This window comes from Ixodes scapularis, unplaced genomic scaffold (assembly GCF_016920785.2).
Source record: "Ixodes scapularis isolate PalLabHiFi unplaced genomic scaffold, ASM1692078v2 PGA_scaffold0__279_contigs__length_252992795, whole genome shotgun sequence".
Lineage (NCBI taxonomy): Eukaryota > Metazoa > Arthropoda > Arachnida > Ixodida > Ixodidae > Ixodes > Ixodes scapularis.
In genome coordinates, this window is record NW_024609835.1 from 217,211,574 (window position 1) to 217,499,931 (window position 288,358).

The window sequence follows — 288,358 nt, forward strand, 5'->3', positions numbered from 1 at the left end:
GAACCCTTCCCGGATTATACTTTGATCGCTGACCTCAATTTTGGATTAAGAGGTCAATTTCTTCCTCTTGTAATCTCCTTGCTTCCCGAGGCAATGGTGACTCTTGCCGGTGAAAAAGCGGTGAATCTCCGACAGATGCAGGAAAGGTAAAGCAGCCATCGCTTTGACTAGCAGACGTAAAGCAGACGACGTTAACTGCACCAACCCGCCGACGCCGTTAAAGAGTGAGGGGTCTCGCAGCACACGAATGGAGGGAAAAAGTATCGCGAATGCGGATAACCTAATAACCAAAGGAAATTTAATTTTGTCTAGATTTTTTTTGTGGTCGCGAATAAATGGCCTATATATTAATGATACAAAAACAAAGGCAATTTTATTTAAACCGTCCAATAAACAGGTAACTATAAATGAAACTCTCCATTTTCAATCCACGCCGATTGAATTAGTGAAAGAACATAAAACATTAGGTATTATATTTTCAGATAACTTACAGTGGGATAAACACATAAACCAGGTCGTCAGCAAATTATGCAAAATTGTAGGTGTGCTTGCACGTTGTCGAGCCATTCCCCCCGAAAAAATAAAACTACAAATATATCATGCATTATTTAAATCCCAAATATCCTATTGCCATCTCGTTTGGGGCACGACCACAAGGACAAATCTGAACAGAATATTATTACTACAAAAAAAAGTTTTGCGCTTTGTTGGAAACGTTCATTTCTTAGCCCACACAGAGGCTCTATTTTCACGATACAAAATTATAAATATACATCGTTTTTATGAGTACCTTTTGACTCGATCATTTCTTTTTTCTTCCCCTGAATCTATTAATTTTCTGAAACAGACATCGGGATTAATCAAAAACATACCCACCATCTGCACCCGCTACTCCGAGGAATGGAAAGTGTTTCCGTTTCGCACGAACTACAGTTACCAGTCTTTAAAACATAATCTACCCTCATTGCTAAACAAATATTGCGTAGATGACGTGGACATCTACAATATAAACCCTAAGTCATTGTACTTACTTTTTGTATAGAGCTGTTTTCGTTAACCTGTGAAACCTAGGTCTCTTGTATATATGTATTTTACGTATTGCTGTAATCTCTGCAGTTATTTTTGTATCGCCATAGCTGTCTGCCAAGTGCACGGGGCCCGGACCCCGTCAAGTCAACATTTGTTGACTTTTTGTCCGTGGCTCCGGCGTCTGTAACCCATACGGATGCAAAAATAAAAAAAAATTATTATCTGGGAGGGAACTTGCGGACACTAACACGCTCACTCTCGGTTCTAAGCAAACAAACCTCGGCGCCCCGGGACACCTCGCCGGTGATTCCTTTGACTTCCCTCCTTGATGCGCGTCTGCTAGTTGTTAGACAAAAACAGTGTACCGCTCGAGTTATCTCGTCTGCCCTCCCTGAAAGGCGCGTTCGGTCCGAAAGTCGCAGGAAAGGTAAGACAGACGCAGACGATGTTGCGAGCAGACGACGTTGCAAAGGAGCAGACGACGCTCAGATAGGGGGTCGCGATCAGCCAATCAGGGCTCGGCGTTCTGACGTCACCGCTACTTTTTTTCTCATGCGCAGAAGACGAAAATGAGCCCACTTGCGAGGCGTATACCTACTTTATACTCACGAAGCCTGGCAATTCGACGACGGAGCCATTGAGTGCCCGGTCGCAGATTTGGAGCACGAGGATCTGGTGGCACAGACCTTTAAAGAGCCATTTCTCGGGAAACGTTGACGTCAACGCACAGCTTCTGCAGTGGCGAGGACCCGAAACACATTTGTACGCTCGGGAGAAGTGTGTTTGTGTATCTCGCCGCAGCGTGGCGTCAGTCACGTGGCTCTCTTCACATCCGTTGTCTACCGTTCCACCTTTTCCATTTCGGCGGACGCTTCTCGTGGTGGTCTGCCAGGCATTTTCAATATATGGAAGGCTATGGTCTAGCATTAGGGATAAGAGTAAACAGCAGTCTTCTGGAAATATAAGCTTGCGTTCCTTCTCGGCAATAAAAGGGGCTATATTCTCTTATTACATCATTTTTTATTCTCAATCTATTAATCCGTGTTTATACAATTTTATTATTCAAACGGATCAATCTTTGGTGGGAATTTTCGCACCGGTCCACGAATTCGTAACAAAAAGGGTTTACCCAGCAGTCCTGTCGTCTAGCTAACTCCTTGCATCAGTTCACTGTATTGGAGGCTGAACACGTATTTGTTTTTGTACGACTAGGATTGAACACAAATATATCATCAGTTTTTTGTATGTTCGCGGTTAAGTATGCCTTGCCATTATCTCATTTCTTTGTGCTGCTTAGACTGTGCTATATAAAAGGACCTGAAAATTTTAAGCTCCAATCTCAACAGTGTTGTGCCTACCGGAAACGGAGATACGAGCAATGTTTTATATTCATGTTGGTACAAGTCGATGAATCGAAACGCATGGCTTTTTATAAAGGGGCGCCTTCTAAGCAATACGGCAGGAAAATGGGACATAAGCTCGGCAACTGTCAAAAGGAAAGCTAAATAATTTAAAGAATATCTTGCGAGGTCTTCCTGGTTGCCAATATAATTTCTGGCCATTATTCCAAATCTCGCATTCAAACAACCATTGGAAGAAAACGTCCGCGTTAAAGAAAATTTATTATACATAACACACAACCAATCAGAGAATGCGGAGTTACTTAAGAGTACAAAAAAAGTATACGCCTTACAAGTCAGATTGGCACTGGCTTAATTCGCAAATTGCGAAATGCAATATATATATATATATCAAACTATAAACTATCGTTTCATCTAGGAAACGCCACAACTCATCTACGTACCCCCCCCCCCCCCCTTTTTTTTTTTACCATGTTCACTTCTTTGTCCTCCAACTCTAATACCTTTCTCAAATTTCGTTGGGCTGCGGAGGCCTGAGGGGCCCGACACACAGTCGTCCCCTTCTACCTCCGCTCTTGCTTCCCTCCCTTCCTGTTTTCTTTGTCTTCCCTTGTTCCCCCTCTCCACATTGCTCGTAGGAGAGACGCACTCATCCGTTCTAAGTAAATTTTCTGCCGCCGAGCGAGTGCAAGAAGCGCATGCTTCTTTTTCACTCCAGCTCATCCCGAACCCCCACAATAAACGCACGCTCGCGTACGCGCTCGCGCACGCACACGCACGTTCCCGCACGCGGGCTCGGCGCGTGCTACCCGACTGACCCCACCACGCCTGGCACGGAACATTGAGCCGGAAAATTTTTCATTTCAAACTTGACTTTGGAAGAGGGCGAGCAACGTTTGCCTTCCGGCGGATGACGCCGAGAATCGAGGAGGGGCATCTGCTCCTCGGCTGTAATTAACTTGCTTCTTTATGTTTGTCGCCAGCCTTTGTACTTCGATAACACAAAGATGTCTGCCCGAGGTTACTCGTTTCCTCTGTTTACGGACACAGTCTTTTTTTTTTTTTTGCAGCGTCGAGTCTGGCTGGTTTTCTAGAACTGTACGGACACTGTTTTTTTTTTTTTTTTGCAGCGTCGAGGAATTTTGTAAAAACGAGGCCTTCTACGGCGCATTCATAGTGAATCTGACAATATATTGTGCCCCCTTTAATAATATATAAACAATTATCTTTTTTGTTTATTTAAATAGCGCCCGGATGACAAATATATTTATATTTTTTATGGCTGGAGAAACCTCCATGTATCGGAGAGCCGACAGTAAAAGGTAGACGAAATTAATCCCTGGAGAAGGGGAACAAGGGGGACAAAGGACAAACATAAATCTCCAAACAACAGCTAGGTGACTGGTGAGCGACCGAAAAAATCCGCCTGGTCCAGGTATCGAACCCGGGACCTCTCCATTACAAGTGGAGCGCTCTACCAACTGAGCTAACCAGGGGTTAGACGTCAGTAGAGCAAACGGGTTTTATCAGCTGCCACCAGCTGCCACCTTTGCATTTAATTGCATTATAGTAAAAGGTAGCAGTTACATATGATGATGTGTAGCATTGTCTTGAAATTGGCCAGACTGAAACACAATATTTGAACTTGTGTTAGAGCCTCGACATGGGAAACGGGGGAAGAGTGAAGGCTTAAAAGGAGCGTTTAATATACGTCCGGCGGGGACGCCTACCCAGCAAAAAGAACGGTGCGCCACGCGGGTGGTGGCGCGAGCTTGGAGTCAGTCGTCTTCTTTTGCGAGGGCGCTAACTCTCGGCCATCCTGAAATTCAAGTGTCCTCACTTGATCTGTTTTCAATGTCAACATCAAAGATGTTGACTCGTTTTAGCTTGTCGACGGGAGCTGTTGATGCGTAGAAACGTTGAGTCCGCTTGTGTACAGGTATATCTTCAACGCGGTAGGTGTCATGAGAGAGTCGCATCGATTTTCCGCTACAAGTGCCACTTTTGCTCTTTTTTTTTTTTCTTTCTCGAGCCTCCGCCGTTGCTCGCGGAAGGTTTGTCGTCGTAGCCGCCGTCGTTGTTTCGGTGCTGCTGATTCGTATTGCGGTGAGGTCATTTCCTTGGTTGTCTTCTTGCCGACGCGTTTTCGCTGTGTACCCGCTTGCGGCTGCCCTTGCCTTTTTTTTTCTTGTTCGGTGGTGTTTGCCAATTTCCTTCTGACTGTCTACTCTGATGTTAAGACTCATGAGGATCGTCGTAGGAAATGATGCAGGGCGTAACCCGATTACCCGTCTTCTTCATGTGGCATTGGTTACCGAATTGGCCTTGGCCTGCGCAGTTGTAGCAGTAGCATTCCTTAACTGGCCGCGTCTTGAAAGGCGCTCGCACGATAGGACCGTCCTCTGGTGTAAGGTGGTATCTCCTCCACAGATCAGCGCGAAACTGAGGCCCTGTACCTACATCTTTCGCTTTAATCAGTTCCAGGAGATCCGTCATCCTTCGCTTGAGGGCGGTTTCAGACGTTTATCAGCACCAGGAGCCTCCTGCCTGCTACATCGCCTTTCGAAATATTGACGTTGGAACTGGATATGTTCAAAATAGACAGAACCTTATCGCCATCTTCTGTGACGTTGATTACACAAGCAGGCAAACAGTCATCCTTGCCTTCTTGCATCCGCAACTGTGCGTCAACAAGGACGTGTCCTGCCGCAGACTCCTTGGTCGTCAGATGAACGAGACCCACGTAGTTCGGTGGAATCACAACAGACTCTTTGTCCCATAACACCAGGGAGCGTGGTGGAAGATCAGGGACCTGCATGTTTTGAAGCCGTTCATCTTTATCAGTAGAACTGCCTTGTTCCTGAGAAATCCGAAGCGTGTTCCTTCTTCGCGCGATGGTAACACGCGGTTTCACTGTAAACGGTTGTCCAACAAGAAGAGGAATCGCCTGCGCTTCACTGGAAACAACGTAGATTGGAACGCGGGCTTTCGCTTGGTCTACGGTGACATTTGCTACCGTTATTCCGCACGGTAGGACCTCACCAAACCGATAGCCTCCAATCTTACATCCTCTTTATGGCTTGTTATAGTTGATTCCCAAATCATCGGCATCCAACTTGTGCAGCGTAACGCATTGACCTCCAAGGTCAACATAAGCTCGGAAAGCTTCCCGTCTACGAGAGCGTCTTGAAAATACTTTTCGTTTTTGGGCATTCACTTGGTCTTTGTTTTCGACCTGGCGATTTTCTACGGACACATTTCCTCTGCTGCTTGATCTGCAGTCAGCTGTTTTATGTCCTGTTCGGTGACATTTGCTACAGTGTTCTCGCTTCTTTGGTTTACAGCAGTTTATAGACATATGCCCGTATTCGTCGCAGTTGAAACGTCACGGTTCACTATTAGAGTTGAATGGCAGTTTTCGTTTCGGGATTGTGTGGGCATTTCTGTCACTGGCTGAACTGTTCTTTCCTCCCCTTGAACCGGTTGCCGCGTCGGTTCGGTGGGACGCATCCCCGACGGCGGTGAGTCGGTCGTCCAAATGTTTGAGGCGCTCCAGTAGATCCTCTAGACTAGAAAACTTGACAACGCTCAGGCTCCGAACGAGCGCTTCGTCACTGATGCCTGTAATGATATAGTCCACAATCTGATCTTCCGGAAGTTGACAAAGACGCACCAGGCTGAGCTTCCCATGGAAATACTGTTCGACAGTTTCGTTCAGAAGTTTTCCCCTCGCTTCCATTTCCTGGTGTCGGCGCTGTAGGTTTACAATGGGTGGAAAAGCCTTTTTCAGCTCCAGCTTCCATTCAGGTCACGAACGCTGGACACTTACAAGGCCGTCGTACCACGTTTTGGCGATTCCTTCTAGCTTCGTTAGCGCAAAACACTCCGTCTGTATCTCAGTCCACGTGTATATCGCCGGTAGTTGGTCAACTTTCCGTATCCAATGTTCAACTGTCTGCACGGTATTATTGACGGGGTTGAACACTGGTACCAGCTTACCGGACTCTCCAGGTGGTCTTGGGTCGTGCATGTGTTGGGTTGCGGGACGAAGCAGGTCAGCCATGCCCGCAACCGCTCCTCGTACGGCGGTTTGTACAGCTTCTTGTACAATAGTGTGAAGCCCAGACAGATCACCTGTCGGTCGATACAACCCAGTCTGGATTGTTGGTGGAACCTTTGCTGGGCCTGCCAGCGGTATTCGTTGCCCCACGGTGTCGGTGTCGTAGCGTTCTGAATATTCACCTGCCACGAAATCTGGGCCCGTGGTTGCGTCGTCGCAACCGCCAAGCCTCGTGCTCCCTGTTCCAGTTGCAACGGTTGCTGGAAGTCGGGAAGGGCCTGCCGCCGCAGAGTGCCGTATTCGGTTCCGCTCGCTCCGCCACCGCCCTTCCTCGTCCATGTCGAGGTGCAGGTCGGTGCCGCTGCTGTGACGACTCGTGGCCACAGAAGTTGACTTGCGCTCAGTCGTGGCCGCTGGATCACGCGTGGTCCACCCCACTTCTGATATGTTAGAGCCTCGACATGGGAAACGGGGGACCGGTGAAAGCTGAAAAGGAGCGTTTAATATACGTCCAGCGGGTACGCCTGCCCAGCAAAAAGAATGGTGCGCCACGCGGTAGGTGGCGCGAGCTTGGGGTCAGTCATCTTCTTTTGCGAGGGCGCTAACACTTGTTTATATTTTATCGCGGGTGGTGCGACTATAGACCCTTTCCGGAATTCAGTGCCATCTGATGACTCAAATGGCAGTCTACCTTTTACTATACTGATGGCGGCAATGGACCTGCAATCGGCAGTATTTAATGGGGCACCGTAACTTAAAGATCAACGGTAAACGAGAATGTGCACTTCACTAAGATTATTTTTCAGTCACTTATAGTGTCGATGGCGAAACAAACGCAGCCAGTCGAAACGAAGCGCCAACCCACATAGGCGCCTTGATAGAGTCCTATACATCAAGGGGCTTTGAAGCCGAGTGACTGCTACTAACAGATTGACTGGGACTGAGCTAGAAATGAACGCTTAGGCAGCTCTTGCGTCCAATTCCTGCTTCACGTCGCGCTAAAATCTAGAATGAATAGGACCTCGAATTATCTGCTTAGGAGCATCTTCAACTTCTTCCTTCATCAGTAAACTGAAGGCCGCCATTAGTATAGCACATATGGCGTTTTCAGATAATGATGATAGTGAACAAAGTGGTCAGACTTAATTCCGGAAAGGGTCTATTGAGACGAGTAGAAGCAGTCAAGTTGTCAACTTCAACTTTTTCATGCTGCTTTTTGTGAGGTGTGTATACTTCCGTTAAAGAACAATGTGCGATGCAGCAACGCGCACATTTATGCTTAAGTTACAAAGAGTGTTATTATATTCGTTTTTCGGGCGTGCTATTGTACTTGTGTAAATTTTCAAGAAATCAAATTTTGCATTGATAAAACTCCTTCAAATTATTGTGCACTCCCAAACATTTTAGTGAAAAACTTGAGACTGAGGTAATGACAGACGACGAAAAGGAAGAAAAGGAAAACGTCTCAAACACAGCTAAACCCTTTTTGAGGAAAGAACGACAAGGACGACAGCGAAGAGAAGGAGAACGTCTCAAACACAGCTAAACCTTTATTGAGGAAAGAACCCTTCATATAGGGTTGACAAAAGAAGGAAGGGAAGGGAACCCTTCTTCACATCACCTCTCTTCACAAAAGACACGACACCACCTTTCTCCACCAAATACACGACACCGGACCTCTAACATTGGGATCAAACTAACAAAAGAACTGACAGCACCAAAGATGACACACCATTAAAAAAACACGATGGGAAAACTACAGACTGCACTAGTCCTCTCAGTCAGCTATAAGACTACACACACAAAAAAATAATAACGTTAACAATACCATTATAGATTTAGAAATCGCTTCCATACCGTATCTAAAGACAAAGAAGGCTTGTTCACTGTCTTTCCATTCTTCCTTATTCCGACTGACTCTTTCAGCAGGCGCTTGTGGTCGGTTTTTTCTCTTACAGTTGTGGTTGTCGAGTTTCATAAAGGCACACAATTCCTACGCTCCTGAATATGCTTGGATACCTCGGTATATGGATCCTTATTTTTGACACATCGTTTATGTTCGCCTAGTCTATCATTAAGACAACGCTTCGTCTAACGTATACAGCACAAACCACAATCAAAAGGGATCTTGTCGACTATATCTGAAATACGTGTAACACAGTTTTCCTTGTGTTTTTTTTTTTAAACAACCTTTTTAGGCGGAAGCGAACGGAGTTAACCATTTCAAACTGCTATCTATGCTAAACGCCGTGCGTAAACCGAACTTTTCACCGACTGATTTTAAATTGTGTGAAATCTTATGGAAAAACGGTACGACTACAAACTATTTCTGTTAGGGAATTTTCCTAATCTGTTTGAGTTTTGCAAAAGACAAACAAATTAGGAAAATGCCCGAGCATATTTGAAATCAGTCGGTGATAAGTTTGGTTTACGAATGTCCTTTAGCAAAGACATCAATTTGAAACGCTTAACCCCGTTCGCTTCCGCCCAGAAAGGTTGCTTAAAAAAACATAGGGAAAAGTGTGTTACACGTATTTCAGGTAGAGTCTACAAGATCCCTTTTGATAGTGGTTTGTGCTATATTGGTCAAACGAAGCGTTGCTTTAATTATACTAGGGGAACATAAAGAATATGTCAAAAACAAGGATCCATATTCCGAGGTATCGAAGCATATTTAGGAATGTATGAATTGCGTGCCTTTATAAAACTCGAAAACCACAATTGGAAAAAAAAAAAACAAAAAAAAAACCACCACAAGCGCCTGATGAAAGAGTCAATCGCAATAACGAAGCATGGGAATGCAGTGAACAAGCCTTGTTTGCCTTTAGATGCGGTATGGAAGCGATTTCTAAATCTCTTGCGGTAATCCTAACAATTTTTTTGTGTGTCGTCTCATAGCTGACTGAAAGGTCCAATGCAACCTGTAGTTTTCCCAGCGTGTTTCGTTTTTATGATGTGTCATTTTTGGTGCCGTCAGTTCTTTTGTTGGTTTTACCCTATTGTTAGAGTTCCGGTGTCGTGTTTCCTTTGTTATTTATTCAACCCTATATAGAGGGTCCTCAATAAAGCTTTAGCTGTGTTTGAGACGTTCTCCTTCTCTTCCTTGTCATCGTTAGGCAATACCTCATTCTCGGGTTCTTCACTAAAGTGTTTAATATACTCCAGCTCACTTGCGCCCTTCCGTTCTGCTCACTGTATTACCCAGTCAATGGTATGGATTATCGCTTGCTCGCTAGTGTCTGCCGTTCTACTGCAACATATGCTCACTATAGTATGTTGGCGATGCATGATATTTTGCATGCAACTCATTATGCTCAAACCTTTTTGTGCGTACATTAACTGTACTGATAAAATTAAACGTCATAGTATTCGGGTCTTGAATATCAACATAGTGAACGAAGTAAGGAAGCCAGCAAAGAGAGACATTATTCTTTTACGTGGAAAGAAATTCGTGCCATCGTAGGCTTGCTCCATCTCTTAGCGGGCTAGGGTAGCGCTGCAACAAAAGCCCACGTATTTAATATACAAATACAGCCATAAGATTTAAATGTTACGTTATTAACAATTTGTCATGCTACAACTCAATTCTATTATACGCCGCTATTCTTGTGCCAAAAGGTTAAGATGATGATTTGTAAACTGCAGGTTCCTCAGCCAAATAAATATTTTCATGTATTACCACTACGCATATTATCCAAGTTATTTGAAGTGTAAAGTTTTTTATTGGGTATAAAAAGTCAGTATAATTCTAGAAGTTTAACAGGTTTCCTCCCAAATATTATGGGGAATGCTGTTATTTTTAAGATGGGTATTATATGTGTAAAAAGATATCTTTCGGAAGCACCTCACGCAATGTTTTGAGACACAGCAAAGTTTAAACGAGCACAATTTAATATTCACACAAAATACCATATTTACCATACGAGTGCAGTCAACCAGAATAATCGATAATGAGCTGGATTTTTTGTGCTTTATTCAAATATATTTTCTTGAGTTCCTGTGACTAATTTGCCAAAAAGGCGGAGTCATTTCTGAATATTTCTACTATTTTTCTACTTTCATCATTATAATAGTAACCAAAAGGACCTGTTTTATAATAATAATATAAATATAAAATTAATTACATAAAATAAACAAAAGTTTAAAAAATAATTTTGCCAATCATTCATGCTATGTGGCATTAACAAAGTGAATTTTATTTAAGGATTAGGAGCACTGCGATGTATCAACGATTAAAGACGGGTGATTTTTTTTGTGTGAACTTAACATTAACATGCAAAAATTAATATTTAGACAGGCACTAAATGTTGACAAGAAATTTATTATATCAATCGCCGTGCACACATATAGCAAAACAAAATCGTTACGAGAACGCATTGAAATATTTGACGTGATAATGTCACGAATGACAATTGATGAGGCGATGATAACTAAAAAAACTAAACGTTTAATAGTGCGAACTTTCGCCAAAACAAAAAGGGAAAAGAAGGAAACAGCAGAGCGTCACGGGCTTTGAAGTCGGCCACACCGCAAGAGCGAGCGCTGGGGCGAGACTCACTCGGCTTGCCAGGCGGAGCCCCTTTTGTACAGGCATGTCATCTGTAACATTCGGCGTAGAAGGTTCGGTGCGTAGAACAGTCTAACCCAGAATTAGCCAAGACGGTTTGCGAATTTACCAGAACACCACATTAGAGAGTCATCAAAAATGTGTAGACGCGGCCAGGAATCGAACCCTGGCCTCCTGCGTGGCAGGCAAGCGCGATAACCACCAGGACGCGGGCGCGCTGTCTACTTGGTCAGCTGGGCTCGCGGCATTATTCCCCCCTTTAAAAAAATGCATCCTCCCGATGCAGAACAAAACAAAAAATCCGCAACAAAAGGACAGCAGTATTGCGAGCCACAGTTCACAGTTCACTCGTCGACGAGATTGCGAAGTTCTATCGTTCGTAATACGGCTTCAGCCGGACGACGTGCACCACCTCGGGTCGCGGCTGACGTCTTGTCCATGGCCGTATTTCGTCGGAAAGAACTTCGTAGTTCAGATCTCCGCGGCGTCGGATAATCTTGTAAGGTCTAAAAGAGCACTTGAGCAGGTTTTCGTTGAGGCCGCGGCGACGAATCGGCGTCCACACCCACACTCTGTCTCCGGTTTGAATGTGGACGGTGCGACGACGAAGATTGTACCGGCAAGCGTCGACACGCTGTTGATCGTGGATTCGAAGGCGGGCTAGCTGGCGTGCCTCTTCTGCTGCCTGACTGACCGCTTGGGCATCGTCGCATCCGTCATCCACTGGTTCATGAGGTAGCATCGCGTCCAGCATGGTGGTCACTTTTCTGCCATGCACCAGCTAGAACAGTGTAAACCCGGTTGTTTCTTGAGCTGCGGTGTTGTAGGTGACCTGACGTAAGGTAGTACCTCGTCCCACTTATTGTGCTTTACGTCAGCGTACATGGAGGTCATGCCGGCGACCGTCTTGTTGAGCCGCACCGTTAGGCCGTTGGTCTGCGGATGGTACGCGGTAATTTGACAATGGCTGGCTTGGCTGAGCCGAAGGATCTCTTGTGTAAGCTGAGCCAAGAATAATGACCCACGGTTGGTTATCAAGACTTCGGGGCGCCATGTCGAAGGAGAATATATTTGACAAAAAACTTGTCGATTTCCACCGTTGTTCCCGACGGAAGGGCTTTCGTCTCGGCGTATCGTCCAAGATAACCGGTCGCCACGATAATCCGACGGTTTCCTTCCGTCGATGTTGGGAACGGCCCTAGTAAATCCATTCCGACCTGCTGGAAGGGCGTCGTTGGGGCAGATATCGGCTGCAAGAGTCCTGCTGGCTGCGTCGGAGGCTTCTTACGTCGTTGGCACTCATTGCACGACCGTGTATACAAATGGACGGTTTTCAGGAGTCTCGGCCAATAGTACTTCTCACGAATCCGGGGGAGAGCCCTACTGTAGCCAAGGTGTCCAGCCTTCGGGTCGTCGTGGCATGCCTCAAAGATTTCTTCTCGCAGGCTAACAGGAACAACCAGCAGCCAGGCAGGGTTGCTGGTTCCGAACTTCTTGAATAGCACGCCTCGACGCAGAACGAAGCTTGACAAGTCTCGGGCCGAGAATCGCGGAACGGAACTTCCTTGACCTTCGAGGTGGTCGATCATGGCGCGAAGTTCGAGGTCCTCTCGTCGAAGTGCTCCCATGTCGGTATTTGCAATAGCTCCGAGAAAACGGGCGTCATCGTGTCGTCGGTGCTCTCCGGAGAAGATTCGACTGGGGCCATAGACAAACAATCGGCGTCATTATGTTTGTGGCCAAACTTGTGCACAATGGTCAAGTCGAATTCATGAAGTGGAAGGCTTCAGCGAGCGAGGCGTTCTGACGGGTCCTTGAGGTTGGTGAGCCAACAAAGAGCATGGTGGTCTGTGACAACGCGAAAGGGGATCCCGTACAGGTACGGGCGGAACTTGGTTAACGCCTAGATTACAGCGAGACATTCCTTGTAGGTTGTTCTTCAATTTGTTGAACGCTTGTTCTTGCTCCTCCCCCCCTGGATGTTCACGTCGTCCTTCGTCGGATGCGTGAGCGGTGCAGAAATCTTGGCAACATTGCAAATCAAACATTGTAGTAAGCACACAGCCCAAGAAATCTTTATACGGCTTTCTTGTTTGATGGCTTCGGAAATTCGGCGACACCGGATGTCTTTGCAGGGTAATGACTTACAACTTGAGCTCTCACGACATGGCCCAGGAGTTTGAGCTCGCCGTAAGCGAACCGACATTTTGACGGCTTCAGTGTGAGTCCGGCATTCTGGATAGCCTATAGCACGGCTCGCAAACGTCTCAGGTGCTCGTCCAAGTCGCTTGCGAGTACCACGACATCGTCGAGATTGATGAGACAACTTTGCCCTTTCAAGCCTGAAAAAACGGTGTCCATTACGCGCTGGAACGTCGCCGGTGCTGTGAACAGTCCGAACGGCATCACTTTTAATTCGTACAGCCCGTCCGGCGTGACGAAAAGGGTCTTTTCACGATCTCGTTCGTCGACCTCGATATGCCAGTACCCACTCTTAAGGTCCATCGACGAAAAGTATCGAGCGTGGCGCAGCCGGTACAGGGTGTCGTCGATGCGTGGCAGCGGGTAGACGTCCTTTTCGTTACGTCGTTCAGTCGGCGATAGTCCGCGCAGAACCGAAGAGTTCCGTCTTTCTTTTTTACCAGGGCTACCGGTGAAGCCCACAGCTTGCTTGAGGGCTGGACAATGTCGTCATGGAGCATTTCTTGGACCTGCTTCTGGAGGACTTTCCTCTCTTTCACAGGGATACGGTACGCCGATCAATGAACAGGAAGCGCGTTGTCTTCAGTGACAATTCGGTGTTTCGCAACGGTGGTTTGGCGCACCTTTGACGACGTGGAGAAGCACTCATTGAACTCGGCGAGAAGGTCACTGAGTTGTCGTCGTTGTGGAGTAGACCGGGTGGGGTCGATGTCAAAGTGCGAAGGCGCGTTGTGTTGTGTGGCCACGAAGAGAGGTCGTCTGATATTCCGGCGATTGCGGCTGAGTCCGGGAGTTCCTCGGCGTGACCCACGGCGGTGCCTTTCGTAAGCTGCTGAGCCTCCCGTTGGAAGTTCGTTACGAGTGCGACAGTGTGTCCGTCTTGGAGCTCCGCGACGACTCTTGCGATGCCGATCACTCTTACTAGAAGCAACTGGAGGCTTCCTTCGAGCAGAACGTCGCTGCAGAAAGTCTCATTATCCCCGACGGGTACGAAAACACTCGATCGCGGCTGTAAGTTCACGTGGTTTGCGAGGACTCGTACCGCTGATGACGTCGCTTTGGGTTCGTCCGGTGGTGGAGCAAGTTTCCGTAGCGTTCCGTGGTCTTGCAGAACGACGAACTTGACTGGGCACATCTTACCGTGAATTTCGACTCGAGCAGTGCAGTTGCCGACGGGCGTAAGGAGGTGAACTTTAGAAGTTTGTATCCGCGGCCCCTCCCACGGCGTCGTCATTTTGCGAAGGCGGCGAGAGAGCCTCCCATTCGAGACTGAGTTGTCTGCTTCGGTGTCCGCGAGTGTCGATGCGTCGTGGCCGTCGATAATAATGTTCACGTTGTTGGACACAGATGCAAGCACGTCGTTGTGATATGGAGCGTCGGGAGAGTGGGAGCGCTCCGTCGTTCTTGGAGGCTCTTTGCTTCGGTCATCTTCGACAACGCCACCTCCAGGCGTTGGCGCACTTAGTTTTCCTTACGATATAGGGCGACACTCTGCCCCGACGAGAGCGGCGGAAGGGCAAAATCGCACGTCGATCCGAAGGCGAACGGGAACCTCGGGGTTGAGTCGGCACCAGAGACAGGGGTCGTCGGGGGTACTCCTCGATGTCCCTTTGTCGGTCCCCAAGGCGGGGTCAGGGGTCGCTCGGCGCAAAGCCTCGCAAGCCCATTTGTCGGTACAGGCACCTCCGGTATACATGTTCGGCCTCGCCGCAGTGATATCACAGGGTTCGTCGATCGGCCGTGCGCCAAACATCGTGCGCCACACATTTGTGTTCTTTGGTGCCGGTTGTTCAGTGCGGACGAGCTGGGGTTGGCCTTCCCGACGTCGGCAAGTTTGTGGCTCTGCTAGGACACGTCGAGGTGGCGTCGAATACTGCTGGGCAGCTGGCGCTGGTGTCTGAGCTACCGCGGCGTAGGTCCAAGAGGGCTCTTCGTGTGCTGCTAGGCTGGCAGGAGCCTCGGGTTTGAATGCCCGCTATACCTCCTCGCGAACCAATTCGGCTATTGACACCTAATCAGGCTCGTGGGTAGCAGGCAGGAGCTTCTTTATTTCCCCCAGGACGACGTCCCGGATGATCTCGCGTACGTCCGGGGTGTTGCTGCTGTACGGCGAGAGGGTAGCGAAGCCAGGAAGTCTCTTATAGTGGGAGGCGCGTGCTTGAAGGGCACGTTCGATGTTTGTTGCCTCGGTGATGAAGTCTTGGACGGTGATAGGCGGGTTCCGCAAAATACCCCCGAAGATGGTTTCTTTCACTCCTCGCATCAGGAACTGCAGCTTCTTATTTTCAGGAGCGTTTGGGTCGGCGCGGTACATGAGATGGAGAACGTCCTCAACGAAACTCATGATGCTCTCATTCGGCCCTTGGCTTTTTGCTTGAAGAAGTTCTTCGGCCTGCTGACGTCGCTGCTGGCTTGGAAAAGTGCGTCAAACCTCCGCCTAAAAGTGTTGTCACGACGAAATCTACGCTTCGTGTTTCTCGAAACAGGTGCGTGCAGTGCCTTCCAGAGCGAAGCAGGCATTTCGCAGGCTCTGCTCAGGACCCCATGTGTTGAACCGTGCGACGCGTTCGTACTGGCCCAACCAGTCGTCCACGTCTTCATGAAGATTGCCACCGAAATTCGGTGGCGTCCTTGGTGGAGCCTACACGTAGACAATGGAGGTCGGTGATGCTCCGTCTTGCTGCGACGTGGTGTTCATCGTCGGCTTCGGTTGCTTCTTTGTCCTGTCCGGCAGTGGTCCAAGTTCCGGGGGTAGGCATAGGTTGCGGCGACTTGATCGGGTCTCGGTCCTCTCTTCATTGGGTCCTCAGGGGCTTGGGGTCGGACTTGCACTGCGGGCCCTCGTAGGGGTGCGCTGACCGGACATACGTACCCAGCACCCGCACCAAAATGTCACGAATGGCAGTGGATGAGGTGATGGTAACTGAAGAAACTAAACGCTTAATGGGGCGAACTTTGCATAAAAAAAAGGGAAGAGAAGAAAACACCAGAGCGCAGCGGGCGTCAATCTCGGCGAAATCGCCGGATCGAGCACTAGGGCGAAACTGACACGGCTTGCCAGGCGGAGCCCCTTTTGTACACGCGTGGGCTTCTGGAACATTCGGCGTAGAAGGTTCCGTGTGTAGAACATTCTAACCTCGAACTAGCCAAGACGGTTCTAGAATTTACCAGAACATCACATTAAATCGTCATCAAAAATCTGTAGACGCGGCCAGGAATCGAACCCTGGCCTCCTGAGTGGAAGTCAAGCGCAATAACGGTTAGGCCTCGGGCGCGCTGCCTGCTTGGTCGACTCCGCTCGCGGCAACATCACATTCCTCGAATAGGACAGAAGTCCAAGACCTTGCAATACCACTGACTTGCAGTCGGCGGCCCTGTTTTTTTTTTCGCCAGTTTGAAGTTGGTTGATCTTAAAGCGTCCCCGGACAAGGTCCGGGTGCCCAAATTCGAAATAACGAGCGAACGCAGGAAACAGTCGAATCATGTCCACTTCGAGACAAACTTTCTAAAAGTTCGCTCGAATTTAAATGGTTTGCCATAATAGCAGCATGTAGCCAAAAGCCATAAATTGTGTATTTCTTCACCAGTTAAGAACTCGACCTACCTTAAAAGGTTCCCGGATGATTCGCGGGTATCGAAATTTTGAAAGATGGGTCAATGCGTCAAAACGGCAAAGTAATCCCCAATTTCAGACCGTTTTTTTTTTTTTTTTTTTTTTTTAAATGGATTTTTTTAGTTGCTTCTCATATGGTGCTAGACCGAGCTCGATGACTGTACATTTTATATTCCATCTTTAATTGAAAACTGCCTTTCCCTCAAATGTTCACTGGCGAGACGCGGCACATAACATTTCAAAAGGTGAACGAATGCGTAAAAAACAGCCCAACCATCCAGACTTTCAGAATGTTTTTTTTTAAGGAATTATTTTTGAGTATTGGCCATAGTACAAGGATGGGATCGAAGCACTGCGCTTCATTCAGCCTTTAGTTGGGGACCGGGATGTTCAACAAATGTTCCTTGGAGAGGCGCAGCGTCCCAATTTTTAAACGATGAACTAATGCATAAACTTAGCCGATTCATGCCCACTTTGGGAAGATGGTACTCGGTATGCGTTGATTTATGATAATTCGCAACGATGAACGCGGATGATGAAATCATCATCCGCGTTTTCGCTCTACCAGTGGTAACTTTAGCGCACAGCTGCGTTACCCATGTGCAGCGACTCTTTCTAAAATTTACTGAGTTAATGGTTTCCGATGACGCTCAGCAACTTTCAAATTTGAACAATATGTGTATTTTCACTATTTAAAACTCTGCGACAAATTTTAGTTAACTATTCAAGTTATCAAAACGGTTCGCTCCCTTCATATTGTCCCCATAATTAAAATGATTTGTGGCCTTTGAAATTTTTTTTAAAGAAATGACGAGAAAAAAGCCGTTTACAACTCCCTGCAATACCGAATTAGAGCGCAGCTCTTGAGGAGGAGGAGGGAAGGGTACTGGAGGGGTGAAGTGACCTGGGGGGGTCACGTGACCTTGGGGGTCACGGACGATGCCGATGATGTCATCAGCGACGTCACTGATGATGTCATCAGTGACGATGATGATGAGGACTCCGATGACATCATCAGCGATGATGACGATGCGGATGTCGGTGAGGTCATCCGTGATGATGACGATGACGATGCGGATGCCGGTGACGTCATCAGTGACGATGACGACATCGGGGAGGTCACGTGACCTCGGCGGGGGGGGGGGGGGGTCACGTGACCCTGGGGGTCGTCACGTGACCTCGGGGGGGTGTCACGTGACTTCGGGGGGGGGGGTCACGTGACCTCGGGGGTCACGGGACTTCGGGTGTCACGTGACTTTGGGGTGACGCGACCCCGGGGGAGGGGTCACGTGACCTCTGGGGGTCACGTGACCTTGGAGTGACCTTGGGATGACCTTGGGGGCCGCGAAACCTTTGGGTGACCTTTGCTACGCCGACGCCGACGCCGACGCCGCTCAAGCCGGGAACGGGACCCTAAGAGCTGCGCTCTAAAACCTCAAATTAACGCCTTGTATACATAATAAAATATAATACATTTTATAATGCAGTGCATCCGAAAGTGGTATGAATGCCGTATAAACCAGAGTTTTCATATTTCGTTTCAGCTGAAGTCAAGACGCAACCGACGCTACGAGGTAACTGACCATTCAAGCAGTTCAACGTTATTAGATTAGCTCAGTTACGGAACTGCTCATAGACGCTGCATGCAGCCCCAACAGTACCCCCCTCGCCCACCACGACTCGCCCGGCGTCGCTCAACGCGCCGGCGGACGGTTGCTTTGGTAAGTGTGTATTCTATGCACTTCATTCTATGGGAATCATGATACGTACACATCGCGACACTGTTAGCGCGAACAGTCGACAGGCGTCAAATTCGTACCGGTGGCGCCACCTAGCGCCTTCTGAAATATCGTTGAAGTGCTCGTGAAGGCTAGCGGTCGTAGAGGACATTTTGTCGTCCGCTTCGGCGTTTTCGGGTTGTTGGCGCTTTTTCCTGACGTCGCGTTTCTCCGAAGGGAATGTCGTCGAAGGGCTCGCGTCGGCTAGCGGTTGTAGGGGACGTTTTGGCGTCACTCCGGCGTTTTCGGCTTGTCGGCGCAGTTTTTTTGGACGTCGCGTCTCTTCGAAAGCAATATCGTTGAAGTGCTCGCGTCGGCCAGCGGTCGTAGGGGACATTTTGGAGTCCGCTTATGCGTTTTCGGCTTGTCGGTGCTCTTTTTTGACGTCGCGTCTCTTCGAAGGGCATATCGCTGAATTGCTCGCGTCGGCTAGCGGTCGTAAGGGACTTTTTGGCTGAATTGCTCGCGTCGCAGTAGCAAAATATCTGGGAAGGAATAGATTTAGGCGTCCGAGCTGCCGCTCAAACGATCCCGGCTAGCCGGCAAGCCACCAAACGAGCGAAGATGGCGGCGGGACCAGCTGGGGTAATGGACAGATAGTAATGGGTGCACCCAGAGCCGTATATGTAGAGAGTTTGGTCAACGGGAGGCGCGGGCAGAGCCAGGGCGTGCAGCAGTCTCGGAAACAGGGCTTGGCATGCTCTCTTGACCAACCGGAAGTTGAAAAGAATCCCCTAGCGGTGGTATTGCGAAACAGCTCTGACCGAATGTCTATGTTCGTATATGGTTTTAATAAGTGCGTAAGAGTGAAGTGTAGTGACTCTTTGTGGTTGAAAATAGAGTGCACGTGTTTTTTTTATCATCACCATGCAGAAAGATGTAAGAAACGAATGCGCCGCTCAACAATGTTTTGCGCGGACAGAGTTTGACCGCTCGGACGGCCGATTCCCAGCCCTCGGCGTTTGGCGTGCGGATTATGTCGATCGTTCCGCTAGTCGCACTCTTTTTGATGAGCGTGATTGAAACATCACGTGGACCATATTTTCCGCCATCGAGAGTTACTCCAATGCATTTATCAGGTTTGCTTCTCGCGACCACCGCCAGGGTATTATTTCCGGCTTCTGGTTGGTCACAATCGAATTTCTGAAGGCGCCCTGGAACACGCCCAGCCCGCTTTCGGCCAATGGCGCCTCCTCATTTGTGTCCTATACTTCCCAACGAATGGCCAAACTCTCTACATATATGGCTCTGGGTGCACCCATCGTAGCGGGTGGTAGCTAGCCCCACCTAGCCTAAAATATGCGCAACTTAGCCCTGAGTCTCCTTTGGTACTGATGTAAACGCCGCTAAGAAGCAACAAGGTACTGAACATAATGTACGATATACTTATAGTAAATAAAATATGTTTCTCCGAGTAGATTACTTTAACAATTAGACTGATCACGAGGCACAATAACTAGTTTCGTTTTATGGTCAACTGGCTTCTAAAGAGCCGTGTAGCACCATCTCAGTTCAGTTCAGTTCAATCACAGTTGGGGCCGATAACTGTGATTAAACTCAACGACAGTTCAAAGCGCCCGTGTAACTAGGGTATAAGGCCCCCTAGCGCCGACAACCCGAAAACGCCAAAGCGGACGCCAAAATGTCCCCTACGACCGCTAGCCGACGCGGGCAGCTCGACGGAATTGACCTTGGAATAACGCGGCGGAACCCGAAGCAGACGTAGATAAGGACGCACTGAACGGAAACACTGATCACGCAGACGTAGTGGGCGCGCAGACGAAGAACGTCAAAGCAGACGAGAGAATGCACAATCGCGAAAAAATAAAACCCGAGCTTCTGAAATGAGACGGTCTGAACATTGTTTATGAGCATGTGGTTGTACTCTCGAACCCTATGACGTTTCCGCGCATGCGCGAGGTTCGCCATCAGAAGCCGCTTCAGCTCTGCTCTTTGGAACGTACAGTTATGAAGCGAAAATCTAGATGGCGCTTTGAACGACGGCAGGCTGATCGATGTGAGTGAGGGGGGTACGCCTTTCCGCGGGATTTTCACAACCGAGGTAATCTAGTAACGTTGGCAGAGTCAAAAGCGCAAGTCGCTAGGCCTTTTTTTGTTTATAATTGGTGCAGTGATAATTGAACACGTACATAAACGCGACGAACACCATGGTGGTGCGTTTTTGATGGTGTCTGATTGGTCGCATCCGCTGGTAGCGTCGGCTGTGTCTGGGCATAAAGGCGAAATGAAGTTTACTCAAAATTGCCGCTTGCGTGACGCAGTTGGTAATGCGTGCGGCGGTGGCACAGAGACGGGGGGTTTGAATCCCGCATGGTCCTGATACTTATTTTAATATTTCTGTAATTTTCCAGAAATTTCAGCTCATTCTTGACTGTCATCGAGTGTTCTTGTTCGGGACATTCCTGAATGTCCCCGTGCATGAAAGTAGCTATGATGCGCTGCTTCGAGTCAGTCACTCTTCCATCACCGACGGAAGATGCGTAGCACCGGTTTCTTTATGTTTGTATGGATATTTTTGCCTCATTAAAGGTTTATTTTTTGTTCTAAATACATGTGCTCTTTTTTATTGCTCACGACACTGCACCAGGCGGAAAGTGAACATAGATAAACGCGTTGAATATAATGTACCTCAAGTACATAAGTTCACAATCCATCCTTACATATGTACTGTACGGAATGAACCACTAATAAAAGCTTACGTGTTATGATATTGCCGCGCGCAGGGTCACGGACTTCTAGAACTTTCTCGTTAATTCTTGCTCCGGACATAACCTCTATCGTTTATCCCTGCTTATGTTGTTCTAGAAAGTGCGTGTTCATTCTCGCCCCGAGCGCGCTAAGCTCGAACCTTCTCCGCCGAATCTTCGAGATAGTGACTCACTCTAGATAAGACGCCGCTCGCGACCTTGTCGAGTCAGTTTTTCGCCCCAGCGCTCGACTCTGCAGTCTCGCCGCATTCGACGCTCGCGACGCTTTGTTATTATTTTCTATTCCATTTTGTTTTGGCACAAGTTCGCCACATTAAACGTTTATTTCTTCCTGTTTATTTATTGTTATTCTGGTCACCACCCGTGACATTCTGGTGGAGGTGCTGGGTAACCGCATGCCCGTGCAGCGCTCCCCTCCGAGTTCCCGCAGTGCAAGTCCGAACACAAGCCCCCAAGAACCCAACGAAGACCAGACCGAGATCCGATTAAGTCGCCGGAACCTTGGCCGAACCCCTGAATCAGGACCCTTGCCACCCAGGACCAGGCAAACCAGGAGGACGACGATGGCCAACCAGTCTGAGACCCCGGCCGCTCCAGCCGTCGTTTATCTGCCCGTCGCACCACGGACGGCTGCTCCATTCCACGGCGAGCAATACGAAGACGTCGAAGACTGAATTGACCAGTATGAACGCGTTGCCCGCCACAATTGCTGGACCGACGAGCAACGCCTGCACAACGTCTATTTTTCGCTTGAGGGTACCGCCAAGCACTGGTACGAGAATCATGAGTCCTCTTTGACGTCGTGGGATATTTTCAAGACCGATCTCAAGGCTACGTTCAGCAACAACCACCGCCTAGAGAGAGCCGAGGACCTACTACGAACCAGAACCCAGGGCCCCAACGAGAGCGTCACCGGCTTCGTACAGGACGTTCTGCGCCTGAGTGCCCGCGCCGACCCTCGGGCTATCGAAGAGAAAAAGTTACGAATTCTCATGCGCGGGGTGAGAGACGACATTTTCGGAGGCCTCGTCCGCAACCCGCCGGCAACCATCGACGCCTTCGTCACCGAGGCAACAAACATCGAGCGCGCCCTCCAAGCGCGCGCTTCCCACTACCACCGGCATTCAAGCGTCACTGCAACCGCTCTGCTTAGCGGCGAAAACGCTCCTAGTACGGACATCCGCGAAATCATCCGGGAGGTCGTCCGGGAGGAAATCCGCCGGTTGCTGCCAGCTGCAAACCGACCAGCGACGCTCTCCATCGCCGAGGTTGTGCGGGAAGAAGTTCAGAGAGCCATCCAACCAGAGGCTCCCGTCGCCGTGGCAGCCACCGAAGAGCCCACGCTGACTTACGCCGCAGTGGCCCGACGGCCACCGCCTCCTCCTCGAGCCTATGTTGCGCCGCCCCGACGTCACTCTCCTGCGCCACAGCACGACCGACGCCGCGACGACCAGCTCTAGTACGTCAGTCAGGAGCCCCGTGTACCCCGGAAGACCGATGTCTGGCGAACGCCCGACCGACGCCCTCTGTGCTTCCACTGCGGGGAAGCAGACCATACCTACCGCCGATGCCCATACCGTCAACTTGGGCTGCGCGGGTTCCACCCGAGCGACCCGCGACCCCGTTATGGTGAACGGCCACGGAAATCGACGAGTACCTGCGACGACCTCTGTCCCCCGAGCCTGCGTCCCGCCGAGAGTTCCGGTCGCCTTCGCCACGACGTCCAGCTTCGCCGATGCACCGACCCCGACGTGAAAGCCTATCGCCCCTCGCTCCACGCCGGGGAAACTAGGCGCGGCCACCCCTCGAGGTGGAGTTGCCGAAGACGACCGACGCCAGGATCCTCCACGAACGTCGGAGGGCCCCCACTCGAACGCTACCATAGACCGAAACGACGCCCCTGCAGCGGTGTCCAACAACCTAAACGTCGTCATTGACGGCCACGACGCATCAGCACTCGTGGACACCGGAGCTGACTACTCGGTCTTGAGTTGGAGACTCTCCTGCCGCCTTCGAAAAGTCACCACGCCGTGGGATGGACCACAAATACGAACCGCGGGAGGGCACCTCATCACACCAGTCGGGAGATGCACTGCTCGCGTCGAGATCCACGGTGAGACGTGCCCTGTGAGGTTCGTCGTTCTGCAAGACTGTTCGAGGGACGTTATCCTCGGAATGGACTTTCTCTGCGAGTATGGCGCCGTCATCGACCGCGCGGCAAACCAACTGACGCTGCGAAAGCCTGTTTTACCGCCGGTGGAGAAAAACACGACGTCAACCGCGATCCGAGTTATCGCCGACCATGTGAACTTACCGCCGCGGTCGAGTGTTTTCGTCACCGTCATAACCGACGCAGCCATGCACGGTGAAGCTCTTCTGGAAGGCAGCGTCCAACCACTCCTTGAGAAAGGAATTGGCGTCGCACGAGCGTAACGGATCTCCAAGAAGGACGTACAACTGTTCTTGTGACAAACTTCAGAGAGGAGCCGCAGCACCTCACGAAGGGTACCACTGTGGGCCAGATTGAGGAGTTTCAAGCGCCAGCCGTGGTCACCGCAGTCTCCGAAGAAACCTCGTCGTCACACCAGAACAGCACGCCGCCGCCGCCTATCGACATCAACCCCGAGCTCCCAGCTCCTAAGTGCCGGCAACTGGTTGATCTTCTCGCCGAATACAGTGACTGTTATGCCACGTCGTCGAAAGTTCGCCAAACACCAATGGCGAAACATCGCGTTATTACCAACGACGACGCGCTTCCTGTCCATCAGTCGCCGTATCGAGTCTCCTTAAAGGAAAGGAAGGTGATTCAGGATCAAGTCCAAGAAATGCTCGACGACGACATCATTCAACCCTCAAGAAGTCCATGGGCGTCCCCAGTCGTCCTTATAAAGAAGAAGGACGGAACCCTGCGGTTCTGCGTGGACTATCGTCGACTGAACGCTGTGACTAAGAAGGACGTCTATCCGCTCCCCCGCATCGACGATACGTTAGACCGACTGCGCCACTCCCGACATTTTTCGTCGATGGATCTGAAGAGTGGCTAGAGGCAGATTGAAGTCGACGAGCGCGACCGGGCGAAAACTGCCTTCGTCACTCCCGACGGACTGTACGAATTCAAGTGATGCCGTTCGGGCTTTGTACAGCGCCAGCCACCTTCCAGCGTGTCATGGACATCCTGCTGGCAGGTCTGAAATGGCAAAGCTGCCTCGTCTACCTCGACGACGTCGTGGTATTTTCACGAGATTTCGACGAGCACCTGAAACGACTTTGAGCCGTGCTTCAAGCCATCAAGACCGCCGACCTGTCACTCAAACCGACAAAGTGTCGATTCGCCTATGGTGAACTCAAGTTCCTTGGCCACGTCGTGAGCAACAAAGGTGTTCTCCCGGACCCCGAGAAGACCCGCGCCGTAGCTGCATTTACGCCGCCGTCTGACAAGAAGGCCGTGAGAAGATTCCTCGGTCTTTGTGCCTACTACAGACGATATGTTCGGGACTTCGCCAAGCTGTCCGCTCCGCTGACGCACCTCACGAAGGACGCCGAAAACTTCGAATGGACAGACGAACACCAGCGGTCATTCGATGAGCTGAAACGAAGACTCCAGACGCCCCCGATTCTTGGCCATTTCGACCACTTCGCTGATACAGAGATCCACACGGACGCCAGTAACACCGGACTTGGCGCGGTGCTAGTTCAAAGGCAGGACGGGGCAGAGCGAGTCATCGCATGCGCGAGTCGGATGCTGTCTAAGGCGGAGAGGAACTACTCTACAACTGAAAAGGATTGCCTTGCTGTCGTCTGGGCAATAAGAAAGTTTCGCCCATATCTGTATGGAAGTCCTTTTCGCGTGGTCCCGGACCACCACTCGCTCTGCTGGCTCGCGAATCTGAAAGACCGCTCCGGACGCCTCGCCCGGTGGAGCCTACGACTGCAGGAGTTCGACATGACCGTTGTGTACAAGTCCGGCCGGAAGCACAATGACGCCGACTGCCTGTCAAGAGCTCCTGTCGAGGCCGGACCCGCATGTATCGAAGACGACGACGATGAGTGTTTCCTCGGCTTTTTGGACGTCACCGACATGGTAGCACTCCAACGAGACGACCCTGAACTGCGAGCGCTCATTGAGCACTTAAAGGGACAAGCGAGTTCGGTTCCCTGTGCTTTCCTAAGAATCCTGCATACATTCTCCACGCGGCAAAGAGTGCTGTACAAGGAGAACTTCGTCAACAACAACACATCATGGTTGTTGGTTGTTCCTGCCAGCTTTCGAGATGAAATATTCCAAGGATGCCATGACGACCCAACGGCTAGACACCTTGGCTACAGCAGGACGCTCGCCAGGATTCGAGAAAAGTACTACTGGCCGAGGCTACCGAAGACCGTTCACCTATACATTCGATCATGCCATGAGTGTCAGCGACGCAAGAAACCGCCGACGAAGCCTTCAGGACTTCTGCACCCGATTTCTCCCCCGTCTATGCCGCTCCAGCAGATCGGAATGGATTTACTTGGCCCTTTCCCGCCGTCAACGTCGGGAAACCGCTGGATTATCGTCGCCACCGATTATCTCACACGGTACGCCGAGACGAAAGCCCTTCCAGCAGGCACGGCTGTTGAAGTCCCCAAGTTTTTCATCGAGTCCATTGTCCTCCGGCACGGCGCTCCAGAAGTTTTGATTACAGACCGCGGATCATCGTTCATGGCGCAGCTGACCCAAGAAATCATCCGACTCAGTCACACCAGCCACCGTCGTACAACTGCGTACCACCCGCAGACCAACGGGCTGACGGAAAGACTGAACAAGACAATCGCCGACATGATCTCTATGTACGTCGACGTTGAGCAGTAGACGTGGGACGAGGTGCTGCCCTACGTCACGTTCGCCTGCAATACGGCGGTTCAGGAGACCACTGGATTCACCCCTTTCCAGCTGGTACATGGTCGGAAGGTGACGACCATGCTGGACGCAATGCTGCCCCATGAGCCATCTGACAATCAGAGCGACGACGCCCAGGTGGTTGCTCAACGCGCCGGAGAAGTCCGCCAGCTCGCCCGACTCATGATTCAAGACCAGCAACGCGTCGACGCGGGCCGCTACAACCTTCGTCGCAGCGACGTTCACTTCCAGCCCGGAGACAGGGTGTGGGTGTAGACGCCCATCCGTCGCCGCGGTCTCAGCGAGAAGCTTCTGAAACGCTATTTCGGACCCTACAAGATCATCCGACGGCTCGGCGATCTGAACTACGAAGTCCTTCCCGACGGAACGCGCCCATCCGCAAGACGTCAGCCGCGACCCGAGGTGGTGCACGTCGTCCGGCTGAAGCCGTATTACGAACGATAGAACTTTCTACTCTTGTCGACGAGTGAACAGTGAACTCTGAACTGTGAACTATGGCTCACGATTCTGCTGTCGTTTTGTTTTGAATTTGTTTTTTTTTTTTGTTTTTTTTTTTTTTTTTTCGTTTTCTGTTGCATCGGTACGATGGGCTTTTAAAGGGGGCATAATGCCGCGCGCAGGGTCACGGACTTCTAGAACTTTCTCGTTGATTCTTGCTCCCGACGTAACTTCTATCGTTTATCCCCGCTTATGTTGTTCTAGAAAGTGCGTGTTCATTCTCGCCGCGAGCGCGCTACGCTCGAACCTTCTCCGCCGAATCTTCGAGATAGTGACTCACTCTAGATAAGACGCCGCTCGCGACCTTGTCGAGTCAGTTTTTCGCCGCAGCGCTGGACTCTGCTGTCTTGCCGCATTCGACGCTCGCGACGCTTTGTTAATATTTTCTATTCCATTTTGTTTTGGCACAAGTTCGCCACATTAAAAGTTTATTTCTTCCTGTTTATTTATTGTTATTCTGGTCAACACCCGTGACAATATATACGCACTAACGGCACAGTTATCTCTTAAGATAACAAACCATATCGCAGTCCCAGTCAACTTTAAAAATATGGAAATGCTTGCGATGGGACTTCTGGGAAATCGTTTAGCACTTTCGTTATTCTTCTTTAGATCGCAGCATCGCCACAAAATGGCATCGAAGAATGATAAAGTTATCTATAGGTTGCAACCGCAAGACACTTCAACTCATCCCTTTTTATGTTTCAAGTTACTTCTTTTTTATTTTTCTTCTTTCGAAACATACTACGCTTTGGCGGGTATTTGCACACGGCGTGAAAGCTAAAGGGGAATACGCCACGTGTCGACATATGAGTGAACTAGAGACTCCCGTCGACACTTTCTGGCCATGATAAGCAATCCAGGATAAAAGAGACCAGTAATCTATAGTGTTTCGGTGGCAAGTGAAAACATACCGTCCTATTATCAAGCGATTAATATAATAATAATGTTTATTTTTCCGTCAAAACACAAATGACGGAGGGAGACCGAGGAAAAAAGCTGCATCATGCAGCTTGACGGGCCCTCGGCCCCCCCTCCTTACACATGGCAGCAGTGGCACAAGTAATCCAAAAAGAAAACCAAGAGAAAAGATAACAATTTCAGAGATAAGAACAGGAAAATATTACAAAAAAGGTGCGACTATATATAAAAGGCAAACAAAATCAAAGCACATGCAAGCAAAGCATTATACAATTCAGCAAAAATTTAGTTTATGAAACATGACAACTAAGCAATCACATTTGGAAAAGAAAAAAATGCTCGGAGATTTTTTACAGATGTTGTCGGAAGGTCAATGTTGTGAGTAACAAGAAAATTAAGCAGTCGAGGAAGTGCATACTTTAACATTTGTTCACCGTAGTTAGTTTTGCAAATAGGGAGCGTCCAAATTTCCGTGTTTCGAGTAGGATATGTTGCTACTCTTAGCGAGAGAGACGCCAATTCACTAAGGGCATGAAGATTTGTTTGTACTTCGGATTTATAGGTCATGCATAAACGATATTTATATAATCTATTTACAGGCATCAAATTTAAACGTTTAAAGAGAGGTTCGCTAGGGTGATCGTATGACACGTTACAAATACTTCGCAATATTTTCTTTTGTATCACAAGTATTTTGTTTAAATTTGTATTTGTAGTAGTACCCCAGACTAAGAAGGAATAATGAATGTGGGAGAGAAACAATGCATTATAAATAATTAATTTTACATTTGTGGGCAGAATATGGCGATGACGATACATTAAGCCTGCGACTCGTGACAATTTTACCGAAATATAATTTACGTGTTCATCCCAACTCATTCGATCCGTGAATATAACGCCAAGTGTCTTAAAACTAGATACAATCTCTATTTTGGTTCCATTTAAAACAATATCAGTAGTTATATAATCATTCTTACTTTTTGGGCGAAATAAAATTGCTTTTGTTTTGTTATCATTTATTTTTAAAGCATTACATTGACTCCAAGTAGCGAGGTCTTTCAACGTTTGATTTGCCTTTATTGCTAGTTCCTGACAGCAGTTACCGGTAAAAAATAAACTTGTATCATCAGCGTAAATTACGTATTTAACACTTTTATTAATATTGACAATATCGTTAACATATAAATTAAAAAGGAAGGGACCTAATATGCTTCCTTGTGGAACGCCAGATAGAATGGGTTTAATGTCAGATGAATAACCATTTATATGAACGTACTGTTTACGATGTGCAAGATAAGATGTTATGAGAGTTGATGCATGTCCACGAAATCCATACATTTGTAATTTTTTTAGTAGCAGACTGTGATTTAAGTGATCGAATGCTTTGCTGAAATCAATAAAAATACCAAGAGTCATTTTTTTTTCTTCAAAGCTTTTCAAGATGTATTCTTTTTGCTCCAGGAGTGCCAATTCTGTGGAACGGTGTTTGCGAAACCCAAACTGTGATGGAGAGATTAAACCGTGTTTATCTGCGAAATGTACCATACGCGAAAGTAGAATTTTTTCGAGGCCTTTTGAAAACACTGGTAAAATTGAGATTGGCCTATAGTTACCTATATCATTCTTGTCACCTTTTTTATAGAGAACGCTAACTTTCGCAATCTGCATTTTTTGGGGAAATACCCCATTGTACAAGCACAAATTAAAGATATACGTCAAACAGGGCGATATGAGATCTAAAACGTATTTTATCGGACCTATTTGTAACTCGTCAGCGTCGCAGCTGCTACTATTCTTTAGTGATAAAAATGTTTGTGTCACCTCATTATCAGTTACTGGCTGAAGAAAGATAGAGCTACTACTTCTGTGTTCGATATACGCGCAAGCATTTGTATCGGGATCATCTCTTGATAGGTTTACAAAATAATCATTGAAAGCGTCTGCTAGTGCTTGATCCGTTAGGTCCCTATCATTCAGGCGTATTTTTTGGATATGTTTTATGTTATGTGAACGATTTAGAACATTGGTAAGCTTTTTCCATGTGACGTCTGTCCTCATTGATGATGATATAAAGTAGTTACTAAAGTACCTTGCTCTAGCTGTTTTTAGTTCCTTTGTAAGTCTATTTCGATATGATTTGAAAACTTTAAGGTGTTCAGGCTCCCTTGTTTCCACAAACTTTTTATACAAAACATTTTTTCTATTAATTTTAATAAGAAGCTCTGGTGTTACCCATGGTTTACGATTTCTTTTGGTCAATCTAACAGATTTGTAAGGAAAGCACACTTTATATAGTTGCTGAAATTTGTTTAAGAACAAATTATATGCTTCGTCAGCGTTCATTTCATTAAAGACTTCGTTCCAGTCTAGTTCCGAAATTTTAGTCCTAAATTCACGAAGGTTATACTCAGTAATATTCTGAAAGGATCCTCGAAATCTGCTCCTTGTAGTTTTAGATATTTCTTTTTTGACACACAAAAATATACCTAGATGATCACTTATATCTGTACTAATTATCCCCGATTTTACGCAGGGTAATTCAAAACTTGTTATAAACAAATCGAGCAAAGTTGATGATTCTGCTGTAATTCTGGTAGGTGAGGTAATGACATTCGTACAACAACTACTGTTAATCAGTACTTCTAATTGTCTTTTATTTGGGGTGTCTTGAAGCATATTTAGATTAAAATCACCCCCCAGAATAATATTATATCTGTTTTCTGTTGCGAACCTAAAATATGTTTCTAGAAAAGCAAAAAAAGACGTCAAACTCCCGTCCGGTGGCCTATAAACCACAGAGATAAGATTTTTGTTCACAAGCAGGGATAGCACTTCATAGTCTTTATTAATGATCGAGTATTCTTCTAAAACCTCACCACACATATTATCTCTAAGCATTAACGACACGCCTCCTCCGCGCCCAGTTGTTCTATTCAGGAAGTATCCATTATACATTGGCAGTTCAAAAACATCACTGTCGTCTGAATACCATGTTTCTGAAAACATAATAACATCGAACAAAAAACAAAATTCATTAAAAAATAAAGCAAGCTCTTCAGTTTTGTTCCGAGCTGAACGAGTGTTTAAATGGACACATTTGAATGACTTACTATACTCATTCCCGAGATAGGATTTTAATTCAGAGGCCAAAAAATAATTCGGCTCTGGCATAATTTTTATGGAAGTAGTCATGAAAAAAAACAAAAAAAAAAAACAGTAACATTATTCAGTTCAAATGCTGCAAGTTCATCTCGCTCTTGATAAGAATGGCCTTATCACCGTCGGTTCGTCTCACGAAAATTTTACCGTTTCGGTGCCACGTGTAGCGGTAATCATTTTGCTTTGCCCATTCTCTTGTTTTCCAGAACAGAGCACGGTTTTGGGTAGTCATGTTCTCAAGAATGTATGCGTCTTCTCCTGTGCGATTTAGTTTCTTCCGTTGATTGAACCACTGTTCACGGGTGTCCTGTCTTGCAAAGCGAACGATAATTCCGGGCACTTTGTCTTGTCGCGCCGGTAGCCTGTGCAAGGCAACAACCTCAATCTCGGAAAGTACCGGCACGTCCAGTTTTACAGCGACCTGGTTTAACTTTTCGAGAAGGTTCTCGTGCTCAGACACTGGAATTCCGTGTATCTCAAGGTTCATTTTCCTACTTTGCCATTCGAGTGCGTTCAAGTCCTGGGCAATATGTTGAACGTTTATTTCTCTGTCACGGTTTTCTATGTTTGTCACCCTTTTTTTTAGATCTTTTATGTCGGTGTCATGTTGACGCATATGTTGAAGTACCTCGTCATATTTCGCCGACATCATGCTCACAGACAGTTCGATGGCAGAAACAGTTGCCTTTAGTGACATGAGCGACTCCAGTTTTTCATGAATTCCAGCGAGTATAGCGGTCGCATCGCTGTCATCTGATTTCTGCTTCCCACTCTGACTGCCCCTTGACTTAGCTGTTCTGCATGTCGGGCAGCGCCATGCATTTCGCCATGTTTCACCTTTCGATTTGTAAGTTGATTCAGAGACACCTGAACAAGCTCCCAAATGGTATAAATAATTACATTCCACACATGTCACTGAATTTTTCCTTTCATCAATTGGTTCGTCACAACCGATGCAAGACGCCATTACAAAATAATTCTAGAGTTCCCCGGAAGAAATTCAATATTCCAGATAATGACAAAAAAAAAGTAAGTAAACAATACAGTTGGAAGCAAGCAAGGCAGCAGCAGCAGCAGCAACAACAGTAAGTACAAATCAAAAGCAGAAGTTCAATTACTAACCTGCAGAAAATGTACAAGCTGTTTAGCTGCTGACCGTATGCCACCGCCGCTGCTGCCAAGTGAAGTGGCCGAAGAAGAGATGCCGTCCTTTTGTGGGCTTTCGCTGGTGGTAACGATGCTGGCGGACCAATCAGCTGGGCTGTCCTTGTCTGCAGTGGCGCCGCGGATGACAGCGCTGCGCGTGCTGGCTTGAAAACGTGACGGTGCGATGAAAAGTGCTCCCGCACAGGTGATGCTCACTTGATCTTGCTGACGGGCCAGCCAACGTTCTGCAGAAAATGTACAAGCTGTTTAGCTGCTGACCGTATGCCACCGCCGCTGCTGCCAAGTGAAGGCGGTGTGAATATCACTCACATACAGTTTTTATTCTTTTTTTGGATTCTGGTGCACCATCTTCTGCAGTTCTCTATTTTTAACATTTTAAATAATTGTTTTTATTGTTCTTATATGTTTTTATGCATATCCTCAATTTCGTATTAAGAACAGAAATTAAACCTTAGGTTTTGTCAAAAGAATGTCTTACAGATAGAACTTTTTCATTAGGTGAGCCTCATTCGACAATGATAATGCAATCGTAATTTAAAGTAAGCAATGCATTTAATTCATTCAGATCAATCCCAGCATCACTAGGAAAGTTTATTGTTCGAAATATTTTTCCACTTAGAATGATTCCTTCCTATGCACGCAGAATTTAATCAAGGATTTTCCCTGAAACCTAAAACGCCAACATAGAGAATGTGAACATACAATACCTCGCTTTGAGGGGTGGAATGTCGTCTGACGTACTAAACGGTGCTCAAATTACTCAACGACTGTCAGACCCGAGCCCAGTTGTAGCTATGTCGCAATCACATCTATCAACCTACTAGCATGGCTCACATGTTGCACCACTCCGCCGCCGACTGTGTCAGTTACCTTGCCACACATTCGTTCCCAGTTCCCCAAAATGCGTGGGAAACGCTGCGGAGTGCGATCCGAATGGAAGGCATTGTACCAACCGCGCCGATAAAGCCCGAGTTTCCCCACAACCCTGTCGCTCATTCTCCTCCCCATCACCTTTCCTCCAAAGGCGAGCATCCGAGTGCAAGCTGCGATCCCGCAGAGCAGCTATTTGTACCCCGTTTCAACTTACCATCGACCGCAGAGGGTTGTGGGAGACACCATTGCGAATCCAATAGCGCGTGAGTGCCTCGTGACCTTCTGAAGCAGGCGACAAAACCCGCGGGGCGCGCAGCCACGTGTTAGCTTCACAGTGTTGGATTAGTTATCACGGCTCATAATATACGCTCTGGTTCATCGTTGAATTGAAAGGAATATAGGGGAGCCCAATTTCGCCGGAGGCCCTCCCCCTCCCATGTGACGATGGCGTGATGAACTGCGCGAGATACGTCAGATCCAGAGACGGGCCCCTTTCTCGCGAGAGGTGACACATGGGGGAGGGAGATGACACCATGAATCAGAGAACAAGTGGCGTAAAGAAAGCTCGGCCGGCCCGGTTATGCACTGCGCTCAGATATCGGCGGCGTTTATCTTGGTCCCGCGTTGGCGCCCAACGTGGGGCGGCTCCCCCAAAGGTCCCTGCCAGAATCTTTCACGCCTGGTGTCTCTCCCCCGATCTTCCCGCCAGTTAGACGCCCAGAGCCATCACTCTCGTGTCGTCGGCCTTTGAGTCTCGCTCGTCTAGGTCGAGACCCCTCTTTCGCCGGTCCAGGGTTCTGCTGAAAGGAAGCCCCCTTCATTGTTCGGCTACCCAACATCTATGCCTCCTCCGATTTTTTTTTCTCAGGATCTAGAATCTGTTTGAGGGGCTCTCGGTGCTCTCCCTTCGGTGGAGGTTTATTACTCTGCGGCGAGGTTCTCTTACGCCGACGTGCGTACGAAATGTGTGTGTATAAGTGTAAGAGCTGTCCCTACGGCTGAAAAATGCTCGACTTTCAATATTTTACCAACGAAGTAGCTTTGTTCTGGGGGGGGGGGGGGGGGGCGGGGGTTCTATTTTGAATGATACTTGTCGAAATTCTGGTGAGATTAAAATAAAAGAATTGACCCGATAATATTCTTTAGACGAGTGCCGACTCTGCTCTTAACTTGGGATCATATGCACGTCATAAGCCGCGTTTACATAAATGCTACTTCAGTGCGTCGACTCCAATCGTCCTTCGAATGAAGCCGACGCGACAACGTTTAGATAAATTCACACCAAGCTCTGAGTGAAGGTTGCGCCACGCCGTGTCAAAGCTCCGAGTTCAAACTGCGCTTCGGGCGCCATCCGCCCCACGTGACCACGTCCTCCGGAGCATCGCACGTGAAGGGCTCTCGTTGCTATTGACGAGCGTAAGAGTGCGCCCGGTGCCTTCGGTGCTGTACAAGAAGTCACGAGACGGAAGGAACATAAAAACTTAAGCATTCTGGTCTCCAGACCGGGCCGCAGGGCCACTTTGGAGCAGAAGCGACGCGTGTGCGCACGCTCTAGCGAGCGTGATCTTTTCTAAACACTCTGAGAACGCCACTGCGCTTCGCCCCACCAAACCTCGCCGACCGCGACCGGACTAACCAGACCCCGTGGGCGAAAGGCTCCGGCGCAGCCAGGAACGGCACTGAGGTAGCAGTTGATCGTTCTGCGCTCCCATGCAGTGCTCAGAGCTCTCGGCGTCGTTCGTGTTTGCGCCGAATCTTTTAGGAACTTTCTCGGACCCGCAAATCGTACTTCGCAAGGCTTGGACGGGGGTCGCCCTCACCGAGCAGCTCAGTTATATTCCCTTCACTTATGATGGCAATAGAAGCTCGCTTTTCTTCTCGGGAGAAAACAGTTGGCGACCAGACGGGACCGCTCTTCGCGCCGCCATGTTATCAGCTCTTCACTCGTTCTCGCAGAGAGCGTACTTCGATAGTCCTCCCCGTTCCAAAATGCGATGCGACCTCCGTTTACATGGGCTGAATGGATTGCTTCTCTCCGTCTCCATCCACCTCTGTCTAGCGACTTATATGTGATGCGCTTCCTTAGCGCAATATGCCGTTTACATGACCGCGTTAAATGCGACAACTGGATTCGATGCGACTAGCTCGCATTCAAGTGAACGCGGCTGCAGTGTAATGGAATTTCAGTGTCATAGGTGTAGCAGTTTCCAGAACTGCGGGCGGACGACTTGTGTTCTAGAACATGTATTACTTTTTTGTAATTGATGAAAACCATTGGCGTGTGTGTATCTCTGCAGCTACGTTGGGGAAAGGGGGATATTTTACGTATGTGGTACTCAATGACCCTCATCTGTATGATTAAACTGCCGAAGCAGCCAATCCAGAAATTTTAGGTCATCTTGGTGCAACAGCTTATTCGAAACAAATTTACTCTTTAGATTCGCATCTACTTTAATATATGCCCAATATGAATTTCGTATTAACAGCAAAGTGATAAAACAAGTTGCTATTATCACGAAGTCAAGCCGTAAATTAATCTCACGTTTCATGCTAATTTTTGGAAAAAAATATGAATTAAAGTACAATTGTCGCTCAAACACTATTGCTTTACGACTCATCACATGTATTATTTCAGCAGTATGAGAATGCTCTAAGGTAACGCTAACTTTAATAAGGTCGACGTAATGAATAATAATGTCTTTTTTTAACATTATTATGATAAAAAAACTGATAGGAAAAAAAGAAATTCTAAGCCGAGTAGCAGTAACAAACAAATCGTGCCGCTCATTTTGCTTGTCCCGGACGACAGTGTTTAACTCAGGACATCTTTGAAGGACTTAGGGCACGTTACAAAAAATAAAAGAAATTGGCAATAGATTCTCTACCAATCGAAATTCAAAAACCAATTCACTATAATGTGGCATTTTGTGTTGTATTTTTATTAACGTTCAACTTTTCTTATTAAATGAGGCGACATATATCTAACGTCATTCACATTGAAGAATAAAGTGGCGAGAAGAAGAGAGTATTGTAAAAGGAAAAATGTGATTTTCGTTATTTTCGTTATTTTTTTAACGACATTGGTAGGAATGCCCTTGACCCGCTCACAGTTTCACGTCGAAAACAGCTTCATCCTTTGATATCAACTCTGCTCGAAATTGATTAAAAACGAACATTTTACTATTGACACAGACCATCCCGGTTCATAATGACAAAGAAGAGAAATTAAATAACTTTCATAAACGAAGGGCTTCGAGCAATAATCACTGTACTCCAAGTTAAAACACTGTACTCAAAAATTAAAAATTTACAAGACAGTAAAAAAAAAAAGAATGCACAAGACAAACGTTTAATTATTGAGAACTCCACCTGAAAAGAAAAACAAAAAAAGTAATTTGGAAAAAGACCATAAAAATATATAAAGAGTAAAAAAAGGAAAACATACTTTTACTAATTCTGATGTTTTAGATCAGTGGTCACAAACTCATTTAAGTTTGGGGGCCATATAGTCCACACCGGAATGGTGGAGGGCCAACGTAAATTAAGGAGGAAGGGAGGCAGGGGACTTCAGGAGATTTAAAAAAGAACAGTCACTGGGCTCCCTAGGCTTTTTTGTAAACACGCAGTTTAGCTAATGATATCTTTATATTTTGTTCGTATATATGACTACTTTTGGGCCCAGACCTGATGTGATAACAAAAATTAAACAGACACCGCCCCGCCAACGGGCTGGTATTTTTAATAGAACAAGAGCTCAAGTATAAACTGTAGTTCCGGTTGCTCAATTCACTCAAGAGTTAATCAAGCTCAACGTGTTCATAAAAGTTTAGTTAATTTGGTAGTTCTTGCTGTCTTGACAAAATTTAATTAGAACACTGTTTATCAATACTTATCTTTTAAAAATTATATATATATATATTTGTTTTATGAGAGAATTCCGAGCTCGTAGGCTTTATTTTTGGCAGTTTCTCCCGCTGATCGAGGGTTCGCGCAGCCGAGATGCATCCTGCAACGAAAAGCTTGCGCTTACGGCCTAGTAGCGGAATTGTTGTACATTACGAAAAGCTGGGAAGCAAAAAAAAAAAGAAGACAAACTGCAAATGACCGTAGATTTGCAGATAAGCATAAACTATGGGAATACGTTAAAAGAGCAGAGCTACTTTTCGAGCGAAAATGATTCGACGAGTTGAGATAACCATGACGCATGCCATTTCCAGCGCTCGAGATCTGGGAACCGTAACTCGTACCCGGTCGCCTGCGGGCCTCGTCCCAGCGAGTTAGCGAGTCGCATGCGAACCGAGGGCCGCGTGATTGAGACTCCTGTATTAGATGGTGCTTGTTCATTGGCATTATGGAAGACCAAAAACTTAAAAGCGTCGCTTTGTATTTTCAGTACGTGTTCATGTAGTCGATCAGTCCTCCTGGCTGATTACAAAATTAAAGTGGGTTTACTCAAATAACCAACAAAGATATTTCAGGGGACCGAGTCACGTTGCTATCACAGAAAGTTTTATCAAATATATCCCCAGCCCAGAAAGTACCCCCAAATACTTCAGAAAAACAGCGCAGCTCTTGAATCCTTTTACTAAGTCACCTTGTTTAAAAAAAAAAGAAACCTTTGATGAAAATAAATCACCGGTTCGTTGAAAAGACACAAAAAAATCGGCTCCTAATAAATAAGCACGAAAACAAACCAAAGCATGTAAATGTATGTTTATTTACTTAACGCGTGATTAATAAAAAACACTAGCGCACGCTATTCATACTAAATATGCAAGTCATTTACAAAGTCAACATTTTTTTACCCAATGCAACATGGCTTAGAGCGGTATATTCACGTGATACACAATTAATAAAGTTCACTCGTGAAATTTCTGTTTTTATAAACTGCATGTATCATATGTATTGCATTTTTTGCACCTTTCAACTACACTTGATTCGGTATCGTGCACTCTGTGTTGAAAAAGCTGTCAATGGTTAACATGTTCGATGCGCTGATGGAATGGCTTAAGCTTGTCTTTTTAAAAGAAAATAATGTTTTGTGGCTGATAGCGTGACTTGGTCAATTGTCGCGATAATGGATGCACCGCAGGGATCTAAATTATCTACATCATATTGCTTCAGATTGTGTTAGATTCGATATAAATGACTTGTATCTATTTCATAATTTTGTGTAGCGGATTATGAACATTTGCGAAATGACCTTCCCTTATTTTCGGGCGAGGTAAGGAAATAAACGTTTTTTTTTTATATTATTTAATATAATCCTGTCAGGTTTCTTAACAAAAGACAACCTCTCGCCTCGAAGAACCTTCCGGGTATGCAAGCTTGTTTTTTTTTGTTTTTTTTTTTTTCATATAATAGAACTGTTTAGGTGCACCCCATACTCCTCACAGCGTAACTTGAAATCTGAAATTATTTTTTAACATTCCTTAACGTTGATCTCGCTCTGTGTGCACTGTCAGATGCAATACAACCCACCACTCAAAATGGTACCTGTCTCGATTTAGTCTTAGAAAAGTGCAGTGACTCCTTTACGCAGTGTGTTATCTTCCCGACAAACTTCAGTTACCAAATGGTGTGCTGTTTTGGATAATGTACATTAAGCATGGATATGCTAAAAAGCATGTGCTACTACCCGCAATAAGAACTATACCGGTTTGTTTTGAAAACGCTGGAACAAAATCTCCGGATTGTTTTAAATATATGTTTAGTTGAGGTAAGTTTTCTAAAAATAATAGTTACTGGAAAATAGGAGACATACGTTGCAAGAAATTTTTAAATATGAAATGCGTGCCTTATCTCTTTCGTTGCAGGATGTTTTACAATATTACGTTCAAAAGAAAAACAACAAATGTAGTTTGCGTGACAGATAGCTAACTTCAATTAAAATCGGCCACACTCAGACATATTTGATCGGAATTAAATCATTAGAACGGTTTGATTGGAGAAACCTATTTTCTGCACTCCAAGGTTTGCGCCAGTTGTCGAAACAAATATTTGAGTGGGTATGCGCGTTAAATACAGAAACCAGCGAAGATTATTAATCCTAAAATTGGCATCTTAATAAAACATTCTCGACATTAAATATAGTCTACGCTACACAATCTACAGTTTAGAATGCCTAAAACCCAGTTGGATCGAAATTTTATAAATATTCCTAGAGGCTGCACTCGTCATTACTCACGTAAATTATTGCAGATCCATCTTTTGTTAGCATTATCTTGTGGAAGCCCCGAAAGCTCGCATAACTTTACAAACATGCGATAACCCTTTGTTCTATTGGTGGCACCAGCGAAACACGCATTCCTCCAACTCGGGACCAAGACAGAGACCGTTACCCGGGCCACGGAGAGAGATAGAGAGATAGAAATACAGGGAGGGGGGCACCATTCTCCCCTGTCGCTCATCTCGGAACGCAACCTCCAAAGAGAACGACAAAAGCCACCCTTCTCGCAGAGCGCGGAATCAAATTACACCGACACGTAAAGTAAGGACCCTAAATTACATTAATTGCTCTCCGTTCGGACGAAGCGATTCTTCTCCGCTCCCATTTGACCATCCCGGCTCACAAAACTGCAGAGGGGCCCCCGACCCCAGACTTAATTCTGAGCCCGGTCCCGAGCCCGCGGCCTGTTCGCCGAAGCGTCTCGGGAGGAAACCCCCTGGAACGGACCTCAACTGGAATGAATGCTAATGGCGCTTGGTAATCCGGAGCCCGGCGCGTGGGTGCATCTTCTCCATAATTAGAAGCGCCTTATCTTTGCTGACCCCAGACGGCGGACCGGGCTTCACATTAATAACGCCCGCTCTGCGCTTGTTTCCTACCGTCAGATTACTAATGACAATCTCAAGACGTGTCCCTTCTTCTCTTCTCGAAGAATGCGGGCGGCCAGGCGGTCCTGGAGTGGGGCTCTTCAGTGACGCCGACTCGGCAAGCCATGTTCTCTTTCTCGGGGGTTAATCTCCGAGGAGGCACCAATTAAAGCGTTCTAAGTGGCGCGAAACGTAGGGAGTGCGCTCTTCAGCTTCCCGAAGTCGGTTTCGTGGGAATGCTTCGAACTCGTGTTTATACACAAGCGTTGTCGTGCTCGAGGAGGAACACTACCATTCATCACTCACTGCCCTACTTCAGAAGATCTATTTAACAAGGGTGGAAAGGGGATGGATGGAGGAAGAAGGGGGGGGGGGGGGGGCGGGGAAAGCTTCATAATTTAATTATTATTCGCTGAATGCCGTGACAATCTCTCTTGTATGGTTTTGTAAAGAGTTAGTAGCCATCTGTAAGGAAAGCGAGATATTAATGGACTAATTAAATATCAGAATTTGATTAAAGAAACATACAGAACTTATGATCAGCGTAAACAGTATTGATACGTGTTTCACGGAGCGGTATTGCGACCTTACAGGCAAAGTAACTGAGCTCGTCGCAGCATGCCAAAATGTCCCGAAAGGAAGATTAGTCAAATCTGAGTATGGTTGTCACGTGTTCAGATCAAGAGTTTCATAAGAGACCAAAACTTAATCTAGAAAAAAAATTCTGCGTTCTCGGACAAAAAAGGTGACGTTGCCGGCCAGTGAGAGCCGGAGGTACGCGTTGTGCCGCATTAGCTAACATAAAATGGCAGTCAACGAGCGAGCGCGAGCCGCGAAGAAAAGTAGAAATCTTCCACCTTATCTACCGTCTAGCTCAACTCATGTCGGGCACACTACCTTTTCCGTTGATAGCCACATAGACATCGCGCGACAAATAAGGTTCTGTGGTGCTGCGTCTTCAGCGTCCAACCTAGTCTATGCAGAGCGGAAGTTCTCCATCTTGGAAGGGGGTTGCAATCATGCAAGACCACCGAGCTCTTATTGGCTGATTAAAAACAAAATAGTGGGAGGACCCCACGGAATCTAACATTGAGATCTACCCACTATCTTACAATCAAAGCCAATCGGAGCTCAGCGTCATTCTGACGTCACCGATACTCCTGGGCCAGAAGCAGACGACTTTTTCTCCGCATTGCTGGCAGCCTTTCTGTACGGAGTACAAGATGAACTGACACCGAAAAAGAAGTTTGTCAATAAAGATGTAGATAAGAACGCTAATGCTTTCTGATATTATTGTCTTTTTAGTACACCAATCTAGGTAACATTTTCCACTGTGTAGTTTTGATGCCGTTTCCCCTATATAAGCCGAATGATCATGCCTTGTAATAGAAGCGCCTACGTTCGCCAAATCAAGGTGCTAATATTATTTTGGTTAATTTTAAAACGCTATTTTCAACTAGTTCACTTGCCACGCGGGATATAACTACAAGTAACAGTAAGCTAAACAATATTAAGCCAGTCACTTCCCCTTCTTATTTCTTTTCAATATAGGTGCACATTTGAAAAAAAAAAAAAAGATAGCCGTACTTTTTTTTTTTTTTTTTATCGCATAGTGAGGTTACGGAGCAGAGGATAGCTTAAGCTAAGCTCTCCTCAAATGTAGAGCTGGCATGTAGAGCAAATGCCAGGTTAAAAAATAAAAGTTTATCATCCGATTCAAATGTGATATGCAAATCCGTTCTCGATAGCAAACGCCATTATTGTAAATCTATTCGGGGGGGGGGGGGGGGGGGGGAGAGAGGTCATGGGCCGCAATGTTCTAAACGAAAATAAAAACAAGAACATTTGCCCGTTACTTTTGAAATATATGACGGAAAGTTCTGAGACTGATCGTCAGGTTGTGTTCTTTCAATTTCGCCGCTCATTCTAGCGAACGAATTGACATCGCGTGATATCAGAAGACATTATTGTGGAACTGCATGGTGTCAAGTCATGAAATAACTGAGACTATGACGTCACATTTGCCTCTAGATTTAGTGGGTAAATTAATAAATGATAACAGCCTCACTCCTAAAAAAATCCGAATGTTAATTAAAAGCTAAACATATATATGGCCCTTTCTTTTGTATTCTATTTAATGCGTCAAAGACCTCTGGAGGGTCCAAATTTTCTAACAAAGGGCAGCATTTTGCAAAGGTCATATACTGTAGGAATAAATGTCACCAATAATTCATTTCATGCAACAGACATCGCTAAAACACCTCGAAAACTGGAAACAATTTCGTCGTGTCGATCCACTTGACTTATTATAATCAGAGTTTGTTTTATATACCTGAAATAAAATTCTACTGAAAAATGGTGCTTGCTACGTATTGGAATTTTCTTCTTTAAAAATTAATGTGTCACAGAAGAAAAATAAATATTTTATAGAAACAATCAATTAAGAAAGCTACGTTTGCATCACCCACACAAATTCTAATAAATACAAAGCAACCGGATCGAAGAGACGATTCGCCAGGTAGCATATTTGAGTAAAACAAAAAGGTAATAAAACAGGACGCGAAAGATTGTCTGGTATGTCGTCTCGTCCGTGTTGTCAGTTTTATATTTTAAATTTGTATGAATGCGTTGAACTTCAGGCAGATGATCTTCTACCTAAGTGAGAATTATAATTAAAAAAATGTTTCGAGAGCCTGACATAAATTTAGAGCGATATACACAAAGCAGTTCCACAAAATAAAAACTAACACGTCAAAGGTTGATTGCGAAACCCGGTGACGAACGACTTCTTGATTACGGGTCAAGGTTGCGACATTCCTAAAATTTTCGAAGCAGGGATGGCACACTTCTAAATTTCGCAACGCACTTTGAAACTGACGTTCCAGACGTCCCATATTGATTGATCGATTTCCTATCTCTGGCGTTATGTAAAATCCTCAAGTATGTCGCAAGAATATAAGGAGAAAAAAGTAAAAAAAAAAGAACCTGATGATCTTTCTTTTTTTTTTAGTTTCTGTTTGAAAGTTATCTGTTAAAGTGAAAATTTTCAAGCCAAAGATAAAACTCATTTAGTTTTTTTATAGATACCTATGTTTGTTTGTGCTTTTTAATTGCGAAAAACACACATGTACATAAAGTACGCAAAGTAAATGCCTCAAAAAGACAAATAATTTGCTGTACAAATACGTTCCTAATAAGAAGGATTTTTTAAGTGCTATTTATGCGTGAAGGAGCAGGAGAAACATACCTGTGGGAAGGTCATTAGCAGTATATTTATATGTAATATTACATGCATCAGTACACGGAGTTTATCAGCCTAAATGGAACTCATTAGTCTTAGAATGCTTGTCTATCTGCATTTTCTAGCTTTTTCCATGCGAGGGGTCTTTGTACATTCAACCAAAATATCAGATCGTTCTAATCGTTCTAATATTATTTTTGTCTGATAGTCTGGTCAAAAATGTAATGTGTCCTTCAAAAAAAAAGTCGTGCATCGTGTGTTCTCAAGCAATAAAATTTGACTATCCGGTCCTATATCTAAATACCTTTTTTTTAAACTCAAATGTACTACTGTAAGGGTGTATTCTTATGGAGTACCCAATCTTAGGAAAATGTATCCCATGCCATTGACGTCAAAGCGCTGAAGTCCGGACGTCCGCAGTAAGTCTGACGACCTGGAGCTAAATCTTATGGATGCCAGTGACCGAAGTGACGACTGCGAGTTCAAGCTCGTAGCTTTGATTGTTGCTTTCACCGCACTTGTCACCAAAGAAGATGAGCACCCTACAAGTTTGTCACATTGAGCCTGTAGATTTACTGCAGTTTATGCTAAGCAAGAGCCATCACCCAGCGCACTTGGCACTCGATTCGCATTCAGTCAGTGGCTGGCCAGTCTGCCCCTGAAGGAGACAGAGAAGAAGGGCGACTAAGGGCCAATCTTTCGAATTATGCGTGTGAAAGAATGGCTACAAGTGCAGTGCCTGTAATACGATCAGTTAGTAACAAAACGACGTAAAATGCCAATTCTGGCGTCAGCGAAATAAATGCAGTGATGCTTCCTCCCGGGTGGTGCACGATAGAACCCAATCTCAAAAGCCCAGCGTCAAATGCCCCCGCCATAAGCCCCGTTTCTTTTTCCGCAGTTTCGAAATCCCCATCCTCAAAAGACCGTAACACGAAAGCCACCAATCTAAAAGGCCCCGCGTCAAATGCCCCAATGTCAGGAGCCCATTTCTTCTATGCGTCAACGCACACTGGGCAAAGGACAGCGGCTCGTTCGTCGAACAAGTAGGCTTCGCTAGTTCTTTTTTTTTTTCTTTGCTCGTTATGTGAACGAAAACTATGCTAGGGGCAGCGGTTCGCTGGTAGAAACGCTACACGTACCGTTACAATTCGCCGCTAGGGCAACCTATTGTTTACAAAATCTGCTTACACCACGTGTAGGTTACAAGGACTCCTAGATTCCACAAAAACGTTGAATCTTCTGAAGAAAGCCATCCAGGTTGAGGGCACAGTCCCGCAGTCGTTCCTCCAAGTCTTTGATGCTCTCGTCCTTGTCGTTCCACCTCTTGAGTCGTTTCCTCGCCTGGCCACCGTTCGACAGCTGGAGCAGGGACACCTGACTGGTTAAAAGCTTAGAAATTCCAGATATGATCGCGCACGTCCACATTTAGGTGAACTAAAACATACATGTAATCTGATGAACACGTTCTCCCTCTGTCAGGACTGTTACGCAGCAATTGATGGCACAATATTTTTGACAGTGCCAAACGGTGGTTCTGTCCTTTTTATGACGGCGTAAAACATACTTGTATCCGTCTAGCTAAAGCGCATCTTTACCCTTCTGCGTCCGATGTACCTCCATGGTAGCCGACGGTCTGAGACATTTGCTAACGAAACGTGCCCTTAAATAGGCAATCGGAAATAAGCAGCGCACAAAAATACGGACAATGACAAAGGGACGATGCTAACGACGAAAGCACTGGGCTCAGTACTAAACATTTATTCAGAAAACACCAACGAAATAAACCGCACTATCACTTCAGCACTTGCCAAGATGAGCAATTACTTTTTTGCCCAGATAAAAAGATGTTTGGCTGACACACCACCTTGCTCCTTTTTTTATTATTGCTTACGTTTCCAATAATTCCCTGGTTGTTTTCTCTGCGCCCCTCCCAATGAGGGTGATTTTCTTGAATTCGGGCTGACATTTACAAGCAGCACAACGAAGAGGCAAGCGACTTCAGCAGTCGACAGGAGTGACCAATCATACTCACGGGATCGGACATTAATACATAGGCCAGTTTGGCAATGTACACTCTTCCGCCACTTGCCTCCTGTGTGCGGGATCTCGTATACCACACGAACCACACAATGTGAACGTCAAACCGTCATCATGGGGGTGGGGGGCGGGGGGGGGGGGGTTGCACAGATAAAACCATCAGAGAATTATGGGAAGCGTACGCAATAACCACTACCACGGGGCTAAATATAACGGGGTCATCGAATGCGGGGATTTTGGCAGGGGGGCAAATCAATATGGGGATGTTACATGTGGGGAAAATAGAGCGGGGTCATTGAGGGCGGGGCTCTTGAAAAGCGGGGCAGGTGACACGGGGCTTTTGTGACGGGCATTCTGAACCTGGGGCAATCGTGCTACAGCCTTCCACCCGTCTGGGCTTTACATGGCGAGTGAGTGCATTGAGCACTGACTGATTCACACGAAGGACACAGTCTTATATGCCGCTTATATTTGTCAAATATTTGTTTTTAAAAAAGTAAGACGCTGTTTGAAAAAAAAAAGACGCATATTTTGGGTAAGAGAAGAAAACGGCCAAAATAAATCTCCAAGTTGTAAGTACGATATGCGGAGCTTCTGCCGCAGCCTCCACTTCGTAGAGGGAAACAAGCCAGTGCCTCCCGGGGGCATGGAGAGAAAGGTAATGAGTGTATAGGATCCCTACGCCCTGAGTTACCTAAATTCAATTCTCCGGCTACTTGTCTTACGTTCAAGAGCGTTCGCGCTCTCGTTTAATTGATAAAACCAATTGACTAGCATAGTCGTAGCGTTGCACGGCACCGGTGGCGTTGAACCTGGCCATGAGGACGCTCTGCATATTTCAAGATTTTGTTCGCCCAAGTACGTCATGGTTTGATGAATGCGTAGACGCCGAGTGAAGCTGCTAACACTAGTGAATGCCAGCCACGTTTCGCACCGTAGTCACACTCCATCAATTTGACAGAGTCAGTAACATCATGTTCGCTCATAAAACTGACCTAGGTGAATAATAGCCAGCATTAAAGACGAACAGATAACGTATTGAGGAGCTGGTTTGGTAGAATAGCTAACGGGAAGGGGCTCATGATAGGTAACAAACAGGGTATTAACTTATAAATTAGTTGCACTTTACAGCTCGACAGCAAAAACAGAGTTGGAATTTATTGTGCTGACACGACAACATTCTATATTGGCACGCCTTCAGCAAGCACATCGTGCACAGCAAAATGATTACAGTGGGGAGCCACCAGGCTCGCCTGGGAGTTTCTCAAAACGCAAAATTAAAGAGAAAAAATGAAAAATGTATCCAAAAATTTTCCCCTAAATTTAGCAGAAAAATTTCACCGCTAACTTAAGCGGGAAAAATTCCCGCTAAATGTAGCGTAAACATGCCCCGCTAAAATTAGCGGAAAATGTTTCCCGCCAACTTTAGCCAGGAAACGTCCCATAGCGCAATGCACGCAGTTACGCCGATGCCGACGCCGACGGCGACGCCGCTCAGCCCAGAAACGCGCGCCTAAAGCCGGAGACACATGCGCGTAGAATCCATCCGATCCGACGTCCGATCCGGCAGTACAACTGCCTGATCCGAAATATTTGGTCGCTTCAGAGGTCAGATCGGCGATCCGACATGCGTCTAACGCGCCTGATAGTTTCGCACGGCGGACGGATTGTCGGATGCGTCCAGCCAATTACAACACAGCTAGCGCGAACGTCATGATAGCGTACTGGGTCTGTCGGGACGAATCAGAAAACGGGACGGGCGACGCGAAGCCGGACTCGTGGATCCCGCTGACCCATTCCAGAAAGATGGCCACGGCAACGAATGCACGCGCTAACGAAAACGAGCTCCTAACATCGCTCGTGCGAGCTAAACCGTCAAACTGAGACCTGAGATTTATTAACGCGGACCTCCTCTGGAGTGCTTGGATCTCCTGGACGGAGCCAAAAGGGTCGTCGTGTCGCATGCAAGGTCGGAAACGTGTGTCTCAAACTGTCCCGTACGGCACTTCCGAGCGGCCTTCGGACTGTCGGATCGGACGTCGGATTGAACGATTTTGCCGTCCATGTGTCTCGCGCTTAAGAGCTGCGCTCTTAAAGTGACACGAACAGTCAGCCTCCGAAAGGAAATTGCGCACAGATGCGTTTCATAGAATCCGAAAGCTTCAAGGCAAACATTTGTGACAATTTGATTTGTAATTTTAGAAGAATAGTGACGCATCAGATCAAAAAATTAAACGAGCTCTAACGTTTCATTTGATGTCACATAGGTGGAACTAATTAAGCGTCACCTAGACAGTCCGAAAATAAATAGCCACCTGTCACATTCCGCCTACATTCTAATGCTGCGTACGTGATAAATATGTTTAGGAAAACAGAAATCATCGATCTAGAAAGTCCATCTGTTGTCACTTCATTTTATTCTTGCACCCATTGAACATGTTCTCCAGTTAACACTTGCACGCTTAAAGGGGCCCTCCGGAGCGTTCTGGGATGGTCTGTTTTTGGCGGTAACTCAATCTACTGGCCCTAAGGAACCTAAAAATCATACAATTACGGTCATGCGCGGCTGATTTCCCTATTAAATTTGCTATCAAAGTCCCCGGCACGCCCCCTTTTCTGAGATGACCCCGGAAAACGGGAGGGCATCTCTTTACGCGTCAGCCAATAGCAAGCGAAGGATTCCGGCGTCGCTTCACGTCACCAACGCGGGCGACCGCCGACCCGCGGAGGAATCTCTCGAACACGCGGGGACCGTCGTCAAGGAGCCCGGACTTTGTGCTCGGCAGTCGTCGTTCGTCGCACCGCACCGTCGCGGTGCTACTGCAATACGCAGTCGCATTCCACAGATAAAGAGGAAAAGTTTGACTGGCTGATGTGGAAGGATTGCAAAGGTGGCTTCAGAGTCGGGATCCACGGGAAGAAGGAACACGTGTCCCGCAAACGCACGCCTGCACACGCCCCGGGAAGCAGACGAGCCGACGCGCCGACGCATTGCCCCCTAGCAACAAGCTTGCGGGGAGAAAACATAGTTCGCTGGTTTTGAAACGGTAATTGCGGACTATGTTTCCCGCGCCACAATCAGTTTACGTTTTTTCTCAAACTCTACTTTGCAACAAGCTTAAAAAGTGTTGCAATAATAAGGTTCGCATTCCCCGGGAGATGCAGCATTTCCATTGGTCAAGTTTTAGCGATGGGCAGGGAAAGGGGGATTGTCTTCCAAGAGAAAATAGTCCCTATATATTTCTATTTCCATCTGCGTAATAAACGGTTTTGTAATCTAAAACTTTGTATACATACTAACTTTGTGAGAATCGGCCCCGCCATCACCGTGGGTGGACGCGGGAACAGGACCGAGCTTCATTTTCTTTCCATTGCGTGTTGGCGTTTGCACGTGCGCCCCTGTGTGTGGGTGAACTGGCGACGCTCGTGCGAGCTGGGGCAGGGGAGGCTTTGAGAAGAGAAGAAGACAAGGACTGCACGGGCGGTAACCTTCTGCAGCGACATTCGAAAATGAGCTTCGCTTGTAAATAGACGTGTTCTTTTTTTTTTCTATCCGCGGAGTCCTTCCTGTCTGGTTTACTATTCCGTCAGCGACCATCAGCTGCCTCCGTCGTCGGATCCCGGCGCAATCTCCAAGAAAGAACATCTTCACTGGCGCAGTCGACAGGATTGCGTCAGCGGACCCCGGCGGCGTGATATTCACAACGGAATCGGCGGACAGCGACTTGACGCGGCACTGGTGGAGCCTTCTACAGAGAAGACTGGACCACCGAGCTCCTTGAAGATTGGACCACCGAGCTACTTCGTGGTGGCAGAGCTACATCGGACCAGATGCCGTCCCACTCCAGCGAGGAACGCCTGAGTCTACAGCTCGGACATCATTTTCGTGCCTGACTATTCTGAGCAGCGGGCTGCGTCTGTGATCCAGCGGCAGTCGTTGACCTTACGGTAAGGTGATTCTTTGACGTGTGCCCGCCATGGATACAGACAGCGCAGAGCGGCGGATGCCGGTTCTAACGCCAGAGCAGAATAGGGGTCGGAATAGGGATGTTGACGGGCCAGGTGAATCGTCACCTTTGAGTGGATTAGTGGCAAACTCGCAGACCCAAGGGGATGGGAACGGGGGAGTCCGATCATACAGCTCAATCGAAAAGGAGATTGAACTGGTAAGGGAGAAAGAACGGCTGTTACGTTTCGAGCTAGAACTAGAACATCTACGCTCAGAAAACCGAAGGCGAGCCAGTGGGGGCGGCATGGAGTTCAACCTCCAAGATGAAGTTTTTCGCTTTTCGAGATTGATGAAGGGAGTGCTGACTCCCATGCCGTCGTCCGACATATTAGTGCCGAGATGGTTTGATGGCGTAGAAAACGTCTTCGAGACATATGAAGTCCCTGAGCGGCTCAGAGGATATCTTGTGCGACCTTATTTTACGGAGAGCATGCGTGCACTAAAAAATAGGGTGAACACGGGTGAGAGAAGTGGGTATGGTGCGGTCAAAGAACGGGTCTTGTTAGAGCTCGGACTGTCGCGAGCTAAGGTCTGGAGGCCCTTTATTGAAACCACCACTTCTCTCAAGGAAAAACGCGAGAGTCCAAGGCATGGCATCGTACCTGAAAATTATCGGGTGAAGTGTTTTAAATGCAAGGAATTGGGGCACTATTCCCGCGAATGTCCCCGGACGAAGACACCAGAAGAACTTCTGTTTCACAAGAAAAGAGTAGACGCCAAGAATGTCACCGTGGAGGAAGATCCCAGTCGTGAGCCCGACAAGGTGACGACCGAGGTGGGCAAGGCCGACGGTACCAACTTGGACAACCAAGATCAGAAGAGGTGGGACCCATCGGTCCGCGAGGTGCCTCAGATTCTGTTACAAGCCGACGACACAAAGCAATCGTCGAAGAACAATCGCTGCTGCGTGTCTGAGCAGGCGGACGTTGACGACAGAAATGAGCTGAACGTCTCGCGTGCCTGAGGGACGTCCCAGCGAGCCGAAGATGACCACGACGAGCAGGTGAACGTCGACGACGAAAGGCCGTGCACTTGGCCTGGGCGGCAGGCGTCCCGGCGATCTGAGGACGACCCATGTGTGAACTTCGACAACGTCTTGGCCGGTCCCGACGTCTTACCTGGTTTGCAGAAGTTCCTACAAGCCAATAACGACGACGTTGAGAACGTGGGCGCCGGTTACAAAGAAGAACCGAGGGTATCTTCTGGGAGGCGGAAATGCCGGCAAGTCGAAGATGACGAAGGCGAAAACGTGGACGACGACGAAGGACCGAACTTATCGTCTGGGCGGCAGGCGTTCCGGCAAGCCGAGGACGACGACGGCGAGAACGTGGACGACGAAGGACCGAACTTATCGCCTGGGCGGCAGGATGACCATGACGAGAACGTGAACGTCGACGACAAACAAGAACCGGGTATTTTGCTTTGGTGGCACACGTTCTGGCAAGCTGATGACGACCGCGGCAATGACGTGGGTGTTGACAAGAAGTCGGACAACTTGTTAGAGCGGCTGACGTCACAGCGGGCCGGTGGAGATGTCAGGGAAAGCGGGGACAGCGACGAGGAAGCGATCTTCGAGATGAAGTCGTCCCAGAATATAACTAAGGACGCCGATGAAAACTCGACCAACTACCAGCCGGTCACGTGTGAGAGAGCTGAGATTGCAAAAGACATCGACAACGACGACCGCCTGCGAGGCCCATTCCCGATTCGTAAGTCAGGACAGAGCATAAACTGTCGTTGCTCTTGCGCGGGGATGTTCCAGAACCGGCTGTGCACCATCCGATTCAAGACCCGTCGAAATCTGGATGGCTTGGATAACTTGTCAGCAAAGAGACCGAGGCTAGGAGGCTAGATGGAACGCGAGTTTTAGCACGACATTTGTCACTGCTTTGGAGCCTTGGCGGGCACAGTAAGAATCACTTTACTGGCGTGTGATTTGCATTTTGGTGTAAATTTCTTTGATAGTTTGGATTCTGACGGGTTGAGTCACAAACTCTGTGTAAGATGTGTCTGATATGCGTATGCGTTTGAGTTTAGTTGTTATATATTATTTTTGACGTTTTGGGTCTAAAAAATATACTTAGTCGGGAGGTGTGAGAATCGGCCCCGCCATCACCGTGGGTGGACGCGGGAACAGGACCGAGCTTCATTTTCTTTCCATTGCGTGTTGGCGTTTGCACGTGCGCCCCTGTGTGTGGGTGAACTGGCGACGCTCGTGCGAGCTGGGGCAGGGGAGGCTTTGAGAAGAGAAGAAGACAAGGACTGCACGGGCGGTAACCTTCTGCAGCGACATTCGAAAATGAGCTTCGCTTGTAAATAGACGTGTTCTTTTTTTTTTCTATCCGCGGAGTCCTTCCTGTCTGGTTTACTATTCCGTCAGCGACCATCAGCTGCCTCCGTCGTCGGATCCCGGCGCAATCTCCAAGAAAGAACATCTTCACTAACTTGCACCTAGTACGCATTATAACAGCATAAACATACGATCTCAGAAAGCTTTGGAGGGCCCCTTTAATGTATAATGGAGTAAAAAAAACATGTTTTATGAACACGAGATAAATAATCTACTGACAAATCAATATATAAAGAGATGTCTAAGCACATTAACTTTTTCCCTAAATAGAAAGTATGTTACATATTTCACTACTTTTGATAGCCAAGAATGACCCCATGATTCTGCGTTCTGGCATTTGAGCCAATTGCTACTTCTGACTATTGGCTATAGACATGGGTTAGGATATCGCTTGAAGATATTAGAGGACTAGATTTGCCTTCGGTATTAAAAATATTTTATATGCGTTTGACTTCGGTGAGTGGGTTCCTGTTCTGAATTGTGAAGGCCTATCGCTGCATGCTGCAATGAAAAAACCCCCAAAAAATCAGTTTTTATTAGGTTTCCTTCTATGCCGTAGGTACGTAGACAGTAATTATATAAAAAAAAAGATTTTAAAACACATTCCGTTCAATGTGGTGTGTCAACTAATGTAAACCGCTACATAAAATAGAGGCAGGCGAAAACAATGTGAACAATCGTTAAATGTGGTCCGTAGAAAAAAAAAAAAGACTGATCTAGAGGCCAGGTGTTGCGCGAGCAGTTTCGCGCAATTACTTCCTTTCCAGTTGGTCGAATTGGCGAACATGGCACAGGCCTCGCCAGGCCTAGGGAAAAGGGTAAATTGACCTATTTCATGGTGTTTGCCCACGGGATGCACAATAATCCACAGGTCTGCGGAATTGTCCCGGGATATGTTCCTGTGGCACGCAGAACAGCTCTTAAATTTTGGCTGTTTTTTTATTATTTTATTTGAAGCTTGGCTAATATCAAGCAGCAGAAAATGTGACGTTACCGATTTCGTTGCAACTTGTTTCTAGGACAAGTACACCGTCTGAATGCACCTTAACCGAGTGAAGCTATTATCCTTCAAGACAGGTCCTGCACATCATTTCCAATGAAATCCTAACGCGTCTCATGCAGAAAAAATGTCAGTGCATGAATGTTTGGGAGCTCGGGGGCAGAAAACAAAATAAATAACTAAGGAGCAGGAGTGTATGAATATCAGGGTTTCAATTTCGAGTAAAAAAGTGAATGTCCGAAAAATCCGATTTCATTTTCAGATATTTAGTATTTGAGTTTTGGAATAGCGTTTCACACAAATTTATCTTGGAAAAAAAGCAAAACAAAACAGGGTGTTTTCGAGAACGCTTTGGATATGATGACATAGTACTCGCAGGGCTCTACTGAAAAGTAATCAGGCGTACATTCAAAAGTCTTCGCTGACTGACCACTCTAATAAAATGTGGCTTGTTTCTTGCGAATCTCAAACTATGCGGTCGCACTTGAGCTTGTCTGAGGCGTTCGACAAAAGGGCCGAAATTTTCGCTTTCTCGTCATTATGAACTTAAGTAACTTGCGCCACTTACCGCCAGCTCTTTGTGCTAAAAGCAAGTAGCTACAATTGCGTGCTTTGTTTGTTTAGACGGCAGTAAGTTAATCAGCCCCACCGAGCATTCTAAAGTCTCCCCTGTAGATAAGAAATTTACTTATGGCAGTGTCACTGCTAGACGGGGGTCATTCATAGGAGAGCATTGTCATTTCTGCAATACGACAATTAAATTCCAAAGCATACGTAAACGAAAAACAGAAAGAAAAAACGTAGTGTCGCGCCGTTGAGCTGCGTAACCATGCCAACAATTGCAGCCGCTGTGACTTGGGAGCGCGACATTTGACCACGTTATAGCATCTAGGGCAGTTGCTGTGCTTAAGCCATTCGGCGACGCGACCTGAGGCGATTTTGGCTCACGTGTGTCCCAGGCTCTAATAATTATAATGAACCTCAGCAATACCATAACCCGTTCCATCCGCTAATGCGACGGTATCTGTGGTGTCGAGCGAGGTGCCGAGCTTACGTGAAAAGGGACGTCGCTGTGATTCAATTCGTTGAGCCATATCTGTCCATCGCAAGCTGCCGACACAGTGTACGCACACGTGGATGGGCGGACACACTCTTCATCTGTTTTTTTAAGTTTTTCCTTGCCACGTGACCGTTAAATATGTTGAGAATATTCATACCGGCTAGGCGGAGAGCAAGTCAGAGCAGAGAGGAGAAAAACAGCGGTTATGGCGCATTCATACTGGAAGCGGATCAGCGTTCGCGAAGCAGTTACGGATGTGGTTCGCGAGCGACCCCGTTCAGACAAACCCAGAGGCGGTTGGCGGTTGGCGAGAGGCAGCTGGTGGTTTCTCGGCAATCATGCATGATCTTTTGAGACTTGCGTTGAGCAACCCTGTTTTACCATCGGCAATTCACTTTAATCCAGGATTTAAAGCCACAATTTTGCTATTTTGGCCCTCTGAAGATATTTCTTCGTGATGTTCGCACGGATCATGAGTTCAGGCAGCGAAAAAAGAGACATGGACCCGCGAAACGTGCCTGCGATTCCCTCGACTTCGCCTACAAGCAAAGCCCAGCTAGGCGCGCCTTGCTGACTCAGAAGAGGATGTCTCCGAACTTTCCTTCGAAGTGGACCCTCCCGCATAAATAGGCTCACCTTGTTTTCGGGATAGAGGGAAAGCTTTCCCCCCTCGTTGATAGCTCTGATCATTCTCGAAGATAAGACTGGTGGCGTGGACCGTGGCGTGGGGGAATGTGTTCGGTGCTAGCCGGTTGTTGCGTCGTTGGTGCCGGATTTCTCTCGTCACTCGCACGTCAATCGAGTCTACTGTTTGCTTCTTATTAATCTCAAATTAACGCCGTATGCATTACCTCTGCATCGTCTGGTATGTACACTTTATTGCTCGATTATGTTCCTTAGTTTATTTTGTTAGTAGAAAACGTTACAGGTCGATCTAGTTTAGGTACCTTGCCGGCTCCGCGGTAGTGCGTTGGCTACGGAATTACGATCACGATGTCTCTATCGGCCTTCCTGGTGGTCATGCACGGTGTAGAAAGCTTTCAATAGTTCACGGGACTAACAAAAGGTGACATTTCAGTCGATCAGGGGCGGGTTCTGACGTTCTACGGGCAGAGACTAATAAGGCAGCGAACTTCGAGCTGTGCTACCCAGAATAATAAACAAACTCTTACCCGATCGAAATCACCGGTGCGGAGCCCGTAAAGATTACGAGTAATTCATTTCGCGGCGGATTCAAGTGACGGACGTGAACATCCCGTTTTTCTGTTGATTTGTCAGCTGTAACGCTAGGACTACAGCGCCTTTGACGCTTCACCAGCGGCAGGTGCCATCTTGTTTCGAAAGTCAGTAACGTCACGTCAGCGTCGTGTTGCGATTGGTTGCCGTTTGGCGGTTCGTGAAAGCGTTTGGGAGAAATCGGTCCCGAAGCGGTTGACAAAAACGCGCTCCAACCGCTCGATCCTGGCCGCATTGCGGTTGAGAACGCGGGGGTCCGCTCCGCGTTGGCGGATCCGCTTGCAGTGTGAACGCGCCATTAGAAGGAGTGATTGGGTGTGCGACGAAACTTCACCCTCGCAGCTGCTCCTTGGTCCTGAGCAGTCAACGTGTCGGACGTGATATCCTTGTCCATCTAAATACGTCTGGCAGATGCTAACAAAAAAAAAAAAAAAAATCCGTCAAGAAAAAAACAAGAAAAAAATACAAGAAACAAAGCAGTCAATTTGAGGAAGAAAGCAGTAGAAAAGTTAGAACAGCCACTCTCACAAAAGCAGCAAAGGACGATTGCTTTCTGCGTCCGAAAGAGAGGCGCTGACCCCGCTGCTTCCTCCTCACGAGGAGCAGACGACGGCCTTGCTCCTTTGTTATGAAGGTGGCTGTGAGCAAAGACCGAGCCAGCTCGCCTTGGGGTCTACTCCCTATCATTCTAATCAGTGGTCGGCTATGTGATGTCACCACACCCTCCCGAGAAGCGTCGAGCTCTCATTCGCGCCCTCCTGGCCGCTCGGACTTGGTGTGACCTAGTGGTCTATGGAAACAGAAGTATCCGCTTCCATAGGTCCCGCCTCAGATTTTTCCAGAGTTTCCAGACTGATATTGGATCAATGTTACTTAGGTGCCAACAAAGGTTTCAGGTGCTCAAGGTGGTGATAGGACAGAATATGTGAGAGGGGAATCGGCAGAAGCACTTCTCCAGGCAAAATGCACTTGAAAAAAACCCTAGGAGAAGAGTGCTAGTGGAGTCGTCGAGACCAACGGGAAAGACGGAGTGTCTTTTGATTCGAAGACTACAATTCGACACAAGATGAGTTGTCAGCTTACCATAGGGTATACCATCGACAACAGCGGTCGAAGCCTGATGCTGCTCAGGCACCGAACTGCGCCCTGGCTCACAATATTCCTCCGTCCGGTTTCTTATCCAGTCGAGCCCATCCACCCGAAACGCCCTTTGTTGGCAACTGTACGCAATAGCTAATTTCACCTTCTAACTGATTAGAAACTTTATACATGGCAAATGTAAAGATGCTTAGCTTTTAAGAAATACTCATGCGAATGTCGTTGTGGAACCATCTACGCTCACAGTTTAAGTAACGCTTCTCTTCTTGTTGAGCTTAAAAAAAAAAAGAAAACGAGAACACTTTCTGTTTTGGTATTTCCTCTTGCAAAGGTGTATCGGCTGATTCAGCTCTCTCATTGACTGCGTTTCTTATTTAACCGCCATTGACCTTGACGTTGCACAGACATCCTGCCGTAATATGACCGCCTTGCTCATATTAACGTGCTTACTTTCGTCTTTTGGGAGGCATTGCTCGAGAGTTTGTTGCTACACCCGCAGTCCTGTAATCTTTTTACGCCCGGGACACGCTTTCATCGCGCTATGAAAGAAATATCTCAAGGGCCCCACATAGCTATAAAGAAGGAACTCTCCTCATTCTGGAAAAAACTAAGAGATGTGGACCTCGTATAAGAAGGATAGATACACCTACGGCTTTCGTACACTTTGCATTACACTTTTCTAAGAGTGTTTAAAAAGAACCACACTTATTTCTAGGAAAAGAGAATTCGGAGCTTTTGCTCTTTAAATTAACCACGTGCGTCAGGGGCAACACAAACGAAGAAAAAAGGCACAGAGCTGATATTTTGTGACATTTATAGTTTAATCTAAAATAAAGATTATAAGACGTCGCCACCGCTAAAAACCTTTTTCAGTGCCTGGTTAGTTCACCCGAAACGAAAAGGAGCCGTCGAGGCGTGCCTCTTGAAAGGTTTCTGAGAGCGCGTTGATGTTCAATACATCAAGCGATACCGCTCGCTATATGGAGACATGGGAGCCCTGCCGAAAGTTGCTGTCGGGGACGAGATCTTCATAAATTGTACATTAAAACGTTTGCGGCTTAAAACTAAAATAAAACAAAAATGCTTTAAGGGAATTGATGAAATGAGAAAGCGCGGGAACGCCGGAGAGCCGAGCTCTGACTGAAATGATTAGAGGGTAGACATAAATCTAGCTGACATTGTCTATACTAACCGTTTGAACAACGCCAAAAGTGCACGCCGGCGTTCGGCGTTCGAACGCGTTCAAAAGGAAAGTAGAAACAAAGACAACAAGCTTTGCACTTACCCACTACTTATTCCAGTTAGAGCTGGGCTCCCTGGTGTCCCCACGTACTCCCGTGACCTCTTTTTTCTCAGTTCCTACGCATATATTATGCCGTTGAACCTCAAGAAGTTGTCCAACGTTTTTCAAGTTTCTCGACTTCCTTTTGCAAGTTACTTCATGTGTAATTAAACCTTTCGGCACTCACAGACACGAGAGGAGAAAGAGGACACACAATATTTCTCTCCTGTCTTTGTACGCTGTACGTTTTAATCATCATGCTGTACGAACACGCCCAAGTTTTTTCATTGTCAAGATTTTTTTTGCGGTCCCTAAAAAGAACTTGTGATATCCTAGATCACCTTTTGAGTGGACCCGTATTTCCGTCCCGCCGGAAATGCTTTGAGTTTCACCGAAAGTTGGAAGTCCGAGGAAGATATATGAAGCGAAGACGGTGGGCGCGCCAGGATTTTGTTATATTTGTCAGTATTGGCCTATCCGAAATATGTGCTCAACAATTTCTCCAGATCAAGCAAATCTGGCACCAACGTTCAGCAAGTTTTATTAAACAAAAATACTTATGTAAGCTATAAACTACTCTCATGGCGGTCAATTTCTAATTACTCACGCTCGACCACGCGAGTAGAGTAGCCAAATATCGGAGTCTGAAAAACAGTACCTAAAGGCCAGGGCCAGTTATTAATGCCGTCATTGTTGGGGAATCCAAGACCCACCCTGTTCATCAAACACGTCGAAGATGCGCGAAACTATAACGCAAAGTGGCAGGCGCGTCCGTTAAGTAACGCTGCTTCGGCAAGCGCCCTGCTCTTTGTGAGATGCTGCACGATGGGATGGCCGCGATGCTGGTGCCATCTAGGAGGCGCTTTGTGGATCCACTAGTGATGACGTTTGGGTGAGAAAGACGCAGGCCTTTCCCTCTAGGCTGTATACACTTCATTCGTTGCTCAGGAGGCACCGAGAAAAGGTTTTTTGCTTCGAGGGAAGGGGTAGTATAAAATTGTCTTTCTCAAGTTGTCAGACTTGTACAAGTAATGCCGGCTGTGGTGCAGAACACGATCACGGCGAAAGTACACAGAAACCGTAAGAATCTGAGCACCTAAGTATACAGGTCAAAGCTAAGACACTTAAGAAAGTGAGCCAATAAACACTGTTTCACACGTTTCATAGAAAAAAAAAAAGAAACATCAATAATTTTTTAACGATTTATGGGCAATTTGCCAAATAGCAGCGCCCTGAGCGGTTCAGATGCACTGTGAGAGCAGAAGACTGTCAACGGAAAGTTTCGGATACGGTTTGCCGGGTTCTGCATCGGTCGTCTGCCATCCTCTACGCACCGCCGCTGCTCACGTCTTCGTCGATTGCTCCACACTTACGCGCGATGCAGTAAGTACCATTTTACTCTCGTCGCTCACTATCAGACACAGCTAATAACAAAAAAAAATTATGATTTTTCGAGAACGGGGAGCGAGCGAAAACACCGCAACGGCGAAGTTAAGCGAACGCAGTTTGAGTTGCGCAAACGCCGTGCGAGCTCCCTGGGTGCATTTGTTTGCAACCTCGAGAACAGTCACAGAGACAAGTACTCCAGCTTTATAACACCCTTGCTTTGCCGATCGCTATTTTCAAACAAGTTAAAGCGGTAAATGACGAACCTCAATGTACGAGAATGCGTTCAAGCGCAAAAATGCACCTCCTGCTGCGTCGTTGCGAGGAAATGGAGATATGCGAAATGCGCTGCGCCATCTACTAGGCGCAATGAGACGTAAATCCATCTTTAGGTCGAGAAAAGCAGCCAAACGGGTTGGTGGTTTTTTTGTTTTTTTTTTACTGGCTAAATGCCCTAAATTGTTTGGTACCTCCCTGCTAGCAATGTAACGTCCCCGACAGCGATAGAAACAATGTATGTGTCAGAAAGGTATCATTTATAAATACTAATTGAGTGATAAGGACAAGATTAAGCGGCCCTTAAGCACTTAGCACGAGGACACCTTCGTCAATTTTCATTCTTTTATTTTGACCCATGATATCGTATCGCTAAAACTACGCATGTTTTGAGAACGAATTTTCGGGGAAACCAAAGTAAGCGGTGAAACGTTGTGATCGTCGATTTCCGGTACCACGATAATGAAAAAAAGCGTCGATATCATGTTCGCACAAACAGACTCGCGATGTGTAAACTTAGCAGTGTGATCTAAGCTATGCAGTCTATCGCCAACGTATTGCACTGCAGGAAAGATTACAGCTGCTTTCAACGTATACGGAAGTTATGCACCTAGGAGACTCCAGTCTTGTAGGATGTAACTGTGATTGCGCCAATTTGTTGACTTTTTTCTATACTGCAACGCATCCGCTTTGGTCCTTAAATCGCGGCAATGTTCGTATTGTGAAGTACTGCAGTGCTTGCAAGGTTTTTGTTACCCTTCGGTGGCTATAAATGTTGGTAACCTGCGAAGGTACTGCTACAACCTACAGCATTCCTCCCTCACAGCAGGGTGGAAGACCGTTGGGAGCATGAGCTTCCTAATGATGTTACCGTTTCGCGTCTCTACAGCTTCTCAGAAAACTGAAACGCAACCATGACGACCTAAGTGTAAACAAACTTTCAAAGGCGTCTTCAGTGCTGGCGCAGCTGCGATCGCGATGTTTTTGAAAGCGTCCTCTCAGCGCGAGTTCTCATGCAAATAACGAATTCTGCGAAGCCACGCTTTCAAACTCGTGCCTTCGCGTTCAATAAGCACAATCTGTGACATGGGATATGCGTTAAAAAGATAGTGGTGTGCCTGCGAAGTAGATGTGGCGACTCAATCTTAAGTAAGGTGATCCCGATTTGGAATGAGCCTGCATACAAGTGATCTGTTTCTAGATCATGCGTTGTGTTTAAAGTACACTTTTTCAAAAAGCAGAACCTCTTTGGTCCATCTTCAGTAATTACCTTGTGTCGCGGACATTTGTCGAAACCGATGAGTGCAGCGTGCACGCTTCGACGCGAACACGTACGACTATCTCTGCTGGCGGGTCGACTTGGCTGTCAAAGCGCACAAGTTTGCTAACTGTCATCAAAAATGACAGGTAAAGCTTCTAGATTGCTACGCCACATGCTGTGGTCCAACGTGGGAAAATGCCACCGTTGAGTCATTCCTCCGGCGTGCTACACGGTTGATCAACGCGTGGGGCGGCTCTCCGAGTTCGACTTAACAAAGATGGCCGACCCGATGTACGCGCTTAGAGGTGCCATACGTCCGAGCAATTTGGCCTATCTCGTATTAGCCACCAGAATGCTCAAAACAAAGTCGCGGTGCTGGTGTGCCCATAAAGTCCTTAGGCAAACACCCTTTAGCCGTAACTCTTCGTGTTTCATGAAGTTAGCGATTATCGGATAGTTTATCGGTAGCTGTTTCCCGTCCTGCGACGTCATACTGGTTAGGGTACTTTTGCCGAGCTGTCAGTAAATAGAGAATAAAACAATGTTTAACACAGCTTAACCTGGTGTTCATACTATTTGAATAATATATTTTTCAGGTGAAATATCTTCAGTGCCTATAATGTACGCAAAACTACAATTTTCCAGAAATACTCGCTTGCAACATAACGCAACAAATGAAGTCAAAGCGTAAAGCTCTGGAGGACAATGCGTTTCGTTAGTGACACTTAGAAACAAGTACGAGTGCGACCCTAACGAGTGTGAGGTCACAGGACGGAAAATAGATGCCTATATGTATTCCGATAATCGCAAAGTCTATGAAACACGGATTGATAGGGCTAAAAGACGTACACAAAAGGAACCTGCGCATTCAACTACATGGGCGCACCAATACCGCGACTGTAGTTTGATCATAACCATGGTCTTCTCACAGCGCCGTACCAAGAAGTGCATGCTTTTAGCGCTTCAACGCATTCTCGTACAGGGAGGTTCGTCATGTACCGCGTTAGCCTGATTGAAAAAAAAAGGATCAGCGAAGCAAAGGTGTTATAAAACTGGAGTACTAGTCGCATTGACTGTTCTCGAGGTTGCAAACAGTAACACACAGTGAACTGAACAGATGTTTTGCGTACGTCGATCTGCGTACACTATGTCGCTGCGGTGTTGTCGCTCGCTCCACGTGCCTGCAAAAATGTAATGTAGTTTCGTTATTTGCCAGGTCTGATATGAAGCGACAAGAAAAAATGGGTACTTGATGCATCATGAGTAAGTGTGAAGCAATCCACGACAACGTCAGCAATGGCGGTGCGGATAAGATAGCAAACGTCAAATGCACAACCCAGCGAAACCAAAACCGAAACTACCCATTGACAGTCTCCCGCTGCCTTCGTGCACAAAAACCGCTAGGAGCGCTGCTATTTTTGTATTGCCCATTGTCCGACGCCACCACCCAGAGAAACGAGACCTGTACCCCTAGCGATGGTGCTTGAATTCCACAGTGTTTATTGTTTTGCGGCCTAGATTCTGGAGAATCTTGGACTTCGAAAGGTGCGTTTTGGTTCTTCAACACTATTTATTTATTGTACATAACCTCAAGCGCCGAAGCATTGTATACTTCGTCTCACCCTACAATGGACTAAAGGCAGAAGCTACGAACCGCCAGATCCAATCACGACCCACTTAGACATTGTGTGGTATTTTGCTTCGAAGCACGTATCGGTGCCCGCGCCTCGGATCACCGATGGGAATGGGCCGACAGTGGTTCGGATCGAGCAATGAGTGACTCAGCAATTTTAGACTGCAAAGAAAGCCACGGCTTAATGGTTCTTTGCAGTGTCGATGCTATAAAAATGACGCAGCGTTTTTGGATTGGGAGCATCATTCGTCCAAACCTAACCAACGCTAAGCGTGTCATAGTTTAGCGCAGAACGTGATTGGACCTGGCGGCCTGTGGCTTTGGCCTTTAGTCCATCGTAGAATGAGACGAACTATAGAGGGGAGGGGTAAAGCAAACAAAAATAAAACAAAATGACAAAACAAAAAAGAGGCGGCCATAGATTCAAATATTAAATGTGCACTCCGATTGGCAAAAGCTATAAGCAATATCTGTTACAAAGAAAATAGACGAAATGAAATGACTCATTTCGGCTAATCAAACAGAGATGTAAACAAAGATTGGCGAAACGAAAATAAAGGAAAAAAGAGTATAAAAAAGCAAAAAAGATCAGCGATGTCCCCATAAGTACTGCCAGGCCCAATCAGGTGAGCTTGTGCTGCCCAAAGAGAGGGCGCAACAGTTCGGTGACCACTTCAGTGCAGGTTTCTATTGGCCACTAGAGTATCAAATTTAAGTTCCTTTCGATGAAAAATCCTCCCTGGTGAGGAAGAGGTAACAAGCTAAGAGACGCATTGAAGTGCTTTGGTGGAGAAGCCTTACAGACCAAAGCTTTGTGAGGTATTCATGTGTTTCACTTTACGTTCGAGAAATGCAGATCTTACATGACAGCCATAAAAGCAGGAAGCATCTTGGAGCTATGAACGATATAAGGTCTGTAGCACTCCTGTCTAGAGCAACGTTCCTGGAGGAGAATTCTAGTATTTTAGGTCGCGTTAAATCTTCTGAAATGCTGGTGTAGCGTGCGAAGAGAGAGCGCGCGAGGAAACACCCTGACAGGCGCTTGTACACGCCACAGTCACTGTACGTTGCCATGGTATCGCATTCGATAGCGTCCGCTATGACTCTTCAATTTTAGGTTTCATCGGTAATTTTTTCGCTCAAACAGATACAGTGGGAGTGGTTTCACGGCTACCAACCCGCGTCCCGCAAGCGGACGAGCCGCCGCGAATTACCACCGAAGCTAGGACGTGCCCAGGTCTGGGATGCGCTACCTGATATCGCCGGTCAGAGATGGTTGTATAAAACAATACTAATTTTTCCACAAAAAGCATATTCTACAATACCATGTTATAAAAACCTCACGGGGCTGTCATTTCGTACTAATCTTCAACAACAGTAAAAAAAAAAAAATTAGCTTTTTTTTTCAGCTTTATTTGCAAATACACGATTTTTGATGCTCATGCTGAAAACTGTAAAAAAATAATAAGACTGAGCTTGGCACTTTGAGCTTATGAGTTCCAGTCCTATGGGAACATTCAGCGATTTTAGATCGTGAACGAGGAGGCTCTAGAACGCTGAGTCACGTCAGCAGTTAATGGTTACTTCTCGCGTACGCTAGCGGAATTGCCTCTTTTGTGTTCGCGTTTTATGGACTCTACAGCGCTCCCTAACCTAGAGACACAGCCACTTCTGTGGCAGTTAAATATTGTATAATTACTGTCTTTCAATAACGCGAGAACCTTGTTAAAGCGGACAACGAGAGTCCTACAACGATCGTACGCAGCGCACGCAAGCATGCTTCGGGTTTAGAGCGCCACATCACCGTGCGCGTTGATGCGGTGCTGTACCCTGCTTTGGGTAAAGTTGACATACCAACGTTACCCAAAGTCGTACACCACAACCGCTGCGTCTTCTGGCAAACGAATTTCGGTTTTCGCAGTAACCTTATCAAAAGGGAAAACCACTTCATCACACGGCTACCACGCCGCAAACTCAGCGTATTCGCGACTGCAAACAAACAAACAACTGCACCATAACGTAAAAGCACTTCTGTGATTACATGTTGCAGTAGTGTAAGCTTGTTCTCAGGTTTCTCTGCACCCAATCTATGCGACAGCATCAACCAGACATTCCCCGTTTATCAACGTTCATCAGCATCGTGGTGGGAGAGTAGGCAGTCCACTCATTGCTTCCTCAAAAAACGTTAAGACCCTGGAAGTTCGCTTACGTCAACACATCGCCGCAGGCTCTAAACGTGGAGACTAAAAGGCGGTGCGGACGATAGGCGTAGACTAGGGGGGGGGGGGGGGGGGGGGGGGAAACGGAGCTAATGCCCGCCATGGTAAAATCCGGGGGGGGGGGGGGGGCAGAGTCCCCCCTCCCGCGGCCCCGGGCTATGATCCTTACCGAGACGCTGTTTACGTGCCATGTAACGAGCTTCTAGTAGGGGCATGTAAAGAAAATAACGCGCACATTGCCTTTATTGACAAAACACATGAAAAATGTAATCCGGCGTGTTTTCGTTAGCTTCAATCTTCAGTTCTGGCGAAAAAATAACGCGCAGCACCGCCCCCCCCCCCCTCCCCCCCCCCCCCCGAAAATGGAAAGTCTACGCCGCTGGGGCGGGCTATTGTGAGACCAATGCTTGCTTGCTGATGCCCCAGCATTGTGCGTTCAGCTGGTACATGGCACGTCACGACCTCTAGTCGACTGCCATATTTGCCGAGTAGTGGCGTCCACTCCAGGTCGTTGGAGTCACGAGGTAAGTTACGCTAGATGGGAGATCTGTGGGGCGCCATCTTGAGGTTTCACATCTAACGCAAGGAAAAAACATCAATCTTCACCTAACTCCATCGGACGTCCCGAAGAAGCATCGCCATAAATGTTCGATGATGTTGAAGGCTACATTAAATATCCGGACTCATTGTTGGGTTTCATCGAATTCAAGGTCATAGCATCGATGGCGCCTCGCCTTTCACTTCTTTCCGTAAATGGCATTGAGCGCCTTCCCAGGGTTCTGGAAATAAACTTGGTCGGTTGACTTTTTCATAAGAAATATTTCAACATGCGCGAGCTAGATCCCGCCATAGGAACGGCTGGTTGTGTAACCCATACATATTACGGTCTGCTTGCGTCGCGGTTGATTGTCCGCAGAGTAGGACGACGCGTGCGCCAATCTTTTCACGTTAATATTGCGAAAATTCTTTCGATAATATCCGTCTCCCTGCAACACTCTCTAGAAACTTCTGCGGGTCCTGAACTTTGCAAACAATGCAAGCTAGTAGCACTCATGAGCAGCAGCAGCGTCCTCAATGCGGTGGACGCAGTGGAGGTAAAAAAAAAATGTCTAAAAAGACTTCCTACTGTTTTGGGCCGCTCTAAACCCCCAGAGGGAACGCTCAGTGCCGAACAGCTACTGACGCAGTTGCGCCACTGGATAAATAGAGACCTCTTTCACCTTCATACGTCGTCGCTCGCTTGAAAACCACTTCCTTGAACCTTCGCAAATTGCCACTTCCGTGTTGAAAAACATCCTATTCACCAAAGCCGTGAGCGCGTGGAGAAAATTCCCCCTTGTTTTTTTAGAAAAACGAAACTGAAGATAAATTGAACCTTCAAGAATACCAAGTCCTAATCGCGTGCCCACGCGTTGCGCCACAACAAGCCAGCTTGGAGCATTCCACCTAGGGTTGTTGTCCCAGCCATTGCGTTTTGTCAGGCATTCCTATCAGATTGTGTTTTTGCAGCGCTTCTTCGTGGTACTCTTGTGCGCCGAGAAACCCAAGTGTCGTCTCTCGCGGCGAAAATTCCTCTGGTAGAATTCCTTTTTTCTGCTAGTGCTCCCTGGGAACCGTAAACAATTGCAACTCCCTGGCTCAATATACCTAGTGTTTTTTTTTGTGATATTTTTTTGGATGTGGAGTGGGGAATTTCGGTTCCCGTGCTCACCTTCAAAGAACTTATTTTTCTTCAATTCTGTCGCTTCTAGATTAAGCTGAACGAAAGTAAAGACCTATTTTGAAATCTTACAGTTTCCTAATATGTACGGTAAGTGCGGTCTTGCTTTTGTTCGCCCTGAATCAGGCAGGAAACCGTAGGGGGAGAAAGCAGACGACAAAAAGCGAAATTGTCAGCAAAAGAAATAATTATCATGTTAATTGGCCATGCGACACCATCATACCATAACGTTCCTAACTAGTCGATTGGATATTGGCTGATTGTTTCTATTTAGTTTAAAGGAACGTTTACCTACTACTCAGTCTTTTATTTATTCTAAGGATTGGTATTCAAGGACATTTCACAGAAATGATACTGAATTGAAATATTTTATGAATGATTAAGCTCGAAGAAATAATCTAATGGGCATCAAATAGAAACCTGGTAGGACAACAGTAAAATGTGATTGAACCAAAAGGTAATCAAGATAAAATATTATCATTAATGCAGTCTTTACGCAAGAGATAAATTGCAGAAATTCGGGACATCTTTATCAGTGTAATTATAAGCCCTAAAAAATTGCGGGAAACGGCAACAGAAATCTCACCTAGGTCACGGGGAATTCCTGCACTATGTTACCTTTTAAATCGGTAAGACAACTGGGCAGACTTGACGCGAATTTAACATTTCGTTTGCCACCGTAGTAGAGTGTCCAATATTAAACCCAATTTTTTTTAGAATTATCAGTGTAAGGTTGAATTAGTTTTCTTCGAGCAGGCTTGGCATGTAGACCATGAAGGCCGAATCTAATAATAGATACGCAAAATATTCGCCTGATTTGTTCACAGGATAACCTAATATTTTATATGAAAAAATAGAAGTAACATTTTTGTTCAGTTTTATGCTTTACACCACTTTCCATCAAAACAATCTCCCAGCTCCGCTAAGTAAAGAAAAAAACTTAACAGAAAAAGATCTAGGAGATACACGTTCGAAATCAACGAATAACATATATCAGTCATCGCAGATGATCGAGAAAAAAAAAAAACATATTATGCAGACTTTTTATTTTGATACCTGTTAAGTATGTGACGGCAAAAATGCCCAGATCTAATTGTTATGACTTATGCTGTTTGGAGAAAATTTCAGATTTATCAAAACTATAAAATGCGTTATCAACAAGAGAAACTCATTGTACAACTACTGTTTTCAATTTGCATACTATTTTTTTGGCGAATACGAGGATGTGTCATGCTGAATTCCTAAAAAAAAAAAATTTGTTTTTATAATTTGATAGCTTGCATGGAAATGTGCGATGCATTTATAAGAAAAATTTCTGCGAATAATGTAGTATAAAAGTGACTGGATAGTAGGTTACTGGAAAAAAGCGAGCTTGATGAAAGAAATTGAACACCAGCCATATTGAAACTGCGTGTAATTATGAATCTGAATTCGTCCACAAAGTGATTTGCACGCTTTGTTTTGTGTACCTTTTTAATTTTGTGTTGGCCCTTCTAACTATTTATGTAGTGCAGTGCATTATAAATGGCACACCTAATATGCCTGTCTTCTACGGATCTGAAAATAACAGAGAACATGCAGAAGAGCTGGTGAACCTTCAACATCTTGGACACCCGAGATTTAGGGACAAATGCGTGGATTACACTCACACAAGTGCTAGCGAGCGTAAAAAATATCCGTCTTTTTATCCCGACAAAGATATTTTTTAAACATTTGGAACAGACCCCTCTGGTCGCCACACATAAGTTCAAATATTTGACGTTATATTTTTTACGTATTTTAATGCCAAATGTATGTAAATGCTTTAAGGACTAATGTTTACGTCCTGCTAGACAAAAACATATTCCATTATATACACAGAAAGAGGTCATTTTATGTTCGTGTGGCACCTACAATTGCATTATACATATCGCAATAAATGAATGATGACGGCACTGTAAGATGAAAATATGTATGCATTACACGACCAGTCCACACGCGGCCGTGCTGCTGTACGAAGCCATCGCGCATTACTTCATTTTTCTGTATCACACATTCAGGAAATTCAGGACATCCAGAGAACAACAGGCTGAAGTTCAGTGTGTATGTCTGTGTTTCTGTTTCTCTCTGTCTGTGTTTTGTCCCTATCGTCTAGCTGACCGTTTACTTTTGAATTCAGGGAACACCTAAACATTTAACAGGTTTAGGTGCTCTCTGACTCAATGCCTAGTTTGTTCGCGGATGACTGCGTTATTTATCATAAGATTACTAATTATTCTGACTCTCTCCTTCTTCAAAACAACTTAAATGCCGTTCTTGATTGGTGCAAGCTGTGGTCCATGACACCTAACACTAAAAATGGAAAACAATGAAAGTATGAAAGTGTCTCGCCGTAACACTTCGCCTTTTATTTATCATCTTAATAACGTTCCTTTAGAATTTGTGACTTCATATAAATACCTTTGTGTGCATATTACTCCTAACCTCTCCTGGTATATTCATATCAACCATATCATTGCTAATCCCAATTCTATGTTAGGCTACCTAAAACGTAACTTTTCTCTGGCGCCAGTTTCTCTCAAACTAATATTATTAAATCTTTGGTTCGCTCACAATTAGAGTATGCAGCTTCAACCTGGGATCCTGGTCAGACGACGCTCACTTCTTATATCGAGTCAGTTCAGAACCGCGGCGCTCGTTTGATACTTAATAATTAGCACCGTGAGCAAGTGTATCATCCACGAAATCTCTTCTCTCCTTGACACTGCTTTCTTTGCGCCGTAAGTGTTCTCGTCTATGTCTCTTCTATAAAACGTACCATTCTAACCCCATTCTTAAAGAGAAGCTCTTCCTCGACCCACCGTACGTTTCTCCACGCATTGATCATCAGTACAAAGTCGGTGTTCCTCATTCTCGAACCTCAGCCTATCACGATTCTTTCATTCCTAGGACGACATCAGAGTAGAACCACCTTCCGGCGTTATTAATATTATTACTCTCGTTAGATGTGTTTAAAAGTGATGTTACTAATTATTTTTGCGAAAGTGACCCGTGACCTATCATGTCTTCTATTACTACTTGTTTTTTGTTTTTTTTCACTAACTCCCCTTTGTAACGCCCCCAGGGCCTTGAGCGTATGTAAATAAATAAATGAATAAATAAATAGATAAATAACTAATTATTGTGTGTCCTAAACAGACATCTGCTAAATCGTCCTTGGTATTGTTTCATATTCCTTGATATATTTAAAGCGTTTGACAAAGTTCCTCACGCCCGTCTCCATAAACTTAGTAGTCTTAAAGGGTAACTGCAAAGAAAAAATAGTTTTTTTTTGTTTTTAAAGCTTAATTGGGACAAGCATGTCAAAAAACATTTTTTTCCGGGAGAAAAAGCATCTTTTATATCAATATTTATTACGTGAGACTGATTTTAGTATGCGGCTATTTCGCCCGTTTTAAATCGCGCGCCACGAAGTTGGGATTCCGTGACATTGAATCCCAATCGGCAGCTATACTTCTCATTAGCTAAAAGTTTGATTGACAGCTTAGATCTCGGTTGTTAAACCCTTGTTATATGGTGCAATTTCCTTTTGAGTGGCATATTTTTACGTTTAAAGAGTAACCCATGTGATGAGAGTTCTTATTCTTTATAAAAAGGTTTACAAGACGGGCACTTCCGTTTGGATTCATACCAACGAGGTAGAGGGGCTTTGAGTGATAAACCGGAAGTTCGGAAGTGGCACCCCCACGGTTGCCGCCATGTTTTACGCAAATGTGACCACTCGTCACGTGATCTCCCAAAAGCCGTGACGTCACAGGTAAGATGGCAGCGCCCAGAGCTGGCGGATGCGAGTTTGTTCGGTGCGCGGTAGCCGTGATGTGCAGCTGCTTTCCCACTACTTTGGGCTTCTTCGCGCTCGCTGACGCAAGTATAATGTGAAAATATGGAAGAATGAGACTTTATACCGTTTTTGCGCAAGATCGCTCTGGATCATCTGGATATTAACGCCTGTGAGACAGCATCAGCTCTGCATCGCCGCACCGGTGCTCGGATTCCGGGATGAGCTCGAGGATACGCAGAAATTTGAGTGCTTTTAACATTAAATTTTCGCATTCCCTTAGCTTTGTTTGAGCGTTGAAATATCTGAGAATCGACGGGAATGTATGCGTCGGATCTAGGGCCTAGGGGAATTCGTCTCAGCCCTGGGTAACTGCATTATCACAGCAACGTTTAGCGAGGAAGGTCCTCCGATCTTTACGCTTTGCACTTATCAAAAATTTTACAATATAACTTCAGGCATAAAATATTCGCTTTTTTCTAGCTTCGTTTGAACGTTTGAATGTATGAGAATCAAAGCGAAAGGTATACTCGCGTTAGGGCCTAGGGGAAGTCGTTTCAGCCCTGCGTCATCGAAAAACCATAGCAACTTTTAGCGAGGAAGCTCCTGCGATTTTAACCTTTTGTGCTAATCGACGATTCTACATTCGATCGCTTTTCTTCCTTTTTTTTTGTGAGTGCGGAGTGCACACTTATTTTCAGCTACAAGGATGACGTTTTATTGAGTGTGGGGAATAATAAATTGTTGCAGGCACCTGCTTCAAAGCTATTCTGCTTGCTATAGAAACAACTGTTTTCGCGCATGCATAGATTAACTGCACATTTTTATCCTTCGTAGGATTTATTGCAGCAATGCTCTTTTCCATCAGGAGTGCATTGCATGAGTCAATCAATTATTTAACTGTTCTAATTACCTGGATAAGATGATTCATATTTGTGTTCATCCCTTGCCTGGAGAGCAGTCTTGTTGAAAAATGTTGAATACCATTCTGCTTGGTCTCTTCAATAGACGCTTTTCAAAAGTGTGGGCTGCCCGTAACTTGGAAAACGTCAACCGCCACAGCCCCCTCGAGCCTATAAGAGAGACGGAGCGAAGGTGTGTGACAAATCTGTGCAGACGAGCACTCTGATTATATGTTGTCATGTGCCTCTCCAATCTGTATATTGTCACGAATTAAGGCGACGAGAAGACGAAGAGTGAACTGAAAGATAAAGGTTTAATTGGCGAACTTGGGCCAAACAAAAATAAGTAACGGAAGAGCGTCGAGGCAGCAGAAAAGCGGGCGGCGATTCGGCGGCACTACAGAGCGATATCGAGACTGAGACTGACTCGACGAGGTCGCGGGTAGCTGCTTATCTACCGTGCGTTACTATCTCGAAAGTTCGGCAAAGAAGGATCGAGCGTCGCGCGCTCGTGGCGAGGGTGAACTGGCAGTTTCGAGAATAACAAAGCAAAAGGAAAGCTACGTCTGGTGCGAGAATGAACAGGAATCTTCTAGAAAACTGTAACCAAGCGTTGCTTTCTCGGCTCTGCGGGCGGCAATATTGACTCACCGAGACTGTGTAGCCTTTGCCGTCTGCCAAATTCTGATGAAACAAATTACAGTAGCTACTACTCTAATTACCCCTGGCTTTCATACCTTGAACATTTGTTCAACAAGATTGTTATGTTTGCCATCCCTGTGAATTCGGCTCAGCGCTAATTGGACTCGAATGCCCCATTAGCGTTCGACGTGAACAGGGGCCTATTCTTGTGCTTTACGCCGAAAAAATTTGTGACAGTTGTGTTGCTTCATGGGGTCCTGCGAAGGGTATATTGTGCCATACGTATAGGAAGTGTCCTGCTATATAACAATGCATCAACACATACTATTTAACTATATGCCCAGAGGTGTGCTTGTTTTTGCAATTAACAAGTTACAGCAGTGTGCTTTAATGTTATTATCATGTGTGTAGTTCTAAGCATCCTCTCTGCAATGCCTACGAAGGCCCCTGGAGGGAATAAATTAATAAATTACATTTTCACGTTACTGGTGTTGGTTTTCGGATGCAATACATGTTCAGAAAAGGTTGAAAGAGTGCAGCCCCACGCAACAAGTCTGCCAGTCTGGTGGGTCCCATCAACTAATATTGAAGGCTCAGAGATGCGCGTGTCCTCGTAAGGTCCAGAGCGTGCAGTGAACAGAATTCTCGGTGCATAGACTTTCAAGGCGTGAAGGCAAGCGGAAATATGTTTATCTGGTTAGTGTATGAAATATGTTTACTTCCACTTGATTACATAATTACTGATTCTTGGTAAATGCTTCCATAACGAGTTTTTTCTGCGACAGTCTCGTGTCAGGCGTTCAGTCGTAGTACCTGCGGACCTGGTTGTCGGATGACGCTCCTGGCACGTCGGTGTTCAGTTTGGTCCAGTGGCAACTTTGACCGACTGATGCTGTCTTGTAAACATACGTCATGTGCGGCCACTGACATCTGATGCACTGAAGCTGCACGGCTGGCTTCTAATCCGAAAATTTTCCTGGTAGTTTCCAGCATCAATGCAACAAACTCGGGCATGTATTGCGTACGTGGCTGTGCCTTTTGCTGTACCGCTGACTTGATAGCTGGCAACAATGTTTGTTTGCTATCCAAGTCTGGTTATGCTTGCAGTCCACTTTTGAGAGTAACCAACCATTCTATTCCTTCAAGTCACTCAGCGGCATTCTCCCTGAAATTAGGAAATTGTGTGCTTCGTGGAGTGGACACAGATAGTTGGTGTCAGAAATTTTTAGGTATTGTCCTTGGACGACAACCGACACCAAATCCACTGTCACTGCGTTGCCGCTCACCTGTTTTGTCGTGCTTACCTCTCGTTGCGGTGATGGACATCAGGAGCTTCGGGGTAATGTCGGCATCAGGGACAAAGGTCGCCGAAGGTACTCGATAATCTCGCGTAATCGCCCCTCGAGGCGTGATCGAGAGTCGTTCGGCACGAACCCTTGCAGGCCAATTCTTTAGTACTAGCAGCTCTGGTAGGCATGGTCGGCCTCATGCAGTGGTAGCAAAGTGGTGATGCATTCGTAGGTGATGAATTCGAATCACCTAAGTTTTCCTCGCTGTACTTTGTTCAGCACAGGCCTACACACGATGTCGGGAATGCTTCGGCGATGGGGTGTCTCATTGAATTGGCATTGAATACTAAGGGGCAGCCGGTAGCGGCCGTCATGTCATTGCGGCGTCAGCTGCCTTTGGTTTGTCAGATGCCGCTTCGCTCGCAGACGTCTCGGTTGAAATACATGTCAAACTTGTTCCGAAACAATCTTGACAATCAAAATAAAAGCCGGGCAACTGATGGCAGGAAGTAGCTTCCTGATCTCCACCCAGACAACGCCGTGGATGATGTCGTGGATGCCTGGGAGGCTGGCGTCGAAGTAGCAGCTGGACAACTCGAGTGTCGAGATGCCGGGAAATTGTTCATAGTGACAGGCTCGGGCATGCAGTGCACATTCAATGTTGGATGCCTCGGTGATATGAACTCTTCGACTGTTGTTGGGGGGTTGGGGACAACGCTGTGGAAGGTGTTGTCCCCCATATGAGGGACATGGGATTTTTAGGTTCTTGTCTTCTGCAGCATCAACGTCGGCGTGGGCGTGGACGCTCGATCAAGCACAAAACATCCTCCACGAGTGCGGTGACGCTCTCGTTGGGGCAGTGTCCTGGACAGAATCAAGAATCCGGCTCTCTCTCTCGTTGATGTTGGCTGACGAATGCGCGCTTCAGCTCGATCTTGCAAACTTCCCATGGCGTTAAGGAGGATCCATGGTTCTCAGACAACCGCCTGGAAGGTTCTTCCACGAGAAGTATACGTTGTGCAGGAGCTGGTTGTCTGTCCACCCAATGTGGCGGGCGACATTGTCATATTGTTCAATCCAGTCCTCGATGTCTTCATACACCCTGCGTGAAAAAGCGTCGGATTGTGACGTGCGACGGGCATGCAAACAATGGCGGGAGGGGACGCGGTTTGCTGCTACAGGTTTGTCATTGTTGGCTTAGTCAGCTTCACGTTTTCTGGCAGGAGACCGCATTCCGGTGGTTTTTCTTGGTAGCAGCAACTGGCTCGGGTTTCAAGTTTTTCGTGGTATATTTGAAGTTTCGTTCTTGTGGTACTCGCTCGTCTAGCGGTCTTCCTGCCGGGCTCGGGATACGATTTGGTTCACGGCTCACTGGGAATTTAAGACGCGGGATAGTGCACCACCAGTGTACGTTATCGGGCAACTCAGCTGAGGAGCCGCCAGGGTGCATGCAGAGTGAAGACTATGGGTAAAGCTCCCAGCACCTCCACCAGAACATACGATGACAGCCGAGCATGACCTGCAGTGTTCCAGAATAGTTAATATTGACGGAAGATAGGACTGGAACAAGGAGCCGTGACGATATAACAAAACTCACAAAAGAGAGTCTATCCTGACCACTGAAGAAGCTGCATTGCTTTAGTGGCATTCCGTCCGAATAAAATCTCTCCTTCGGGGTTTGGCGACTGCCGTGGACGAACTAAACTGAAATGGATGTGGGACCACTTTTCTGGTAATGAGTCACTGCAGACTGTTGGCGCAAAGCGGCGTGAGCTCGGTAGGTAACACGCTCGATGAAATGTCCGGACGGCTTGCAATTCCCGTAACGAGTGTGGATGAAACGTTTGTGTTGACGAGACGTGCGACAGACCAGCGGAATCAATACGAACTGCAACACCTGTGCTCCGTGAAAGTGCACGCCTCCGCGGGAACAATTTAGGAGGGAGCAGAGCATCATTTCGCACGGTGCGGGAACTACCAGTTTCAAGGCAGCCCTCCGGTGCGCCGCACAACCAAGGTGAGCCTTCGGTTATTTGAACGAAGTGGCACCACGATTGCACACTGCCAAGCACGACTCACGCAATTTCCGTAACTCAACTGTGTATCCAAATACATTGCACACGCTTCACTGCAGACCTCGAAGATTCCGATGGTCAACGAGAGAACAGAAACGTTGACCTAGCGGTATCCGAATCAATCTGAGGTCCGAGCAAGGTAGGTCAGATTGTCTCTTCCGTGGCAATATCCCCGTCGGTCACCAGGGAAATGCACACCGATCCTCCGTATTTTCACGTTATACCTACGTCAGACACCACGCTGAACTTTGAAGTCGCTTTCGATCGGCCTCATATGACGGCTTCCGAGCTGAAATCAGCTCGCCGACACGAACGACAACGAACAAAGCATCCGACAAGCTCCAGCCAATGCTCCGACCCAGCTGGGGCCAGCCGCTGCCTGGGCGCTGCCATCTTTCCTGTGACGTCACGTATTTGGTTTGGTCATGTGACGAGTGGTCACATTTGCGTACAATGGCAGCCGCCTTATGGGGGTCACTTTTGAGTACAGACCGAAACCCCGGTTTATCGCTCTAAGCCCCTCTACCTCGTTGATTCATACCATAACAAACAAAAGCTTCGCCATTCTTTCATGGCCGCTGAAGTCTCCGCTATCGCCTGTCTCGCCCACCTCTACTCATATTTTCGCCGAAGTGATCAGTGTTTCCTGCTTATCCAGATTACACCCAGGTGCTTGATTGAGACTTCTTGAAGTAAAGTAGTGTGTGTTTAGCACCTGTCGCAGGTGTTAGTGATAGGAAGCGATGCGGGCTCTTGGCTTTCATAGCACGGTTCTTTGCTTGCTTCGCGTGTTTTTTTTTTTGTTTTTTTTTTTTGCGCTTGCGCTTGCAAGCGTTGACTTTTCAGAGATGTCAGATCAGTGATCCCGACAGCGAGCCTTCCAGCACCCATGTCGCCCCGAAAGGAATGCTACTTGGCTCGAGGCAATCGAGCGTTCGCGTAGCGAGAAACGTGTCCAGTTAAGTTCTTGTCATATCGCTCCAGAGGCCATCGAAATTCGCACCGGGTGCCCCGTCCGCGACCAGATACAGCTGTTAAGTAAAAAACCTGGCACAGCCAGGTGATTACGTAATAGCTGCCCGCAGAAGCCCTCGGACGTTCGAATTCTGCATTAGCCGACAGAATTTTTTTCTCGGCTTTCAAACCATCTTAAGTAAATTGTTTGAATGAATATCTACTGCTATCGTAAATCTTGGCTTCTGATCGTGGTTTTGTAGATTATCGGATTCGTTTTGCTGGAGAGACGCAAACGACGGGCATAACAAAATCGTTTGCATATTCCGCGTACCTTGCAAAGGCACTTCCCCAGTCACCTTGCGAAAAGCGCGAAACACGGAGTCCGCACCGTCCCGCCTTCCCAGTCTTTTACCTGCTTTAGAGCAGTTTGTACCCGCTAGTAGGTATGTCTACTGAAACTTGAAACTAGGGGCAGTTCCAGTGAGCAAAGAGACAAAATTCGGAAAGCTTGCTCGCCCTCCCCGATTTCTCAACTTTCAAGTGATTGTACCGTAATAAATGCACAACGCCTCTTCCCAAAATAAAAAAAAGTACTATGTTCACTACGTAATAAATGGTCTCAGTTCATGCATCTTGGGTAGGTAGGAAATTTTTCCCAAATTATTCACACCGCAAGATGAGCGCAACACGTCGCTGTGCAAACGCAGTCCGACACGAAGCATAAAAACTGCAGATTTAGGACAACAATCGGGAGTTCATTGTTCAATTGAAACGCCGTAATTTGTTAAAAACGCCTGCAGCTTTTTACTCACGGTAGGTGTCGGAAATTTTCCACAGTTTGAAACAGAACGAAGGAAGTTTTACTTTTAAAAACGCTCGCTGCGTCCTCCCGGACCAGTTTGACTGGATCAGCTGACGACGACGGGACTGAACCCGTTTAACCTCAACCCCACAACAGCCAATTTGCGCTCCGTGCTGGGTGTCTACTTCCAAGTACTTCACCATACACACCACGAACGTTTCAGTCCTTTGTCGCATCGCAGTGTTGCACCAAACAGAACGAGATCACCGAAGTCATCGCAGCGCTGTCGTGAACGTTGGCTTGTAGTTGGACACTCGTGGAACCTGTGATTCCCTTGGCTTTCAAAGCACGCACGACGATTACGAATGATACTTTCCGTCTTCCGGAAACATCACAGAAGCACTTCTCCGGTCATGTCTTCACTATGTGCTCGCAAACCCCGCAGATTTTCGTGTACCGTCAAACCAAAAAAATACCGGCGCCATGTTTAGCGTGCGTTGTTGCGAGATCCTAACGGAAGTCGATACGCTGATTCGTTCAACTCACCAGCCAAGTCAACAAAAAAGAGCAAATCCAAGAGTGAGGGGCGGGGCGTAGTTCTCCTCCGCGGGGGTCGAAGGAGCGGGAGTTTCAAATGTGGAGATGTTATGGCTCCCTAAATTACGTTTTGTACCGTAAATATTGCTAACAAAATTTTTTTTTCGCGTAACTTTTGTTTTGTGACATGCTTGCCCCAATTAGGCTGTTAAAAAAAAAAAAAAACTTTTTTCTTTGCAGTTACCCTTCAACATATATCCATACGTGCTTGCCTCGATAGAAACCATTCTGACTAATCATCTACAATACGTCCACGCCAACGGAACTAATTCTTTATACTCGCCTGTCCATTCCGGTGTCCAGCAAGGTTCAGTGACCGGTCCCCTACAAATTTCTTTTTTTATATAAATGATCTCCTTACCTGTGTCTCCTCTTGTATTACTCATTTTGCGGACGGCGGTTTTATAATGATATTATTAACGCTTCTGACATCTCTGCTCCTCAGATCGATATAAACAACGCTACCTAACGGTGCAACGATTGGCCTATGAAACCTTCTCTCTCTAAATGTAAACACATGAGCGCCTGTCATGGAGTTTACATTTGCCCTTCCTGATGTGTCAATGATTGTACACACCTTCCTGTGTCCTTTTATAAGTACCTGGGTTTTCATATTTTAAATCATCTGTCCTGGAATATTCATGTTGACTATGTCACGAAAAACGCTAATTAATAGTTGGGTTATATGAAAAGAATTTTTTTCTTGCATGCACTTCAATACAACTTTTTATTTATAAAATCTTAATCCGTCCTAAACTTGACTATGCTGTCTTAATTTGGAATCTTGGTATCACCCTTAAATATGCCGTAAAATTCATCCAAAATCGCTCCACGCGTTTTATAACTCCTAACTATCAACGCACAGCTAGCTACTTAAGAGAAAATATGTCGATCCTTGCCTTTTTTTCTCTCTTTATGGAAATACACCAATGCTATGTTTGTTTCATAGGATTTATCACTCTAACACTTTTCTCCGCCACGCGCTGTTTTTTTGTTGTTTTTTTTCTTTCCAGTTACACAATATAGCGCACCCATAACAAATTAAAGGCTGGAATTATCTATTGCAACACATTAACCATAAAGGCCTCTTTCTCGCGTCAAACCTCGACAGACTGAAACTGACTTCCCGCAGCTATGTCACAGTCCCGGCTTCGGAATTTTTTTTTTAATTACCGTCACTAACACGTTAAATACTCTTTTGTAATAATGTTTTTTTAATGTTTGGCTGTTATTTGATTTTCCTTGTTTTCTTATTTACTTTTATACACTGGTGCCCCACTCCTCTTTGAAGTGCTCTCGGGCCATCAGTGTTATGATAAAGAAAATGAAACGTTTCATGCGTGTAAAGTGTAATTTTCACTATTTGTTGTTGAGTTTTATTGCTACTACGTTTGATAAGTACACCACCTCAGCTAGTTTCAAAACCCACATATAATGTTGTATAATGATATCACTGGGTATGCATGTACATCTAAAAAATGTGTTATATTTTTAATGTGCATTACAATCAAGGCGCGTTTGCTTTTCATGAGCACACATAATGAAAAATTCATGATAATGATGATGATCTTCCCGAAATATCAATTTTGTTAATTTTGTTTTCTCTTCCTGCACCACGTCATATCAAGCAAGACACTATCCTGATATTCTAAGCGGTGTAGCACTCCCCTGGAAATATATTTTTCACTGTATCCGATGTCGTATGCCACTCTTTGTATTTTCAGTTTTACTGGCGAATATTGAATATTTATTTATTTATTTATTTAATCCTCATGGCACACGGCATTACGGAGGGAAATGGGAACAATAGTAAACATAATAAACTATTGGAACAAAATATACAATACTTAAAGAACAGGGAACACGAAATTGGCAATAGATGTACAAAAAAGTGCGTGGTCATTAATTGATATGAGCGATGCAGGTAAGCGATTCCAGTCTTTGGAAGTCCTGGGAATAAAAGAGTCATAATAAACGTTAAAGTGTCAAAATGGGATACCAACTTCGTGACGATAATCAAGGGCTATTGTTTTTTTGTTTTTCTTTTTTTGAGCTCCCGTTTTCTTGAGGGAGTAATCAGTTAGAAGGGCACACGATTTGAAGGCCGTTCTCTAAATATATTCGGTTTTCATAAGAGCGATTATGTGGTTTTTGTTGAAATTATACTATTTTAGATGGTGGTTATTCACAAATTTGTTTTGCTTTTTTAATAGAGAACTGAACTCTTTATTGGTGTATTTTTACTGTTATATTACGAGACGTGGGTCAGAGCGAAGAGAGGCTGGAACATGCCCGTGCTCGGATCTGGGCAGCATAAAAAACAGGGGGGATAACTATGACGAATATGGCCTGACTGTCCTTCGATTTGTGCAAACTGAGTGACAAATAACAAAACTAATTAACGTGAGTCACACTTTCCACTGTTGCGGCCAAATTACATTTCCTAGTTTAGCGTGCGTATTCCGTACGGACAAACTTACTACTTTTCCGTAATGCACATCCGTTGCTAATTGCGACGTACTATCAATACCTTAACAAAAAGTGAATCATAAGCCGGCGTATCTGTCGCTCCGGATATAAAAAAAGCACCAATCGTACAAACTACATAAAAGACACTGTATCTACACAGCGTTATTATTGTTTTTTCACCGTCGACAAGGTAACGACCCTAGAGTGGAGGAACTATAGCGTTTAATTTCCCAAAGCTCCCATTGATCAAGCAGTTAACTCTTCGACTTTTAGACGGGGAAAGGAAGGAAGGAAAGGAAAGGGGGGGGGGGGGAGAGAGCAGCCTCTTGTTTTTCTTTCCTAAGGCGTTCACGTCACTGTTTTTAAAGACTAAGTGCGACATGGCCGTTAATTCTTCTTTCTTCCGTGGCGCATGAAGGAGTTGATAGCGAGGCGTCTTCCTAACAACTTGTATATTTTATCCTCTTAACTGCTTTTTACCCGCTTCGTGGGGCGTCAGAGGATCGCAAAATATGCACATAAAAAAAACATTCGGCTTTATATTTTTCAACTCCCAACGTCCCCGAGACGATAAATGAGTCAAACTTCATCTCGGATGCTAATGTCAAGCTAGCGAGCTCGTAACAAATCATCTCTGTTCCTCCTTGCTAACTTTTTTTAAGAATAAATGATATGAATTATCAATACCACTAAATAACAAAGGTCATAGACAAACGTCCAATTGAAATTGTTTCTTTAGTGTCTCCCCTTGCTGCACATTAAGGTCTAACGCTCAGTATAAAAAAAAAGTCCTCCAGGCGATGTTTGCTTCATTCCATCTCCCAATTAATTCCTATCTAATTCTTTGTATAACTGCACATGGGGCATGTAACTCTGTCCATGATATATTGCTGATTCACTGAAAAATGGGCAAATGTCATTGTTCCTTTAATTAAATTGATCACTTGGAAAACGATCGAAGAATGTTTCACTCAATGTGCTCAACTTTTTTTTTCTTTTACTAAACTCGAAAAATCAACATTATAGTATTTTATGGTTCATAAGACGTACTTCACTTCAGAGCGTCATTTAAGCATACCGCAAAAACAACGATAATTGTTCTCTTTCACAGTTAAACATTTCAAGTAAACAATTCAAATCAGTGTCGGCTGAATGCAAACTCATATTTTATGCGTCTTTAAATGATAAACTGAAAAGTAACCCAAAGGAGTTTTGGAAATATGTGAAGTCAAAAAACAAAGTAGCACTCGGAATTCCCCCGATTAGTGACAGTGGTCAAGATGTTACAGAAGAAGAAGAGAAAGCGACACTCTTTAATAATTACTTTCAATCAGTATTTTTGCCCGCAGTTTCTAATCAGTATCCGCTCTCTTATGATATCTCCCTAAACAGAATGGATGAAATTGAAATTTCTTACACCGGTATCTTAAAAATGGTAAATGGACTAAAAACAGACAAAGCAGGTGGTCCGGATGGTATACCCAATCGTGTTCTAACTGAATGTTCCGGCATCAATTCATCATATTTAGAAAGTCTTTTCAAAAAGTCGCTTTCCAGTGGAAAACTCCCGAGCGAGCGGAAAACGGCAAACGTTATTCCGATCCATAAGGATGGACCAAAAAATGTTGTTCAAAATTACAGACCCATTTCTCTTCTGTGCACCTTTTCTAAACTAATGGAACATATAATCTACAGCAATGTTTACAGTCATCTACGTAAAAATAGCTATCTCACTACCTCGCAACACGGCTTTAGAAAGGGATTTTCTTGTGAAACGCAGCTGCTGATTGAATTTTATCACGATCTTGCATATTCATTTGACAACAAACTTCAAGTAGATTGCATATTTCTTGATTTTCAGAAAGCGTTTGATACAGTGCCCCATGCCCTTATCATCCATAAACTTTTAACATTAAACTTACCGACTAACATTATCACATGGCTGAGCGACTATCTACACCAGAGAAAACAAACAGTTTTAATCAAAGGCAAGCACTCAGCCCAGGTACCAGTCACATCCGGAGTCCCACAAGGGTCGGTATTGGGGCCGCTTTTATTTTTTATTTTTATCAATGATATTACCCAGTCACTGAAATCAAAGATAAGGCTCTATGCGGATGACTGTGTAGTCTATTCTGAAGTTCGGGAAATTGCCGACTGTTGGGCACTACAAGACGATATCCGCCGTATCTCAGCCTGGTGCGACACATGGGGCATGATGTTAAACATAAATAAATGTAATCACGTACGTTTTACGCGCAAGCGCAAGCCTATCTTATTTACATATGACACAGCGGAAACTCTTTGGCGACAGTATCAGATGTAAAATACCTTGGTGTATATTTTTCAGCAAACCTTACCTGGATAAAACACGTGGGCTACATAACCGCGAAAGCAACTCGGATGCTTAACTTTATTAAAAGAAACTTCAGAGACTGCCCTATGAACATTAAAAGCACATTATATCTTACATATATCAGACCTATCTTAGAATACTCAAGTGTTTCTTGGGACCCCAGCCAGGCATACCTTGTGAACCAACTGGAGAAAGTACAAAACAGAGCAGCGAGGTTTATAGCAAGTAATTACAATTTTAGATCGAGTATTAGTCAGCTAAAAAGAGAACTGCATTTAGTCTCGTTGGCCCACAGAAGGAAGTGTCTGCGCTTAAAGTTGTATCATAGCATCTCGGCATAAATAAAGCTAACTGCATGCTGCCTCCCCACTTCACATCAGGTAGAAGAGATCACTCAAAAAAAGTGAGGGAGTACCACTGTAGGACGGATGTATTTAAAACTTTCTTTTATCCCTCTACAACAACCGACTGGAACTCTCTACCGGAAGATACAATCAACATCACATCTACAGCTTTGTTCTTCGATAATATTGTAAATGCTGACTTCCTCAACTGATTTGTGCGTGCTCATGCCCATGCCACTGTTCAACTGAGTATACCATGTAAATACTACAAATCTGTTTTGCGTGCTCAAGTTATCGTGCCCTGTGAGTTTGTACATTTGCTCATGTATGTGCATCCCTCCCTCGCAATAATGCCTTAGTTTGGCGCTGCGAGGTAACCTGAATAAAAATAAATAAATTACATATTTTAGGCTGTCTAGAAAATGCAGTACGTTTGAGCCTCCTAGGGTAAGTACATGAGGGCACGCAGATAATTGTTCGGACTTGAAATTCTAATTTTGTTTCAAATCATTTTTTTTTTACCCAGCTTAGGCTCTGCGTGCGTACCGTACTTCTCAAGACCGGAGAGCGAAATGTGCGTCTAAAACTTTTGGTTCAAACCAAAAGCTCTCTTGGTATCTAGTCTAAATAAGATGATTATGAACTCCCGACTACTTTAGGTTACAAAACGCTTTAGGCAGAGCCACGTTTCTGTAGTCGTCGCAGAAAAAAGGCTGGTATATGTATATACCGGGGGGTTTCAACGAAGATAATTAAAAAAAAAACTTTCTAAAAATATTGTGGTTAAAATAAATAAGAAAATATTGCGTGTAAATATCTCTCAACCACGACAGACGTCGGGGATTGAAAAAAATATATTTGAATACTTGACGAAATATTACCAATTTACTCTGTAATTCGTAAAAATAAACGATCGGTTTCGGAGACGCACTTGCTGAGCATAATCGAAAACTACACAATCAACTCATTTTATAAATATTTAATACCCTCGTTACACTAGCGCTCTTACCTGTCATTGAAGGGATAGTGTACGTAAATTTGAATTTCGCAAAATAAGGCCGCAGAAGCGTTGAACGGGACGCTACGCACTCCAAAACATCACTCAAACATCAATTTCTCAAACGGATGGCCGTACTTTTGGAAAAGAAGGTTGCGATCAAGCGAGGTCTTTGACGTAATTGTCCTCCGGGAGAATTTGAGAATGAGGAGAAGCGGCATCGCTTCTCTCCTCCTCGCTTCGGTTCACCAGCTTGACGGGACGTAGCGAGGAGGAAAGGGAATTGGAACCGTGACGTGACTTGTCTCGTCGGCCGTGTTCGATCGGGCACTTCTTATCCAAAAATACGCCGATCCGTTGGAAATATTGTCACGAATGACTAATGATGAGGGGGTGAATAACGGAAGAGACTAAACGTTTAATGGGGCGAACTTGTGCCCAAAACAAAATAGAGAAAGCCCACGTCCCGGGCGTCGATGTCGGCGAAACAGCAAGATCGAGCGATAGGCGAGACTTATTCCGCTCGCCATGCCGAGTCCCTTATGACGCGGGTGGCTTTCTGGAACATTCGGGTTAGAACTTTCGGCGTGTAGAGCATTCGTAACTGGACCAGACGAGAATGTTCCCGAAATTACGAAAATGCCAAGTTAAAATAATAAATAAAAAAATATTCCACTGACTGGGGTCGGACTTAGAGTTTCCGCATGACAGTCAAGCGCTGTAACGATTCGGCCACGCACGCGCTCTCTCGGCGCCGCGCGTGGTAATATCGCTGTGTAAGTGATGTTTTTTGGGGTTTTGCAGCGTCCCGCCTATCCGTCTAGCCTTGTTTTGTGAGCTCTAAATTTTGGTTCACTATTTACATCTCCCAACTGTCATTGAGCTACACTAAGTTGTCCGGTGATTAGGCCTAACAAGTACAGTTGAGATGCGCGTCAAGTGACACCTTTGAAACCAAAAAGAAGCCAAAGCATATGTCAGATTATATTTTTTTTAATAGCCATTCAAATGAATATATGCGCATTTTTTATTCATTTTGAACGCTTTAAACAAATAAAATAAACTTCTTTTTTTCGTTTTTAGAGTAAAAAAATGACAATCAGTGTGTTTCGCTTGAATTCAAACAAAGAAGAGGCAACGAAAGCCTTATCGCCAGCGACATTTTAATGGCCACTCTCGTCAAACTGTGTCTACTTCTGCTTTAGAGACTTGCCGTGATCGTCCTAACGGCGGCTTTGGCCCCGAATTGTACCTTTTCCACCAATATTGGCTGCTCCAACATACATTCTAGATACCTCCCCTAATCTTCCCTAACAGGAGGCGCTTCGGTGGCGCTGGCCATGGGCGGCGATGCGGCGGACGCCGCTGTGTTTAGCTCTATTTCGACGAACCCACATCACTTATCCTGCGTTTCATATTACGTGAAATGGAGTATAGACTCTTTGCAGCAGCTGTGCATGCGCGCCGCCGTAACTGACCTTCAGTTTTTGTTTCCTCTTATTTTGTTTATTTCACTTCATCATTACCGTGGCAGGCCAGGTTATTGCCATATTAGATTCAACTGTGTGCTTTTCTAAAAGCATCGGCCTTTGTAGAGGATCGTCAACTACCGTTTCAGTTGCTAGGCATCTCGGTAAGACAAGAGAAGTTCGGCAATGGCGGCTGTAATTTGGCGCGTGTGTAAAGCGTCTATATCTGATGGCCTAGGATAGAACCGCGCGCTCATAACGTTGGCAGCCGTCTTTAATGTACGAAAGCTTGTGCCACCGAGGTTCTGCGCATAGCGGGTGCACGCGCAGAGTTGTGTATTAAATACGCGGTTTGGTCAAGGTCTCAAGTCATTTTCCTTAAATCTCATTTAACGTGCCTGTCTGACAGGGATATAACTGAGGTAGGCGAGCTGACTTGAACTCAACGATCGTTAGCAGCTCAATGGCAATCGGCGCCGGCTTGTAACTCCGGCCCATAGCGATTAAGTGGACTGTCATTGGTAATAATACATATTTGTCTTCTCTCATATTACAGATTAAAAAAAAATGCAAGCAAAAGAGATTAGTTAAGAAACCTGGTCGTAGTATCAACCAAAAAACAATATCAAGAGGCACAATTCTAAATGGACAATATTTTAAACGGCGACATTATTCCCCCGAATATATAATCGATTAAAGCCCGCCAAAAAAACACAAGCCCGTACCCGATTGACTGGTTTCGCTGTCTCCCTGTTTTTCTTTGTTGAGCGGCTGTTGAACTAAGATTTACTTTTTGGTCTTATTTATTTTTAGTTGGTGTAAACCTGTTATACCGTTTGGCGGGGCAGGCAGAGAGACACATTTCATTTTTATTTATTTTAGCTGTCACTTAGAAAATGTAAAATGTAAAATGTCGTTGACATAATGGCAGTTGCGAGCGCTACTATAACTAAAGTATGAGGCAGCTAAAGCCATGAACGGGTTTTTGGGTCGGGCATGCTGACGGAGGAAAGGGAAGGGGGGGGGGGGGGGGGGTCTTGAAGGAGATGCGACGCCTCGGGCAAATGTGGAGTCACGGTCGATGCCGAGGTCGCATCCAGATTTTTCACCCAATATTCATTTGTTCCCCAAAATTTGTAACAATTACAAAATGAAAAAAAGGTGTATGTCGTTTTTCCAGGAAACAAGGAATGTTGCCCATGGGTGCCTTAGAAAGGTTAAGCCGGTGATGGGAAACTGAAAAAAAAAAACAAAAAAAAACAACGAGCACCTTTATGACGCAGTTTTAAGCTCCTGCTTGATTGGCTCCGAGCAATGGTAGCGTAGGCAATGGTGGAACTTTGAGAGAACCGTTTTCGCACATTCGAAACGGTACGATGGGCCCTTCCGCTACAAACTGCGCATGCATCAGTCTTTTGCAGTAGAACAAGCTCAGTTCGTGCAAAAGGGCTTACTGTCCCTATCGGACGCTGAAAAACGGTTTCCTAAAACTCCCTATGGATGAACGGAAGGCACCACAAAGGCAGCTAAAGCAACCTTAAGTTTTCTTTCAGCTAAGTCCGCCCGAAGCCGACGCTGCGAGCTGACAAAGCCGATCAGAAGCGTCTAAAGCGCACCGTCACGGTGTTCGTCAGGCTTATGCACGCGTTCTATCATCGCTAAACCGATTGTAAACAGAAAAAAAAGCCTATTGACTTCTGCTTTTGACGCAGCTTGATTAGTACCATTGGCGCGTAGCGTCGGCTGCGCCTAGGCGAAACCTGATATAAACTTTATAACAACTATCGTTCTAAAAAAAAACAAAAAAACAAAAAACAGAAGGGATTGATACTTTTCCCGCAAAAATGGGAAGCCTAGACGCTTTTTCTTCCCCGTCGTGTCCTCGACAACAAACACCCGATCTTCTTTCCGGATTAATCTAAAGCTATCGGCTCCAGAGTCCCGCGCGTTTTCCCAGAGGTGAGAGTATACGGGGAGGGGGCGGGGGTTGGGAGTTGGATCCTGTCACGTGACTGCCCCAAGTAGCGATCGAGCGACGCAACGCGAGTTGTCCATGGGCTCGTGAACTCCGGGGCCAGGGATGCGAAGCCGCAAGCGGTGCTGCCTGTTTGCTCAGCTAATGCGGCGAAGGCCCGCCGGCTTCCAGGGGCCGGTGGAACCGTTTCCTCGTGTCTCTTTCGAGCCCAGTTGTACTCTTCTTCGCGTCCCCGCCATTTTCGGTGTGGAAAACCCACGGATTTCCACGAACGGTTTTGGGGAAGGGGGGACAGCGCGAATGGCGTTGAGGTCGATAATCCACGCCGGTTGCAAAGTAAACCGTACGGCAATCCTTTGAGTGCCGCACTTGGCGAATCAATAGCGGCCGAACGCGGTGGAGGCTGATTCGGCTGTGCAATCAGCGCGGTCGCCTTGCTGAATGTTTAACGCTCCCGAAAAGCATGCGTTTACTCTGCCATTCCAAACTCATCGTTTCTCCGCTTTTCACTCGCTTCTCCTTTCTGCGCTCGTGTTTATTTTATTGCGGCTCGAGCGAGCATTGATTTGGAGTGTCATTCAGCTGCACGCGAGGGCGCGCTCATTTCTGTCCGATCAAGGAGGTACTGCATCGGTCAGGAGAAGCCACTTGAGTAAATGCTGAGTGCTCCCGACTCTCTCGATGAGCCTGGCAATTGCGAAGTGCTGACCGTGAATGGGCTCGATTTGTTCGGTACATGGTTAGTATATCGTCGCGAAAGCGACCACTCGAACGGTGTACACGCGCGTTACAGGCTCCGCGAATGGCGGTAAATACTAACCTAAGTTAAGGCCGAATTAATCGATTCGAGATATATTATATTTTAATTAGATGATGTCATAAAGATCAACTCGACCTCCACTAACTTAGCTTGCGTCTTATTATAGTCCCTTCATAAAGACTTGACCGAGTATTTCCTTCGGTCTTCTAAGTTCGAAAAAAAAATATTGTGGGACGTCATTGAAGCTCATGATGGTAGGGGACTGGTTGTGTATTATCACGCGACCTCTAGAGTGTATAGCTTCTATGAAAGTTTGTGTGCTCCTCTTTCATCACCAAGCTTACAGTTCGAATGAGTTTCTAGTACAGAAAGAGGTTGTTCATTCTAATTGTTTCTTAAGAAAAAACACCATAAAAACGAAAGCTGATTTTTTTTTTTTAAGAAGGAAAATTACATTCTTGTAGATATTTTTACGTTGCTGTGAATGCTGTGACAGTCATGAATATGGGAAGCATCAGATTGTGCTTGGTTCACATAGATCCTGATAATAAAACCAGATATAAGCACGCTTACAGCATCGTACTTAAAGTATGAGTACCATTTGTCTTCGAAAAGGGCACTAAAGAAGGTATATAGAAGCTCACACATTAAATTTCACGCTATCTTTCAAACTTTCAAGAACCGGTGGTGATTCCTTATTGATGACGTTTATTAAAGTAGTAGTTCGGTGACCTACACTGAAAAGTCGCTTTTTAGTTCTTTCAATTCATCGCAAATTAATTATATATTCCGCGTATAATAACACTATCAACGTTGTTTTATCAGCGGTAAACTGGCTCAATTATCGGTATTGAGTTAAAATACGCGGCATCCCTCAAACAATCCGTGTTGATTTCCTCTAGTGTTGTAGTAAAAAAAATATTTGAAAAGAAGAGTTGGGGAGGGCGAATGTTGCTTTGAATAAAATAGCGCAGCTTCATTCCCAGCTTTCACACTGCAAATAGGGGCAATATGCTTTGAGTCTCCTTTCTTCGCACAGCGAATGCTATGAATGGTGCAGTCCTACTCAATTCATACCACTGTTCGCACACCCCTTACAAACATATATTACACATTCAGACAAAAATTATTCCGAATGACTCGAGCTGAAGACTACACCCCTTCATAAATGTTTGAGGGAGCACCAGACTCTTTCGAATCCTTCGGCAATGTTCGCAAGAGAACGTTCTTGGATATAGTCATCCCTAAACACTATCCGAATAGAACCAGGCGCATCGATGCACCCTAACTAAAACTTTGATGGGCGTCCAAGCCGCGCACCAGGGACAAGGCCCCCCCGTAAGCGACGACGGAAGCCGGGCATCCAGAGGTCCCACAAATTATTACGCATTGAAACGTCGTGCCTACGCGCCCGGGGGCACAGGCAGACGCTGCTCGGGCACCGGAGCGGAAATCGGAAGGATCGAGCGCGCCTCCGGGTGGACAACAGGGGAGGCTTCGTCGGCATCAGTCAGGCCGAACAAAGCCCGAGGAGCAGGGAGGGTCCTCGATCCCCGTTCGTTAGGGCCCAGTGGCCACCGTTAACAGGCCAGTGATTTCAGTGTGGTCAGACGGACCTACCCGATCCTCGGGGAAATCGGACGGCCGGCTGCGGACCCCCTGCCGCCGACGCGTTTTCCGCACACGAGCTCTGGGCTCAGCCGACCGGTAGTGGCCGGGATCAAATGGATTGCTCTCAATTACAACTCGGCGCTGGGGAAAAGAAGCATCGGGGTGGCTGCGGGACGGCTGTCTCTTCACTGTTCGATGCTGAAATGCGCTGGGTCTCTAGCGTTTTCTCTAATATAAATTGGTTTTCCCTTTGATATGTCGCGAAAGCGATTTTTCTTTCCTGGTGGAAATGGAAGGCCTACAATTCAGGAGCATTTGGTGTCCTTAGAGCACCCCCGGTGAAATTAGGTACACAGTGCCACACTGTTATTACAAACAAGGGTTCGACCTTTTTACTACATTTATCGTAAAAATAAAAGGTCGCCATAAAGATTACTTGTTTGGCTGAAAGTCCTCATTCAGAGGAGTAATCTAAGCGCTAAACATTGGTGCTTACCAATGATATAGCTGAGAATATCGCGGAAAAACGCTAATGTGATCGCGCGAATGGTGCCGAGTGGCGTGTAGGCAATTGTAAGCGTGGAGACACGTCTGTTGCCCCATGCGTGCAAGCACGTGCAGCGTGAGCGTGAAGGTAGCTTTCGCAAGCTTGAAATTGCCCAAAAGTGTCCCCACAAGTGCAGAAACGTGGCGTCCAGCTTGGAATCGTCTATAAACGATTGCAAGCAGGCCATACGGTAGCCGCCATATCTCTGCATGCCCGTGCAAGTGCGTCCGGTACATGTTCGCTTGCATGGGACACCAGTGCTGAGCGCGTGCTAACGGCGAGCTTGCACAGATCTTCTGCAACGCGCATTCCGCAACATAAATATTACCGGACTTAGTGGCCTAGTAATGCAAGCTTGTTCTGAGCATGCGCTTTAAATAGCGCCCTCAGATATGGCATTCGTATACAGTGGCAACAACCCAAGAGCTGCAGATGAAAGAAGCTGATCATGGGCGTTCCAAATTGGTGCCCAAGATTATGCCCGCTGTTCCAGGCAAGGCTTGTCCTTTATACTTGAGACCAATCTACTGTATGTTGGAATACCTGAGTTGCATAACAATTTTCCGCGTCAACCATGTCATCCGTGAAACAATCTTATAATAGTTTTTTTCCCAGTACACTTTGCAAAGTTCTACTATTACATCACGACCCCTTGATAAAAGTCAATGTCCACATCTAATGTAACACATATTTACCACCTTCCATCACTCCAACAATACATTGTACTTGTTTCTGACAGTCATCTGACAGTCAACCGTACAAACATCTTTCTTTTTTTTGTTGCTCTCCCCTTAAAAAAGCCACACTTTTTTAATATTATTATGAGAGCATTAATAAATTAACGTCTTTAGAGAGCCTGTGAAATTAGCCTTATTAAATAATCAGGGATTCCGGCGATAAGAAGCCACCTCACAAAAATAAAAATAAGCTCCAATATCTAATAGTGTTTTACTTTGGAGAGGCTATTGTTTTCATTCAACGTCTCATTGTATGAACTGACAGCGAGAACAAATTACGCAAAGGTTAATATTGAACAACATTTTGTTTTTCTAAGCAAATTAGCCGCGTCAAGTTACTCACTCAAGCTTAACTCAGTGTGAGTCACCATGGCTAATGGTTTCGGGGCACGCATAGCATTGGCGCATTGCTGTAGACGTTTTTTTTTATGCACTCCTGAAGAGGTACGTTGCATACTTAAACGTGTTGTGGTAATTAATAATTTTCCAGGTTACCATATTTAGCACAACCTTTGTTGTTAACAGGCTCATGATCGAGTTAAAGATGCTTGACTAAGGAATTCGTTCTACTTCGCCAGCCAATCGCTCCCCCTCATTTTTTTGACACCGCCAACGTCACGGTTTGAACCGTTTTTTTTTTAAAGATGACACCGAGCACGGTTGGTGACGCGAATCCCAAGACGTCGGATCTTCGGAATGACTTTTCAGCCGTTCACCAACACGGGCTTACGTCGGAAAGTCGGGCTGCTATCCGATTTTTTACTAATGTAGTTTCTGTTGGTGTCTAACGATCGCGTCGTCTGCGAAGTGTTATGTACAGAGTGCTCACTTCATTGAACCGTTAGGCCTAGCATCCGCGGTCGCCATGCCTCGTCAGCGAAGGTGATTTCTCTTCGTGCCTCATCTGCTCGTGTCTGACCCACATGATGTCGCCAAATTGCAGCGGTAAGAGCATTTCTTTGCGGTGTTTTATAGAAGAACGTGAAAAAGCTTTTGTCGCTGCGGTAGTATGCGGGAGATGCTCGAGTGATACCACCACCTTGCTGACTCAAAATTTTGCATGTTTTTTGATGGCTAAATACATAAACAATGCACTACAATGGTGCCTTCAAAAGAGTGTTTATCCATATGTTAAACATGGCGCCGTAATACACTATTGTCATTGGGAATCGGTTGCACGCTACTTTCCGTAAGCAATTACTGTATTGTTTTACCACTGTCGTACATGATGACGACACCTGTCGAAATTACCGTCGTGCACCGCCCGTAACCTCAACAACAAAAAATATAAATTATTTCTTTCTCCTTCTCGATAGCCGTGCACTGTCCAGCTCAATCAGTAGCGAGCATCGTCCTTGCGCTCGCGTCTGAAATCATCGTTGGCAATGTCACGATGCCACACAGAGACAATGCACAATTATTCCGAAATTGAAGCGCACGTCATACGCCCGAAGAGCAAAGCGCGCCCTTAATTCTTAACTGGTTCCTGACCAGTTAAGCCTTTGCTTTGTGAAAGATTTCAACATAGTTGTGATAACTTGGACGGCTACTAGAAACTCGGGAAACATTTGGAGGGTTATATGTACGATACTACTAAAAAGAAGATGTATAACATTTGCAGTTATTTAATGGATGAAGTTAAGTTTCTTCAAACAATTAGGGTTACAGAATACTGTTTTTGTTTTCTTTTACCGGCATTCTTGCTGAAACAAATGAAAAGACGCTTTCATTACTTAACTGGATAATTGCAAGTATACACAGTTTTCATTATTTCCGAACGAATAATTTTGTAATGTTTGTTTATGCATGCAAGTGCATGTATAAGATTTTTTATATTTCCAGCAGAAATGAACTCCTTGTGGCCGAACCAAAATACCGTTTTCCGTGTGCAGGAGAACAGGGCGCTATGGATCCATTGACGGATTGTATGTATGAAAGTACAAAAAAAAAAACAGTTATACATTGCCTATACCTCCATTGCCGAGGCTGCCTTTAATTTGGTGATAGCGTATGGTAGACTTTCGCCTGTCGCCTGCAATGTTAATTTGTCTAATGGATGAGCGAAATTCTTGCGTCAGTACAGGCTCCAGCAGTATGGCCGAGCGTTTGCCAACATTGCCTCGATGGCTAAGCAGAAGCGGGGCGTGTCTCCTGCTCGGATGTGGAAATAAAAAAAAATAAAAAAACATAAATTAAGCGGAACGGGCTTGCGAGTATTGCAGTGTGCAGACTAGCTTAGGTAAGTTATGGCTCTGATAACCAAAACTTTGCAAAACATTTTTTAGAGCATTAAAGGATCTTAATTCTACCCCACAATCCCAATATGTTGCCCGTCCGTCACCTTCGGTCATCCATTTGTGACTTTTCCGCAAAATGTTACTCGAAAGTGGCTTCACATGACGTAATGTGACGTCACGGGACATATACACTTTCGGAAAAGTGACGACACGTAGCCTATCCGTTAACTCAATTTACCAGGTAAATTTAGCGAAAAAATTAATGTTTTGTAGCCAGAACATCAATTCAGTTTCCCCGCTAAATTTAGCAGAAACTTGACGTTAGATGACCCTGCGCCACAAACATTACCCGTTAAGGTTAGCGGGAAAGTTTATATATTGTGACCTAGACACTAAATCAGTTTCCTCGCTATATTTAGCGGGGAAATCCCCACCACGGAACCTGACGTTTTGTGACCTATGCAACCCTTCAGCTTTCCCGCTAAATTTAGCGTGAATATATATGTCGCGTGTCACGCCATTTTTCTCACCAATTCCCTGTAACGCATTTCATCCAATGCAGGCCTTTAATGCAAAGATCACTGATAATTAGAGTATTTTCCTTGCTCGTTCTATAGTTTCTGTCAATTGACCGGGTGTGTGTCGCAACTGTTGGGTTTGGTTGAATGTTCCATTTGGTGTGAGCTACTAGGATACTAAACTTTAAACAAAAAAAAGTTTAGGTAATTATTTCTTAGCCTCAAAAAGTATCACTATGAGACAGGGAAGATAAAACAACAGAAGCTAGTTAGCTTCTCGCTGTAAGTTTGCAATTTTATTTTCTTAACGTGCGAAACTTCCACAAAATCCGTGCTATACTTGAAGACATCGCAATGAAAAGAGGCAGTCATAAACAATTAGTGTAGTCATCAAACTACTGTCGGTAATATGTCAAGAACTGTGCAGAAGCTCCGCCCATAGGGGTATTCTGCCCGTTCGAAGTGCCTTTGGTGTAGAAAATATAGTTTCCTGGAAATGCAGCTTTTGTCTCTCCTAAAAAGCATATCTTACGCTAATACATTATTCAATTACGACATTAAAAATAGTTAGAACATTTATTTTTCAAACAAGAAGTGTTCATTATTAAAGGAAAGAAGTATAGTTTAATGACCTGTTTTGCTCCGGACGACCTGTCGAAATGATTCTCTTCAAGGTGAGTTAGAATAACGTAGAAACCGTCATTTTTTTCTAAAAACAACGACAAAAATATTTTAATCTTTTTTTTTTTTTGTAATATTAAACATTTTGGGTTTCGTACGTTAATTGTTTGTCTTTTTTTTTCTTTTTAAGGGAACACCTTCACCTTTTCGGTCTCTTACGAATCAACAACTTCATCTTCCGTTATGGATATGAACTGGTTGATTAGCGGAATGAGTTTATGCGGATTCATACTTGTCAAGAAAGCCTATTCAGCCTCACTGCCTACAGCAAGGTAACTCTACAAAAAACATAGCTGCGGCCGCATCCTCGGCAACGGCGAATGGCAGCTGGTTGGGAACGCTTACGTTGAGTTAAGGTTCACGAAGCCAGGCTTTACTGTAAGTAAGTTCTACATGGCTGTCGGCAAAACTTCTTAGTGTCAGTGTAAAGACCATCCACGGAATCAGGAAAGAGGAGGAGTCAGTAGATTCAGCGTATGAGCCACTTGCGACACCGTCTTGGTAGCGGGCAGCAAGTGTAGGTAAAAGGCGGCAGGACGTCAAGCCCTGCGCTAAGGTCATACGTGCGTGCCATTTTTCGTCGGAAAGAGATCCTCACTGTCCAACAAACAATGGTCTAGTCCGCGAAAGCCCTGAACTGCCTTCGTTGCAGATGTTGCCTGTGCGACGACTGCTTCGCTACATTGGGTTCAAGACAGAGCGTAGATGGCAAAACTCCATGAAGATACACTGACCCGACATCGACGCGTGGCAGCAGGGGTAAGTGCGCGACACTGCAGGTCACAGGCAAATTGGTCGGCAAATTTTCTACCTAGACTAGACATGGGTAGTGGCAGGGCACACTTTATCGATGGTTTGGGTTGACACGACCATGACCTCATCCCCCCAAGCCTTCATGCGTGGTATCACGGCAGGAGTCAAGCAGCCGTCGGGAAAAGGCCAACGCCTGATCGTTACCCGCATCGGCAGCGAGGACGACGTCGTCGGAGGCTGCCTGGACGTTGTTTTTTCTTTTTATGTGCCAAGAAGAGTGGCGATTACCAAGATGATATTGACTGCAGCCGGTTATAGGAATGGTTCCATCAAGTTGTGAGTAAACCACCAACGAAGGGTGCTGTTGTCATGGTAATGCTCTTTACTATTCTCTGTAGCACAATCTGTGTCGACGACGGGCTTTAGCAAGGAAGCCATCCAGCAGTGGCTGATGACCACTGCTGGGTGGGTTAAACGAATGGGACACCTAGATGACCATGAACCAGCTCCTCGACATTGTGACGCCAATCAAGCCACAGTGCAGCCGCCGAGGACGCTAGCTTTACTGGGGTTCGACCTCCACCCTACCACGTCAAGTAACGCAGTAGCTACCAAATTCTGGTGCTTGGCGGTTGATGACGACAGCTTTGGACTTGCTGTTTTCTCCGTTCATTTTGTAGTCTTTTGATCGTAGATGTTATGTGGTGTCTCTCTTGACCTTCTAACCCGCGCTCCGCTTTGTACCATCAACAGGAATTATATAGGGATTAGCACGACTGAGGGACACTTTAGGAACACTCATGATCTGTCGTAAAATTGAAGAGATCCTTGTCTCACACCCCGAAATTCTCAAAATCTGATTTTGAGATGTGTCACTTTTTTCTGTGTACCTCGTTTTACTTTCCTCTCATTTATTTGCAACCGTTTTTATTTGACAACTTGCTTAAAAGTAAGCTCCCTAATGTTTGCAGCGACGTCAAAGTGAGGCTTGTGCTGTACATACCGGCAAAGGCAATCATCACTTAACATGCAACTGATCGCAACGAAGTGACTTGAAAAGAATGCCGTACTTTAAGGTGAATAAATACTGCTGTCTAGTTGTCACTTCAGTAGGCAGACTTCAGTTTTTAACACAGACTCAGCAGAAAGGCGGACGAAGTCTGGTGAAGGAGCTCATTGCTGGCGGCTGTGGCAGGTCACGCAGGCTCATCCAGCGCAGACCGCAGAATTTTCTTCTTAGCCCACGGAAACCACCGCAAAAAAACCGATACCGTCACAATGTTGTGACGAAATTTAAATCAGGGGCTAGAGAAATCCAGGGAATATAAAAAAAAACAGCCTACGAGTGGCGTAGTGCCTCAGGGGTGCTAAGCCTTGTTTCCACATCGGACTTTTTGGGTGGCGATACCATCGCATTATTTTCATGTAATCACATAGAGCCGAGCGCGAATGGAGGCAAGTGCTATTAGGACCTTGCGACGGAAATTTCTTTGGTAAAATACTGTGGCAAAGAGGATTATAATCACTGCGAAAACTTGGCACCTCCGACGGCCACCATGTAGGTAAAAATACGCGGTCGGAAAAAGGCGATTGGTTCAAGAAACCATTTTGTCACGGAAACGCTTGGACGTAATTTGCTTCGCTTTGTTCGCGGAAGGTTACCGATCCCTTTGAGGGGAATTTGCCGCTCCATTCTGGATTTGCCACCGATTATCAGTAGGATTATAATGCAGTTAATAATGCAAAGCTTCAAGCAAGCTGGACAAGAATGACAATCATAATCCCCGAAGAAGGGGGAAAGGAAAAAATACGAAGATCCAAACACACGGGCACCAGTCACGTAGCTTTGCTTCGAGATTTGTATTTTGTCCTTTGTGCCCCTTCTCCGGGAAATATGATTGTCATATCAGTAAGAATTTGTAAGCTGAATAAATAATAAGAACGTAAAAAGAGACTAAAGGCGAAATTAATGAAAATTTGCAAAGAAAACAGTTTTTGCGTCTCCCAGCCTGATTTAAAATTATCTAAAACATCCAAAAATATCCTTCGTGAAATTATATACGTTAAATAACGCAGACAGGTATACGTTTTATTGCAGCATCGAAACACACACATAAGTCTATTTTGGCAATGCATTTTTATAACATTTCAAAAGAGAGTTTCACTGAGCACGGCTTGACGCCAAAGAAATGGAACGCAAGCATTTTTTCCACATCAATCTGGACGCGGCACCGAGAGCGATTGAGTGTTGTGGGTTTCCCCTTTTAAGGGTACCACTTAGAAACACAGAAGGCTCCTTGCGTCCGGAAAAAGACGTGATTATTTGACTTAGATGGCACACGCTTGCCCGAAGGCAAACAATATTGGAGATGAAGGCGCTGTCTCTTTTGACAGGATCGCCAGTCGGAGTCCGCGCTACCGCTATTGACAGTATCACGGAGGGGGAGGATCAGATTAGGATATGAAGGCTCCGTCGAGCAGAGCCTGCCCCAGCGAGAGTCCCGCCCGTTGGATTAGGGCCGTCTTATATAGCCTGCGGGAATGGACGCGCCCGGGGTGGGTCGGATGTAGGTGGGCTCCCCGGAGGGGCGGACGCGTCCAAGTCATGATCCTGAGGGGTGTGCCTTAAGCAAATCACCCGAGAAGGGCGAGGGAAAGCCGTCCACCAGGGAAAACGGCTTCGCCCTCGCATCCGGGACGCGCCCCCACGTGGCGACGCCCCATGGCCTGCCTGAGCTAGGCTTAGATAGGGATGCGGAGAACACGTGGTTCTCACACTCCCCCCTCCTTAAGGCTGAGGTGGGTTTAAGAAAGATAAAAAAATTAACCTACCGACTATTGAAGAAAAAATAAGAACGCGGCGGTGCCGGCTCCCGCATGCATGGGGTAACAAATAACTTGACGTCTTCGGCGATGTTCCCGACGTTGCCGTAGCTCGCTAACCATGGCGTAGGGTCTTTGGTGGACAGGGATCGCGGGGCCCTTGGGACTTGCCGCGCGACGAACGGGAAGAGCTGGTCCCTGGTCGGTTAGCTGGCCAACCCCCGCGCGGGTGCCGTCGATGAAGAACGGGCAGTCCCTGGACGGATCTCGATCCCGACGTACACGACGACGGCAGGTCGCTGGTTCGGCCCATGGCCGGCTGGGGTAGCGGGGCTGCCGCGCGGCCGTGGTCCATGAACGCCACTGAACCACCGTAGCGCCAGGAGACAGCAGCCCCCGAACGGGGCGAAGCCCTGTGCTGGCTGGGGATCGTTTTCGTGGATGCGGGGACGTACTGCGGCCGAATGACCACTTGGTTTCCGACCGCTTGTGACGACGCTCGCACCGCGCTTTTGCGGTGACGTGTGGACACGTGATCGTAGGTGGCAATAACTAACCAATGGCCGTTATGCCTACCCTTTCATTCGGATGCCGTAGTTCGGGGGAATTCCCTACGGGTTGATCCGGGAACGAACGCTGAGGTGACCTTTTATCTAGGTCACTGTTTGTCAGTAAAACAATGGTGTCTGGCGCGTTCGCGAAGGCAGCATGTGCATTGTACTTGGCACTTCCTTTAATGAGACATTTCGCCACTCACTGGGGCTGCTTCTATGAAAACTTCGGATATTAGTTTTTCCGAGTTCGCAGATTGTAGCGAGACGCCTGTTGTCCATCGTCGGCGTTGGCCGCGTTTTGCGTGCGTATTGCAGCGGGGGCTGCGCTTGTTCGTCCCCTTCTTCTTGCCTTTCATTGTAGGGTTTCAGATCGCAGACATGCACAGGCCCGCTGACTTTTCTCGAGTCCTTCTCAGTGAGCTTGTACACGAGCGGTGAAAATACTTCGTGCACTCGGTACCGGCCCAACCACTTTTGTGCTAGTGAAGCAGAAATACTTTGCTGGCATCGCTCAGAACATGATTTCGTCCGAGCACGAGATCGCCTACTTTATAGCGGAGATCCCGGCGAGAGCTGTCGTACTGAGCTTTTTGTTTAGCTCGCGCTACCCTGAGATTGCGACGGGCCTCCAAGAAAACGTTCGTCATCCGGGTTTGTAGCGTGCACGCATGTTCAGTCTGTTTCGACTGTGCGTCGCTCACCCCAGCGTTTGCCCCCAGGACGCGGTCCATTGGATTCGGCAGTTGTCTCCCAAATGTGAGGAAGGCGGGGGTGAAGCTGTCGAACGATTGACAGTGGAACGGAGAGCGAACCCAATCTCGGGAATGTATGCGTCCCAGTCACGGTGCTTTTCGGCAAATGCTGCCAGCATGGGTTTGATGTTTCTGTTACATCGCTCCGTGATGTTCGCCTGTGGGTGGTAGGGTGTGGTTGTTCTGTGGTGATGCTCAACGCCTTGCAAGCGTCCACAAATACCTTCCCGACGAAGTAGCTTGCTCTATCTGTTATAAGAGCTTCAGCGAAACCGATTCAGCTGAACACCTCCATGAGCTTTTCAGTGATTGCTCGGGCCGTCAGCTTTCGTAGTGGGAAAAGTTCTACCCATTTGCTGAAGTGGTCAGTGACAACCAATAGATACTGGTGTCCTTTGTGGCTCCTTGGTAAAGGCCCGACCACGTCGCAAGCCGCCAAAGACCATGGTTCTTGGCTGTGGATCGGCTGCATTAGGCCCGGAGGTTTGAAGCTTTGGAAATTGTGGCACATGCGGGCGTAGCGGAATACGTCCCTTTTCATGCCCGGCCAGGTTGCGATGTGGCACAACTTTGTGTAAGTCTTGGAGCCGCTCGCATGTCCGGCCAAGTGCGAGTCGTGCTTGTAACGCATTACTGCGCACTTCAGACGTTTTCGCACTACCACCTTGAACACATTATCTGTGTCCTTCTCAGATGGGATGTACTTCAGCAGGAGCCCGTCGGCGTTCAGCAGAAAATGATCCAACGTGTCAGTACCAATACCTGATACATCCCGACACTCGGCGTTTACTGCAATACCAGCAGTCGTACGCCCGGCGGACGCGCCGCCCGACTCCACAGAGACCGACTCACTCGAGAGTTCTTCGATCACCTTTCGACAAAACGGATCATTCTGCTGAGCTTTCAGTAGCGCTTGTTTGCTGAACACGATCCCCACTGCGCTCACTGCGTCTATGTGGTTCACGTTTTCGCCCGAGGAGGTCAGTGGTGTTGCCTCCATTTTGGACTGATTTTCGGCTTCGCGTGGCTTGGAGTTTGCCATTGGCTCGGCCTGGGTCCTAGCGGAAAGATTTGCGCAGTCTACAGGGGCTCGCGACAGTGCGTCGGCCACCACGTTTGTGCTGCCTTTCTTGTACCGCACGACATAGTCGTATTTCTGCAGTAGCAAGGCCCATCTTGCTAACCGTCCTGCGGGTTCGCGAAGTTTGGATAGCCATATTAGGCTCTGGTGATCTATTTCGATCGTGAACGTGGTCCCGTCGACGTAAATGTCGAAGCGCTTTAGGGCAAATGCAATAGCCAAGCACTCTGGTTCACATGTGGTGTAGTTCGCCTCAGCGGGTGTCAGCGAGCGGCTAGCAAAAGCTACCGGACCAAGCACTCCCTCGTGCTCTTGGAGCAGGACCGCTCCCAAGCCCAGTTTTCTCGCGTCCGTTTGGATCACGATAGGCTTGTTCAAGTCGGGCAGCTTTAGTTCAGCTGTGTCCGCGAGCGCTTTAGAGGTGCAGCGGAATGCCGCCTCCTGCTTGGGACCCCAACTCCATCTCACGTTCTTTCTCAGTAGCCGCGTCAGTGGCGCTTGGAGTGATGCGCAGTTTGGGATGAATTGGCGGTAAAAATTTACCATTCCGAGATAGCGACGGAGCGAGTTTACGTCCCTGGGCGCCGGAAACTCCCGGATAGCCTTTAGATTCTCGGGGCTTGGAGTGATGCGCCCGCAATCGAGCGTGAACCCAAGCAAGTTGATTCGGGTTTGGCTATTTGGGCCTTTTCTTGGGTTTAAAATGATACCCGCAGCCTTTAGCCTGTCGAACACATCCTTCAGATCTTGTAGATGATCTTCGAAGGTGTTGGAGTACACGACGATGTCGTCGAGATAGGCCATTACATGTTTCCACTTGGCTTCTCCCAGTACTCGGTCAATCAAGCGTTGGAACGTCATTGGCGCTCCGCACAGAGCGAAGGGCATTCTTGTGAATTCGAAAAGCCCGCGTTGACACACAAAGGCTGTTTTTGCCTCGTCACCTGCCTCCATTTGAACTTGAAGGTAGCCTCGGCTAGCGTCCAGGGTTGTGAAATACCGTGCGCTACCGAGGTTGGAAAGGATCGAGTCAATGCTCGGTAGCGGATATGCGTCTTTCCGCGTTACGTCATTTAGACGGCGGTAGTCTACGCAGAGCCGTGAGCTGCCGTCCTTTTTTGGGAAGAGCACCGAGGGAAATCCCCAGGGACTGTTTGACCGCCGGACAACTCCGGTGTCGATCATTTCGTCCAATTTCGTTTTGCCTCCGAGGAAGCGCATCGCCCGTGTCGATGCGGTGTCGCACTTCGTTTGTGCACCCGGGACGCTCTGTGAGCATGGCGTCACAGCGTCGGAATAACGTCTACAAACGGGCTTTTTCTTGCCCTAACTCGCAGCATGACTCAGTCAGCAGGGGGTGGGTGACCTCCGACGTTACAGGGCTTGTTTGCAACCGCGTCAGGGTACCTGTTTAGGGGTTGACACCCCGTTTTTGTGATTCTCTTGCCTTGTTTTGGCAGCTGCTGTCTGCCCCATTAACCAGTGAACCCAATCTCGGGCACTTTTTTTCTGGCGTTGGGGCTTCGCAGGAAGGTTTCAGAGGTGCGAATGTACCCTCTCGGTAGCCACCGCTACGCACGTCGATCACGATCCCTGTTTTGGCGAGAAAATCTCTGCCCAGGATGATCGGAACGAAACGACTGGGGAGATGAACGAAGCGTTGCCGTCTTACTCGATTCTCCCATCTCGCAACCAACCTCACAGTACCGCTTGAATGGAAGGTACCGCACGCGAGTCGAAAAGGCCGTGTTGCCCTCCCTCATATGCACTGAGTTTTGCTGGAGGTGGGTCAACACTTCGCCGCCGAAAAGCGAGGCGCGTCCTCCTGTGTCCAGCAGTACCTTGAACGTCCGACCGACAATCGTCAGGGCTATGAACGGCGCTAGCGTGCCGGTCGGAAAGCCTATTCTGTAGGCTGTAGGCAAAAGAGTCTCTTGCTCCATGCCGTTTTGAGCCGCCGGGTTGGTTATTGGCGGCTTTGCTCGTTTCCCGACTGTTGGGGACCGGGGTTCCGCCGTTCTGGGCATTGCCGAACCAGGTGGTTGGCGCTATTACAGCGAAAGCAACGTTGTTGCGGGATTTTTTTTTTTGAGTCCTGTCGTGCGCTTTGATGCGCGCCGCGCCTTTCGTCCTGTGTGTTTGGGTGCTTCGGCCACGTTTCCTCTCGTGGCGTCGGTAACTCTGTGGTCCGATCTCACCTGTTGAACTGTGGCGCAGTCTCTGCTGCCCGCCGTTCATTGGAGTACGGGTCGAGCGCACGATCTGACATGTCGTACGTGTTTCGACTTCGCTCGTCTGCGTAGTGGGCGGCTTCGTGTCTCCTGTTTCGGGACGCCGCGTCCCCGTTCCACGCGCAGCGCGGCTCGAGTGCCGCAGATGCTGGGGGTGGGGGACGATACGCTCGTGTGGCAAGAAAGTCTCCTTGAGTCCGCCGAGCCTCCGAGGACAGTTCGTTCAAGTCGCGAAAGCGACTGCCTCGGAGATACGCCGCAAATGTAGGGTGGAAGAAAAAAAAAATAATAACTTGCTCTACCCGCTCTCCACTGGGCGCTGAAGGTTCTGCTAGCTCAAAGAGCTCGTGCATCGCCCTAACGAACTCCAACAGTGGCTCGTCTGGGTGTTGGGTCCGTTGTTCGAGCTCTCGCCTCATCCTACGTTCGTTAGTCTGCAGAGAGGAATTCGTGGCGAAATGCCTTGCGGAACTGCTCGATCGACGACAGCTGGCTTCCGGTTAGATGGAGCCACCGCGCCGCTTGGTTCACCAACGAGATTGTCAAGATGCGTTCAAGTATCTCCTGGTCCGACATTCCCATGGCCTGTTGGTACTTTTTCAGGTTTTCAAGGAAGCCTGTCGCACTCACTAGGTCTCCGTACCCTCTGTATGTCGGGATAGGGATTCTGACCGGCGGCTGTGTCGGCGGCGGGTGCCTAACAGCTGTTTGCAGTGCGCCCATCAGGCTTTCGATCACCCGAGCTGCGTTTTCTAGCAAGGGGTGATATCCGCCTAGCGTGTTTTCTCTGTAGTTAGAATCGCTCTCCGCATGTGCGGCTGGCGGGTTGTTCCCTCTGTATGGGTCCGCCAAGTGGTTTGTTGCGCCTGTAGCAGCTGTGCTGTGCTGCGGTTCGTAGACGGCTTCAGTGTTATCTCCGTGCGGAGAACTGACGGCCAGTTTGAGGTTAAGAGGTCGAAGCTGTAACAGGCTGCATTTGCCTGCTGTTGCGTCATTGTCTCTTGTCTCGTCGGACCCGTGTTGACTTCGAAAGTCGCGGGTGGGCTTGGCTTAGCGATGAAGGCTGGCGCGCTCCGATAAGGAGTGCCACGGTTGCATTCCGGGCATTGTGAGTCATACCCATTAGGGAAGCTCGGCTGAAAGGACACTTGGCCATTGTGTCCGCGAGTGGCTGGCGTGGCCACAAAGCCGTTGAGTGGCATCGGGTTTTGGGCATTCGCCTCTCCCTCTGTCCACGAAGTTCTTGGCCGGAAATTGGCCTGGTTCGCTGTCATTGCGAGAGTGTTGCTTTGTTTGCAGTCGCCGGACAGGCCCCATGTTGGATGCCAGATGTGGGTTTCCCCTTTTAGGGGTACCACTTAGAAACACAGAAGGTTCCTTGGGTCCGGAAAACGACGTGTTTATTTGACTTAGATGCCACACGCTTGCCCGAAGGCCAACAATGTTGGAGATGACGGCGCTGTCTCTTTTGACAGGATCGCCAGTCTGAGTCCGCGCTGCCGCTATTCACAGTATCACGGAGGGGAGGATCAGATAAGGATATGAAGGCTCCGTCGAGCAGAGCCTCCCCCAGCGAGAGTCCCGCCCGTTGGATTAGGGCCGTCTTATATAGCCTGCGGGAATGGACGCGCCCGGGGTGGGTCGGATGTAGGTGGGCTCCCCGGAGGGGCGGACGCGTCCAAGTCACGATCCCGAGGGGTGTGCCTTAGGCAAATCACCCGAGAAGGGCGACGGAAAGCCGTCCACCAGGAAATACGGCTTCGCCCTCGCATCCGGGACGCGCCCCCACGTGGCGAAGCCCCACGGCCTGCCTGAGCTAGGTCTAGATAGGGATGCGGGGAACACGTCGTTCCCACAGTGTTTCTCTCACATATATGCTGCAATCCTTAAAATATTATATTGGCACAGATATTTGTTGCTAAGCGTGCAGCTACTATATTTCGTTTTTACCAGCTATCCGGATTAATGGGTTGAGTCCAAGTGTTACCTAGTCATTTTGTATGTATGTGTTGAGAACCGGAAGATGGTCATTAATGCGCTTTAGATGTATCAGCTGTAAATTAGAACTTGTGTCAGTGAAGTAGGACCGCTAGCCTGGGGTATTTAACCTGCACCACGCAGTACAGTGAAACACGAACGTACGCCGGTACGATAACCATCGAGATTAAAAACTGCAAGGATTGAGCTAAGTGTCCTGGGGTTCTGCACCGAGAGCTTTCGCTCCATGCACTCCGAGCTGCCGTGCGTGAACGCACTCAACTACCGATTTCCCCCATAGGTAACATGGCGATTACCAAGCAACGAGGTTTCAATTACTCGTTTTAATTACAGTTGATGTCCAAGACATGCTGCCGAACGGCAGTACTCTGCGTTCAAATTGTGTGTATTTTTAAGTGAAAATGGGTTTTAGTACGAGGTGACTCTATTAGACGTTGGTTTCAAAGTAACAATAAGAGCCACTGCTGATGTGTTTACATCATAAAAATGTAATTAACACATCAAACCATCAACCGTAACAAATAGTTTCATATTGACCGTCTGTGTGTCCACTTTAGCCAAAGCCAGATCAGGCCCAGCCTCCTTCGTCCGAAAGGTGATCTCACAACTAAAGGTACGAGCGACTTTACTCTCTCGCAGTTTGACGATCTAGAGACAGTGCCTCCTTTTCTTCCGACTGGACGATCTGGAGGTTGGTTTTTCGGTAAGGCTATGTGCGGCAGTGCGATATGGTATTTAAGAGAACCACCTTCCACTTGTAGGGACTTATAATCGGCTGCATTAAATTCTGATGCTTCCGGCCTCTCGGCTTTGATTTCTTTCAAGTGGGACATCTACCAGTGTACCGAACGCCGTCCCGACTAAATAACGGCCAGGTCACCGCGCGAAATGTCTTATAAAAAGACTTCCTGTCACTGCTATGACCAGGGAGAGCGGAGTCGTATGAATACCCAATGAACCTCTTCCGTAGCGAATAAGTACACCGAAGGAAGACTATTTCACTCTTTTTTTATAGATTGTTAAGCTATTGCAAAGGAACAAGTTGCCTTCTCCCAGCAGATATAAATCCAAGTTCTCGTTAAATTGTCCGCTATCGTTCCCGGAGCAAGCAACAATTTTCGCAGGTTTTCTCAAGACCCGGTGACAAAACCCACCTGCTTTCTGGGCCTCAAGAAGATTTTCCGCACTTACCACTTCACCTCAGCTGACAATATCTGCTTTCTCGTGTGGTACCCTAAAACTTCTTCGATTGCCGATCTGGGAGCCCACGGACATTCCTGTTCACGCGCGGCGGGATTCCAAGGTTTTCTTGCCAGGCGGATGCTGGCTATGTACACACCCAGGTGATCTACGGAATCGTACGCCGATTTTTCATCGGAGTATTGCGGATATATCGACAGCGGGATGTTCAACCGTGGTCGGGGCACAGACGTAGGCCCGTCATTCACAACACCCGAGAGAACGGCTCGAGCATAGCCGTCACAGAGCGCATGAGCTGACCAACGTTTCCAATACTGGAGCTGGAGTCACCGGCTCTATCAGCGTTCGGGAGCCCATGGCCCCGCTCACCGGAATACGTCTGGTGGCGTCAGACACTCGCTGAGCCTCGCTCTTGGACGAAGAGTCTATATTTCTGACCACTTTAGACCTCGTATCGACAGTCAACGTTTTATCGCACGATAACGAGCGTTCACCAAGTTCGGCGCTCTGTTCCACCAAGATAGTAAAAAAACATGTCGAGTGTGACCCCCAATAAACAACCAAAAGTGAAGGCCAGCTAATCCAGCCCCACGTTCGAGTGGCAGATGGTGTGGGTGTGCAATTCAGTCAACGCCCGATGAAGCTCCGCCTCTTACTTCCCGCGGGAGACCACACTAAGCAATATACGAAGGGCTTTACTGTCTCACGGTTCCACGAGCTGGAGGTAGCGCCTTGTCCTTTCAACGCTCCGCTGCCTAACATTCCCGAGATCACTGCTCGAGCTCCGCCCCGCGTCATCCTCGTCTTCTCCTCAATTGGTCTCCGCGGGCCAATGAAGGCCCCCTCAAAACTGCCATCCCACAACCTAAAATAAAAGGACTGCGATATTTTGTATATTTATTTATTTAACATGTTTCAACGCGTTATCATCTTCTGAACTATCTGCAAGTCTAGCTCGTCACTCGCTGCCTTAAGGATGAACGGAGCACCAGAGGAGCGCAGACGGAGTCGGGGGCTTTCCAGCGTGATGCCGCCAGTTCCACTGTAACGACATGGTACATGTCGGTGTGCTTCTTCGAAGAGTTTTAACGAAAAAAAAAAACGGGTGCGTTAAAAAACAAATTTCAGTCGTAATTAGCAACAGCGCTGTATGAAGATACCGGGAGACATCGTCACTAACTTTTTGTAGACGGCACACAGCGGATTGCAGGCCCTGCGTGCAGTAGCACAAATTCGTGCTAATTTTGATGGCATGAGCCATCAAATGCGGTAGAAATTTTTTGCGTACGTTCTACAAAAAGTTCTTATTATTTGTTTAAAAACAAGAGTAAATGTCTTAGGCAAAAATGTGTCGAGCAAACGACATCGAAATATGGGATCTGGCTGTACGCCTTTGAAAGTACATGCCAAAAAACATGAACTTTTAGGAAATATACTTGCAGAATACATACTACATAATTTCACGTAAGCCCAAGTGCAGAAAAAAAATGCTCATGGCACTTTGAAGCGTGTCTGTTTTAGCAAGCCGTTCTTCGCGATTTCTAACGTCGGGCACTTTTTGCGAGCTGTGTCGCGACGCTGCGAATAACATACTACATCGAATTATTTCAATTATTTATATCCGATAAAGCAAAAAAACCAAACATCCAGACATTCCGATGGCGTTGCTAGTAACTATAAAGCAGATTTTTCTCCTAGTGCAATGCACGAGAACTGCGATTGATGTGCGGTGAGCCGTGAGCCGCTAAAACAAAGACATCGAAACTGTGGACGCTACTCTTACGGATAGTGTCAATCTCCCTTCGTTAAGTTTTTAAGAGCACAGGTGGGTAGTCACAGCGAAAACACCGCAATGCTTTCATCTCCTTCGAAGACCTGTCTACACAAAATGACGAGACAGGGGTCCAAAACGCGCTTCCTGTCTGAAGACCTTCGCAAGCTCGGTGAGGTCTTAATAAAAAAATGAATATGCTAGCCACGTTAATAAACATGAACGTATCTGTCGTCTGACGCCCTGTGCTTGCACTGGAGGCTTCAAATCTGGGGTCAAATGAAATAATTTAAGCTCACTGACCAACGTCAGCGAACGAGAGCACTTAATATTCATCCCGATTTTCCACCATCTTGGAACTACCACCCCGCCGTCTACATGGCATTGGAGTTCCAAATACGCGCGGCATATCCCGGAGAATACCACGCGTCAAACGCTTTAGTGAATGACCATGCTAACATATAACTACTGCACAAAACTTCATACGAAGGAGCAGATGCTTGAGTCAAGCATACGCCGGCCAGCGGTGTTTCTATATGGTCAATGTCTTCCATTTATTCCTTTAACTTTAGTGAGCTACGTATAGCATTTTTTTTTTGGAATACAGGTGGCGCTGTGAATTTAGAAAATGCTGTGGCTGCAATCGTAAAAGTTTGTTTGTTTGAAATTCGCCAGTGTTACTCCAGAACATCTAAAAGGAGTTAGAGTGGTTAGTCTGCTTTTAATCACGATAACATTCAAAGCAGCGGCTATTGGGGGCAGCGATTTTGCAATAAAATTTATAGACCCTCTGTCCACGTTTTTCCGCAAGCCGCAGGAAGAAAATGTTTGATCTTTTCTACAATTAGGATTCCCGTGTATTTTTTTTTTCAAAAAGAAGGAATTGTTTTTCTGCAGGGGCCCACGTTTTGAAAACAAGCGTCTCAAAAAAACACATAAAGTGCTTCTTTTTTTTTTCTTTCTGAACGCTCCCTTTACAATGAAATGCTGAACTAGTGTTTCGGGTTAGGTGCCAAATTTTTTTGAAGTAACCGTTGTATTTTTTTTAATTGTATATGTGATTTTCTAAACCTTTATTTGGGATAGTGGGCCTGTAGCTGACGCCATTAATCTTTATAGGTTTGGGAGTCAGACTGGCCGTCGTGTTTCAAATGAAAATTTTTGAAAATCGCTTCAGTCTTAAGAATCAAACGTGCATAACCTCAGATACTTTGGCGCCTGATCCAGATCGCTAGCGCTATATTTGGTTGAAAACTGAGCCCTCGACAACGCGAGGTTTCTCTTTTTATCGAAAACAAATACACATCTTACCTTGTTCATCCTGGACACTTTTTACTTTCCTCTTCAAATTCCTGTCAGCTGATATAGATAATCTTTTGAGAAGTTAAAAAAAGTACTACTTATATAAAAAGACGTCACTCATCTTGCATTCGAGCAGCAGCCACTCACCATTCTTGTTACCAATATCCAGTGCAGGTAGATTTTGACAGGATTCAGGCACTTCTAAATCGGTTGACCTACTTACATTTGTTCAACTGTATTCATATATATCAGCGATTGCTCCACCCCATGCACCGCCGTGCAATAAGCAAGCGTGGAATTAAAAAGCCTATAAATGGGTCAACGGCGCGTAAATCTTTCGTACAAATTGCGAAAAGAACCCAGAGACAAATCATCAAAAATTTGAAGGACAGGATATTACGCAGCCCTACGTTATCGAGCTCGTCGCCGACACCGGCACTTGTCCCCACGCTCCAAAAGTGACGTAATTTAAACTACCAAAATTATTTCCCACAGAATTTCGCCACTCACACTCGATGATCGCTCGGTCATTGAAGGAGAGTCCGCAGCAGCGTGGCTCTCGAATCCAACCGAGCTCCGGCGACCGTACACCGACCTCCCACTAATTCGGATTAGCGGTAACTACCGACAACGACGGCCCGATCTCCCTTTTGGCCACGGCGAGCAGCCGAGTCAACAAGCTCGTGTGCATAATTAAATTTCGGAGATGGCTAACTACGGACTGTTAGAGTGAGAACGCGACCACTCACGCTTGGGTGCTTCGAGGCGAACTTTTGATACGGTTAGGTACATTGGTAATTGCAGCCAGCCGACTGCGGAGCCGCGTTTCTGCCCAGCCGCTCCCGGCCGCCGAAAGCGACGTGGGGCTGCTCCGGCCCTAGGCAACGTGCTCCGTTGAGCGTATTCCATGATTCTCCCTCTGGCACGAAGCGCGTTCCAGCGAACGTGGCGTCGGCCGCGTTCTGCTGGCGAACCGGGGAATCAACGCGGCGCAGTTGACGACCACGCTCCGGGCGACGCAGAAGCTAACTCTTGGTGTTGCTGGGGCGTCGAAGTTGCGGTGCTTTTGGCTTGTGTTTTGTTTTGTTGTTGTTTTTTTGAGACTCGCGAGGCAATGCACTTGGTGCCGCTTCAAGAGCGGTTGGGGTGTTCGACAGCCTGGAACGGAATTCGCCTGGATAGGCTTCGTGGTTCTGTTCGCCGTTAACCTTTTGGTGTTTTTTCTTTTTTGTGGGATTTGATTATCCTGCGGGGTAGGTCATTTCACAAAATGTCTGGTGGATTGAAGTTTAGGATGTTCAATAGGGAATCAGCGCAATCACGGGGTCCTTGAACGAGCGGTGCTTAAATTCCGTTCTGTGAGAAAGAAAACCCTATCCGCGAACAAAGAAAAATTTGCGATGTAAAACAACATATAGGAAACGTTAACAGCGTTTGGTAGTAAAAGACTAATATAAGAAAATACGTGGTTATAGTGGTGTAAATTGTTCACAGCTTATTTTCACATGGAGCTGGACGCTAAACTCTAGGACGGAGCAAATCGCTGCCATATTATTGTTTGACCCCGCTCTCTCATGCCAAGTATGCGAAGAGATTTATGAAATAACGCAAGATTGAAGGTTAAGTAGCCCAACAAGCACATATCTTTCATTTTTATTTCAGCTCGACCTAGAAGAAAATAGTAATAAAGCTATCCAGGAGTTTCCTCCTCCACCACTGCACTTTCAGTGCTTGCACCACTGAAAGTCCAGGGCGATGAGCTGGTAAAGTAGTGAACGAGACGTCGATGAACACAAACACCAGTTCAAGACATGCCTGACCAATACGAAGAAGTACTGAAACAATGAAAGAACAAAACAAAAAGATCAAATTCCTAAATAATAAGTTTATTAAATTAAAGTATGAGCGAAAAATGAAGAAACTGCCAAACTAAAACACTATACTTAAAATTAAACGGAGAAATGTTGATGGATCCTTGTGGAATGCGTAGCATAACCCCTGGAAAGCGCCTCGCACGTCTCCCTTTTGAAAACGCTAGCGATGAAAACTTCTTTTTTTTCTCTTCAGGCTTTCTCTTTTGGCCTCCTCTTTTGCGTCTTCTATTTATTGTTGTCTCTTTTTGGCTTCGTTACGATGTCACTGATAGGTCTTCCCAAAGGGGGTCGTGGGTGCTTTTGTTCATGGGTCATGCTAACGCATTCATGCAAACAGCGCCTCCCTTTTTGGCAGGCGCTGTTTTTTTTTCTGTCTCGTTCGCCAAGCCTTGCACGGGTAGTCCGCTGCCTGATGGTGCTTTGGGCGTTCACCGATTTTATAGGTTAGTATCACGCCGAGATATTTCGACAAATCTATAAGCTCTAATGACGTGGTATTAAACTAATAGCAGTAGTAAAGGCAGGTTTGTGATTCACACGCGTTAATGTACGGTTCTCGATAGTAAGGTCCATTGACCACCGTTCACATCATTTAGTTGAAGAATGAAGATCATGCTGTAATTGTTTTGAATCAAAATCTTTAATATTTCTGTCAATAGCAAAGTAAACAACAAATATATTTATTCAGAAGGAACAACTGCCTGGCAAGTCGTTTATGCAACTTAGAAAAGATAATTGGACTTAAGAAAGACCCCTGAGGCACCTTAGAAGAAAGTATGGCCAAAGAAGGATTTAATACTATGGCAGGTTAGAACCTAAGATCGTTGTGTTAAAAATGCTGCTAGCCAGTCAGTCACGTTAAGATCAATATCAAATGCTTGTAAAATGCTTTTGAAAGATTAAGGATTATGATCTCCAACTTAAATTGCTACTCGTAAGTAGTTTGAAAATCGTTAGTATTATTAACGAAATGTGTTTTACAAGAGACATTATTTTTGAAACCATGTTGAACTGCGGAAAAAAAATAGTTCGATTGAAGAATGTTCACAAGTCGCAAGAAAGATGTTGCGTTCAAAAAGCTTACAAGTAATGCTAATTACTGAGAATGGCCTGCAATTTGTATGGGAGTGCATACACCATCTTCAAGCGATAGTATCTTCTTTCCTATTTTCAGTCATAAGGTAGAACTGCAGAGTCGAGTTATTACTGAAATATACATGCAAATATTAGGAAAGTGCACTAGCTTCTTGCTTTGAAATATTTGTAACTTTATTTTATTTATTTGTAACAGGGGATGATGGCAACTTAAGGCCGTGTGTAATTTTTGAAGCACCATTATGGTTGACAACACATTGATCCTTTACTCGAAAAGCGTGGGTATGATAAGGATGGTTGAGCTGTTTATCGATTAAGCTACCGAATAATCAAATTATAGTTTAATCTTGATCATTTTCTTCACCTGTAATAACTAAATCTTCGACGAACCGAAAGCGGGTAAAAAATTAAACGCTTTCACCAGGCAGATGTGAAAGGTACACCTGTATGAAGGGAAAGCTATTGGTGAAATCATTCCATAAAGTAAATTGTAGGGAAGAGATTTGTAACTCCCGACAAACAGCAGTAGGTATACGTGTCCCGTCCACTTCAAACCGTTCGAGCGTCCGTTTAGCGCGAGAACAATCAAGGGAGGTCGCTTTTGACAGAGTGTATCAAAGAACCTCTTCGGCTCGTGCAGCTAAAATAATTGTATGCCAGTGTGAGTGTCTTTGAACTGTTCTCAAATATGTATAGAGTTTTTTTGTTTTTTTTTCAAAATTAAAATTTAGTATTGAGCCGTTTATTACATTTGAAACAAACGTAGACACAACACATATCTATATATATATATGAAGAGAGAGAGGAAGCATAGCGCAGGATGCCGAAAAGAATATACTGCAAAAAAACAACGTGCATCAGACGGCTGTTTGGATTTTTTTTTTTTACCAAAGCCGAAAATTCGACGAACTTTGCGAATAGTATGTTATAAACCTCAAAACAACCGTGGGGTAGCAAGTACGTTTTTCTGTTGTATATATACCCGATTTTTGTTTTGTTTTTATTCTTACAGATTTATTTTTTAAAAACCGTGAAAGCTGCACTTATGCGGTTTGTGCGAGTGAGTTATACGCCCAGAAGGACATTATGTGTGTGCCTAATCTTTGCAATAAGTCGGCTAAATATTTAAAATTTACTGATTAACTTTCTTAATTAGTGAAAAGAGACATAAGGCTCCAATTGGTAACTTGCTGAGCGTCGTTCAAAACCCCTTAATTAGTAATTTTTAGAAGGACTTTGAGCGCGTGAGGAGCGCAGTACTGCGCCGAAGTTACCACTCGTGGAGCAGGTGCAATGCTGGCGCTCGATAAAACACGGAAAAATTGCGCGGGCATCTTACCGAAATTGCTAGCCTTGTACCTGCTCTACGAGCGGTAAATTTAGTGCACTACTATGCTCCTCACGCACTGAAAGTCTGTCTGAAAATGACTGATTTAGGGGTTTCGGACGACGCTCAGCAAGTTTTTAGTTGGAACTTTATGTCTATTTTCACGAATTAAAAGTTAATTAATGAACTCTAATTAATTAGTTCACTTGTTGCAAAGATTAGACACCCGCATAAAGTCCCCCTGGCCGTATAATTCTCTCACACAAAGCGCATATGTTTGAAGGTGAACATTTGAGAGAAGTCTCTGGTTGGGGAGCAACAATAATATTAAATAAAATATACACCAACCAAATCCTCGTATAAAGGCAAAACCCTACGTTTCAAGACCAGCTCGGTCTCTTCTTCAGGGGTTGACTGCGGCTATGGCCGTTGAGGAGCAGTAATCTGTTTTCTCCGTCTTCTACACTCTAAGAAAAAGGAGAGCGCGACTTAGTCCCCGAAGGGAGCAAGTGCGTTGCCACAACCATTAGTCCCCTCGAGGGCTAACGGGAAGGGGAGTAACAGATGCGCCCCTCCATTAGTCTCTCGCACTAGCACCGCTGCGACTAACTGTTACACCGTTTCAAACGCACCTCGAGGACCAACTCTTAGGCCCTTGCACTTGGTCCCCTGGGACCAACTGTTACACCGTTTCAATTGAACCCCGAGGATGAACTGTTAGGCCCTTACACTTGGACCCCTGGGTCCAAACGTTGTGCCCTTGGATTTAGACCTCTGAGACTAAAGCTTTATCCTTTACTTTTGGTCCCGAGCCACAAATCTCCAAAACGAAATTGTGCAGTTCAGGTTAAACATATCTTTATTGCCTCGTAGACACACATCCCATTCATGGATGACTGAAGTCGAAGTTGCTGAGCGGTAGACTTCACGATAAAACCAAATTCCGAAGAGTGCACTTGCGTCGACGATGGCTTGAACACTGGGACGTCTGTCCAAACCAGTCGTGGTCCAAGCACCGTTTATTGGAGCACCGGCAGCTTCTTGCCTGTTTGCGAGGAATTTGGATTATTAGCAACAGGGGCAGCGTGAAATACCCGATCGCTAAACAAAATTATGAGATATAACACACACATATAAAAATAACAAATAGGCTACAAAAGTGCTACAATGGTTCACATCTAACGTGCGATCTGTTGAAAACTGACCACCGCAATATTATATTTTTAGTAGGCCGTTCGCTGTGAATTACAGACCCATCATGTGCGCGCTTAAACTATGCTTCAAAGTGACCGAACGAGCTCCCGCCATCAAAGCGAAAGTCTGTACAATCGAATCTCACACGTAGCGAAGCGCTGAAGTAGCGCTGCTCACGTGTCGTGAGCTGCTTTTCGTCTGCCATGAGCAACAGTTTTGACGGTGCGATACAAAACTGGTGAAAGCTCCCGTCAGCAGGCGGTTAGCGCTAGGTCAGCGCTATCCTGCCAGGGTCTGCAAAACACAAAAAATATCATCGGTAGAACTGGCGTTTTGCTCGATACGATTGCATATCAGGTCTCTATGCTGCGTAACAAAATAAGCAACCATGGTGTCAAAAAGAATAGAGCATGGCGCACGCTTTGGAAGCCAGAGAAAGCGTTCAAAATAAAACACTTTCTGAAGCCGCAGTTAATGAATATACCATAAACAGAAGTACTTTGACATACCTTAATCGAGTTCCCTTGTTTGTGACTTCAGAACAGATCAAGTGCAGTGTTGCAGCACCGCGAATCCAAACCGGATCCCGCAATGATCGGAGACGACCAGCTTCTTAGTCCTGACGAAGGCTCTACTAAAAACAGGTTCTTTTCAAACAAAGACCCCTTCTCATTTTTCCGACGGACCCTCTCTGCCCCATCTGGCCTACCCCCCGCGTGAGCGAGGAATGCGGGGTAGGGGGTTGGTGGGAGGGGAAAGGAAAACATCATTTCCCCGAAAATCTCGTTTCCCCTTTCACTACACACGACGTAGGGACACACCAATGCCCGAAGGACTGGAGAAGATCGAAGGTCGCCATTTTCAACACGCCGGTCAAGTGACGTACAAGCAAGCACGTTTTTTTTTTTTTATTTTTCCTTTCTTTTTCTTTTTCTTTCTTTTCAGTTTTCTCGGGCACCTTTTTTTTTTTTTTAATTCGCATTTGTTTTGTATTAACAGGGTGTTGCCATGAATGACGTCCGGGCGCGGTTCGTTCTTCGTTGTGCATCTGGAATGTTATCTGAAACATCAACGACGATGGCATGAAAGCGTCTGGATACTGCCCCTGAATGTGCTTTTTGAGTGGAACGTGCCGTGCATCAAGTGTGTCATTGCGGATTTTGAGTTCGACATTGGACTACCAAGAAAGGTTGGTTACAGGGAGACGCCGAGACGAGGCTCGACCTGTTCTCAGTGACTCAGTTTTAGCGATTGAAGTGACCATTTATCAGGGAGTTTTCGTAGATCGTTTTCGCCGTCCCGCAAGGCCCTCCGCAACCCGCTACGATAGCGGGAACTCCGCAGACAAGGCTATCTGCGCGCATGCACAGTAGCAACTTCGTTGCGGAACGTTTAGCGGAGGGGCAGCGCGGTCTACGAAAACTCCCTATTCTGACTGCGAGACTCCGGTGTTGAAAGCGCGTCTTCTACAAGCTCTTAAGTTTCATTTAAGGAACAAAAAGTGTTAGTATTTGGAGGTGTTGCGTTTGGATAAATGCTAATTTTTTGCGCAAAGGCGAATTACGTGAATGGGACTTGTGAAATGTCAACAGATCGTTTTTGACGAGATAGTTGGGTGAAGTAGAGTCAACACATTCGTTAACTCGCATTCGCACAATGCGCGAAGCTCTACAATGTAATGTCTGAACGTTCGTGGCACATTAAACAAATTCGCCAGTTTCGTCCGAGTTTTGTCAACACTTTGAGCCGTGCTGGGCAGTCTCGCCGATCCCCAAGACAAGCGAAATATCGTCCGTCCTCCTGGCGAACATTCCGTTTGCCTTCGGGGAATAAATCCTACAGATGCACCCTGTCTGAGGAGGACTAATGGCTGCTTTTGCTCGAGCACGCCGATCGATTAGTCCCAGTCGAGCGCAGTTAGTCCCCAGCTTTTGCGCACGGTACCTAGCTTGAACCAGATGGCCCTTACGGGGAGCAACTGGAAGTTCAGATGACCAAATGCTGCCGTTAGTCCCTTGAGGCCAACGTTTTCTTAGAGTGTACGGCAGTGTCTATCGTTTGGCATCGGTGAGGTGGCGAAGTCCTTTCACATAGCCGGTTGGCAGAGTGCCGTGGGATTTATTTGTTTTCTGGCGTTGTTTGTATGTGCCAAGGTTCAATAAAAAGTCTATGTCTGAGATTAGTCTCAACAGCCAGGATGCTGGTGTTGGCAAAGTCAATTTCGTGGTCCTTGACGTGGCAGTGCTCGGCTACGGTGCTTCGTTCATGGTCGAACTTTCGAACATCGTTCATATGCTGGCTGATTCTCTCCCGAAAGTTCTTCGTTTCCCCAATGTATGTGATCGGGCAGTCCGCGCATGGAATTTTATAAACGACGCCTTGTGCTTTTTCCTTAGGCGAGCGATCCTTTGGACGGGGCATGAGTCTTCCAAGCGTAGACATCGACTTGTGGGCCACCTGGATCCCCCCTTTGGCCAGTACACGTGCCAGCGCCTCGCTTGCACCTGTTATGTAACGAACGCTGATGCGTGAGGTACGACGGTTTTGTGTATTTGCTGGGAGTTGCAGGTGTCGGCGATCTCGAGATGATCACGCGCAATGTGGCGGATGAAGCTGCTTGTATAAGAGGAACACACCATCTTCGCCGACCCACAACATAACAGTTATACAAGCAGCTTCGTCCGCCGCATTGCGCGTGATCATTCCGAAATCGCCGACACCTGCAACTCCCAGCAAATACACAAAACCGTCGTACTTCACGCATCAGCGTTCGTTACATAACAGGTGCAAGCGAGGCGCTGGCACGTGTACTGGCCAAAGGGGGGATCCATGTGGCCCACAAGTCGATGTCTACGCTTGGAAGACTCATGCCCCGTCCAAAGGATCGCCCGCCTAAGGAAAAAGCACAAGGCGTCGTTTATAAAATTCCATTCGCGGACTGCCCGATCACATACATTGGGGAAACGAAGAACTTTCGGGAGAGAATCAGCCAGCATATGAACGATGTTCGAAAGTTCAACCATGAACGAAGCGCCGTAGCCGAGCAATGCGGCGTGAAGGACCACAAAATTGACTTTGCCAACACCAGCATCCTGGCTGTTGAGACCAATCTCAGACATAGTCTTTTTATTTAATCTTGGCACATACAAACTACGCCAGAAAACATAAATAGTTCCCTCGGCACTTTGCCGACCGGCTACGTGAACGGACTTCGCCACCTCACCGATGCAAAACGATAGACACTGCCGTAGAAGAAGAAGAAAACAGATTACTGCTCCTCAACGGCCATAGCCGCAGTCAACCCCTGAAGAAGAAACGGAGCTGGTCTCGAAACGTAGGGTTTTGCCTTTGTACGAGGATTTGGTGTATATTTTATTTACTATAAAGGCCCGTTCACACTCTTGCGACCTCTTAAACCTGGGTTCCTTAAAACTTCTTAAACCAGAGAACACACTGGCGCCATCTATTGGGAAGCAGTGTAACCTCGGCGGTCCGGCATATTTTAGTTTTATTTCTCGCGCATTATCCTTTCTTTCTTGGCTCAAAAAACCTTTGTCATTGTTATAAACGAGCCTTTCTATGGGTATTACACACATTTGACCTCGGAAATCCCGCAAAACCTTCGCTCTTGTGAAATGCAGTTCCAGGGTCACCTCATAGATGGCGCCACAATGCCAGTGTGTTCCCCGATTTTAAAAACATTTAAGAAGTTTTAAACAATCTCGTCCCTCTCAGTCGTACTCGGTCGCAAGAGTGTGAACGGGCCTTTAAAGCGCAGATGTGTGCAGCTTTCATGACTTTTTTTTTAAAACAAATCTGCAAGAATAAAAACAAACACCCTGTACATAAATATATATATATATATATATATATATATATATATATATATATATATATATATATATATATATATATATATATATATATATATATATATATATATATATATATATATATATATTATCTTTCTTTCTCTATATATATAGAGAGAGAGAGGCAGAGAGGTTGAATAGACCTAAACCACACTGATTGATTATTTAATTAGTTAAATAAACGATGCAGAATAATCGGTATAAAAGATTTATTCGATGCCCAGAACTAAAATACATTTTCTCCATTACTGTAGAGATGAAAGCTTTATTCAAAATTCAAGCGCACAAAGATTCTTAAATGTGAAATACATAAATATTTTTCTTTAAATGAGAGAGGAGTTATGGTGGCCAGACACAACAATGAAAAACAATCGAAGATTATTTGGCACGTTGATGGCAAGGGCTCGTTCTAGAAATTAAGATTAGCGTTTATAGCAGCATTTTTGTTAGCCACAGCAGCGTCGGCGTATTTCTGCCAGCGGAATGAACAGTGTAGCTTTAGCGCGTTTAAATAAGTGTTTCTTTTTGTTATAAAGTATTAGGAGTACCCTGATAAACCATTGGCAACAGTAATTAACATTTACTGTTTTAAAATGAATAAAACTTAAAAAAGACAGTGCGTAGTTTATTTTAACAGTTCAAATTTGCTCCAACAGAGCGATCAAAATGTCTTCAAATTAATAATGCGGGGAACGAGATATTTCAGCAGTTCTGTTATAATAACGAATAACTTTTTTTTAATGCTAGTGCTACTGAAAGATTAAGATAAAAAACAATATAGCAACGAAGGATGACTCTGACCTCAAAGATAGGTTATTTGGCCTACATTGTTAGGAACAATAGTCAGAGCGACGTCCAAAATATTCGATGTAGTGGTACTCGCGTTAACAAATCGCGGAATCTGCTCAAAATAACTTAGTATAAGGACTACGCGAGCTCCAAGCAAGGTTACGGAAGTAAAAGTCACCAATTAACTACAGTTTTACTTAGAAATTCTGTTACAATACATCATCTAGTATATTAAAACAGTGAACTGAACACGAAGGCGGACGATAACAACATCCTAGATGAGTCTTTCATGTTAAATATTGGTATATCCACAAATTATTTAATGGGGTGGTTCTCATTTGAACCCGTTCGCATTTCTAACTTCTCGTTTTTATCTTCTCATTTCAACCCAGCGCAAAACAACTTTGGGGTTTCTCCCTTTCGCATTTAAACCGTTCTCAAAACAAACTTTCTGTTTTTGACCCTTCTCAAAACGACTTTTCTCATTTTAACCTTTCTCATTTTAAATTTTCTCAAAACGTACTTTCTGGTTTTGACCATTGTCAGAAAGACTTTTCTCATTTTAACCTCTCTCATTTCGAACCCAAATTAATCCAACATCATGATCTCGCAATCTTTCTGCGGTATTTATGGCGAATTCGGGTAATAAATTGCCTTCGAGCCCTTGCCTGTGGCACCGGCGACCGAAACACGCCAGCGGCGCATCACGTGACTCTCTCCACCTGAATGCAAAGCACAATGAACTGGCGTTTTTATTTGACTAGGTCGCGAGTGAGCTCTGTTAACTTCTTCTTCGATCATTCTATGGTACCATGAGCACGCTGCATACGCCAAGATAAATTAGGACTCTTTGAGATGTGTGTAAACAGAAGCGGCTTCACAAAACTTTTCAAAATATTGGCAATACCACAGTCCGTACAGCTGACAGAATATTAAAATATAACATCAATAAAAGGGCAGATGTATAAATCAGTGTGGTGCTGCCCGCACGCGCGTCAAATTTCAATAAACTTCGTTTGGATTTTCGATTAACTGTTGCCATGGAGGCTGGCCAGCGTCCCTTTCCATATTCTGTTTACTGTTAGTAGAGAGTTTTAGTAGATCATTCCCATGATTCCGATAACGACACCCGATACTCCGCCACCGCCTCCCTTGCGCATGCATAGTATCGTTATCGGGGCTATCGGAGGTATTGGAAGGTGATTCCACGTCAGTTCATGCAACGATTGTCCGGGTCATAATTTAGATATTTTTGTTAAAAATATATATGAAAGCCATGTTCTAGGGAGGAACATTGAGCTAGATATGAACGCCGTAACAATTTTTTTCGCTGAGATATAAAATACAGAAGCTTGAGGCGTGGAAATTGAGAAGATTTCACAATGCTACTTTGCACAGTCGTCATTTCCTTATCGAACCTTTCACGGCACCATAACTTTTTAGAGCGCAGCTCTTAGGGGCCCGTTCCCGGCTTGAGGGGCGTCGGCGTTGGCGTCGGCGTCGGCGTAACCAAGGTCATCCCAAGGTCACGTGACCTCCTGAAGGTCACGTGACCCCAATGTCACGCGACCTTGGGGGTCACGTGGGGTCATCTTGGGATCACGTGACCCCCAAGGTCACGTGACCCCTCGAGGTCACGTGACCCCTCCCAAGGTCATTCAAGGTCAAGTGACCCCAAGATGACCCCACGTGACCATTTGAAGGTCACGTGACCCCCAAGGTCACGTGACCCCAAGTCACGTGACCCCCGAGGTCACGTGGTCTCCTCCCCAAGGTCACGTGACCTCCAAGGTCACGTGACCCCTCCCAAGGTCATCTCAAGGTCACCTTGGGGGTCACGTGACCTTGAGGCGACCCCCATGTGACACCCAAGGTCACGTGACCCCCAGGTCACGCCTCCCCGACCCGAGGTCACGTGACCCCCCTCCCCGAAGTCACGTGACACCCCCCCCCCCGAGGTCACGTGACCCCCCCCCGGAGCATATTAAAGAATGAGGGGAGGAGGAGGAGGAGGAGGGGTCTACCCACCCCTCAGTACCCTTCACTCCTCCTCCTCAAGAGCTGCGCTCCAATTCGGCGTTACAGGGATTTGTAAACGGCTTTCACTTTTAGAGCGCAGCTCTTAGGGGCCCGTTTCCGGCTTGAGCGGCGTCGCCGTCGGCGTCGGCGTCGCCGTCGGCGTCGCCGTCGCCGTCGGCGTCGGCGTCGGCGTCGGCGTAACCGCGCGGTGCATCATGGGAAATATCCCATAATGCACCGCGCGAGCCCCCCACCAAGGTCACGTGACCTCGTGGGGGGTCACGTGACCCCCGAAGTCACGTGACTCCCCTGAGGTCACGTGGCCCCCTCCTCGAGGTCACGTGACCCCCGCCGATGTCGCGTGACCCCCCGATGACGTCATCGTCACTGATGACGTCACCGGCATCCACATCGTCATCGTCATCATCACTGATGACGTCACCGGCATCCACATCGTCATCGTCATCATCACTGATGACGTCACCGGCATCCACATCGTCATCGTCATCACTGATGACGTCACCGGCATCCGCATCGTCATCGTCATCATCACTGATGACGTCACCGGCATCCACATCGTCATCGTCATCATCACTGATGACGTCACCGGCATCCACATCGTCATCGTCATCATCACTGATGACGTCACCGGCATCCGCATCGTCATCGTCATCATCACTGATGACGTCACCGGCATCCACATCGTCATCGTCATCATCACTGATGACGTCACCGGCATCCACATCGTCATCGTCATCATCACTGATGACGTCACCGGCATCCACATCGTCATCGTCATCATCACTGATGACGTCACCGACATCCGCATTGTCATCGTCATCATCACTGATGACGTCATCAGTGACGTCACTGATGTCGTCACCGGCATCCGCATCGTCATCGTCATCATCACTGATGACGTCATCAGCGACGTCACTGATGACGTCACCGACATTCGCATCGTCATCGTCATCATCACTGGTGAAGTCATCAGTGACGTCACTAATGACGTCATCGGTACCCGCATCGTCATCGTCACTGATGACGTCATCAGTGACGTCAGTGATGACATCATCGGCATTGGGGGTCACGTGACCCCCAAGGTAACGTCACCCCCCCCCTGGTTAGTTTAACCCCCCCCCCCCAGTGCCCTTCCCTCCTCCTCCTCAAGAGCTGCGCTCTAATTCGGCGTTACAGGGAGTTGTAAGCGGCTTTCATTTTTTTTTAATAGGTTTTGCAAAAGTGATACAACACATACACAAACAATTAAAAATATCCATAAAATATTTCTATGCAAACAAAAATATCAAACATGGCACGAAAACGCGTTTTAGAGACATATTCACAATTTTTTTGCAAATAAACCATCTTTCATAATACTTCACAAAACATATCAAACTGCGCGTATTTAAATATTCTTTACGAATATATAAAGATAATATGCCCACCCTTAAATATATTTTTGTTATCCACGCGGAAATGCGGCTGATTTCTCAAAATGTGGCAAGATTTCTTTCAACTCCCCTTGGCACTTTGCAGTGACTTGAACTAACCTGTGATGGCAAAAGATTGAGTAACATATGATCTCCAAGCGGGAAAAGCTACGACAAACCTTCACTCGGAACGAGCCGACGTCTTCGTCATAGCGGCTTTGCCGTACAGCACCAAACGTTTTGAGCGTTAGTTATGGCATGTATTTTATATTATTAAATTTTTTTTTTTATAAGCGGTGAGTATTAGTGACGTGAAAAGGAACTTTGAGCTGGAATACCATTAATTAGCTTACAATTCACAGGAATAAAACGGCCCCACTCTGCAAATTCGCTACCTATGCATCATACATAAGCTTAAAACTCTCAGTTGCGCGAATGGCCATGTATACATCTGGCCTCTCGGCATATGATGACTTTCACAGATGAGTTGCCTGAATTCCTTTGACAGGTTTTACGGTGGTCCACTTTGCTTGCTTCACCGCACGAAACTCTCGAACTCGAAGACAGTTGTGAGCACTGCACAGAGTGGTTTGACGCGTTTTGCGAAGTGCTGAAGGCATGTAGTTCCCACCAAGAACGCAAGCGATTGTACGTGCTTCCGCCACCAATCATTCTGAAGAAAAAAATATTGCGTCTGGTGTCGGAAGCGACTGCCTACATGATTGATCAAACATGAAAACTGAAGCGCAAAGGTGGTGTTTGGGCAACCCCTGATCCCTACATGGGGAAAAAGGCGAATGCCGAAGACGTGAGGGTTGCAATTGAGTACTACACACGCGACGACCTCGCATGCTCTGTTCAAAGCCCCAACAAAAAGGACGTCGTCAAAGCCATGATCAACGGCATGTTCAAAGTCGTAAAAAGGTTTATGACCCGCTCTATTAAGGAAGCTTACCAGCTGTTTAGGAAGGACCATCCCCATCCCGAACTAGGCATCTCCATATTTTATTCCCTACGACCAAAATGGGTAAAAAAAAAAAGTCCCGAGCACGAGGTGTGCGCATGCATATATTGCGTCAATTTTCAGTTGCTTTTAACGGCAATAACAAATGCGCCAAAGAAGACATTTACTGAAGACGACCTCAAGCTTATCTACCTCTGCTGTGCTCCACAGAACGATTGCTTTCTGCGCCGTTGCGAAAAGTGCCCCAAAACGCAGAGCATCTCGCTGCAGTCGCTTTATCTCGACGAAGACGAAGAGATCTGTTTCGCGTTATGGGACGCTGGCGAACTCGTCAAAAAGGTTATGGACACTTCTGCCTTCCTGCGGCAATAGGAGAGCGAAAAGTATATGAGGCATTCTTACACCCTTGACCTTGAACGAAGCCTGATACATGACACAAGAACCGCCTTACCACCCAAGGCAGTGATGTTCCACTTCGATTTTGCGGAAAAATGGACAGTACTCTTTCCAACCGAAGTGCAGAGTTTTCATTGAAAAAAAACTCAAGTGTCTCTCTCCACAAGTGTGGTTACGTCCACGCAAGGCACGCAAAGCTTTGCCGTTGTCACCGATGGTACACGACACATGACACAGCTCACGCTCTTCTAGCCACATAGGCCATAAATGAGTATGTTAATGTTCATTTCCCAGTCTTTTTTAAAATAATTTTTGTATCAGAAGGAGCGGCGGCGCATTTCAAGAATCGCTTCCAATTCCACGAATTGTCTCGGAAGCCGCACTCTTCGCAAGATGGATCTTTTCAGCCACTGGACACGGAGAAAGCGCTTGTGATGAAGTAGGTGGAAGAACCAACGCTCACCAAGTTGAGATCTTCGTTCGCCTCAACGATTGCCACCGCTAAAGACTTTGTGGAAGTGCTACGGAAAAAGGTAACAAATGTCTGCATGTTCCACCTGTCTGTGGAACGGGTTCGAGAGTTTCGTGCGGTAAAGCAAGCAGAGTGGACCACCATAAAACCTGTGAGAGGAATCCAGGCTTCTCATCTGTGGAAGTCATCATATGCCGAGAGGCCGGATGTATACATGGCCACTCGCATAACTGAGAGTTTTAAGCTTCTCTATGCATAGTTAGCGAATTCGCACAGTGGGGCCGTTTTGTTCCTGTGAATTGTAAGCTAATTAATGGTATTCCAGCTCAAAGTCCATTTTCGCATCACTAATACTTAGCCCCTATGAAAAAAAGAATTTTAATAATATAAAATACATGCCATAACTAACGCTCAAAACGTTTGGTGCTGTGCGGCAAAGCCGCCTTGACGAAGACGTCGGCTCGCTCCGAGTGAAGGTTTGTCGTAGCTTTTCCCGCTTGGAGGTCATATGTTACTCAATCTTTTGCCATCACAGGTTAGTTCAAGTCACTGTAAAGTGCCACGGGGAGTTTAAAGAAAATAAAAGATGGAGTTTTTTGAATATCGACGCCCAATCTTGCCACATTTTGAGAAATCAGCCGCATTTCCGCGTTGATAACAAAAATATATTTAAGGGTGGGCATATTATCTTTATATATTCATAAAGAATATTTAAGTACGCGCATTTTGATATGTTTTGTGAAGTATTATGAAAGATAGTTTATTTGCAAAAAAATTGTGAATATGTCTCTAAAACGCGTTTTTGTGCCATGTTTGATATTTTTGTTTGCATAGAAATATTTTATGGATATTTTTAATTGTTTGTGTATGTGTTTTATCACTTTCGTAAAACCTATTAAAAAGTTATGGTGCTGTGAAAGGTTCGATAAGGAAAGGACGACTGTGCAAAGTAGCATTGTGAAATCTTCTCGATTTCCATGCCTCAAGCTTCTCTATTTTATATCTCAGCGAAAAAAATTGTTACGGCGTTCATATCTAGCTGAATGTTCCTCCAAAAAACATGGCTTTCATATATTTTTAACAAAAATATCTAAATTATGACCCGGACCATCATTGCATGAATTGACGTGGAATCACCCCGGAACGATCTACTAAAACTCTCTAGTGAATCCTCAGTCTTCTCACTGCACTCACCCTCCTTGAAATTGTAATGCGTGTTCAAGTTTCAAACTGCATCACCTCGCAAACTTTTTTTCAGCGGTGTAGTAACTTGTTATAACAAAGCTGTAAAATAAAGTGATGTATGATGCAGCCCGTGTCTCAGAGCAAACATACCTTGCTCAGGCTGGATAAATTCTTTCAAAAATGTTGACTTTCTTTGAAACATAAATTATCTTTCTCTTCGTTGTTTTTGCTATCTTGTCTCAGAGCACAAAATGGTGCCTGTCTCGATGGCTTCGCTTGCCACTCGAACCCGCTATTTGCCGCCTCAGCGAGCATTGTTTCGTTTGGTTCCCTATCCCGATTCGGATGTGACGATACCGGATAAAGTCTGGCAGACAAGCTGCCCGGCCTCTTGGAGCTCGGGAAAACTTCTGCTGGTAAATTGCCGGTACACGCCTGAGAAGCGCAACCCGAATAGCTTGCACCCGCCAGCCTTTGACCACGCGAACGCCCTTGCCGAAGATATGGGAAAACTTTTTTTCAGGGAAAATGACCACCCGAATCGGCCATTACAAGCAATAACAAACAATTAGCACAATGATCTATCCGCTCCACACGACGACATCTTAACGGCATACAGCGACAGAAGAAAAATGAAGTACCGAATCTGCGCTAGCACCTTTGAAACCACGTCACCATGTGACCACGTAGCTACGTCAACAGACTGGGGGTGGCACGGAGGCATAAGGTAAATTGTTTCATCTGCTATGCAAGAGATGGTGCCGCTTCGCTTCTACTTCAGCCTTCATCCTCAACTATTTTTTCTTCTTTCTATACCTCACTACGGTATTCAAATGACAACGGGTTGAAACGAGAAAGGGTCGGAACGCGAAAGGTTAAAACGCGAAGGGCGGTTTGCGAATTATATCAGAAGGGTTCTATTGAAAATGGGTTCAAATGAGGCGGGTATAAATAAGAAAGGGTCGAAACGCGAAAGGTTAAAACGAGAACGGCATTTTGCGAACGGGTTCAAACAAAAAGGGTTCAGATAAGAATGGGTTGTTTCGAGATACACCCATTTAATGAGGACTATCACTACTTACAATAAAAGATAGAATACAACTATTAAAACACCGTCGTTATGTTTTTCCCGATCATTCTAAGATTTAGTAAAGCGTTTTTCGCCAAGAAGTAACCCTACATTTTTGTTCACTTACGGTTTTTATTAAAGCCAGTTCCTTTCAACAGTGAGTTTCGCAAAGTCAGTGAGAAACCTGCTGCAGAAAGCGTCTAATTCCTCGTTCATGCTTCTGTAGTCACCTTTATCATAGAATGTTTAAGTTCTCCTCACTTTTTTGGGTTATGGAAGTTGACACTAAAATGTGGCATATATTGTTACGTGATCACTGAAACCGGGTAAATATGTAATGGACGAAATGTTTTCAGGATATTAAGCAAGTACGTCAACGATTTTAGAAGAATGATCAGTCGGGGCCAGACTCATGTTCCGATAAACCAAATGCGATAACGTGTTAAAGAAGTCGCTTTCTCCGTTGTGTAAGGATTTAGTAAGTGCCAGGTCGGGCCAGGTTATTGTAGGAAAGTTAAATACACCGAGCAGTAGAATCGGAGCGTGCTGATAAGATGTAGTTATTCATATTAGGGCTTCACAAAATTCAGCAAGAAAAAATGAATCCGCACCTGGTGGGCGGTAGCAAGCGCCAAAAGTAATGGGATGGGGAGGGAGAGTAGAAAGCATTACGGGATATAAGCAAGATTTTTTTAAAGGGAGGGAATGCTAATGGCAACGCATTGCAAGTTGCGATGATCAGACGACAAAACGCCTCCGACGCGTTTGTTCGCGGCACCGCGCCGAAAGATATGAAAGTTAGAAAAAGCAGATAACATTTCTTTATCAGAAATAGATGAATTTTACCACGTTTCGGTGAGAACGACAAGATTGCATTCAGTGATATCAATGAGACGGTGAAGTAATTCTCGTTTGGGCAAAATACTTCCGATGTTCGCATAAAGGAGAGATAAACAGCTGTTGTTTGAACTTGCAGAGAAGTTTGTTGATAGCTACGAGGGACGTGGAATGACCTTTCGTGTAGTGTGATCGAATACACAAGTCGTGTTGTTAATTATGAGTTTAACATGACGCAGCCTGAAGAGACTGAGTTGGTTTTTACCAAATTAATTCAAATGTTATAGAGCAGTCCGTGTGTTTGGTGAGTAGTCTTCGGCAATACTGTAGCAGGTACCCTCAAGCTTTTTAGCAAATGAAAGAACTTGCTGTCTCATTTCTAAATCTGCAAACATTATAATAATACGTTTATTTTTGTTAAGCTTGAAGTTTCCAATCATGTGGGCTCCCTCGATGTCTGTTGGTTGGATGGGTACGTTGAGCTCCGCGCGGCAATGCTTTCTGGCTGGGGCTCACGTTTCGCGTTGAACATCTCTGTGTCCGAAAGAAATAAGACTTGTTCGGCGAACCCGGTTTTCAAAGTCGTTGAATCTGGATGTCAAGCGAGCGAGTTGCGTAGCGCTGTCCTTAGCTGGAGCCTGAACACTTGAGACCTGTGACTTGACTGTAACTATAGACAGGCAGTCGTCTTCTATATTCATAAGCCTTTTTATCGTTGAACATTCCATCATGTTATGATAGTTGTCAACGGATCGATTTATTTTTTCTCTAAGAGCGATGTTTGACCAGACCTGATTTAATTTAGGGTTGACAGTATGTAACTGCTGTTTTCAGTGATATTCATATCTGTAGAGCGAGTGTTTCGACCAGGGTTCATTTCAAGAACCCCAGATAAAAGCAGTAGTTTCACTATTACGGATGCACAGTCATGAACAATAGCAACACAATAGCCGGGGCTCGGCAGCACTAGCAACGCGGCGTAACTAGTACGCGATGTATGCATTGAATAGCAAGCGATTACCTGTACAAAAAACATGCAACGCTGGTGGGCGAACCCCACTGCTGGGGCAGCCTTTTATCGCGGAGACAGCGCTCGAGTGATGACGAAGTCGATGCTGTGGCACCTTGCGACGGGGGCAGCGATACGAGCGATGACAGGCGGGGCGGCACCACGTTCAGAGGCCTTGTAGAAGGGTCATACGTGAACAAGTCTTCCGTAGTAGACAACAGGCTCCACATGAGCACTGGAGCGCCAGGTTGATACCGAGTCAGCGAGAGCAGACTTACACCGGGGCGTACGTGGACCCGTAAAACGTTGACCAAAGGCAAACCAGGGTGACGGTCTGCACAAAAAAAAAAAAAAAAAAAAAAAACATGCAGCGCTGGTGAGCGCAGTGATTTCGCTACACACCCCTGGGGGGTGTACATCCCTCTTGTTTCTCTGAAGGCACCCCCTTAATTTGCAACAGCTCTTCTATTCTAATGCACCCCTCCAATTACTCCCCCCAAATATTAACACCCCCACCCCCTCCTAATCCCCTCCTCTAAATATTTAGACACCCTCCCCCCCCCCTCCTAATTTCAATTCCTGAGGAAACCCCTGGGTGAGCGAAACCCAGTAAACGTGTGCCGCCAAGCCCTGTCGGCGTTCGGCGCTCCAGTTCTCGCTGGACTAGAGGCTGGTACCCGGGTAGAAGAAATTCATCTTGAAACTTCCGCCGGAAGTTTTCCCAGTTGAGGAACGGGGCCACGATGCGACACCAGCACGTGGCGCTCGCCTGGAACGTAACAGTCAATGTAAGCTAGGCCGTATTCGTCTGTGGCTCCCGGTGCGAGCTTATAGGCCGCCAGCTTGGCCAGAGAATCGGCCACGGCCTTGCGGTCGTCGTAGCCTCTGTACGACGGGAGGTCTGTTGTCAGAGAGGACCAGGGGTTGCGCGACCGTGTCGCAAAGGTTGGACGTCCAAGCCATCAGGACCATGGCAGCCGGGTAGGTCCCTCTCTGGTCTCGTCTTCTTCTGTGGCGGGACTTTGGCGGGTCTGCGTCGAAGAAGCAACCGCAGAAGAAAGACAAACACAAAAAAGAAGAAACACAACACAAAGGAACCGACAAAGAACACAAGACAAATATACAGAAGAGCAATGTACACGACTGCCGAGCTGCAATGGCAAACATGGCGTCGGGTGGCCGAAGCCTATTCGAACAACCACCTAGGCTTTTCGTGTATGGAAAAACAGAAATAACTGGATAAAACGCCTAAAACGGGCTAAGAGCCAGTGGTCAAACCCACGGGAGAGTAGTAGACCTCGCGTGCAGCGCCAAATACAGGAAAGGTTTGGTGAGTACCCTCACCCGCAACAAAAACCAACAACCCAAAACAGCCTTTTATTGTTTCACTATCGGCCAACGACCGTCGGCCGAACGAGCCCGAGCGCGGCTCGCACGCACGTTGTGCGCTGGACGCCCGGTGCGAGTTCTTTCCCGCAGTGACTGGCCGCAAAGCTCAAAGGCCTTACCAGCTGATTGAAGCAAAATAAAAGACGGATTGATTGATAGATTATTTATTGACTTCGAATGCCTCGTGCACTTGTATACCATTCTTAATGTTCTCGAATGCAAATGACTTTCAATATTATTTTATATTATTATTATTATTGTTATTCGGCAGTCGACGGCCCGTCTTCCACAGACGAATAACTTTGCCGTTTTCGGCATGGATGGAAGTTTCTCGGTTCCGGCCCTTCTGGTGCCGGGCACGCCGCCACCGCTGCTGGCCGCCGACAAAAGATGAGCAAATAACGCAGCGCTTTTTGACCGTCGCAAGGGCCACGTAGTTGATCGCCATCTCGTCATCCAGGCAACCGGACTTCACCATATAACAACGGACCCCACGGCACTGGTCGGCGCAGTCGACGGCCCGTCTTCCAGAGACGACTAACTTCGCCGTTTTCGGAAGTTGAGTCTCGTTCTTTATTATGTTTTGCTAGCTTTTCTTTGTAGATTTTGCCGTCGACTGCAACACGCATATTTGCTGTGTTGATATGAAGACCCAGGAACAGCGGCAGCTTCACAAAACTGAAGAGCTTTAATTCCCGACGTTGCGTTCGATGCGATAAAAAAAATGGTATTGCTAAAAAAGGGAAACGAGGTCCACGCTCGCCGTCCACGAGCGCAGGCCACGATTTCGTTTGCAGACTTCACATTCTGCTGATCACCTCTACTTTGCTGGTGCTCGACCAGTTCGATCTATTTTCAACAACTCAATTTTTTTTTTTGCTTTTGTAAGTGTGCGCAAATTCTGAAAACATTTTTAATTGTGGCTCAAGGAAACGATCTGGAGTGTATTATGTGTTTTAAGCCTATGCCGAGTGACGGAATCTATATGAAATGCTCTTCCTATAATCATGCGTATCATCTTGATGCCTGCTCAGGCATATCGGAAAGAACTTTTAAATCAATGGGGAACGCTAAACGTGAAAATTGGAATTGCCGCACGTCCACGAGTCTAGATGGCAGGTTAAGCGTCAGCGCTCCCGATGAGTCTATGACACGAGGGGACGAGGGCATTGTGTGAGCACCACTTGTTGATGTACACAAAACCTGGAGCTGCTTCACTTGTTGAAGGTAAATGTTTATCGCCTTTGCGACCTTCCTGCAAAAGTAGACGATCTCTTATCTTTGAAGCCATCCGTAGATGCTATGAAACAGGCTATTGGGGAGCTTCAAGAGTCTGTAAAAAAGTGCGAATCCGTCATGCAGCTAGTCGCAGCCAATGAAAGAGATATTCAACTACTCCGATCTGAAGTTGGAGTGGTTTAAGCTACTGTGTCTGAACAAACCCCAGTGATTGAATACCTGAAAAACAACGTAAATTCGACCGAACAGTTTGGCAGGAGGTGCACCATAGAACACGGTGTTCTTTGTGTGAGTGATGAATACCTGAAAGCCACATTAGATGACCTTGCTACAAAACTGAGCATCGAGCGCTTTAACCCTGCCAAAGTGGTGGCTTGCAATCGCCTGTGCTCCAGGCGTGAAGTGGCACCTCCCATTTTAATTCAGTTCTCATCTGTATCCGGGAAAGAACAATGGATGAGTGCTCGAAAGAAGTTGGCCACGCTTCCTCGGACAGGAAAACAAGAAAGAATATACTTTAATGACAACTTAACACGAACCAATAAGGACATCTTCTGGCGAGCCAGAACAAACGGCAGATACAAATCGTGCAAGTTCGTATGGGTAAAGAACGGCACCATCTTTGCCAAAAACGATGAGACCTTAACGGCGGTAGGCATCGCTAGGACGAGGGACATCGAAAAAGTAACGTAGCAGTGGGAAAACACTCATGTACTTTCTGACCTGCCTTTCCTTCATTACACTTTTTCGCCTAGTGCTAGTGCGATTACGGTACTACATGTAAACATAAGAAGTATAAGAAAATATTGGAACGAGTTTCAAAGTATTGTTCGAGCAGTTTAGTACGATTTCGAGGTATTCGTCTTAACAGAAATAAATGTTTAAGGAGTGAGAGTTTCACGAGGTCACTTTTCTTCATCAGGTTTTGAAACTTTCTTTCTGACTCGCAACTCGGCAAGAGGAGGAGGCATAGCTGTATATGTAAAAAATGGTTGGTCAACCGTTGATTTAAAGATCTTGTTCAAATCTGCAGAGTGTCTTTCGTTCAAACTCAGTAAATCTAAATTTATAATATCCCTCTTGGAGTTTTATAGACCACCCTCGGAACGTGTATTCACGTTTATAAATTAGCTAAACACGAGTTCAGGAAATTTCTTGTCCACTGATAAGCTTCGCCTTCTGGGTGACCTAAACATTGACCTTCTAAAGCCTTCTAAATCTATTGTGTGTGATTATTGAAGTATTCAAGCGGACCACGGTATTGAAAGTGTTAATCACGCTCCCAATAGAGTAGACTACTTATCTGTCAACCTTGTTATATCTTGCATTGATCATATAAACATTAGATATTCGGGGGTTCCAATAATATCGGCGGTGATTGCGCAAATGTTGGCGGACCACTATATTGTGGGTTGTCGAATTAATTTCCATGTCAGTTCCGATGGACCTGAACATCAAAGTCATGCAACAGTAATCAATTCGATTCGACTTGATAAATTGATTTCCAACTATGACTGGAATGGGCTTATCGAAACATCCGACTGTTATGAGGCCTATACCAAGTTAGTTGGTCTAATTGAAAATTTTAAAATTTTAATGCAATTAGCGCGAAAACCATTAGGATCAAAAGACGCAAACAAACTCAACCTTGGTTAACTGCTGACGTCCTTTCAGTGATCAAAGAAAAGGACGTTTTGTGGGTGAGATGTCGTCATTTTCTCAACAACAGAGTTAAAATTACAATTTCAGAATCATAAAAATCGCGCGAATACATTAGTACGTTCAAAAAAACGCCAACATTTCCAACAAAAATATTGCCGATCTCGTCATGACGTTTTAAAAACCTGGGCCATTGTAAATGAAGTGAAAGGATGTTAAAACAGTTACCTATATATAATTCAATTGCAAAATATTTTGGCTCCGATACGTCGCAAATCGCTAACAGTTTTAATCGTTCCTTTTTTTCCTACTGTTCGGGTGCGTCACGCGGCGATCTTATTACCCCCAGTAATTTGCAATATTCGAGTTTGTCATCCGCCTTTTGAAGAACATGACTATGAAAGATTTGCGTATATTTTTATTTAGCATCAAGTCCAACAAGGCGCCTGGAGGGGAAAATATTCGTCCTTGCGACTTACGGCGCAAATTTGATGTTATAAGTAATATTTTATTGTACATATTAAATGGTATTATGAATTCAGGGATCATTCCTATTCGCCTTAAAAGTGCGATCGTGAGATCACTTTACAAAGGGGGTACGAGAAAGAACGTAGGAAGCTAGAAGCCGATCTCTATTCTTCCGTGCTTAGCGCTACTACTTTAAAAACACATTTTGAAAACTATGGCAATGTTTCTTGATAAATCTAATTCATTAGCTCTGTCGTAGTACAATTTTATTGCGGGACGTGCACTGAATTTCTACTGGAAGACTTCGTAAATACTTTACAGAGCTCGTTTGAAAAAAAAAATGCTTGCGTTTTGTATTTAGACGTTGCTGGGCGTTTGACACCATCAATCATAAAATGCTTCTGGAAGAACTTTTTAACTACGGTTTCAGAGGGCCTTTTTTCAACTTCAAGATTTTTAGCAAACCGGACGCAGCACGTTTTAGTTTGAAGTACCAGTAGCGCCAAAGTGTCCTTGAAAGCGGGATTACCTCAAGTTTCAATTTTACCGCCACTTTTGTTTAATTTGTGCGTAAACGACCTCTCAAAATCTACCTCAGGACGTCAAATATTTCAATATGCAGATGATGCGCTGCTAGTGTCAATGCATGTAAATTGTAAAAGTGCGATTAACCTATTGCAAGCGAATACTACTCAAGTGATGAACTGGTTTGACGCCAATCTTATTAAAATGAACGTTCATAAAACTAGACTGATGTGTTTCAATAGTTCTTTAAAACGTGTGAGTTCACATCTTCTTTTTGTGCTACATTCGTCAAACTGTACGAGCTGCAGATGTAATCCTCTCGAATATGTGCATACAAATAAGTATTTGCGTGATTTTAGAAACGATCGACCAAAGGGTGGCTGGTTGACATTTTTAAATCAACTGATGTTTTAATATGTCACTGTCTAGTGTCTGGTATAAACAAATCCGCACTTAGTGTCGGGTAGAAAAAAAAATGGGGACGGAAAAATCGTAATGCATGGAGAGGTGGACAGATGCATTAACGCGCACTGGTGGAGGGGGCACGTTTCAAAGTGAATAACTCAAAGGATAATATTAGAATAAATGTAATATTTTTCACAAAACAAACTATGGGTACAACTTGCTAGTAATATAAGGTAATATTTTAATTTAAATTTGATTTATATTTCTAAAAATTTCCAAACCTGCCTGCTCGAACGAGGAGTTGCAATATTTGGAGGCCTGCATCTCATAAAATAATTTAATCATTACCATGTATTTTGCAGGTGGTATTCTAATTATAGATCGCTATTATTTAAAAATAAATAAGGTATCTGAGTGATACGATCGTCGGAATATATTTAGGCAAACATGGGAAAAAATTAAAAAAAAATTCAGATGCAAAAAAAAAAGAACACCACCTTCGATTTTTTTTAATATTTGGGTACCCTGTCAAACTCTATTTCGGCATTCATTTCTTTTAAAAACATGTTGCATTATTTTATTTGAGAATGAAGACACAACTCCCCAAAGAAAGGTCCTTTTTCAAAGCCTACACTTAGCAGTGCCCTATACCTGAAGTGACTCTGAGTTCCAGTTTCAAGAAACTTACACAAATATTTTATATATTTTTATTCAGATGAGATCGTTGATAACTACATAAATCGTTAAAACGCTAAAAGTGAGGAAAAACTATACATAGCATTTTACATACAGCGTACAAAGAGGTATCATATTAGAGACTTGTGATTCGAGAAAATATGGTGCAGTGTGAAGTTTTACTTTCCGGTATAGTTTATATTTAAACTAAAAAAAACAACTTTACTTCCATAGACAAAAATAAAGATAGAATACTAAAATTGTTTAGGTTATGTATTTTTGGGGACAATTCCTTTTAGGTGAGCGGTGCCACCGTGCCGGCCTTTTAGAGCTTCGATACTCTCGGTGTAGGAATGGATCGTGGCAAGCCAAGGTATTTTTACCCTGCGCGAGGATAACGTTTTGGGATTGTGATATGGTGATCAGATAAAGATGATAAGCTATCACTAAGTAAAATAGTAGGTTTAATACACCGCGAACAAAACTGTGATAAATAAGATAGCCCCGCGTTCAAAATGAGCCGTCCTTGGGGCATCAAATTCGGCACTTTACACTAAGCCTTTCCTCGATGTACCCACTATATCAAGTTTCTTCTAACCAGATCCGACTGTCCGCGCTACATATATGTCCCATGTTCCTTCTGTTGATTACTTGCACAGTCGCCACGCGTGCCAAGACTGAATACCAGGAAAGGCACGCACCGTCAGCCACCCTTTTTTTTTTTTGACGATATTGAACAAGCTCATTTTCGTCTAGATACGCATGATGCACCCAGTTTCTCAAATGGAACGCTCACCATTGTCCTGGCCGTCTGATTGCGTTTATTGAACGTTCTCTCCGGTTGTTCAGCGTGGTCTGGTGCTTCACGAGTCCCCCAACTCCGTCGCATCCATTTTCTCATGTTCAGATCTAGACAATAATTACTGGGCATGTGGGAAATCATTCTGTGCAAACTGGTGAAGCTGGAGGCGATTCTTGAAATGACTGGCGGCCCCGTCACTTACGTTCGTCACGTGCGAGTATACCGCAACGTTGTCTTCAACCCACTCTTTAAGCTTTTTAGACCCAAGCACATAAAAGCGACGTCGTAACACAGGTCTTGACTGATTAGAGCAACGCTGTTTGTAGATTTTCTTGTAGTCACTACATATGTAAATATCGTAACTTTTTTTTTTCATAGGCATAGTTTAACTTTGTCAGGAAGCACGATGGTCCAGTTTTCAGCAAAATCAAAATGAAAGACAATGCTCCCGCGTTGCATGCATCTGCGTTTCCTCGTAGATCGCTTTATTTTGCGTTTGTGGGATATGGTTGTGAAATATCCAACTTTCAACCGTTACTTGAACGACTTTCAAGAAATCTCAAAATCTAATGTTTTTTTTTTGTTTTTCTTCCACAATGCCGCCGGATTTTTATGTTGTAAGCACAATTTTCAACATCCTCTGGGATATGAAGTTCCTCGAGTGTAAGAGACTGGCCTTTTGGGCAGTGATCACAGTCTCCTTAAGGACACAGACTTGTTAGTGGGTTGCACAGAAATGCAGAGTCCATTTCACCAGCGTTTAATGTTGAGCCTATAACGTTCTACAAGTTTTACTTGAGCTAGTTGGTACATACTTGAATATGGTCAGCTGAACAATTTCAAATTAGAAAAACCGTGAGACGAAAGACATACACACCGCTGACTATCAACTTGCTGCCTTTAATACTTTGTCTTCCTTTTTTTCTTTACTACAGCTAGTGATGACAGCCATCCGGCATGTCCGCGCGATGCCCCCATTAGGGTGTTATGCGGCTCGTGCCACGTCCCAAGTATTGTTTTTCTTTCGGGTGGATTGTGATAGACGGGGTGCTCACGCACAGTTAACCACTGTCTTCGATGGCCAGAGCTTCAATTACTTCACGTGCATATGCGTTCCTGTGCCGCCCTATAATGGTGATGTTGTTAAAATCAGGAGTGCACTTGCAGGACCGGCAATGTGCAGAAAGATGTCCTGCCGATGTTCCTTTAACACAAGCCGCGTGCTCCCTAGCTCGATCGTTCAAACACCGCCCTGTAACCTTCTCTGCAGTGGCAACACAAAGGTAATAATTGGCGCAGAGCACGGAAACGCACACTTCCTGGTGTGGAATACATTTAACCCACCTAGGCGCAAGGAATAAAATTTCGCTAGCCCAACGCCAGAATCAGGATGCTTGACTTTGTATACACGAAAGGCTTCTTGGATTCAGCGTGTCAGGAAGTGCTTTCACAGGTACGTTTTCTCCCCGTCGAGCATCACAGAAATCACGTCCTTCTGGTTGGGACCTTGGCGCGAACATTGCAGCTCGTCTTTCATGAAGTGTTCTAGGCCGGCAGACAGGTTTTCAGGGCTCACTTTGCACCTCATGTTAGGATGCGGCTGTGCTTTTCCTTACCTAAAACGTAAACACTGCCGCCATGTTAACCTTTCCTACCTTAACATGGCGGCAGTTTTTACGCTCTTTTGTATTTAGGCAGGGCTCGAGTATTTGGAGGTTCTTCTCTCTGCAGGTGTGCCTCTTCGTGGCTGATATTGTCGCCCGCGAAGCCAGCGAGTGGGATGGCGACAGGCACGACTGCTCAGTAAACAGCATCGGCGGCCATATTTTGCTGGTTGAAGTGAACCCCCTTTTCCTTGACAGCGAGCGGGGAAATGCGAAAAAAAGATTGTATCGGACGTCTTGCCAGAACTAGTGACGTGTGTCGCCTGCCCTTCGCAAGGAAATGAGTGTTGCTAGTCACAGAACACTATCACGCAGAAAAGGAATGCTTGAATATGTTTTATTTTAGATATAATTCAGAAATATATATGAGAGAGAGAGATGGAGATAGAGGGTAAGAGAAATGAGCATATAGTGCCGTAGGAAAATAATGTAAACAAAGTTCCTAGTGGCCGAAGGCTGCAGGATCTTTTCACGGATCACTAGTTCATAATGTAAGAGCTGTTTGTACACAGTAGTATCTCCTCAATTTTAGTGTTTTAACGATTTATATAGTTATCAATGGCCTCACGTGAATAAAGATATATAAAAGATGTGTGTTAGTTCCATGAAAGTGGAGCTTTGTCACTTAATTCTTCTATAGGGCACTGCTCAGTATAGGGTTTGAAAAAGGACCCTACCTTGGGGAGTTGTTTCTTCTTTCTAAATAAAGTAATGCAACATGTTTTTAATAGAAATGAATGCCGAAACAGAGTATAACAAGGTACCCAAATGAAAAAAAAATCGAAGGTGGTGTTTTTTTTTCGCATCGGAAGTTTTTGTTTTTTGATTTTTTTTTTCATGTTTGCCAAAATATATCCTGTCTATCGTATCACTCAGATACCTTATTTGTTTCGTAAACGATAGCCATATATAAGTAGAATATTCTCTGTAAATATATAATAATTATTAGAATTTTTCATACGATAGAGGCCCCCAAATTCGCCATTTGTCGTTCGAGCAGGCATGTTTGGCAATTCGTAGAAAAACAAAAAAACTTAAATAGATATGATTGTCTTATATTACAAACGAGCTGTACCCACAGTTACCGTCTAAAACTGTTAGAATTCTCCTGATGTTATCGTTTTAGTTATTCACTCTCAAATGTGTCCCCTCCATCAGTACGCGTTAATACAACTGTCCACCTCTTCATGCCTTCCGATTTTTCCTGTCCCCAAATATTTTTCTGGTCAAAACTAAGTGTGGATTCGGTTATACCAGACACTAGGCAATAGCATATAAAAAGATCAGTCGATTTAAAAACGTCGACCAGCCACCCTTTGGTCGATCTTTTATGAAATCACCCACTTGAGAATTCAACTTGACAGCGATTTCTTCTAGAACTTTCATCTTAGTTACGTTGCTAAAAAGATACGTAGTGTATCATGTATGTTATACTATACCAAAATCTTTCTCGCTCTTTCTCTCAGAAAAATGATCGCGAATGCTTTAGGGTATGGTGTGTTGAGATATGATATTACTGTCTATGCAAAATGTTCTATGCTTTGGCAAGATAAAATTGATATCGTCTTAAAAAGCATTTTAAAAGGGGTAGCGTACACATCTCTGAACATCCCAAGTGAGGAGTTTTTTGAATATTTACGTGTTCCGTGTTTTTCGGCTCCTTTCCAAAGATCTGTTATTAGCAAACATATTTGGTCAAGCCCTTTTAATATTCCTAGAGTTGTACATCGCTCTTCAAGAGATGGTGAACGTTTCATTATCTTACGTGTTTATATGAATTATGGAGAGAGACGGCCCTCGTTTCACCTCCCTAAACATGTCCCTGTTTGTAAGAAATATTTACATGTTCATGTCCCTATTGAAAGAAATATTTCGGATGGTTTAAATATGATTGTGTTCCCTGTACATTCAAGGGCACCGGACCCAGTCAAGCTAGCTTCTGTTAGCTTTTTGTCCAGTGTCCTCGGCATAATGTTGCTGAAATAAAGTTCAAAGTTCAAAGTAAACTTTCTAATGGCATCTACAATACTTTTTTTTTTAATTTGATTCAAAACGTAAACTTAACAAACGACCAAGAAAGATCTGCTAAGGCCTGGAAAACTCAGGCTTTAATATTTCAATTCGCTGCTTTTTCCAGATATGTAAGTACATATATGGTGCGTGTTTTTTTTTTTTTTCTTTCCCCTATGTTTTTTAGTTGACTTATTGCGCGTAAATATGAATGAGTAATATAATATATTTTTCTGGTTCGTGTCTCTGTGGCGTGTTAGTAGTATTTTTTTTTCATGCGGTGTTTCTCATTATGTTTTCTGCCTGTTTTGTTTGTTGATTTTCCAGAAGCATTCTGCTTGGTTGTATATGCTATTTTTGCGGGTTTTTTTCTTGCAGGATTTTCTGCACTTTTTGTAGTTTGTGTTTACTTTCGTCTTATGCTATGTTTATATATAACTGCTTTTCCTCTACGTCTATGCCGAGTCTACTCCTACAAGCCACTTTTTGCTTTTGACAGAATAGCTTTCTTTTTATTGATGTTTTATGTTTAAAATAAAATTACTATTATTACTATTATATTATTATTATTATTAGAAGTTGTCGTAGTAGTAGTATTGTACTAGTAGGACAACATAGTTATATAGTTCAAGTCAAGGCTAAATTATTATTGTACAGCTCCCTATTTTAGCCACATCTAAGTTACTGCCATCTGGTCTGTGGCACAACAACGGCTACAAATTTAAAAAAAAACATTGTATATGCTTATAAAAAGTTGCACGCTGCATGTGTAGTGATCCTCATGATCACCACACTTTTCCCTAATTTTGAACGACTTGCTACAATCAAAAGTATTTTTATTTATACTTTTAGGCTAAGCCGCAACTTTTTTTTTTTCAGAATCTAGAGGAAACATTTGAATTTAATATCTCTGTCTTCATTAACTAGAAATTATAATTCTTACACAACCCATCACACTGAATACTGGCAGGTGAACACATGCAGAACAAATTATAAATTCCAAATGCTCAAATATACACAGAAAACGATATGAATGTTCATATAGTGGACGAGAGTAATTTATTTCACACTACTTTTTGAAACTTAAGGTCTTTTTACGTATAAATTCTTCTGCCCTGTACTGTTTTATGTTTTTTGTGATTTTTATACTTGATTGCTGCTTATATAGATATATGGTTTGCTTACATACGATGTTTTCCAGTATATTTGAAATATATAAAAGGTGCTGTGAATTGCATAAGTTTAACACTTATATACGTATAAAGCAGATCAGTTTATTTATTTAATTTTTGCCCCTAAACTTTATTAAAGGTATTTACTAACAATTTTAGTGCGCTATTAGCTTAGGCTTGTATCCATTTCTTAGATAAGCCATTTGATGGATGTCCATGTATTCTGCTTTCTGATCGCCACTGTCTAACACAGTAAGGAAGCCAAGGGCTCGACAAGCGCAGCTTTATTCTTCGTTGCGATTTTGTAGACACATTGTTTTACTCGTGACACTCATGTTGCCGACATTTTACTGTCGCTTTTAAGCTGCCCGACAATGGCTACAAATGGCAAGAGGGACACAGATGACCACTAACTAATATTTGCAGAAAATGAAATTGTTAATTTACCCTTTTTTTTTTCAAGCAATGACTTAATGCTATCGCTTGTCGCCGCGTGCGCTAAACATGGAGAAACCTTTTTTTCCCTCTCCTTTTCCTGCAAGGAGAGGGAAGTCGGGACTCCACCTCGGCTGTCCGTGGCACGCGAAGCGAGCGAAGAAACGCGAGAAGGGGAGACTTTGCGTCAAGCCAAGAATGGCACAATGAAGGGCGAATTATTGCGTCGTCTGCTTAAAAGGCTTGTTTTAAAACATTACACGATTTCCGCGAAGTCCCACTTTGGCAGTATCCAGTTGGTGCGCGTGATGTTTCATGGCTTTAAAAACTTCCAACGTGCTTACCCACTTACTTCAGAGGGCAGTGGTGGCAATCGTCAGTGGCGTCCGCGACGCCAACCACGACGACTCTTAGAATTAACCATACCGCCCCTTCGCCCTCAAGTACCTGACGGCAGCATTCGAGCCGCATTGCGCGACCGTGCTGCAGCTCTCACTTTCGTTTCTTCGTGCTTTTTCGGCGAAGAATATTTTTCCTCTCTGTGCGGTGACGTACTCCCCAGACTATATACATACATCCAACATAAATATTTACCTTCCAATTTTGTGTCGGTGATTCTTATTATTGTGTCTCTGTCAAGTTAAAATTTCTATGCTTCGTCGTGTAATTTGAGTGTGATCCTTGTTTTTAAGACTGAATGTCCGGTGTGCCAGCACCAAGCCCGAATGTGTATTTCTGAACATCTAATAATATTGATTTATTATTATTATTATTATTGTATGTTTGACTAGGTACGCTAGGAGGTCACGAGCTTACTATGTGCCAGATGTTTTCAATTGTCTTCCTCACTTAGTTTTTTCGCGTCAGTCCAAGACAAAAATTTAAAAAATGGCTCCTTTCAGTTATGTCCGACGCAGCGTAGTTTTTTCTTGCGTTCAAGTGTGTTCTACCTATATTTATAATATATATGTATAAATATTTTCTAATTTGTAGTTTCGAATTTGTGTGTGCTTGTGTGTGTTTGTGTGCGTGCGCGCGCGGGCGCCTGTGTGTCTGTATGTCCGTGTGTGTGTGTGCGTGTGTGTGCTTGTTTGTGTGTGTGCGCGTGCGTGTGTGTGGGAATGTAAGCCTCTTCTCTGAAGCTTCTAGGTTGTTACTCCGTTCGACTATTTCCCAGGTCCCCGTTCCACAAGCCATTGTAGGCTTTGACGGACCGGGTAAAGCCTGTGTTTTGAGTGGTCAATAAAATAGTCGTATCGTTATTATTATTATTACTATCGTAATATCCCGAGATAGCCCGCCTAAAATTGAAAGCGAATCCAAGAAAACTGGGAGAGGGCCCCTTTAATTGAGTAATGAAGGAGTTGAAAAAAAATTTTAGTTTTAGATTTTGTGATTTACGAAACTTGTGATCGCAGGGGAGGCGATAAACCAGTATGCAACATTGCATACTGGAATTCTTGCCAGTATGCAATGTTGGCTTATATCCCGCCGTGGCAAATTCACACCATTTCTGCCGAGGTCACCATTGGCCAGGGCCCTGCAATTACTGCAAGTGGTCCATCCTTCGGTGCTTTTGAAAAAAACAAGGCAAATCAGGTAAAAATAGGGGTGGGTTACTCTTTCGCGGATCACTCAGGATAATAGGGTATTAATATTAATAGCTATAAGAGATATATTAAACGAACGAACACTGGCTTATTATCTTCTGATTATCTAACTACAGGTAAAAGTGAAGTGAGACACTAAAAGGTCAGAACATGACAGGAAGTTATTACATGATATAGTGAGTTTACTGACGCGCCTCTTTCACTAAAAAGTAAATAAAAATAGTTTAATCAGTGTAATAATGCATTTGTTTCTTCTTATCAAAAGTGTCGGCATGATTCGGCGTCGGTGTAAACAAAATAGTAAATCCGGGCTTTGCGGTTAAAATATATTTTCGGAAGTGATGAGCGGAATAGGTAATTGAATCCAAACAACACAACCTAGCACCGCGTTTTGATAAATTGGTACCTCTCATTTTCGTTTTTCTTTTAAGTTCTCGCCTTTACGCCACAGCGCATAATTAATTTATTGCGTAGTATACTAAACTATTATAATATTATTATATTCTACTTTCTCCCTCACGGCGGTTTGAATTTGCACGTTGCGTCAAATATTCAAACAAACTAAACATATCTCTCGCTCAACTGGGTGGTCAGCGTTAATCGCAAAGGTTCTCATATAATATTGTAAACTTTTGTTGTTTATGAATACAAAGCAATTCCTTGATATTTCTCAATATCAAATCTTCCAATAAATCCACATCTCATAGATGACGTAACTCGTTTTTTTAGGAAACATTAATAGTTTCGACTCAGCTTACACCAAGACATCGTGATAAATATCCCCCTGTAGAATAAAACAGTGCGAACACGAGAGAAATACGACAAAGAAGGCGCCGATGTAGCACCAGCTAGAATTATCAAAGTCAGTGAACAGCCCGCTCTTTGTCCACGCAACATCATAACACCCATGGCTCTCAACTCGTCAAGCACAAAGTTGGGGCCGAAGTTCACGGAGCGCACCGATTGGACAATCACGACTATGACTTTGCATTTTTGGCGCCGACGTCCAATCGGCGGGCTCCGCAAACTTTTGGCTCCATCTTTGTGCTTGACGAGTTTAGGCCTCTATTGATTGTTCAAACTCAGCAATTAGGCTCGGGCGCGAACGACACTGCGCGTCCTGCGATGCAGTCATTGAACACAGGGCCCAGCCCAACGCTCACAGAGTGCTCGCATCCAAGCTGTTTCTAGACTATATCTCACTGTGAAAAATCGAAATGCTAGACTTCGTTTTACCTTAAGTGTAGAGGCAACCGAAGTTACTATAGCTAATGGGGCCAAACACACAGCGTTCAAATTGCACCATCATGGATGGTGTTCGTCATGATTCTGTGCGTGTTCCATCATCGCTGAAACTACCATAAAAAAAAGGCCTAGCGACTTGCGCTTTTTGCACTGCTTCATTGGTTCAATTAGCTCGTAGCCTCGGCTGCGTCTAGACGATGGCCGAAACGAAGTACAGTGCAGCCTTTAATAATTTGAGGTGGCGTGTGCATAAAATCGGTGACATAATCGCGATTACCCTGTCAACCATTAGGATGACGACGAAAGACAAGCGAGGACAGGGCGTGAAGAAGTATTGTTGACAATCTGACCCGTGGAAGGCGCAAAGTAAGCGACGAGACAATGACTCGCTACAATTTACCTAAAAAAAAGCTGGAGATTTTTTTTTTTTTGCGACTGATAAAACAAGAAAAAGAATGATGTCAAGCAATAAACCAGTGCGGCAAGCAGGACGTGTCTGAGTCCACGATAATTTAAATGCCGGCAGGAACAAAAAAAGAAAAAAGTGCGGGCTTGGTTTTTGGTTATAGCGTCATAAAATTCTTATATATATTTTTAACTTTACACCTGTCTATGGATTCACAGTGCATCCACTGAGTCTCTCTGGAGGTGTTGTCCCATTAGAAACTCGGTGCATGAGCAGTTTCCTTTGCACGCATCAGGACAGGAGGGTTTGGTCTGGTTCGAACAATGAATGACGGCAGTGATGATAATATCTACACTCTAAAAAAAAGGGTGTCGTCTTGCACAACATTGTCCCATACAATTCACCCCAAAGCTTTAGTTCAATGTTCAGCGCACTGACGTTAATCAGACGGCCCCACCTTTTGCGAGGAGCTTGATAATGGTGACCTATACCTCCTTAAATAGCTTAAGCACGTATCAAGGTCTACACACACAAAAAAAAATATATATATAAAACACTGAATGTTTTGCAGTAAGGCCAAAAAAAAAACGCTTGCTTTTTTTTAAGTCAGTAAGAGGTAGATTGGTAATTTAAAAAGTTGTACCCCTCGACCATAGAGCCGCTCATTGAAGTTTTTATCGTCGGTTCAGCGTCAGCGTGCTGTACGTCGAGCTGAAGTTCTCGGGTGTGTTATATGGGACAAGGGGTGTAATAACATATCTTATTTTTCTGAGCGTGTACATGACACCTCGGCGTCATCAATAAAACGTGTTGGCAAGTTTCAGAAAGTATACGCGACTCGTATTGTCGTTAACAACCTAAGAAACCGATAATGTGGCTTTTAATGTTCACGGGTCGGGCTTTATTCCTACCGTCCAACTCCGCGATCACATTGAGAGCGGAGAGATGAAACTACGTTTTCAGAAAGTCTGAGCGCTGCCCATTTTGTTCATGTTCCTTGCCTCGCGAAATGTTCTTCGCCGTTCTTATCAGCTGATCGCACACTTTCGTTGGCTATGATGCGTAGCACAATGTTCGGGAATCGCCACACCCGGCTTTTATTAAGATGTCAGACAATGACGTTATAGTGTAAAGGCGTTTCACGGCTCTCATTACATATAAAAGAGGAGGCCGTGAAAGCAAAGTGGGACTCTCTTCTCACTGGGGCCACCACGAAACATTTTCGCACTCCCCCCATCTCCCGTTTGTAGAAGACTCGCCTCGATCCAAGTTCGGTGTCATGTTTGCAATTGTTGCCTATGCCTTGCCCACGACAACATGGCAAAACGAGCGCGCAGCTTTCCACCGGCAGGCCGTGTGGCCTGCACTTCAGGCCACTTTGCTCGAGCGCACCTTATTGTGTCCGTGAATGACTAACCGCCATGAATGATTTCCCATCTACGACGACGCTACGCCGGGCGTCCATCCAGAGCGACAGGTTTCCGCGGTGCTCGGGCGCACAAAGCAGAGGGTGCCATCTCCCTCGCCGTCTCGTCCGGGCGTGGATCCATTATTCTCTAAGGGCCTGGCACCTACTCAGGAAAAGCCCCGTCGACACTTCAGTGCCTACTGTGCTCGAGGTGGGAACGTCGCACAGCTGACGGTTGATTGCTGCAGGCCTCTTATCCATTTGGCAAATAAGCTCGCCGTATAGGCGAAAAAAAAACTCTCTTTCGTGGCAGCCGTTGAATTTTTTTCGATTTGTAGGTCGACACCGAGGATGAAATGACTACTCCTGGTGAAAATTCCCACGCTAGTAAATAGGGGCCCTGAGTTAGAATGCGTTGTGTACACGGTATCAAGCCGTGTAGTAAATCGGATAGTGCGACAGAGGCAGAGATTCCATTTCTGGTATTTATTTTGTTTAAGGGCTTCCATTGCGTGTTAGTCGTATCGAAAATAAGCTCCAGTGAGTACCCATAGTTTCAGTTTGAACATATATAAGAATAACGCCCAAGTAAAATATTAGTAATCATGCGCTTATGATAGATTAGAACAATTGCATATATACACGGTGTGTCGCTAAACATCAGCCAAATTTCCATGTAAACACTATGCCTTAGAGAAAACTAAACGTCGTATATTTTTTTTGTAATTATAACGCAATTAAATGCAAAGGTGCAAGCGAGCTGGACAAGAATAACGAAAGTAATCCCTGGAGAAGGGGAACAAGAGGGACAAAGGACAAACATAAATCTCCGAACACAGCTAGGTGACTGGTGAGCCACCGAAAAAATCCGCCTGGTCCGGGTATCGAACCCGGGACCTCTCCATTACAAGTGGAGCGCTCTACCAACTGAGCTAACCAGGGGTTAGACGTCAGTATAGCAAACGGGTTTTATCAGCTGCCACCAGTCGAACACCAACAAGGGTGAAGCTTGCAATTTAAGGTTATAATTATACTGCAATTAAATGCATTAAAATGCAAAAGAGGGACGAAGGAGAAACATAAATCTCCAAACACAGCTAACTGACTGGTGAGCGACCGAAATATGTTTGTCCTTTGTCCCTCTTGTTCCACTTCTCCAGGGATTACTTTCGTCATACTTGTCCAGCTCGCTTGCACCTTTGCATTTAATTGCATTATAATTATAACCTTAAATTGCAAGCTTCACCCTTGTTGGTGTTTGACTGGTGGCAGCTGATAAAACGCGTTTGCTCTGCTGACGTCTAACCCCTGGTTAGCTCAGTTGGTAGAGCGCTCCACTTGTAATGGAGAGGTCCCGGGCTCGATACCCGGACCAGGCGGATTTTTTCGGTCGCTCACCAGTCACCTAGCTGTGTTTGGAGATTTATGTTTGGCCTTTGTCCCTCTTGTTCCCCTTCTCCAGGGATCACTTTCATCACTAAACGTCGTACCGTGTTACTTGCTATAGACAGGCCTAGTTATTGGGCCACATAGAATAAAAGATAATTCAACCTCTAGTAAGTTTGCAAAAATATGAATTTACAGGTAGCAAGATAAACAGATTAATCGAACTACACGAGGGCTGCAAAACTCGACCATGGAGCGGGTAATATCAAATTCTCACTGGAACCATCGCACGCCGCAGCCTAATTAAAAACGTGTTAGCTTCTTGTCCTCGAAATTCATACAATACTAATACCGCCCGGGCTTAATTTTGTTAATTTATCGCACTGATGAAAATCATATTTACGGAAGAATACTATAAAATGATTATGTATTTTTAAATAATTGAAGAAAACTCACATAAACTTTGGAGAGCGAAATGTATTATGATCTTAATTTATTCTTTACGATTTGCATTTCAGAGATAACTAATCGCAAGGACTCTGACATGTCATATGTTCTTCTTTTACAATGAGAGTCAACAGTCTTTTCCAAAACTTTAACCTTCTATTTGCTGTATAAGTAGAAGAGGAGGTATATTATTGCCAACCATACCTAAATTCGTTCACATTTTGAGGGGCATAGCAAGTAGCGTTCCCCACCTCTATGATGATTTATGTGTAGTTATGTTCGGAACAGGAACGTGGTACAAAACCAGACAAATACAAAAATCATGTCAATAAAAAAAAAAGGTTTACTAGGCGAGTTTTCGTTGCTTCGATAAGCTCAAGCGAAATCTTCCCCTGCTCCATTTGACAAAACGAAACCATATTTCGAGCATGTTGACGTGCCTGATCGACTTAAACCCACTAAAGCTACATTTTTGCGAAGAAGACATGTTCCTAAACGTTTTATCGTCTGCAATAAAATTAAAATAAGTTACTGAATGCATTATATCTTTTGAACACTACTAGATTCCACGGATTCGGGGTACTGATCTAAAGTTTGAGTCACACTGCAGTCCGAAAAAAAAAAAAGCAAAAAAGAACTGATTGTGTGTAACATGCGACTCGCGGGCCTCAACTAGCGACTTAATTCAAATCACACGAAAACTTGCGCAGTTCATTAATCTTCAAATGATCACGAGCGCGCGCTTCGTTTTTCTGGGTCCCCAAAATGCGTACAATTTCGAAGTGGCCGCGGTTTATTTCTTTCGTTGATTCGCATTTTTGTTTTGTCAGCCTGTACATTAACACACACGACCCCCTTATGGACACTCCAGAGTGTTTTTTTTATTTTTTTATTTTACAGATTTAGAGTTGTTTAGTGCCACTCAGCAGGTTTGTAATTGAGACCCTCTCTTTACTTTCACTGATCAAACTGCCAATTGTACAAAACTAATTAAGGATATAATTAACGCAAGCGCTAACTGGTATCCCGAAATGTGCAACTTGAAAGTGACTTATACTCCATTGATGTGTTTTTGTCGAAGCCCTGCTTTCGCAAGAGTATTTTCGTTGATACTCTATGGAACGTCCTGTATTCGCTGTGTGACCGTGATTCTTGTTTATGTGCTCGATGGTAAGCTTGCAAATAATATTTTTTTTCAGACACTTTCATTTACAAGCAGTGTAATCTCTGATTTGCGACCGAGGCCTATTGTTGCTTCTTCTTATACTATCTGTTACTCCTGCCATGAACCTGCTCTACATTCGTGGTATTAGAGGCCTTCAAGAAATAGGTCCTCAGCCAGGTCAGACAATTATAAAAAATAGAAGTATGCCATTTTTAGAGAGTAATGGTGGAAGAGACAATAAATTATATTGAAGATAAAACTAGAAGAGTCTGATACCTTCAAAAAATATACGCCAGAACTTAAGTCGTACTGCTGAAGAAAACAACCTCTAATGTAACGTATTCATAGGTTGTTTCGCCAAAGGCTTTGAATATGTTTTACAGGCAGTGGAGATAAATAATTAAATAATTCATGATATCGTTATTGGGCGCGGTGGGATTCAGGAAATCTGTTTAAAGCGATAATTAGTAAATTATTACCTGACATCGACGAATTAACTTTTCGGAAATTCACCTTATCTCGCACGTTCGTATATCAGAACCCTCCGTCAAAATATGTACAAGCTGTTAGACTTTTGACTGCTAATCTCTGCTTTGCGCGATCACGTGAAAAAGATAAGCGCGAGGAGACAAAATATGGCAACTCGAATTTGCACGATGACGCAACTCGGTGTAAACTAAACGGTGGCACTCCTAACCGGAAGCGGCGTCAGCAAGCCAAACAAAGACCAACATTTTTTTTGGTTTGGAATGTGCCGGCTAACGCAAATATTTCAAATGTTTTTTTTTTGTTTTTTTTTTAATTTTATATTTATTGTTTTATTGTTGTAATTACCATTTTACAATCTCTTTCTGACATCTGCGACGATCAATACCGCTGTCCTGCAGAAATCATTCTATATTACGGTGTTTTTAGACGTATTTTGAATCGCTCGTAAAATATTCTTAGGTTATTATACTGGGCGGTCTCAACAAGCTATGCTGCGTTAAAATTCCACTGCTGTGAACACGTCTTGTTATAATATCCTTCATTTGTTTTTTTATGACCCCGTTTTTTTTAGGTAAATACGTTTTCCTGTCGTAATCTTTAATGTCCTAATCTATCACTTCTAAAAATAATGTCTTTTTGGAGCTTCCAAAATCCAGTTTTCGAAACCGAACACGCACGATGTGATTCTGACATAACAATGCCTCTCCGTAATGCGTCCAAACATTCACCACGGCCTCGATAACTTTACTTCCTGGTACTCCTCTTCCCCTTCAGCCTTCCCTTTGGAGGTTGCTGCATCTGGTTCTCGGTGAGGAACAATAGCCTCAAGGCAAGAAAGCAAAAGGGGAACTCGGTGATCACGTGATATTTAATTTAATTTATTCGTTTATTTTCCTTTGTTGGTACCCTCAGGTCCCGCAGGTATTCCAGAGAGTGTGGGACGACAATGTACAAGTTAATAGAAAACTCAAATCAAGAATCAAGTTCTAGTAGTACGGATACTAATTTTTTAATATCAGCAGACATCAATTTTGGCGATGGATCTGGAAAGGTAACAGAACCCCCAATACCAAAAGTTTCTCCGTACGTCCCTCAGGCCATGAATTTTCCGCTAATTTAAGAGGAGAAACTGATGTACCTAACGTCACGAAACCTATACAGTTCACGTGAAGTTTGCGTTGATTCAGTTTCCCCTGCAAATTTAGCGGTAAACATCGCCCGTTGTGTTTTAAACACCAATTCAGTTTCGCCTCTAAACTTGGAGGAAGAATTGATGTCACGTGACCTAGCATCACTTCAGTTGCCACGCTACATTTAGCGGAAACTATTACCTCACGTGACGTACGCGCTAATTTAGTTTCCCCAATAAATTAAAAAAAATATGCTCCAAGTGACGTGCCAATTTTTCCCCCATCCCGCTTCTCTATTCCCTCCATTCTAGCTCCTCATTCCTCTCCCTCCTCCTAGGGTGTCCCCCCCACCTCTATTACCCTCGCTACCCTTCCTCTATCTCCCTCCCCTTCCTCCCCAATTACCTTTACCTCCTGCCCCATATTCCTCTCTCGCTCTCCCTATCTCTCTCACCATCCCATACGCTGCCTTCCCTCCTCCCTCCCCCTTTCTTTCTTTCCATCCCTTTGTCATTTGACACAGCAATTCTGTTCGTTCCTTGTCTCTCCTATTACCTAACTTCGCTCTTAGTGCCTTACCTCGCCGTCCTGGAGTGGCATTCCCCCTACCATCCTCCCTGGCCACGTGACACACCAATTCAGTTTCTCCAAAGTTTCTGAAAATATAGGTTTTTCACTCCCGTAACAACTGTTGTGTAATCCAAACCATTGAAACAGTCGCTCCTCAATACTATACTTTTTGCAATATGGAGCTTTAAAAGAAAATGTCGCCTGCATTTTGTTTAGTGGCTCTGTGTATTGCTGTGTATACTAGAGCCCTCTTGTACGCCGTGCATAGACCATTCCATTTAGCGCCCTCGAGAAGGTGCCATTTCGCTCGACCACAGTGCCCTTTCCACGCATCCGGAAAGTTCAGAATCTTCGGCGGGGTAAAACGAGAAAGAGGGCACGCGCCCGATTCCGCTAGCAGACGACAAACCGGAAGGTTGCCGTTCTCCACTTTCGGGATGTACCGGCCGGCTGTACCGAAATCGCTAACTCTCGCTCGCGGCAGTCGTTGTGAAGTGGATCGCGTCCTAAGAATATTTATGGCGACTGCTATATCAACCTATAGTGCTCTGTTGCTTTATATCACTACATGTTCAACTATCGTAGATTTGTTCTGTTACTTCAATGCAAGAGGAGTCAGCCGGAAGTACTACCCTCAACCCCTGCGTCTGTTGCGTCAGTAAAGCACGTCTTTATATATTATTCCAGACTTCCACTCGTTGTCGCTAAAAGCCTACACCAGAACGAACTTCTTATAGTAAAAAAGCTAGAGCAACCAACCGGATTTTCGTTTCACCGGAGAAACAGGCCGCTCTGACAAAGTTTCGTCATTTCTTTGTTTTTTTGCAAGCAGGTAACAGTGCAATTGGACCCGGTTAGTCTTTTTTATCCAGCATACCTTTACGTGGTAACTTGCATATCAAAATCTGCGCATATACGATTGAAATTTTCAAGATGACGCGACTTCAAACAGTTTGAACGTAAACCGGATGTTAAGTAAAGCCCACATGGCGGAGCAGACGACGTTGGTGAAAGGCGGAGTCATGCGGTTTAGAGAAGCTCGTTTTAGCGAAAGCCGTCTACCGACCCCAGTTTATCGAATTCCTTTATAGAGAAACCCAGTTTAGAGAAAATGGCGATGAGCCTCCTTTTAGCGAATTCGGCCGCCGCGAAGCGGCGTGTGCGGATAAGTCAGATGGGTTAATATTTTTGTAATGAGCCGCCGCAGACTGCCGCCGCCAAGTGGCGGGAGCGCAGCGGGGGGCTTGGGTTAACACGCGCACCAGTGATACACGCGCGAAGTAGAAAACCTTTTTTTAAATAGAGTCCCTTTTTCGATAAACGGAAATTCTCTAAACTGAGGCTCTCCTTTCTCTAAACTGTGCTTCGATAAAACGTGCCCATTCTCTAAAACGTGCTTCGACGAAATGGCATTCTATCAACCGTAATACACCCGGTGAAAGGTAGTGGGCATTCTTTCTAACTCCCACTCTTCCTAACGAAACGGTCTACAAATTGAACTAGATTGTGGAATTTAAACGGTAGATGTGTCGAATATACAAAAAAATATGCATATTGACCTCTCGAGAAAGTGATCCATTGCCTGAAACCATTTTGCGACTCTCGCAATCCCTATCAGCCCGAAATATCTGGCACCCTCCTGGACTGTGAAAACCCGGTCAGTGCGACTCTCTACTTGCATTGTACATTGAGAGTTCGTACTCTTTTCTTCAAAGTTTAACCGTATTTGCATATTCAGGACGCTTACATTTTGTGTTTTGTATTATCTTCCACTGCGAGAACAGCACTCTAAGAATTACGTGCGCGCCTACTTACCCGGAAAACAATGAAAGAGCAAATCTCTGCGATCTCCGATACCAGCTCAGCGAATGATGAAGCGGAACATCTGTTTAGACCTCAACATTAATGTAGCATTATGCAATCCGAGCTTGACGCTTTGCATTAAGTAATGCCTCAGCGCAGATTTCATTTCTAGATCTAAACGGATGTTGCGCCTTGTCCTTCGCTGAGCTGCTTTGTAGATCGAAGAGATTGGCTCTTCAAGTGTTTTGCGGGTAAGCAGACGCGCAGGCATGTCTTCGAGTGCGGGGAATGCCAAGGCTCGTCCTGCTCGGCCTTCGTGGAACACGAACGAGGAGGTTAAAAGTCGAACGGCCAGCGACGTGGGCCGTCCGACATTATTCATGGATTATCTCCGCTGGGATAATCTGTGAAATGCCTTCGCTGATTTCGCGAAGAATAGCTGATTTAGTACGGAGAGGGGTACAGCTCAGGACGCGTCCGTTCATTTGTTTCTATGCTGCGCAAACAAAACAAACACTCTTCTAAAACGCGCCCTAAATTTGTACGAATTCCATCCCATCGTCGGGAAGTGAGTGTCGTGGAAACTGTAATTGAATATGCTTTGTTATTTTAGATATCCTTAAGTAAACCTTGTTCAGATAACGCGGTATCGTGGTGTTTATTAAAACGTGTTGGGCTTGATGATGCATGGTACCGAGTAACATTTTATAATTATCTGGGTTGATACAAAGATAATAAGGGCGCCTAGTATTTATGCTTGCATTGTATGTTCGTGTCTTTCTTTCCTTTGTAGCCTGCTCGCCATAACTGAGCCGTTCGCGGTCGGTTAGCTGCGAATAAAACTAGCCGAAAGTAGACAGGAGAAAACGTGCATAGGCGAGCTGGATAGGAGATGGCATACGCTTTTTCTCTGTGTCTCAGGGTTTATATTAGTATAGTTGAGAGTTGCGCTCGTCCTAGTCTAATCCTTCTTGTTGGTTCTCTGCGTTGGTGCATACAATATTATACAGAACTTGCAATGCGTTGCTTGATTAACGGGACTTGTAGAATTTCATGTTGTGAGAGGCGAACACCCATTCCTTCCGACAATCTTGTGTGATCGAATATTTTCGACAGTGAAGGCTTTTGGCTGCATGAGAAATCAGCGTAAGTGAAACAAATATTCCAGTTGTCTTTAGTCTTTCGTGCACGGATTCACTAAAAAGAGCTTTTATTTGTTCGTATTTATTATTAAAGATGGTAAAATGCTATCTCGCACTTTGCAATAAATTTTGTTTGCCATAAAAAGCAAAATAAAGATAATAAAGCGCTGAAGCTTAGACGCAAATAGTGTCAGAAATGGCGCCTACGTTGGCCGCCACAGCCCACTGACGAGAAAACCCAAAGACCAACGCAGTGGCGCACCAGTTATGTGCACTTCCAAAACCAGGAATGCGCTTTAAAATTCTCTGAGTCAAGACTGCCTATGGAATGGTATATAATCAAATTTACTAGACGCCAGTAAGTTGAAGAACGTTTCCTCCCATTCATAATTTTAAAAAGAAACACGAATGTTTTGCGCATATTTTAAGGTTACTACATACTAAACGATATACTAGGCATAATCTTAAGCGGTAGGTGCAAAACATGTAAGACGTTAACAATTCTCTGTAATGTCGAATTAGAGCGCAGCTCTGGAGCAGGAGGGCAAAAGTTCACGGAGGGGAGGGTATGCCCCCACTTCCTCCGTACCCTCCCATGCCTCCTCTTCTGCACCCCTCGCATTTGGCACGAGCGTTCGCTAAATTTCCCGCTACATTTAGTGGGGAAACTGCATTGATGCTGAGGTCACGTGACGCCAATTTCCTCGCTAAAGTTAACGAGGAATTTTTCCGCAAAACTTACTCGGTAAGTTTTTCCCTTAAGTTTCACATGACGTCACATTCATTCACGTGACGTCACGAGGGCAAAAAGTTTCCCTTTAAATTCGGCGGGCAATTTTTCTGGTAAATTTACCAGGAAATATTCCCGCTAAATTTAGTCAAACAGTATCGTCGCTAAATTTAGCAAACAAATTTCCCTCCAAACTTAGCGGAAAAATTTTACACTCGTGACGTCACACGTGTCATTACGGGTGACTTCATTATGGGGAACCTCCTATAGTGCAACGCGCGGTTATGCCGACAGCAACGGCCACGGCGACGCCGCTGAACCAGGAAACGGGCGCCTAAGAGCTGCGTTCTAAAAAGTAGAAGTATCAACCATGGAATAAATTGTCACTGCGGCATCTAAAGTTTCCTCCAAAAGTTCTTTTTTTTTTGTTATCCTCCACATTCTCATAGCAGTTACAGAGTACTGCTGTAGTAGACCTCTTGATAAATTACCCAGCCATCAAGGAGAGCGCTGTTGATCTATGTATACGCATCGCCTGCGCTCGCCTTCCTCGTTTAAAAGATTCGAAGCAACTAAACAAAATAAGGCGCTGACGCAGGTACGTTAAAGATGCCATTTGTTCTATAAAGCTTTTTTTTTTATTAAAACAATTACTGGTGTACGCGCCAGCACGTTCACCGCGCAGACCTACGTTCTTAGCATTCTCCTTGATTCCAGTGTAATTTAGCAATAGGTCTGGTCTATTGACTCTCCCGTGCTCCGGTACGGGATGGCCTGCAAGGATTTTGTGGAGAGTTAACAGGTGTACAACACCAAACGATATCACTTCCATATTATAAGAAAGCACGGGAGTTTACTTTCACACAAAGCCGTTAGGAGATTCGCTGCAATCTGCGGAAGATGTTGGGCAAGTAACGAGGGTGAAACTATGTTTAGAGCTAAAAAAGGAGAAGCATGTAATATCACACTGAGCAGGTTGCTCAGGGTCACAGTGCAGGCTCTTTTCAGGTTCATACATATCACCAACCGCGTATTTCGGCGAGTGTCCTTCACATGCCGCAGAGACTGGCTCACCCAAATAAAGAGCCTCCCCCCCCCCCCCCTCTTCCCCTTAACAAAATAGAGGTATTTTTGTTTCGCACAAGTAGTCTACGCATTGCCAAACGGTCAATTTTCGCAAAAATATAGCGCTAGAGGTTTGATCCAGATATCAAAGATTCAGCACTTACCGCTATTTTATTTAAAGTAATATATGTTTTTTTTTTTTTTTTTTGAGGGGAATATGGTGGGCTGACCGAACTCCCGAATGCATGGAGCTCTATGGCACCAGGTACCGAAAACGGACAAATGTTGGCCCTATTGTCCCAGTGAATATTCAAGAAAATCACGTACAACTTTTAAATAAGAACACGGTTACTGCTGAAAAGTTGGCACCTAGTTCGGACCTTTAGCACTACATTTCGGCGAAAAATGGGCGTCCTACGGTGCATAGTAAACCTAAATGTTCTTTGGGACACGCTGCTCTTTACCGAAATTCAGACGCAACGGATTTCTTAACATGGAGTCATATCACGAAGAGTGGGCAGTGCATCACCATTTATTATAAGTGAGTTAAATTTTTTTATAAAAAAGGAGGGGATGAAAGCACAATTCTAACTCCGCCCTTAGCACCTGATACTAAATATACCGCTGTAACCAGTTATCCTCGACACGGAACTAATTTTCAGACTAAAATTGAAAAGTCACAAGAACTTTTTGTTAAAGCATTCACCCGGTGTGTACATATATCATTTATCAAGGCAGAAAATAAACCCTCTAAAATTCTTGAGAGAGCTTGTCTTCTAGGTTGCAATAGATGATTACCTGTGTGCATTGAGGTGCAACGTGCAAATACAACGGCATCATAAAAAAAGAAAAAGGCAGGTAGCATTAGTTTTTGAGGCAAATAAGTTTGGGGCCTTTTACGATCACAACGCCGAATAGCAGATCGTGAAGCTAGAATCGTTCGCATATAAATCCAAGCTCTGTGTGTTTGTGGATGTGGGTGATTATCTTAAAAAAATACAAAAACGTATTTTCCACCCATATTGTGCGGAGAAAAGAAAGTTATAGCTGTAGCACGGTCCACCACTGAGGGTGGAATGGCGCCGTAGCGTACTTAAGGAATGAGGTGTGATATGTTTAGCTCTCATAGCCGTCGTGATTTGCATCGCGGATGCCACTGACGACCGCCACAAGTGCTCGGTCGTCCGTTTGTAAGTTTCTAAAGCCATTGAATGGCACGCCTTGGAAGTGAACACTGGCAAAGTGGGATATCGTGTAACTCGAGAAATGTTTGAAAACAAGTGTTTGAAGCAGAAAAACTATATACCTCGGTCTGTCTAAGACAACAAACTTATGACCATTAAATTGTAGTCCTTAGCTAGGACTCACTACGCTTGTGTTTATCTCTATATCTTCCAAAGTTTTTTTTTCTTTCCTACATTTTTACTCACTAACCAAAAAAAATTATAGACCCTTAACCTTAGATGCCTGAAACTTTAATTGAAATACCGCAGACCTAGAAATCATGACGTGGCTCTACAGCGCTCAGAATAAACGGAATCTGGTCCTTGAAAAAAAAAAAAAAAACCTTTCTTCGTAATTATATTTTTGAAATGTTGATTCTGAGCAACATTGGGCATCTGCAACATTATTTTACGGGCAATGACCGAAAGTAGTTGAGACCTAAGCAAAGGCATAGGTGCACTTCGCATTTGGTAGAGTAGAAACACTTGTAACTAGACTTGCAATATTTGCGTCTGTTTTTCTTCTAGAAGTTTCCAGGTGAGTGGTGTACGCCATCATATCTCACATCCACTGTCGGCTCTGGTCTTAAAAGACAGTGATATCTTTTAAAGATGCGATACAATTCTGCACCACCAAGTGCAGGTATCCTCACCCTTACAATAGGGGGCGCAAACTTTACTGAGGGACACATGTCAAGGGAGGAATTAAAAAATTCTTGAGTTGCGGCTCGTGAGCAATACTGGACATAAAAGAGTTAAAATATTTACCGATGTGTCCCAGGCAAGCTATAGATTCAGTGTTCTTTAGTTCAAGAAAGTTATTGGTACTTGATATTCGATTGAACACGTTTTTAAATAATTTTGATATATATTCCAAACGCCACGCAACAACAGAAACACGACTGCCTTGTTACAGCGATAGCTGTTGTGCGGAGCGCAATTTTGTCTGCTTCTTTAGCACTGGTTGTGGCGACGTCAGAACGCTTCGATATGATTGGCTCTGATTGAAAGATAGGCATTGGAGCTCAAAGGAGCTGCCCTTAATGTCTACCCACAATCCTTCATTTAGAACCAATCAGAGGTTGGCGTTCTGACGTCACCACGACCCCGGCAAAAGAAGCAGACGAATTTTAGCTCCGCCCAGCCTCTACACACCACTGGAAATGACGCCCGTTCTTGATGCTGCAGTCACAGTTGCAGTTATAGCAGTTCTGCTTGTTGTCGTTGTAGACGGCGTAGGCTGGCGTCCGTCGTCGAGTTTGTGCAATCCTTCAAAAACATTGACCATTGCCTGCGGGAATCGGACCTGGGTCTGCTGCCTGCGAACTTCAAATCGAACGCGTTACCACTGAGCTGCCCCTCAGCGTTAACAGCCCTCTCTATATTATTCGTGTTGTAGTACCTAACGCCCACTTTACGCGCTGTCTAAATAAAAATGAAAGGATATAGGCGATAACAAAATGCCGTTGTAACAATTTCAAATGTCGAGAGCTCGTGCCGGGTGACTCGCTTTAACGCGCTGCGTAACAAAAAAGGAACAAATATGTTCCGAACAACGTGTCTAGATGCTAAACGACTTTGCTTCGACGTGAGTTGTTGCAGCTGACCATGTGAATGTACAGTAAAATAAGAGAGGACTACTGAATTTTTTTGTCAAAAGGGTGCGTGTACTGCCTTTAAACTAGACATACTTCTAAAAGGAACAATAACTATAATTTTTCAATATCGCTTTGGAAAATTTTTATTTATTTATTTATTAATACTGTTCACCCATTTTTCAGGGCGGTTACAGGAGTGGAAAAAAATGACATATCAATACATTTCACAATGTATAAGAAAGTATACAGTACAACCACGCGGATACAAGCACACAAGTTTTGACACACTTTCTGAAAATGTTTGAAATATAACTAAAAGACACAATCAGAGCACCAAAAAGCTTCGCTTCTCCAGCGTTTCCTCAAAGGCAACAATACTTTCTGTATTCACAGTATCTTCTGGTAGATCGTTCCATTGTTTAACAGTTCTAACAAAAAACGAATGCTTAAAAATGTCATTGTTTACCCGTTGTATTTCAAAGGCCTTGTTATGCACACCCCGCAATGGCCGAGTCGAGCGTGGTAGCGGGAGATGTCGATGTTCAGCTCGTTTCGAGAGAGCTTAAAAAGAAGTTTAAGTCTGGCGATTTGTCTGCGACTTGACAATAAAGGGAGGCTTAGTTCTTTGAGCATTGAAGTCACCGAGTCAGTTCGACCATACCTCGAACAGATAAAGCGGGCTGCCAATCTTTGTATTTTTTCTAACTTATCAATTTGGTTCTTCCTATACGGATTCCACACAGCACAGGCGTATTCCAGGGTTGGTCTTACCAGGGTTGTGTATGCGGATAATTTTACATTAAACGGAGCATGCCTTAGATTGCGCTTCAAGAACCACAACTTTTTAATGGCCTTACGATACAAACTATCTACGTGCAGTTTCCATCTTAAATCTGAGGCTATCGTTACCTCTAAGTACTTTAAATGATCAGCTACTGTTAAAGACACATCTCCTATTTTATAATTGTTACTAAGAATGTTTTTTTGTGCTTGTTATTCTGAGAAATACAGTCTTTTCCGGGTTCAGCTTCATTCCCCATTTTTGACACCAATTATCTACTGAGGCGAGCGACAAGTTCAAGTTTCTTTGGTCTACAGGGCTACGAACTTTAGTGTAGAGCAGGCAGTCGTCTGCGAATAACCTAAGTGTAATATTGGAGCTTACTGTTTCCGCCAAATCGTTGACGTAGCATAAAAATAACACTGGTCCCAGAACTGACCCTTGGGGGACTCCCGACGGCACCCTACAGACAGATGACGCAACACCATCAATAACTACGAACTGCCTCCTATTTCTAAGGTAAGCGCTAATCCACTGAGTGACGTGATCATTAACTTTGTAACTAGTTAGTTTTCTTATAAGTCCTTCATGAGATACCCGATCGAATGCTTTTGATAGGTCTAGACAAATCGCGTCTATTTGCCCTCTTTCGTTTGACGAGCACGAAAAATCATTAAACGTCTCAAGCAACTGCGTTACTGTGGACAACCCTCGTCGAAATCCATGTTGGTTTTTATAAAAAAACTTTTGAACTTTCAAAATAGTCGTAAAGACTTCTGGAAATTATGTGCTCAAAAAGCTTACAGGAAGTGCATGTTAATGAAATAGGTCTGTAGTTTGTTACATTATGCTTATCTCCCGATTTGTGAACTGGAACAGCCCTGGCACACAACCAATCCCTGGGCACGCTATGCTGTTCTAAAGAGACCCGAAAAATAATTGTCAAGTATTTAGAAATCCACTCTGCATATCGTTTTAAAAATTCATTAGGGATATTGTCTGGTCCAGGTGACTTTTTGGAATCAATATTTAGTAATAGTGAAAATACTCCTTGTTCGGTGATAGTGATGTCCGGCATAGATCGAAGGGAGTCGGTACCTCCAGTGCTCAAATCCGCGGTGATATTCGATTCAACAAATACAGAGCCAAAATATTCGTTGAACCGTCTGGCTATAGTGTTCGGGTCTAAAACGTTTTTACCATTTTCCGTAATATACTCTATTTTCCCCTTTGAAGGTGCAAGGTATCGCCAGAATTTCTGTGGTGCCGTCCTCAGAAACTGCGGTAAAACGGAAGTAAAATAATGCTTTATAGACTGATTCAAATCATCTGAAAGACGGGAAGCGTCACCTTGGTTTGTACATTTTTGCTGTCGCTTTTGTTTTATTCTACGCTGTAATTGAATAATGTCCCTTGCAATCTACGGACGTTGCCTATAAATACGTTTTTCCCTTTTAGGAACAAATCGTTCTAAGCAGTGGTTGATAATGTCTTTAAAACGGCACCACAGGTCATCGACGTCCTTCGCGTCATCGAATCTAGATAACGATGATTCTAGATAATCCAAGATATCGACGTCGTCGGCGTTGTTGAAGTCATGCACATAAACTACCGGACGCTTCGAGGCCGCCATTGATGATACAACATTGCAAGTCATCAGGACTAATTTATGGCCTGAAATACCCTCGTACAAAGACACAACACTGTCACTCAAATGTGTACCGACAAATATTAAATCCAGTACGGAGCTTGCAGTTTTTTCCGCTCGGGTAGCCTCATTTACGACTTGCGTTAGGTTCAGGTTAAACATCATACCAAGAAGTAATTCAGATGATTTGACGTCTACGTCGCCTACCTCAAGGTTGTTCCAATCGAGTTTGGGCAGATTGAAATCACCCGCAAGAATAAAGTTATCTTCGTTAATGAAGTTAGCAATTGTGAAATCGTAAATTATTTCCATCGTGGACAGTGGGGAATCAGGAGGTCTGTAAACCGCTCCTATTACATACTTTTTGTCACAGAAAGTAATTTTGCACCATACACTTTTGGTATCTGGAAGATCATCCATCACTAGGCACACGATTGATTTTTTAATAATTACAGCAACACCGCCCCCACGCGTTGGGCGGTCTTTTCGCACCATCTTGTAAGCAGGTGGTAGTATTTCCTCGTCTTTTATGTTTGCGTTGAGCCACGTTTCTGTGACAACGACAATATGCGGATTATATAGCATTAGTATATGTTCTAACTCGCTAACTTTATTGACGAGACTTCTAGCGTTCATATTGATAAGTCTGAGCGGTTTTGTTTTTGTCTCCCGCGATTGTCATTGATTCGGACTTTGTACCTTATCTCTCAGCTTTGTTCGGCTGGCGGTGTTGTCATCCCATACGAAAAAGTCGTTATCGATTTGAATTTTGTCGTCGACAAGTTTAACTCGGGAACCGTTGTTTCGTTCTGTGCTCGTGCTTTCCCAAAGCATTTTACGTCTACTTAACGTCGCCTGCGAGTAATCGTTTTGAACAGATATTTTGGTACCTTTTAATTTGTTGGAGTTCTGAAATACCCGTATTTTTTCGTTGTAGTCCCGAAAGTTCAATATTATAGGTCGGTTGTGTTTTTCACGTTTTTTCCCTAGCCTATGAATTCGTTCTACTCTCTCTATTTTTAAACCGAGGCGGGCATGAAAAAGGTCTTCAAGCACCGCGGATCGAACGTCGTCGCTGGTTTCGCTTTCTGGCTCAGGAATCCCAAACACAATCAAGTTATTTTTCCTAGACCTAACCTCCATATTCACCAGTGCTTTTTGCTGAACTTTCACAGTTTCTTGTAGTTGCTTTACCGTAGTAACCGAGTTCCCAATGTTTTCTTCGTCTTTTTGTACCTTACCCAATTTGGTTTCTATATCATCGATTCTTTTGTTCATCCCATCAAAACTTGCCTGGAGTTTTGTTGGGTTAGCCTAAATGCCTTTCACGTCATCGCTCATTTGCTTTTGACTTTCAAGTAGTTCTTTCATAATTTTTTCGAGATCGGGGCCGGGGTTCGTCTCCACATCCCCAGAAAGTATTAGCAACAACAATTTTTGAAAATAGTACACGAGAGAGCAACCCACTTTGGGGCACAGCAGCAAGAATAGAAACCTGTTGTCGCTTCTATAGCAGCTACCATATTCTCGACTACTAACCTGCTCGATGAAAAACAAGAGCGGCATTTCAGTCGGCTTGCTCCCAGCGTGGCTGCTGTGCCCACTGAAGGACGGCCTTGCTGGATCCAGGTTTATGCCGCGGCTGGGAAATCCCATGGTTCCAAGCTCCTGATCTTTCCATTGGTTACGTTCGACGGCAGGCCATGACGGGAATCCTTGCCCGCCGTGGCTCGTGACGAAGATTGTTGAAGTCCCGGTGTTTGCTTGGCCGGAGATTGCTGACGAGCTCAAGCCAAATGCGTGCGTCAGCAATACCTGCTCGATGAAAAACAAGAGCGGCATTTCAGTCGACTTGCTCCCAGCGTGGCTGCTGTGCCCACTGAAGGACGGCCTTGCTGGATCCAGGTTTATGCCGCGGCTGGGAAATCCCATAATTCCAAGCTCGCGATCTTTCCATTGGTTACGTTCGACGGCAGGCCATGACGGGAATCCTTGCCCGCCGTGGCTCGTGACGAAGATTGTTGAAGTTCCGGTGTTTGCTTGGCCGGAGATTGCTGACGAGCTCAAGCCAAATGCGTGCGTCAGCAATACCTGCTCGATGAAAAAAAAGAGCGGCATTTCAGTCGACTTCCTTCCTTTGAGTGGAAATTATCAAAACAAACGTAGGGACATTGAAGCTAATGACCAATTTAACTTTGACGCTTGAGTTTGATACTTTAATAATAATATTATATAATATAATAATGTCTTTATTTAGCTCTGGAGAGTCTCAGCACCACGGAAAAGCAACAGCCCGCACCATGGAGGTCCGAGGTGCCGCGTCTAATGAACATGATAATGCGTTGAGTATATATATGCGCGATAAATGACGGCGAGATGGATTGCTGTTATTGCGGAGGAAGGCAGTCCGATAAAAGGCCTTTTACGAAAATACTACATTTTCCAGATCATAACATATGTACTTTCTTCCGAACAATCGATGTCAAGCGACCGTATAGAGCAGACGCGCATTGAGCAGACCTAAATCTTTGTAAGCAAGCCATCTCCACGGAACCCGACGCTCCGGCCGCGGCGTGGGCATACCGGTCAATTCGCCGGAAACCAATTAGCACACGTGCCGTGGCCGGACTAAGCCACCGAGAGACGGACGGGGAGCTGCATCCCATCAAAGCTTTGGTCACCGCAAGCTCCCCGACACCGCTGAGTCAGCCGCAATTGGTTTTGGATTTCGCAGGTTTGGTTGCAGTCTCCAGTTTTTATCTCCGGGCTCACGTTCACAGCTCTTTTGATTATATTGATCTGATAAACGCTAATGCAGAAAGCAAGACTACGTCCGAGAACCGTGTATGCATAATTAGTGCATGCCTGCTAAAAGAACAATGTACAATTTCTTTTTATGTGTACCATGAGGCGGATCATTTATTTCTGATGGGCGACTCAGTGGTAAAATGTCACTAAAGGTTTGCCTAAGTTTACTTAATTTGCTATTGAATGTTAGTATATATATAAATGTTTTTAAAGAAAGTGTTGTGTGGGCACCGCTGTGGGGTCTTCGTAATACTAGAGGACTCAAATAGGTCCAATGTCTTTCTTTGCGGTGAAGTGCTGACTTAGATTGAAATATTGAACTGACTTCCAAGAGACGAGCGGAACGTTACAAAACAGATTCGTAAGAAAAAAAAATCTCGAAATACGTTTTACAACCTGTGTTCTTAACCACATCATTAAGATAGATATTTATGTTTGTTTAAAATCTTGAAAACAATATATACTCTTATCCATGATGTTTATTTATGTAACGAAAGGTACGAGTTCACTTTCCTGTAGACCACGCACACATCGGATCACGACGAGAAATAAAATGATTCAAGCCAACTAAAAAGCTAATATGACCCTTGCATTTGATAAATGCGATCTACGGAAGAACAGTGAGCCATGACGTTTCACTTGTTCTATGGATCGCCGTGATTTTCTCTATCCGTGTTCTCAGGAACGTGAACTCACACATTCTTTTAAAACGTAGACCTACTGATGCGCACCTTAAATTCCGAAGTCAAGATGTGAACTGCAAAAGTACTCGTTGTTGGGCTAGTTGTTGATGACTCTTTTGATCCAGGATTAAAAGCGTTAGAACAACGAGCACAAGAGAAAATAAAAAAACAAGGGTCCCGTTCTTATCTTCTCACTTTTGTTCGTTTTTTAGCGCTTTGAATCATGGTTCAAAACCACCAAGATGTGACCGCTCGGTTTACTTAGCAGCAAATACAGCCTTCCAGCGTTTTTCGTGCTCGTGAGAAATGTTGTCACCGAGCTCTAGACGGACGGGCAGCTTCTAATACTCTTCAGAAAACAGTTATTGTCGCGCATTCTCAGAACGGGTTTCAAGGCTCAATATCTAAAGGTTGCGGCACGGTCAGGGCGATTGCAGCAGCGGTCTGCGGAACACTTCTAAAGTGTAATGTACAAAGTCAAAGAAGTCGATAAATTTGGTAATTCGATTAACGCGGTAAAATTGAGCACACTCTCTGCTGCACGTAGAACGTTATGCGAGCGAGACAGAGAAACATGATATTTTATTTTCTATTTGCATCGTGTTAAGGAATACGTGCCTGCGCTGTGCTTTATCTACAGGTCGGTATAATTATTTGTTTCGAAAGAGCTACAGTTAATTTGATAGCATGATCTCTTGCTCAAGTAATATATTCCCTTAGCTAAGAGTCTATTTTAATGAACATTTGAGAACATAAAAAGTATATCGGGATTGTGTAACGGCTGCGCAATTATTTTAAGTTCTTGAAAAACGAAACACACGACACTTCGGAGTAAGAATTAATATTTTGTTGCGCGCATAAACTACGGGTCGTTGGACCTTTTACTACTCCCTTAAGTTGAGAAAAAACGAAGCCTATTAAAACAAAGGGCGAAGTGGGTAGTTGGGGCATATAAAAATGATCCGGCTTGCAGTTTAATCTTTAAAGCAAATGACATAACATTTTTTGAGACCCTAGAGCAGTCATCACATTTGCATATAAATTATGCTTATTAAACAGCGCATATGTTACATCAAAGGTGGCCACTATGTGCTGAACGCTGTAACGACAATACCTCTAAGTTCCTCCAATCCTAGGGGCGCCGTCTTCCTTACCTATACTAATTTAATTGTTCGCAGTATTAGATAGTTGCATCATTTAAAAAAATATTTGCTCGTTATGCCAGTCCCATCAACGACATAGGCATACGTGCACCTGGATTATGTGTTCAATTAGAGGTGCAATATCAAATTTAATGACCTCTCCTACTTAACAGTTTGTAAGAGAAAGCCGTAAAGAATCGGTAGCTAAAGCAGACTGAGGACTCAGTAAAGTTATTTTACATGAAACATAAATAATCATGAAGTAACTACGGCATGCGACTGTTGGTTTTATTATAACACATCTCCGTTAATTAACTGCTTAAAGTTAGTAGACTTCTAAAAGAGAGGTATTTTATTACTTTTTTATGCTCAACCTGTTCCTACTTTGATCTGTGCTATGTACTGTATTTTTTTAATATTATTGCGCAGTTTTACAACAAAGATGCAGACGAAGGCAGAAGGTATGTATGCAACTTATATAGATCAAAAGTTGCCTTGCGATGTAGTGAGACTTCTCAATGTAAGCATTTTTAGGAAGCTTTGAAAGTACAGTTAGTAATGTACTTGTAACTTTTCATTTTGAACATACGGAGGTTTCAAAGGCGCCCCCTTTTACTGGTCAAAACGTTTATTTTTGATGTTCGCAGCCTTGGGCATCAACAAAATACGTTAGCGCTGGTTGTTATGGGAGGCAGTGACAGCACAGCAGGTTCATTAAACGCATCCACGACTACGCAAACGATTTTGCCGGCATTGGTAAATGGCAAGTTGTGTTCATCTTTGTAATTCCCCTACCAAACAGGGGAAACATTTCGAATGTCATTGCTCTCGCCTTAGTATTGTACTGTCCAAACAGCGCTCCTGTTCTAATTCATTTAGATTTGTTACCGGCCGTTATTAATTGAATAATTGTCCACTGCTCAAGTGGGAGACACTGCAACCTTCGGTTTATATCACGGGCATTTGTTTATTTCGCATTAGGGCGCTATATTCGGGGGCACGTTTTTGTGGCAAAGCAGTCAATAGTACGGTCACGCGTGCCCTTTCCCCAACTGAGGGCCGATTCAAGCTTTTCAAGCGCTCTCCCTTGTCTCCTGAGACACGCACGGGACTACACTCGCGTGCACGTCGCGTTTCGTAATTTAAAAAGAACGGTGATCGTAAGGGATGACTTATATTTCTAAACCCTGCTGTGGCATAGCGTATTGGCTTTATCGTTTGATAATTTTTTTAGGTGATTACACGGCGTGCATCGTGTGCCATGCATCGAATACCTCATTTCAACAAAGGTGAGCGAGTTTCTCCGTGTCTATCATGGAAACCTGCTTCGCCATATACTGTTTAATATATATATATATATATATATCTTATTATGTTGGAGTCCAGGTTCTTGTACATCAGAAGCTGAACTTTAAAGAAACTCAAGGGGGAACCCCGTCCCCGGAGGGAAAGGCCAAATAAGAGACCGCTCGTAATGCCGTATCTCCATAAAATTTCACACAAGTTGAAAAAAGTTGTTTTGAGGTACGATGTGCCATTGGTGTTTTCCGCTCCGTGTAAGCTGGCGCAACTATGTGCGAGAGTTGGCGATAAGAAGGACGAAGTCCCCGCTTGCTCGGTGAAGCCCATGAGAATTATTATATTATTTGCAAGCTGGGAGTTGTGTACACGATTCGACTAACGCGTGGAAAAGCCTACGTCGGTCAGAAGGGCAGATGTGTTAATCACAGACTGTGGGAGCATGACTTGTCGTCGCGATCAGTCGTGGGAGCTGTAGGGGGGCATCGGCTGTGCATTGTCATGGATACGGATGCAAACCTATCTTCAGTAAGGCTGGTATCATTGGCAATGGAAGGGACAGAGTGAATAGAGAAAATTTAGAGGCGCGTGCAATTATAAAAGCAGGCGCGAACCTTGTAAGCCAAACGTCACTGGCTTGAGTAGTAAAGAGATTGTTTTGTTTTTTTTTGTTTTTTTTAGACACGTGGTGAATGTCTCATGTGACGTGGGCGGGGTTCCTGTTTTCTTTTTTGTTTGTTTTTATGTGATTCAATTTCAGTTGACAGTCAGCGCTTGCCCTGTTTGCACTCCCTTTAGTTCCCGTTTAGTTTGCGCTGGTTGCCTTTTCGTCACTTGAAAAACATCGGACAACCTTAAAAGAATAGCGTAGCTTCTCCTTTAAGACTTTGATGCACTAAATAACTTTGGAAATTTTGATTTTTTTTTAAACTTCACGTTTAGTTCGGAAAATATGTTGCTTGAATTTTGAAACATTGAGCAATATCTAGTGGACCTTTATTCGCAATTGAAGGTATATTTAGGATCAAAGTGTATAACTTAGAATTACCTTTTATTCTTGAGATATTTGCGCATCCTTAATTAAGCAAAAAGTATGCACCCATACCTCTTTTATCCCATAATACCACACGAAATGCCAATAGGAACTAAAATTGCAAATGAAGTAGTTTTATCAGCGGTCTTCACAATTTTAAGTGTCCCAGCAGAATCTTCCGTGCTCAAGACACGTATTGTGCATACGAATAAAACACACGATATCACCACTGTTGTGCGCTACATTTATTTAATTAAATTATCCCTAATTACGCCATAAGCAGAGACATGGGAAAGAAAACAGTGCCACTTATGCACCATCTACCACTGAAAATAGGCTAAAGAATTATAGCTAAATAAAGGCTTAAAAATGTCTTAAATGTGTATATGCCATAACGGAATATCGGTCGTATGGGTGCTATTGATTTTATTTATTAGTAAGTCATGTTTAATTGTTCAGATTTTTTAATACGGTTATCCATCGCAAGAATATTTTCTTCTACGCTCCATTAGGATTAATAGACTCAGGCGTTCACCTTATAATCCATATTTTACTTCATGTAAATCTCGATCCCTATCAAAATATGTAGATCTTACCTTTAGATAATTACTCGCGATGAATTTCAAATTAATTGAGTGTAGATTTCTAGGCTACCTAGAAATCCCTGCTTCAATAATTATAATAGTTTTGACCCAAGAAGAATTCTCTAGGGGATAAATAAGATTAATCAATTTATGATAATTAATAATTATGGTTATTCAATGGTAATAGTTTCGCGAATCCGTATTTTTCTCAAACTCGAACAGAAGTGCTTGAAGGTTGTATTGAGCATTTATATCATGACTTCTTCTTTACTACCAAAAATAAGCCCTATGAACCTCTCTTAGGACACCTATCTCCAACAACTCCAGTCAGCCTCAGGCTACATTTCACAAAAAAACTATAATATTTAAAAACTTTTTTTTTGTGTTGAAAGAGTTTGCTTTCTACGAGCTTCGATTAGCAGCTGAATAAAAAATCGAGAAAACAAACCCTTGGAGCAATCTTGGTACGTTCGCGTTCATTCTCGTTCTTCAATTCAAGTTGTAATTTTTACCACTTTGGGGTTTGTTAGTTTGTTTTCACTATTTTTTATTCGGTTCGTTCTTCTACGAATGAAATACAATGCGCCACGGGCATTCTTCCGAAAATTAAGCCCGGTGAAAGATCGTCCCAAATTGAAGAAGGAAAAAAAAAAAAAACGATCCTCGCTACAGAGAACGAAACCACCTAATCACAATTTCGACCTTTCTTCCTCTCGAACCCGCGGAAATTTTCTTCAATTTTCCTAACCTTGCATTCGCTCGCACCTATTCTCAACGATAACTGCTTCAAGAGGGTAATTTCCTTCGCCAGCAAAGAATATTCCTGTTTTTTTTTCTTACAACCGTCACATGTGCCAGAAAGGGAATAAAGTAACGCGTTGAAGGCTCGAGAGCTTCTTTAATGCAGGGTCCAAGACGAACACTCCATACATTTGATAAAAAAATAAATAAAACAAATTACTAATTTAAAAAAAAAATTTTGGCGCCAATCTTGCTCGTTGTAATTTTAGAAGCAACTACAGCATTAAATGTTTGAGACGCATATTTCTTGAGCCCAAGAGGTCAGCATAGGCCTGGATGTGAGCTTCAGGGTTTCCAAATTTCGCTGAACGATAAAAACTATACTGATTGTTAATGATGAGGTAAGAAGAAAAAAATCATTAATCAACCGCCATCTTCGTCATTATTTTGCCCACGGCTCCTAAAAAGAAGTATATCTAATTCAGCAATATGGATTCAAGCAACCGGGGTACGGCTTGCACTGCTGCATCAGCGATCTTCGTATCTGTATTTTTAGGTGGTCTCCTCGAGTGTAGGTTTATTTATGTTTGGTTTCTTTATAGCTGTGTGACAATTTGGAATTGCAACCTGATTACAAAATCAATATCCACGTAATTTTCGCGGCGCAAGATGGTTGTCCACGGAAGTGGCGGCACATCTAGGCACAAAGGCCGAGCCGTGTTCGGGGTTCCCTTTCCAACAGATGTCTATATACATTTATATATGTTTCGATTTTGTCATAGAAGCTTGGGAGTTAGCGCTCGCGGTTCTATGCGCGCGTACGTGTGTCTGTGCATGCGTGCGTGCGTACATGTCTGCCTAGCGTTGCTTCAGTAATAACGAACGACAAAAATTTACGCTGATTATTTTCTTCTTACTTTTTTAGCGATATGGTTCTAGAGATTTGGTGACGCTTATCTCTTAAGGATGAGCAGAGTTATCATGTCATTCCTCCGTTATATAGAAGTACATGTTTTGCATCTTTTTTATTCGTTTTTTTTAATTTCAGGTTTGTTTTAACAGAGAATGGTTCATTTGCACCATATCGACGTAAAGCTAATTACGACTAATTTGCGAACGACTTCCAAGTTTGGCAGCTGATTTTTCCCACCTCCCGACACGCACACATTAGAGTGCTAGACATAAAACTTAGATTTAATACTAAGATAGGTGACCTAAACATTCTTTTTTTTTAATTTTTATCGATTATAGGTTAGGAAGCCCCAAAAAGCTACAGTTTTATGGAGGCTTGAGTAAGAAAAAAACCTATTTTGAAAGGGTCATAAAATAAAACTCTGGCATCGAAGAGTAAGGCATAAAATATGAACAGGATTTAAGAGTCAAAATTAAAACTACACTCGGTGAAGAGAGTGATCATTTCTAAAAACTTAAAAACCTAGCGGTGCGGTATGTGTGACTCAAATCAAACCAGTGACCGAATGATTAAAGGCAGATGTTTTTGTAGGGCTGCGATATGTAATCATGACGTCCACAGTTACACGTGCTACATTTCAGAGGCACTGATTCTATCTCAGTGCATTTTTTTGTACTGAACGAGATGTGAATACGCCAAGTGTGCGTAGAAAAAAGTATTGTTTTTAATGGTAGGATCTTTCTCACTCATTACTAAAATTCTTTGATGGCGTAAGTTTTTTTGTCATTTTCTAAACACCATTCAATTTGGCATTTTGTCTTTTAAGTACTACATTTCAGAGATGATCGATTTTTTAAACCAGACTTCTCAAATTTACCAGAGGTGCTAGAGGGAATGGGAGACTAAATATAATTGTTTTCTTTTATTTCTACATCATTGTAAATATGTGTTTATATATATTTATAAATGTATTTATGCAGCTGATAGGTGGTCAGACAGAAGTTCTTTGTACTCGCTCACTTTCAAAGCTATTTTTTTCTGTGAAGCATACGACACTTCTAATTGAAACGAGCTTTATTAAGAAAAAAGTTCTATCGCAATAGAAAATGCTCTCGATAAAAAAAAAAAAGCAATTACCGCTGCCCGCAACTTTTCAAGAAAAACACTTATCTTTTTGGCATATTTTTTTTTAGCCTTTAGAGTGTCGTTTCTGTTAACAATTTCAATTCCCTTGTGCTAAAGTGGAGATCTGATTAACCAGAAATAAATAAATAGTTTTTGAATAACCAGAACTGGATCCTGTGAAGGTAAATTAAATGTTCCTAATTTAAGATTATATAAAGATATCCTATACAGATAGTTGGGAAGCTTCTTGGCTATGACAAGACGCCATGAGTAGCCAGAAGTGTTGAGCGACACGCCCCAATGTCCTTGCCCACTTCTGGCTTCACCTATGGTGGCGTCATGTCTCCTCCAGAAGCTTCCTACCTACATAATTCGAGGTACTTGTTTGGCGATTCACGCCCAAACTTTCCAGACGTTAACCAAACTAGAGACAGTAAAGCCAAACTTTAGCTTTTGTTAGGCGAATTCGATTCAAGGTATAGCCAGACCCTTGCCAAAGATGGTCAAGTTTGGCTTTACTTTGTCTTTTTATTTTATTTCAGGGCTCTAATATCCAAGAGATGAAATCAATTTTGGTCCAAAGAACTGTGCTCTTGAGGACGCCGTACTAGAGCATCTAAAGGGCGTACGTTACTACAAATAAAACTAAATGCGGAATACCTCTAGCAACTAGAAATATTAGTATTATGTAGGATGTTTAATTATAAGTCGAACAGGTTTCCTAGAAGAAGGGGCGAATTTTAGATCAGTGCCGTCTTCGCCATGCATCTGCCTAGCTGGACGAATATGATTTGAGGACATACTCGATATAGCAGTTGGATTAATAATTAATTTTGTTAATTAATTATTTACTAAGCTTGAGTGGTACTGGTGCAATTGCAGTACTGGTGAACTACTGAGTGCGTAGGATAATTAAAAAGCAATAATGATAATGTAATTATTTCTTGCATGTTATTTGATGATAGCCAAGCTTCTTAGCCAAATTTAAAATTGCGCGCAAAAGATAGTCATAAACCCTGCCCACAATGACGCTTGGGTTATTTCATACCAAACATCTGACACATTGACACCGACTATCACCGATTAATTCGGAAAAATATCGTGGCTTTTTGCGAAATGTAGGTGCACTTTAGCCAATACAGTTTACAAGTAAAAAAGTGTTCATCAGGTGAGCGCTCTATGAAATGTATTATGTAGATTATAAAGATTATATTATGTAACTGTTTTTTGTGTTGTTTTTATTTATAAACAATCACAAAATGAGATATGTTATGCATTCAAAACTAAAACATAAGCAACATTGAAGATGTTTGAAAACGCTATCTTGGGTAGGTTGTTTTTTATATTCTACACTTAAAATTATTTTAGTACAATGAAGTAACATGCTTCCGCAAAATAAACCTCAAAGTTATGCAAAATTCACTTAAGCTGAAGGTTGAGACACAAATGAATAATCAAGGCGCTCTTAATAGAATATGTGGACAGTTCATTAGGCACACCTGCTTGTTTGTTAGTACCTAAACATATAATTCAAAAGTTTGTCTCGCTTAAAACTTAACTTTATGCGAAAAAATATGCCTAAACACAAGGTAAGAAGATGATGTACCTAATTAGTCATCCCGCACTTTTTATGCTTAGTTCTGGCCTGACGCTTCAGCAAAAGTCAGTTTTGGGAAAATTCGATTTTTATTTTTGGGAAGCCTAATTGCGTATCGTTTTGAAGTAGTTTAAGAATTTAATGATTGCAACAGCCCATCCCTAATAAATTATTAAAATATATTCACTGTCATGACTGCACTCTAATAGAAATGCAGATCATGTGTTGTTCTTGTTTGCTCCAGAATAACACTCACAAAAACTGATACATAATGTGAACTCTGCCATCGCACATGAGCACAATCCGAGCACAGTATTTAAAAGTAATTGAGCTGTGACAGTGTGTTTACCAAGATTGTTCAGAGCTTCTTAACGTAGCTTTTGTTCGACTTCATGACAGAAAGGTTAGAAAGCGGTCACGTGATCAAATATATATTTTTAGAAATATATTTTGGCAAATGTCCATTTGAAACAAAGAAAACAGCCGCAATTTGTGTTTAAAAAAATTGCAATGGCTTGTATAACCGTATGGGACGTTTAGCACGGAACGACTCACTTAGAAGGGTGACGCGGTCGCTTCAGTCATGTCGTCACGTGTGCCGTCCGCGCTCCCACTGAGTTTCAGGCTGGCGAGATAGTGACGACAAAATTATTGCGGCTACGCCACTCTTCAACGCATCATTGTGGTCAGAGTTTTCAGCACTCTTTTGAGAGGAATTTTTAAATCAAAATAATAGAGCAAATATTTACCAAATAAGATCTTAATATGTATTGCATTTTCATCTGTTCTATTGGTTTTGCCTCTAGTAGCAATTGCCGTCAATACTCCAATTTTCACATGACCCCTAAAACCAACAATAAAGCTAAGTAACGAATTCATGATAATTGAACATTTTTAGATGACGATTATCCTCCCGTCCGCCAAACCATTTAAACTGGCCCCATGTTTTTTTTTTTTTTGTAAGTTTATGGGATGAAGATAAATCTGTTTGTATATTGTCGCAAATAAAGGCGACGAGAGAATGTACAGTGAACTGAAAATAAAGATTTCTTATTCGTACTTGAGCCAAAAAAAAAGAGCGTCGAGACAGCACAGAAGCGGGCGGCGATTTGGTGGCGTAAGAGCAAGCGAGAGCGAGACTTACTCGACAGGGTCCCGCGCAGCTCCTTATCTAGTGTGCGTCACTATCTCAGAAAATTCGGCAAGGAAGGTTCAACCATCGCAAGATCGGGGCGAGAACGAAGAGATACTTTTGAGGAAAAAAGCAGATCAAAATGATAAAAGTTACGGCCCGAGTAAGAATACACGCGAATCTTCTCGTATATCGTGATCGGCCGCTTCTAGCTCGGCCGTGCGCGGGGCAATATAAAAAAATGTTTTTATTATCTGAATAATATAGCCCGATAAGCCTACTCGCTGTGTCGCGTGGATGTAGCAGCGTATATAGGAAACAACAGAATATTGTAAAGCCTCCCAATTCACGTGGTGATAGAGGACCAGCGAAGCTGTTATATTTATGACGTCTAGGAATACCTCGAGGCCGACTTCTAGGACGACCTCCAGGCGGACGTCCAGAACGACCTCAAGGACAACTTCTAGGACGACCTCGTGGACGATGCCTAGAGGATGACGCTTAGGACGACCCCTCGGGCGACCTCATAGAAGACTTCTAGGATGACCTTGAGGACGATGCCTCGAGTTGATAACAAGAAATCAGGACTTCACCGTCCAATGATACCAAGGAAGGGCTGACCAGCGCTAAGTGCCCCCTCTTTTTATTTTTATTTATTCATACTTGCCACGACCAGTGGGAAGTTTTCTCTAAACATCCGCGGACGCATTTCTTGGAAGATCCTAGCGCATAAGAGCTTCGCTGTTAAAATATGCGTCAGTGGGTTGGGGACCGATTATTTGAAATGAAGCAAAGACATCGTGGCCCAGCGTACACAAGATTTCTTTATAGGGCGCCTTCTATAAATTATATAATCTTCATTCTTTTAAAGAGAGACAACCGCAAAACACTGAATTATTGTTTTCGCAAAGTTGCTTTATGGCGGAAAAGTTTCCCGCCACGTGTGTATTTCAGCAAAGCACTTAGACAGCAGCTCTGCGATACACTTATTAATATTGCTCCCACGCAAGCGAGCGCAAGTGCAGAAGGAGTTGCTGCTCAAAGGGCAGCGTTGATGGATGGAGGCCATATTTGGGAGGGAGCATTGAGCCCCGGGCATTCGGCAGGGAAGACGAATAGCTGGAGACTGCTCGCTCGAGAGCAGTCCTGGATTGATCACCAAATCAATATGCAGCCCCAGAACCCCGCTCCTTTTTCTTCGTTTCCGGCGGGCGCCTAGTTTTCGCGGTAAAAATAAAATCAGTTCCCAAAGGATGAGAGCACGCCTTGGCCAACGCTGTTCGTGGACTCCAGGACATGGCGGCGTGTATTAAATCTAATGTCAGATTGTAGGTGCTATCGCTGCCTTCGCTGCATGCTATAGACTTGCCGTTGAGTTGCACCCAAGTCGAAAAGAACGAAGCGCTACTGGAACGGGGGATAATGTGTGGATTGGGTTAGGGGCTCATTCATCATCGATGGATACAATAGAAAGATTACTTGATTTGACATCCACTGAATGTGACGGACTTGGCTTAGTGATTGAGGTCTAATTGATCAATCCCAGGGATCTGTTTCTACGTAATCATTTTTACAGTCTTTAGATTCTACATTTTAAGCTAAGTGCTAATGGGTCGTTAAACGAAACAATCGCGAAGCCTTTTTTTTCTGAATTTATGAATAATTAAATAAGCGAAAGACATAAAACCATGTTTGATCTTGGGTCACCGTAATAGTTGACAAAATATGACAAATGAGTTTATATATATACCGGTAACGTAATTCAGTGACTGTCATTTTTTTAGCATATAGAACTTTATTTATACTTTTTAATAAAAGAACAAGGTGTTCGTTAAGTATTCTTTTTGTTTATTAGGTATTTGTGCTAAATCTTTACATGTAGTCAACGTACTGTTTGCTGATGCGCTGACCTCGTCACATTTAAGCCTCCATAGAAATATTTTGAGTATTGCTTAGATCACCAAGTGGCCGGGCGAGGATGTGACAGAGTAGTTTTAAAATCTAGGTCTTTACAACTCACACGACTTTAAATGGGAACACCGAACCGGGACTGTAGAAAAGTTGAGCCTCTGCGACCCACTCTTATCATGCAGTCTCTTATTCATGGCGTAGTCCCAACAGATCAGGTGGTTGGGAAGGTGGTTTTTTTACGCACATCTGGCAAAAAAACAGAGCCCATTGAATTACCGACCAAGTTATTTAACAAGTGCGTAATGTGAAATATTGGAAGACGTCATTTATTCGCAGTTCGCAAATTATCTTGTAACTAATTACTTCTTCACAATTTCAAAACATGGCCTTAGAATTCTTTCTTTCATGAGACGCAGCAACCTTTTTAACGCGAGATCTCTAAAACCTATTGCTAAATAACCCAAGCATCAAGGAGAATTCTGGGATTGGTGTTCCACGTGCCACACGCGCTGTTCTCAGCAGTAGTAACTTTTCTAAATCAAACGCCCAAAACAAATTGCATCTTGCACGCGGGTTAATCAACGCTTTATTTTGGTTATTTACTTCGAATCTTTTATACCGAGAAGGCATGCGCGTGTGGGACGTAAAAATCCAATCTCTGCATTATCCTTGATACTTGGGTAATTTAGAAATAAGTCTATTATTTTCTCGATAATCATTACAAAACTAATTGTGTATTTTTTGATTTGTCAAATGCTTTTGACAATGTTAACTACAAACTAATTCTTCATAAACTGCAATCACTTAAAATTCACTCCTCTATACTAAATTGTATTCATGCCTTTCTAACTAACCACCTGCAATTTGTTACTCCTTATAATGCGAATTCGAGTAGTCTTGCAGTCACCTCGGGCGCCCCACTTGGCTCACGGCTTGGGCCGACACTATTTCTTATTTAAGTTAACGACTTCGTACACAACTTTATTTTAGAGGCGAACTTCCTTGGGGTCTAGCCTTGTCCATATGTCCGGCGTCCGTAATCACATCGATTGCACTGCCACCTAAATCGGCCCACTTAAAAAAAAAAAAAAAAAAAAAAAAAAAAAAAAGGTGCGCTTGCACGTGGGTTTGAACTCAGGACCAGTTGCTTATGAGGCAGACGTCTTAACCACTGCGCCCCACTCCAACGTTGTATGTAGCCGCTCAACGACTATAAAGAAGAGGGCGCTGCGGTCAAATGCGTATATAATCGCGTTAAACTTTGCATGCATTGCCTCAACGTTTATAGAGGAGAGGGCGCTGCGGTCAAATAGTCAACTGCATATATAACCACGATCCATACCACACAATCTCTTTCTGACTTGGGCCGTTTACTTAAGCGGTGGAGATGCGTCCCCAGGGCTTCTAGCGGATCCAAGCTGATCCGCTAGAAGAACCACTGGCTCTGCATTTCTATGACCATAAAGCAGTAATAATTAAGTCGCAAAGCCCCCGGAACACAGCACTACCTACGAACAATAAAAAAAATCAGCTCCATCAGCACTACTTATGACCAATAAAATCAGTATTATCAGCACCACCAGAGCTTCGCCCCAATCAACATCATTTTCACCACGTGGAGATGCGGCCTCTTTTTTTCTATTCTCATTTCTGCTGATGAATGCGTAATATATCGAAAAATAACCGACATATCTGACACCATGTTGCTGTAATTTGACCGTAAGCGTATATCACTGTGGTGTAACCAGTGGCTAATGTAACTAAACACCGACAAATGTAAATCGATGAGAGTGTCAGGCGCTCAATCTGTGCCATACGTATCATATCGACACCAATTCCCTTCCAAATAATTTGGTGTTCGTTTACAAATATTTTGGTGCCTATATAACGCCTAAAAGTTCTTGGAAGATTCACATTGAATACGTAATTAACAGTGCTAACCGAATGTAAGGTTACTTAAAAAGAAATTTCTTTGTTGCTCCGTCATCATTCGCTAAACATGTACAAAACTCGAATCCCTCCAAAATAAAAATACGCTGCGTCTTTGTGGAATCCCGATCACTCATCGCAATTTGCTCGTATTGAATTCATTACTAGATGAATCAGCTCTTTTCATATTGATAAAATACATCTCTGTCAGCGTTATGAAAAACGCTCTAGGTCTGCCGTTGCTAATTCATGGCCTAAAAATATTTCGTTTTGTGTTTTTTATAAAATATTTCACCAAAATGTTATCTTTCGTCATGAGCTAATTGCTCAACCTTACTACATCTCTGTTTTAATTAATCATAGTCATAAGGTTGGTATTGGAAATTTTAAAACCTCGTTATTTCAATATTCTTTTATGCCTCAAACATCGGTAGACTGGAAACACCTTCCGGCTTCGATTGCTAACGTCGCTGGTATAGTTTTGACGTGATATTACTATTATGTGCACTTTGTGTTTAATATTATATAGTTCTTTCAAACTCATCAATGTACTTACTTTCAGAGTATTTGAAATCAATTGAAATATATAAATACCTCTTTATTAAGTACTCTGCTTGAATTCGTTAAACTCAATTGGGCTTCCGATTGTAATTCTGTTTCTTTGGTGTCGGCTGTGATATGCTTGTCTGGAAAATATAGTTTCCTATTGAAAACATGACGTAGTTCATTAAAAAAAAGCTGAAACAGTTTTTGGAAAAAAAATAGGGGTAAATTCTGGCGTGTTTTTACCCCGTAAATTTGAATATCCCTTTCGTTTTCCCCGAATATATAACTAAATGCGAGAAAACGTGAAAAAGCTACCACGAGACGTTACATCATACTAGGACCTTTGACTCGCCAAGCGCTTGTCGCACGTGGGAGGAGCAGGACTTGCGATTGCAAGCTTGCCAGGTATATGGCGCGTGCATAGCTTTCGCAGGCGCTGAAGATGCGCGAGACAGAGATTCCAAAAGCTCTAGCCTGACGCCAGGCCCCGCGAAGGAGGGGCTTCGGCGGTACGTTCAAAATTAATTTCGGCAACCTCCGTGCACCCAATATATATATAAAAAAATAATCTCGATTTTTTTTAATCTTGGTGTGCAAATGAAGTACAGTCCATTGAATTGATTTTTTTCTCAAATACACAACTACTTCTCTTTCGCTTGAAATCTATTTACCGTAGACGCATTAACTAGTTTAGATCGTAAGAACAACAGTGTAAATAGTTTAGAGCACACTTTTACACGTTAGTAAAAAAGTAGAGAATTACAATTATAATTACGAAAAGGCTAAATTGTAACTAAGTACAGTTAAAATTACCCTTCGATAAATGTAAGTGACAGTTACCACACAAAGTAATCGGTTACTTTTGCAGCTTTACTTTCTACATTACTGCCCTAAGATACGACACGAACACAAGAGCGTTGTTGAAGCGTTTATGGTTGGCACAAATCACAGTTTTTTCACATCGAACTTCGTTGCCGAACCCGGAGTTTGGCGCCGTTACAATTGCAAAGCTATAATCCTGTAATACAGATCAATAAACCTCGAATACACTAAATGTATGAGAATATATTATATAAACATATTTTAGTTGGCAAATGTCGCCAAACGGTGGTATGGGCAAATAGCAAGACAGGGTAATTATACATATCAATTGAATTATTCATTATGACACTTTATCAATCTTCCATTAGATCTGAAGGCATGTCATGCCTTGGTCGAGACGTCGGTGAATGAGAGGATGAAATCTTTTGGTTGGTAAGAAATTTGAGATTTTTGAGGATACCCCAGAAAACAAAAACATGATATTGATTAAGACGGAAAAGTTGAGGCACGCATGCCGTGCCTACCCTTTTCTTAACATCGTCCAGAACGCATGTAGCACGTAGAATGTTGCACGCATGTAGATTAAGTGAAAATTAGCACAAAATGAATAAAAAGCTTTTCGTTTCGTCGAAATATGATAAGTGTTTTAATATATTTTCAGCGGCATGTCAGTGAATGACATATCCTTCTCAGTCGCTTTCTGTGTTGCACTTCATTCAGCGAAAAATGGAGCGTTTCGCCTGTTGTGACATTCCGCAAACTGTGGTAGTCACAATAACCGAGGTGGGCGTTGTTAATGGTCTGGAGGTTTTGGAAGGCGTACAGTTGACGATCGTTTTGTGTCCTCTCCACGTCTTCAAATGCAATGAGGGACTGAAGGAAATAAAAGAAAAGACTCTCACAGATCTGCTACACCAGCTCGAGCGCACTTTGACATCTTTTTTTTTTGGATAACAGTTTTACTTTAGGAATCTGCCTAATATTGTTTACGCTGAGAGTCCGGTTCTTTGTATCACTCTGCTTGTGCCTTCGCCATGGACGAGCAAGCTGACGAATTACGCTTCGAAAAACAACCAAACCACACACAAAAGTTATATCAAATCGAGGATTTATGTGATATTGTCACGGGTAGTGACCAAAAATAACAAATAAACAGGAAGAAATAAACGTTTAATGTGGCGAACTTGTGCCAAAAATAAAAGAGTACAAAAGATAATAATAGAGCGTCGCGGGCGTCGAAGTCGGCGAGGCAGCAGAGTCGAACGCTGGGGCTAGACTGACTCGACAAGGTCGCGGGAGGCCTCTTATCTAGAGTGCGCAGCTATCTCAAAGATTCGGCGAAAGCGGTTCGAGCGTCGCGTGATCGGGGCGAGAATGAACACGCACTTTCTAGAAAACAAAAGCAGGGATAAATGATAGAAGTTACGTGCGGTACATGAATAAACGGGAATTTTCTGGAGGACCGTGACCGAGCGTTGCTTTCTCAGCCTTGCGCGCGGCATTACTCCCCCCTTTAAAAGTGCATCGCCCCGATGCAGTGTAAAACAAATCAAAATAAAAAAGAACGATAAACTAAAGAGTCTTTTGGAGCACAAAAGGTCCACAGTCCTATCGAGCGTAGTACGGCTTCAGGCGCACGACGTGGACGACCTCAGGTCGTGGTGGGCGGCGTGACGATGTTCGTGTTCCGTCGGGCATCACCTCGTAGTTCAGCTCGCCGAGGCGACGAAGTACCTTGTATGGTCCAAAGTACCGTTTCAGCAGTTTCTCACTGAGGCCGCGGCGACGGATGGGCGTCCATACCCACACCCTATCTCCGGGCTGGAAGTGGACGTCCCTGCGACGAAGGTTTTTGCGGCCGGCGTCGACGCGTTGCTGGTCTTGAATCAGGAGTCGGGCGAGCTGGCCAACTTCTTCGGCGCGTTGAGTAACCGCCTGGACGTCGTCGCTCTTGTTGTCAGATGGCTCATGGGGCAGCATGGCGTCCAGCATGGTCGTTACCTTCCGACCATGTACCAGCTGGAAAGGAGTGAATCCAGTGGTCTCTTGAACCGCCGTATTGTAGGCGAACGTGACGTAGGGCAGCACCTCGTCCCACGTCTTGTGCTCTACGTCGACGTACATAGAGATCATATCGGCGATTGTCTTGTTGAGTCGCTCCGTCAGCCCGTTGGTCTGCGGGTGGTACGCAGTTGTACGACGATGGCTGGTGTGACTGAGTCGGAAGATTTCTTGGGTCAGTTGTGCCATGAACGATGATCCGCGATCTGTAATCAGAACTTCTGGAGCGCCGTGCCGGAGGACGATGGACTCAATGAAATACTTGGCAACTTCCACAGCAGTCCCCGAAGGAAGAGCTTTCGTTTCGGCGTACCGGGTGAGATAATCTGTGGCGACGATGATCCAGCGATTCCCCGACGTCGAAGGCGGAAAAGGACCAAGTAGATCCATTCCGATCTGCTGGAAGGGTGCAGTTGGAGGAGAAATAGGCTGCAGGAGTCCGGCCGGCCTCGTCGGAGGTTTCTTGCGTCGCTGCCACTCGTGGCATGATCGCGTGTACAGGTGGACGCTCTTGGGGAGCTTGGGCCAGTAATACTTTTCACGAATACGGGCCAGTGTCCGCCTGTATTTAAGGTGTCCGGACGTCGGGTCGTCGTGACATGCTTGAAAGATCTCCTCTCGAAGGTCGGTCGCGATTACCAGCAGCCACGGCGAGTTGTTGTTCCCGAAGTTCTCTTTGTAGAGTACACCTTGTCGAATGGTGAAGGTCGGCATGGCTCGTGAGAAAACACGGGGTACGGTACCGCCGCGCCCTTCCAGGTGCTCGATTAAGGCTCGCAGCTCCGGATCGTCTCGTTGACGTCGTGCAATGTCATCGGTGTTCACTGCCCCTAGAAAGCACTCGTCATCATCGTCGTCGCTGCTGCCGGAAGGTGTTTCGACAGGGGCCCTGGATAGGCAGTCAGCGTCGCTGTGCTTGTGTCCTGACTTGTAAACCACAGTCATGTTGAACTCTTGTAGCCGGAGGCTCCACCGAGCGAGGCGTCCTGACGGGTCCTTGAGGTTTGCAAGCCAGCAGAGCGAGTGGTGGTCCGTGACTACGCGGAACGGGCTTCCATACAAGTACGGACGAAACTTCGTGATTGCCCAGACGACCGCAAGGCATTCTTTCTCAGTCGTGGAGTAATTTATTTCTGCCTTGGACAGTGTACGACTTGCGTAGGCGATGACTCAATCGGTGCCTTCTTGTACTTGAACTAGTACCGCGCCAGGTCCTGCGTTACTTGCGTCAGTGTGAATCTCGGTGTCCGCATCCTGATCGAAATGTCCAAGAACCGGAGGCGTCTGGAGTCGTCGCTTCAGCTCGTCGAATGCCCGCTGTTGTTTCTCGGCCCATTCGAACCTCTCGGCGTCCTTCGTGAGGTTTGTGAGTGGTGCGGAAACCCGTGCGAAATCCCGAACGAAGCGACGATAGTAGGCGCAAAATCCAAGGAATCTTCGCGCGGCCTTTTTGTCTGTCGGCACTGGAAATGACGCGACGGCGCGAGTCTTCTCGGGGTCTGGGCGTACGCCTTCGTTGCTAACCACGTGACCTAGAAACTTCAGTTCGTCATAGGCGAACCGACACTTTGACGGCTTGAGGGTGAGTCCAGCGGTCCGTATGGCTTGAAGAACAGCTCGGAGTCGTCGCAAGTGCTCGTCGAAGTCGCTGGAAAACACCGCGACGTCATCGAGGTAGACCAGAGAGCTCTGTCACTTCAGTCCTGCCAGTACGGTGTCCATAACACGCTGGAAAGTTGCTGGCGCCGTACATAGTCCGAAGGGCATTACCTTGAACTCGTACAGCCCATCCGGCGTGACGAAAGCTGTCTTCTCTCGGTCCCGTTCGTCGACTTCGATCTGCCAGTAGCCGCTCTTCAGGTCCATCGATGAGAAGTATCGATCCGTCGCCGCGGCCTCAGTGAGAAACTGCTGAAACGGTACTTTGGACCATACAAGGTACTTCGTCGCCTCGGCGAGCTGAACTACGAGGTGATGCCCGACGGAACACGAACATCGTCACGGTATGGACGCCCATCCGTCGCCGCGGCCTCAGTGAGAAACTGCTGAAACGGTACTTTGGACCATACAAGGTACTTCGTCGCCTCGGCGAGCTGAACTACGAGGTGATGCCCGACGGAACACGAACATCGTCACGCCGCCCACCACGACCTGAGGTCGTCCACGTCGTGCGCCTGAAGCCGTACTACGCTCGATAGGACTGTGGACCTTTTGTGCTCCGAAAGACTCTTTAGTTTATCGTTCTTTTTTGTTTTGATTTTTTTTACACTGCATCGGGGCGATGCACTTTTAAAGGGGGGAGTAATGCCGCGCGCAAGGCTGAGGAAGCAACGCTCGGTCACGGTCCTCCAGAAAATTCCCGTTTATTCTTGTACCGCACGTAACTTCTATCATTTATCCCTGCTTTTGTTTTCTAGAAAGTGCGTGTTCATTTTCGCCCCGATCACGCGACGCTAGAACCGCTTTCGCCGAATCTTCGAGATAGCGGCGCACTCTAGATAAGAGGCCTCCCGCGACCTTGTCGAGTCAGTCTCGCCCCAGCGTTCGACTCTGCTGCCACGCCGACTTCGACGCCCGCGACGCTCTATTATTATCTTTTGTACTCTTTTATTTTTGGCACAAGTTCGCCACATTAAACGTTTATTTCTTCCTGTTTATTTGTTATTTTTAGTCACTACCCGTGACATTTTGGTGGAGGTGCGGGGTACCTCATACCCGTGCAGCGTTCCCCTCCGAGTTCCCGCAGTACAAGTCCGAATCCAATCTCCCGAGGACCCAACGAAGTCCAGATCGAGACTCGATCAAGTCGCCGCACCCAAGGGCCAAACCCGGAATAGGGACTTCTACTACCCAGCACCTCCACCAAAATGTCACGGGTAGTGACCAAAAATAACAAATAAACAGGAAGAAATAAACGTTTAATGTGGCGAACTTGTGCCAAAAATAAAAGAGTACAAAAGATAATAATAGAGCGTCGCGGGCGTCGAGGTAGGCGTGGCAGCATAGTCGAACGCTGGGGCGAGACTGACTCGACAAGGTCGCGGGAGGCCTCTTATCTAGAGTGCGCTGCTATCTCGAAGATTCGGCGAAAGCGGTTCGAGCGTCGCGTGATCGGGGCGAGAATGAACACGCACTTTCTAGAAAACAAAAGCAGGGATAAATGATAGAAGTTACGTGCGGTACATGAATAAACGGGAATTTTCTGGAGGACCGTGACCGAGCGTTGCTTTCTCAGCCTTGCGCGCGGCAATATTAGGTGACATGAAGAATGGTTTTCAACATCTGAAGAACGCCTGTCCCTGCGTTTTGTATGTGCCGGTGACAGTGTAATACCGGTAAAGCTTACTCTTTGAAAAAACCAACAACATTTAACGACTTTTTTTTTTGTTGCTATATTCCCGCTTTTGTTCACGTGAATGAAAACTAATTTAACGGATTACACACAATCACTCAACCAAACACGTCAGAAAATTACTTTACAATTACTTTGTCAAATAAGGAATTCGTTCCTTACAATATTACTCATAAATTTATGGGATCCTATGTAACTTCGTTACTTGTAACATATCACGAAGAAGTATGTTATGGAGTGTATATCATTAGAAATAACGAGGTGACTGGCACAATATGACGCAAGACTCTTATCTAGAATGCGGTTACCTTGTTTTTTTTTCTACTGAATTCTTGGGGTTAATAACGCCTTTCTGAAGCGCCTTTCTGAAGCGTTATATGGACATGATTTCGCAGTATTTGTATGTTTTGTTCAATGCATCCTTGGATCAGGGATGCCTGCCTCCTGATTGGCTGTGTGGGATGGTTGTGCCGGTGCACAAGGACGGGAGCAAACTGCTGGCTGCGAACTACAGGCCGATATCATTAATCAGCAGTTGCTGCAAACTGCTCGAACACATAATTTCAAGCCACATAACTTCGTTTTTAGAATCCAATAACATATTAGCCAGCTTTCAGCATAGGTTCAGAAAAAAGCTATCAACCACGACTCAACTCGTATCAGTTGTACATGACTTCGCCAATGCTATCAACAAAAGGAAACAAATTGATGCGATATTTTTGGATCTGTCAAAAGCTTTTGATAGGGTACCGCACTATTTACTACTAAAAAAACTGCAGCGTGTAGGAATTTCTCCCCACCTTGTGAACTGGATTTCTGGGTATCTGACGAACAGAACGCAGTTTGTAGAAATTAACGGTTGTCAATCGCAAAATCTTGATGTCTTGTCAGGTGTTCCCCAAGGGTCTGTCTTGGGACCCCTTTTGTTCTTGATATATGTCAATGACATAGCTGACGACCTTGACTCGGATGTGACTGTGAAAATGTTTGCAGACGACTGTGTGATTTATACTACTGTCATTAACACCTCGACCAATTATTGCTTAACGAAAACTTGTGTAAAATTGCTGACTGGTGTGAGAGGTGGCAGATGGTTATAAACTACTTGAAAACATACGCTGTTACAATAACACACAAGAAATCTCCTCTCGAATATACGTATAATGTCCGCGATAAACTCATTGAATCAGTGAATGACGTAAAATACTTAGGTCTAACTATTAACACGAAACTTAGCTGGGACACCCACATAGACAATACTTGCGCCAAGGCCTACAAAAAACTGTGTTTTTTAAGAAGGAAATTGGAAGCGTGCAATTGGACTGTAAAACTTTCAGCCTATAAAGCCCTAGTTCACCCAGTTATAGAATATGCGTCAATCGTGTGGGACCCATATTTAAAGAAAGATATAGAAAAAGTGGAGAAGATTCAGCGACTAAGTGCACGATTTATTTTTTCTGATTTTAGGCGCCTACCCTCGGTTTCTGAAATGTTGAATAGATGTGGGCTAGAATCTCTCGAAGCCAGGCGGAAATTTGCAAGATTAAGTTTTTTTTATAAAATTTATCATAACGAAACTGGCTTAAGTAAAGACTTGTATATTCAGCCACCTCCTCAGTGCTCAGCAAGGCTAAACCACTCAAAAAATGTTAGACAATATGCTCCTAGAAATAATCTATTTAAGTACTCATTTTTTGTACGAACCATTGAAGAGTGGAACTCACTGCCGCCAGACTGCGTGAACGCTTCAACATCCAATAGTTTTGATTCCTTTCTTATAAACATGTTGTAACCCTCTCCTGCTAGGATGGTGGAAAACCATCCGCAGTATTTCCTAAATAAAAAAAATACCCTCCAGTTACTGTACGCACTAGTCTTTACGTTGACGTGCTATCGTCGCTGACAAGGTGACAACGGTTTGGGGCAGCTTGAGTTGTCCCACCTCTAGCGCGAGCTTCCCACTTTCGACAACGATTTGGCGTCGCGTGAACCCTAATTCATACCTTCGACAACGCTTTCGCTTCGAGTGCACCCCAAGCACGCCCACGGCCAAAGCAGGGAGGAAGGCACAGCGCGCGTGCCGGGGGTAGGGCGTTAGAAAGACACGCCTTGCCGCTCTCACTCGGTCACGGACCATAGCTTCCGCTTAACAAATGACAGATTATCAAAATATGTTAACGCCCAATACGTGTGCCAGGAAAAAGCGGTTTCGTTTTCAGTGATTGATATCCGCGAATTTCCTTACAACCAAACACCTCGGTTAGAACGCTTCCTGTGTACCATGCGTTGTTAGGATATTGGCATTTTTTTGTCGCCCGAATGATTAGCCAGATGTCAAAACCCAATATGCGTCGGCGCACCGATTGTATGTGCGACCAGAGTCTGATGTGCGAGGCATCGCTCGATAGCTTTTTTTTTCAATTTATTATGCAACTTTTAGTTTACTGGTCTTTAATGTCAAACTCAGAACCCGCAAACAAGGCGGAGACAGCCCAAACCTCCATGTGCGCTGGATTCCTTAAGACTTTTCAGTTCAGTCGTGACGATTATGTCTGCAGTCTCACAAAAATAATAAAACGCAAAATTTATATTTATTGTTGACATTGAACGGCCGAAATCAGGAAGTCTGTGTCATCACCATTATGTGGTAGTCGTTAGGTCAATCGCATTGCCTTTATCTGTAATCAACCAGCCAACAAGGTCATGTTTTATTTTCTTTTTTCTGTATTAACGGGTCCTAATAACAATTGGGTATGCGACGTTCACACATAAACTATTATAAAACAACTATGTTATAACAATTTATTTTTGTAAGAAGTATATGCGATAACCTTAGATACATCGGAGGGGATGACTAAATGAAGAGATTATTGCAGATAGGCATCACCAAAATTATAAACATTTGTTATATTTTATCTTATAGGCGAGCAATATAATAACGTATAACACAGGACTGCTTCAATCCATTCGCCGGTCCATAGCAGTGCAAGAGATTTACATCATAGTAATTAAGCGACTGTAATTGTTTTATTAGTGAATTACATTCTCTGATTTGGACGGTGTTTCTTTGCAGCCCGCGAACGCTATAAACACTCGTTCAACTTGATTACGACTTTTTATGCGTCCGTACTAAGTACTGAAGTATAGTGAGCGCATCGCATGCAAGTGGCAGACGCTCCCAATAAAAATAAAACGGCAATTGAGCCTGTCAGGGCGGTAATAAAACGAACGTTCCCTTTGCTACAAGAGCTGTAAAACTAGGCTGTTGCATGCTAGATCATCAATAAAACGCGTCTAGCGCAACTGCGAAAGGCGTTTATATCATTGCGGAGAACAACATAGGCATTATCCACTCTAAACTGTGAGAGGAGTGGCCGTGTTCCTTAGCACTCCGAAGCTTACCGGCACGTAGCGCGAAAAGCTCTCGTTGCGCAAACAACGCAAACATATATTTTTATACTAATGGTGTCATTCCGACCTTCTACTGTTGATTCACTCTTGTCTGGCGCACTATTTGAATCTATCTTTAAGAGCCTAAATTTGCTCTTGTACTGAGGTAATTAATTAACTCGAGGCCTAAAGATAATTTGGACCAGCGGAGAAATAAAATACTTACCACCTCTAGTCTTGTATCATTGCGGGACTACCACAAAGCTTTTGTCAACGAACACATCTCTCGTGCACCGTGAGAAAATTATAATTAGGCGCAACTTAAAAAAGAAATCTCAGGGCAGTTCGAGCCTCGCATCAACGCTCTGAACCGAATAAGAAATCGGCGTGAGCCGATAAGATTCATGACGCATGGGGCACTAAGAAAGAGCGGTGCAGATATTAAGCACCGTTCTGCGTTTCCTAAGAGAACAATGACAATAATATATATTTTATTTATGCTTCAAACATTTATATATATCTATATCACTTTCTCAGTATTCGATTGATGTTCTAATGATATTTGAAAAGGAGAAATAATCATAAGTAATTAATATATATTGAAATATCACGCGAAAGAGCAGTTACAAATGAGCGCTTTTTTTGTACTCAGAATAATAATCCACATTGTACACGTCCGATGTAAAGTATTGTTTAGGGCACTTCGACTTTTAGTGGCGGTTGTAGTCTTGTAAGTGACTAATTGATACTGGACAACTTGATGGTCTAGTCTAATAAATCATTTTTATTTATATTCAATGATGGGGAAGACCGAGGCACAAAGCTACCCACAGGCACCTTGACGAGCCGTCGGCCCGCGAAGGCTCGTCTCAGAGAAATCATGTTACAAAATAAAAGATCGAGAGATTTCTAAAACATTAACTTAGTTCCTTTACGTCGTAAACAAACATTATCTGAAACAGAACGAAAACACTCTAAAGACAGCTTTGTCAATGAATATAAGTATCTATTAAGAGTTTCTATAAAAACGTATCATAGTGCAATCTCGACCGCAAACATGCTGCATCAAGCACCAAAAAAAAGCAAGCAAACAAAGCAAAAACCATCCATCTCGTCGAGTTCACGATTTGCAATGTTCGAGCGCTTATCACCCCCACAAGAAATGCCGAGTAACTAAGATATGGGCGCATGCCTGGCTTTTAATGTTCTGTGGAAGAGAGGACATGTTGCCCTTAAAATACACAAAGCTCATGCATAGAATTATTGCGAATTTCTTTGAACATTTCTTTGTATTTGCCCCATCGAAGCCGTCCAGCTGTTAGACACGCTATGGGCATATTTCATGGCATCCTGACCATCATTAACGTCCCGGGTGAGGCCGCTTGTCTTTATGAAATAATTTGCCTGCGCAAGTGTTTTCTTCCAAACAAGTAGTTGACAAAGCTACACTAACACTCATGTACGTATGATATTTCTAAAGTCAAGCTTTGTTATACGATATCAACTAGACTTTTATTTCAAAACCATACTAGTGAACAAACTTTTCCCGTCGGTACAAAAAACTTTTAACTGAAAATACGTACACTACGTCCAGCCACCCATCCACCCTACCTCGGGGCATACAGACTTCCTGCAATAATTTCCCACCCGTTTTATTTGCTAATACTGTATGAAAATAAATGTTTTAAAGCAAGTTGAGAATATATATATTAGCTTTAAAAGATGGCAAACCAGGTATGTTTGTGTAAATGTATTTAAAATAACTTTATTTGATTGCGTATTTGCGTAACTTTGTGTGACCGTAACGCTCAGCAAATATTTTACGAATGGCAGCTTATTATTTCGTTAAACATTGTGATTTAGTGATCACTATTAAGTTGAAACGATTGGTACCTTCTACACGTCATTCACAATTATCACATTTTATTATTGATGAGGATTTAAGGTTGCCAAAGCTCACAACTGAGAATAATTTATATTTTATTAGGCGTAATATCCAACTAACGGAGGCACGGCTGAACGTTGAATATCTAGTATCAACATTTGGTGGACAATTTGGACTGTCAAGCTATTCTTGGCGCATTTCGAGTTAGCGGTGAAAGATTGCCAAGTTAAAACGAATCGTAAAAATGTTTGGGAATTTTGTATTGAAGAGCTGCGCAAAGAACTACAGACGTACCGCATTTACTCGAGTAATAGCTGCACTGCTTGTAAAGAAAACGTGAGGGTTCAATCTTGTGCGGAGTCCGTTTTTCGCCAATCACCGCGATTGACAGCATGATTCCAGCTGTTTACAGGACATAGATAACGTCGTCGTGCGATGATACAATCTGTGAAGATTGCATTTACGTGCAACGCACTGATTGACTGTATATGTGTTCTGTGGGAAAGTAGACGCAAGGGCTTTGTTCATCACTAGTGCGGCTATTACTCGAGTAAAACGGTATACAGCCCGTTTGCAACTAAGCGAAGGAGCTGTGATCTACAGACATGATCTTGCCTGTGCCACCCCACCCCCCGCCCCCCCCGCCCCCCCCCCCCAAAAAAAAAAAAAAAAGAAAAGAAAAAAAAGAGGAGCTTCTGAAAAAGAATTCGATAGTTGTATGAAACTATGCAAATCATTATTGTGGAAGTACCTACTTCCACAATTGTTTCTTCTGTCGATCGGTGTCTCTGCGATCGTCTGTCAGTGCATACCCCATGACCAAACCTGTCAGCGCAACCGTCACATTACCTGACGTAACGTGACGTCATGGCGTCCGCCTGTTTTGTCACGTGACGTTAGTGGCACAAGGCCGCGTGGTGCCATGGGACGTCACATCACAAGGCAAGCGTGACGTCTTTTGTTAAAAAAGACGTCACGCTAAGTGGTACGCAACATGACGTCACGTGACAACAGTGCCACAGTTTAAAGTGACACTGCGTTTCGTGACGTGATATTGCTTGACGTCATTGTATCACATGAAACCGCCACCTGACACCGTGATGTAAATTAATGAGCAATGTACGCTTCTTCATTTCCCGATAGAGCTGTTTAACGCCTTTTAATCAAAGGCAAACGATCTAGCATTAAATACTTCACCCCTCGTCTTATCGACCAACAGGCTGCATGTATACAAGCACGCATTTGCCCACATTGGGTCTGAGCATTGCTTGTGCGCAGAAACCATACTCGCCGGAGGCGAAGCATCTACGCATGCGCAGTGTCGACAGCAGCGCCACCGCAGTAGAGTGACGTCTGCGAGTTGAGGTTGCCTGTAGGACTTTGGAGATAAACGTCGTTGGTAATATTTGAACCCTGTTCAAGCTGGGTACTAGGCAGTAAGTTGAAAAGAGCCAGTACAATAGTTAGAAGGTGTCAAGGAATTGATTTTTTTTTGTCCAAACAATGTTCACTCGATGTTTTTTCTTTGTTCGTACTGTTTCACATGCACATGCTTCGCACCAGCCCATGACAAGTATCTTAGCTGTTTCATCAAAGTCGTAAGTGGTTTATCACGCGGCGGCAGTCCATAAGGCACGACCTTCCTGTACACGCCTAGAACTGCGGCGGGGAAATCGACCGGTCCGGTATAGCGGTGAGCGGAGGTACACAGGCGTGCTATAAGGAAGGAAATAAATTGCAATCTGGGGAGCAATCAGAGAAATCACCAGTCGAAATCAGCCCCAACCACGAAAGACCCGGGGCAGAACCTGCATCGGCACTTTTGGCCTAAGCCTCTTTGGTGTTGGTCAATCAACGGTCACCTTCCCTCTCCTCTTCCGCCATTCTGACTCGCCGTGACCTACACTTCGTCTTGTTCATTCCGGGAAAGCGAGCAAGCAGGGGCGATTCGATTGACCGAAGCACTCCGCGCCTGTAATTAGGCTGTTTACGTTTGGGGATCGATACAGTTATAGTGGAGATTTAGTTATCTCGTGTTCTCGGCCTTATGTTTTGCAATAGGATTGTTTTTGCATCTCCTCTGCTTTGGCAAGTTTTGATATTGTGTTCAGATATTCTTCTTTAGCGTATATTAAAGATGAGCCTGTCTGCTCCTCATCTTCAGAGCAACTGTGATTTACAAGACATCGTCAGTTTGATAGAACGCGGCCGAAAGAAAAAAGACGGACATTGAAAGAACATAGGGAAAAAAAATTAAAACGAATTGAAAAGTCTTTTTTTTTGTTGATGGTATGTTAGGGAACTAACCACTTCTGAAAGAGCCATTCTGGCATACGGACAATTTTGTGTTTTTCTTAAACATCCTGGATCCAGTTTTTACACATGTTTTCCCCAACTCCCTTTATACATTTTTAAAAAGAAATGTTTTGAAATAAAGCAAATGGTGACCACGTTTTTCTCTGGTTCGCTTCGTAAATCAAAATATTGTAAGGGTGATCCTATTCTATATGCTCCTCTCGCTAAATACGCTGGCAAAAAAAAAGATAGCTTAATTATTGTATCAGACTTTAGTAAATCGCTTACGTAAATGACGAAACGAGTTACGGCATCACTCAGTAATTGTTTTGCAGAATAGGTTGACGATAAAGAATTTAAGCGTGTAAAATGATAGCTAATAAATGTGATTCACAAAAACCGGGCCGTGCAAATGAACGGACAAGGATTATGATTGGACAGAGTAATTGCATCTTTTACGAATTCAATCCACGGCAACGTGCTATCAAAAAATTAAAATAAAATTGTTTTACGCAGTAGTCATATTAGAGCCTATCTGTGATTTGCTCCCCATATTCCACATACTCAATTCAAACCAATATGTCTTCAGTACATCACAGCTATATTGTAACACCCAGGTCATAGTGGGAGAGCAGCTTTCCAAGCCGTGTTCATAAAATAAAGTCATTATAGTCCAGAAAGTACTGCTAGTTAGCAGGGACTTTCAAAGGAAAGTATGCTGAAATTTTAGTTGATAAAATTTGATTTCAATTAAGATGTGGCTGGTGTGTAAACAACGCACTCTCGTTTTAATTTCTTCGTATGCTAGTCTTACCAGGAGTTCTGATAATCATCCTGTTTCAAAGTATATTTTTGGATTCCTTCGTTTAAACGCTGAGCGTTGATATTTATTAATAAAAACAACCATTCGACTGCACATTCCCGACCCAAGAAAGAGTATGGGGGATGTCCCACCCATATGATGATAACCCATTAAACTTATACGAGGTTCCTTACCGCCGCTCATATCAATGCTCACTGTGGCTTTTTATTTATTTTATGCTCTTATTGGTATGTAAGGAGCGTCTATGGGCGTTGCATGTCAAGGAATTTCGAATGATAAAAAAAAGGCCTGACAGGCAAATTTGTTGCAATTGAAGCTACACAAACGTTTTCCCGTGCCGATGTATATTGTTTCAATGGTTTCAGTCAAGTCTAGTTTTAAAAGTCGGGAAAAAAGTCTTCATGTTTGAGAAACTTGAGCAATAAAAAAAGACAGTAAAGCTCACGGATCACTTAAATATCTTCTAACAAAACTCTGGACTTTTACATTTGAAATTAAGATATCTGAAAGGTAGCAACCTAAATATTATTTAAGTTTTCTTCAGGTAAAAAACGGCTGGTTGTAATTAAACTCGAACCTTTAACAAAAACGCAGGCGATTCCCGCCAGTAACCAAAAGCGACATATCCGAAGATATCTAAAGGCCTTACAAAATAGTAAAATATCTTTGGTATTATCCAAAGGCGTTTTTACCAGGGGAGAATTTAAGCCAGTCTTAAAATCTTACACCTTTGTACTAGACGACATAATGTACTGGTGGAATCCTGCCACGAAACATATTGTTACACTCTAAAAAAGTGAGTGCCCTGACAACTTTTTCAATTTCGAGTTTTTCTATTGTAAAATCTTTACAAACCAAGTCGGCCACATTCAGCAACTGACCCGGATGACTATGTCGCACGCGTGAGAATGCACTGAGTCAAGGTTAGATGGTTCATACTTGACGGCGAATTACCTTACTGTTTCCAACGCTACGAGATAGACCTATCTTTCCGTGTTGGCAGTGTTTTTGCTAGGTGATAGGAATTTTTATTTGGCGGAAATTTCGGTAAACGTTCTCAGAAATGCCTAAACTGTTTTTTCATATAAGTCTGACCAACGGGAAACTTTTAGCGATTGAGGTTTTCAATCTACCTTCAAGTGAAATGCCTTGTGCAATTAAACATTTCTTCAATACAGTTAAAAAAATGCATCCCCTCACATCATCAACGGTGACGAATGTTTCAGTGGTAAGAAGAAAGAGCTGTTTAAACAATTTCCGCCTTTTTTATATAAAAAAATCGTGTTCACAACATGTAGAAGCTGCGAAATAGAACGGACGATAAATTACGGCCAGTCGGAAGATAATGGGCGTGTTTAAATCCTCTATAGTCATCTTTATCGAATACTTGCTCGAAGGCTCCGGTATAAAATGCAAGTTTACAAAATCACATTAGGTGGATTTGTATCGCGATCAAGGTGCCCGAAATACGACAGGGGACTATAGAAGAAAGGCGACAGTTACTAAAATTTAGGCTGCGCGCCGAAAAAGCTTTCACGTGATCAAAATCGGTCCTCACTTCTCTGTTAGTGCTTGCCAGATCCTCTTCCTTGGTTTGGAACAAAAACCCTCAAAACCAGGTAGCTTCCGTTTTCATACCATGAGCAGTGTATAGCCAGCTTTCTACTGTGAATAGCAGAATGCAGATTTTTGTGCTGGCTTGCAGACCGGCCTTTCTAAGTTTATACACCGAAACTTAAATCGATTGCTTGGGGCCGCCACGACGTACTCAAAAAAAGCTGCCACGTTACGGCATACAATACAAGTTTGGGGGTTTGTGGTGCTCTTTGAACATTCAGTTGGTCTACACTTGCAGTGAAATGTCTACAATAAAACTTTTGATGGGGCTCCTTGGTACATAACGATTGCTCCTTGGTACATAACGCTCCTTGGTACATAACTGAAACAGGACAAAAAACACACATACACACACGTACGACACGGAAAAGCGCCAGCTTTTAACTGATTTAATGTAACCCCAAACATCGTCAAACTGTCGATCCTCATGACTCATACACACGCCCAGACAACAACATAAAGGTTCAGGTCACTCATCACACGCAGCCATCAAGAAACATTACTCCTTCGTTCACCATATAAAGGGATGGCATGCTTACGCATTTGTCAGCCGCGTTATGTATATAACAATTAGGGTGGGCATCTTGCGGAGCACTGCAAAAATGTGGGTTCGAAGCAATGTTAGAGCACACAAGGTTTCTTAACAGAAATAATGAGAAGATGGAAAGGAAAATAATCGAAGATTTTTTGTATAGAAAAAGCGGCTGACAAATGCATAAACATGAAATCCCTTTATCTGCTGACAAAAGAAGTATTTGTTGACGGGTGCGTGTAATGAGTGATATGAACCGTTATTTGGTTGCTTGCGGGTGTGCATGGGTGATGAGGATCGACAGTTGAACGACGTTTGGTATTACACTAAATCAGTTGGTTTTGGCGTTTATCCGAATTGTACATGCGTCTTTTTTAGTCCTGCTTCACTTGGAGCATTTTAACCTTTGAATCGTTAGTCCCGTGCTACATTATCAAGGTTAGAGCAGTTTCTATTATTTGGCCTTCGCGCTGCTCCAAAGCACTTGACTCATTGGCCTTGCATCTCATTTGCGAGCGCATTGCGCGAAGAAGACTTCGAACAAAAAGTTTCTTGTGCGACTTCGATCGTAAAAGAAACTTTGACAGCTTTGGTTCAACCCGGACGCTTAGCGGTAAGAGAAAGATTGCACGGTTGCAGCTTTTTATCTGATTTTTCATAGCCAAGTAAATATCAACCGCGATATTTATTTTAGGAACATTACCAACAGAGCAGCTAGACTAAATCATTCTAAATTATTGGAGTTGTATATTGCCCAAATCATTGTCTTGCAATATTTTTTTCGTTTTTTTTTTTGGAAATACGATTAAAGATTGGAATACGCTTTTCGGGCATATTGTAAATGACAACAATATTACAATGTTTGGGGATGCTGTTAATATTTTTACTCTGCTTAAAACGTAAGTATATCCCCTCGGTGTCATTTTCCCACGTTTCCCTTTTTAAGTTAAATATGCACGAATCGCATGATACATTGAATGATGTATTTTTTTGTCTTTATACATCGTCTTTTTTGTTATCAAGTTGAATGTACACCGCACGTTCCTTCGATTAATGTCGATAATTGTTGTCAGTATATTGTTATTGTCAAATGAACTATCACGATCAATGTGCATTTAGTCTTCTTTTCTTTTTCATTGGCGCTTGGGGCGCGCCTTGCATTCAATTTCCTAAATACGGTATTGCTCGAAGTTTTCATAGAAAGTATGAAAACCGCGCGAAAGTACAACAACAGCGCGACAGCATTCCCCAGCTCCAGATAGACCCCACCCCTATCCATCGCCAACCTCATTTTCGAATACTCCGATACCTCTTCCAAGAAGATGGAAAGGCTCAGATTCATCACATGCTATGCAGAATAACGCGCATACAGCGAGGACTAAAGGAACATGAGCCCCGCGGGATGGTTGAGGCCCTTGTCTACTTCTGTGAACCAGCTTTTGTATCAATCTTTCACCAAAACCGAAATTTTGCGTCAGAAACAGCGCTCCGTAAATACACCAGACTAGCCCCAGGAGTACCGCGATTTGCTGCAAACGACCAAGTAGCCTAAACCGACCTTCTTAACACACATGAAAAACGAATCACTATTCTCAGGCAAGCACAAATCGTCACAGTTCATATACCTATTATATGAATAATAGATATATGGGGGGTTCGGTGGCTGAGTGGGCTAACGAGCACACCAGCTTGACGCGCGTCGAGCGAAAGCTCGCACTGCAGATCCGAAGGATGCTGGGTTAAAGCCCCACCCCTGCCTATTTCGATTTCGATGAGCATCGTACCGGCGTCCGGACCTGTATAACTAAAGCTTGAGTTTGTTAAAGACCCCAGGTTAGCAGTCATACAGCTCTGGCCAAATTGTTCATCCAAAATATAAACCAGTGTCGCCCCATCCTGGCAGACCGGCCTTATGCTGTATAAACACTAAACGTCCGGTTTGACTTTTTTGATATATCTACACAATGACAGAAGCTTCTAGAGCAACAAAACCACAACAGAAAAAAACAGTACCCCTTTTTCCTCGTCCCCCACCCATACCTTGAGACTCGGTTCCTAGAATCACGGTCACGCCCATACTTCAACATATGCACCGGGACAAAAAGGCTGCTCGCCGCACACAACTAATCAATGAATAAACCATGAGACACCCAAGCTGGATACCACCTTCTACTACACAAATGCCAGTCATGGTCATAGTAGAAGCCTAATGGGCGTAGTATGACCTTACATGAGCCTACCAATACACACACACCGAAGTCCTCACCTCCCCGATGCCGAGACGCCAGCAATCCTTGAAGCCATCACTGGACCTCCTATACTACTAAGAACTAGGGGTGTGCGAATACTGCATAGTAGTTTTCGAATAGAATACCGAATCGAATCAAGAAAAAAATGTCGAATATCTAATTGAATATTGAATAGTGATTTTTTAGTGGGAATTTTTTAAAGTGTGCTCCGAATGAGATTATTATATGTGCAGAATATGCGCCTGGTGCAGAATATGCATCTTGTACGGAACAAAAGCTAAAATGTAAAAAAGTTATGATGGAATAAAAGCAGTTGCTGTTGAACTTTGGGAACTAAAGCTCCCATTTTATGGTGCCAACATAATCTATCTACTCTAAACGTAACAAAAAAACCAAAGTTACAACCCTGCGTGTTTTTTTTTTGTTAAAACACAATCTAACATCGCAACCTTTTTAAAAATATTTGTATATCTAAAAAAGGGGCATTTTGCGAAAGTTCGTCTACATTTAAAGGAGGAAAAAGGACACCAAGGATTTTATTTCCCACAAATAAACAAACAAGCGTTAAATATGAGTAAACAGGCTTAAACAATTTAATCTGAAGGAAGAAAAAAAAATGTGGTTAGGTGGCGCAGGTCACTGTCCACTGCCGCTTTGCGTCCGTTTTCCGTCTATCTATCCTGTTTTAGAGAGCCTTGCTTTAAGAGAAGGAGCAAGCGAAACTGAAACCATGTGGACGGCTCCAGCGCAGATTGGTCGTAAGTGCGTATGTGTTGTGTTGTCACGTGAAAAAAGGCGAGCTAACAGAAGAACGACGACGCCTGACCTGCCTGACCGATCCCGATCGACGCTTTCGTCTTTTCGTCACCTTCTCGCACTTCGTAATTCAAACGCTGCTATCGAACGGTAGGAAACCGTCGCAAATCTAGGCACACTATTTTTCCGTTCCGTTTCGTTCCGAATCCGAATTTGCGGCTTGCGGTTCCAAAAGAACGACGACGAACGACGACAACTCGGCTGGTTTTATCGGCGTGGTTAACGTGGTTTTCTTTGTGTGATCGTGCAGTCGCCGACTTCTGTGAGTGCGGCCAAGTGTGTTTTACATAAACGCTTCAATTTGAAACCAGGGGTTTTACTCGTGAAAAGAATTAGACGTGGCGCGGCGGCGCAAAAGGAATGTTTCGGTTGTGATTCAAGGGTAGATAGTGTCACGATCATGAGTAAATCTGCGTGCTATAAAGTTCGTGGCGTTCGTTGCTTTTCTTTTTTTTTTTTCTAACCTGTACGTTACATTTTTGGTGGAATGGTAGGACCAAGAGGGGCTTCTCGCATAGTCTGTCTAATATCACGGCGCTTACGTGGGAAGAAAAAAACGTTTTCTTGTCAGCTCCGCGCCGACCGCGCGTCTTTCGCCGACTGTATAGAATATTCGAGTGACCGAATACTAGGAATTCGATTCGCGAATCAAATTATTCGGGAACTTTCTATTCCATTCGAATTCATATATTTGCACACCCCTACTAAAAATGTCCTTATCAGTAAAGATAGTCAGAAAATATGCCGCATGTTTTTCGACAATACCCTACCGTGCCAAATTCACAGCGTATTGCAAAACCGCCTTGGTAACCATCACTGTCTCCCCGTCAGCGTGCAATGCATTCCCGGATATCACGCATTGAAGGAGCCTAACCCAGCTCATGAGCTGACCCGCGTGAATTATTTTCTGGGTCCTCCTTGCCTATGGCCTTTTGCATATAATCACATGAAGCAGAAAATAGCTTAACCAGGGAACGTACCCCTGCAACAGAAAAGTTCAGCACAAGTCACCGATGACCGAAGCGGCGAAATCGCGACACGCGGCGCTATCGCTCCCGAACGCGCTCATAGCGAGAGTACCAGGCATGCTTCATGTTGCAAAGCGTGGGTGGCCCGCAAAAAGCAGCCCATCCTAAAGTCCACATTTCGAAAGCTATCTTATACCTTGCGTGCGTAAAGACCAAAGGGTTTACGCACGTAGGTCCGTTAATTTCTTTTCATTTTTGCGCCGCCGTGTGTGCGTCGCCACTTCCTCTGTCGCTGTTTTCCCCTAAACCGACAATAGACCCCTTTCGAATAACTTTTCACTGTTGGCAGCTGTGGCATCCTTACACAATATACTGACTAAAACTGCAATTCCACGGAACACTTTATACGTTTGGTTCAATTAAAAGGCAAAAGCACATCCGCATAAACTTGTGATGAGCTCAATGATGTTGCACTTTCGTCGCCGTTTCATTTGCTGGTCGTCAGCAGCTTAACAAGGTGCGCGCAAAAAAAAAAGGGCTCACGTGCGCAAAACATACATATCTCTCACTCTCGATTCGCCAACTTGCTGTTTGCTTATCGTTCGGCCGAAAAGTGAGGGATAGGATAGCTTTTGAAATGCAGGTTTAGGATAGGCTGCTTTCTGCAATCCACCACCGCTTTGAAACATGGAACGTGCGTGGCCATCTAGCTATCTGCATGCTTAAGAAAAATAGCTCCGCGTGTCCTGATTTTGCCGCTCCGGTCCTCGGTCTTTTGTGCTAACTCTTTCCGTCGTAGCTGTACATCCCTCCTAAATGAACTCCGTAACAACACAACCACTCTTACCACTCCCCTTCTGCCTTCTCGCGGTAGGATGGCGCCATTGACCACAGACGAATTAGGTAATAACCCCACTCCCTTGCTGCTACATACAGGGCCTTCCCGGACACAACAAATGTCCTCACTGTAAAGCAAGCACGTAGCCAGGGGGGGGGGGGGGGGGGTGGGCATGGGGCCCGGGCCCTCCCCCCCCCCCCCCGCCCCCTTCCCGAAATCGTTCAATCTGCTGGGACCTCCTCCCCTTCATACAGCATTTTGTCATCGGCGAGCCCCCCCCCCCCGAAACAAAATCCTTGCTACGTGCCTGCTGCAAAAAATACCCTTCTCTAGACCACTGCCTCTGGCACTGCTCCCACGTTTAACCCTCCCTCCGATCAAACCTTTCCTTGTTACCCCCTGACATTGAACCCCACTCATGGACGGACTGGCTCGCCCCACCAGGGGATGTGATCCATATTCTCCTACCGGCCCTCATTAGGCATGTGAAGAACGTGTTGGGTGAGGACTGGAATGCGGTTAACCTCTACTGAGCGCCGCACCCTCGTTTATAAATACCAATGCATCTCTCGTTTTCTTTCGCATAGTTTGAACAAATTATCGTCATAAATTCCTTATGTCTGTTTTGAGGGCTATAATTGCGGCCTCTGAATTCTTACCGTGTGGCGGAGGTGATATGACGTATTATGCGTAATATAGATCAATGCACGAATGAAACAAGATTTGCGATTTTCCGATGTTACCATAGAACTTTCGATCAAGCTTTTGATCGAAGTACCTGCAGGGCGTTATGTAACTGGGAAATAAACACAGTGTTCTGTCTTCTGACTTCAGCCTCCAGCGTTAATATATTCCTTTTCCCGGATCCGTAAAATAGGAGATAGTATATATGAATAGAACGCTGCATGCCAAAAGATAGAACCATAATTACCTGATATTTAATCTCAGCGATACATCGTGTACTAAATTTAGAAGCAAATCACAGGTAACAATTCAGAAAAATACCTAATGTAACCGAAGTTTGGCCTTAACAGGCGGCTAACGTGGGATAAAAAGGGTTTGGCTTCAACACATTAGTTAATGAAAACGTAATTTTCGTTTGCTTTTCTATTGCTTTTCTGCGGTTTGCCTCATAATTGTCAAAGTGACTGATTTAAGTCAGAGGTACCCCGTATCAACTGCACAACCCGCAGAGAAGCCTTATACTGGCAATTTTTTGGTAATTTTGGCCCAAAGTTGCCACATGAAAAGCAAATAAACCGAAGTAAAACTTAACTCCGGCCTTTGTTTCACATGTTATTTGAAATGATGCCCCACGACAGTCATCGCGAAGACAGGGAAGCCGCATTTTGGCACCTCCTTGACGATTTAGTGACAAGGTACCCAGACTCTGGCAAAAATAATGTCAAGTTTGCCTCTGCCTTGGCTACTTCAGGCGTTGCGAGCCAAGGTCAGTTTCGCCTCAACGTTCGATCCTGCTGCTACGCCGCCTTCGACGCCCGCGGCACTCTGTTGTTTTGTTATCTTTCTTTTTCCTTTTATGGTTGGGCAGAAGTTCGCCCCATTAAACATTTAGTTTACTCAGACATTCGCCGCCTCATCACTTGTCATTCGTGACACTTTGGTAGAGGTGCGGAGTACCGCATGTCCGTGCTGCGGAGCCGTCCGAGTTCCCGCAGTACAAGTAAGAACACAAGCTGCCGAGGACCCAAAGAAGACCAGATCGAGACTCGATAAAGTCGCCGCACCCAAGGTCTACACCCAGAATACTGACTTCTGCCACCCAGCACCAGGCAGTCAACGAGGCCGACGATGGCCAACCAATCGCAGATGCAGGCCGCTTCTGCTGTCATCTACCTGCCCGTCACACCACGGACGGCAGCTCCGTTCCACGGCGCCGTTGCGCCGTCTAACTGCGACGTCGGCTCCAGTATCCCAGACATTCGCGAGGTAATTCGAGACGTCGTCCGGGAAGAGCTCAGGAAGCTGCTGCCCGCTGCCAACCAGCCGGCTTCGCTGTCGATAGCCGAAGAGATACGCGAAGAAGTTCAGCGGGCCATTCAACCGGAGGCTCCTACCTGCGTAGCAGCACCTGAGGAGCCCTCACTGACCTACGCGGCAGTAGCTCGGAGACCGTAGCAGCTGCGCGGCAGTATTGCACGCCGCCGCGACGTGAGTCAGAGCCGCAGATCTTCCGACGTCGGGAAGGGCAGCGCCAGCACGTCCGTACTGAACAACCGGTGCCTAAGAAGACGGATGTGTGACGCACGGCTGATCGCCGCCCGCTGCGCTACCGCTGCGGTGAAGCGGACCATATCTACAGTCGATATCCCTACCGCCAGCTGGGCCTACGAGGGTTTCCGCCCCACGACCCTCGACCACGTCTTGGAGAGCGACCTCGGGACATCGAGGACTACCTCCACCGCTCGTCATCTCCTAAGTCGTCTCCCCGCCGAGGATTCCGTTCACCGTCTCCGCGCCGTCCGCCATCGCCCTTCCGCCTGTCTCGTTGAGACAGCTTGTCACCCATCACTTCCCGTCGGAAAAACTAGGCGCGGAAAGGCCGGGAGGTGGTGTTGCCGAAGACGAACGATGCCAAGATTTTCCAAGATCGTCGTAGCTCTCCCACGCTAACGCCGCAACGCCCCGACCACGACGCGACGGCACTCGTCGACACCGGAGCAGACTACACCGTTTTGAGTGGGAGACTCTCTCGTCGTCTTCGGAAAGCTATGACGCCGTGGGACGGACCGCAGATACGAACCGCCGGCGGACACCTCATCACACCAGTCGGAATCTGCACTGCTCGCGTCGAGATCCACGGTGAGACGTGCTCTGTTAATTTCGTCGCTCTGCACGACTGTACGAGGGACGTTATCCTCGGAATTGACTTTCTCTGCGAGTATGGCGCCGTCATCGACCCCGGAGAAAACCGGCTGGCGCTACGAGAACCTGCTCCATTACCGGAGGAGCCCAAAGCGACGTCATCCGCGGTACGAGTCCTCGCAAACCACGTGAACTCACCGCCGCGATGAAGTGTTTTCGTACCCCTCGGGATCGATGAGGCTTTCTGCGGCGACGTTCGGCTAGAGGGAAGCCTCGAGTATCTTCTAGGAAGAGGAATCGGCGCCATAAGGGGCACCGCGGAGCTACAAGACGGACACACTGTAGCACTCGTAACAAACTCTTCCGACAAGAGGCTCAGAACCTTACGAAAGGCACCCCTTGGGTCACGCCGAAGAACTCCCGGGCTCAGCCGGTATCGCCGGAATATTAGAAGACCTCTCTTCGTTGCCACCCAAGACAACGCCGCCTACGCAGTTCGACATCGAACCAACCCTGCCTACCCGACAACGACGACAACTCAGTGACCTTCTAGCCGAGTTCAATGAGTGCATCTCCACGTCGTCAAAGGGGCGCCAAACCACCGTTGCAAAACACCGAATTGTTACTGAAGACGACTCGCTTCCTGTTTATCGGTCGTCGTATCGTGTATCTGTGAAAGAGAGAGAAGTCATCCAGAAGTAGGTCCAAGAAATGCTCGACGACGACATCGTCCAGCCCTCGAAGATTCCGTGGGTTTTACCGGTAGTCCCGGTGAAAAAGAAAGACGGAACTCCGCTTCTGCGTGGACTATCGTCGAGTAAACGCAGTAACAAAAAAGGACGTCTACCCGCTGCCACGCATCAACGACACTCTGGACCGGCTGCGCCATGACTGGTACTTTTCGTCGATGGACCTGAAGAGTGGGTACTGGCAGATCGAGGTCGACTAACGGGATCGTGAGAAGACTGCCTTCGTCACGCCGGAAGGACTGTATGAAATTAAAGTGATGCCATTCGAACTGTGCACACCACCGGCGACTTTCCAGTGCGTAGTGGACACCGTTCTTTCCGGCTTGAAATGGCAAAGCTGCCCCGTCTATTTGGACGACGTCGTAGTATTCGTAAGTGACTTCGACGAGCACCTGAGACGTTTGCGAGCCGTGCAACAGGCTATCCAGAACGCTGGACTGAAACTAAAGCCGCCAAAATGCCGGTTCGCTTACGGCGAGCTCAAATTCTTGGGCCATGTCGTGAGCGCTAAGGACGTAAACCCTGATCCTGCAAAAACATCCGCGGTTGGCGAATTTCCCAAGCCATCAGACTAGAAAGCCGTAAGAAGATTTCTTGGACTGTGCGGTTACTGCCGACATTTCGGTCGCGATTTCGCCAAGATTTCTGCACCTTTCACGCACCTGACGAAGGATGGCGCGAACTCCCAGTGGGGGGGAGGAGCAAGAACAAGCGTTCAACGAACTGAAGGAAAGACTCAAGTCGCCCGCTATTCTCGGACACTTCGATCCATCAGCAGAAAAGGAAGCTCACACGGATGCCGACAACGACGGATTCGGCGCGGTACTCGTTCAAAGACATGACGGAGCAGGGAGGGTAATCGCTTACGCAAGCCGGGCACTGTCCAAGGCAGAGAAAAATTACTCAACGACCGACAAGGAAAGTCTTGCTGTGATCTGGGCGTTAACCAAGTTCCGACCGTGCCTGTACGGGCTCTCGTTCCGCGTTGTCACGGACCACCACGCTCTCTGTTGACTCGCCAACGTGAAGGATCCGTCAGGACGCCTCGCTTGCTGGAGTCTTCGACTGCAAGAATTCGACGTAACCATTGTGCATAAGTCTGGCCGCAAGCATAACGACGCCGATTGTTTGTCTAAGGCAACAGTCGAATCTCCACCCGAAAGCACTGACGACGACGATGACACCCGTTTCTCGGCGCAGTTACGGATACCAACCTGGGAGCACTTCAACGAGACAACCCGGAACTTCGCGCCGTGATCGACCACCTCGAAGGTTAAGGAAGTTCCGTTCCGCGAGTCTTAGCCCGAGACTTGCCAAGCTTCGTTCTGTGGCGAGGCGTGCTCTTCAAGAAGAACTTCGGAACCAGCAACCCGGATTGCTGCTGGTTGTACCGGCCAGCCTGCGAGAAAAAATCTTTCAAGCATGCCACGACGACCCGACGGCTGGACCCCTCTGCTACAGCAGGACGCTCGCCCGGATTCGTGAAAACTACTACTGACCGAGACTCGCGAAAACAGTCCACCTTTACACACGGTCGTGCCATGAGTGCCAACGACGTAAGAGGCCTCCGACGAAGCCAGCAGGACTGCTGCAGCCGACACCTGCCCCGACTACGCCTTTCCAGCAGGTGGGAATAGATTTACTTGGGCCCTTCCCAACATCGACGCAAGGAAATCGGTGGATTATCGTCGTGAACGATTATCTTACACAATATGCCAAGACAAAAGCCCTGCCATCGGGAACAGCGGTCGAAGTCGCCCAGTTTTTCGTCGAGTCCATTCTCCTTCCACACGGCGCCCTTGAAGTGCTGATCACAGATCGCGGGTCATCCTGCATGGCACAGCTGACTCAAGAAGTTTTTCGGCTCAGTCATACCAGCCATCGACGAACAACCGCTTATCATCCGCAGACCAACGGGCTAAAGAAGCTGTTCAACGAGATGATCGCCTACATGATCTCCATGTACGTCGACATAGAGCACAAAACATGGGACGAGGTGGTGCCGTACGTTACATTTGCTTGCAATACAGCGGTTCGAGAAACCACGGGAATGCCACCGTTCCAACTGGTACACGGCCGGACGGTTACCACAGTGCTCGGCGCCATGCCGCCTCAGGTGCCGGCCGACGATGGCAACTACGACGCTCAACTGATCTCGTAACGCGCGGAAGAAGCTTGCCAACTGGCAAGAATCAAGATTCATGACCAACAGCGAGTCGACGCACGCCGCAATAACCTTCGTCGCCGCGACGTCCACTTTCAAGCCGGAGACCGGGTATGAGTATGGACGCCGATACGGCGCCGCGGTCTCGGCTAGAAGCTTCTCAAACGCTATTTCGGACTCTACAAAGTCATCCGACGCCTCGGCGATCTGAACTACGACGTTCTACCGGACGGAACGCGCCCATCTGCAAGACGCCAGCCACGACGTGAGGTGGTGCACGTCGTCCGGCTCAAGCCGTACTACAAACGATAAAACTTTGGACTCTCGTCAAAGAGTGTACTGTGATCTGTGGAACTGTGGCTCGCGACTTTGCTATCCTTTTGTTGTGTATCTCTGTTTTCATTTTGTGCTGCATCGGGACGATACACTTTTTTAAAGGGGGGAATAATGCCGCGAGCGCAGCTGACTAAGTATCATTGAGCTCGTGGCCTAACGGTTATCGCGCTCTCCTTCCATGCAGGAAGCTAGGCTTCAGAAATTGGGTAAAGCGCTCAAAAAGACGAGGACAACGAGAGTATAGCAGAGGACAAGCGCTGACTATAGACTGAAGTTTTAGTAAAAACGGCTCAAACAAGGAAACACCACAAAGCCAACCAACGCCGAAACTACCACTGGCGTGTCGCTCACCATGCATCGATAAAATGAATATCTTTTTTGTGAAGATAAACCGAAGGCTGGCTGACGCAGTGCCCCGAGTCAGCTTTTTCGATATCATGCGCCTCCAGCGCCTCTCTTTGCACTTTTGTTCGCCCCCTGCCTATGATTATGGTATCTTTGAAGACGGAGTGACACAAGGCCGTCTCTGCAGTGTACTGTACGTATAAGTGCCCTCCTGTCATTGACTGCAGGAAAAGGGCATGTTCACCCATTCTCTCATTGACGCAGCGTCCCGATTGTCCTACATAAACCCGGCCGCATGACAATGGGAATTTGTAGATGACACCCATTACGCAATCCACGAACTTGATGACATGTTCATGTGTACATGACCTCCTGTTGCTGTTTGCCTGGTTTACGCGCTGGCAACGTTGTGCTAATTTGCGAGGCGCCGAAAAAAACATTCACCCTTTTAACCGGTTAGCCGCTTTTTTAAAACTATGTGAAACCTTATATATGTATATGGAATAACCTGATGCCGTTGTTTAGGCTTTACTTTTGGTTCCTGAGAACCACTCTTGACTTTTTTCAAGAGTGTCTGAGAGACACCAAGCAAAGCGGACAGAATGCGACATTTATTTAGCGAGGTTTGATAGGTCTATGGAAACGGCACTGTGTCAACAGGTGTGCAAGGTATATAAATATTTTGACAATTATTTGGTGTTCCTAGGGGCTTTTGGCAAATTTTCATTGCGAAAGGTCGTAGATAATGTAATGACCGTTTTCAGGCGCTGCTCTGCAGGCCTCAAGTTCACCTACGAACCGCAAGACGGTAAGAACTTGCAGTTTTGGATTTACGGCTGCAATTCACTGGGCAACATGTGTGTTGGCGTTACACCCCGAGAACCAAAATAAAAATCCTGCCATACGACTCAGCCCATTCTAAACTTGTGAAACTAAACATCGCCACGTTATGCCTCCAAGCTTCACTGGACAGGTCTTGTCACCATGCCATGCTTGACAGGTATGAAGCTCAGGCCAAGCGACTTTGAGGAGCAGGATTTCCTCTGTCCATTTTGCTTGGTGTCTCTCAGGCACTCTTAAAAAAGGTCAAGAGCGGTTTTCAGGAACCAAACGTAAAGCCTAAACAAAGGCCTCAGGTTATCCCATATATACATAAGGTTTCACATAATCAAAAAAAAAAGTGACTATCCGGTTCAATGTTCCAATTGTTCTTTCGGCGCCTCGCAAATTAGCACAACTTTGCCCGAGCTTGAAACAGGCAAACAGTAACAAGAGGTTATGTACGGTTAAACATGTCAACAAGTTCGTAGATTGCATGGTGGGTGTCATCTCCGAAATCACATTACCATGCGGCCGGGTTTATATAGGACCATCGGGACGCTGCGTCAATGAGATAATGCGTGAACATGCCCCTTCCCTGCGGTCAATGACAGGAGGATACTTATACGTACTATCGAGGAAAAATGAAATGCTAACAGAGGAGCGCGTGGCTCGCGGTACAGGCTGCGCCACCTGGAAGTGAGCCTAGGGGCGAGGGTGCGTGGCCTACTCTGATGTGTTCACGCCCCTCGCTCAGCGCTCCCCAAGCTTCGGCAGCTCGCCTCTCAGCACGCTGCAAGCATCACCGCTATCTTTGATGGCTCAGTGCGTGCGGTGCGAAGAAGCTCGCCGCACACGCCGAGCGAGCAAAGATAGCGGGGATAGCTTTCAGCGCACTGAGAGGCGCAGTGCCGAAGCTTGGGGAGCGCAGAGCGAAGGGCGTGAACACATCGGAGTAGGCCACGCACCCTCGCCCCTAGGCTCACTTCCAGGTGGCGCAGCCTGTACCGCGAGCCACGCGCTCCTCTGTTCGCATTTCATTTTTCCCCGATAGTACACTGCAGAGACTATTCGTGTCCACCCCCCCCCCCCCCCCCCCGTCTTCAAAGATACCATAATCATTGGCAGGGGGCGAACAAAAGTGCAAAGAGAGGCGCTGGAGGGGCATGCTATCGAAAAAGCAGGCTCGGGGCACTGCGTCAGCCAGCCTTCGGTTTATCTTCACGAAAAAGAGATGGATTTTTTAGATGCATGGTGAGCGACACGCCATTGGTTGTTTCGGCGTTGGTTGGCTTTGTGGTGTTTCCTTGTTTAACCCGTTTCTTATAAAACTTCAGTTGATAGTCAGCGCTTGTCCTGTGCTCTACTCTCGTTGTTCTCGTCTTTGTAGAGCGCTGTTCCCAAGTTCTCAAGTCATGAACCAACTCACCTGCATAGCCACCTTAACTAAGAAAGCTAGGGTTCGATTCCTGGCCGCGGGTACGCATTTTTTTTTGGCTCTAATGTTATGTTCTGGTAAATTGGAGAACCGTGTTGCTAATTCGAGGCTAGAATGTTTAACGCGTCGAACCTTCTACACCGACTATTCCAGGAACCCACGCGTGTACATGAGGGGCTTCGCGTGGTGAGCCAAGGTCAGTTTCGCCTCAGCGTTCGATCCTGCTGCTTCGCCGCCTTCGACGCCCGCGACGCTCTGTTGTTATCTTTCTGTTTCCTTTTATTTTTGGGCGCAAGTTCGACCCATTAAACGTTCAGTTTACTCAGTCATTCGCCGCATCATCACTTGTCATTCGTGAAAATATTGTGATGGTTAATACGATCGACGAATGCGCTTTCATATGTTATCGGAGTCAACACCTATTCCTAGTGCTCGAAAATGGGGAGGCGGGAAGGTACGTAGGCTGAGCAAATCTCCAGTAGAATGTTGACATACATGCGTGCTGATGAATGCAGTTGTATCATTGGTTAAATATTACGGTATATCAAATAGCGACGACCGAAGATGTCAGAAGTGCATTTAAACCGGTAAGGCGTTCTAATCCGCAAAGCTCTCAACGCTCTCGTCGTCTGTAAGGGAGCGTCGGTACTAGAGTTTCATTCGTTAAAAAGAAAACGCTTGAGCTCATAGGAATGAATAATTAAGAAATTATTACATCATTAAAAAATTAAAAATGTAAGCAAGTGAGACGGCAACAGAACTGTTGCCAAAGTTGCACAGTTGGTGTCGCAAACTTTCGGGAAATCTGAATCACGCGATTATAAACCGGCTTTTCGATTTACAAAAAGTATATTACAGTAGACGCCTCCCGCTAGTAATGTGATTGGACGCCCCTGCGGGAGTAGAAGCTATTGATAGAACTTAAAAACAAAACATATAAAAAGGCCCACACGGCATTTCCAGCAGTCTCTGCAGATTTTCTGACATCGCGCTGCCTGCAGCGATGATTTCGCTTTAGCAATTTGTTTTTCAAACACACTCGAGTTTCGTGTTTTTTTTTTACTTTGAAGAGTGCTAAGACAAATCGTTAGATGTCGCACTACATGTTTCAAGAATTGGGGATCAGAGTTTCATCGCGAATATAATTTTAAGCGAATATGTATTTCCAACTAATGAGCAGTAGATTTCGCAAGAAATAAAACGTATGACCCTTCATAATTATTTTGTCTATTGACGGCATAAAATGGCGTTGACAGTGTCTTTCCAACCTTATTAAGAAAAGAAGGCTTGCCAACGCGCAAACGTATAAATCATATACCTCGAAAGCAGGGCAAAAACGATCCCTGTTTGAGTGCAATTTTACAGACCCTATGCTTGCTTTTGAGCCGAAAGCTGCTTGTAAACTAATCAGATACAAAGTGCTTCCTTTGTTATGACGTTGGTATAACGAAACGTCGCCGAACAAACTAAAAGAAACAGAAAAAGAGCAGGAGAGAAGAGTTTTCTCTTCTTTCCTTAAAAGAAGAGAAAACTCTTGAGTTTCGCAGCTCAATCCTCAAGTTTTAATGAAGCTAAAATACACGACTAAGCAAAAGCGGACCTCTTGGGGTGAAAAAAAAAATGCTGCCTCAAGCTGAAGCGCCTCTAGTAGATTACCGGCCCTTTCTTTAGCGCCGGATCCGCTTTCATACCGTGGTGGATAGGTCGCGAACTCCATAAACCATTATTTCGTTGATCACTCGGCGTCTAATGAATCGGTAAATCGTCAAACGCCACTATCCTTTCAAACGAGGCCTTTTCCCAGAACCCGACTGACGTCGGCTGAATTCTACAGTTACTCTTAGACCTTTTCTTTCTTTCTTTTGTTTTCGATCCAGCCCGAGTATGACCACGCTTTTGTGCCAAGCGACGATAGTTTGGAAGAGAGTTTGGGCAGTAATCCTCCCGCGTTTTAGATGGGCTTGGCATATCTTACGTGCCGTCCGTCAGCTTTATTCTTTGAGGATAGAGTGGATGCGTGGTGCGAGATGACTCGACTCTCTTGGCTTGAATTCAAATATTTTTTTTTTGTTTTAAATATGTATTCCGTTTGTTCATTCACCCGAAACAAAATTTCACTGCGCGAAGCGCCGTCGTACTGCGCCTCTGGGGTTTAAACAAAAACGCCTCGTAAGCAAAGTTTGGGACATTTTCTTTTGGTACTAGTTTCTCCATCTTATCTACCGTCTATTTCATTTGTTGATATTAGATAGCAATATATTTTAGCGCGCTGTGGCGGAGATGCAACTATACATTTGTGCAAATCCCGAAAACCCAACGTTTTCTTGTATTTTTTTTTTTCAATTTTGCTGAAGGATTACTTGAGTTTGGAGCCCTAATGTGTCGAAACGGCTTGATCTCTCCGAATATTCAGCTTGATTAAAATGCTCCTTTTTCATAAATATTAAACTGTCATCATTTTTTGTAGTTTTATTAAGGTGCAAGCGCTACGCTAATGTTAGTAGTTATTTTAGAGAATGTCAAATTATACAAAATGGTCTCAAGTGCCGTAAATAGTTTTGTTAAATAACAATGAATTGATAATTTAATTTTGTACTTACACAACTTTATCACAGCTAAAACGATAATTTATTCCCTAGATAGGATGTTCCCAATACGATACATTTCATTGTGTCGCATAAAAATATGCCTTCATTGATATGCTCTTATTATGTTTTATACTCCTTTCTGGAAGTAATTATTAATAAACCCAGTTTTGTATATAAACTAAAAGGAAATCCACTAGCAGTAAATATTGAGTGAAAATATTTATATGATGAGCCGTCTATATTCTCCCAAAGTCCCCCATAGTAATATCACAACTACCACTTAAGTTGTAAAAGAATACTAGTAACAATGGGCCTTCGTAACGACGAACCTCGTAAAGGCAGTTTTATATTAATACTGACTGCTGCTGAAACGAAAATATCAGTCATTTTTAAAAGCAGGACAAAAAAAAAAAAGCTAGCACTATTTGTGCTCTTTCAAGTCTGTCTCCAATGAAGTAATGTTCACTCAGGCGACGCAAATATATTTATGGCAGCTGAGAGGCTTTAAACAGCGCGTGTTCTCAGTGTGTCTTGAAATATAAGTTAATGTCGGAGGTCACAAACTCTAACCCCAGTAGAGAGTTCGCTTTTTTACATTATTAGAAATAAACAGTCAAAAACTATATATATTAATTAAACTGCTATAAATGCACAGCATATCAGAACCAATATACCCAATATTGGCGGTCTTATAATGGACGTGTACATAAAATAGAATGAAGCTTGGCTCTGTTGCATGCTTAGATGTTTGGAAGACTAAGATGGATTTAATAAATTAAACTTGTGCCGGATCATAAAGCACTTTTTATATATACGTGACACATGTATGTACTTTTTAAGCAATTGAGTGCTCTAGAGGCATATGTCTGAGTGATAGAGCGAAACATTAAAACAATATTGCGGCACTGTATTTGTTCCGGGAGAGGGTATTACGAACTGGGTTTGTATAAGTTTGACGAATGATTGTTGGGTTGCATTTACTTTATTGTGTTAAATGTTCTCATTTATCGCACTCCTATCTTTATCAGGCAAAGTAACGATAGTATTTTCAAATAAATAAATAAATGGAACGAGAAAAATAATTTTGTGCAGGAAAAAAGGTATTTTACAGTAAACCTAAAACATGCCATTGCAGCACCGACGCTACGTTTCAACTCTAACAATTAAAAACAAATGCCGAGGTAATTTAGAATGTGAGCACCCTTATTAACACGAGTATGAATGTAAAATCATTGAAAGAATGGAGCTTTACTCAGGAGTTTTTAATAATAGTTTGCTTTCACATCTTTACGGCGCCGTGTAGAAGTGATCGTTCAAAGAATAATAATAATAAAAAGATCAGTATGAGCTGAGCCAACACAACGCCGCGGTCCGTCACCTTTTTCTAATTGACAGTTAGTGTATGGTTCAGAAAAAGTACATTACCAGCAGTACCCAACCGCTATTTATAATTTTATAAACAAGTCAGGGGCGGGAATAAGCGTGCTCCCGAAACACAGCGTATTTTCGCCTTTAATAAGCCTGTCATTCATGAAAACAAGCGTGGAAAAATTTGCGTCGTCGATATTTGTCTCGGTATAATATTCAGTCTGACTGGTGGAAGCTTAATAGTTCGAATAAAAGATGGTATAAAATCTATATTATTATTGAGGGAGTATAGCATACGAGTTGATTACGAAGACATTATAAAGCAGATTCTATGTCATTAGGAGAAAAGTGTAAGGTTTCCAGCAAGTGAAGCAAAATTCAAGCCGGAACCAAGTCTAAAAAATAGTACAATTGATGGCAGATTTGCACACCACCCAAGAGTCGCTGTCCGAATGGTAGCGGAATTTGAAAGAGTTCTGTCACCAAAATCTAAATTAACGAGAGAAGACTTCAACGAGGTGTTTCTTAAAACGGTACATATATCTCCAATAGCAGAGGCACAAATTATGGTCTGCTCTAATGTACTACGAGGCACCATTGATGTCGCGCATGGCGCTCTGCAATTATTGTGTAGACATCTGCAAAACATCGCTGACCGGTTAGACCTCAATACATACAAATAAGTGAAAAATGGATTGGAAACAAAGTCTCGTAAAGCCCACTTTTGTACGCGCTTCCTCGCATGAACAGAACCATGGCTGCGACCATATGCCCCGCTTGCACTCATGAAGTGCCCGTTGTGGCGTACATTTTATATAGAAAGAAAAGCTCAGCCCGAACAGAAGAGTGTCGCTGTTTTTGTGGCCTCATTTTCTTCTGGTACTCTACGGCCCGGTGGAAGCGGCTAAAGTGCATCGATTCTACAATTTAATAAAATATATAATGCTAATCTCGGTGCAAGCATATCCAGTAAAGAATCGTATGTTGTAGGGAGATATATAACTTATCACAACATTGTTTTGATTAAGTATAGAGCCCCCCTTCCCCCCCCCCCCCCCCCCCCGGCCCTGAAAATCTAGAGAGGAATGGCCTCCTGGGAATTGTATGGTCCTCTAGAATATAAATAGTAACAAATATTAAACTGCAAAAAGGTATTCTGCACTTACTATTCCAACACAGTTACCTCTACATACCTCATCTATACACTAGACAGAAAAAGTTAGGAAACCTACACAAAAACTCGTATTGAAGACATTATTAAAATATACGTTTGAGTGACAACATAAAATTAGTGCACAATGACTGACTATATATTTCAGGTCAATATTGTTTACCCTTTTAAGATTAGTGGTACACATGTGACACATAAAAGAGAATAAAAATCACGATGATTTCTATTGTGCCTTAAGTTTGCATCCGTCGTGATCATATCAAACCGCATACTGATGCACTCTGCTAACTGATTGTAATTTGAATAGGGAGTTTGTTTCTCAGCCTATGACGTAGCATCATAAGTCAGACTTTTCTTTTTGCCCCAGGAGCGTAAAGCCATTTTCACACTGTTCGGTTTCTTCTCAATTCCTTAATTTTCAACGTTGTTCATGCAGCGGGCAAGACATTTGCAGACGACATGAAAATTGTGTGCTGTTGTCGCGTGAGTTTTGCCGCACGGGATCAAAAACACAAACATAATCACACCTTGGGGAACGAGCATGAATGATATAGTTAAATTGTTCATGGTGATGGCTATTTAAAATCGAGTTTTAAAGTTCCAGAATAATGACATCCTTTTGTAAGGTTATTATTAGAATGCAATTAAATGCAAAGGTGCAAGCGAGCTGGACAAGAATGACGAAATTAATCCCTGGAGAAGGGGAACAAGAGGGACAAAGTTGGAGATTTATGTTTGTCCTTTGTCCCTCTTGTTCCCCTTCTCCAGGGAATAATTTCGTCACTTTTGTAAGGTGCTGTGCGTTCCCATGAACGTTATCTTTCGCAACGATGAAAATTATTTTTGACGTAGGGCTTGGAAGTATCCTATAATTATTCAAATAAACCGCTAACGTTATGAAGTTGCGCGTAAGCAATTGGAAAATTTGTAATTATCTTGACCCGAGTGATCGCGCTCCACACATACATTTTGACGCTAGAGTAAATGAATTTATATATTTATTTTTTAGCTCGAGTAGAATATATTTATTTAAGATAGTCAAAGTATCAAGTACTTAAAAATATTTACAACGTCAAAACCTCCCACAAAAATATATATATTTTTCTCCGTCAATACGATACAGCAAACCAATTTTTCCTGCCATTAGCTACCTATCTCTGAATCAAGGTTGTCGCGTTTTTCCTTCAAGGAGACCAGCACCAGTTTCCGTACCTATATGCAAATTTCGAGTAAGCACATTCACGTTAAGAGCCCTCCGGAGAAGAACACACTTTGTAGTGCTGTGAGGTGATATTTTGTTGTGTTCGTCTTAAAACGTTAGTTCATCTTCGTATTCGTTACTTTAAATTTGTTTGTTCCTATCATCTGCCCTGCATCACCACCGTTTGTTGTAGGCTTTTTAGGACGTTTGCCTGAAATAAATATAATAAAATTTCTTTGAGAGCATTAACCACACTGAAGATGCTCAAAAGGCGATTATTGTTACTGTACTGAAATGTTTTGTATAAATCTTAAAATCCTTGGGTCAAAGAGTGTTGTGTAAGATTTCTCATAAATAGAAGGGGTCGTTTTGTAAATCTGAGTTGACATTAAAAAAATTATTATTGAATCTCTAAAATACGTCATCGTAATTTTAAATGCAAACTTTGTGTGTTTGTTAGAATCAGTATAAAAAGGAAATCGTGTCTAAGCAAACCGAGCGTAGTTATTTAGATGTTTGCTCCATATTGCATTGTTTTGTGAATCACAAAGTATGTTTCATAGATGACATTTTCGTTGAAATTTCTGAGACTGGTTGAGAAAATCTTGAGAAAGCCAATGTAGGAGAAACAAAAAAGGAAGTCAGTCAGGCGGCGTCTCATACTCAGCTAATACGTTTATTTAGTGAACCTCTTATATACACATTGAAACCAAGTTCATCATTAAACAACAAAACGAACAAAAAAAACTTATTTCCCTTTACTCTTTTTGATTTTATATTTTTTTTACGCTTTGCAGCCGCCGTTGTACACACTTATGACACAGCGTGATCTTCCGTGATTACTCTACCTTCGAACAGAGCACGAACTTCTGAGAACCCCCGACCAGCCCGGATCTACCTTGCTGGCCAAGCCTATCAAACTGATCCAAAGAAAAAAAAAAAAGAAAACATTAGACACGTTACCCTCCGTGATATTCATCATTTTCACACAAAAACCTAACTTTCCAAAATAATTGCACTGCTCCACTAGACCATAAAAAACAAAACGAAGAGCAAAAAAAAAAAAAAAACACGCCCACACACACATACACAATAACCAAAATAACTGCAATCGCAGGAACGCTGTGATTCTGCCAGCAAGGTGCTTGTCTTATAGAGTTTTTTTTATATTTACTTAGTTCTAACTGGGCGAAGAAGATCTTATTAGGAGGTACGTGACTATAGCGAGCAAGGCAAAAAGGGAGAGAAGACAAATCGAAAGAAAAGATTCGCATTCATGCAGTAGTTCCTAGCGATTTCTCACAATGTAAAAGCTTGTGCAAAGAACTTCGGTGTAAATGTGGTCTTTAATACGGGTTTCAAGTTGAGCAAGCTTGCCCCGTTTCAAAGTGAAAGGAAGTGGCGCGAAGAAAGCCCATAGAGCAAAATCGGAACCTTGTGAGGAAGCAGTCGTGTATGAGATACTTTTAGCGTGTGGGTTTAAGTACGTTGGGAAAACGTTTGAGTGTTTGAATGCTAAACTTATTGACCATAAAAGAAACGTGAAACTGAAAGCCGCCATTTTTTAAATATTAACGCATTTTAGATATTACTGAAAAAACTGCACTGCACAGTGGTCAGAGACGGAAGTAGTACATAAAGAGGTCAATGGTGTCAAATGAGTTGTAAGAGAAAGAATTATAATTAAGTCAATAATCAACTTTATATGCCAGGCATCCAGGTACCTTGTAAGTCAATATGCAACTTTATATGCCAGGCATCCAGGTACCTTGCGGAAAGTACCAAAGCGCTCATGCGTTTGTAATTCTTTTGGTTCTTGCCTCTTCTGTGTGTGCTTGTTTTCTTTATTTTTTGTTTGTTCTTGTTGTCTAGTGTAGCAGTGCAAGAATTTTGTGGAAAGTTAGGTTTTCGTGTTAAGGTGTCAAATAGCATGGAGGGTAGTATTTTTTTTTCTTTTATGTTTCCTTATCAGTTCGATGGGATTGGCCAGAAGTTCATTCTGGGCAGTTTGGGGGTTCTTAGAAGTGTGAGAACTGTTCGAAGCTAGAGTGGCCGCGCCAGGTTATAGCGTGTCATAAGTGTGTGCAATATGGTGCCTGCAAATATTGAAGAAAATATAAGAAAAAAAAGGCATATCTTTCTGCTTTTGACTCTTTGTTATGTTGAATCGGGATGACCTTAGTTTCAAAGTGAAAATTAGGTTTACGAAATAAACCTATTAGTTGAGTTTGAGAAGTCGTCTTCGTGACTTCTTTCCTAGCTGTCACTTCTCCTATGGTAGTTCAAGATTTTTGTTTCAACGGAATGGAAAACTTACATTAGCTCGCCTACGCCCTCACTGTGTTTTATGTTTTAAAGGGTGGATCCCTAGAAAAAAATGGTTATAAACGAGCGTCATTAAAGACCGTCATGAACGAGCGCAAGACCGACAATTATAAATGAGAGTCATGAGTGAGCATCACCGACTATCATTACACGACGTTGGCTAAAAATGCATATATAGGCTTCAAGAAGACTGATAGAAAAAAAAAAATAATGATGTGCTTTCTACACAACACTTCCGTTTACACTGTTTTTTTTTCCAGTATGATCAAGCTTCTTGAAATTTTTTGCACTAGGTGGAGGTGTTTGAATAAAGAAATATGGCCTTCTAACAAATAAATACACGAATTATATGTGCAAATATTCTCGTCAGTTCAACGGCACAATTGAAAAATACATGGGATAGGTTTGAGTATAAAGAACATGGCATAGTTTTGCATCAATTAAATTTTAATAAATTAGTTGCAAACATATGCTGCCATTAATATAAGGTACTTTTCGTAGAAATAGGAAACATCAATTTACAGCTAAGCCCATACGTAAGATATTGAAATGAAAGTATTATTTCTTCAAAACCTAAAATATTATGGTTTTTGTTAGACGTAGAACAGGCTTGAGTCCCGATAAAAATTATACCTCAACAATAACGTCATATCAAAGCCTGGCTCTTTGCTGGTTTATGTTAGTTTTTTTTCACGTTATTGTGTTTGCGATTGAGAGCAATATATGGATATATAAACAGCCTAATATTGAAACTAATTCCACGAGCTCTATTCAGTACTTAAATATCCGGTGGATCTCTCGTGTTCTTAGTTTAGAAAAAAAAAAAAAAAACGCTGTGCCATTTTTTTTTTTTTTTGCAGGTGAATTTGCAGAAACGTGGGAGTAGATCCGTACCTTTTTCAATGTAAATCTTATTAGCTATACCACATTGAATTCTCGATTGGACGCGTTGCATACGGTAACTGATTCAAGTTTCACGGGCATTTACTTTTATCGAACATTTCAGCTTTTTAATGTAATTCTTGTTCTTCCTGTCATATTACTAGAAATACGATATCGGCATGTCCTATTCCGCTGTTCGTATAGTTTTCCCCGGGACGGATAGCACAGGAAAACCGTAAGAAAATGACCTAACAGAGTCAACAAAGTAAAGCTTTCATACGGGCGGCAATGTCAGCGGCAGGTTGCTGTCCTTAGTATTATTGTAGTGCGTACGTGCCAACAATCTAGTACTAATTAACTTAATGTCTGAATGATTAGTGGGTGGGCGGATGAAAAAAGGAAGATTAATCTACTTACTTTAGAGATGGACTTAAATTCTGGCTAGACTGACTACTCCCTAAACCTAAATAATAGTTAAAAGGACTCCTAAAGAAATAACCTTTACCTCTAAATTATTATGAATATTCCGTTCTGGTACTTGGTTGCACACTGAACCGTACATCGTGTACAAACATTTCGAGGTTTTTAAGAGTTTATATTAGGTGACCCGTTGTATTTTAACGATGCATAAATTGGCTGCATGACTTCAATAGAAATATCAATCACCTGACACCGTAACGGGCGTTGACTTTTGCTTCCTAAATTTGTAGATGATTTTGCTCTCTTCTATGACGTACAAACCTGCCCTCTACGGAAACATAAAGAGCACAAAAAGGGGCGCGGATTACATCTGAGCGATTTGGGCTCAAAAGAAAAAATTCCGTACACCTATATATATTCGAAAAACAAGCTCAGGTCAAGCTGTTTGCTATGTAGGAACGCGTACGTTACCTACAAGACTTTTGTTTTTCTAGCCTTGAATTTTTTTGCCGCAGCGATATGCCCTCACTTGTAAGTCATCTCCTGAGGAAGCCGAGTCTCTCGGCGAAACTGTCGATTAAACTTCAGCTGTTTAATGTTTCTCATCATGAGTTTTTCACTTCGTTATGGTGTATATATGTACATATATATATATATATATATACGTGTGCGTGCGTGCGCGTGGTGCGTGTGCGCGCGCGCGTGTGCGTGTGCGTCCGTGTGTGTGTGTGCGCGCGTGCGTGCGTGTGCGTCTGCGTGCGTGTGTGTGTGTTTGTATATCTGTGTGTGTGTGTGTGTGTCTGTGTGTGTTTATATTTTTATAGCCACTCTTTGCGAAGATTAAAAAAGTTTCTTTTTGCTCGTGTGGAGCAGGCAGCCTCGTCTTTTCAGAAACTTCTCTCGGCACCGTATCTAGCCTTTCATGCTCGCTGTGAAAAGAATGCTCTTTGGAAACGACAAGCAAAGCGTGGTTCAACGTCGCCGCCTTGCTGTAAAGGAAACGGCGAAATGTTCCCCATTTGCATTTTAATCACGGCGCGCTGCGGCGATGGTCGACCGAGCTGTCGGAGCCTTACATTGCAGAAACGTCCAGTGTAGGAAAACGGGTCGGCTGAGATCGCTTCCTTCGGAGTTTTTGAAAGACGCAAAATCGGCGCTGGTAAGGACACAAAAGCCGGTTTTCCCGCCATTTAGGAAGGGAGAAAAAAAATTGCGATTCGTAAAAGAACCTACTGTCCCCTTTCACTCAAAAGGAGAACTTGGTCTTCGTTATCAACTGTTCCTTTTTTTTTTTCTTCTTCTGTTTTCTTCTAAAGGATGTAAGCGAGTTGCGGGGTTTGCCGAACGAGCAAAAAAAATTAGATGTTCGGTCAGGGAGACGACTTTGGACGTCATTATGGGACATACGTCGAATCTCAAGCCGGTGTCTTGAATCGAACATTTTGCTTTATTTTGTTTTCGTGCACGCATAGTTTCGTTTGATTTCTCTTCATGGATGTTACGAGAGACTTCCAGTTCACGAAAGACGAAGCAAACCAGCTCGCTTAGTAGGAAGGTGGTATTGGAGTGAACGATATGTAAGGGGAAGGTGGAGGTGGTGAGGTTCAAGCTGTTCCGCACAGGATTCAGAGGAGCGTTTGGCAAGGTTGAAATTGCATAGAAGGCTGCTACAAGTTCTCCTTACAAAAAATTAAAAAAAAATATATATTTAGTATTTTGAGTTGCTTTCTATAAGGACACGCGTGACCTTTTTACTTGTACTTTTTTGTGGGCCGAAACGGTTCGAAGTTCCTCTTAAAATAGCTGTTTAAATCTCAACCCATCATTATAGACTGTGCTTTCCATGGGAACTTTTTGTTTGATACAAAGCGCAATTTAAACATCATAATCCGAAAGGGTTATGATGTTTAAATAATAAGACAATAAAAGAAAACAAAATATGGCACTAAGCTTGGTAAAATGGAGCCATCTATTAGTCTGATCTTTTTTTTTTTTTTACAATTATATCGAAGTGTTCGCGTAACTTTACTGCTTAAAGCAAGGCTCCCGAATTGTGATACATGTAATGGGCATTTTACCCTGGGGAGGTAGGAATCACACTGCCGAATCATTATCGGTAAATGTTAAAGTTTATGCTTTTTTTCTTCGAAAAAAATTACCAAAATGGACATAACTGAGCCACGGTAAGAATTAAAAAAAGACTGAGAAAACGCCGAACAATATAAAAAGTATACTGGGGATGGACTGGTGAAGGCGAGCGGGTTGAACATGAATACATAAAATTGAAAGAATAAAACACAGAGGAAAAGCACAGGACAACCACTTTCTTTTATTTAGCAACGACGTTTATTTTGGGCAAAGACATTGCACCCTGTTAGCCCTCCCCCTGTTTCCCTTCTCTCTTATCAACCTGTCTTGTCGGGGTCTCGCTCAGGGTGCAATGTATTTGCCCAAAATAAACGTCGTTGCTAAATGAAAGAAAGTGGTTGTCCTGTGCTTGTCCTCCGTGTTTCATTCTTTCAATTTTATGTATACTGGGCATGTTAATGTTAGTGCGAATCCACAGTCACCTAAACTTTTGGAACGTCACATCGTGTCCATCACTAAGCAAGTTGGTGTAGCTTCGCAACCGACGGTATTGTGGCACCACCTGAAAAGAACGCGCCAAAACATTGGCAGCAACTTTTACCTTCAAACGTTGTATATTCCATTCAGTAAAAAGCAACACCTAGCAAAAAAGGCGTTGGAAGGAGGGACGAGGGATTAGGAGAGGAAAGGAGGCGAAGGGCGGAGAAGGATGGGGCGAGGAAATTGGTCTGAACGGGAGGCATATTTTCTCGCTAAATATAGCGGGGAAACTAAACGGCTATATAGACCGCGTGACATGAGGTAACGTGGCGTCGAATCCACCTCTAAATTTAGCGAGAAAAGTGGATCGGCGTACGGGACACAGGACTTGAGATTCCCCGCTAATTTTAGCGGGACTCTGAATCTGTGTGGAAGTCTCGGAACATACATTTCTCGCTAAATTTAGCGGGGAATCAGAACTGATGTTTCTGGCCACAAGACGTCAATTTTTTCCTCAAAATTTAGAGATAAAACTGAAATGACAAGTCACCTGCTGTCGATTCTTTCAAAGCGTATAGGTCACGTAACATCACTTTACCTCATTGTCCCCTCCGTAAGTAGCAAAACAAAATCGGAAAGACACTTAAGATGGTTAAAGTGCAGCGATGCGAAAGCATTCCTACACGCAGCGCATTCCTACAAGCAGCGCGCAACGTGTTCCTTTTGCACACGGCGTTCCGGCGGTGACATAGTGCTCCCCCACTGCGCAAGCGCGGCGCCCGCCACCTGCTCCTCGCCTTCCGTGACGATGCATCTCCGTTGCGGTGCTTTTCTTCGGCTTTTATTCCTGAAGCGCGTTTGTTTTGACCTCAAGCGGCCCCGCCGGCTTCCGTGTCGAAGCATCTGGTATGACGCCTCGCAGTCAATGTGAATTAATGGCTCGTTATGCAAATACAAACAACGCCGGCCTCCCTCTACCGGACAGGTAATGCTTCCGGATTAAAAACACTGATGGACTGACGAAAAAGTGGTCAAGATTTAAGGATTAGCGGTAGTGTTAAAAATCATATATTGCTTTTAAACCAGTCAGAAAACAAGGAGCGTGATAGTAACATCACACGACCCGCATTCCTTAAACTGTCAGGTACAATAGAAAAGGCCTAAGTGTAGTTCTGTGAAAGGTACACATTGCCATGTAGCAGGCCCCAGAAGTGGGTGATTTACCGTAGTTTAAAAATAACATTAGTGCTACGTACGCGGCATACGCGCCATGTACACCAATGGACGGAAGTTCACCCGGCACTCCGCTTCTGCGAGTGCGGGGCGCCGGAGCGTTTTCCCCTCCTTTCTTATAAATATCCGTTGGCTCGCGGCAGCTGCGCATGATGATTTGTGTCGGTCTCGACCTGACGCATTTCTTTATTTCTAACAAACACGGTTTATTCTCTCGTTCGCCTCTCTACAGACACCGTTAGAAACTCATAAGTTACGAGCTACTTAGGTCTGTGGGTTTCAAAAAGAAATAAGCTAATCTTTATTATAAATATTGGCATAGTGTACTTGAACATATCACACTATAAAAAAACAATTACCTGAAAGGCAACATTAGAAGCGTGGAGTTGGGATATCTTAACTCACGAGGGCTTTAGGTTTATTTATTTATTTATTGTACCCTCAGGGCCCGAGGGCATTACAGAGGGGAGTGGGTTACAAAGTAAAATCACTAAAAAACAAAATGACAACCTAAGAATAGAAACACGAACATAAGAAAGTTTAACTTAGAAAAGTGGTTAAACAACGCTTAAACATGGTGGCATCTGTTACAGACACAACTGACGATGGAAGGTGGTTCCACGTGATTGTTGTTTTGGGGATGAATGAATTATAAAAAGTAGTGGTTTTACAAACAGGTAGACCGATTTTGTGTTGGTGATCGACGCGTGGCGAGATATATGAGGGAGGGGTTAGTAATTTTTGATGCAAGGAAGAATTGTGATGATAAATTTTATGAAACAGACAAAGACGGGATAACTCACGACGTGAAGAAATGTTAGGTAGGTTTAAAAACGTTTTCATGGATGTTACGCTTGCACTACGTACGGTGATAGTTAGTAAGAATGAAGCGAACAGATCTATTTTGAATAGCTTCGACTGCTGTTGTAAGTAAGTCAGTACCGGGATCCCATATAGGGGAGGCGTATTCCAATTTTGAGCGGACAAGGGTTTTGTATAGTAGTAGCTTGAGAGATACAGGAACAGATGGAAAATTACGTTTGAAAAAGCCAAGCATGCGGTTAGCATTGTTAGTTATGTAGCGAATACGAGGCTCCCGAGACAGGTTCGACGAAATATGGATCCCCAAGTACTTATACGATGATACACCTTCCAACAAAACACTGTTTAGATAGTAGAAAGTAGAGTGCGGGTTAAGACGAGAAACAGTCATTACTTTACATTTGTTAGTGTTGAGCTGCATGTTCCATTTGTTACACCAATTAGAAACGCAATCAAGGTCAGACTGAAGGATAGCAACATCGGAGGCGTTAGTTATTTCTCGGTAAAGAACGCAATCATCTGCAAATAAGCTAATAGAGGACGAAACGCAGGAAGGTAAGTCGTTGATAAAAATAAGAAAGAGCAGGGGGACCTAACACTGAGCCTTGAGGTACGCCTGATGTCACGGGAGCTGGACTTGAAGAGGTATTAATCACAGACACAAATTGAGATCGGTTATTAAGGAAAGCGCGAATCCATGAAAGTACATCCTGATCAATGTTAAGTTTGCTAAGCTTATGGAGTAATAGATTATGTGACACCTTATTGAAAGCTTTGGCGAAATCAAGGAAAATACAATCCACCTGGGAACCATGATCAAGAATAAGGTGAAGGTCATGAGTGAAGGTGAGTAGCTGAGTTTCACACGAAAATGATTTACGGAAGCCATGTTGTGCAGGAGCAAAGAATGAATTGGATTCTAGGTGTTGAACGAGATGAGAAAAAATAATATGCTCAAGAATTTTACACGGAATGCTTGTTATGGAAATGGGACGGTAATTGAGAGGAGAATGATGATCACCGGTTTTATGCACGGGCACCACTTTACCCACCTTCCAATCGTCAGGTAAACAACCTAGAGTAAGTGATTGCTCAAATAATTTAGACAGTATTATAGAAGAATACTCTTTTGTTCTTAGCAAAAATTTAGAATTAATTCCGTCAACTCACGCGGAGCAGGATATTTTTAGCTGTTCAATTATCTTTATAATTCCACTTGTTTGAATTAAGATGGGATACATGGGCAGAAAAGCGCGTTGTTGAAGTTGAGGTAAAGTTGAAGAAATACAGTTTGAAAATGATTCAACAAAAGTAGAATTGAAAACATTTGCACAGTCATCGGAGGAAACAGGTTCACCTGATAAAGTAAACAGAGACAGTGTGGTGTTTTTATTGCCGTTAATCGCCTTCCAAAACTGTTTGACGTTGTTGGTTAGTAGTGATGGCAGGGTGATAGAAAAATAAACTGACTTTGCATCCGCGATTGCACTTTTATAAGCATTGGCAGCCTCATGATACTGGAGCCATTTAACCTCCGAATTTGTTAACTTTGCTGCACGAAATTTGCGCTTCTTTTTATTGGAAAGTCTTTTTAGAGTGTTATTGAACCAAGGGGAATTCGAAACAATTGGGATGTTACGTAGCGGTACATGTTTATTGGTTAGGAGCTCAACATGCGTCTTAAACAATGTCCAATTTAATTATAAAGAACGGTCAGAAAAGTGGTCTAAGTAATCGTTAAGAAAAAAGCCAAGGGCACCATTAATAGAGTCATAGTCACCTCTACCATAGTCTCGTATTGTTTTAAGAGTTCGCTGTGCTGTTTTGGCTGGCACATCAAGTGAAAAATGTAGTAGCGAATGGTCGCTGAGAGCCGGCATGAAAGTAACAGAAGAAATAAGTTCAGGTGAAGTTGACAAAATGAGATCTAATACGTTTGCAGTTGTAGCAGTGATTCGAGTAGGAAGAGACACCAGCTGCGAAAAGCTGAAGTCATCACATAACTTTATAAAATCTTCCGCATCTGATGAGAAAGGGTTAGAGAAAATATGCGGGTGAGACCATTTTATTTGAGGATAATTGAAATCACCAAGGAGGAGTATAGGAGATGAAGGAAAGCGCACTATTATTGAGTTCAAAACATCATGAATATTCGAAACAAAAGAAGGATTAGCTGATGGCGGACGATAACACACGGTTAAGATAACTTTTTGGAAGTTCAAACACAAGCAACAACAAACTATTTCTAAATCACTATTCAAACGCACACAGAAAGAATCAATGTGATCGGCAACTGCCAATAAAACGCCACCTCCATTTCGTGCACCCCTATCACAACGGTAGACATTAAAACGCTTATCACAACTGAATAATTCACAATTCCGAACATTCGATGACAGCGACGTTTCGGTTAAAGCTACTACGTCAGCGCTACAGGAATCAATAACTGAACACAATTCATCACGATGACGTAAAATACTCCTTATATTGCTAAAAAGTGCTGACACATTTTTGGAAAAAGGAATAGCACCCACGCCCCTTGCCACATGTTATGGTGAAGAAGACGCTTGATGTGTGTTACGAAGCATGTTAACGTTATCTCATTCGCGCCTATCAGATGAGGGCGTTTGATGCAAGTTAAGGGGAGGCCTGTTGACGTTATCACCTTCACTCCTATCAGGACCAGCACCGAGATCAAACACTTCGTCAGACACTGAGTTATACATATAACACCTCTTGTTAATAAACAGTTTATTGTAGCGTAGTTGAAACACATTTTTAGAGGCTTTTCCAAACTCAGTTAGTTTTTTCCTAGCTTGGCGGGTTGCTGGCGAGAAATCTTCACAGATGTAAATGTCACTACCTTTCAACTTAAAACGCGACGAAAATACATAATTTTTGACTTTATTGGAGGAGAATTTCACTATTGTTGGGCGACAGCGATTGGCACTAAAAGCACCGACGCGGTGTGAGCGCTCAATGCAGTCTGGGGGCACCTGTAACTCAAGAGAGCCAGAAGCAAGCTCGAGAACTTTTCTTTCAGTAACGGACAGAGTTTCGGACGGAGAATCCGCCAAACCATAAATAATTAGATTATCCCTACGTGATCGATCTTCAAGGTCGTTTAGACGGTCATTCAAAGTGGCGTTGTCATCATTTAATTTTTCAGCGAGACATTTTACTGTGTTGAAATCTTGGTCAACCAATTCAAGCGCAGATACTTTATTCTCGACAAGCGTAAGTCGATTACCGATGTCGTTAATTTTTCTTTCGATTGAACTCTGACTTTCTCTTATTTCTTTCACACTGTCTAGTAAACTGTTTTGCCCAACTTCAGATTTCAAAGATCTTTCATTCATATCCCTCACCAGCCGCATCAAATCTGCGAATTGTTTCGCTTGAACGTCGCTCATGGGGCCGGGATTAAGTTCAATGTCGCCCGAAAGTGCTAGTAACGATTTTACCACATCATAACACTCAATGACCGTAACACAAATAACACTTGGGCATGGAAACAGCAGAAGAACGACGTTATTCGTTCGTCTAGTATGTAACGACGGAGAGGAACCCACCTGTACAATGAAGCAGAACGGATTAGAAGACTGCATCCTCAGGCTGTTTCCATGCCCACTGACAGAACTGGCGACGTTCCACGGTTTTGAAGCCTCGTTGATTAGTGTCGATGTCGATGGGGTAGCTTCCTTGTGCCGGGTAAAGGCATACTGCGGCCAGTACGCGAGTACGCCAAAACGTGCGTCGGATTTATCTTGAAAAACTGGAAATCCTTCCGTGGCCAGCGTTGTTGTGACGATGACTTGAGAAAACGGCGATGCCCAGACAGGCGCTGAACACAGGCAAAGCAGGATCTGCACAATGAAGCAGAACGGATTAGAAGACTGCATCCTCAGGCTGTTTCCATGCCCACTGACAGAACTGGCGACGTTCCACGGTTTTGAAGCCTCGTTGATTAGTGTCGATGTCGATGGGGTAGCTTCCTTGTGCCGGGTAAAGGCATACTGCGGCCAGTACGCGAGTACGCCAAAACGTGCGTCGGATTTATCTTGAAAAACTGGAAATCCTTCCGTGGCCAGCGTTGTTGTGACGATGACTTGAGAAAACGGCGATGCCCAGACAGGCGCTGAACACAGGCAAAGCAGGATCTGTACAATGAAGCAGAACGGATTAGAAGACTGCATCCTCAGGCTGTTTCCATGCCCACTCTTGCCATATATTTGCAAATAGTATATAATATGCATACTGTAACCAATCTAAGAATTCTCTTAACCTACTAAACAAACAAACTTATAGCGGTGAAATTACTTTTACAGATAAAATAAAATAAAAAAAAATAAAAATCAACACTTGATATAATAATACCTCGCCCATCTTGGGACTCTTAATAGTATTTTCTTTAAAAAGACCACGGGGATTCATATTCCTTTTACTCGTCCGTCGACTTATGTAAAAATATGCACCCTTTTTTTTTGTTAAGTAGATGAAAAAGTTCGTCTCATCTGATGTCATGGTGTATTTTTTTAATGTATTAAAAGAAGCACAACGTTTTAGGTTTGTCTGTTATTTTCTTAATGTATCTGTTTTAAAATAGAATTTAAAAAAACTAACTTATGCACGCGCTTGTCTTATGAAGCCCGTTTCCTTGGTGTCGCACATGACATGGTGAGCATGTATTGTGCTCACAGTTTGTTTAAATAGACCTGCGGGTTACGTTTAGTAGTCCAGCTATTTAAAGACCGACGACCAGTTCACGCTTTCCACTTCTCCTCGCTTCCTCCTCTCCCACTTCCACACTGTTCACCGTTGCCTGTGTCACCCTCCCCCATGGTGAGAAGGATATTCTGCCTTGCAGAATCGCGTGTCTGGTTGACGGCCTTTAAGATAAATCGCGATCATTGGCAATGTTAGGCTTTGAGGGCTTGCGAGTATCGCTAACGCCAAAGCAGCTATAGAACTGGTATTTTTGTCGCGTGGTTTTCACATGCGATAAGAAAAATAAAGTGACTGCCCGCTCCCCACCTCTACGCATGCATGCACACACACACAATTCCAGCCCACCTCTGACCATATACCAGCCAGTGACATATTTACGACATTTAACTTCTATTTGAACCTTCCATTCTACTGAAGTTCTACATCGCTCAATATCTGAGAATGCATACGTCACCTAAACGCTATCGACGGGATCAAGTTATAATAGTGTTAAGGCCGACTGTGATAGCCATAAAAAGTCTACTGACGATGATACTCTGTTTGTTTCACGCCCATATATTACTAAGACTTAATAGTAATAAGAGGGCGTTGAAGAACGCTACAAGGTTCTCGAGCTCGGGCATTAAATATGCAACTCTACGCAAGGCACTTGCGCATATCATTTTCTGGCGTTACTAATTGACTACAAAATAACATGTTATGGATTCTACGTGTTGTCTGATTTCACTTTCTACGTATTTGAAAAAAAGTGAGTTGAGAGTTTGACGACTGCCGTTTTCATTGTGTATTTAGTATGCTCGGTGAACATTACATTAGGAACAAATTGTCTTGGTAATTAGGCCGATTAACTAAGATCCATTAGTTTTAGTTCTTTGAAGACGATTGTATTTGGTTTTCTGAGAATGCATTTGTAACTAGCACAACTGTGCGTTCAACTTACCGCATACATAACCCTAGTTCGGTCAACACTGGAAAATGCCAGCACTATTAAGTTACCATCATGAGCAGTACTTCATGGGTCGATTAAAATCTATAAATAAAATGCCGCCCGTTATATTCATCGTAACCGTACACCAAAATTTTGTATATCGGAAGTTAAGGCTATTTATACCTTAACTCAACTTGATTCTCGGCGCAAATTCTTTCATTGTTTGCCTATTTCACAATTTTTATTACAACATGCAATCGTCCATGCTCACCTTCTGTAAACCTGCCCTGATCTGTTTTTCATTTGCTTTACGATCACCCTTTCAAAAGTTAACTTCTATTCGGCTCGTACTAATAGACAGAAATATTGTCCTCTGGATCTGGCTATTGAAAATTGGAACTACCTCTCAAAAGATATAGGTAATTAGACTCACGAAATCATATTCGCTAAAAATAGTTCACCTCAATTTTTAATTTACATTGCTTTATATCACCATGTGCGATCATGTTTACTTGCTATGGCAAATATTGTTCCATTTTTGTTCAAATAATAAGCGTTTAATGTTTTATAGACTGCTCTCAGCTTGTGATTCTATCTTAGTTCTTTGCGTTGCCAATGAATTCAGTACTTTTTGATTCCCCCCTCCCTTCATGTATTATGTTCGGAAGAATGTAGGAATGTGAATTTTCTTGACGTCCTCAGAAGTCCAAGTCAAAACCTTTAAGGTACCATTATAAATTATATTACTAAGTAATGACAAAGAAACATAAAGAATATTTAATTTTTTAATGATCAGTATATGTAAACGTGAAAAACGTAGTACTAATGAAGGTAAATATCTCTTAAAATACGAAAACCATTATCTGAAACTATGTTGACGGTTTTCATTTGTATAATCTCTCCAAGCTTCATGTAGCCAATTAATATAGTGAATTTTGTATTTCGTATTAAAATTTAGGGCCCTGTTCACAACATGCAGTACTCTACTATGCATGCAGAGCACTACCACAAAATATGTATTGGTGAAGTTGATGAACGCGCAATTTTACCAGAATTGCGCTGCTCTGGGATTACTGTTCTTTTGCATAGTAGTTGCCTCACTCGTTCTTTAAGTTTTTTTTTGTTTTTAGGTTTTTTCAGTTCTTTTTCTTAGTCTGTGTGGGAAGCGCTATCTATCTGTGACTTGTACCTCTGTGACTCGCTTCCCGGATACAGTATTTTTTAAAATATGTCATCTTGATACCCCCAAGTATTTGGACTAGGTTGAGGACGATCAAATGATGTAAACATAAGCAAGCGGAACAGGAATTATAACCCCGAGAATCACCACAAAAAAAAACGTAAAGAAAAAGTGTTTGCTTTATTACATTTAGTTTATTCAAGATAAAGCTTGAATTATAGAAATATTTAAAAAATGGTTTCACAGAAAACAAAATAAAACAAGGTACGACAACTCAATATTCTTTTGGGTGGCATTAATGCGCGGGCCTAACGACAGCTATTTTTAATTGATTTGATCATGCCGGAATAGAGTATTTGTATTTAGTTTACTTTGTATTAAAATACTTACAAACCTATAGTTTAGTCCCTATGACGAAATGCGATGTAAACATATAAAAAACGATTGAATCTGAATTATAGAAAAAATTAAAACAACTTGTTAAATGCAAATCGTAGGTTTTTATTTTACTTAGAAGCTTGTAAGTGAAGCCAAATAAAATTTCTGTTGATGATAAAGATGTACTTTTAGAACCGAAAAGAAACGGCCAGTACATTTTATTGTGCCTATGCAAGGGTCTATGGAAGTAGTAACCAAGTGACATGCTGGTAACGGTCTTTAAATTAAACAAAATGAAAACGAAATGCCTCGTGATCAGCTATATTAACGGAAGCCGCCTTAGAGTCTTAAGTGTTAAACCTGTAATATCCAGTAAACATCTACATCCGCCAGCGTTACTTCGTTGTTCTCAGCGTTACTTCGTTGTAAGATGCATTGTATATTCTTGTTAGTGTCTTTCATAGTTGTCATAGCCTGTCTAAGCGACCGCCGACAGCGCTGCATAAGGAGAAGAATCAGTCTTGAAAAGAGGCCTAGTTGAGTCCGCCATGCGCGTGTTGTGGGCATTGTAATGTCTCGAGGATAACATTGCGTAAAGGCGAAGGCAACATATAGAAACTTCCTGTTAAGACAGAATGGGGGAACAAGATATCACAGACGTCTGTTCCGCTATAAGTCGCTCTCCGTTTTTACAGACCACGAAAGCTTCAGCAGCCGCTAGCAAAGAAACTAAGACGAGAGCACCACATGGGCTTGCTCCCACTTTCTGTAGGAACTTCTAGAAACAACTTTCAGGGTTTGCGACATTCAACAGCATGACGCGTAGGCTCGTGTGACGTGATGTTATAGGACAATAAACGCAGCCGTCCAAGACCCGTGCCAGGCACAGACTGGTGCGTCTGCGCCTTTCTCTCTAAGTGAGGCCAACGCGACGCGCCGAACTATGGCGTGCAGAGAAAGAAAACGCTTTGGTTGGGTCTACAGGGAGCTCCCACATCTGGCGCTCTGGCTGGCAGTTTGTAATCGAAGTACATGAGCGGACGGTCACTGCATCACACCAAGGGCCATCATCTTGGCACTTGGCGAAAAAGTCAGTGAGAAATCCGGCGGCTATGATTGGCCGGCGCCAAGGTCCAGTGTGGCGTTGGCCAATCACAGCCGCCAGATTTCTCGCCGACTTTCTCAACCAGTGTCCAGATGAGGTCTTCTGGAGTGCGCACAATTCGCTCCTATTACCTACCCTGTAAAGGGTGCATTTGTGCATTAATGGTGTTATGGTGGGGAAGCTCCTCTCACGAGGCACAAACATAGGCAAATTAAATTACTGGCTTCACTCTAAAAAAAAAAAAAAAAAAAAAAGGTGTATTCTTACATACTTTTTTCCATATAATACACCCCAACACTCCAGTTGGATGTACAGCGCACTGACGTTTTACCGACGCTGCCAAATTTTACGAGCGGCTTGATAGCCGAGTTGTGCATCTTATTAAAATGATTAACATAAATGTGACCGACTGCAAAAAAGTTAACGTGGCTTTCCTGGCTCAACTGCAAAACCTTTGTGTTTTATTTATCTAGCTTTGATACGTACATTAGCTATTTAATATGTTACATCGCACCGTCATCAACCCTATCGAAAAAGGTGGGAAGCCAGTTCGACGTCAGCGCGCTGTATGTCGAAGTGAAGTTTTTTGGGTGTCTAATATGTGACAGAGGCTGTAAGAATATACCTTTTTTAGAGTGTTATCGATAATTCGATTTCTTTACTTTATGGCACTTCGCGAAGCGTGTGACGTAGTAATAGTAAATTAAGTATTTCATAAAAAGTCACGCATTTCTTCGTCCAAACGCGACGGGATTTGAGGATAGGTTCACAGGAACATCATTATTTAAAGCGATTAAAAAAGAAAATGATATTGTTACAAAATAGTTTTAATATGCAGTGCACGCATCGAGGACGACGAGAAGAACGGTGCCTAGGACGACGTCAATTACGGCTTCACGACGACATCTAGGACCTCTAAAACGACCTCAAACGACGTCATGAACGCGTCTAGAACTTTTAGGACGACCTCTAGGACAACTTTTAGAACGACATTGATAACGACATCCTAGAGAGAGGACGACATAAAGAACGATATCAAGAACAACCTCTCGTATGACCTTCAGAAGGACTTCAAGGTCGATATGAAGGACGGCGTTTAGGACGACCTATAGTATGACGTCAAAGGACGGCGTCCTAAATGACGAAGTTTAGAACGACGTACAGGACGACCTTTAAGCAACCTCAAGGACGACGCCGCGAACATAATCAAAGGCAAAGTAAGGACGGCCTCTGGGACGATGTGGAGGAGAAGACGTCAGCTTCAGCTACTTGCATTTACGAGCTTATACGACCAAATTTTGCACGACCGGCGCTTACGGGCACGAAGCTTACGCGATCGGCACCTACGTGACCGGCACTTCGGCCACGAGGATTTAAGCCACAGGGGTTTAGTGCCCTTGATTACGTGACCTTGTGCGTGGTTAGGCCTATAAAGCCCCCTATTGCTTAATAAAAAACTTATACTGATTGTAATGTTTTATCGCTTATAACGTTTGTGTCTGGTTCGGTTCAAAATTGCTCGGATCTCTCCACATTTTAGATTAAAAAAAAAGTGGTATAAATATTTTATCAATCCCTTTACTAATTGAAACGGGTACATGTTATTTTACCTTAATAATCCCGGAATCTGTAGTGATGGTAGAACAAGCCCATATCTTAAGTGTGCCATGGTCGCGTGTTGCTCCCATCTGGCCGTTTTTATAGAAGTGTTTCAGCTGCACGAAAAAAACTATACATATTCTTGTATTAATTGATAGATGCAAAGTAGCAGACATTGTAACTTCTACATATAAAAAAACAAACATTTCACCTTTTTAATAAGAGCGTGAAATCCTGCTTCCTCCCTCTTCTCTCAACAGTACTAAAATGGCTACACTTTACGAAGTTCTAGTAGTTCGGTTTGTGCACATAAAAGACACAATAAAAATATATAGATTTTTGATAAATGCAGCACCTTTCCTTGCTAATAATCACCAAAGTTTTTGCTGCATGTGAGGTAAATAGGTTTCGTACTCAGAGGCGCAGGACATCAGATAATTGCGGGTGCTTCAAAAACATCGTGATTACAGTTCGGTTCTGGTACAATTCAGCAGATTAGTTGACTAAGATTTTCGCCGGCTACGAGCATAAAGGGACAATTTCAGCAGCCTCTTAGGTCCATATAAAGTTTTTTGGTGACAAATGTTACTCCAAACATCTAACGAAGTGTATTATTTGGAGATTGTCTGTTTTCCGGATTGCGACATGAATATATTTTACAATATCCTACTTTGAGCAACTTTGACTTATCAAGTATGTATGATATTCTAATTAATTGCAGGTACAAATATAAGACATAGCTATAGACTGTCGCAGGCTATTACGCTAGCACAGACCACCGAAGTCAAAGACAAATTCATCTTAAAGCAAGATTTGTTCGAAAAAACAAAAAAGGTCCTAGGGCCGGTTGTGCCAACGTTTCTCACCTTAACACAAAGCGGCTCTTTCCTAAGTCGGCTAAGCATCCTAAACCGAGCTCGGGTAAGCACGGTTTGGAATTCCGGTTGCATCAACATCAACTTGTGTTTACGGACGCTCCCCTTGCTGAATACTTGATTTGTATAGGAAATCTAGGGACAGAAAGAGCGAACTAGGGAAAGCGCAGAGGGGCGTATACTGTTGGAAGAGAGGAATCACGCGATGTAAAGCAACTCGTTGCAATGGTTATCTGAGTTTCGTCGGTGAGTAACGAATTAAACGTCTCCAAATACTATCATTTTTACGCTTACCTTACAAAAACGGAAGTCAAAGCTTAAATACACACAAAATCTCTTTACTTGTGTGAATATGTGTTTAATATCTGATGATTGCACAATATTTTTTACAGTTACAGCTGTATTGGTGCCCACATGTCGGTGTAAAGGAGCCACCGGGAAGGGGGGGGGGGCACATCTTTACCGAATGCCAAACGGACGCTGATGGCGCTGAAGACTGCGAAAAAATCATGGCGTATAATTGGGTAGGTAAGGTTAATACAAACATCAATGATCAATCCACAGACCGACGAAGTTTAAAACAGTGCCGAGCTCGCCACGGCAGCTGCGAGAGTGCCCCGGAAAACGTCGAATAGAAGGTGTCGAGAGATCAGGTCGCGAAGTAGGGGGATTAGCGTTGACCTTACCTGTTGGCCTCGGCAATCTGACGGAACGGCTTGCACCATCGTTGAGGATCTTCTGCAGCACTAAACGGACTTTTGTTTCAATTTTTTCTGCTCTAACATATCTGTGCAGCCTCAGCCGTTTTCATTCTATGTGCCTTTCGCCGGCACACATGACTTGTGTACTTTGTATATGCCCTAGTACGCCAACATCCTGAAAAGAGAAACCACGTTGAGCAGTTTGAACCGTCTGGGGATCTACAAACCGATAACTAAAATTCGAGTCGTTTGGTTAGTGTATAAACAAAAGAATACACAAACGTTACAGTTTTCCCTGTAACCTCTTTATGATCTTGCCTGCAGTTATTGCGAATTATCTTCGTAGACTAGAATAATCTCTCTTCATGTGTGCGTTTTTTCTAATAACTATAACAAATAAAGTGTGAGCTTTAAGCTTGGCTGTTGGGGTTGAGGAAATAAGCCAAAACGTCCAGATTGAACAGAAATATCGAACTTTCATAGTTTTAAGGCGTATTTGAACTCACTGGACCCTGCTGTCTCGGTCAGGGGAGCTCTTTGAATATAAACATGAAAATGTCCGCAGTAGGTCATGTCATTAGCTATCTAGAACTAGTCGAAATAAAAGATTTGTTACTGTTTATGCTTTTATGCATAAAGTATCTCTCTTTATGCAAAGCAGCCTGTTCCGTTCTTGTTTTCTTTATATTTGTCGTCCAGATTGTTTGCCTTTTTATGTGAATTACCAACTTACTCAAGTTATCATTTCATACAAATACCTTTGTTGAACTAGAAACACGCACCTGTCAATTGCTTATGTAAAGAAGGAAGGAGCATCGTTATTTTTCATTTTATTGTTCATAGAAGTTACAAATTCTTATATCACCAATTATGATTCTAAGATTCCCTTCATGGTTTGTTTTACTTTATACCCTTGATGTGAGTTTTGTGAACTACAGATTTGAAATTTACTTATCAGGCTGTTGAATTTATAATACTTAAAGGGATGCTGAATCGAATTCTGGATTCCCCAAAACATGCGGAAAAAGCATGCGACAGGGTGCTAGAAACACCAAAACATCACTCATACAGTGATATGTTGAACGGATGACCGTATTTTTCAAAAAAAGAGGCGCATTTGGCAGGAATGTTGACGTCATCTTTCTCCGAGAAGGAGAGGGAACGGCCTCCCGTCTTCTCCGCCTCGCGGCCTTGGGGGTAGCGAAGCGAAGAGAGGAGGAAACACGGTATCTTGACGTTACGCGCCTCGCCGGCCTGGTTCAATCTCGAATTTTATTTCCCGAAATACGGTCGTCCATTCAAGATATCGCCTTACGGGTAGTGTTTTGGGGATTGTAGCGTCCCGCCTACATCTCCGGCATTGTTTTTTGAAATCGAAATTTCGGTTCACCATCCCTTTAAGTTCTTGTAACTCATTGCTTGGTCAGTCATAGTCACCTGACACACTTAAACATAAACTAACAGCAACCCTACAACACTCTCTTGAACACTGTCTTTTGTGTTTCAGATATTGTTGAAAGGCTTCATTATTCATTTTTTCAAAGCCCTGGTTAGCTGTGCTTCTATGTTTTGTTTGCTTGATTTCTACCGAAATCCGGCATTCTTGCACAGAATGCTGCTTATACAAATTTAGTCAAGTCTTATTATGAAAAGGGACAATTTAGGCTGAGCCATTTAAATATGACCAAGCCCATATTTATAAAAATAATTGCATACGAATATTTTCAGTTGCACCAAATATCATCAACCCTAAGCACAGCAATATATCATTTAGACGTCTCTTTTTTCAATAAAGTTTGCATTACATGATCTAGTTCTTTAAGTATAGGACCGTTAGCAACATGTCAGAGCTAAAACATTGCCATGTGTAAATAATATTTAATATTTAAACGACCACTGTCTTTATTTTAAAGAATAATCTAAGACCTCAGGACGACAACAATCTAGTGGTAGTTCAAAGTACTTCATAGCCGTCTGGAGACAACTTAGGTCACTAGGTAGAAGCTTTTGTTGTCATATTACCGTCTAAGACCAATTATTGATTACAATCGGAGGACGACGACCCTCCGGTGCTAGTTCTCAGCACGCCAGAGCCATCTGGAGGCATGTCGGGCCACAAAATAGAAAAAAAAAACATTATTAAAAAAGCGCAGTTCAAGGCCAATGCTTCACTACAATCTGAGGGCGACAACCATCCTGTGGTGGTTTTTAGCACTTCAGTGCCGTCTGGAGACAAGTTGGGTGACCAAATAAAAAACGTTGTTGTAATAGCACTGTCAAAAACCCAGGATTGACTGCAACCTAAAGACTACCACCATCCCATGGTAATTTTCAGCATTTCAGTGCTGTCTAGAAGCAAGCAGAAATAGAAAACTTATTTTTTTGTAATAAAAGTGTTCAAGACCAATGATTTACTGTGATCTGGTCTCACTGACGATATCGTGAAGGTCCTAAGCATTTCAGTGCCTCTGGAGATCTCCTAATGCTTTGCGGGATTGTCTCAGCACCTTCCTAAACGCGGCTGAAAGAACGGTTCAAGCTTCTGCAGCATCTACAAGCACTTAACAGGCCTATACTAAAGTTTTCTCTCACTATGGCAGTCGGAAGTTTATATGAGGAGGTAACATATTCTAAAAAGTATGGACCTAAAACAAGAACCTGGCTCACAGAGAGAAAGTGCACTTCAGAATTTGCGAAGCAGAACCTTGCATCCTCGCTGTCTGGTGTGAGCAAAAAATATGTGAACCATTCACCGAAGAGAAAAAACAACAACATAAATACGACGGTAGTTAAAATTATTATCTCTTGTTGTAGAATTGGTTTTGATCAATACTCCTCCAAGCCCATGCACGTCATAGAATATTGCATAGGTAAAGCTTTGGCTGATTTGCAAATTATTTTTCACATCATTTACTGTCACTTGTCTATCCGACATAATGAGTTCACAAGCATCGTCATTGCCATCATCAGTCGTTGACACAGAACGGCATCGGCTCCTTTATGACTAACACCCCATGTGTACCCTTCAAAAAAATTCCGTATTCATTCAAAACACTATTCTTTGCGACAAAACATTTCCATAACAGCGTGCACAAAGCTTTTTTTTTTATAAAATCAGCACCAAACACCCGTTCGGACCGCAAAACGATTCTGAGGATATCTAAGCACTTCTTATGAGTTGTCAATGCGAAAGCATAAAAGTGCAACTAAACCCCGATGAGCACTTCTTGGATTCCTTGGCACAGCGGCGGTGGGACCAGGGCACGGCACGACATGGCTGAAAGCACACCGTAGAACACTTAATACAGTGCCGCCCCCCCCCCCCCTCCCACTGCGGGGCGGCCGCACGAGCGCCACCCTCTCCCTTCTACCGGCGCTGAGAGGGCTCCTCGGTGGGGTGGCGTTCTTTGGAGCTGCGCGTCCCAGCACATTTGAGAGCAGTTCCGCGTAGGGAATTTCGCAGCCGTTTTGCGCGGTTACTTCCTAGAGGAAATTTCTCTACCGTTTGTCGCGGTTACAAACAACGCCGGCTCTGCTACATGGGACAGTTGATGCTTTCGCATAAAAACAATGGCTCCTCCACTTGTACAAATTACGCATGTGTCAGCCATTCTTTCCTACACCTCAGTCAAGACTGGACCGACTACACATGTTCGCGACTGCATAGCAGTGACAGGAGACGCAGCAACTTGTACGAAAAGTGCTAATAAGACAGTGCGGCGAACAGAAGGTGTACGATAACCGATGTGTGAATGAGATTTATTCATCCTCGTACGACATGGGTCCTTTGAAGCGTCTGCATTCTGGCAGCCATATTTATTTCTTGTTTACTTCACTTCATGAGCCAATTTTAGCAACATTATTTATACAGCATTTACACCAGAACACAGTTCGTGGTCAAACCATTTAGTAGAGATGTGATATATATCTTTGCATAGGTTAAGTTATACCTACTTCGACCCTAATAAGATCCTTAAGGTCAAACCCACATAGGTTGTTTAATCTTCAAAGAGTGATGAATCAGTCAGCTCTGAAATTAGATGGTTTGTGTCTCCATTTTTGAGTTAAAATTTTCCATCTGCAGCACGACTGCTACCTTGGGGTGGTTACATCCAATCAGTCTTGGGTAAGTTACTTTTAAAAAGTAATTCGTTACAGTTACAGTTACTTTCAGAAAAAAGTAGCGAAGTTACCGTTACAGTTACCGAAACAAAAAAGTAACTCGTTACAGTTACGGTTGCTTTTAAAAAGTAACGACGTTACTTTTCAGTTACTTTTCTATAACACAAAAAGATTAGGAAAAACTAGAAAACGCTTTTCACCAAGTTTATTTGCATAAAATTAAAAAGTGTGCTTTTTACTTCATATTGTAACTTAGCAGTAGTTGCTTCTCGAAATTAGTGTCTGAAAGTTTCCCTTGTTTGATAACGAACACGTCCCTGCCCTTGTTGAAAAGGCGCTCGTGTAACGCGCTGGGTGGGATTGCTGTGTTGTTTCGTCGGAACAGGCTTTTGATGGCCGGGTAGGCGTTGAGGCAACAGAGTGCCGTTTTCTGTGGTGAAGTTGTTAGTAACCACCTCCACCACAGCAAAATACTCTCTGTACGCCGGTCATGGTAGTTCTTCTTTGTTCCTATGAACATTCACATCCTTGGTAGCACTAGCACATTGCTGGCTCGTTGATGGTTGCGCTGGGTCCATAGATTCCCTGGACATATTTCAGTTCGTACCCGGCAAGCCAGAAACAAACCCCGCGCAAACAGCAGTAAATTTTGATTCGACTGTTGCCACTACACCGGAGTAGTGGCTCGAATCAAAATACGAAACATGCGCAGTGCGGAGTGGGGGCGCTAATCAAAATAAGAAACATTTGCAGTGCCCTCCGCGTGCATTGTTGTTTCACGTTTGATTCACCCGATTAAAAGCGTTTGCGCAGAAAAAAGAAAAACCGCAAAAGAGATGGTTTTTCAAGATACTAAGATGCAAGTGTTTAGTCACAAAGTAAAAGCGCGTGCTAAAGATAACTACTTTTTTTTCACCAAATCTACACGTGGCTATATTCGGGTCGTGACTGGCGAGAAAGATCGTATTCACAAGTTTGTGCAAAAAATAACTTGACACTCGAAATGTCGGAACGGACAATTTGGAAAGCGCAAAGAATGGCTAAATTGTACTCATTCAGTGATATATTATTCCTAAAAAAGTGGAAAGTAACGAAAAAAGTAACGTCGTTACTTTCATCGTTACCTCAGAAAAAGTAATAGAACTACAGTTGCAAGTTACGTTTTTAAAAAGTAACGCGTTACAGTTACAAGTTACCAAAAAAGTAGCGAAGTTACAGTAACGCGTTACTAGTAACGTGTTACTACCCAAGACTGCATCCAATGCCCTAACTTGACCATCTGATCGTTTATGGGCTACATCCGTCACTATGATTCTGTTGGTGCATAAAATGTATGATGGTTACATTCGGATTAGTGAGTTCAAAATGTCTGCTGCACTAGGCTCTGGTTTCTCACTTGTTCTAAATACCCAGTACTGTTACATAAAGTTTAAGATATTAGTAAAATCCGGCCTTTCTATGGCAGTCGTGCAATTTATTCCTCTGGTTCTATTATGTTATTATAATTTATATGCCTGACTGTGGGGGGTTTTTCTCGCTAGGCATGTGTTACTTCTCTCCTTTAGCAAATAAATACAAGCTGTACCATAGATTTATATATTTTGGCCATAGTTTACTTTATATTATTTCACCAGTTCTTTCTCAGATCTCAATCATGAAGACCAACGCTGGGTCTTCATGATTGGTCATGGAGACCCAGCTTTATACATGATTGGTCTTCACATGAAGCTTATGTTATTTATGACCTACATTATTTTCCAAACTAAATCCTTCAGAGTGCACAATCAGCTTTCATAAGCAGTTCATGTTTTCGGTGGTTCCTGAATTATTTTTGTAAGAAATTTAATGAACAGATATTGTAATAAGCAAGGCATCACTCTAGAGCTGGGGCCCAGTTTTTCGCCTAGAATAATTTAGCCAAACATATTTATATTGAATTGTGACGAGCAGGAAAAAAAAATACTAGGTGTTTTATGATGCTACTTCACCTCACAACATATGTGCTAAGCTAAAAAGCAGGCTCCAAAACGAACACAAAATATTCTATTTAATTCTGAAAACTCTATTAAACATATCGGAGTACAGATATCATCACCCAACGATAATTAACTTCTACAATACTGGAACCCTTATGGTAACATGTGTACGTAGAGGGGCGTGGCATAAACGCTGTGGCACAGTACAATGCGTGTCTCCCTAGTGGAATAAAAGGACGGCTGCGATCTTCGAATTTGGAAAACTCTCAGTAGGTCACTGCATTGTATCGACGAGAACGGTCGTCACTTGGCACCACCCGCCGCGGCCTACCCCAATACAGTGCTGAAAAAATCTCGCATCGTAGTCGTTATGATTTCTCGTCGCCTCTACAAAACGCTCTCACTGGAAAAGGTACGATTCAAGAACGACACAGTTCTCCGAAGCTAAGATTTTACTGATTAGACAAGAAAACGCCACTAAAGATTGCCCGAAAGCTCCAAAACAAAATAAATGGCATTTCCTTGTGTTATTCTCGAAATGAGTCGTTCAGCACAATCTGACGAGGACGGCAGAAGTGTCGACAATCAGCTGATCGGCGAGATTATGGACTTCCACCATTCAAAGCGCGGATCGGAAAACCGGATACACATTGAAACTAAACATAAACAAGTTTCTTAATAGCAAATATGCGCAAATAGGTGTCTACGGATACACACGTTGATAGAGAAACAAACGGTAAGAGTGACGTGAGACCAGCACCTGCGTATTTTTCTCAGTTAGGGCTAGGACGCACTCAGAGTGGGGAGCCAACTTGAAAACGGGGGTCGATAAACAAAGCACACGACAAAAGCTTGCATTCTTGTCAAAATCAAAGGTCATTCTCTCGAAGCACTCACGCTGTTATAGCCTAAAACACCTTTCTTACAACCACGTCTGTCCACCGCGTCCACCGCCACAAACCTGTCCCCATATTTTAAATCAAGGTTCGAAAAACGACCGAAAGCTAAACGCCCAATGTTTAGTGCTCGCGATAGGGATGGTTTAGTGCTAGGTTTAGCGATACGCGATTCTGGTGCAAGAGAGCGAAATCGAAACCCAGCTTAAGTTCCAGCATAAGCTTAGATTGGCGCTAAGCGGCCTTTGTGCAACCGGCCGTTAGTCGTATATTTTCACGAATTGCCAGTTTAAAGTGTTAAACCTCTACCTGAAGCGCTTTTAAAAAAAGTCCATATTTTTGGAGCTTCACTAAAATATATAAAATATAATGTTCTATGTTACTTTAACACTTCGGCGCGTCGCCTAAATTGAAGACAAGAACATATTCGAAAGTAAACGCCAGTCCAACAATTAAATATAAAGCTTGCAACACTTTCCTATAAGCAAAAAAACAAAAACAAAAAAACACTGAGAAGTATAATTTTTAATTCCGGTATTCTGAATTACGTTTTCGAGCACCGACCTTAAGAGCTTACAACAACAACATTTGCTGCGCACACAATCGCAAAATGGCAGGCACAGTGGCGCGCCGTTACATGTCGCGCACCCCGCGTAGAAAGCCTACAACCCAACCCCTTTCCCATCCCCGTCTTTCGAAATCTAATTTACAAACACGCGTCTTTTCAACGCTCCGCTTCTCATCTCAACCTGTCCATGCGGCCCTATCACTCATTCTTTCATTTCTAGCGTTTTACCAAGCGCCCCGCTTAATCTTATTCGGGCCAGCTACTGCGCCGAAATTTATTTGTTTAACCGAGAAAATTAAAACTTTCGCGACACACTTGACCCAACACCCTTCAAAAGAAGACGCTAGGCGTACCAGGAAATGACGTGGAAGGGGAAAAAGTCCGGATAATAATCGCATTATTAAAAGTCCCAGGACAACCCTCTCATTTCTTTTAATGTTTCTATTTGTTTCACATTTCTTGTTTTTTATACTTTTCTCCTCCGCGCATCCTTCGAGTGGGCAATGAACTGCGCTGGTATACACACACGCTAAAAGCAGAGGCTCATAATCCCCGGTATGCAAATAAGCCCGCTGCAAATGAATCCCGGAGTCTTCGCCCCCTCCCCCCCCCCCCCCCCCCCAAACACGCGCACAAGCACACAGAGCTCCTTCTCAACTCTATCCTTTCTTCTCCCGACCGTCGTTTCTTGCTTTTTTTTTTTTCTTGTTCGTATTGTTATGTATTTAAATCCAACCCCGAAGATAAAAGCAGCCGGAAAGACATCTCACTACGAACGTTGGCATACCCCTCCCCCGTAATCCGTGTCGTGGCCCCGGAGTTATCTCTATCCAGCGTAATGATAGACGAGCCGCGATGCTTTCGGCTTGCTAAAGAGCACTGGAGGGACCGACCGGTGGTGGTGGCGTCGGGATTTTAAAAGCCTCTCCACTCCGAGTAACGTTGTTTTATACGTTTCAGGCTACTTGTATTCTTTACTTACGTTTAGTTTTATGTTTAGTGTCGCGTCCCTTTTTGAAACCTAATAATTTCGTCTCGCATCACCGCGGACCCCGCTGCCTCTGTCACCTCTGCCAACCTTCTCTTCCCACGGGGAAACCAATCTGATCAAACTCGGGTGTAGGCTTTGAACGCCGCGTTCCTGTTCAAGTTCCCATATTGGGCTGACTCTGGTTCAGTGCGTGATATTTTTTTTCATGGTTATTCTTTGTTTTTGTTTGCAGTGGTCGTAGCCTGGCCTCTCTGGTCCGCGAGTGTCAGCCAAGAAATAGGGACTGACGTGTACGAGCCCCAGTTTCATTCCCTGTCTCCCGTTGGGAGGAAGGGTTTATGGAGTTTGAAAAGCGGGAACGAGGTTTACACGAGGCTGGTACGCATGTTGATGAAAAGAGCTGTCATCCGGCTAATTATCCACTCCCAGTAGGGTAAATTTCTAAAACGACAATGGTGTGGAAGGTTCAAAATAAATTTTAGTGGTGTTTGTGCGTTGTTCCGAGAAAACGACAGCAAACAGGCGTGCTAGATTGCTTTAGGAAGTTGGTTCAAAATATAAATTGAGATAACCGCATTTTATTTTTTTATTGAAATAGGCCTTTGCATTTGTTCTTAAGCACACACTTATTTACAAAGGTACGCGTATTTTCAAAAAGTTCCGAATGTGCTTTAAAAACATGCAATTCCTTTGCTTGTGTTCTACCCGATTTAAACATTGCATTCAAAAAGAGTACCGGCTCATAATAGGTGGTTTTAAAATAAAGGGCTCTAAAGCCTGGGGGCCCATTAGAAATAGATGCTCACTCCAGCGCATGTGCGGAACCCAAACTGAGTTTTGGGTCTTTGGGTTGATGCTCGCCGCTAACTCAAATTTCGAGAGATTGTGGGGTAACTATTTGCTTGGGGCCGGGTCGCGTTGGCGAACATGGCGGTGCTTTTTATGCTTCCTTTGCAACAAATACGTCATGATCACGACACTGTTAACCATGTCCATAGGCCGTCGATGGTGCTGCCTCCTTTCGCTCCGCTTGAGCTCGCTTAAGTCACAAAGAATGAGCGGTCAGCTCGCGCACAATCTTTAAGATCGTCTTCTCATCCAGACTGTTCCTAAACCTAAAGAGTCGCGGTAGCCATTTCCAAGGCGACCTATCGACACTTCGGGTCGATTATCTTGGCTGGATCGGTCAGTCCCTCCTGCTCAGTTTTCCATATACTAATTAAAGTAGCTGCTCGCAGAGAATTCTCGACTGCGTTGGTCTCAGCTGCGGCATAATTAAAGGCAAAACTCTGCGGTGAAGAACGGTGAACGCGGCACACGAAGGCTCAGAACAGTCCGAGAACGAGCGCCAATTTAAGGAGCTACGAATTGGAATTTTTTCTTTGTTTGTTTGTTTTTTTGCTAATAACGACTAGCAATGTCTATACTCATTTTAAATTGTCTTTTTTGCTTAACTACAATTTGTAAACAAAATAACTTTTTAAGCGCATATGTTTTAGGTTTTAATATATTAATTTACTTATATTAAGTTTGCTAGCCGGATTGACGCTTCAAGCGGAAATTGCCAGCCCGCCGTTTTGCATTGCAAAAACTCGATTCTATACGCCGGCGATGCCCCACTTGTGGCGTTCGGGTCACCTGATTCTTTAGGGGCACCCAAACGTTGGCAAATTTATTCTTAAACTGTCTGATAACGTTTCAAGGAGTGATTCCGTCGCTTCAATCATGTCGTCACAATATCGGCAGCTTGTCTATGGTGGGTGCGCCGACGGCACAAGGGACAACGTGACTAAAACGACGATGTCATTGTTCTAAGCATTTCCAGAGCCAGGCTTGTGGAGATTTTTTTTAACATAACAGTTTTAAGTTGGGTGAATTATTGCGAATATAAGTCCATTAATATCTAAAAAAACATTTACTTTTTCAAGTTCTTAAAATAGGACTGCCCTTAAATAGTAAATTCCGTAAGAAAATTGACTACAAAATAAATTTTAAAAGTAATTGTTATAAAGTTAAATAACAAAACTTCAGTTAATTAGTCAACTTGCCGTGATGATTGTCCCTGCAACAAATGTGCGCCGAGCCTGATCAATAATTGCTCGGTGAATGCGAACCCTGTCAAACTGTAAAGCAGCAACGCACTGCCGTAGCAACATGAAACGAGTCTCAACATGAATAGTAACGTTTTGTATGCAACGCGACGCTCTTGAAGCAACAAGAATGCGGGGGTTAATGAACGTGTCAAAAGATTTGAATGAGGGTCCTTGTAACAGAAACATATTTGCCTCTCCTTGCAAAGTCAGAGAAACAAACGCTTGGCGAAGGGAACTCAGAGACTGTACTCGGTTTGTGATCATTTTGTTCAGGTGTAACTTGAAGCCCTGTGAGAGGCGACTGAGTCCCAGCAGGCTGTTTGCCATCTCACTGTTCACGCGTAGTCTACTCGTCTATATGATTGCTGACAGAATGAGGAGGGCAGGGAGGATTTTCAGCTGTCTCATCACCAACGCAAGCTTTCTATTTTCGATAAAGCGTTGGAGTCTCGGGAAATTCGGTCGTACACGCGCAGAGAAAGAGCGGTAGAAGGCAGAAAATCGCGTGCTGAAACAGGGATATTCGAAAGAGATGACCAGCAGTTCTCATCCTGTTAATTATTATGTTTTTTTTTTTTTTTTTACATGCCGTCATTAGTACTATTTTTAATATACTTTGCTTTTTTTGTTTGTTTTTTTTACATACCGTCATACTTTGCTTTTTTGTTTTTTCTTTACATACCGTCATTAGTACTATTTTTAATACACTTTGCTGCAATTAACATTTGATTTTGCATCCTCTGGAGCTTCTGTACCCTGTTTGTTGAACTTCCTTCAATATATACTGAGAGCATAAATAACATTCATAAATTCCAGCATTCAGTTGTTCTCGTGTCGCATCTCCGGGGAACGCTTAGCAATAGAATAGAATGGCACAGTTTTGGTTTAGTTCAACGCGTCGACAAAAAATTGGTTGCGATACTAGACAGAATGCATAATAAAAATAATGTATCGTTAGCTGCTGTATTGGACGACTGGTAGACCCAAACCGCATAATCGCTTATCTCTGATAATTACCCTGTATGGCGAGCTGCAAAAAAATCAGTCCGAGTGGAAACCACACTTTGATGTTCCTTTGGCGTACGCTTGCTGAAGCATTGAACTATAGCGCTTCAAAACTGTGTTTTCCCGAAATTGATACCTGGGTATCTCGACGTTGACTATAGGTTAAGGCCTGTATTGGGCAGGATATAATCAGCAAGATTTCTGCAAGTGTGCTCAGTCAATACACAAAAGATCATTTTGCGCTTCATATTTGCATTGCGCCTGACGTCAGAGTACGTTAGGCACAACGGTTGAAGAGCCAAAAGTTGATCCTTGCCTTTTATTTTGCACTGCGAAGTAGTTCAGAGCAAAGCGAAATCCTTCACTCGCCTGAAAATTACTCATTCAACTTCTCGAATCAGCTTGAAGTTTCTTGTAAAAATCTTCCCTAATCTTGTAAACAATACTATATTGTTTTTATAAATAGGAATTTAGCAATATGGTATCAAAGGTGTCGTCTAGCATTCGCTAATGCGTACTGGCACTAACCAATACAATGTGCACTTAAGAAAACAAACCAAAAATACCGAACAATGTTTCAGTTCTAATGAATAAATGGCATTATATTGTTCTTGGTGACCTTTTTTTCTGCCGAAGTTTACGAGAACTCTTCCAGAGCGACCGTAGGGAGAGAAACTCCAACGGCGATGAAAGGTAGCTTTTTCCTAAAAAGGTTAGCGTGTGTTAGGGAGCTCCTTACGTATATCTGACTCTCAGCGTTTGCGAAGACTTAGTTTAAATTAGCACACCGATTCTGTCGTTTATATCTCTTTGAGGGAAGGTATACTTGGCAGTTTGTTTTCTGCATTAATAAACACAACATCCGGTTTTATTTATTTGCATATGCGCCAGCAATAGTGACTACTAGTACATTGAGCGCATAGGTTATCTTTCTGGATGGCATATAAGGACGAGAAGCTGACTTCTCCACAAAAGACATTTTTCACTCGAACTCAACAAATATACTAGTAGCGTTCCAATGCTGAACTGGAATGTAAATATTGAGCTTAACGATTCAATTATAATGCAGAGTGAAAGATACAGTCTTACTACTTTTGATAATACGTAAATCGTTACACGTTGGGGAAAAGAAAATCCAGTTTTACTTCTCTTTGGCATACTTCGACATAACCTGGAATATCGCACTCTCTTCTTTTAAAAGACGAGCACTTTATTCAATGGCAACCTGTTGTCCTGTATTAAAGTTAAATAGATGAAACTAAAACTCAGTGGCCTTCTGGTACCTAGGGCTCATATAGTGGTGCCTCGCATTCAGGGGCGATTAGAGTTTTATACATGATACTCTCGCTCGCGGGTCTGTTTCTAACAGAACCAGCGGAGTGTAGAAAAGCAGCTGCTGTTCCGCAGGTGGTGGCACTCGACTTTGGACCTGCTCTACGCACGGATTCTACATCGTTGGATATCGGAGGATGGAGGCCAATAGCGGAAAGCGCCTATACAAGACCCGTAAATCGGTAGCTGTTTGTGCAGCCACGAGGATGAAGAAATGCCGAAGGGTAGGCCCCCAGCAATATGTGACCACCCAATTCAAGGGGAAGACACAACTCATCATCATCGAGCGTCTGTTGTCTGTTTCTAAAAGTTAATGAACTCTTTTTTTATAGAACTGATATTTTTGGGGGGAAGCGAGGAACTGGTAGAGGTCGAGGAAAAAGGTCTGAGCCACGTAATATGTAAAAATTGGTCAGAAACAAAGTTTGAGAAAAAAAAACTTAATTTAGTATCACGAAAGTTTTTATTATAAGCAATCATTATCAAAAACTGAAAAATATATACCTAATGTGTCCATAACAAAATCCGGAAACGTCTTTGCCGTTGAATTTAATGTTTGCCTTTGTTATCTGAAACAGCAGATTAGGATAGCAACGAGGTTCTTATTAGCATAGTTGGCGCATAGTTTAAAGGCATATAAAAGCGCCGAATACGATAAGCACAAAAAAAATAAGAGAAACTTTTTGTTCTTGTTATTTACGGCCTTTGATATTTTTCTTTTTTTTTTTAGGATAGCAATATTCGCTAACAATTTTAATTTGTAGAAACGCTAATTACATTATAATATCCGCTAAAACGTAATATCTCTTTCAGTTGTGATGTCCTGGCATGCGATGGTTGCAAGTTTCATAAAATAGGCTGAAGTAGAGGTTTAAACCAATTTTTTCTTTAATACTAAAAAGCATATGTTCCTGCTGTAAGAGTTTAAAACTAATTTCGTAAAAAACTGGTTTTATATGCTTCAGCTTGCTACCCTTTAAACATATCTAGACTTGTTCATGGTAATATTTTTCAAGTTTTTCTTTTGTTATTTACTACTCAATGCAATATCTACGCCTATATTTAAAAAAACAAAAAAAGCACGTAAAGATCCCGCCATGGAAACTTATCAAGCAATATGTCGAAAAACCCGACCGAAAAGCAGGCAACCACACTAGGAGCTTGAAATGGAATTCCTATGAAGGCAGCAAGAATTAAGTATATCAGTCAAACTGTTTCTTATGGGTGAGTCCTTTGCAGGAAGCGCAAGCAGAGGCAGTGCAGAGGCAGCGAAGGCAGTGTGAAAAACCTGAAAGAACAAAAAACTGAATTCAGAAAAAGAGCAGTTTCAGAAAAGTTTGTGAGAGCAGAAAAAAAAAGTTTATCAGAAAAATTTCCCCACTAAATTTAGCGCGAAACCTTTCTCCGCTAGATTTAGCGATGAAATTTCTTCGCTAAATTTATCGAAAAAAATTTTCGGCTCAAATTCGCCATAAATTTTCTTGCTAATTTTAGCGGTATCATTTCCCCGCTAATTTTAGCGTTAAAAATTTCCGGCTATATTTAGCGAAAAAATATCCCCACTAATTTTAACGGATTTCCTGCCAAATTTAGCTAAGAAACATTTGGCGCTAAATATAGTGGAAAAGTTTCGCCCCCTGAATTTAACGGAAAAATATCCGCGCTAAATTAGTGCCCCGAATTCCCCGCTAAATATAACGAAAAATTATACCGCTAAATTTAGCGGTGTAATTTCTCCGCTAACATTGACGGGAACATTTCCACGCTAGGTTTAGCGGTAAACTTTTCCTCGTTAAAGTTAGCGTAAATATTTCCTTGCTAAATTCAGTGGGAAAATTTCCCCGCTAGATTGAATGAAAAAGATTCTTAGCTAAATTGAGCAGAAAATCTAGCGAACATTTGTTCCTAAATGGGAGGGGAGTAGGGGAGGGGGAGGGAGGGGCGCGGAGGGGAGGAGGGGCACACCCTCCCTTCCTCCCCCTCAACAGCTGCTATCTAATTCGACATTACAGAGAATTGTAATGGTCTTTCATTTTTCAGTCTCAGGTTTACAATCATGTTCAACTTACACCAGCTCGCCTGCACTCTGACTATTTTTTCGTTATTCATTTTTTATCTTCTTTTACCTAAAAGTTTCCTATCCAAGTTTTACTTCAGTAGTGCATTATCGAATAGTCTTAAATATTTAGACATTATTTTACTTTTTTGCTATCACTAAGAAATTTTATCTTTACATTGCACTCCCTAAGGTTTATACAGGGTATTGGTTTATTTACACTACTGCGCTGCGCCTTGAACTCTGAATCATTTTGGTGGAAACAACATTACCCTCAAAGAGACTCTAAAGTTGCACTCCGCGAATTTCGTTTTAGGTAGGGTGGTGCTTTATTGAAGTCACATTGATACCATCTACAATTCAATTATTAAACTTGTGATATTTCTTAGGTCGTTGACCGTTTGCTCAGGATTCCCAATCGTTTTAGCAGCTTTAAGAAAAAAAAGAAAACTTTCATGCATTTTGTTTTTATTGCTTGAGATATCCTCTACAAAAATAACACATCTATTTCTACTAGCGCGTGAATCCCTCTTGGTGGCTGATCACGCTTAAGTGAGTCATATATTCAGCTATTTATTTTCGCTTGCAAACTTTTACAGCAGAGCTCTTCAGAGCTAGTTTCCCCAGAATCGTGTTCACCACCAAATAAATGTTGACAAAACACTCCGGACAGCTACCCACATCCATGAGCGACGGTGGCAACCAGACAACTGGCTTGCCGGTTGTCTGGTTGCTGCCGTCGCTCAGAGATAATGGCAACCTTTCCAGCCCTTCCACTCTGGCTCGGCGACTTGCTGGAGGTCATTACTTCATTGGAACCATGGTACAGCTTTGCTGGTCTTTACTCTTCACCAGAGAGGAAAGGCTAAAAGTTTCTTTTTTTATAGTGTCCTTGCCGTGTTTTTCTTGGGCCAAGATTTGAATCCTCGCCTATAGCGAATATACGCAATACAGGACCAACCCTGCCACTGTCAAAAACATTATTCTCTGTCCACGCCTGTTACAGGCCATCATGAGATCCAGATGCCGCTGGTGCTATTTCCGACAGTGGAGTACATAAACACAGAGTTATTCAGTAGACATATCGAATTGGGTTTCAGAGCTTTCGTCAATGTATATATATATATATACAGGATGCTTCACGAAAGGTGGACAAATTCGATATTCCGAAAACTACACGAAAGGTGCTCAGCATGATAAAAAAAAAACGCAATCAACAATTTGCAGAACGATATATAAGGCACGCAAAGCATTTTATGGCCTTCTAAAAAATCGCACGAATCGGATGGGTTTTTAAGTTTCGGTTTGCTATCGGAGCGCATCTCGGCCCCGGTGGCACCGCGCCCCGTGGGGAGATAGTGCTACCAATCTCTGCTACGCTGTCATCGCGCGACGCAGCAGGCCTGAGACTGACCTTTTTCGAGACTGGTTACAGTTGGTTCCAAACCAATTCGACTAGGTGCATAGACACTAAAACGTGAATATGCCTTATACTCTCCTTTCGAGCATTTCGTTTTGCCCACATTTCTTTCTCTGTGTCACAGCACTGAGCAAACCGTTCATTTTGATGCTGTCTTTTGTACCTCATTTGCGAAGACCCCGACCCGTCCGAACATGAGTTTGTGGAAAGCAGTTCGATCGTAACCATAATAAACGATTGATTCCCACTATGTCCTAACTGAGCTTTTGGCTCGCGTTTGCATATTCTTTTTTTTTTTCTTTCAAAGTAGTATCTTAATTTATGTTTGTGTCATCCTATGGGCTTTATTTATCCTGATCAAGCAGATGGGCTCGGTATGTACGTAAAATTTCAGAGCAATTTTTTTAAAACTAACTATACATAAAATGTCCACACTTTTGTGCCGCCTTTTCCAAGCCTCTTTCAAATCTGAAGAACTACTCGACGATTGTAAATTGAGTAAATTGGAACAAAAATGTATTTCTGTTTTTAAATTAGATGATCGCAATAACCCGTCCTAATAGAGGCCGATCTCTCTTACCGGCATTCTTTGCATAATAATGGAGCACCTCACCCACTCTGATTTTATGGACAATCTGTACTATTACTGCTATCTGTCACCCAATCGGCGTGGCTTTCGGAAAACCTATTTATTCGAAACTCAGCCACTTGAATGTGTGACGGACCTGCATGACAGCTTTAGCGCCTCTTCTACCAAAGATGCAATCTTCATCGATTTCGCTAAGGCCCTCACATTGTCCCGCATCAACGATTACTACAAGAAGTTACAATTCTAAACCTAAACAACGACGTTATCAGTTGGATTTCTTCTTTTCTAGCTAATCGCGAACAGTCTGAGGCAATAGACGACGCCTCATCCCATCCAGTTTAAGTAAAAGCCGGTGTACCACAGGGAAGCGTCCTAGGATCCTTGTTTCTTCTGGTTTGCATTAATGCCCTACCTCCGCTAATTGCATTATCTGTAAGACTTTTTCCCGGTGATTGTGTTACATACCGCCGGATTTGCCATCTCAGTGACAAGAAAATCCTTCAGCAAGACATAGACATTCTTGAGGAATGGTGCTTAGCATGGCAAATGGATATTAATATCGTGAAAAGAACTATTTCCTCTTTCAATTGTTGACAAGCATATATTCCATCTTACTTTTACAATTCTGCTACTATTTCCCCTGTTCCCATTTATAAATATCTCGGTATCACTTTCACGCAGGGTATCTCTTGGGATACCCACAGTGATAACATAATTAACAAATCATCTAAAACTTTGAGTTTTCTTCGGAGGCACTTTTGCCAAGCCCAACAGGATGAAAACCTAATGGCATACAAAACCCTCGTCTGACCTAAACTTGAATATACCAGCACGAAATGGGACCCTCACCAATCTTACCTCATCGAATGGCTAGATTCAATTCAAAACAGGGCAGCTGGATTCATTATTAGTAACTATTATTTCAAAAGCAGCGTGTTCAACCAACAACGGAACTTCTCTCGTAGTACGTTGCCAGCTATCTCGCCTTTCTCCATTTCATAAGATAAATTATATCATGCCATATTTTATGCTTATGCATGCAAGCCTTCGTCAAACATTTCCGAACGTCATGATCATATCCTGAAGGTTGAACCAATATTCGGTCAGCACTAATATATTCAAATTGTCGCCACTAGCGCTTTTTATTACAAACCGGAACTTTATCACTGACGATATTGTTAAAGAGGAAGATCCTTCTGCGTTTCGCTAGAAATACTTAATTCTACTGACTAGATTAAAGGACACTATATTTGCCTCATAATTGTAGTGCCAATTACAAATACTACCAATCCCTGTGTATAGTTTTCGATCGTATGTTTATGTATTGTTTATCTGTCCGTGGAATTAATGTTTAATATATTCAGTATTTGTCATTGTCACTACGAATTCTTGTTTCTCCTTCAAATAATGCAGTCCACGAGAGTGCCCTTGAGGGTGATGAACTGTAACTTGAAATAACCTGGCGATTCCTCCACATTTTTTGTGAGCTCATCCTCTCCCGCCATATGGTTGCACCCTTGCAGCACTAAACAACCCACGCTTCCATGGCACACCCAGGCTCATGAAAGCATCTGTCCACACCGTCGTTTGTAGATGTATTACCGGACGCATAACGCAAACATTTGTTGGCACTATTGGACCGACTGATAGGCTGACACGATGCGGCAAAGTTTGTGTCCCGAAACATTTTTTTCGTATACGAGGGCCACATACTGAATATTCTAGTTTTTCCTTTCCCGCGGGTATTTAAAGTTGAGCTCGTGAATTCAAATCACGTGACCTGGTTATATGCTCTGGTCACGCGCTTATAAACACGCTTCACCGCTTTTTGTGTAGAAAAGCAGCTTTCGCTTCGGATGCATTTATTCCCTGTGACGCAACGGTAAAACGTCGGGCTCAATACAAATCTGCGTAGGATTGTTGTTGTTATTTTGGGGAAAGGGGGGGGGGGGCAATCTTCCGAATTTTTTTTTTCTCTTTCTTAATTTTTCCCATTTTTATCTCAAGTACGCGTTATATTTTTCCCCAAAAATCCGTGTCACACATCTCCTGACGGTTTTTATTGGGGGGTTCCCTCCCAATTTCCACGGCGATTTTATGCTAAACAAAATAAGCGGGCACCGAGACATATACCAGAACAAGAACACTTCAGCATGGGGAAAAAGAAGGGGTAGAAACAAAACAAACACTAAAAATGGTGCATTCCAGCAAACCAAAAGCAAAGGGCGGGAGGTAGGGGAGCACGAGGGAGGGCCCCCAAAAAGTAGGTCGTTTTTCACAGCGCGCCCTCGAGATAGAGGGGCGTTATGAAGCGAGCCTCTGCTATCTCGTTCGACAAACACGTCGGCGGACAGAGGCGAATGCTCCGTTGCAGTCGGAGGCGGCTAGCGCCGCTGCTATCTGGGTCCCCGCCGCAGATAGGCGACGGCCCGCCCTCGGCCGGTGGATGCTGCGGTCCTTCGATCGGCGGCGCTACTTTGATGTGCTGCTTTCGGAATGAGAGTCCGGCCAATAAATCCTGGGGTCCCACTACGGACCCCCCCCTGACTCCTCGGCCCGGGCGAGTCTGTCCTTCGTGCTGCAACCAGCGCCGATGACCGCCGCTGTTGCTTGTGCGTGAGCCTTTGTTGCAGCCTGTTACAGGAGTGGCGTTAGCGTTTGGTACTCTTGTGTTGCCAATGCCGGCCTCGCTGGAGGATTCGCCCTTTGTGCGGCTGTTGCTCGCGTTTCGTTTTGTAGTGGTCATTTTGCGGTGGTCCTTTTGCCTCGTATACTGACGCGGCTAAGTCGTTGCTCTTTTTTTCTTTTTTTTACCCGGGGACGGTTGAGAAGTCTCCTGGGGAATGATGCGAGCAAAGCGTGATAACGAGGAAGAGCCCGGAATTGCTCCGCTTTTGAAAAGGCTTCGCTTTGAGAAGTTGGGTCCTTCAGGTGACTGTTTTATTATTTTTTATTTATTTTTTTAATCTCAGCCGCGACGAAGGTGGAAGAGCTGGTCGTCTATGTATGGCTGTCCTCGCGGTGTGGCTGTCTTTCGACCGGTATCAAATCGTTTTTTATGAGACTTCCAGGAGGCTTCGACTTTAATGTGAGATGCCTAGAAGACCATCTGGAGGCTATTGTAGATCCGGTACGCGAAGATTTCGAAAAATTGCTGAGTTTATATTTTCTATTGCATAGGGGATTGTTTAATTTCAATCCACCAAACTTTCAGTGAGGACGAAGGCTTTTTTAAACGTTTAAAAAAATTATCCATTTAAAATCAAATTCATGCGATTAATTTAATTTTATCATGATCAAATTGATGCAAAGAATAATCGCATGAATTGGGATATTTAAAGTCATGCGATTAACGAAGCTACGTTTAAAAAATAAAAACCAACAAGCTTTTTGTGTGTTTCTTTTTAGAAACAAAATCTGATATGTTATATGATGAAATATGTCAAATGTTCAGTTTGTTTTTGTCGCAAATTTTATCTGTTTTCTTAATTGAAGCTGCTGATTTTATGACATAACAGAGTATTCCAAAGTAATTTTTAGAAAAATAAGTCTATTTTAGCTCTTTCTGGCATAGCTTCAAAGGACACATGCAAAGGAAACTAAAATTTTTTTTAGACAGCTTAGATGGAAAAAGGATGTCATAAAACGATCTTACAACGAAGGAAAAAAATTTTTAGAGCTATATTTACGGCGCTATACGAATTTGTAGTTGGCGCTCGCGGGAGCCGCCGCTAATCACGTGGTAGGCCCGCGCGCCGCCGCGCTGCGTCGCCGCCGCACGCTGAGCGTTGTACGAACGCCCCTTCAACGCGTTTCTCCACGCTGCCGTCGCCGCCGCCGCACAAGTTCGTCTGTTTCGGGGCGCCGCCGCCGTCGCCTGACCGGCGCACAGGTCTGTCACGTCTGCTTGCGCTTTTTCAGGAATTTCCTTTGGGCTCTAAAAGTTACGTATTCATCTTAGTTTTTATTGTTATACTTCAAACAAAGATGAATAACTTACTTTTAGAGGCCATAGGAAGCTTCCGAAAGAACGCAAGCACCACGTGATAAATAAGGACCAGTCACGTGATAAATACGGACCACTTTTCCGCGGTGCCCGCGGGCGCTAACTACAAATTCGTTTTGCGCCGTAAATATAGCTCTACAATTTTTTTTTCTTCGTTGTAAAATCGTTTTATGGCGTCCTTTTTCCATCTAAGCCGTTTAAAAAAAAATGTTTTTTTCCTTTGCATGTGTCCTTCAACGAAATTGCAAACGTTCTACTTAGAGCAGGTTTGTATCATGTTCAGGTTTCCGTAAAAACTAAACCGTTAAGAATAATGACGATGGTATAACCATTCCCTGTTGTATATAAATGTTTCCTATTAGGTAATACTAAGTTTGTTTAGGTAGCCTTACAAACAATACTTAATACCGCTCTCCAACGTAGCCAGAACGCTCTATTTTTTTTGTTCCATCTTGTTAAAGAGATATTTTTACCTTCTTATCGTTTTCTTTTTGTGTCCACTTTCCATTTTATTTATCGTTGCATTTGTTTTACTTTTTTGCACTATTTTTGAAACAATTAAATAATCAGCATTTCACTTCCTATTTCAAACAGACATACGAATATGTGCAGATGAATGAACCGTACTTAATCCAATGAATCAACGAATCAAAGTTTTCAGGAAACCGCCGAAAGCCAAAAATCGGCGGAGCCAGGATTTGAACTCTGGGCCTCCCAATGTCCGGTCGGGTGTGCTAGTACGGTTCATTCATCTGCACATATTCGTTCATATCCTCCTCGGAGACCACGTACTGTGGTGTGAAGTGCTCGTGTTGTATATTCAATAAGGTGACACTTGATTCTCTTAGATGATGATGATACCGTGTCTCTAAAGTTCATAAACAAAGAATACTACATGTACACGGGCCGAGACAAACAGTGGGAGGATTTCTGGAGCACAAATGAGCACGTATCATGTGACACTAAGCGTCGTACCGCGTTCCAAGCGGCGGCGTGTGTTTCCAGAACACCTCCGATTGGATACATTTCGTTTCTTGTGCATTAGTAAGACAGGTAGAAAACGCCAGAAAGCCAAGGTGGAGTGGTGTAGAGGTTAGCACATATATATATATATATATATATATATATATATATATAGAATAAAACGTCGAGTTGTTCGTGAAAAAAAAAAACATATTCAGTAATATCTGCATTATAAATCGGGCGGTTAAAGTGCTAACTGAAGAACCCTGGAAATTTCTGATTCCAATTAACTTTTTTTTTTGTCTGCAGCGAGTTTATGAATGGCAGTATATGCCACGCATACTTTATTACTCTATTATGTGTCCCTCTACATAGTGCAAAAGCAATTTTAGTTTAGAATAAATTAGTCTGTTATGAAATGTATACAGTGGAATGATCTAGATCTTCCCAAATAAACTCGTTTTATGCTCAAGCGTTTTTTTTTATTCATTAATATTCTGGTGAACAATACCCATACTTCAGGTACCTTAAGCAAATATTGTTTACCACATACTTCTCATACACATAGTAAGTGTAAAAGAATGATTCATCCCCTTGCATATATAAATATGTTTATATATTCATTTTAAAAAGAAGTGTAGCCGCTCAGATGAATACCAACAATGTTCCGATTCAACGAATTATCCCGCACGTTCCCGTCACACTAATATTTGTTTTTTTTACTCCAGCTTTGTATCTACTTGGAAAATCACTTTTGCATTGAACCCTAGGGAAACGAAGCGGCTTTCTCAACTATCCCAAATAGCTGCGTCCTTAACTGCTTGTTCGACTGTATACCGATTTACTCGAGTAATAGCCGTACTGTTTACGAACAAAACCTGAAAGTTCGCTTTTCCGCAGATCACGCAGATTGCCAATCACCGCGATCGGCAGCATAATTCCAGGTTCTAACAGGACAGAGATAATGTCTTCGTGCGAAGATACCATTTGTGAACATAGTATTTCTATGGAGAATTGTGTTCGCGCTCTGGTTATTCGTTACGTTATTTATGCGCAACGCAAGGATTGGCTGCATATGTGTTCTGTGGGAAATTAGACGCAAAAGGCTTGTTCATAAATAGTGCGGCTATTACTCGAGTAAATACGGTAATATATATGATATTGAATTACGTTATGAGTAAGGCGTTTCATTCCAGCATTAGTGCGCGTTTCAAATTCACAGTAGATATAAAAGCACCGAGTTAGGTTGCCACAAAATATTCGTATTGCTTAAATACAAATCCGATTCGGCAAATATCGAACTAAAGCACATTATCGTGAACTACTTTTACGGACGTTTTGAATATATGAATAGATAAATAACACAATACGGGCTTTAGTTGCAATATACCGTATTGAAGATAGAAACCAAAACTCAGAACGATTTATATGCTTTTGGTACGAATACTAGGCAGAATCTGAAACGCATTACGTGTGTTTCTGAGCTGAAGTGCATTTTTTGTTGGGCTTGTGGCATTTATAATTTAGTTTTAATAATAATAATACTAATAATAATCTTTATTTCCATTTAAAGAAATGGTGGAACGAAAGGAAAAAAGCTTCAACAAGAAAGTTTGAAGTTATGTTGTTCATAATATTAACTGCGGTTGCCGTCCGTAAAGAAGGGGAACAAGTGGAAGAAGGGGAAGAAGCTGTGTTTGGAGATCTGTGTTTGTCCATTATACTTCTTGTTCTCCTTCTCCAGGGATTATTTTTCTCATTCTTGTCCAGCTCTCTTGTACCTATGCATTTAATTTCATTAAAAACGTCCGTATATTCAGTAAAAAGGCCTCGTAGAGTTTTGCCCTAAACATATTGTAATGCGTCCTTGCGATTAAAAAAAAAAAAAAAACGCCAAAACAGCAAATACACACACACGAAAAAAAAGCACCATTTGCAACTTGGGAAATTACCATTCTGGTTTTCGAGTCCGGACTACTTCCTTTTGTTATGGCGTAGCCGAACCATTTTCAGGCTTAATTTTATAATTCCCACCATTGACACCCAACACTTGAATCTCGTATACACAAGCGAAAACAAAATTAATGTACAGCCTTTACGAATGACCAGCATCATTAGCATTAAATGGGGTGTTGTTACCAATGGACGCGACCATACCTTCTTGCAGCCTCCTGTCGGATTTTATTCAAACATTGATGTCGTCTTTTTTGGCAGGGTAAAATCACCATATGTATCGAAAATTGTTCTACGACATACACTCCACGCCGCGAACCTTTATGTCCTTGTGGCCCAGGAAGCCTTACTGGCAAATATCAAAATAGCAGTCGAAGGTTTCAAATCGAGTACACTACAGGCCGACAAAGTTGACATCCCGCAACACCCACACAAGTTCGCATCAATAAAACATATCTCCAGCTCAAAGGTAACGACAATATAATCCAGACAAAAATACGAAGATGATTAACTGCACCACGTGCATTAGCGTCCTTTGATGCATCTGAATTATATACTTATGTTCACTTTCGTTTTCATCGTGCCATCATGCAACGTGGAATTCACGTTTTTCTCACTTATTACTGGTCTTCCTTTGCTTTTTCATTCTTCACTGCTCACGTCAAAAGGAGCATCGAGGTTCTGTCTTTTTTTTTTGGTTTCTTTACTTTCTTGCTTATCGTCCGAGGCAGGCTAAGAAATGGCCGAAGCAGCGGCAATCCACGGCGTTGACAGTGCTGACTAATGCGCTCTTTTATCGGTGCGCTACAGCCGAGCCAAAAGCATGATTAATAAAGCTCGATAAACAGCGTGCCCGCCTGCCAGGCAGAAGACGGACGCCATTATTAACAAGCGAGAGGAACCCGACAGCGACTTTCTTTCGACAGCTCGAATAAAAGGCGCCAAAGGAAGCGGTGACACAGTAACCGTGCTGGAAAAAAAGGGTGTCTCCTAAATCTTGTCAGCCCTTACGCCATGAGGGCGGGTGACGAAAGAACGATGAATCCGGTAAATATTAATTATTCGATGGATCTATGGCTCTGCATGATCTGTGCGCTACTTCACAGAGACGCCACATTTTCTGAATAAAAAACGCGTCGTTCGCACGAAGTATATTAATAACAATCATGTTGTCAGTTTCTTCTTTTTTTTTGTAAAACTGTACTGAGCTTTGTGTTTTTATATCAAATAGCACATCAAATTTTGCTTTCAGTATACTGATTTTTCTGGATGTGTATTCGATACATTTGTGCGTATGTGGTTCAATATTAAGAGTAAATGTTGACTATAATGGAATTATTCTAACATGCCAATCAATGCGTAATATAAAAGTTGACACTATGTCGTCGTGAACAAAACAAGCAACTCCCTCTTAAAAATACGTGGCTATGTCATACGTTCCGACTATCCCCAAAATGAAGCGCCAAACACTCAGCAAGCAAACGCATTCGCGCTTGTTGTGACTATGGGAGGCGTCCTGACTTAACTACTTCATCGGCCGTCGTTAAAGGTGAAAACGATGATAATTTAATCGTTTCGTTTCATTTGTCTTTTTCAATTTAGTAGATTTAGCGTGACGTTGGTCGGGCATAAACAGTGGTGCACGAAGTGTTTTGGCATTTCACAAAAGACCCTACTTGCTACTGTTGAAGACTGCTTACGTAAAATTCTTATTCACTTGCAGAAACCCCTCCATAAGGGCTTCTATGGCTCAGGAAAGGAATGAAGGCTCGCTGCAAAAACATTGAAGCATTCCGGCTGGTGATTCTTTCTTCTAATAACCTAGAGGGAGAAAAAGAAGAGAAAAGAAGGAGACGACTCACAGAGTAGTGTCTTCCTTTTTAGTATATATTTTATTTTTTGAACCTCGGGGTATTGTTAAAAAAAACATACTGTGCCGTTACTGGCCCTTCTTGAGCGCACAACCACTGGAAGTCCCTTTTGCATGCATTTTTTCCACAGAAGCTACCCCAGGCAGCACTAAAGCTGTGAACCGCGATCGACCAACCTTCGGCCACTCTCTGGCAAGCTCGGCCACGTGCAAGATTCTGCTATCTACAGAACGAAAAATGACCAGCAAGCATCCTTCCACGTGCATTTCATTTTTTCTTAAACAGACAGTGCTCAGAAGATGGCCAGCACTTCTCTGAACTGCGATGTACGGTTTTCACTCGGCTGCAAGAAAAAAAATATCTATGTCAAATATTTTGCCCCCGGCAAACAATTTGTGCGCGGCCACCGATCACCAAGGGATGATTGGCACTTATCAGGGCACCGATGCACCATTTTTCCTTGCTTGCCGGATGTTTAAATACACATGTTAAGTATCTAGCCCCCGTCGAACTATTTGTGTTCGGGCGCCGTTTACCAAAAGATTGTCGGATTTTATATGGCAGCCAATGCCCTATTTTTGCTCGGCTACAGGGTTTCTAAATATCGACGCCAAGTATCTGCCACCCGACAAACTATTTTCGTTTGGCCACCCATGACCAAACCATGATTGGCACTTGTCTGGACACTGATGCACCCTGTTTTGCTTGGTTACCAGATGTCTAAATACTAATAGCAGGTGCCTGGCCCCTGTTTAACAATTTGTGTTTGATCACCGATGACCAAAAGATGGTCGGAGTTCTTCTGGCAACTGATACCCTATTTCTGCTCGGCTACAAGATGTATAAATATAAATAACAGGCATTTTGCACCCAACGAACTTTTTTTGTTCGGCTACTGCTGACGGAAGTTTGGTTGTCACTTGTAGAGACACCGATGGACCAGTTATCCTTGGCTACGGAATGTTTAAATACCCGTGGCAAGTATATGGCAGTTCGTCTGACAGTTTGAGCTCGGCCCCCAATAACCAAAAGATGATCGGAGCTTCTCTGTCAACCGACGCCCTCTTTTGCTCGGCTACAGGACGTATAAATATCGATGGCAAGTATTTCGCCCCCGACGAAATATTTCTGTTCAGTCACCAATTACCGAAGGATGCTTGGCACCTATCTGTACATTGATGAACCATGTTTTGCTTGGTTACCGGATGTCTAAATACTTATGGCACGTACTTTTCTCCCGTCGAACTATCTGTGTTCGGCCGCAAATGGTTCAAATATAATTGCAGTTCTCTGGCAACTGAGGCGCTGGCACTTGATGCGCTGCAGCCTAAGTACAGTGTTCTAGAGGATACAGTGGCAAGAGCGGCACCTGCTTACAATGGGCCGCGTGAATATGGTCGACGTAGATGGCCACGAACGGCGCTGTAGTTCCGGGCCCTAGACGAATTAGTGGCAGATGGCAGATGTGCGACTAGCGAAGAAGGCGAGGATGAGGCGGTACGCTTCTCCTGAACGTAGCACCGTAGCACGTTACTTTGTGGTGTAGTGGTGGGGAGTCTTCAACCTTCCGTTGCCGTCTCGGTCATGAATGCAAAGAAAAATACGGGCACACAATGCTTTGCGCCGGGATGCAAATCGGGCTACCCGGACAACATGGGCAACTGGAGCTCCAACGATCGTAAGCCGTCGCTGTTTCGTGTGTCAAAGGAGGATTCGCGCAGACTGCAGTAGGAACAAAATTTTAAACGAGATGATATACGCCTCGCCGAGACATCAGCGGTGTGCGAGAGGCATTTCGAACCGCGCCTTTTCCTTGGAGACTCTGCTCACATCGTCAATGGCGAACAGGTTAGGATTCCATGCCGCAATATATTATGACTATTTTGTAGCTATTTTTGTTTTGTGTAGTATGTTGCTGGGTATCTGTCATGTGCTTGCTGTGTATTTCGATGAAGCTATTACCACTTTTGAGAGCTCTTAACCAGTGTGTTTAGAAGAAAAAAAATCGCATTAGGGGTTGCTGAAGTTTGAGCTCATTATTCATTTTAATGCTTCATACTTTCCCAATCAAGGTTTTTTTTTTTCAGAGACTGCTTTCTACAAAAGACAATTTGCTATATTTTCGCCAGTTGCAATGACATCTTGGCCGTTCCCAAACGCAATCGGCATTGCACCTTCCACAACGCTGGTCCTCGCATCAGCAACACGATGAAAAAAACAATACACCAGTTTATTTTTCCGCTCACTACTGAAAAAGTGCAGATACATTGAGATGTATTAGTCTATTTTGTCTTGCTATATCAGTAACTCGTGGTTTTTTTCGCAGCTGCTAAGCCTGCAGCCCATGTGACAGCGTTGCTGAACGATCTGTCAGTGCTGGGAAGGGGGGGGGGGGGCAATATTAATTAAATAGTCTCCCTCAAAACACGCAAGTATTTTCAAGTAGAAGATAGTACAAACTCTAGAGGCATTAGTTCAAAGGCTGAACTACAATTTTTCACATTCGCAATTGTTTTGTGTCGCGAAAAGCTCCAGTCTAACCTCAGTAGTACACGCCGAACAGCGCTGACGATGGGGCCGATGGGAGCGCACTCCTGGGGCGCAGAACAGCAGCGCCATAGTGTCGCCTAAGCGCAAAATCTTTACAAAGCGGCCGCCGCTCTTGACACTGTAAAGACCTTTTCACATATACAGCGGAGCGCTAAGTTAGGGCGACCTGAGAGCTCAAAGGAGCGCTCATGTGGCGCTTCCTTGCGCGTGACTTCGTTCTAATATAGCGCGTGATTAGTGCTTTAGTAGCGCCTTGTTAGCGCTCCAGTAGCGCCTTATTAGCGCTCCTTGTACTGCGTTTCAGCGGGTTAGCGCGTGCACTGCGGTTACGGCTCCTGTGCTTGGTTGTGCATCGACCGTACCATGGCGGACATGTGGAACCCTGAAATAGAAACGCGACAAATGCTCTTACATACGCAATTAGTGCATATGCGTGTGAAAGACTTAACGCCCGGAAGAGCCTTCTGGGTGCGCAAAATCTTTCGCCACCAAGATACACGGGCACATGGCGAACCTTGTTCCAAGGCTGAGGGACAATTGTTCTCTCGAAGGTGAATATTTTTAGAGCGCACCTCTTAGGCGCCCGTTTCCGGCTTGAGCGGCGTCGCCGTCGCCGTCGCCGTCGGAGTAACCAAGGTCACCCCAGGGTCACGTGACACCCCCAGGTCACCCCGTCACGTGACCCCCCCAGGCCACGTGACCCCCAAGGTGACCCCCACGTGACCCCCCAAGGTCACGTGACCCCCCCCCCCCCCGAGGTCACGTGACCCATTCCACCCGAGGTCAGGTGAACCCCCGGAGCATATTTAAGAATAAGGGGAGGAGGAGGAGGAAAGGTCTACCCTTCCCTCAGTACCCTTCCCTCCTTCTCCTCAAGAGCTGCGCTCCAATTCGGTGTTACAGGGAGTTGTAAACGGCTTTCGCTTTTTTTTAACTGCGTGTCTTTGCAACCAGGGTCATTAATGTCGGATAAAAATCGGTGAGGTCGTAGCCGATCAATTAGTCGCTCAAAGTTTATGACTCTAGATCATCTGCCAGACCGTTTGCTTGGAGAGCGGCTCTTTTACTTTCTCTTCTTTCGCGGCTAAAGCAAAGCACTATAAGAACGGAACCCGCGCACACGCTGTTCCACAGCAGCAAGCACGGCACAAGGAGCGTGAGAGCGCTAACCGGGCGCTTCTGGGCCCGTTTGCTCGAAGCGATAACCTCGGCTACATTTAGCCACAGTACCTAGGTGGGGGATTTTGAAATCACGTGACTGGCTTGGTAGGGATGCGTGGAAGCATGGCAATGCTTCGGTGAGTAAGCGCCGCTCACTATGGAGCTCATGCACGTAGCGCTAACTTAGCGCTCCGCTGTATGTGTGGACCGGCCTTAACTTTCTAGAACACTGTAGCCAGAGCTACAAGCTCGCGCTCGTAGCTGCGGCTTCAGTCTCAGCTTAAGGGTGAATACAGCATACACGATTGCAAGCAGGGCATCTGGTCGCCTCCATATCTCTGTATGTGCAGGCAATCACATGCGACAGTAAGCCTGTCAAGGCCACGTTCACGCGCACGCTAGTCGAGATGCTAAGCTACGATCGTCTATACTGTATTTCATATTTGTATATACAATTGCAAGCATAGCACCCGGTCTGGAGCTCCATGCATGCAAGCATGTGCGGCATGCGCGAGAAGATACGTGACATGCTTAAAATTGCACGGACTTTCCTTCACGAGCAGAGACATGGCGGCGACGAGTCACCTTACTTGCAATCGTCTATAAGTAATGGCGAGGATGGTGCCCTGACTAGAGCCACTCTATATGGCAGCGTAGCTGCTAGAGTAGCGACACGACGCAAAATTATCTAGATGCACGACGTCAGAAGCGCCAATAGTAATCTCGATTTTGGGCCTGGGAGGTTGCCATGGTAACCGTGCTGCTAGCCACGCCGGGCGGCAATTTTTTGCTAATTGATATGTCCATTCGTCCAATGAAAAGTGCTAAAAGACGATTGGCATGGCCTTGCGGCACCGACTTCTGGAGGAACGGTGTCTGTTTCTTCTGTGAATTGAGACGATTTGCAGCCCGGGGAATCTCGGGTGACGAGAGCTGCTCAGTATCGTTGGTGCACGGACAAGGCCAGTGGTTTTCCACGCCGCCGGGATGGCGGCCGCTTGGTGGGACGTACGTACCGTTCTTGTACTCTCGGACTTCGCTGCTCTAAAACGAAATCCGAAAACGCCGTCCACGACAGGACGATTGCCTCCGGACATGACTGTTTGCTTGACTGCCCCATAGTAAGCGAACGGTCGCTTAGCATCATATTTCTTCAAGACCCAATCTTTCATTCAAGATGAGATTATCTCACCGACTGCCGAGGAGCGACATCGACGACGGTCTCACCCTCGTTTGAGCGATGAACAGTCGACAAGGTTAAACCAAGAAGGACAGCATGGTGGTCTCCAGAGGATTGTTAACGCCATCAAAAGAGACGGATGCCGGATATCAGTTGTTCTTGCCGACAGGCCAAGTGGTCGTCCGGAAGTTTACCGGTATGCAAAATGTCAATATTTTTATCTGATGTAGCACACACAGCCGTGCTAAAGGGATCATGAAATGATTTTTTTAACTTCTGCTATCTTAGCTGTAATCCTCAACTCAAAAGCGAACTGTGAAATCACGCGGTCGTAACATGCTAGGGCACCGGTGCGATGATCTCAATCATCCATCGAGCTTTTTAAGCACATAGTAGACCTTTGCATTCGACAGTAGTGATAAGTTCCGTTAGTGCACTCATTGGCCACAAACGCGAATTCAAATATTCGTCGAACAATTTATTGTTGACGAGCGCATGTCTGAGTGACGCATTTCTCCTTTCCAATGCGTGAGCTGGGGTAAACTGACGTCATTTTGAGCTTTGCAGGCATTGCAAAGAGGATATTTAGAACCATACACGCATGATGATGATGATTTTTTAGATTTTTTTTAAATTTATAATTATACACACATGATGTTCTATCATCATAACATGATGATAGCCGACATTAATGAGCACACTGACCATTAATTGACACACTGACATTAATGAGCACAAAACGGGCCCAGTTAAAGAAATTAAATATTACACTTAAAAAATTGTTTGTAACTTGTGTAATATAAAAACTGGATGGCTTATATGAGAACAATTAAAACGTACATTGGGTACAAACTCGGGAACTTGGGTGCGAGCCGGATGCCCATCCGACCGCCTCAATGGTCTCGATGAACACAATATGGCGGATACTCAAAAAAAAGGCACGATCTCCATCACGCTAATGCTGGCGCTAACACTCGGCCATCCTGCTCATTTAACTGTCCTCAGTTAACGTAGTCCTTTGACCACACAGGTTTACGTTTTGCGCGCTTTGACTGACGCAGGGTACACCGGGGACTACTTGGTTGGTCCATGTCACTTGCTTCTTCACAGATGGAGTATGAAGGGTTGACCGTTTGTCCACCACTGTCCATGCTGGTGTGACCGTCTGGGCACTCGATTAAAGCTTTCGTTTCTGAGGCCAGTTTAAACAGCTTCAGTTGACTTGCATGGGCTGTTGTCGTGTACTGGCTGTTTCTTGGATGTTCGGAAGGTATGTTGCTTACGCGGTAGGTATCCGATGGAAGTACATCTATAACCGTGTAGGGTCCTCGGTACTTAGGCTGCAGCTTGGTGGACTCTCCAGTAGAAACAGGTGCCCGTTTCACCAATACCACGTCGCCTACTGCATAGTGGAGTGCATCACAGTGTCTCTGGTCATACCGTCGTTTAGCACCAGTCTGAGAACCCAGAATCGCCTGCCTGGCTTCCTCCCGCAGATCGTGGACACTCCGTTGGTGCTTTGTGCCAGGTGGGACCAGTTCTTGGAGGTTGCTTCCTAACGTTGGCACAAATCTATGCAAAAGTTCAAATGGGGAACGGCCTGTGGTTTTGCTAACAGTGCTGTTGATGTCCGCTTGTACCTTCTGCAGGTGATGATCCCAGTCACGTTGGGTTTGGTACTGTGTTGATGCCGTAACTGCTGGGATCAGTATTCGGTTGATCCGTTCGACTTGGCCGTTCGCCTGAGGTCGCTGTGTCGAATTCAATGTGTGCTTGATCTCTCTTATCAGTCAGTGGTCCTCAAAGCCTCTTGAGGTAAAGCAACTTCTTCGGTCATATATAATCCGGCGAGGGGCACCGTAGTCGCAGATGAACTCGTCCAGGAACCTGAGCACATACTTTGTTTCTGTGCTGGGGTATGAACGTAGCCGAACAAACTTCGTGAGGTTGTCGACAAGCACCAGCAGGACGTTTTTTCGCTGTGTACTCTTTACAAAAGGACCCCAGTGATCCATGTGGACGATTTTGAACGGTCGCAGGCCTGCTCCGATAGGGTTTAGCTTTCCCTGTACCTTACCACCTGGTTGCTTGAGGAACAAGCATTCGATGCACTGTCGTACATGTTGCTTCACATACGCTACCATTCCGGAAAACCAGTAATTCTCGCGGATTTCCGCCACAGTCTTGTCAACTGCGAAGTGACCACCAAAGTCGTGGTACTTCACCGTGATGAGCGTCCGCATATTTCGTGGGACCACGAAAAGCCTTCGTGAGCTTGTTCCGCTTTGGAGCTGGTAGTACAAGATTCCCTGGCGCACTTCGAAATTGTGCACTTGAGATTTTGCGACAAAGTACGCTCACTTGTAGGTTTGTGCAGTATCTCAAGTAGAGCTCTCTACTCTGGGTCTTGTGCCTGAATCATAGCTACTTTGTCTTCAACCGGTACTGTGTAGTAAACAGGTGCGATGCACAGTTATGGGTTTTTGTCCTCATCACCATCTGCTGTTAGCTCGCGCTCATCACTTGGGGCACGGCTGAGCGCATCCACATGTTCCATTTGAGCTCCTGGTCCGTGCCGTATGACATAGTCACACAGTTCTTCGAACCAGCGGGCAATCTGAGGTTTCACGGATTTCCATGTGTTTACGTACAGCGTAGCACTGCAGTCTGTGACGATAGTGAACTTCACTCCCAGCAGTAGACAGCGCAGTCGTCCCACTGACCACACAACTGCCAAAAGTTCCAGTCGGCCGGAGTGATACTTCTGTTCAGTCTCACTTGTACGCCGACTAACGCAGTACACCATGTTCCAAGAACCTGTATCCCCTTTTTGCAGCAGCGTGCCTGCAAGTCCCTTGCTGCTCGCATCAGTGTGAAGCTCGGTCTCCTTACGGTGGTCAAATAGTGCCAGCCCGGGAGCTGACACCAACTTCTCCTTGAGCTTGGTGAAGGCTTCATCTGCCTCTGGGCACCACTCGAAAACTGCTCCGGCTTTTAGCAGCCTATGGAGGTGTGCGGCGATGCTTGCATGTTGCGGTACAAACTTTCGAAAGAAGCTCACGAGCCCCAAGAAACGTCGAAGTTCGGTCGCACTGGCAGGTCTGGGCATATTGATGATCGCCGAGAGTTTTCTGCTTCCTGGTCGGATCCCCTGAGGTGTCAACACCACTCCCAAGTACTCGACTTATGTCTTCCCAAACTCACACTTCGACAGTTTCAGAGTTAGACCGGCCTAGGAAGTAGTGTCCAACACCTGCTGTAGCTTCACCAGCATCTCTGGCTAGTCCTTGGCTAGTACCAAGATGTCATCTAGGAGCAGGTTGCTACATTCCAGACCAGTGGTCCTAGCACCCTTGAGATCATTCGCTGATAGACAGGACGTCCGTTAGCTAGTCCAAAGAATAGACGCAGGGGCTCGAAATGTCCATCTGGAGTTGTGAAAGCAGCTTTGTGGATGGACGATTCATCCATGGGGATTTGGAAGTAACCATGGGCCATGTCCAGAACACTAAAGAGAGTGTTTTCAGCAAGTCGGTCCAATACTTCATCAACCCGTGGCAGTGGAAAGCTGTCCTTGACGGTTTGGGCATTCAGGCGACGGTAGTCGACTACCATGCGATATTCACCAGTCTTTTTCTTCACCAAGAGAACAGGGCTACTGTACTCCGAGTTGCTGTCGCAAATGAGGCCATTAGCCTTGAGGTCGTCTGTAATCTTGCGCAGAACCTCCCGTTCACTCCAGGATGCACGATACGGCGGCCTTTTAACAGGCGCACTTCCTGACTTTTCTTCGATTTTCATCGTACCACATCCGTACGTCCCAGTTCAGTCATGTTCTGCGCGAAACATGTTCGGTGCTCGTTGATGACTTGGCACAGTTCACGTCTCTCGTCTTCGGTTATGGCGGGACCAACATTGACCTCTTTTGCTGTTATCGGTGCGAGCCTCTTCCCCCGTTTTCTAGGCTTGCTTTTGATGACCTGCTGAAGCACGCTGTATACATCAGGTACGTCAGGATTCATCGGTGAAGACTGGCATCGTGACACAACTTGTCCCCTCTTCAGAGTGACGTTGCAGTCCACAGCACCCCCGACGGGGATGCCTGTCTTGCCTCCTCTCATTTGGCAAAGAATGTCAATTTCCCCACCCGTTGAGAAGACGTGGGGTACCTCAATTGTCTCATTCCCAGTCGTAACTGTGACCCACTGAATGCAGTTCTTTGGGACTGTCACGGTCTCCGATGCACGAAGCACTACTCTGTTGTCCTCCAGCTCCACGTGAAAATCCCGTAGAAATGAATAGCGACGCTCATCCACCAGTGCAGTTTGTCCAGGCTTCCTGATCAATACAGGTTAGGGTGGTCAATGATGTCAGTCCCTATAATTACGTCGGGTGCAGTGAAAACGTTGTCTCTGACAACGCGCATTGTGGTCTCATTCACATCGTGCTCATCGCAGCGATTCTTGACACGCACCTCGCCCAGTGACATGCACTCACCACCCACTCCTCTTAGTACTTCCGTGTTGCCTTGAATCTCTTTACCGAGACGCTTGGCACACTGCGCCTTCATGAGACTCACTTTTGCTCCCCTGTCCCGAAGGGCGATCACTGGTTCTCCCTCGATTTCAATCTGCTTGAAGCTTTCCGACGAACAGGTCTTGTTTTCACAGTGCACTGTGATTACCTGCGGTGCATCCGACTCACGTTTGGGGCAGTTTCGCGTACAATGGCCCTCTCCTCCGCACCTCGTGCACGCTCGTGGTCGAGGGGGTTTGTCACAATTCCTCGCGTAGTGTCCCAGCTTTTAGCCATTGTAGCACTTGATGCCGCGTGTTGTCGCTTTGTTCTGTTGCGGCACGGACGGTAGCTCCGCTGATGGCTTGGGTCTCGAGGTTTCAGTTGTCGCGAACTTCGCATCTCGGTTCTTCTCGAAGTGCTCGTAGCTTTTTATGTCACGCAGGAGGTCGTTCACAGAGTGGTGTGTTCGATTCCGCATAGCGCAACCCAGCTCTCTCGAAAGTAGTCCTGTGATGATCTCTTCCTTCGTTTCGTCCACGTTAAGCCTGAGGCGTACGCAGAGTTTTTCTTTCTCGCGAACGTATGTTTCATGACACTCGCCTTTCCACTGAACTCGTTGCTCCATGATCCGCCACTGTTCCGTCTTGGTAGGTGGGCGCACGAACGTCTCCCGAAACGCGGCCTCCAAGGCAGACCCGGCTTTCCATGCCATACCCGTTGACTGCTGCCAATCGCGCGCGGGTCCCGACAACTTCAGCTTCGCCACAGTGATTTTCTCGTCGTCGTTCTATCTTGCCAACTCGGCGACCTGGATGAATTCCATGATCCACTCGTTGGCCACGATATCACCCTCAAGTCCCGTGAACTTGGGAACCGCTGCCGACGCATCCGGAGACACCCGCATGGCGAAGTCCGAAGGCGCTGGTCGCCTCATCTGCGACAGCGTCAGGCGTTCGAGGAGTTCTTGATTCTGGCGCAACACTTGAGCCATCATCTCCATCACGGCCGGAGCATTGTCCTGAACTGACGGGCCGGGCTTGACGTCCTTCCTCGACATCGTAGGTCACTCGTGGACTCACTGCGTCACGCGTGGTTTGCGGTTAAGCTTCGCAGCGTTGTTGCTGTTGACGACTCACACGGAACTCGTCGCCGATCGATGTCAGGGGTAGTTGCATCCCACTTCTGATTGTAATAGAAGAACTGGATGGTTTATGTGAGAACAATTACGACGTACATTGGGTGCAAACTCGGAAACTTGGGTACGAGCCGGATGCCCATCCGACCGCCTCGATGGTCTCGATAAACACAATACGGCGGAAACTAAAAAAAAAGGCACGATGTCCATCACGCTAATGCTGTCGCTAACACTTGTTAATTACAAAGATGAGCACATCTCTAAGCACCTAAGTTTAATTGTATATGTTGATGAATTAGTATATAAGAGGTCATTTCATATAAGTAATTTTAGCAAACGCCAGCATGTCACTTGAAAAAATAAACCATAGAACACTGTGATCAAGTGCAACTTATTGCAACGAAAGCACGTTATATCGAAGTTTTCAGAACTGACAATTTTTAAAATCACCGATTAGAACAAAAAATTAAAGATCGCAGGTGCTTCCTCGCTGAAAGTTGCTGTGGTCATTCGGTGACCCAGGGCTGAAACAATTTCCCCTAGGCCCTACACGCAAGGTATACCTTTCGTTTCGATTCTCAGAAAGTGAAACTTTCAAACAAAGCTAGAAAAATGTGAAGATTTTATCCTAAAAGCATCATCGTAAATTTATTAATTTGTACAAAACGTAAAGATCGCAGGAGCTTCATATGTAAACGTTTCTGTGATTATGATGTTACCTTGGGCTGAAACAACTTCCCGAGGCCCAACTTGCGACTCATACATTTGCATCGGTTCTCTGACACTCCGACCTTGAAACAAAGCCAATAGTATGCGAAAATTGCATGCTAAAAACCTTATCGATCATCGAAGACATCAGGGAATCCGACCACCACTACGGCGATATGACTTAATTTGTCTCACCGATGCTAATATCCAGAGCGATCTTGCTCAGAAAAGGAATAAAGTCTCATTCTTTCAGATCTTCACGTTATACTGGCATCAGAGAGCACGAAGAAGGCCGAAATCGTCGGCAAGCAGCTGCGCATCACGACTCCGCACAACGAACAAACTTGCATGTACCAGCTCTGGGCGCTGCCGTCTTACCGGTGACATCACGGCTCTTGCGAGGTTACGTGACGAGTAGTCACTCGGTTGCTATGGGCACGGTCCCAGTACGGCTCGTTGTTATGGTTCCGCGTGTGACCAATGGTGGTGAGAGGCGGCACAGGTGTGGTGGTGGTGGTAAAAACGTTTAATTGTTTCTGATTTGTGGGTTTTCCCCCCCTAAGTTCAGGTCCCCCCGTCCAGGGCCCCGCAGGCTACCGGTATTTTTCTGGCCCGAGCGATCAGTTCTCGCTGTTGCTCAGGGCCCGAGCCGAGTAGGGCAGACTCCCTGGAGGATGTGGAAGGATTTGGTATTGGTCGGATCCCTTCTCCGAGTAGAGTCGGACAGGCCCAGGTACAGTGATAGAGTGTGGGGGTCGGGGCCTCGATAGCTGCCAGTGCGGCAGCTAGTTCCCCCGACTGCTAAGCGGGCGAAATACCACAGAGCCACTGTCGCTCTCGCTTTTTGTTCTCACTAGGAATTGACAGTGCTCAATCACAATGCAAGACACGCACAGAGCTACGCTCACTTTTGCAATGCGCCGCCTAATAATAATATCTGTCGAGGAGACGTACGCACACCAGTCTGGCGCAGCACTTGCTCGATGGCAGCCATTTCTGCAACGTCGAACCAGTCTCACTGGGCGTCCTTATATTGGCGTGTGTATACCCGCCGGAAATATGAAGGTGAACACCTTACCTGGTTTCTTGCCTGTTTCACGGCTTCCTAAAGCTATATTACCTTTCAACGTCTCAAATGATACGTGGCGTGGGGACTAAACTTTGCGTTCTAGCCCTCTTCTGGGAACAGAGCTTTTTCCAAAACTTGCAGGAGCGCCAAAAATAAGAAGAGGGCTGTTCACCTTCATATCCCTCACGGGTGTACCTACTCGCGAATACAACAATCCGGCAAAATCTGCGTATGCAAAGCCTGGTTCAGCTGCGGCGAAACCTACAGCGCACATTTGGCCTATAGAAAAATCAAGAAACACCCACTATAAATTCAAATTTGCGAGCACAATAAAACTTGATGTATATTTAATTAAGTTACAAGCCACCCGCGTACATCCAGTACGTCATCAGCCGAACTGCAAGGCATTAAACCTAGTTCTGGCACTAGTTTGGCGAATTTTGCCCGTAGCTTCCACATGACAGCCGAACTATTAGGAAGCGAAGCCTAACTTTGGCTTTTTTGGGGGATCTTATAAGGTGACTATTTAGTAAATGCCAGCAAGTCATTTCCTGGTCCCTTTAATGAATGACGTCTACTGGAGCTTTTGACAATATTCATCTTAGTGCTTACATTTAACGACTTTGTTTACACCCACTACTATGTTTCTTTGTACTGACCTTGTGCCATTTTGGTATAGATGCAAGCTCAAGAAAAGTTTTCTAGAAGCCCTCAGCACATGCACCTACTCTCGCTCCCACTCCACTGCCGCCATTACCAAAGGTGCAGCCACGCTCTGGTATAAGTAACACCTAATCAGCCAACATTATTTAAGTAGTGTTGTAAATACAACTTAAAATTATTTTGGTCAACAAGCAATACCCACACAAATTTATATTGTTTGGACGACAGTGGCATGTGTTGTACAAGGAAAAAATTATTGTATGGTACAACTCCACTAAAAAAATACCAACGCAAGTTTTGGGCAAACTTGTCTGCAGAAGCATGCTTGACAATTATTTTAAACTTCATATTCATACGTTTTAAATTTTTTTTTTACCAGGGTACACTTAGATCAAACTAAAATATTGAGGATATATCGCAAATAGCTTCTGTCCAAGCCACTGACTACTATTGTCAATATCTTGCCGTCCTTACCCCACTCCTGTATTCGCTTTCCTTTAACTCCAAGGAGTTTTACATGCTGCAGTGGGCATTTGCCCCTGGAATGTCCTGCAAGTGTGAAACTGCTTAGAAATTATTTTTCTGTTTTATAATACCTTTTCATGTGTGGATCATCCAGGCTTATCTTTCTAGTCTTTTTTTTAGCGGCACTGAGGCCCGTCCGTGCACGCCGAAGCCGATCCCTTGACTTTTACTGCCGTCGCCAAGAAATGAGTCTACTCGTCCGGTGACCGTGACGGAGGGCATGCAAACCGGTGACCACAGCAGAACAAGTAGGGAATGTGGGAACTAAAAAAATAAAGTACACGAATAAAATTGTCAACGAAGGCTCTTTATCAATTCAGTTCTTTGTGAACTCTTGGATAACTGTCAGTTGCTATGATTCATTGCTCTTCCGACAAAAATAGAAAAGCAATACTATGGCCGAAACTTACTTACCTCACATTACCCTTAACAAAACACCAAAACTGGACACCAATCAGTGGCTGGCTTTGGCGAAAATTGACCGGCCTCACTTCGTCTAAAGTTGAACGACATCCTATTGGCCACAGTAAAACTGCCTGTACTTGGCCAGTACTCAACGCCATCACTGCGGTCTAAGCTGAGCAGCCGCACTCCGGCAAAAGATAACCAAATGCATCTAGGCGAAGTATCATCCAATGAATGGCTTGCAACTGGCTATTTATCAGCCTCAGTAAAGTAGATCATTGGATACATGGCCATCTATAAGCCGAATGCAGGTTCACTGAAAGGCCATACTTGTTTAAGGACCACTTTAGAGTATTGCCTGATGATCGGTTTTTGAATACCGGCCGTACAAAAGTAGATGATGAATGGCCTCGTAACGGTCAAAGTTAAGAGGCACGACTCAGACAAATATTGAACAAAATTCATCTGACCGAAGAATACCATCCAATGGGCGGTAAGCAAATGGCTGTTCATCAGTCCGTGTAAGTTTGATTATCGGACACTATACGGCCCTCCATAAGCTGAATGCAGATCCACTGAAGGGCCGTATTCGTATACAAGGATCTTTTTGGAGAGTTTCCCCAAGATCGGCTACCGAAGACCTACGGTACAAAAATAGACGATGAATACCCTTGCCAGGTAAATTTAAGCAGCCCGATTTCAATACAAAAACAGACGATGAATACCCTTGCCAGGTAGGTTTAAGCAGCCTGACTTCGGCCAATGTTGAACAACACGCATCTGGCCGAACAAGACCATTCAATGGATGTCCAGAAACCGCCGGTTCACCAGCCCGAGATGGTTGATCAACGAACATTACACGGCTATACATAAGCCGAATGCAGGTGTACTGAACGGCCACACTTGTACAAGGAAAGTTTTGGAACATTGTTCGTACTTGGAATACCAAAAGATTGGCCACACAAAAACGGACGGCTACCGCATGGTGGTCAAAAATTGGCCGGTCACCCATGGGTCGCGTTAATGTTAGTCCGTATTTATTTTCTTGTTTTTTTAAGCTCAGTAAGTCAGCGACTTGTCGCAAATCTTCTGAATAAACCAGCTGCTCGACTATTGCCTCTCTACTGCGCTGCAGAATCCAGGCATCCTGGATTCGAGCCCCACCCCTGCCTTTTTCAATCTGGATGAGCATCGTACCGGCGTGCGGTCGTGTATCTCTACTGCGTAGTGCACGTTAAAGACACCAGGTTAGCAGTCGTACTGCACTGGCGAAATTGCTCATCTACAGTGTAAACCAGTGTCGCCCCTACTCGCAGACCAACCTTTCGCTGTATAAATCACCAGAACGTCAAAAAAAAATAGTAGGGCAATGCTTACACCGCTGGCCTATAGAAACTCCAGAAGCCCCGGAGACATCGTTTGTCATTAGCATATTGACATATCAATGGTATTCCTATACAAAAATAACCAAAAAAGTAAACTAATAAAGCGCATCATCGCATTAGAAATTAACAAAAGTTTATATTAGACATTTCGTGATTAGACCTTCTGGGTCTTGGTTTGGTTTATTGAGAGGATATTTTTTTGTATGAAACCACTCTTCATTTTGCTATATTGCTAGGCGCTTATAGTACGTATTCCGAGCGGCGGAAAAATCACCAGTCAGTTTCAAAGCCCGCATCACACAGCACATACCTCAACAAGCGATAATTAAAAAGAAAACAGTTCTAGTATTTCCTACACACAGGTGTTATAGTGTGACATCGAATGCTAAAATTGCAAGAAATCCATGGGCAACCGAGTTATTGCTTAAAATTAATCGTCACAGTGGCCGAGTCAGTTAGTGACACCGCATCTAATTTCGCAATATTCAGTGGCGAACTTTTGGCAGTTCAGAACCTAAATTCGCCACTGACAAAAGATGTCAAAGTGCATTTTCAGAAAATCTACCAAGTCAATAAACATATTTAAAATAACATCCGCATTTCCCTCTTTCACATGAATGAGCTCAATTAAATTCGTATTTAAACGGGAAATTATTGAAAGTTCTGCATTTAGCTCACTAATTATCACGTTGCAGTAGTGTATGCCTCGTCCGATAGCGTCCTACCGGAGACGCCTTTCTTTTTTCTTGTTTTGAAAAACTTTTGTGTATGAAACATTTCAGCATAGTAACATACACTGTATAAAACCAGCCTTCATTTATTCATCCCGGCGTTCATAGTTTAAGTATTTGCACAGAACAAAGCTGCGTTCATTTTTTCACTCTGAGGTAGTCGCGTGTTTTGTGTCCGGTTCATTCATTAGACGCGTGTGTGGCTAAAGATCAGAAGTCATGGTATGCTTTGGACACTGAGCGCGGCACTTTCCATCACCGCACCGATGCGGCATTAGCACCCTTCCAATTTACAAATATCTGCCGATGTCTTGAGTACACCCCACTGCGAACAGAGGAAATTGGAGCAATGCACTGTTCGTCAGCCGCACACGAATGACGTCCTTTTGATTGTGTGTGCCATCTTTGTAAAACCTTAAGCATCGCAAATATGTTAGAAAGAGCCGCGAAGGAAATGTTGCAGCGGACATTCTTTTTACGTCGTGTTTCTCTTATCATACACGCTATTTGTGCTTGTTGCATGATAACTGGTTCGTAAATATAAAAGGTCTGTCTTTACTTGAGCATCATATGTTTCCGTTAAAAAAAAACCCCACTCCTCTTTGTAATGCCTTCGGGCCCTGATAGAACAATAAATGAAATGAAATGAAATGTATAGCGAGGCAGCATGCAAGCCTGGAATACTCTGCCGCTTTTACATACGTTTGAATACCTGCTCTTAGAAAAGTTGATGCTTATATAACTTTTTTTTATAAAACCTGGAAAGTTATAATACGAGTAGTAATGCGCTGCGCTATTTATTCATTGTTCAGTAACATCTTAAAACTCAAACTAGAATAAACTGGTTGAAGACGGACGGGCTTGGTAATGGCCAGCAGATTGTAGGAAATCTTTAAAATATTCAGTTTTTTTTTATATATCAGATATGTCTCATGCCTTGCGGTCCTTATACTTGGTTTGCTTTATTTTCATTAAAAAGGGTTCGCGAGTTTTCAAAAATATTCCGTCTGTATTTAAAATACATTTTATTGTGAATGTCGAACGTATCCGTACCCGGCCAATATATCCTCAAATAAAAGCAGTAAGGAAGCTAAACGTTTCCTAGCATACGAAGAAAACATGTATAAATAATGAATGAAATCTCAAAATTAATATAAAGCCGAAATTCTCATGAAATAAGATTTTGTATCGGTTTTCTATAAGTACGTTTGAGCACTTAGCCATATCACATTCCCGAATTTCTGAAACATCCGCCCCTCTATAAGGTGCAGAGATCATATAACGCCCGGAAAAACTCTAGACGGCTATATTCCATTATTAGTTAATTCAAATTACACCCCGAGGATTCTAAAACAGTAATATTCCCGAGGAGCCAAATATCATGGACTAAAACCACACGTTTTAATTGGAAGCTTCTTGATCAAATAGAAACTTCTCATTTCTAGGAACAAAACCAATATGTCTATCATTCTTGTACACGATCAGATAAAACTAAAGATGTTGTCACGAGTCCGTTTTCTCTACGTTCTTGTCTACATGCACTAAACAAACGGAGCCATTTCATCGTGGTCTTTGTGAAGGGCGGACAGAGCGAGGTTTTGTTGTTTTTGTTTTTTTTCCCCGTTTTAATCCACTTTGCAGTTTTCAGTGGTGTTCGCCTGAAGCAAGACAGATGACTCACGCGCTGGGGGAAATCTGTTCAGCGAGCACCATGGTGACCTGTCTTCCGTGGCCCTCCATCAATTTACGTAACTCCTGGGAGCCTCTCCCCGGTGGGGAAAAGCAATTTTCAAGGTCCACGAACTCCGCAAACGGAGGCAGAAATTGGACCTGGCTCTTGAAGATTTTTACTCGCAATGTCCCTTTCCGCTCTCACATCGTTCTTTTTATTTATTTATTTTTTTGTTTGCGAGTCCAGCATTAGTAATTTTTCTTTTTTTTGAGAAACAAGTTATTTTCTAATAACCAATAAACTCATGGTTCCGATCTGTCTTATCACTCCCTGGAGGATGCTTTAAAATTTTAAAGTTTCGTTGGGAAAACGACAAAAGACGCGTTTAAAGCACCAAAGCCAAAGGATAAAGTGTCGTACAAGCGTTGTCCTCTTATAATTTTAATATATGAAGAATGCATAATAACATGCCTCAGTTTTCGTCAAGAATGGGAAGTCATATCTTAAGTACTGCAATTTAAGATACGTGTTTATAATACTTTGAGTATGTTGTATTCCGTGTTCAAGTACGTAAGATATATTTTATTTTTAAAAAAATTGAAAAATATAAACTTGATCTGCAAATATAATCCAAAACAATTATGGGCACTTTTCTCTCGAGTTGAAGATCTAATATCGAAAGAATAAATACTTCTGTGGTTATAGGACCACAACCATCAACGAACAGGCAAGAAAAGAACAGTGACTGCAGTGGTAGAGTGGAATTAATTTTAAGGCGCTTGTACTTTGAGTTTTTGGGCGTCGAATGAACGCTACGTTATTTGGAAGTTTTTTTTTTGTTTTGTTTAGGTTTTAAGTGGTAATAGAAGGCGTAATAAATCTTTGCAATCGGATCACACTGAATTTCTTGCAGTTTAATGCACTTTCCCTGATATTCTACAATCATATTCCACGCCAAATGAATTTCTCTTATTTTCCTTTAAGTACTTGATTGCTGGAATATTGCCGGGTACATGCCCTTCCTACCTCTGGAGCTCGCCCTACCTTCTGAAGGGTCCAAACGACGCCAGCTGCCGTCCGAATCATTGCAGGCCACGTAAACCTGCCGACGCGGTCGAGTATTCTTGTTCCCGTCGTGACCAACGCAGTCGCCTCCACGGAAGTTTTCGAAGGCGAAGTCCATCTGCTTCTCGGAAGAGGAATAGGTGTTGCAAGGGCTGTAAATGAGCTTCAGCATGGGCGCACTGCTGTCCTTGTGACGAACTTCTGACAGGAAGTGCAGCACCTCACGAACGGTGTTGCTGTAAGCCACGTCGAGGAACTCCGGAACGCCGCCGATATCGCCGCAATGTTCGACGAACTCTCGCCACCACAGTCGTAGAGCGCATAGACGACGCACCTCGACGTTAACCCTAAGCTCAGCGACAGGGGAGGACGAGAGCTCAGAGATTTCGTCGCCGAATCCAGCGACTGCTCTGCGTCGACGTCGAAAGTGCGCCAGACAAATGTTCCGAAACATGGTATCGTTACCAACGGGGATGCTCTCCCTGTGCATCGACCGCCATACCGGGTGGCCCCAAAGGAAAGAGAAGCCAAGCCATTCCTGAACAAGTTCTTAAAATGCTCAACGACGAAATCATCCTGCCGTTAAGCAGCCCGTGTGCTTCTCCAGTCGTACTGGTGAGAGGAAGGACGGAACGTTTCGATGCTGTGTGGATTACTAGAGGCTCAAAGCGGTGATGAAGAAAGACGCGCATCCGATCCCTCGCATCGACGACACGCTGGACCGGCTGCGGCACTCCCAGTACTTCTCATCTGTGTACCTGGATAGGGGCTACTGGTAGATCGAAGCCGACAAACGGGACCGATAGAAGACTGCCTCCGTCACGCCCGATGGACTTCACGAGTCCAAGGTTATGCCCTTCGGACTGCGTACGGCGCCGTCCACTTTTCAGCGTGTCATGGACAAACGTATACTGGCAGGCCTCAAATGGCAGAGCTGTCTCGTTTACCTCTACGACGTTATGGTATTCCGGGCCAACGCCTTCGGCCCTTTCTTAAAGAAATCATAACAGCAGGACTCACCCTCAAACCGACGTAGTGCTTGTTCGCCAACGGCGAATTGAAGTTCCCAGGTCACGTTGTGAGAAACAAAGGTGTTTGTCCTGACACTGTCAAGGCTTCCGCCGATAGTGGAATTTCCAACGCCCACCGACAAGAAGGCCGCCCGGTAAGCCCTCGGACTTGCCTTCGCGTACTAAAGGCGGTTCGTTTGGGATTTCGCCAAGTTTCTGCGCCGCTCACGCGCCTAACGCAAGACGTCGTGAACTTCAAATGGGGTGGAGAAGAACAACAGGCGTTCGACGAGCCATAGCGTCGACTACAATCACCACCGCTTCTTGGCCACTTCTACCGATCAGTCGAAAGAGATGTTCACACGGACGCCAGAAATACAGGAATCGGTGCGGTACTAGTCCAACGACAAGATGGAACAGAGTGCTTGATCGCCTATGCTAGCCGGACGTTGTCCAACGCGGAACGAAATTACTTGACGACCGAGGCGAATGTCTTGCCGTTGTGTGGGCCATCACGAAATTCCTCTCGTACCTGTGCAGAACCCCGTTTTGAGTTTTCATGGACCACCACTTGCAAGCCTGAAGAAGCCCTCAAAACGTCATGAAACGCGGAATCTTTGACCTCAGTATTCGACGCGAGTGTGGTCTACAAGTCCGGCCGCAAGCACAGCACTGCCAATTGCTTGTTGAGGGTCGAGTTGGCGCCTGAGTGCACTAACGAAAGCGACGACGACGACGTTTTTGTCGGCGCGGTGAGCATGAACAACATGGAAGCTTTTTAACAAGACAACTCCTAGCTGCGTGCACTCATCGGGCATCTGGAGGGACGAGAAAGTGCAGTTCCACGTGTCTTCACGCGATCCGTGACAACCTTCCTGAAAGTCTACTGTAAAAAAAGAGCTTTGGCAGCACTAACTCGTCGTGGCTGCTGGTTACCCCTGCACGTTTTCCAAGCGTGCCATGACCATCCGGCGGCGGGGAAACTGAGCTACAACGAAACTCTCGGAGGATTTAGAGAAAAATACTAATAGCCCAAGCTTGCGGGGAGTGTCAACCTCTACGTTCGATCGTTAGGCGAATGCCAACGACTCAAGAAACCACCGACGAAGTTGGAAGGGCTCCAGTTGCCGATCGATCCCCCGGCTACGTCCTTCCAGCAGATCGGAGTGGACTTGCTGGGGACGTTCCTCCCCTCGACGCCAGAAAACTGGTGGATCATCATCGTGACCGATTCCATCACAAGGTACGCCAAAACAAAAGCACTCATGTCGGGAATTGTTGTGGAAGTAGCTAAGCTCCTCGTGGAGGCCATCGTCCTGAGGCACGGTGCCACCGGAGTACTGGTCACATCCGAGGGTCGTCGTTTCTGGCACAGCGAACTCAGGAGACTCTACGGCTCAGCCACAGCAGCCATTGTCAAACGACGGCCTACCACCAACAGACGAACGGTCTGACAAAACGGCTAAACAAGACGCCGGTACTGGTCTGAACCTCGCTGGTGGACCGCTTCGGGAATCGCCATGGGCCAGACCCGCACCATTGCTCCTGGCGGGCCCATACGTCATGTAGCACGCTATGACTATTGCCAGCTCGTGCCTCCTCAGCCGACCATTTTTCACGTGCTTTCCACCCGGTCGTCTTCACCCTTCGTCTACCACTCTCTCTCTCCCCCCCCCCCCCCTCCAACCCTCAAAATCTGTACGTTGGAGGACGTCCGGTACTTTCGATCTCATGGTCCTCAGAGAGGCGTTCTTCCACGACAGCTATTGTGTATTGGTCAAGGAATGGGAAGAAAGGGAAACGCTGTGTTCGGAGCCGTCTAAGGTGTCGGAAGAGGCGGCTGCTATTAGTTTTACCGTGTTGGCCACGTTGTAGCACCCAAAGGCGGCGTAGGCGATGTTGGGATCCTCTGTGTCAGTCGCATTTGGTGCCAGTTTCGGCTGGCTTTTCTAGCAAAGCGGCGGCAGACAATTTCGATAGCCTCCTTTCAGTTTATGAGCTTTGCTCAATAAATAGTTCGACCCAATCGGTTGCCTGGTTCGCTCTCCAAAGAGGTCACACGTTAAAACAGTTGACGCGAAGCATCTTACTGTTCTTTGGCGTTGACGTCTCTGTGACAATCTAGGGTCCCTCAAGCACCAGTCAGGGTCGCGTTCCGCGTCTTATGAATAACCGAGTTTCTTGAGCTTGCCCGGTTGTGGCCGTTCGGTTCGTACTTCACACCTTCGTCTATTTTTAACCACATTGCCTAGAGCCATATGTTGGGAGAGTTTGGCCAGTTTATGATCTAGCGGCGTAACGAGTAAACCAATCAGCACGCGGCGCAGAGTGCGGGGCGCGAGCGCATGTGCGTGAACTCCCGGCTGCTCCCAGGTGTGAGGGAAGGGCCGCCATTTTAGTTCATTCGCCCAATGGAGCGCATAGGATGGACATCCAAATTTCGCTTCTTTCCTTTTGTTTTGCTGACTCTGGCGCAAAGCATAATACAGTGTTATTCCTCGGTGAGTCAAAGAGCTAACAAATGGTGTTTTCTCGACATTTGACCCCAAACTTTCATTCAGACAAAGAAAAAGTCGGCCAATAACAAACGATGCATAGCCTGAACCACCGGCCTGAACATTGTTCGGTGCCGAAAGGGTGTTGCGTCAAAATGGTGGTCGTTTCCTCATTGCACCCTCCTTTCTGTCCGCTCCTTCGGCGCTCGTTCCCCCGTTCCTTCACATTTCTCTTTTCCAGCGCCTTCGTCACCAGGTCTACTGACCAGACTCTCCCGATATACGGCTCAGACGCGCGCCAGTCCCGAGAGCCCCCGGCCGGCCATTATCCCCCCACGCCGTCTTCATTGTTGGCTTCCCACGCCTCTGCCCCCCTTCCCCTTCCTCCGCCCCCCTCAAGGCACAGTTTAGGGAGGCTCGGATGCTCGGGAACTCACGATTCTTGCCGAGGAGTTCTACCACCTCGGTCGTTTGGTGGACTGTAACAGGATACCTTGCTGGGCTGGTTGGTTGAACAGCATAATAAGAAAGAGCGCAAAAGGTAGACGTCGGTGGATGGACTTGACGGTTGCTCTTGCACTTCGTGTTAATAATGTTGTCCACCTACCCCCTTCGTCCCTTCCGATAATAATCGGAAGGGACGAAGGGGGTAGGTGGACAACACCGGCCGCGTGTCTCGGTCTGGAAGAGGTCGGAGCGGGCATTTTCTAGGGGCCGTTGTGGCTTCGGGTACGATGGCAGCGGCCATTTAGTACTTTCATTGACTTTATTGTGCTTAATTCAACGTTGTGCATAATTACACTGAATCTTCAGGTGTAGGTAGCTCACAGGGTCGCCACCTTCCTTAGTTGAAACTCCGAACTTCTGCAAGTTGACCTTAGTTCTAATTCAAGACCGAATCTTTGATCTAGTAATGGCGAATCTACAATATAAGCGCAGTCCCGAGGAAAAAAATGGACGGAGAATGTTTTACATAGAAGCGTACAGTAGTACATAGTCGGACAATGTCTACTACTTGGCTTTAAGAAATGCACAAACAGAGCGCTAAAATGGAGTATTTCATTTATTTAAAGGACCAGTGAAATGCTAAGGCTCGCAAAAAAAAAAAAAAAAAACAGTATCACGTCCCGTTGACTGACGCGCCGCCTTTTCTTGGACTGTGCAACAATTTGCGTCAAACGTTCTTTTGCTAGGTTTCTGGCGTTTCGTGAAGCCCAAAGGTGAAACGTGGAAAAAAGTGTGGCCTAGGGGTTTGGCACTAATTGGTCTTGACTGTGTGTGTGTGTGTGTGTTTGGGGGGGGGGCGGTCGGAAGAGCCTACTGCTGTAAATAGCGTTTCCGTCAGGTGGGATTCAAGCCCAGGCCTTTCGCATAATTAAGGTAGTGTCCTTCCAGCATGTCGCGACAGATTTTTTTTTTTTTTTTAATTCTGTTATGCGACAGATCGCCGTAAGTTGAGACGCTATTTGGCATAAGAGCACTGCGGGAGATTCGCTCTTCGTCCTGCAGATATCAACTTGACAACTGGTCACAATTTTTTATAACCCGGGTTAGCGCCGTGATCTCCATTCCAGGAATTGCTATCGAACGTAACATGCCACGCGTGAAGCCAGACGCCAAACTAACCGATGATGAGCGCCGAGAGCGAAGACGCCACATGTTTCACGTGCCACACAATACCAGAACAATTCGCCGTGTATTCCTTTTCAAACTGCTTATCATGTATTGTGGATGTTTGTACCTTACAAAATTTGCTTTAGATTTTGTCCCCGAGCAATGCAAGTCATAGGCGATTCGAGAAAAACGAGCAGCGTTCATTACCTTAATTCGCAGACAGAAGAAACGGCCATGCAATCTGGCGTCGAATATATGCCGGCAATATCGATGATATCCACACGTTGAGGTTAGCAAAGCACATAGCATGTGCTGAGAACCAGACATTGTTAAAGTGTTCTATTTTCGAAACTGCTGCGACAGGATTAGAATAATTCTTATCTTAGACAAGAGTTCTAAAGTTATTTGAGCCACATATAATAAAACGCAAATACACCTACCCACGAGATACTGCTACGAAAGTGAAAGTTAAAGTAAATCCAGTCTATTCAATATTGGCTGCAGAAGCAGCTAGAGTCGGTTGTCTATGATTTACGATAGCATTCGTCACGAGACTCACGACGCAGGTCACTGTGAATACGACCACGCTAATTTTTTTGACTAAGCATTTTATGATTGGTTTACGAAGCGACGATTGACGTCAGGGCGACTGCAGGGCGCAATCTCGAAATTGAATTATTGCTTCGTCTCAATGTAATCGTTTAATCTGCTCTCACTGTGCAATCGTTTAATGTTTAAGCAGTTTATCCACCATCATTGCAACTTCGTGTCTGTATTGTACTGTCACTGTGTAGTCGTTTCATGATCAACACTCTACAAAAATCCCGTTCGTCTGCTTTCCCGCATTACACTCGGAGAGCCAACCACCGCAACTTACGGAGGCAGCTCAGCGAATGACGATGCCGAAACATATGTTTAGACGAAAAAACGCAGTCCAAGCGTGCCGTTCTGCGTTGCTAAAAGAACCTCTGGACAGCAATTTTTGTTCCATGCTATGCGGTAAAATGGCTTATCAGAAGATCGCCACAAAATTGTTTAACTTTAGACTTGTGTAGTTTTTCATTAAAAAAAAAAATAAAAATACGAAGCCAAGTTTAAACTGCCCGCCAGTGCCCTGTGACATAACAATGTACCGCAAGATGTCGGGGCGGTCAGAAGGGAGGCATCGTCAGGAGTCACGTGAGTTTTATCACTCCTCGTGCTCATCGCCACCGCGTATAATATATTTCTATATATATTCTCCGCACCTCCCCGAGCAATGTAAGCACACAAAGTTTTTTTTTCTATTTGTTTTTCACCGCCTAATGTTGCTGTAAAGGTAGAAGAAGAGGAGTCAGCGAACCTACTAAACAAATTCTACTCGTGTTCTAGACAAAACACGTACTTTAAGCTCGACGTTTACCTGTACTTGGTACCCTCACTAGTTCGTATTCTCTAGACGGCAGGCATCTTCAGCCTGGAGAGTATCTGATAATTCGACTCCCTTGGTGTCTGAACCAGTTCAGAAATCCGATCGGGCCTGTCATATGGTAGCAACCGTAATTTCTGCTGGCGTTCTGACACCATTTTTTTTTAAACTCGATAGCTTGTCTTGTGCCCAGTATGGCTGTGTATCATCGGACTGATGACATGCACTCGTACACTGGCTTGTGCTCGAAACGCTTCCATCATTGACCTCCATCACGTCGATCCACTGACTCTTCGTCCTCAACTTTTACAGCGCTCAGATTAACCAACGGTGCAGTGATTAAATGCTAGTGGGACTGAAACTTCGTTTTTTACGATCGCTCGTAGAGATAATAATAATAATAATAATAATAATAATTTTATTTGCCCATCAGAAATGCAATGTTAGATATATGGGCACATCAAAGCCAGCTAAAGGCTTGTATTATGACGCCCTAAAAGAATAAAAAAGAACAATAGGATCGGCAAAAACGCAGAAGTAGAAAAAAAAAAAAACACGACGAAGCAAAGGAAAACATTGTCAGGAGAGAAAGCTATACATACATGTCATCAGAACTATTAGACCGATAAAAATGAAAGTATCATCAGCGACGAGCAAAAATGCCGCTAATCTTAGCAAAAAAAGTAAGTAAAAACTAAACATTTTCAGCAGAACTATACTGAATGGAAATATGACGTTGGGAAAACATATCAAGGAAAAGAAAAGTAGAAGGAAAAGTCGTAACTGTCATCAGACAGTGACAAAAGAAAAAAAAAATCAGTGAGTGAATAAGCAAATGAATACACATATAAAAAAAAACAAGAAACAGAAAACAGAAAGCAAACTGAAACACAGATACAAAATGACACTACATGGCACGAGAAAAGCAAATAAATGTAAAAAATGCCAGAAGACATAGAAATGTCATCAGAATCATTGAGGAAGAAGGGGCCAGACAAAAAAATAATAGCCCGGCGAATTCGCTATGCACACACTGGTACTGGGCTTACACTAAGTAATATCCAAGTCAACACTCTTCAGTTCCTTCTTCAATGCTTTCAGTGAGGTGATGTCCAGGATTGAGTCCGGCAGAGCGTTGAATAAACTTGGAACATAATAATCGCGCGTGCATTTCCCATAACGGGTACAACAACGTGGCACCTCGAAACCAGGGGTGCATTGCAATGAGCGAGACGGAAGTGATGGTGTTTTGAAATCCTTATTCCAAAAGTTGCGTAATATTACAGTTTGAATATACAGTGAACGGAGGTTTGGCGATTGGAGAGCTTTGAAAATATCCCCAGTTTTTGACAAAGGTGTATTATATGCAACGCTAGTGAGTATTCCTCTCAGTAGGGTATCGACTTTGGTTTGCAAGCGACCAGAACAATTTCCGAAAACGGTTACGCCGTACCGAATGACACTGTAAGCAAGTACGTGAGCTATCAGCAGCCTTACACCAACTGGTATAAAGACTCTAGTGTTGTAAAGCATGCAGGATACAGCTCGTATTTTGCCACATATGTATGAAATATGTGTGTTCCACGACATATCAAAATCAAAATAAACACCCAGATATTTAACATGATTAACCGACTCAACTGGTATACATATACATGGATCACATTTAGATCGGTGAAGAAGAAACTTTACATTAGTAGGGTGGCTTTTGAGAGGATTACAAAAATATCTAGCTTTGTTTTAGTCTTATTAATGTCCATCATGTTTTCAGCAAACCGGTCCATTATATGGGTAGCATTCTCTTCAAGTGTCTTGAAAGAGTCATGGAAATTAATATGACGCGACACAAGAAGGGTATCGTCGGCGTATTGATGGAGCGTGCATCCACTGACGACACTAGCCATGTCATTAACAAAAATGATGAAAAGTAGAGGCGATAACACTGAACCTTGAGGCACCCCCGCCTTAAGAGGAAGAAGAGTACTCATAAAGCCACCGATTGACACGAGTTGAGAATGGTGAGAAAGGAAGTTCTCTAGTAAAGAATAAAAAAGTCCACGAAAACCCAGGCGATCTAATTTCCTTAGGAGCAGTTGGTGGTTAACGGTGTCAAAGGCCTTAGACACGTCAAGGTCAAGAAAAAGCGCGCATGCGAACATATTATTTTCAATTGTGGAATATAAGTTATCAGAAAAATCGCCAAGGGCTGGCTGCGTGCCTTTTCCAGCAATGAAACCGTACTGAGTGAGTGAAAAGATTTCATTTGTATCCAAAAATCTATACATCGACTGAAGGAGGTGTATCTCGAGAATTTGGCCTAAAATTGGTAATAAAGAAATAGGGCGATAATTCTCGATTTTCGATCGGGCGCCTCCTTTGAAGAGGGGTCTAACGATGGCAACCTTTAGGCCATCAGGTATGTTGGCAAAAGTAATAAAGCTATTAAGCATAACTAGAAAAACATCCTTAATTCGTGTGAAATTTCTCTGCAGATCATATGCACGAATGCCATCCGCACCAGGGGACTTGCTTGCTTTGAAACTAAACAACATAGAATGGAGATCAATCTCATTTAAAGAGGTAAGGAACGCTGACTTTAAAGACGTATCACTCAATGTGCACGAGTTATCAATTGGGTCTCTACACACGCCAGAAAATTTAGCAAAGAAGTTGTTGAAATCGTCGGCTAGTGAGAATGTGAGTGAATTAAAATTTCTTTCAAGGGCGTCATCAATGGAGCGCTCAGCACCAGAACCTCGAAATTGATTAATCGGCGACCACATCTTAGCCGAGCTAAACCTTGATTCTTCAAATTTTGATATGAAATATCTTCGCTTTGCAGGGCGAATTACTGCGTTTACCTTAGAGATGACCAGAATAATAATAATAAAAAGTCGTGGAGAGCACGAGGAGTGAAACTTATATGACTTCCAGCGAAGCCACTTTTAGTGACGTAGGTTGATGCCTCCTTCTGGCTGCCCCGACACATTGCGGCAGATTGTTAGGTCACCTGGCATCGACGGGTACTTTGAAGGTTTTTGGTGCGTCAGAGGCCCTCGAATATCACAACTCAGGCTGCGTTTTTTGCTCTAAAAATTTTTTTCTATATTTTAATTCGCTGAGCTGCTCCCTTAAGTTGCGATGATTGAGTCTCCGAGTGTTGTGCGGAAAAGTAGACGCACTGGCTTTTTTTTTTAAAGTAAAGCTGTGTCCTCGCCATCTCTGACTATGTACCAACTAGCTCAACACAAACCGATAATTGTTTGGTAGCTTGGGCGGAAATGTGAATGTGTGCCTACTACCGCTCTATGTATGCGCGGCGCGGGCTGATCTGCTCGCTAGGACGACATCGAGGAGTACATCAAAAACGACGTCTAAGACGACGTCGGGGAAGAATTCTAGGACGACCTCTAGGGCATTTTCAAGGAGTACGTCTAGGACGAAGTCATAGACCACAACGTTGAACACGACGTCCAGAACGCCATCTAGGAGGACCTATAGGGCGACCTCAAGGACGGCCTCTAGGACGATGTTTAAGAGAACATAGAGGACGATGTTCTAGATGATGACGTTGATTTCGACGTCTAGAACAACGTATATAGGACGACTTTCAGGGCGATCTATAGGACACCCTTTAGGACATTCTCAAGAACGTTGCCTATCACGACGTCGAGGAGGACGACCTAGGGGACGACGCCAAAGATGACGTTTAAAATGACCTCTTTAATGACCCCAGGGCAATCTCTAGGACGACGTCGATGACGACGGCCGCATACGCTCGGTGCCTGCGTATGCGGTCGTTCCGCGAAGACGGAACGTTCAGACAGCACC

The 288,358-nt window shown here is 44.4% G+C and overlaps 1 protein-coding gene across 1 annotated transcript; it reads right to left on the reverse strand.

Moving 5' to 3' along the window:
• Nucleotides 1–60,239: 60,239 nt before the first annotated feature.
• On the reverse strand, nt 60,240–226,109 carry LOC120838719. The gene is made up of 3 exons (XM_042294065.1): nt 225,828–226,109; nt 225,267–225,764; nt 60,240–60,425 (listed from the first exon to the last, which is right to left on the reverse strand). The coding sequence occupies exons 1-3, from the start codon at nt 226,092–226,094 to the stop codon at nt 60,240–60,242; spliced, it is 951 nt and encodes a 316-aa protein (XP_042149999.1). The 5' UTR covers nt 226,095–226,109.
• Nucleotides 226,110–288,358: the final 62,249 nt, after the last annotated feature.

Bases quoted from the DNA above. Each gene is read 5' to 3' on its own strand.
- LOC120838719 (XM_042294065.1), bottom strand. From the start codon at position 226,094: ATGCAGTCTTCTAATCCGTTCTGCTTCATTGTACAGATCCTGCTTTGC. The intron at 225,765-225,827 runs GTCAGTGGGCAT...TTCATTGTGCAG, and splicing joins CGTGGAACGTCGCCAGTTCT to ATCCTGCTTTGCCTGTGTTC. The intron at 60,426-225,266 runs GTGAGGGATATG...ATTTACTGACAG, and splicing joins TCGCAGATTTGATGCGGCTG to CTCGGCAAAAGTACCCTAAC.